This window comes from Mesoplodon bidens (assembly GCF_964165515.1).
Source record: "Mesoplodon bidens genome assembly, chromosome: X".
NCBI lineage: Eukaryota > Metazoa > Chordata > Mammalia > Artiodactyla > Ziphiidae > Mesoplodon > Mesoplodon bidens.
Window position 1 is genome coordinate 85,558,430 of NC_138163.1, and position 288,358 is coordinate 85,846,787.

The following is a 288,358-nucleotide window of genomic DNA, read 5'->3' on the forward strand; positions in this document are numbered from 1 at the left end:
TTCTCCAGCATTTTTTCTGACTCCCTGTTTTGATGAATGAATGAGGCCCCACATCCATACAGCACCAATTTGGCTGGCTTCCCATAGCCTCCACTACCCCTTATGGGGTATGAAGCTGCTGGTGATCCTCTCTGGGATGTCCTGTCAGTCATCCAGGAACATCATGCCAGTAAATGTCACTCAGGAAGACCATGGCAGGTATAGGTGGCATAGTAAACAGTATATACTGTCATGACAGAGACCCTTGAATACATTCTAAGGATTATACCATGTCCAGGTTTTTGATAGATTGTTCTAATGTGAGGAGCCTAAAACTGGAAATCAGGAGATTCAGGGCTTCCGGTTCAGACTTAGGGCCATTAATTATTCAGGAGCAGCCTTTGGGCCAATCACTTCACTGTGCTGAACCTCAATTTCCCTATCTGCAAAATGGGCTTGATCCCTGTTCTGCCTGATTTCAGGATGTTATGAGGTTCAGATGAGATCATGTGTCTGGGAACTGAAATGGTGGCAACGATTTCTATAGCTCCCTTTAACCTTGGAATAGAGGCTCAACTCTTTAGTGTGACACAAGGGCACTCACTGGCTTTTGCTTGTGCTTCTTTCTTTACTCTTTTCTCTCACACCCATACCCTTTTTCAAACTTTTCACTCCGGCTAAACTAAGCAACTTGTCTTTTCCCTTACAAGGTTGCTGTCTCTTACCTGAGAAAGAATGCCTCTTTCTCTACCTTCAACCCCATCTTCACTGAACTTGGGTCACAGTCTAGACTTCTCTAAGAAGCCTTCCTTGACCTTCCCACTAGACCAGGCTATGCATCCTTCTTCTGCACCCCAGCAGAACCTTGCACTTCCCTCACCATAGCACCCATTACATTATAACTGTCTGTGTCTGTCTGTTTTTCCTACTAGACTAGAAGCTCCATAAGGACAGACACCATGTCTGTCTTATTCCTATGTGGGGTACATAGTGGTTACACAAATAAATAATTGTTGAATAAATGAAAGAACAAGTGAATGAGGGGATAATTGGATACTGTGCCCCCGTGAAGAGTCCCTGCAGTCTTTTGAGGTGGTGGGATTCTCCCACAAGGTTAGTCCAATCCTGAAATTATCTACTCTTGGCACTGTGTATAAGCATCAAAAGGACTTGTTTTCTTTGGAGACAAGTGTCACTGCCTAGGTGGTAAGTGATGTGTCTCTCACAGCACCTTCTTACTCGGTTGGCCTATTTTCTGGTCTTAGATTTGAATTGCTTCAATGGGGATTCAGGGGACAGTTTGCATAAAGTCTGGCTTAAGTCAGCTTTTTTGGTACAGTCTTGCTGATTGGCAGTCAAAGTTTTGCAGATAGTCTTCTCTTCACTTGAAGTACTTTGGGAAAAAAGTTGAGGGAAGAGGGGAAAGTTGTGGCCTGAAAAAAATGGTGGCAGAAGAATCTGAGAATTTGAATCGTCTGCATCTGCCTATTAACTCAGAAAACTAGGTTTTCATACTTCAGTGTGTCTTTTAAATGTTTCTCATTGCTTCTACAGTCCCTATTCCAGCTCCCCCAATAATTCTCTTCTCTCACTCTCCCCTGCAATGGCATGAAAGAAACCTCTGTGAGTGGGTGGTAGGTGAAGTAGGTACTGTGGTTGGAGTAGAGATCCTTGGGCTGTATACATGGGAACCACAGATGAGAAGTGCCGGCTCTCTCACCAAGGCTCTGGACCAGTATGCAAGGGGATGTAAGAGGTTTTCAGGTACTCTGCCACCCTGGCATGCTCCCTGCAAGCATATGAATGGACTGTGAGCTGGGTGTGCTAGAGCTAGTCCCTTGACACAGGTCCTAATTCACAATAACATTCAACAAGTTTTATGCCCCGACTTCCTTATGTAAAGAATGCAAAATTTGGGCTAGATGCTAAGATCCCTTCAAGCTCTAAAAGGCAGCAATTAGAAATCAGGGGTTAGGCCGATCTTGTCTGAGGAATAGATGTGGGAGGGTCTGAGGAATAGATGTGATAGGTTGAAGTCCCAGACTGGCCTGGCCTAAGGCATTTAATAGACTGTAAACTCACTGAAAGCATTGACTGTGGCTTAACTCCTACTTATCTCTGCTATTTATGAGATCATCTAAATGGTAAATTATTTTACTTTTGAACAGTATCCCCATCCATCAAGGGGTTGACAGCATTTATTACACAGGACTCAATTTTTGTTTTGACCCTCTGCCCCAGGTATTTGGTAAATTTTTATTGAGTACAAACATGGGGATTCTAGTTACAAAACTATGTGTTCTAGGGATAATAAAAGGCCCTTTCCTTTTCCTTTTATGTTACAATTTTTAAAAGTGTTGCTGTAGTTTGCAATAACCACAGTGTACACATTGGAAGCGGCTCTACATCTCATCTAGTTCTATTTCACATCTTCAGACACACTCACTTTATAGATGAGAAAACTAAGGTCCAGAAAAAGGGAGAGAGTTGTCCAGTATCATACAGTGAATCAGCAGGTCTGAATCCTAGCTATATACTATATGATCATGATTAAGTCACATATAAGACTCCTGCCTCCAGGCTCTTTTTAATCCACTAGGTGTCCTTTTCCCCCTAACCTCTGTGCTTTTCTACTCCTTGGAAAATCTATGGTGGATGATAACTACCGTGTCACTTTAGGCATGAGCTGAGTGGTCAATGAAACCAAATAGGGTGGCTGTTAGGTCACTCTCTGTAGGTCCAAGAGAAGAGAAGCTAAGCAATGGTGGTCAGAGAGGCTCTTTTGGAGGCAGGCTCTGACTTCCACACACAACCCACAAACATTCATATGCTCTCTCTCCTTACTTAGACACACATAAACAAACACACATCCTAAGAATCTCTTTGTCTCCTCTCCATCAAGCATTGCTCCCAGGAAAAGTTTGAGAAATCCATCTACTCTGAGGTGGTCAATGATAAACATGGCTCAATGTGGGATCACTCTCAGGGGTTCTGGCATTTTAGCAGGGATCAAAGCCAGAGCAATAAGCCCACCAGTTGGGTCATATGCATTCTTACTGAATCCCCAATCTGGCCCAGTAAAGAGGCACTGTGACAACCCCTATTACAGGTGAGGACACTGAGACATAGAGAGCTTTCCCATTATTCCTTAACATGTCTGTCACACTTCGTTGATGGCCTGTATCTCAAGCCCAGAATTCAATTTGGGATCTCATTAAGTATTCACACTGAGAGGAAACAGGAGTGGGCTTTGCTTGAACTTTTGCAAACCCTAAAGAAGGCTGGCTCGGATTTTACCTTGATGGTCAAAGACGATATAGGTCCTCAAAACCAGTGAGGGTGTGAACATGCCCATTCTTTACCGGAAGCTTGGCAAGAACAGGGCAGTGAAGCCCCCACCCATTTTATGCTCCCACGAGGATGAGAATGAGGGTGAACAGCTGGGTTTTGTATATCTTTCTCCTTGTTGACAAACTCAGGCTTTTTGATGAGAAGTTGTAATGGGTGGCCAGTGTCCATCTGTGCTTTCTAGCCCAGACCTTTTGATATTTTGGTGGTCCCAGGTCAAACTATGCTAAGGCCAACACAGGACAAATTTATAAGCCCTGTACAAAGATTTTTTTTAAATATATGAAAATCAAAGTAGCATTAAAAAGCCACTGGGCATGATACCAATTCGAATTCAATAAAGACAGCCAATAAAAAGAGCTAATTAAAAGCACTCTGATGACATTCATCTGAAAGTTTAGATTGTTTTATGTTTTAACAAATTAACTGGTGATAAGAGGACGTTAGCAGCTTTTCTTGGGTCTCTTTGTTAACAATAACTTGAGCCTGCAGCCACAACAGGGGCTGTGGCCAAGTTTTAGCTGGCAGACCAGCAAGGAAGTATTTTACACAATGGATGACATTTCTGAAAGCAGAGACAGAGACAAACCCAGAGTCACACATGTATTCCAACAAACAAGTTTCTGCCATTTTTAATTGTATTTAGAGCAACAAAAGATTCCAAGATTACAAAAAGTGAATACAACACTAGTGCTTCGGGCTGGTCCTGCTGCCCAGTGGAGGCCAAGTGCCGCTGTGAGAACTGAAGCCCCATCGAACGAAGTTTCAAGCAAAATTAATGTTTCTTTAAAAAATAACTTTTATATGATGCTTTTTTCTTTTTAATTTTTTTCCCTCAACATAAAAATTAATTCTTACATCTGGTTACATAGTCTGCTCCCTCCTGCTGCCACATTAATCTCAAGGACAGCACAAGAATATCATGTCTGAGGCACTCCCTAATCAATGTTCCAGTCTAGGGGAAAGCAGAAAAGTGTCACTGAGTGGTGTGGGGGGGGACTCTCTTTTTAGTTTGGGTTATCCCAATGGTGGCTACTCTCAGCACCTGAGTGGCTTATGGGATAGGACAACCCCACATGCACTTCACTGCAGGACAGTTAGCACCAAGGGCTAAGGTTGGGAGAGACTGCAGTCCTGGTCTATCTAAATGTTCAGGGAAGAGAATTCCAAAATGTGAAACATCAGCCCAAGAGGGCACCACCAGAGAAGCAGCAGCATTCCAGAATTTCCTTTCCTTTGGGACATATGTGTGGGCTCCAGTCTTTGGTGGCCAATGGAATCTGTAGCTATGTGAGAGCCTTTTTAAGTATTCATGTGCAAACTGTTTTAGGCCACAAGGGCCACTCAGATGATAGCTTCTCATTTAATTCCATAAAAAGCTGAGACAAGTGGGATAAGGAAAGGAATCAGCACTCCCGCTCTACTGAATTGGGGTTGGAAACCAATCCATGCATATTATCTATTTTCTGGCCAAATCTAATGGGGAGAAATCAAAGATGAGTCAAAGACTGCTTTTCCCTTTAAGACTGCCTGCTAAATTACAATATTTACCACTTATTTTTGGAGTGAGAACATTCCGAATGGTTTGTTACCTCAGCTGAAGTGTCTTTAGAGGAGTGACTAATTGTGGATTTTTCTGCCTTCACCTAGAAATGGTTAAGGGTTGGGAGGCTCTGGGCAACAGACCCCAGTGTCAGTCTCTTAAATGAAGAAAAAACACCCCTACCTGTGAGCAGAGATGGACCTGTACCTACAGATAAACTACTTCTAGTACACTGATAAATTTTTTAACAAAGAAAAACACATTTTCATTGTCAAAATCTTTACAGAACGTATCCAAAACCAGAATAGACACCCAGTAGCAAGAGCACCTCAGTTGCAGGTGAGTGAATTGTTTGAAATGGAGCACTTGCTCCAGGTTCCCAAGTGCAGGAAACTGCCCTTTTCTCACAGGGATGGCGAAGAACAAAAAAGTACCCTTCCTTCTTCCAACTGCACAGGTCCCATTAGAGGGTCACTGGCTAATTGCTTGGGTGGGCCTTTGGCCCCAAGTCTGGGCCTTCCCTATGGTAAATCCCAGTCGGTTCCAATGAGACTTCACCACCCTTTACACATTCATCTGTCTTGGGCTAGTAAAGTGCAACACATCATGTACCTTACGCTTTTCCCCCCCTCTGCTCCTTTGCAAGACCTGTGGGTCAGGCCTCAATAGGAGCAGAGATCTCTTGGTTATCTGATCAACCCAGGTGTCTTTTCCATTCTGAGAGAGCTTCCAAAATGTAGCTGTGGCCTCTCTCACAAGTACATGGTATAAATTATGACCTGGAACCAAATATAAAGGTGCAGAGAAAGGTAAAGCTATCAGAACACATTATATCTATATATATAATTCAATTTTGAAACATGGATACAAATACTCATTTACAATATATTTCAACCTTCTGCCTTAAACCACAGAGAACTTTTCTGTGCCATTCAAAGTGGGCAGAAATGAGGATTTCTGCCTGCTGTCCTTCTAGTGCAAAATCTAGTCCTTTAAATGCTCCTCTTATCAGCAAGGGCTTCACATCTTCAGATAAGCTAACATTGGCACTAGCAAACACAATGGCCAAGACAGCTCCACTTGTAACCATGCAATGATGGAGCTTTAAGAATTTGCTCAGCAACTACAACGAAAAGGAAAGCTAGTTCTGCTTATAAAAAGTCACTTACTGAAGGACCCATAATCCCTTTCTTTTCAAAATTATCTTCCACTCTTCTAAACGTGTATATTGTGGGGGAAACCCCACAAAACTCTTATAAGTCAGTCACCAGCAAAGTCCTTTAGTCTGTCTTTGGATAGGTTACCAAAGAGGCACTAATGCTTGCTCCCTCCCTGCCCTTAAAACTTTTGGTATTTTAGCAGATACTATGTAATCTTTGGTTACGTAATGTGATGCTCTCATCTCTTTGTTTTTAAAAACTGCTTTCACAGATTTTCAAAGAGATTAGTGGTGAGAACAGACCTGCCTATAAAAGGCAGCAAGGGTAGAAAGATCCTTTTATAAGAAATTGCACATGCTAAATGGCTTATTTTGACTTTAAGTTTGGGATTGGATCTTGTGTTTTAGCATTCCTGGTTCCCATGACCCCCTACATGTGGTTGAGCATGAAGGCCACCCCCTTGGCCCAGTGCCCTCTCACCTGGGCAACTGGTATAAGATAATTAGTAGTCAACCTTTTGTCTTCCCAGGGCCATGTAGGGACCATGCAGGGATACTTACTGGGCTGTCTGAAGAGAGTCTCATGAAATGCAACCTTAGCACAAGACTGGGAAGGGGCAGAGGGAGTGGCTTGGGCTTTTGAGCCATGTCTGTGCTGTGCCTAATGAAACAAACACTTAGAAGCTACTTGATGCTTAAAGTTAGGTCACTTGTGTAGTGTCAGTGTCGTGTGAATGGTGGGCCTATTTCTCTTAAAGTACAAACAGAATACTTCTTGCTATATATGCATATATGTATTTAGAAGTAGAGTATGAACAGAGAGAGACTCTAGCATCAGCACACTATTTCTCAACCTGGACAGTCACCTCAGCAACTACCCAAAGGACAGAGTAAAGCTTCCCCCCCCTCCTTTTATAGTGCCAGTGAACATATATAAAAATATATGTATTACTGATTTTCTTTAAGATATATGACAGAATCCTTCAAAAAAAACCCTTTCTCATTAAAAAAAATAATGAACTCTCCAAGAACAAAGATACTGTCTGTGGCATAGAAAAGCTATGGAACAAAGAACCCAACCCCCGTTTCAACTCAGAGGCCAGGCCTGGGCAAGCTGCCCAATGAACAAGAGCTGAAACTGCCACACGACTCTTTTCTTTGACCACAGAGTTTGTGACACTGGCAGCTGTCTGCTGCCAAACACAGATGGGGCCTTCTCCCTGGTGCTTCTCCTTTTTCTCTTCCTCACTCTCCATCCCCGTTGAGCGCTGCAAACCTTTTTGGAGATAGTCCCCGTCGCTTGCCTGGTGAGTGATACTCATCTTTACGCTCACCGGGTGAGTGGGTGTGAGTTGCCGATCCTTCAAGGGTGAGCACAGTGTACCAACTACATCAACTCTGTTTGCAGAGCAGAGTGCATGCAAAATGAGACTTCTGTCAATTGCACTGGCAGGAACAACAATGGTCAAAAGAAAAAAATAATCCCCCTTTCATCTGTGGGAGACAAAGACAAGCTAAAATCTCCTTTGCTCACTGAAACCCCAGTGCAAAAACAGTAGGCCTAAATTCTTGTTTAGGCCATTTTGTCCTAGTCTTGCCATTCGGAAATTTGGAGTAATCCCGTTGTTGCTGTTTTTAATTACACTGCCGTTTCACTGAATTTTGGCTTTCACAAATGAAAAACATATTCATAAAGACAAGAGTCACAATTGGGAAATCCATAAAGATGAAAAACTTGATAGCCAGAGGAATGGAAAGGAGAACATCTAATATTTACAAGGAGAGGTATTAGAATGATATAATTGAATCCATGCACCACAAAAGATGAGAATCATTTCAAAACAGATGTAAAGGAACTATTAAAAAGTGACCTAGGGGCTTCCCTGGTGGCGCAGTGGTTGAGAGTCTGCCTGCCGATGCAGGAGACATGGGTTCGTGCCCCGGTCTGGGAGGATCCCACATGCCGCGGAGCGGCTGGGCCGGTGAGCCATGGCCGCTGAGCCTGCGCGTCCGGAGCCGCAACGGGAGAGGCCACAACAGTGAGAGGCCCGTGTACCGCAGAGAAAAAAAAAAAAAAGTGACCTAGTTTAAATGAAAAAGTAGTGGATTTTTTCTCCTTAAAATAGTTAAAAGTGATCCTGTGACCCTACATAGGCCAAATGGTGTCATAACAAAGAAAAACAGAATTTTTTTATCCTACCCCAGAAACAGAACCTGTCTGCTTTAGTTCTGTCCAGCAGTCTTGGATTGGTATAACACCCATCTTAGGTTCCCCTCTCCCTTGTTATTTAAAGAAGCTGTTTTGCAAGTTCATTTGGCTATTAATATCAACAGAAATCAGGGGAGGAAACCCGTGTAGGTCATATCATGTCACTCAGAAACTATCTTTTCAACGACAAGTAGAGTGAACCAACTGAAATGGGCAGCTTTGTGACTGGCCATTTCTTGTTCAGCAGATGAGTTTAAGAGCTAAGTGAGGAGGCAGTGGCCAAGATGAGAAAGTAGGTGGACATTCCCCTGTACTCGCGACTGGGGGACAGACTCAACAGAACAGAGGTGTTCCAAAGGACTATATGAAACCAGTATCCCAGGAACACACCAAGTTCATGGGTGGCAGCCCATTGGAGCCACACCAACCAGATCTTTCCAACAGAGGCCATGGTTCTGTAGTCTCAATCTTTCAGCTTCTACTGGCTGAAAGGCAGGAGCAAAGGTGGGGAGTCTGAGTGAGTATGGCCAATGTCAGAGCCCAGAATCAGCAGCAGAGGAGGATGATGAGTAAACTCACCAGATGGTGCCCATCTGGCTTTAGACTTTGCTTCTGAAGACTTTTACTTTAGTAGTCAGTCTTCTCTTGGTTTCTTCTCTCTTCTTCCCATGACTTCTGCAGGTGGATATGGTGGGTGGCAAGGAGAGCATTTACAGAGTTTCTGGTTCTAGTGTCTTCATTCTTCCCACCTTAGTAATTGAGTTTTCTCTTCAACCCTGATCTGGGTAGCCCCTTTAGCTGCTCTGAAGGTGTAAGTGGGCATTTCTCCACTTTGTGGGAAGGTGTCATCTCCGGGGGACAAGAGCAAGACGCTCAGCTTATCCAATCCCATTGATGCCTTCTTTCCAGTTTGTCTAAGGGCTCCAGAGATCTGATAGTTGATGACAGACATTTGCTAAGAAGTCTTTGAGCCTACTGGCATCTAGAGAGAGACATCAAGACTGCTGGCTTGCTAGCCTTCTTAGTGGTGGGAGTTCTTAGCAGAGAGTCTGTGAACATGCCCAAGGAAGTGGACAAGCTTCACCACTGTGGCTGCAATGCAGCCTGGTGACGTTCAGGCCCACAAAACACTGAAGGGAGGGTGGATGATGCTTGCAGCTGTATGGAATCAGGCAGAAAACATTCAGGTCTTTTAAAGGTAGGGGCAAAGAGGGATCAAATCTTCAGTGTCCTAAACAGGAAAACAGTCAAACCACCACTTCCTTTTCCTCTGACTCCAGGCCCAAGCTCTTCCCTGGGCCACAAATGGGAAAGCGGACCTGGATCGGAATGGTGACTTAGAAAACATCAGATCTCCCTCTCCCTCTTGCTGGTCTGATTCTTCAGTGGAAGTGGCCAAGTTTTGGCTAAAGAGAACATTCAGTTCAAAGCTCTTAGAAAAGCTATTGAAAGTCAATTTGAGGATGGAGGCAGAGGATGAGAGAGAAAGGGACTGGTGGGGAGAGGCCATACAGACAAGTTTTCAAACAAGAAGTACACTTTTCAGTACCATGAACTGCGCTGCAGTTGAGCAGTCTAGCCCTCAGGAGCCAAGGCTCTGGGCAGGTACTGGTGATCCATCTGTCCTCTCTGTCCTCTCTTAAATCTGCCTCCCATGCATGTCAGCTCTGGTGTCACCCTGCCCTCTAATGGCAATAGCCATTGGCAGAAAATAAAGTCTCCCAGGGAGAGATGGTTTGGGGAGAAAAAGCAGTGACTCCCCATGGGCTTGCAATTTTCACTTTATTCTAGTTACTGTTGGTCTCTTCAGGGATTTCTGTCTGTTTTTATATTTTTTAAGAGGCAAAACCCTAGAATTTTTTTTTGTTTTTGTTTGTTTGTCTTTTGTTTTCCCAGATACTCTTAACTCTCTAAACTTCACGTGGCATTAGGTGAGTAAACGTTTGCATGGCTGGCATACAGCACAGTGCTATAAACAAGCACAACTTGACACTGTGCCACAGGATCATCACAGATTTAAAGAAATACCACAGCATTCAAAACACAGATAAGGGCCACAGCAGGGAGCAGAGTTTGAAAGTGCCATGGTGGGTCAGATAGGAAGGCAAAGAAAAGAAAGGAGGAAAAGAGAAAAAAGAAAGCCCAGCAAATAGAACTCAAGAACATCTTCATGAAAGATTGTACATCAATAGAGGAAATTCCCCAAGGCACTGCAGAGAAGTAGTGCAGAGTTAAAACAGGCAGAAGATTTCTGAAAAAGGGAGTGGGGTGGGGTGAGAAAATGGGGGCTTCCAAAGCTTCACTGCGTGTGAAAATATATGGGCTTGACTTTCCCGGAAAGGATCTTGGGCACTTGCACAGAGATGATCTCTGCCATCATTTCTGGAAAGTCCACGCTCACCATGTGGGACTTGATTAGCAGGTCAAAAGTGAATTGATGCAGCTCTCGTGCAATCTGCAGGGGGACAATAAGAGAGGGAGAAAACAGGGTTGACAAGGAGTTGGCTTCTTGTCAGGGTCTATCCCCGCATTCTTTGATTTCCTCCTCTTTCCTTCCATGTCCTTGGGCCTCCCTCTGTGTGTGTGTGTGCGTGTGTGCGTGTGCACGTGCATGCATGCACGTGTGCGTACATACACACATGCACTAAACTGCCTCCAAGGAGTCATTGGAGGCTCCCAAGAGACCTCTTACACCATTGCAATCTCCCTGACTCAAGACTGGGTGTTCCTTTTCCCCAGCACACACACACACACACGCACACACACACACACACACTCGCTCTCTCATACACACGCACAAACGCATATGACTCGAGGAAAAGGGGGAAAACATCCAGGTCTGTTTTGTCTGCCTAGAGAACTTATCTACTCTAAGCCCCTTCTCTGAGTCCCAACTGCTCTGTTCTCAACTCCTCCACCTCTTTCACAATATCCAGCTGGGACACTGTGACCTGTGTTCCTTTCTTCTTCATTGAATTTTCTTCCTGGACCACACTCAAAGCCAGAGGGGAATGGAAGCACCTCCCAACAGGTGGTGCCAGACCTTAGAAGAGCATATTATCACTTGGCTCTATCAGGCTGCTCTCCCTGACAAAGCACCCTCCATCATTTGCTTACAGGCTGCACAGAGTCCAGGAGCTTGGTGAGCTGGTAGAAGCGCCTTGAGCAGGATGTGGGATTTTTTCTCTTGCATGCAATGATACGATCAAGTTCCTTGATGTAGTTCATTCGAAGTTCATCAAAGAATTTTTGATTTTTCAGCCCATCCACTGGAACTGATGTGGAATGAAGACAGAATGGGGAGGGGAAGCATGCCCACGAAGGAGCATTAGATAAAGCACCAAGTTTTCTGACCACAAACTTGACCCCCACCCCCACAGGGAGAGAACCATATACTTGGTTTCCTGTCACTTGAGGCCTATATGCCTGGGGCCTTCAGAAAGTCTGCCAGGAAGGTCTTAGGGAAAAGGCTAGCTGGACCCAGTGTGTAGGGTATCAAGTAAATAAAATTTACTGAGCTTTTCCATTCTCTAGACTTCTCATCTACACATTTCTTAGGACCTATGGTTTTATGCTGTTCACAGTCTGGCTCTGAATTAGAAAATTAAAACATGTGGTCTTGAATATCAAATTTTGTCTCCTTTCTCCCTCATAGAGTCTAAGCACTCTGCTTAGAAGAGACATTAAAGAAATATTCCTTGGCTGCCAAATAAGCCCTGTCTGAGTTGCTTACACAGAGATTCTCTTTTTGGCAGAAGAGGAAATTCCTTCCAGGAGGCAATCCCTTCTGCCCTACAAGACATATAAGGTGGTCCTTGCCTGTTTCTATGGTAGAAGCTATGGAAAAATTCAGAGACCTGCTAAAACCAGACAAAAAGGCCTTGTACCAGAGAGAGATTGGGGGTAGGTGGGGATCTAATGGAGGTTGAATTCTAGCAAAGAAATTGGTCTCTAGCCATGAAATTCATCCTTGTTAGGAAAAAGGATGCTAAGGGAGAGTGGAGGAGGGAGGGTGAAAGAAGAAGGGAAATGTTCAGGAGCGGGCTTCTTCCCAATAATCCTTTAATGAAAAAAGCAGCTTCCTTCTGATCCCTTATGCCCCTAGGGGCATTCCCTGCCCTTCCAGGCACTTACTAATGCTAAAGAGCAGCAGTGCCTTCATGCACAGAAATTCCTGGGGGGTGATTTGGAGCCATCCAAACTCTTGAGAGAGGTGCTTCATTCGGACACACTGGCTGTACATCCGGGACTTGTGCATGCGGTACCTGGGAAGGAAACACAGAGGAAAAAAGAGGAGTAAGGAAAGGCTTACAATAAACCCAGAGAGAATATCTGTGGTTGCCCTCCCCTTTTCAAGTTCTCCAAGAAGAGCTTGCTGTTTCTCTTGCTGGTGCTTCAGTGACAGGAACAAAGTTGTTCTTTTTTTTTTTTCCAAAATCGTGATATCCTGATAACTACTCATCTTCCCTGGCCAGGATATGGGTTAGCACATGGAATTTCCAGGTCCCCGTGCCCCTCCTCTTTCCTGATACAGGGACAGGAAAGCCTAACCAAATGAATACAGTGGGCCTGGCACATGGTCTCCCTGACTACAGTCCTAATATCTCAGCTGCAGCCAGAGCCAGAACCTGCCTCACAGACATTCAAACTTGGAGGATTTCTAGGAGACGGGCCTTAGAAATCAACTCTTAAAATAAGGACATCAGGATTCCCAAGTGACCATACTTCCCATATTAGAAATTTAATCATTTCTTTAAAAACTCCCAGAAAAGGAGATTCCCCATTGTCCCTTTAAATGAGTTCCAATGCTTATCAAATCAGCCAGAAAATATTTCTGAATGTCAAATCTAAATGTCCCCTGCTGAAGCGGAGCCTACTCCCTCATACACTGGCTGTTCCTTACCACAGTTTGGGAGTTATAAACACGTGTGAGCTGCTTTTATTATAGTGACTTGTGAACACATCATCACATTATCACCTATAAATTATATAGGGAAGTGGCCAAGGCTTGGACAGATTCTCGAGGGGAGCAACCTCTCTGTTCCATGACTGGCCATGACAAGCTCGTAAGAGAAGATACAGCATCCTCCTGCTAGCAAACCTTCCTGGTTTTCAACACTTCAGAAATTGTGTGTGTGTGTGTGTGTGTGTGTGTGTGTGAGAGAGAGAGAGAGAGAGAGAGAGAGAGAGAGAGAGAGAAAGAGAGAGAGAGAGGGAGAGAGAGAGAGAGAGAAAGAGGAGAGGGAGAGAGAGAAATTGATTTTATATCTTGTGGAGAAAGGAAAGGGAATTTGACATTCAGTTAAGTGGTGAGTAAAAAGACCTCCCAGATTGGGTCTGAAGCCTGTGGTTTGACATTTTGGTCCCCAAACCACTAGCCTCGTTCACAGGCTAGGCAGGCCTGGTACTGGCTGGGTGGAAGCTCAGCACCCTATCTCAGAGAGATCTTGGATGGCCTAGAGAAAGAGGGAAAGGAAGGGCAGATAGTGTAGAAATATTCAATGCAGGCTGGAACCAAACTGGTAAAAGGAAGCATTTAGATAGTATCACAAGTCAACTGACCAAAACAATGCTGCTCCAAGCTCTTTCGCCCTAAGGAATTTTTTTTTTTTTTTTTTTTTTTTTTTGCGGTACGCGGGCCTTTCACCGCTGCGGCCTTTCCCGCCGTGGAGCACAGGCTCCGGATGCACAGGCCCAGCGGCCATGGTCCATGGGCCCAGCCGCTCCGTGGCACGCGGGATCCTCCCGGGGAACGAACCCGCATACCCTGAATGGGCAGGCGGACCCCCAACCACTGCACCCCAGGGAAGCCCGCCCTAAGGAATTTTTAAATAAGATTTACTAAGCCTTAGGGCATGGCCTTGCTCTGGTCTGTCTGTGCTTCCAAGCCTCTGTTGATGACAACACTGCAGTATTTTTACCATTGAAATTGTATTCCTGACATGAAGGATTGCTGTAATACTGCTGCAGACCCCAGGAACAGAGAAGGTGGAGAAAGGAGGAGAGAAAGGCAAGGGAAGGAATTCAAAGGGGAAAGGAATAAGACCTGAGGAGAAAAGCAAATTGAATAGGGAACAGCTAGAGGAAAGAAAGGGATAGAGTGCAGAAGGTAGAAAGCAAGGGGCAGGAATGGAATTCGGGAGGTGAGCAGAAGTAATCGGGATTAAAAGAGAGTGGAGAAGTGGGGAGACGAACATTGGAAAAAAATGATGAAGCACAGTGCCTGGCACATAGTAATTGCTCAAAAAATGATATGTTGGAAAGTGCCATTATGATTCTATTCACTATTCTACAGATGAGGAGTATAAGCCTCAGAGAAGTTCAGTAATTTACCCAAGGTCACACAGCTAGGGTGCAGGTCCATTACCCTCACAAACTGTGTTCTCCACAAAGAGGGGAGGAGAAAAGAAGAAAGCAGGGTTGATGACAGGGTTTGGTGTCAGAGAGATCAGCAAATGGGTTGGCCCAGAATCCCTGTCTTTTTCTTTAGGCCTCCGTTTCCCCATTGGTACCTTGAGGAGGCTAGCAGCAACTGGTGACTTTCAACTGGAGAGGTACTGCTCCCTTAGTGGGTGCTAGAAATGTGTGGGGGCAGTTTGGGCTGTCACAGTAACCAGGATCCTATTTGGTATTTAGTGGGCAGGTACCAGGGCAGTTAAACACATTCCAATATGCAGGAATGTGCTAAACGATGAAAAACTATTCCTCGGAAAATGTCAACAGCATCCCTGCTGAGAAACGTTGGTTTAGATGATTCTAGGGACTTTAAGAGCTCTAACATGGCGGGTTCCTATAAGAGGAAGGGGGTCTGCTGTTTCAGGAGCCCTGGGGCTTGACATAGGACCCTGACTCTGTGGGGAATCCTGTGGTACCTTTTGATGAGGTACATGGAAGTGGACCAGATAGCTGAGGTAGGGTGCCACATATTTGCACAGAGGTGGAAAAGGAAATGAAGATTTAGAAAATAGCCAATTATCACCTTGCAAAGGTTCATAGGTCTTCAGGCTCGGGATGGGGAGGGTAGTGCAGGTGCCCAGTAGTTGATTTAATCACTGGAGGGCAGCAAGAGGGTGGGTTGAGAGATGAACAGGAAGAGGGCTTTTTAAGGCCTGCTCCAGAAGATGGCATCATGGGTAACTCTTTGGAGATCTGGAAACCACAAAGCAGGTTGTGCCAAAAGCTCAATGGTTATTCTTAGCTTCTGGCTACGAGGACTGGCTGAGTTGGAAGAGGGCAGCTGGGGACGCTTATTTTCCCCCATATAGCACTGCTGTACTGGAAGGAACCACTGGCCTGTAGATTTTATTTTAAGGCTCTTCTGGGTTAGAGGGCTAGAGGGGAGGGAAGGTCAATTCCTTCCTGACCAAAGGAATTCTCTGTGGTGAGACTAGCTCAAAGTTCTTGGGAAGATTGTTCTGGCCAGCTCCATTCACAGTGCCACAAGGGACCTCAAATAGCAGACACGGAACAGATTATCACTGTTAGGAAAAGAGAGTATCGGAAAGGTACTTCTTTTTTATTTCTTGCCCATTATGGAACAGACATTTCACATCCATTAGCTCCTATTTTAGTTGTCATAACAAAACCATTTAAGAAAGATTTATTTTATTAACAGATTAGGAAACTGCGGATCAAGGAAGGTAAGGGTCTTACCCAAAGACAATGGTGTAGGAAATAACAGAATAGAGGTTTCAGTTGAGAAAAGTACAATTTTAAAACCTGAGCTCTTGGCCAAATTCGTGAAGGCTAAATAGAGCTGGTGGCGGGGCAAGCATTTATTAAAACTGTTTTTAAGAGAAGGGAAGTGGCTGGGCCAAGGTCACATGGCCAAAAAATGGTGGAACTGCACTTTCTCATCACTTACCATCAGGGGGCAGTATAAGAGCTAAGAGTTACACAGCCGTACTTCGAATGCTGTTGCCAACATGCTCTAGCTGTTTGACGTTGTTGGGTAAGTCACTTTATTTTGATGAACCTAATTTTCTCCATCCATTATTTTTTTTTAAAGGGGAAATCAAGTTCTCATGAGTGCTCAATGAGAAAGGATTAGGAAAATATCTAGTATGGTCCTGGCACAAGGGAGTTTCTCAACAAGTGGTGACTGGCAGTAGCTTTTGATGGTAGCATAAGGGACCAAAGGAACTTCAACCCTCACAACTAGAGTCTCTCTGTTCTCTCCCTATGTTTCTCAGAGTGAAGAAAAAGGACCCTGACATGAGGGTCTGAGATAAAGTAAAAGCAGGTCAGAAGCACTGCCAAATTACCAGTATTGAGTCTTTTTTTTTATTAGTTTCTGCTTTATAACAAAGTGAATCAGTCATACATATACATCTGTTCCCACATCCCTTCCCTCATGCATCTCCCTCCCTCCCACTCTCCCCATCCCACCCCTCCAGGCGGTCACAAAGCACCGAGCTGATCTCCCTGTGCTCTGCGGCTGCTTCCCACTATCTATCTACCTTACGTTTGGTAGTGTATATATGTCCATGCCTCTCTTTCGTTTTGTCACAGCTTACCCTTCCCCCTCCCCATATCCTCAAGTCCATTCTCAAGTAGGTCTGTGTCTTTATTCCCGTTTTACCCCTAGGTTCTTCATGACATTTTTTTTAATTCCATATATATGTGTTAGCATATGGTATTTGTCTTTCTCTTTCTGACTTACTTCACTCTGTATGACAGACTCTAGGTCTATCCACCTCATTACAGATAGCTCAGTTGCGTTTCTTTTTATGGCTGAGTAATATTCCATTGTATATATGTGCCACATCTTCTTTATCCATTCATCCGATGATGGACACTTAGGTTGTTTCCAGCTCCGGGCTATTGTGAATAGAGCTGCAATGAATATTTTGGTACATGTCTCTTTTTGAATTATGGTTTTCTCAGGGTATATGCCTAGTAGTGGGATTGCTGGGTCGTATGGTAGTTCTATTTTTAGTTTTTTAAGGAACCTCCATACTGTTCTCCATAGTGGCTGTACCAATTCACATTCCCACCAGCAGTAGTATTGAGTCTTGATTGGAAAAAGTGACAGCCTTCCCCTGTTCTCTCCTACCAATTGGCCTTTCAGCCAGGCAAAGCAACCTCAGATTGAGCAGGCTGGCTGGGCTTCTACTGCCTCACCTAAAGGTCAAATGAACCAACTCACACCATTACTTACATTACCATCATCACCACCAACGAGGTCTGTGTCTATGTGAGTTCTGGACACATAAGCACTTACTCATTGAAAACCAGGTCAGGGGCAAAGTAGAGCATCCTGGAGTTGACATTGGTGAAGGACCGCCAGCCCATGGCAAACACCATAAGCCCCATCCAAGAGTACTGAATGACTGCCATCTGGTCGTCCACATGCAAGTTGCGGAAGCCTGGAAATAGGGCAGAGGCAGTGGTCAGACTGAGCACTGATGGGCTGAGTGAAGTCTGGGACTCGGCTGGGCTGAGAATTTCTGACACTTGGGCTGCCCCTGTGGAGCCCCAGGGGCCATCAATGCTGCGGAGCAGGAGGAGAACAAACTATATGGTGGGGATAACATTCCTTGCACTCCCTACTTCATTGAGCTGCTCAAAAGAAACAGAGACAAAAAGTGCACTGTCCATTGGAAGAGAATAATAATCTAACAAACACTTAATGACTGCTTACTTTGAATTAACTCTTCTCTAAGCATGTTACTTATATTAATTCATTTAATCCTCACAAGAATCCAATAAAGTATATACTATTATTGTTCCCATTCTGTGAATCAATAAAAGTGAGTCACAGAAGGGTTGAAGAACTTGTCCAAGATCATAAGGCTAGTAATTGGCAGATCAAGTTCCAAAGCCAGTCTGATTCCAAAGCCTTGATCTTCAGAAAGGCTCACTGCCTTTCCAAAGATGCAGTGTAATAATCATTTCTCTCACATGAACAGCACTTTTCACTTTACAAAGCTCTTTTCTAGCTATAATCTTGTTTGTACCCTCTAACAACCCTGGGAAAGGGATACTATTACATATCAGCATGTGGTGGAATGCCTTTGACAGCCATGCCTTCTGCACACCACCTTCAGGTTCCATCTCTTTGCTCTGACCCTTTTCCTGCCTCTCACTTCCTCTCTCTTGTTTTCTATTCAATAAATACCTGGTCCTGCTAGTTTCCTACTCTACTGCCATTCCTGCATACTGCCATTATTATACACAAACAGGCCCTTTATGACCTGCCTTCTTAGACTAATTTCTTACCATTTGCCTTCTCATAATTTAGGTTCTAGCTATTCTGAAAAACCCCCAGTTTGCTGAACACACACACACACACACACACACACACACACACACATATACATCATGCCTCTAAATCTCTGCTATCTCTGCACAGGCAGCTGCCTGTCCCTAGAATGTATTCTTTCCTCCCCGGGCTTTCCATCTGATAAACACCTACTCATCTTTCAAGTCTTCACTGAAAGGCTACCTCCTCTGTGATGCCTCTTCCAACTCATCCAAACAGAAGACCTAGTGATTCTTCTTTTACCATCTTGCTGAATCTTAAGTAGTTCCGTCCAATTATAGCACTCATTACACTGTACTGGAATTTATCTATGCACATATCTGTCTCCTCCGTAAGACTTAGAACTTCTGGAAGACAGGGACCATTCCCTTCTTATTCATCTTTTCCTCTCTAGTATATAACACAGTTCAGATATTTGAGTAGGCGTTTGAGAAATATTAATTAGACTTAGGACCCTCATTATATTCATTTTATAAAATGAGAATTATAGATGAACTCCAAATTACCTCCCTTAAGCTCAGAGAACAGAGGCTCCCAGATGCTGCCTCCACATAGGTAGAACAGATATGTCTATGTTCTCCTGGAGGTTTCCAAATAGTTGGATACTTAAAGCATCACCTCAGAGCTCATCCCCTACCAGTGCCTCATTTATCTTCTCCCTAACAGATCCAGAATTATCTGAAATTTTGTCTTAATTACGTTACTAGGAATGCTTACATGAATTTGGATAATGCTTCTAACTTTCCTGATGATGACCTCATTTAACCCTCACAATTACCCTAGAGTGTGGGCAATGTGACACTTATTTTTCCAACAAGGAATCTGAGGGCCAGAGAAGTTAACTGACTTCCCCAAGCTCATACAGACTGTATGTGGCCGAAATGGGACTAGAACCCAGGTGTTCTAATTCTCTTCTTCAGTGCGTTTCCTATACTACTGCTGAACAACACAGCTCAAGAACTACCAATGTCATGAGTTTTTTCTTAGCCATAGGCTCAGGTCTGAAGTCTACACTATCTAGACACATTGTTCTGTTTGGTTGGTTCTTGCCACACACACACCCTATTTACCCTTTTTTTCCTTTAAGTCCCAAGACTACCAGACATCAGGATGCTAGAGTTCCTCACATCACCACCCTTGACTGCCATCTTATCTCCCAGGCGTGTGCCTCACATCTTCACAGGAGCTAGTCTGCTAACAGACTAGCTGGAGCCTCAGACCCCAGAGTATTTCCCGCCTGAAGCCCTTCTGTAGCAGAGAATACCTGGGACTGATTCTTTCGAGTAGGAGACAAAAAAACAGGGTCAAGCATGGAACATCAAAGAATCTCTTTGGGAGGGGGCCTGGGAGCTTGAACCCTGAACCCCTGGGGTGGGAGGCAATGCGAATCAAGGAAAGCCTTGGTTGGTGAATGTGTGAATATGAGGGTGCATGGGACGATGAGGATTAAACTGTACAAATACCAAGGAAGCCGTCAATACTGATTATTTTTCCCTCCCTGAGATGCCAGAGAACTAACAAAGACGAGAAAAAGGGAAAGCTTAGTTTGGCTGTAATACTAATTAACGGTCCTTAGTGACAGCTGCTTAGAACTCAAGCCTAATTACTGTATATGCATCAACAACAGCTGCTTCAAAAGCTGGGCATTAGAGAACAGAGTTAGGTATTGTAATCAGATTAGACCTATAGGAAAATTAGCCCGCTAATGCCCATCCTTTGAAGCAGCCTGCTCAGATAGTACGGCTATCAAGGGATGACTTGAGGAAGCAGTAGTTCCAGCCTACAGGTTTCCTTCAACATACATTCATTCACTCAACACCTATTTGGCACTGCATTAGGCTGTTTTGGAGAAACAGAGAGAGGTAATGGTTTCAGGTTATGAAACACACCAAACAGGTTAGGGAGCAGAGGCTAACCTGAGATTCTGTTTTCTCACTAGAATCCAATCAACATCATTTCTTAGCAATCTTCAGTAGAAACCTACAGTCTCATGTCTAGTCTGGAAGAACATACCCAAAGAAAGGTCAATTAGGAAATCTTTGCTGCTTTATTGCACCTGACAGCCAAGGTCTTCAAAGAAGACAATTCATCTATGGGACCCATGAATGAGCTTCTAGGAAAAACTAGTGGCAGCTTAAAATGATTTTAGTGGTTTAGCACTCAAGCTTGATAATAATGACCCACCATTTACAGAGCATCTTCTATGTTTCAGCTATTATACTAGATGCTCTTTATACCTAATTTCTGTGTTGATAACAATCTGCAAGGTAGCACTTGTTCTACCATCTCTACAAATGAGGAAACAAGTACTGCAGACATGTGATTTGCTCAAAGTCACACAACTAGTGTATAGCTAGGATTCCAAGCCCGATACACCTGATTATAAATATACTGTGTACATACAGTCTACTCACCCTCCCTCAATAGTTATCATTTACTAATGTACCAGGTGCTATAGTAGGCAATTTACATATACCATCACTATCACAGAAAACTTCACAACAAAATTGATCTGAGTAGGTTCTTAGCACAGTGCCTCTCAAAGGACAGGAACTCAATGTGTTCAATGAGCAAATAACTTGAATTAGTATAGGTGATTATTGATAATATGAATAACAGTTCTAATGAATGTGGTACTTGGCTTTCTTTTGAAACTATTCTTTAAATTACTCAGGGTCAGAGATTATTTCCTTAGACAAGCTAGATGGTGAACTGATATGAACTTGCAGACTTGTTAATATAAGGAAAAGGCTTCCCACCCTGGAGGTTAGGCTGAGGAAATCCAGTGCCTCCCAGTTGCACAAATTGTGCCATAATGCTTTGCACCAGCTTATTGTTAAGACCGTCAAACTAGAACTCAGATGGTGTGAGCCCAAGCTCTGGCTGCATTTGTTAAGTGCCCAAATGGAACAAGTTAATTAACCTCTCTGAACCTTATAATTTGAAATGGGAGTGAAAGTCCTTATGATTCATAGGACTGGTATGAGGATTAAGTGGAGTCATATATAAGAAAAGGTTCTATCCTATAAAATGAGACATTAAGCTGTCTGGAAACTGTTTGGAAAGATTAAACTGAATCTCTGTTAGACACATGACATCAGGACACCCAGCTGAGTAAGTGATAAGAATTAAAGCAACTTTTTCTTTTCTTCCTTTTTTTTTTTTTTTTGTATTTTTTCTTCCCTGTGTGAACTCTCTGTTTTCAGCACAGTGTATATGCAGTCAGAGTCCTTGGGCGTTCTTCCCAGGGATCTAATTGGCTAGTCAACCACAGCTTTCCAAGCTAGGAAGGTGTTAGGGACAATCTGGTAACTGTAACTGGGCCTTGTGAGTTGGAAAGACAAAAAGGGGACTTGACAGTCAACGTGCAATGTCTTCCAAGGCAGCAAGTCCACATTATGACCCAACTGGCCTTGGATAAAGTTTTGGTCCCTCACTGTAAAGCCCAAGGCTAGAGAACTACAGGGGTGCTACATAGACTATGGGTAGAGTTGGATGAGGAGGGGATTTGGAGTTAGGAGGGGACGTGGGCTCAAGTTCTGGCCCTGATACCTTCTGAATGTGCAACTGTAGGCAAGCACATCACCTCTCAGAGCTTCAGTGTATTTATCTATAAAACAGGGAAAAGAATCCTACTTTACAGGATTCTTATGAGGATCAAATCAGGTAATACATATGAAACTGCTCTGTTCACCATAAATTCCCATCTGATTGACAGTTATTATTAAGTGGCAGGTTAATCTTTGACTCCACAAGGAGAGGTTTGGTTGTTGATGTTTCAAAAGAATCTTTCAATCATGGAAGTTTAAGATTAAGAGAACCCTTAAAGAGTTTATGCTTCTCTTGTTTCCCAACTGTGTTCCCTAGAGCACTAAGATTCTGCAAGAGGGATCTGAGGCTTCTCTAGTGTTAATGAGGGAGAGGCACTGGCTTTAAATCAACCAGCTCCACTTGGATCTGTGTACCATGTTTTTGAGAAATAAAGAGTTTGGCTGCTAAAGGAACGTTTGTGAATTGTTGGATAGAGGATCTCTGGGGCTTCTTTAAGCTCCAATATTTTAATAATCAGACCTTTCCAAACAACAGATGGCCAAGAGAGGAAGGGAGTTCCCCATCACTGGAGGTATCCATGCAGCAGTTAGAAAAACACTTCATATTTCTTTCACTATCACCTAATGTTTCTTTCCACTATGATGATGCTAAGGTAGTTTATTTTATTTATTTATTTATTTATTTTCTTTTTTGGTCACATGGCATGGCTTGTGGGATCTTAGTTCCCTGAGTAGGGATCGAACCCATGCCCCAAGCAGTGAAAGCATGGAGTCCTAACCACTGGACTGCCAGGGAATTCCTTAAGGTAGTTTAAAGAGCACAAAGAGTTCCTTGAAGTAAAACTGGAAAACCATCAATTTAGTCCAAACCACTTTTCACACATTGTACAGATGGAAAAACTGAGACCCAGAAAGGGAAGGGATCACATAATGAGTTACCAGCAGAGCTAAGACTAGAGCCTAACTGTTCTGACTCCTAACCCCATGTTCCTTCTATCATACCATATTATAAGAGTTCCCATGGTATAGGTTCCAAGTAATATTAAAGACAGAATATCAGTTAGGCTCAAGATTGTCTTTGGGGTGAACCTGTGTGTGTACATATAGAAGAGCATCTTAAGGCATATAAGGGTATGTCTATGTGATCCATGATTATGGGAACATTTGCTGACTAAATCTGTGGGTTGAACATAGAAACACGGTTGCTGTGTGCTGATGTGAGGCATGTGGGATACTCGATAATGTTGCTATTCTCCTTGATTTCTGAGTTTCCTTATTTTTAGTGTAGGGATTTCTACCAATCTCTTCCCTCACAAGGTTATGGTGAGGATTGCATGAGTTAATGGATGGGAAGCAAACAGACATGGTGCTTGGCCCAAAGGAGCCTTCACTAAATATGATCTCCCACATCCCATGCCCCCACTTTCCTTACCAGGCAAGGCCTTGGCCCACTTGACCACGTGTACAAGTTGTCTTTCACCCAGTTCATTGAGGCTAGAGAGTAAGGCTGCAAAGGAGTCAGGCTGGTTGTTGTCATGTCCAGCACACACCACACCTGGCTCAATGGCTTCCAGGACATTCAGAAAGATGGGCTGACACTCATAGCCTTCAATATGTGACACTGTCAGCTTCTGGGCTGGCTCCTCAGTGGGGCTGGTGGCGCTGGACGCCTCCCCTTCCTCCTGTAGTTTCAGATTCCCAATTTTCTTCAACTTCCGGGCTATTGGGAAAGAAGGGAAACTTGGATTTATTATCAGTGGCCAAAAACACAAGAGCACAGCTACCCTGTTAGAAAAGCTGTCTGAGCTAAGAAAACAAGGATGTTCATTCTCCCTAGTCACAGACTCTAAACTCCTTAAGGACAAGTGCTCAGTTTAAACACTGGTTAAATAAATGATTCATCATTCTAAATTCCTCCTAACTCAAACTTTCATATCTTGCTTTCTCTGTGATCCTCTTGCCAGACAGACCTAGTATATCCTTCGATTGGGCTATGCCTAAATGCAGTCTCCAGTATTCATACCTTGGACCTTAAATTAAATCATTTACTAATATATTCATGATTCACTCATTCGTTCATTCAACAGACATCCATTGTTAGGCCTTTGCTTTTGGGTGGTGCAAAGAACATAGGCCCTAACCCAGTTCAGTAGAAGAGAAATAAATGTCCACTAACAATTCTAACAATTAGAAAATGTCAAACTTGTGAATGTTACAACAGGAGTATTAACAAAAGAGGAAGAACAACAATCTCTCTGCATAGGTGGGGTCAGGAAATGTTTATGGTGATATATGACCTGGACCTCGAAGAATAGTGAGGATTTCACCAGGCAGAGAGGAATGGAAAGGGCATAAACAAAAGCACTGAGTGTTTAGGGGAAAAAGAGACCAGTGTGGCTGGAGTGTATATTGTATATGTGGGGAGACTGGTTATTTATGAGGTTGAAAACAAAAGTGGGGTTTGACTTTAAAGGAGCATGTATATCATATTAAGAAATTTGGGCTTTATAACACAGATGATAGGCAAATACAGAATGTTTTAAATCAAGGGAAGGTTGTACTTGTGTCTATGTCTAGCATGTCTAGCAGATTGCTAGGGAAGGAGACTAGAAAGGCAGATCTGTTGGAGAAGGACTAGACTTATCATCTTACTTCGGGGTCAATGAATGGGAATTTTCTGGTGTTGCAGCATTTCTCACTTCAACTATAACAGCCCCAGGTATTGTCAGACATTTACACTTCATAGTTGAACATACACTGTAACACATATATTGATTTTCATCTTTAGTAAAGGGGAGAGAGAGAAGCTGAAGTCTGAAATCCCCAACTGTACCAAAGAAATAACAGAATGTCCCTACCTTTATAATCTGCCTGTAAAACGGGAACCATCCATTAAAAAGGATGATAGAAATAACATTATTTTTAAAAAACAAGAATAATCTAAAACTCAAACCTTAAGAACCATCCTCCCCCTGTACTCTCATACACACAATTTACAGGTCCTTGAGCTTCCTGATGTTTACTTTGTGCTATTTTCCTTAGCATTTATATTGGCAGAAATATAAATAATTGAAAAGGTCATAACTCTGAGATCTAGCATAGGCACCGGGACAGACCATAAACCACTTTATCTCTAATCCCTTTAAAATAATAATAATAATAAAATTTAAACGGTATAAAACAAAGAGAGAAGCTGATTGCTCAATTTTAATGCATAAATACAACAAGACCTGTTGCTGATCTCTTTCTGGCTCCTGCAAATAAGAAGACACTTATCTGGAACTGACTTTCAGCTCTAATTAGGAAAATAAGTCTTGCAATGCAAACTCCAGTCATAGTACAACTCAGTAAATCAATGAAAGAATGAATCACATGTTTGGATCAACAACCAGGGTAGAGGAGGAGAAAATAGAGGGTTTGGTGGTGCAAGAAAAGCCCAGAGAAGAACTCAGGGTAAAATAACAAGGAAGCCTGGAAAATCAACACAGAGTTCAAGATGACCTTGTCCAACAATCACTTCTGCAAGGTTTGGGCACAGTCAGTAATAAGGAGATATGCACACCCACTGTCAACTCCCACCTCCCATCAAGGGCACAAGCTGGAGGTATGGGCAGGACTAAGCTCATCTTGTCCCAGAGCTACTGGCATGGCCCCTAAAATTTTTTGTCATCTGGGGAACCCATTACTGACATGGGCTCATGTAGGCAGCTCCACAGACTGGCAGTGACTTCTGGATCTGCTCCCCTGGTACAGGTTCTAGAGGTAGACATTCTCTTCCCCACCACTGGTACTTTCTGACCTTGGGCTCAGAAGTTGCCAGGCCATGTAGTCCCCCTTTCAGCCTGGGAGAAGACAGAGATATAATTAGCCTTATGCCTGAGGGAACTAAGAGATATAAGGTTAATTATTTTTTCTGAGCCTTCTATATACTTCACTTCATAAACATATCACTTAATTCCACAATGGTCTTAGGAGGTGAGGAATATTTCCTATCTCTGTTTTGCAAGTGAGTAAACTGAGGTAACACAGCTATCAAGAAACAGAACCTAAAAATCTTAACTTAGTCTGACTATAAAGCCAATGCTCTTTCTACTATATCATACTGCATCCCCAAGGAGTCTGAAGCCCTAAACCCTACTTCTAGCCCAATAGAGTTGAGGAGTAGGGCTAGGGTTATATCCTCCCTGCCTTACACCCTCACCCGTGACTCTAAACTTCAGTAACTAGCATCAAATCCAGAAAGGAAAAGGCAGAAGCTATGAGACTCCTCTAGTCATTTGCCCAAAGTAGAAATAGGTTTGGGGAACTATAGTGGCTTAGAGATTCATAGCATGACAAAATAGGAAGGGTCATTAGAACTCATCACATCCGGGGGTTCACAGAATTAATATACCTTCATTGTCTACACAAGTAATACAGTGTGTGTGTGTGTGTATGTGTGTGTGTGTTTATAGGAGAATGGTGGGAACTCTGGTGAACTGAACTGAATGCTTTACCGCCTTCTTGCCCCCGCAATGCATGTGCAAATAACACACACACACACATATACATACTCCTAGAAGGCGTTCATATAATATTTTAATTTCTTCCTAAAACTCTTCTGTATCCCAAAGTTGAATTCAGGCCTTAGCCATTATTCCAGGACTTCTGTTGTTAATCCAACATTTCAAGTCAAGGATGGAGAGCCTGAGGCCAGAGTGAGTGTGGTCTCCTACTGTCAGAGCAGAGACTAGAACCAGGCTCTTATTCCTAACACAGAGTTCCCTGTACCACACCAGCTCTCTTTTTGAGTAAGTTAGTCATTTCTACTCTATCTCAGTACCTGCCTCTCTGAACTCCTTCTAGATTTGCACTGTCCAACACAAGAGCCACTAGATGCATGTAGCTACTTAAATTAAAATTAATTAAAATTAAATAAAATTAAAAATATAATTCTTTAGTCTCACTAGCCACAGTTCAAGTGCACAAAAGGCACATGTGGCTTATGGCTGCTACAATGGACAGTACAGTTACAGAGCATATCCTTCATCTCACAAAGTTCTGTGGAATACTGTTGTGAATCTAGACTGTTCTCTGGGGCAGCTGTCCCATTTGTCATGCCCTACTCATGCTATTGATTAAAAAACAAATCCAAATGAATTGTATATAGAAGAATCCATGGGTTTTTCAAAAAGGTGGAATGACACAGAGAGGAATTGGTGCTGGTGCAATCAGCGTGGTATGCTCTGTCACCTTGACTCTCCCACCAATGACTCAGATCTCAGTGGGCTGATGACTCGTGGACCTAATCAAACTCATTACAAGAAAGATCAATATGTGCAGAGACTGTGAAGAGAATCTATCAACCTAAAATAATTCTCCTTCTCTGCATAGTGCTAATGAAAACTTGGCTGGTATTTTCATATCCTCCTCCTCTAGACCTATATGGCATCTGCTTGAGAAAGAGAATCCACATTCCCACTTGCCTCCAGGACCTGGGTAACCTGCTGTCCCTGCAGCCACGGTGGCCCAAGCTGCACCAGGTGTTCTGGCCTCTCTGCCTGAAGAGGGTGACTGTACTGAACATAATTGAAATCAGATTCCATTCATTCTGCCGGGGGATCCTCTGTTCTCTCTGTGCAGCAGAGGCCAGCATGTTGCTAGACAACTTGGAATGCTGGACAATGAGGCTTGCTAGTCTCAGCTGTTACTCAATGCCCAAGGCCTTGTTTTCATCCATGAAGGCCACCCCCACACCCCTCCTGTCTCCTGCACCTGAGCCCCAGAGTCATATCTAACTCTTTCATGTGAGGTACAGGCTTGTCAGGCCCCTGTGTTACCACAGAGACCCATTGGTTTGCCATGATGAAGCCAGGATAAAGGGAACAGTAAAGGTTGATAGTTCTAATGGTGTGTGAGTTGCTTTGCATCTCATCACTGTCTTTCAATCGTAGGTCAAAGCAGTGACAAGAAAGGGACATTGGCAAGGCACATCCTTGTCTGTACCTGATATTTAGGGGAATAGAACCCTTGAAAACATGCCTGGATCCTGCTGTCTGGACCCTATAGGGAACTGACTTTTCAGCATAGTGGCATTAGACTCCTACGAGGGCTGTCTCTACAGCAACAGAGAAAGATTTTTCCAATCAGGTTCAATGGTACATCCCTCAGGAGAAGTAGATGTGATTAATCTGTAGCTTCTATAGCCACTATGACCATTAGGCACTATTCCAGCCTCATTCACTGCTACCTCAAGACAGAGGTTTTCTCATCCTTGGGCAGGGGAGAGGCAAGGTGTGGTAAAGTTTACAAAGTCTTAGAAAATTCAAGTTCCTCTCCCCAAGGTCAAGGATGTTTCTCTTCCTTGAATCTCACCATGGAATTTGAAGGATAAAAGAATCATTTCCTGTGGTAGGTATACTTGATGGCTACCAATATTCCCAACCCCTGGTGTACACATACCTTCTTCCAGTTATTTAGTCAAGCACCAATATAGGTGTTGTTATAAAAGGATTAGGTAGATGTAATTAAGGTCACAAATCAGTTGAATTTTGAGGGTCATTATCCTTGATGGTCCTGACCTAATCAGATAAGACTTAAAAGGGACTGGACTCTTTCTGGAAAGGTATGCACGGAATCAGGGTGATTCAATATAAGGAAGATTCTCTGTTGCAGGCTTTGAAAGTGGAGGTGTACACATGGCAAGGAATGAGGGCAGCCTCTGGGAGTTAAGAGCAGGCTCTGACAGACAGCCAGAAAGGAAACAGAAACCTTAATCGTACAACTGCAAGGAACTGAATCCTGCCATAATCACATGAGCTTGAAAGAGGACTCTGAGCTCCAGATTAGAACAAAGCCCCTGACCAATAGTTTTATTTCATCCTTGTGAGACACTGAGCTGAGAATCCAGTCATGCTGTGTCAGACTTCTTTTATTTATTTCTTTATTTATTTTTAAAATTTATTTATTTATTTTTTACATCTTTATTGGAGTATAATTGCTTTAAAATGGTGTGTTAGTTTCTGTTTATAACAAAGTGAATCAGTTATACATATACATATGTTACCATATCTCTTCCGTCTTGCGTCTCCCTCCCTCCCACCCTCCCTATCCCACCCCTCTAGGTGGTCACAAAGCACCGAGCTGATCTCCCTGTGCTATGCGGCTGCTTCCCACTAGCTATCTATTTTACGTTTGGTAGTGTATATATGTCCATGCCTCTCTTTCGCTTTGTCACAGCTTACCCTTCCCCCTCCCCATATCCTCAAGTCCATTCTCTAGTAGGTCTGTGTCTTTATTCCTGTCTTACCCCTAGGTTCTTCATGACATTTTTATTTCTTAAATTCCATATATATGTGTTAGCATACGGTATTTGTCTTTCTCTTTCTGACTTACTTCACTCTGTATGACAGACTCTAGGTCTATCCACCTCATTACAAATAGCTCAATTTCATTTCTTTTTATGGCTGAGTAATATTCCATTGTATATATGTGCCACATCTTCTTTATCCATTCATCCGATGATGGACACATAGGTTGTTTCCATCTCTGGGCTACTGTAAATAGAGCTGCAATGAACATTTTGGTACATGAGTCTTTTTGAATTATGGTTTTCTCAGTGTATATGCCCAGTAGTGGGATTGCTGGGTCATATGGTAGTTCTATTTGTAGTTTTTTCAGGAACCTCTATACTGTTCTCCATAGCGGCTGTACCAATTCACATTCCCACCAGAAGTGCAAGAGTGTTCCCTTTTCTCCACACCCTCTCCAGCATTTATTGTTTCTGGATTTTTTGATGATGGCCATTCTGACTGGTGTGAGATGATATCTCATTGGAGTTTTGATTTGCATTTCTCTAATGATTAATGATGTTGAGCATTCTTTCATGTGTTTGTTGGCAGTCTGTATATCTTCTTTGGAGAAATGTCTATTTAGGTCTTTTGCCCATTTTTGGATCGGGTTGTTTGTTTTTTTGTTATTGAGCTGCATGAGCTGCTTATAAATTTTGGAGATTAATCCTTTGTCAGTTGCTTCATTTGCAAATATCTTCTCCCATTCTGAGGGTTGTCTTTTGGTCTTGTTTATGGCTTCCTTTGCTGTGCAAAAGCTTTGAAGTTTCATTAGGTTCCATGTGTTTATTTTTCTCTTTATTTCCCTTTCTCTAGGACATGGGTCAAAAAGGATCTTGGTGTGATTTATGTCATAGAGTGTCCTGCCTATGTTTTCCTCTAAGAGTTTGATAGTTTGTGGCCTTACATTTAGGTCTTTAATCCATTTTGAGCTTATTTTTGTGTATCGACTTAGGGAGTGATCTAATCTCATACTTTTACATGTACCTGTCCAGTTTTCCCGGCACCACTTATTGAAGAGACTATCCTTTCTCCACTGTACATTCCTGCCTCCTTTATCAAAGATAAGGTGACCATATGTGCGTGGGTTTATCTCTGGGCTTTCTATCCTGTTCCATTGATCTATCTTTCTGTCTTTGTGCCAGTACCATACTGTATTGATTACTGTAGCTTTGACTTACAGAACTGTGAGCTGATAAATGGGTACTAAATATGAGGTAATTTGTTATGCGGCAGTGGAAAACTAATATACTTTCCTTACAAAATTGGGGTATAGACAAGTCTTTGGAATCAGAAAATCTTGGATTCAAACCCCAGCTCCATCAATTACTAGCTTAATAACTTTGAGCCCATTGCCTAGCTTCTCTGAGATTCAGTTTCCGCCTTTGTAAAATGGGGGAGCCGCTTCCTGCTTCCTAGGTCACTTATGAGAACTAAATGAGAGAGAATGCCTGGCACGTAGTGAGCCCTCCAAAATGATTTTCTTCACTCTCCATACATTCCTAAAGAGTAGAGACTGACTGGATTACAGGAGACCAAACTCAGACATGGGGAAGAAGGGACAGCAGGGTTAGCAGAGAAGCAGATATGGCAGAGGAGGGAAGGGAAGAGTGACACATTAGGAGATGAAAAAAAGTAACTGAGTTTCTTCAGCATATAACTGCCTATAAAACTGAATTCAGGTCTTAAGTGTAATTCTAAATGCTAACTAAACACAAAGGTACATTTGGTGCAGAGCTTCAAATTATTTGTGAAACCAGACTAGGCTGTACTTATGTGAATGTCTGAAATTATGTGTGTGTGTGTGCAGGTGCTTATATATTATAATGCTTAAATGTATGGGTCATGAACTCGAATATCTTCACTAGTCAGGCAGATATGCAAATGATCTAAAACAGCCTAGTGAACATAAATAGGGTGGGCTGGGGACAGGGAAAGTGATTGATGCCCTGCCTAGGGGCAATCTAAGACTGTTTGTACTGGACAAACAATTCTGCAAGTCAATTTTGGCCTGTGGAAAACCAATTTGTGGCCTCTGGCTTAAATCATGCCAACCATCTTTCCATCCACTAGGATTAGAGTCAGGGGATTTCATTGTACAACTTTAGGTTTAGATATTCAGAGGAACACTGGATTAAGATCCAGGGGAGCTCACTGTATGATCTCCAGAACATCCTTTTCCTTCTTTTGCTCTTAGTTTCTTGATATATATACAAAGGTTAGTAGTTAACAGCAAAAAGTCTGGAGTCAGACTGTCTCAATGTTAAGCCTGGCTGTATTGCTCACTAGCTGTGTGACTCTGGGCAAGACTTAGCCTCTCTGTACCTCAAGTTCCTCATCTATAAATTGGGGATAACATTAGCACCTAACTAATAAGGTTGTTAAAGAGGAATATAGACACTGTGGTGGTGTCTCAGAGTAGAGGGAAGATTCTCCACCACCAGAAGAACCCTCCAAGACTGTAGCATGGTGAAAATTTTCACTGTACTTAAGGAGGCAGAATGCAATGATGACATCAAAGTTCTAAAATGTTATTCACAAGAAAGGGCTTTTTATTATTGATGGTGGTATTCACATTCTTATGGGATGTCTGACCTTGAACATATCCCTTGATTTCTCCTACACCTCAGTTTTCTCATCTGACCTGACTACTGCATAGGACTATTATTTGGAGAAAGTGAGATGATCTCAATGAAAGTACCCTGAATTCTGTAAAAGTGGATATCAATGGGCAGGCTATGACATTTTCCAAGAATGAATCTCTAGCTAGAAAACATTCTGAAAAACTGCTTAGGGTGGCAACCTATAAGAAATATTGTCTTCCATCTTGGTCAACTGGTCTCAAGTCAAAGTTTGAGGGCCAAACTGACAGGTTAAAGAATCTTAAGATAATTATAGGATCTACCTCACAGAGTTGTTGTAACTTTACCTAAGAGACTACATGTAAGGTGCTTAGCACACAGTAAATTCTGTACATCAATATATGATGCCTCTTACTCTTTCTTGGTAGTTGCTAAACCCCACATTGCTCCACGTCATTCCCTTTATCTCAAGCAGCTGGATTTCTCTCTGAAAAAGGTAACTGATGAAACAGGGAGATCAGCTCAGTGCTCTGTGACCACCTAGAGGGGTAGGATAGGGATGGTGGGAGGGAGGGGATATGGGGATATATGTATACATAGAGCTGATTCACTTTGTTATACAGCAGAAACTAACACAACATTGTAAAGCAACTATACTCCAACAAAGATGTTATAAAAGAAAAAAAAGAAACGTATAGCGTTTCCACAGGGATTTAAATCAATTAGGAGAGAGAATCTAATTAGAAGTTTCCCCAGACATCAGTCTAGTACAGTAGTGGAGCCCCAAGGATTTTAAAGGGCCCTGAGAAGAGGTAATGTAGGCCTGAGAATGTGGCTCCAATAAACCCTCCTTCTTTCAAAGCAGTGCTCTATTCCGTATCTTCATTTGGGACTCTGCATCAGATTTTGTTTGAAGAAAAGATTCCATTGCCAAGAAAATGTTTGAAAGCCCCAGATCTTGGCTATTTCTTCCTTTCCCATTGAAACAAATCCCTATTATAAAGATGAACAGACTGAAGGCCAAAGCTAAGTCTTGCCCAAGGTCACACAGCTAGATAGTAGCAAAGCAGGAACTAGAACCAGGTATCCTGACTTTTAGGGTAGTACTCTTTCAATTTTATCAGGTAGGGTAGCATGTTAGTGGGGAGAAGGGTCAGCTGGAAATGAGTGGGGAAGAATTAGGACAAGGATAAGAGACAGGGAACAGAGCCAGTTCTTGGCAGTCATGGAGTGAGAGATTAGTAGGGGTGCATCCAAGTGTAAGTGTACACGAATAAGTGTAGGCCAAATTCTCTCAGGCAAGAAGGTTTCTTGGTCTTTCCTCCCACGCCCGCATTCTCCTCCCAGTCCCAATTCTGAGTCATAGGAATTGCCAGGGAATAGAATATTGAATTTTATCTTTCAAGGTTTATGTTGGACTGTTTAGTCTAATGGTTTTTAGTTCATGGAGGAGTAAACGTAATTAATAATAGAATGATATGCAATTCTGCATATGCTTGCCAAAGCACAGGACCTGGCAGAAACTATTTCCAAGTCTCCTCTCTCTGACTACTGAGCCACAAGAAAGAGGTTCACTGTCCAGATGCCATCCTGGGTGAGGGGCACAAGGTCATTACCAAAAACCTGCTCATGTGAAATTGCAGAGCCTGGAAATGGTTTCGCATATGAGGCTTTTCTACTGGAAAAAGTAACTATGTGAATTTAGAGCATACATGCTTTTACAATTACATTTAAACTGACATTAAAAACAAATGTGAAACAGTCCAAGCCGAACAGGTCAGCATGACCTGGAAAGCAAACGAGAGGAAAAAAAAAAAAAAAAAGAGAGAGAAAAACGAAAAAGAAAAAAAGGCCCAATGTTAACAGCATTAGTCCTGTCAGTCTGTTGTAAATAAGAAAATACCACTGGTGTATTAACGGCTTTATTAAAGGAAAATTCACTAGCAGAAATATGCAACATTCAAACAAATAGAAAGCAGTTAAAAAATAAACCCCATTAGCCTTTCAATCCACATTAGGGAACCTCCTGTTGGCCTGGAGATTAAAATTCTGCCCCAAGGAGGGGGAGACTCCCTTCCCTCCTTGAAGTCCTTCCTTGGCTTTTCTCCAGAATGTTGCTGAGTCAGGGGAAGGAGAAAGAAGTGTCTGTGTGTGTGTGTGTGTGTGTGTGTGTGTGTGTGTGTGTGTGTAGATAGAGAGAGGAGAAGGAAGAGGGTGGAAAATGCAGGTCCCAGGCAAAGCTGGAAGAGTGCTTCTGACCCTCATACCTGTCTGCCCCTGGCCTCAAAGACTGCACACCCACCAGAAGGAAACTAGTTTCGATATGGAGGCTCTGAGGAAGAGTCAGAGCATAGCAAGATATTACAAACTCTAAGGAACTCTCCTCTTACATCAATGAAAATGTTGAGGCTGGCTTGGGAGAAAAACAAGGCTTCATACTTGCTAGAGAAGCAAGTGTATGGTGTGAGTGAACAGTGTGGGGCACTAAAGCTAGAAGAGGTAAAGTCTTATCTACTTTCCTCCATCATCTTAACTTTAATAGAAAACAAGAGAGTAGGCACCGGTTCTTGGATTTTGCCTTCCTCCTGCTTTATGAAAAGTTCAAGTGTGTGTGTGTTCCTAAAAGCAGAGTCACATTAACTTTGGGAATAGGGAGAAAATAAATGTCTGACTGTAGTCTCCTGGTCTGTTTGAAGAGAGAGGCTGGCTGGCTTCTTGGGGGTGTTTCTCCAGGAAAATCAGAAATCTGGTCTTTGTTTACTGAACTTCTGTGGATCAGCTACTACCTTCAGCTCAATGATGGAGCCTGAGGTTAAGATCTAGTTCCTTGGCAGTGGTCCAGCAAAATGGAGGTAAGAGGAAGCTCATGAATTGCCTAATAACCAAGTGAAAATGCCACAGGAGCCTCAGATAGGCACAGTGGCTTCTTGTTCAAGGTAGCACTTTGAGTCCTATTAGCAAAGCTTCTTCCCAGCAGCAGCACACTGTGGAAAGCAAGTAACTGAGCCAGAGCTTCACTGCATCCACTTGAGTCAGTGCCTGATGCTATCATATACAATCAAAAACAATCAAAGGGCACTCTGTTAATGCCAAGTCATATTACAGAAAACAACAATCATGATGCTCATGACTACATGAATTGGTAACTCTATTATTTAGTCCTCACAATGTCCCTGTGAGGTAGGGAAACACCATCAGTCCCACTGGGAGGAGTCATGCACTAAGAGAGTAGCCCCCAGTCCCAACATTAGAGTATCTGTTGAAGAGCAAAGGCTTAAGCCCCTAAGCTTCAGATTCCAGGTGTTTCCAGCTATCCACTAGAGCCCTCTAGAACCCTCAGTCTGAATGAGGCAGGTCAGCCTTTCTTCAGTGTCTGGTCATTTTCAGATGCTTGCAGTATCCAACCTGGATATTTTCCTAATATGAAACAGTGACACTGGTGAACATAGCAACTTAACAATGGGCTAGCACCTAGCAGGCCCAATAATCAGATACTTGAGTCAGATCCTCTGACATAGGAGGCAGCATGCAAAGTTGGGGAGAATGAGTGACTGCCATTTTGGACTGGGGGTTTCCTTGTCTCATTTCCTACCTACTTGTAAGACAGAAGTGAGACTGGGAAATGGAAAATTCTTTACTTGGAGTTTTGCGGGTTTTTTCCCCTTTCTTTTCTACTTTATTGACGAATAAACTAAAGAGCTTATATATGTGTTTGTTATGTGCCTCTTGCTACGTAGTGGGCAAGAATTAAGTGGGGGTGGTGGTTGGGCAGAGAGGATGTGGAGGAAGGGAAGGGACGTGAAATTTAAAGGTCTCATTATAGCCACTCAGAGGCCAATAAAGACTCCTTATTCAGTTTTCTGAATTTCTCGTAGCTGCCAAACAATCCCATAATATTACAAACCTTATTACTCAGCTTGGAGATGGGAATGCTTTGAAATTAATGTCTGTGTGCCTAACAGCTCACTAATCAAAGCTTCCATGCCTCATTTTCCACCCTGGTGAGAGTCCTCAGTCTCTTCCAGTTTCATTGTGGCCAGCATGATACACCACACTGTGCAGGCCCAGGCTGGTGACCTTCTGTCTTGGTCAAGATCCAGATTTTCTTTTTAGTTTCAAATGTCAGTCCAAGTTTTCTGCAGGTGATTTCTTCAGGATTGGTGCTTACATTGTTTTAAGTGCTGACTGCTAGAAGTCTGAAATGTCCCTCAACAATCAATTTTCACTTCAGCTACATAACCACTGGTCCAATGGGGTATTAAACAGGAGAAAGAAATACATTTCTATGCCTGGGTTAAGAGATCTAAAGAGTGTAGCAAGAATTAAATGGACTGAAGAGAATGGAACTTGATTCCAAAAGAGGTGATCTAGAGTAGTGATGCCATTTGCAATTTACTTCCTAGATATCTGTTGCCATGGAAATATTATCAATAATAGATAATTTGAAGGCTCTACTGGTTTCTGGGTGGTTGTGTATTTCCCCCTTAGTTCTACTTCATACAAACATGATCCCAAAGGATGTACAAAAGTCTCTAAAAAAGCATCTTTCTCAGGTAAATTGTCTATGTATAAGTTCAGGACAATAGGAAAATATTCTAAACACTTTTGTTAATCTTAAGGAATACATTCTCCAATTTGTAACTATAAGTGGCACTTTTCTTAAATCAAAAGTAAAATGTTTTCAAACAAACCGTTATGTTATCAGTTCATATGAAATTTTTTTCTGAATTTTTATATTTGGAAAATACTTGCCTTTGTATATATGACCTATTGTGGGCTGTGTACTCTTAACTTTCTGCATACTACCTTCAAAAAACATTGCCTGTGACATCATTTTACTCTCTCAAAAGCACCTGAGGGAATCTGGAGCACTCACAGCGAAAGTAAACAGCAATAAAATCTTTCTGCTACTATTACACTTTAAAAACTCAAGGATTTTAAGTGGAGATTTTATAAGTTAGATACTTATTCAAGAACCAGATATGTGGTATCATCAAGTTTGATGATCAGAGAAAATTATTTACCTCTACCATAGTTCTCTAAAAAGAAACATTCAGAGACAGACTACAGCATATATGTGCTGTACCAGATAATTTGGTTTGGAGGAAATAAGAGATACGGTCTCTCATCTCTCCATATACAAGTTCACTTGAGAACTACAATTAGAGAGAAGTATACCTTTTTCTCTCCAATGTCACCAAATATGTATGTAACCCATTGGAGGATGGCAATATTGACTCTGGAGGACAGATTGCAAGGGTTAATTCAGGGGAAGTTCAGACAACAGAGAACCAAGGAACCAGTACCATAATCCACACACCTATAGCAGAGAGAACGGGCTCCATTAGTGACTGGGAGCACACAGACCAATTTTCATCCAAAAAGGGAGGTACAGTGAAATTTATTGTGTGCCTACTATGTACCAGATTCTTTAAAAATTTGCCACCATTCTGTAAGGAAAATTTTATTATTCTCATAGTGTAGTTGGAAAACTGAGTTGGGGAAACTGAGGCTCAGAGCGATCTAATGATTTATCCAAGGTCATCAAGGCAGTAAGTGCCAGAGCCAGGACTAGAAACAAGGCTTGTATGTATCCTAGCCCACCAAGCTATTTTCACTATACACAGGACCTCTTAAAACACAAAACCAAAAGAAAAAAAAAAAGCAAAACAAAACCAGAAACTGTAAGTGCTGAGCAACATGTTGTACAGGTTGGTGTCAAAATTTATAGGGCAATTCTGCTCCTCTGTGCATGCCTCAGTTGCTGATGTGTAGGAGCACTCAAGTATCTAAGAAATTTGTGTGGGGAGTAGCACTTCTTAGAATTTAGACTTACTGCTTATATCTCCAACCTAGAGACTTTTTGGGCTCTAATCTACAGAGTCCAAGTAGAAGGGAGGAAATTCCATTAACTGAGTTCCACATTGTTGATTCTTTATGGTACTCTGCTGCTTGCTGAACAGGGTTTAGAGGGGATTCAATCATTGGGTGGGCAGTTGGACACAAATTCTTCAAATCTGTAATTTCTAGGCCTCCTACATGAGCAACGAGGGTATGTGGTAGCACCATGATGAGGTTCTGGGTGGATGTTGGAATGCTAGTCAGAGAGTACACAAAAGGACTGTTATACTTTAGGGTAGAATGTCTAGATAGCCAAAATATTTACTGATCACTTTGCATGATGCTAGAAGTCATTATATTTCTCAGAAATTATGTATCTAGCATGCTCCTTGGGTCAGGAATATGTACCTGTGGCCATTAGATAACTTGGGCCTGAATTATATCCTATCCTTTGTGTATGACAATACTTTAGTGGTTTTAGTAGTCTCTGGTGCATACACTTGAAATGTGGTGAAGATGGTCTGCTCTTGGTCATGAAGTAATTCTTAATTGATTCTCCTGGTGAGCAATATACATGTAGGTATACACATCTATAAAATGGATGACTTGGGCTAGGGGTATAGTCTGCTTATAGGATAGAGTATTTTTCTATAACCAAGTTTTCCAAAGTACATTCCAGAAAACAGTGGTTTTATAGGATATTAACAGGTGCTATGTGAAAACAGCTTTCTGTGCTTGAGTTAAATTTGGGAGTCCTGAATTACCAAGCTCCTCAGGTTACTTTATTGCAATACTTGACAAGGTCTGTGATATGCTAACATGCACTGTAAATCTTCCTGATCAAGACCATAAAATGCAAGTTTTCCTAACTTATTTAACCATAAAAAATAATTTTTCATGTATCATGTCACAGAACTATTTTTCTCAGAACCTATACTGAGAAGCACTGGCCTAGATCAAGGCAGCAGACTTGTATAAGGGTAGGACTTATGCACATGGTCAGCACTTACAGGTATCAATCCAAGCAGAGGCAAGTAACCCCAGGAACCATGGCTATAATCCTAGGTGTTTAACAAAACTGATGCTAGAAATTTATTTCTCTCTCTCTACCTAGCATACTATCTCTTTTTTATAAAATTTAAGCCCTCATCTATACAACATTCATGCCGTTGCTAATTCTCTTAAAAAACAAACATTCAAATAAACAAAATGGTATGTGAACATGTCTATACCGTGTCATAGCTCTTCAACTGCATGAAGTTCAAATCTTTTAGCATAATAACCAAGTACATTTTCAGTGTGGTTTCATCTTGCCTTCCCCCTTCCTCCAGATCTGGCCATATTAAACTACTTGTGCTATTCCTCAAAACCTCAATGAATTTTTAAAATGTCTTTCTGCCTTTATTCAAACTGTGCCCTTTGCCTTGAATGTCCTTTCCCTCTACCTCACTAAACTTCTTCCCAGCTTCTTCATTTCCTATTTAGCCTTTAAAGTTAAGGTGTATTAGTTATCAAGGTCTGTCTCCCCTTGTTTAAATTTCTGAAGGCAGGGATTGTATCTCATTCATCTATGTTCCCCCAAAATGCCTACCACAGAAACTGGCACATAGTTGGCACTCAATTAATATGTGTTAAAGGGATAAATAGATGAGTGAATGGATGGAAAAATGAAAGGGCTAGCTAGTTGGCTGCTTGGAAAGATGAATGGATAGTTTGATGGATGAATAAATGTTGTGAAACTTGTCCGCTGAAGAACCAAGCCATGAAATGGTAGTTCAGCATTGGAATTACTCTCTTGCATCCAGGGCATGTGATCCAGAAGTAACAATGGTGGGCTGCTCGTGAGCATGGGGAATGATGAAAGAGCTGACGTCAAGGCTCTCTTCAACACTGGAAATGACAAGGACGTTCATAGTGTCCATGACAACATCAGACCAGGCCATCCTCTCAACTAGAGAATCATGGAGGTTGTTAAAGCCTGCAGATCTGTTAACAGTTTTGAGTCTCACATGTGGAATTCAGCCTCCTAGTAAGAACGAGACTTCTCAAATATGCTAGAGTAACCTCTGAAGAAAATGCTGCACCCCTCAGATTCTCACATGCTCTGGGGCTCCATGTTTCTTCTCCTCTTCTGGGGTTTGGCCATTACCTGAAATTCCTAAAAGGCCTACCATCTTCCATGGTTCAGGAGAGGAGGGAGTAGGCAGGGGCCAAAGCCATTTATTAAAGGTTGAGAACTGAAAAGTTGCATAACACAGAAAGAAATAATGTTTAGAGAGGAATAGGAGAGAAAATGAGAAGGAAGGAAGGGTCAGGGAAGAATATGGCGGGTAAAGGTAATTCTTTCTTTCTTATTCCATCTTGGAAACTGGGAGTATATCCTTGAGAAGTGCAGAGAAAAGTAAGAAATGGCTGTGTATTTATTCTAATTATGAGCTGTGAAAAAGCAGCAGTTAATTCATCAGGGAGAATGTGCTTCTTTGGGCATTTATATTTTTTAAAATTTTCTTAAACAAAAAGTAGGCAAGGAGGTTAGATTACTGAAGCAGTTAGCAGCATGTGGTTTTTCAAAAGCAGCCAGAAATGAACCATGTTCAAAGAAAGGCCAATCCTTGTTGTAGATGGGCAGTTGAAAGCCTGGAGGTAGGCTTTAAGGAAGCCACTCCGAGAATCCAACCACCTCCAGGATCCTTTCAGAAACACCAAGAGCTGCTAAGATAACAAGAATCAACAGGTAGATAGGCTTAGAAGCAAAAAGGAAAAGGGTATGTGTTTTAAGTATCTCTGAGCTGAGGAGATTCCATCACCAAACACAGAGGGAACACTAAAGAGAAAGCCAAATTAGAGACCTTGAGGCATCAAGACCAAGCAGCCATCAGCTGCAGAGTGCCAGGTTCTCTAAGATATAAAGACAGTCCTTCTGCCCTCTACTCTATCAATAACCTATCCATACAGTCTAGACACATGCTATATCTTATTTAGGTGTGACTTGAGGTAGCTAAAATTATTATGCAAGTCAATGCACTCAAGTCTAGACTAATCTATACCTCTGGAACAGTGAATAGACAATCCAAAAAAGGGCTGATACATCTACAATCCTTTCTCTGTGACTTTAGACATAGAATCACAAAATGGTAAGGCCTAAAAGGTCCTTGGTGAAGCCCACTACCTCATTTTTATGATGAGAAATATGAGCCTCAGATGGGAGAAGGGACTTGACCAAAGCTACATTCTTAGTTGCCGTTTTGGAAGATATTATACAATTTTGAATTGAGTGGTGGGAAAAATAAAACAAAATTATCCAAAATCTCCTTCAAGGTGATCAAAATGTTGATGCTAAACCCACATCTTGTGAAAAAGGATGTCTATTACTAATGTATTCAGAAGGATCACTGTATTGATACTTGCTTTCTTTTTTCCATTGTTTGAGTAAAGGTATAGTATACACTGAATTTGCAAGTTAACAGTAAACTGGGAAGTGTCTGCAGCAGGGAAGCAAGGAATGTGAAGATAAGTTTAGCAAAATGGAAAGGTTTGTTTCTTAGACAATGGTGTCTAAGAGGGTAAACATTTGGGTTTTTACTGACGTGGTACTTGAACATAATATATGATTCCCTTAATTACTAGAATCGTCTTCCAAGTAGGATCTTGATGGTACTTTTGTTTTGAGATAATTTCTGGTGATGTTCTGCCTGTTGGAGCTATTATATATTATAGGGTATGCTAAGTAACTCAGGGTTAAAGCCAACTGGGAAGTGCTGTGTACAGCCTTACCAGCTAAATTACCAGTGACCTTACTATTATAATAAGTCCTCACATTTGTCTAGCACTTTGTCATTTACCAAGCATGTTCACATTCATCATGTCATCTGACCCCATCATAGCTCTGTAAGAATGGTATGTCTAAATTACAGATGAAGAAATTGAAGCTTAGAAGGGGCACAGTGAATAATGGAGCTGGGCCTTTAACCTAGGTCTGCCTGACTGCAAAAGCAAGATCATTTACAGGACATCAAGAATCCTTGTATTTTTTGGACATTTCTTGAAGTTTGCCTGCCTGAAGCTCTATTGCCTAGCATGGTACCTTGTACATAGCAGACACTCAGTAAATGTAAAAAGGGAACTGAAACCAAAGCCAGCCGCAGCACTTCTCAGCTTCTTCTCATTGTATTGACCAAGCCCATTCAAATTTGAACACTTTAATAAAGCAATCTGAAAACTTACTTTACCACTCTCTTCAAGAAATTAATTTACAGATTTATGTCAGACTGCTATATGGAATAGTGAAATTGTTATACACAAACTTCTTTTCAAAAGAGATTCACTGTAACCATGTCACAGTCTGCTTTATAACAGAGGATGTTAGCTGATACATGAAACTAATTTTACGATTTGGGCCCAAATGTTATGAGGACTTTTGTTACCATTAAACTTTACCTGTGTCAAAGCGGGCTTGCAATTCATATCAGCAGATGGAAAACTAAGGGGTTGTCTACCTGGGAGCCCCCATATCTTATACATAATTCACAGAGGGCTAAATAATTGAGAGTCGAAAATATCAGAACCCTCACCATGGGGTGACCCCCCACCATGAATGTTGTGACAACATTCATATGGAGAACACTTCATATTGTCAACCCTTTTGTCAACTTTCCTGGCTATTTTTCTGCACTCTCCCTCCACACCAAGTCCTGTTTCTTCCTCCCCACTGTAGACCACAATTATAGGATTTTTCTGTAGTAAGCCAAGCAAAGAAGAACAAAGTTGACTTTTCTGATATTATTTGAATCTTATTTGATGTGGTTGCCTGGAAAACCACTCGCAGAGCATCTGCCTGCAATGTCTAGGAGTACTAGACACTACTTGAGAGGCTGTCTCAAGCTGAATCTGCGTCAATTCATTTTTAGTACTTTGGTCTGTTTAAAGACTATCACTAGCCTGTGAGGAGGAGAGGACACAGTTACCCACATGAAGACCCACACATGGTTAGAAAACAACCATGTTGGTTTCTGTAAATATGCACATAGGCAGACAAGGTATTAAGCACCTTGCAGAAAGCCAATGATAAACAAGTACTCTAAATCAGCCTTGAGAAGGGGAGGGGAGAGGGCAGAATTATAGGCACTTGGGTTTTCCAGGCTGATAATAAGTAATCAGGTATGAGGCTACAGTTTCAGGTGTTCAGAAACAGGTTTGCCTTTCTTCAAATTTCCAAATCAAAGTAGACTAATAAGCTAGCTTTTCTCATGAAAGGTGCATGTTTTTGGAAGCAGCAGACAGTAGAGAGGACCCTGGCACTGAGTAGATATAAACATGAAGAAATGAGGAATTTGAAGGGGGAAAATGTAAGTGTCAGCCAAACCTTTCTGTAATGGTGACAACAATCATGGTAGACACAGAATAAAGGACAGAGAGCATTATGATGGGGTATTACCCTTGAAAGAGCTGTATCTTCGTTCTGTCAAGTTACTCTGCTACTAAAAAAAATGCTTTTGGAAATGGTCAATAGATTTGCAAACAAAAGGAAATGATTAAAAAGCCTGCTCATCCCTGGGAGATGTGGGATAGGAAATTGGCTCTGCTTGGCAGCCTAGTCATAGGCTCCAAAGAAAAGCAGCTTCTCATTCCAGGTGGCCAGCTCCACAACACAGGCAGCAGCTAACTGAGGGATATTCCTGGGTTTTCAGGGCCAGCCTGTGCCTGGGTCATCCTGCACCTGTGACTGTTCTGGATTCCTTAGTTCTCTCATCCTAGCCACCACTTAACAACATAAGGTCAGTACCATTATGTCCCCTGGAGAACCCTTCATAGTCAAGTCCACACTCACTCACCCTCTGATGGGCCCTGATCCCTGCTTCACACCTCCTGCTCCTATGCTGAGCCCCAGAGTGCGGTGTGGTATGGTTAAAGATAAAGAAAAGCACCAGCTGGCTGATGGCCACATTGGATATGAAGGGGTCAGCCTGTATCTAGAGCATGGCTGGCCTCCATGGAAGCATCAAAGAGGAAAATCTGGTTTAAAGAGAGAATAAGAGAATGAGGAAGGGAAAGGAAGAAGGAGAAAGAGGAAGAAAAATATTGTACCTCCCAGAGTCATCCCTGCTTCATAGCATTTCCGGAGGCGACAAGATGGACAATTTTTCCTTCGGAATTTATCGATGGTGCAATCATTTCTGCTGGCACACAGGTACTTCTGTTTTCCTGGGAGAACAAATATAAGAGTAGACAGTCCTGTTAATATGCTGCCAGAGTCTCTTTGGAAAGTATTTCTAGGCAGAAAAGGTGTGAAGATATACCCTGCCCAATGAGAGAAGTGGATAGAGAATGGTCTCATATGATTTGATCACAAAGACTCTAACTATTAAACAAGGATGGCTTAATTCAATGCTATATTGTTTGGTTTTCATAGGTGTTTTTCAAAGGGATGAACAATTCAGGTCCTGCTGATACCTCCTTTACTAGGATTACATACTGACTTTTTAAATAAGATGCTCTTTACTAAAAGTCAATAATGTCCATGAGAAAATATGGTGGGAATTGTTACTCCTTTAGCATGGCATAGCAGAGACTTGGGCTCAGGCAATGTTCCCTCCTCCTGCCTTCTGTAATCATCATAGGATCATACTTGAGCTAATAACATGCTTATTTTTCATAATACAATTAAGGCTTCTATAAAAGAGAACTCCATGTGATTTTTAATTGTTTTTAAAATATTAGTGATCATACCTTCAATCCTGTAGGTTATAAAAATCAAACAGATAAAGCCCACTCTTTGCAAAGTAAACACAGAAAATGAAAGGAAGTCCTTTGAAGCTAGCAGAAGAAAAACAATCAGTGTCATGCACATGTGAAGTTGTGAGAGATACACAGAAATATACACACACAAACACACCACACACATTCTCAGACTCAGAAATCCTTAGGATTATAGCTGTTCAAAGAAAAACACGCAGGTCCGCTCAGAAACACATATTTCACTCAATACTTTGTCTCCTTGCTCCTTGCACAGGCCTGGCACACAGTAGGCCTTCAATAAACTGACTGAATGAATACTCAAGTGGAACAGAGAGATCCAGAGGCACATAGGGTCACCAGCAGAAATAGACAGCGGTACATACCCTGCTGCTCTGAAACATGCAGAACTTACACTTATGGCCCTGCCCCCAGACTGAGCCTGTGCATTCCTTCATCGCACCCCTTTTTTTCTCCAAGTCCTTGGTATTTTTTTCTCTCATTTACTTCTGTGCTTTACTTTATGGGATAGACCGAGATTTTAAGGAGGCTTCTTTTGGCAGAATAAGAATGTTTGTAGTAGAGAAAAGGAATAAAAATTGAAGAACAATTGCTATTTGATATCGGGGAAAAGCCCACAAATTAGCTGTAGCTCAGCTGTCCTCTCTCTTCACTCAGTCTAAAATTTACATTACAGTCACATCTATTGTAGTAGGTTATTTTTTGTAGGAGATTCACTGTAACCAGGTTAGCAAAATTTTATTTTCCTTCCTCTACCCCTTTCTTTTTCCTTCCCTCCCCCCCTCTTTCTCTTCCCTTTGTCAAAGGACTCTGAAATTCTGGGCTTGAAGGAACTATTAAAAATCACCCCAGGACAACACTTTCATTCCAAGGATGAGTTCTGGGGAGGTGACTTGCCTGAAGAACACTGAATTGGAGGCACTTTAAGGAAGAAAAACTACCATTTAATAGGCACTTACTATGAACAAGGCCTGTGTGAGGGGGTTTACATATGCTATTTAAATAAATCGCCTTGGCAATCCTTTGAGGTAGGTACTGTCATCACTTTCACTCAGCAATGAAAAAACTAAGGCCTCTAGGCCAATACCCTTTCGACCATACTGCAGGATTTTATTTGTAGAAATAGAACACATAATTTGCTGACAGCTTCTTTCTGCTGCAAACTGAGGACTGTAATATGTTCACAGAACGGATGGTGCTTTGATGATTGCCATATAGCCTTTGGGTGTCAACTCCTAGAAGGCAGGCCCTGTACCCAATTCCAGTGGGTTCATTTCCAGTGCTGTGGTATTCTAGACCTGGGACACCCCCACAGTTTCAGTGTTGCTGCAATCCTCAAGACTACAGGCAGACCTCAGACATATTGCGGGTGTGGTTCCAGACTACTGCAATAAAGTGAATACGCCAGTAAAGGGAGTCACATGAATTTTTGGTTTCCCAGTGCATATAAAGGTTACATTTACACTCTACTATATAATACCTATTTATTTATGTATTTTAAATAACATATAATAACATAAAGTAATAATAAATAAAAACCTAATATAAAACATAATAATGTAAAATAAAACTCCATCCCATTTGATTAGCTTACAAAAGTTAATAAGAATCTTGTACAAATTAAGTATAACAGGGATTACTATATACCCCATTATACAGCTGAAGAAAATGATGCTCATTAAAATGACATTGACCTGCATGGCACCACACAGTTTATTTGTTCCATATCATAGTCCATAAGGCTATGAATTTTACATATTGGAATGAATTTTAAACACTGGTCACACCACCCCTACTTCTCCATAAAAAGCTTGAATCCCCTCTATAGCATCCCTGCCCCACCTTTTCTTGAATTGCAGCCCACTTCATTTCTGGACTCTGTTATGAGGCTCTTACTTCCAGGAAACTCAGTGTCTGTCTCTTTGTAGCTTTGACCCATTGGTAATAATATATAATAATGATGTATTATTAAAAATAGATAACCTTTGATCTGTAAAGGACTTTAAAAGCCTTCTAATAAAATGTCCCAAAGTAGTGCTTGACTCCTCAGTTATGAAAATGGCCTCAAGGTATTGAAATGACACGCCCCAAATCACAGGAAATTGGTAGAGCCAGCACAAGATCTAGTAAATGCATCCAGTGGAGACATGTTGTGGGTGGGTGTAGTCTTAAGACTGAGCACTCTGAGGATGTTAAGTATTTTTGTTTATTGTCTAGCAAGTGTATGGCCTTCTCAGTTGACAAAAGAACTGTGTAAATGGGATCTGGGCCTGCTCCAAGATGGTCCTAGAAGGTCCTCTGTTCCCATGCTGTAGCCAAGGTGACTGACTAATTAACATAGAGAACACAAACTACAACCCATCTTCTTCTCCTCCTCAGATTCTACAAACATTACACCTGGCTCTTTGACACTGTTGACCTCCAACAGCAAAATTTTATCAACAACCTATAATCAGTCTCACAAAAAAATGTCATTGTGAAAACTCTGGCAAAATATAAAAACCCCTCTCACATGCTGAAGGAAGTAAGTCCAAACTCTAGAACTACAAACAGATCACACATTTAAATACTTGATAACTCTCTTATTAGAACAGCTCAAACCCTTTATTCCTGTGAATGGTCACATAATGAGCTGATATGAGGTCCTCATATGGTCCTCAACAGCCATGCCAGCTGGCTCTGAAATTCTTGACTGCCTGATAGGGTTCTGCATTTTTCTTCATGGGTCCTATTCTTCCATCATAAACCTTAAGTCTGATTCAAAGCTCCAGCAGAAACAAAGGTCACAGAACAGGCTTCAGATATTTTCTCCAGAGACTCCCCATTTCTGTTGTTTTCTGTCAGCCCCATTGGTGCTGCCATGCAGTATGAGCTGAGGTCAATGTCTGATTAGGTTTCTTTCAATTTGTTCATTGTGAAAAATCCTATATGGAGCTGAGGAGGTAAAGTAGGGGAGTTATCCACCATCTGTGGCACCACATCATGCAAATGAGAAGAGGGTCAAGTCATCGTCTTTATTATGAACCTATAAAGAAGAGTGAAGAAGTAGGACTTCTCATGCTTCATAAATAGAGTGTTAGTTCAGGGCCTATATAAACAAACCTAAAAACAAAACAAAACAAAACTCCTTTATTGAGGTATGTAAAAGAAGACCGGAATTAAATGGAAAGATGTACAGTGTTCCTGGAAGGGAAGATGCAAGACTGCAAGGATGCCAGTCTTTTCCCCAGTTAAGTCTCTAAATTTAAATCAACCCAAACAAAATTTTGGCAACATTATCGCAAAGTTTATCTAAAGGAATAAAATGTGTGATATTGCCAAGATATTTTTGAAAAAGAAGAGTAATGAGACTTTTCCTACTAGACATTTAAAGTATTATAATGCCATAATAATTACAACAGTTTGGTATTGACTCAGCATAGACCTATCAGTGCAAGAGACCAGAAAAGCCAAAAACAGACTCTGCACATGTAATATGTCATTCTAAATCAGTAAAGAAAGGATGATTTATTCATTAAATGGTGTCAGAACAACTCATTATTCATTTGGAAAAGATAATAAAGTTAAATTACTAGTTGAAACCAAAATAAATTCCAGATGGATTAAATATGTCAATGAAAAAGCAAAAACAAATTATTGAAATATTGTTAGATATTGAAATATTGTAGGTGAACATTTTTTAATTTTTGAAGGTCCAAAAGGGATTTTTAAAACATGACAATAAAGAATACATAAGCAAAAATTCTGACAGACTCGACTAGAAAAAATTTAAACTTTCTTATGTGAAACAAACATAATAATACAATTTAAAGACAATCATGAACTAAAAAATACATATCAGTATCAAGTAGGTAAAAGCAGTGGTCAATTTCCTTGACATATAACGATGAACAATACAACAGAAAGATGGGCAACAGACATGAACAGGCAATTAAAAGAAGAACCACAAAAGATCAGTAAGCACATGAAAGTTGTGCAATTTCAATTTTATTAATAATTATAGAAATACTATTTAAATAAGATATCATTTTCACAAGAAAGACTGGTAAAAATTTAATACTAATTACTGGTGAAAAGGTATTGTTAGTGGGTGTGTAAACTTTTTAGAGAGCAATTTTGCCATATACCTAAAAAAGTTAAATTTACATAAACTTCAACCAGTAATTCGACTTTTGGAATGTTTTATAAGAAGATAATAAGTTAAGCACAAAAAAAGTAGTTCAATGCAGCATTATTTAAACAGGGAATGCAGTCAGCCCTTCATAGTCATGTGTTTCACATCCGTGAATTCAACCAACCATGGATTGAAATTTTAACTGTATTCATTCTATTATGCCAGTTTATTTTTATTATTTATTTATTTGTTATTCATAGTTTTTTTCCCTTTTTCATGGCACTATAGTGACATACAGAATTATATTAGTTTCAGTTGTACAGCATAGTGATTTGACGTTCATATACTTTAGGATTTTATCAGCATGATAAGCCTAGTAACCATCTGTCATCATACAAAGTTATTACAATATTATTGATTATATTCCCTATGCTGTACATCACAGCCCTGTGACTTATTTTATAATTGGAAGCTTTTATCTCTTAATCCCCTTCATCTAGTCCTCCCAACCCCTCACCCTCCTCCCCTCTGGTGACTACCAGTTTGCTCTCTGAATTTATGAGTCTGTTTTGTTTTTTCATTTGTTTTTTTAAAATCCACATATAAGTGAAATCATATGGTATTTATCTTTCTCTGTCTCACTTATTTCACTTAGTATAATACCCACTGTATATATATATACCACACCTTCTTTATCCATTCTTCTATTGATGGATGCTTAGGTTGCTTCCATATCTTGGCTATTGTAAATGATGCTGCAATGAACATAGGGATACGTATAATCTTTTTGAATTAGTGTTTTCATTTTCTTCAGATAAATGCCCAGAAGTGGAACTGCTGGATCATATGGTAGTTCTATTTTTAATTTTTTGAGGACCATCCATACTGTTTTCCATAATGGCTGCACCAATTTACAATCCCACCAATAGTGCATGAGGGTTCCCTTTTCTCCACATCCTCGCCAACACTTGTTTTTTGTTTTTATTTTAATAGATCTTTATTGAAGTATAATTGCTTCACAATACTGTGCTAGTTTCTGTTGCACAACAAAGTGGTTCAGGCATATGCATACATATATCCCCATATCCCCTCCCTCTTGATCCTCCCTCCCACCCTCCCTATCCTGCCCCTCTAGGTGGTCACAAAGCACAGAACTGATCTCCCTGTGCTATGCTGCTGCTTCCCACTAGCTAACTATTTTACATTTGGTAGTGTATATATGTTGATGCTACTCTCACTTCGCGCCAGCTTCCCCCTCCCCTCGGTGTCCTCAAGTCCATTCCCTATGTCTATGTCTTTATTCCTGTGCTGCCATTAGGTTCATTAGTACCGTTTTTTTACCTTCCATATACATGTGTTAGCATACGGTATTTGTTTTTCTCTTTCTGACTTACTTCACTCTGTATGACAGACTCTAGGTCCATCCACCTCACTACAAATAACTCAATTTCGTTTCTTTTTATGGCTGAGTAATATTCCATTGTTGTCTTTTTGATGAGAGTCATTCTAACAGGTGTGAGGTGATATCTCACTGTGGTTTTGATTTGCATTTCTCCGATAATTAGTGATCTGCATTTCTCTGATAATTAGTGACGTTGAGCATCTTTTCATGTGCTTGTTGGCCATCTGTATGTGTTCTTCGGAAAAATGTCTTTTCAGGTCCTCTGCTCATTTTTTGAGTTGTTCATTTTTTTTGTTTTTGTTTTTTGTGTTTTTTTTTTTCTGTGATGTTGGGTTGTGTGAGTTCTTTATATATTTTGGACATCAACCCCTTATCTGACATATTATTTGCAAATATCTTCTCCCATTCAGTAGGTTGCCTTTTTGTTTTGTCGATGGTTTCCTTCACTATGCATAAGTATTTTAGTTTGATGTAGTCCCATTTGTTTATTTTTGCTTTTGTTGCTTTTGCCTTAGGAGACAGATCCAAAAAAGGATTGCTAGGACTGATATCAAAGAGTGTACTGCCTTTGTTTTCTTCTAAGAGTTTTACAGTTTCAGGTGGACTACGCCATTTTATATAAGGGACTTGAGCGTCCACATATTTTGGCATCCACCAGCGCTTCTGGAACCAATCCCCAGCAGATACCAAGGGACGACTGCATTGGAAAAATTTAAATGTGCAACATTAAGAGAATGATTAAATAAATTATTCTATATTCATGCAAAGGAACACTGTGCAGTCAGTGTCTTATTTTTTAACTTGGAAGGATATTCACAATATACTATTTTATTCAAAAAACAATAATGGTGTTATCAAACAACGTATTTTATTGAATCCCACTTTTAAAACTTAAGGCTTTAGAGAACATCCATTCAAGTTATTTTATTCTTTTGTGGTGAACCTTTTTTACAAATGAAACATTACATAGAGTCCCCATATAATGTAACAGATGAAAATTAAACTTAATGTGCCTGAAGCAGGCATAGGAAACTTAGAACTTCTGCTAGACCTCTCCTTTTCTCCCCTTCTCTGCAGCTTTATCACTGTGGTACACCTTAGAGAAACTCTATAGGACTCCCTAGGGCTTTGTGGAAAAGTTTAGAGACCTACATGACTTAGTCCAACCCTCAGTATCTCCTATTTCAGAGACTAAGAAACTTAGACTCAGAGAATGGAAAAAACTTGCTTAAGGTCTTACCATGAGTCGATGTCAAAGTAGCAACAAGAATCCATGTCTCCCTATCCCCAGTCTAGCAGTTCAGTGCTATTCTCACATAAGATAATAGATGTAAAAATAACATAAAGCATAAATCATTATACAGATCTTATCTATTATTATTATTTAAATAATATACTCCTTGAATATCAGAAGAGGCAAGGACCTCTGCAGAGATCATCTAGTCCAACACTCTTATTTTACAGGTGAAGAAATCGAGATCCAGAAAGCAGAGTGGACTTAACCAAGGTTAAACAATGTGTCAATGACAGTGATGGAACTAAAACTCAGGTTTCCTGCCCACAATGTTCTTTGTACATTTGCTTTATTACTTCAAAATCATTTTCATATTCATTATCTTGCTGAGCCTTTCTTCAAAGTAGGGTGGGTACAGAATGTTATCCTCAATTTATGAGGAAACATGAGATACAGAGTGCCTATTGAGGCCAAAGAATATAGCCCAGTTTCAATCCAGGCTACCATATGCTTTCTACTGAACCACTATAAAACCAAGCAAATATTTTATTGAATACTTGCCTCTCTCCTGACTTATTTGCCCTGTATTTTCTATATATACCCATTGCCTCTTCCTAGTGTCAAGGAAGAGTAATCCTTGACTTTCCTAGAGAAAGCAATGGAGAGAGGAGGTAACCCACTGTGCTTTGGGTACTATTCCAGGTGCCTTTAAAGATGCTGACTCACTTAATTCTTGTCAAAATTCTTCCAGGTAGCTACTATTCTTAATTTAGGGTTGAGGAAAATAAGGCTCAGAGATGCTGAATGACTCACCTACAGTTACCAGCTAATAAGTGGCAGAAGCAGAATCAGAAGCCAGGTCTGTATGACCTGTGATATAGATGCTTGTCTTTGTCAATGTGATATCTTTTCTCATATGGACCCTGACACTATATTTCAAAGAAAGAGGTAGCACAGAATAGTAAAAGATCATAGAGCAGGAAGGAGGAAGACCTGAGGACCAGCCCTGTGGTCTTACTGAATCACTATGTGACCCATATTTCCACTTATCTTTTTCTTTTTTCTTTCTTTCTTTCTTTTTTTTTGGAGGGGGGCTGTGTTGGGTCATAGCTATGGCATGTGGGATCTTTTGTCACAGTGCAGGCTCTTTGTTGTGGTGCACGGGCTTTTCTCTACTTGTGGCATGTGGGTTTTCTCTCTCTAGTTGTGGTGCATGGGCTCTGTAGTTGTGGTGTGTGGGCTCTGTACTTTGCGGCAGGTGAGCTCTCTCATTGAGGCATGTGAGCTCAGTAGTTGTGGCACGTGGGCTTAGTTGTCTTGTGGCATGTGGGATCTTAGTTCCCTGTCCAGGGATCAAACCCATGTCCCCTGCATTGGAAGGCGGATTCTTTACCACTGGGCCACCAGGGAAGTTCCTCTACTTCTCTCTTCATCTTTTTCTCCTGATCTATAGCTAGAAGGGAATATGTTAGGCATTAAGAAAATAGTAGCAGACTAAGGAAGGTAGGTTCAGAAGTCTTCTATTCACGTTAGTATTTGTGATGGAAGTCTCAGAGTCCCTGAGTGTGACTCTAGGAGGGCTGAAGCCAGTCTGCATATCTATCTTGTTTCTCCAATCTCAAATCTCTTGACTTTATGGGCTTTCTCTGAAAAACAAAGATATTACCCTACAGAAAGAAGTAGCTAAGTACCTCTTCCTTGAGTGACCTACATAGACTGGAAGGAGACCAAGGCCTGTTTAGGGGCATGTATCCTGTGGACATTACTTTCTCTGGGGCTGAGGCAGCCTAGAACATCTGGCCTAATCACCCAAGGTCTCTCTTCTATGAAAAGCAATCCCAAGCCTTATTGATTCCTAGTACTTTTTTTTTTCTCCTAGAATACTGCTCTTTGGCCTGTGGAACAGGCTAGACAACTCTAAACAACACAGTCTGTGCCCTGCCAAAGGGCAAGTCGTTTGTGAGAAGAACTTATAAGGTAGCTGAGTCCTTGTGATTCTAGGGCTGCAACCATTCCCCCACCTGTCCCACCCACCCAGAAACACAGATGGCCGTTAACCCAGTACCATGATGGGCCCTCAGCCAGGCCCCTCAGCTAATGCTCAACAGGAATGCTTCTTGGGAGTGGTTATAAACCCATGATCATTTTTGATTCTTTTGATGTTATAGTTAGCTCTACTTAGGGGGACAGGAATCAAGCCCACACTCCTCTTCTTGGCTTTCTGTACTTTCCACAATCTGGCCCAAGCTCCACAAAATAGAAATGAAAAGAGTACTAGAGTGGCAGTCAGAACAGCAGGTGTCAAATCCCAGCTCCAAATGGCCTCAGGCAAGGCCTTGAACCTTGAACCTTGATTACTCATCTAAAAAATGAGGATATAAATAATGGCATTACCTCCATCCTAGAGTTATACAAAACAAGTAATATAGAATACACGTGCAAGTGACTTGTAAAAGGGAAAATATCAGGTACATTAGATCAGTTATGTATAATTTTACTGAGTCTATCTTGTCTTCTATTCCCCTCCAAGAGCAACCTTCTTATGACTATGCTACTCTCTTCATTGGCCCCTGCCCTGGCCACAAACATTCCATCCTCTGCCTCCTGCCCCAAGTACACACACACATACACTTCTCTGTTAAAGAAAACCCTGCAGTGTTCAGTTCCAGACCACGTTCCCTAGCTACTGCAATGCATATAGACCTCCTGCTTCAAGAGGACAGCAAGTAGTAGGTGAGGCTGACAAGTTTGATGGTGGCTAGGTCACGAATAGCCTTGAATGCAATGCTATGGAGTTTAAACCTTAACACAATGAAATATTTGAATACATCATTGAATTCAACCATAGAAGATGTTTAATAACTATCCTCTGATGGTTAAAGGACAATCTTTGAGTGTATACCTACTATGTTCCAAGCACTATTCTAGGCAACCAGGGAAACAACAGTGAATAATACAATCAAAAGCCTTGCCCTCAAGTTGGGTGATCTTGGTGGAAACAGACTAGTAATAAGTGAGTGATAAATAATAATTTAGATATTTTCAGATGGTGATACATATAATGAAAGAAATAACACAGAGTGCTGTGATAGGAGAGTTAATTTAGGTAGAGTGGGGAAAGATTATCTGAGGATGAGGTTTTGAGCTGAAACTTGAATAATAGCACCAGACATGCAAAGAGCCAGGGGGAAAAATTCTCAAGAGAAGTAATAGCAAATACAAAGCCTTAAAGTCATGAATGAATTTGGTGTGTTGTTGGAACAGCAAGGTGGCCAGTGTGACTGGCATATGATAAGGGAGGGGAGGTGGTAGGAAGAGTTGATTCGATGGCAGAACCAAAATGCTTATGCCTGGTTTCACTCCCAGTAGTTTTTATTCAATTGACTGGGGGTAAGTGTGGGCACTATGATTTTTTTTAACACTCCCCTATTGTTTCTAATGTGCAGCTAGGGGAGAGAACTGCTGATGTTGGACCTTGCCGGTGAGTTGACTGCTTATGTAGTTCTGCAACTGACATCAGGTTAATAACAGGATGAATGTTTGACATTGAAATAGCACCTGACAATTCACAAAACTCTTTGGTTTTTTGTTTCTCGAGAGACTAGTGAGGTTCAGTTCACTCAGATGAACATTGTCGGGAGCACCAAACAGATAATATATGTTCTTCAGATGGGATTTGGAAAGACCATCTTGGAGAAGTACAGGCTCCAACCTCACCAAGGAAAACACTATGAAGAATAGGCAGCTCACTTCTGCCAAGGTCATCTGACATTTGGTCAGACCCAAATTGTATGTTTTCCAGCTGTCTACCCTTATGTTCTGTGCAGCGTTGTGCTGGAGTTGGTTTGTAGTGATTCATAAATACCAATTCTGAGCATCTTCACAATTTCGCATTCAGTGCTGTCATACAGGTAGCTTGAAATTGGTCCTGATAAGAGTATCTACATCATGGAAATTAGTGAACAGTACAAATATCAAGGCTTCCTGCTGACCCCTGCCCCCTCGCAGGCAGAAACCATTTATTGGCACGACACCAGTCCTGCCCTTGTGGTAGCTTTACTTCCTTCTAGTTGAGTCTGACCCTGTTGTTCTTTTCTCCACACACTTTCACCTGAGCACACCTCTGGGGTTTGGTAATATGATTAGAAGCACAGTTTATGTAGCCTCAATTGCATTTTAGAAACATATTGCCATCTTCACATACTTTACCCAATAGATGTGTTCCTGAACAGTAGTGTATAAGTCACATTTCTTTAAACTGAATTCTCATTTGAGTGTACAGTGGGGATTGATCATTTAAAGAAACACTGTATTGAACAGTTCTGTAAGGTCAAGACAATCATTCTTTTGTAAAATTAACAGTAACTATTTCATTTATAAATTTTGTCAAATACAAATTTTGCATAGTCTTACAACCTTTGTGGAGGACAATTTGGCAAAAGCTTTCAAAATTGAAATGTACATATGCTTTGACCCAGCACATGTTTGCACATGTGTGGCATGACACATATACGAGAACATTCTCTGCAACATTGTTTATAATAGCAGAAGACTGGAAACAACATAAATGCTCATCAATAGATGGAGTCATACAATTCAGCCATTTAAAAATGAAGCAGTTCTGTATAAACTGAGTGGAACAATCTCTAAGATATGTAGTAAAGTGGGAAAAAATTTGCAAAACAGCACAGAACACAGGTTGTCTGGGGAAAATTGATGTATTTTCTATATGTGTCTATAAATGAATATACTATGTATACAAGGGCACACAAGAAACTAATAAATATTGGTTGCCTTTGAAGAAGAGTACTGCATGCCAGAAGGATGGGGGGATGGAATTATTTTTCACACTTTAACCTTTTGTCATTTTAAAATTTTGTACCTTGTGCATGTATTGTCTGCTTTAAACATAGATTTAAAATAGTCACAGCTCTGTTAGGCTTCCCTGTTTCCTTGAGACAAATCATTTACCCTTTCTAGGCTTTAGTATCCCTATCTATACAACAAGGGGGTTAAACTCCATACTTCAGAGAGGAAACCAAAACGGGTTGTCCCCAAGCACATCCTAGTCCCCAATTTATTGAGTCACCATTCACAACAGGTGTGTTTCCTGTTCACCATACTGTGCAATTAGGGAAGCTGCTTTTCTAATATGGCCAGAGAAGGTACTTCTGTTATTGACAAAAAATGTTAGTTAACAAATACCTACTGAAAACCCAATGGTCCAGGGCTTCCCTGCTGGCGCAGTGGTTGAGAGTCCGCCTACTGATGCAAGGGACACAGGTTCGTGCCCCGGTTCAGGAGGATTCCACATGCCGTGGAGCGGCTGGGCCCGTGAGCCATGGCCGCTGAGCCTGTGCGTCCGGAGCCTGTGCTCCGCAGTGGGAGAGGCCACAACGGTGAGAGGCCCGCGTACCGTACAAAAAACCCCACAAAAACAAAAAACAAAACAAAACAAACAAACAAACAAAAAAACCAATGGTCCAGCCCTGTGCTGAAGTCTGTAGAGGAGAAAGAGAAATTATAGTTCTTGCCCTTTAGGAGTTTGCATCTAGTGGGAGATGAAATAGCAATAATAAAAAAGGGGATGAGAGAGTTATGGAATGAGGCAAGGAGGTGTAGGTCATGACTTGACTACAATGGCTCACTGTGAGGACATTTCTTTCTGTTGAGAAAATGATGGGGGAGCATGAGGAGGAGAATTCAGTAATCTCTCAATAAATTAATATTCATCCAAGAGATTAAGAGACTATAACATAGACTGTGAAATTTCTATTACCTGTTCTTAGCTATTTGTTAATTGGCAAAGAAGTATGGTGTGGTGGCAGGAGCAAGAACTTAGGAGTCAGAGGGACTGGGTTATGAGTCCCAGCAATGTCACTTACTAGTTATGGTAAATAGCATAAACTTGGGCAAACAGCATAAACCTATTTGAATCTGTTTCCTCCTTTGTAAAATGGGTATCATATCATCCACTTTTGCAGAGCCATGGACATTTAAAATAACTTCTATAAAGCATCTGACAAATTTTAGCTACTTGGTAAACAAGAGCTGTTTGAATGGTGTGCATTCTCCTGGAATCATGTGGAATGCGAAAAGAACTGACCAAGGCTGAAGTTACTGCTGAAATCTTTATTGTGCAGCATTCAAGGACTGTACTTAATGTTATTTATTTATCAAGTACTCCACAATAAAAAGCTTCTATAAAATTTCTCAGATTTTTCTTCCTATATATTTCTAAAAACAAAGGTCATCTAAGATCAAATTTGAAAACTGAAATTTAATCTGCAGCTCAAACATACCCTCATTATGCTCCCTTTCTGAGTGCTATTCTGATTTGATTCACTAAAAATTCAAAAACTACTTATCAAGATGATTATAGTGTATACCTTATCAAAACACATGCTTCTTGACAAGATTAATGACGCAGGTGGGGGGGGGAGAAGGAGGGGCAGAGGAGGAGGAGGAAAAAAGGAAGAAGGGATGAAGAAGAAGGAGAAGAGGGAGAGGAGTAGAAGGGGAAGGGAGGAGGCAGGACTAGGAGAAGAAAAAGGAAGATATGAGAAGAAAAGAAAAAGAAAAGGTTTATAGAATGAAACACTCAGTCCTGGGCCTCACTAAGGACCTACCGAGCTCTGTGACAGCTTCAAGAAAAGTTGAAGAAAGCATTACCACCCTCCACCAAGTGCTGCCTCACTGGGCTCAACATTACCTGTGGTGTCACTGCCATCCCTACTGAGGGTAGAAACATTCCTGGTTGCAGGAGGGAAGATGTGAGCTTGTATCCCAATTATTTCATAGCCACCTTCTCCAAGTCTCTCTTCTTCAAGGATTATTTTGAGTTACTTCCCCTTAGGGAGTCACATTGTGATGGACCCTGAGCACTAAGAAGCCAAAATTCCTTTCTGACTCTAGGAAAGCCCCATAAAGGCACCAACAGATTGATATGGGACACTCATAGAGGAATCAATTGAAACTATAGAGAAAGGAGCCAGGGTAATAGAGTAGGGAAAAAATAGGGCATTGTATTTCCACAAAAATCCCTGCTTACTAGCTGGAACTTTGGAGCAAGTAACTTGACTTCTCTAGACCTCAATTTAGTGCACTGTAAAATAGAGATAATAACTTATAAGTCTGCTGGGACATGTAAATGAAATAATGTGGGCAAAACAACGAACACAATGTCTGGCACTCATAGGCATTCACTAAGTATTGAAAGAGAAAGAAAAAGAGAGGAGTAAATGAGTAAATTTTTAAAAAATAGAACCTAGGAGAATATGTACAACTAATTGGGCAAAAGAGAGTAATAGTTGTTATATAACATCATCAGAAGACAAAATAATGGTATGCTAATAAGCTGTATAATAAAAGAAATGCAAACAGCTTGCAAATGTTAAGTTAAACTCCTAAAATGAAATAATTAAGAGTATTTGCATTTCACAGCAGTAATCTTGATGGAAACACAGAATTTTACTATGTAAACAAAGCACAGGTAGAGCATTCCAGGCAGAGGAAATGATGTATTTGAAAAGGCATGGAGGTTGGAAAGAGCCAAGATTGATAGATAAAACAAACTGTGAAATTAATGTCTTGTGGCTCATCAAAAACTAAGGTATTCAATTAGACTTGACCAAACACATTGACTCCATACACTTTTTCTTTTCCTTTCTACTAAAAACAAAGTTTTTTTTCTTTTTACAACTTCCTTAAGACAGCCAAATGGGTTTGACTGTTCCTTCCCCCAACCTCTACTTTGGCCTGCATTTTGGTGATTACTACCTGAAAGACCAGTTGCTAGAACTGAGCAACAGTCATGGCCAGAAAAATGACATGTGGAGGCTAGTGGGGTATTAGAAGGAATACTGACTGCTTACTTAAAGCACTCCTGGGCTTTACTTTCCAGCCATCAGAGCATAAGAAGGCGGTGAGACTACATCCATCAAGAAAGGTCCACCCATGCCATCCATTTGCCATAAAGATAACGTCTTTTCCTGTCATATATTGGGTTGGCCAAAATGTGCCTTCAGTTTTTAAGTAAAAATAAAAGACACATTTTTCATTTTTACCAAGAACTTTATTGAACAGCATATTCACCTTTTTGTTCCACTACCTTCTGCCATTTTTCAGGTAACTTCATAATTCCATCTTCCCAAACCTTTTTATATTTTTGAGCAAAGAACTGTTCAGGTACCTTTTATAGTCTTCCAGGGAATTGAATTTTTTTCCATTAAGAGAATTTTGTAAAACCGAAATAAATGGAAATCTGAAGGTGCAATGTCTGGTGAATACAGAGGATGGATCAGAACTTCCCAGGCAAGCTGTAACAGTTTTTGCCTGGTCATCAAAGAAACATGTGGTCTTGCTTTATCCTGATGGAAGATTATACATTTTCTGTTGACTAATTCTGGATGCTTTTCGTCGAGTGCCACTTTCAGTTGGTCTAATTGGGAGTAGTACTTGTTGGTATTAATAATTTGGTTTTCCAAAAGGAACTCAAATAGAGGACTCCCTTCTAATCCCACCATATACACAACATCACCTTCTTTGGATGAAGACCAGACTTTGGTGTGGTTGGTGGTGGTTCATTTCACTTGGCCCACAGTCTCTTCTGTTCCACATTGTTGTACAGTGTCCACTTTTCACCGCCCGTCATTATTTGTTTTAAAAATGGCATGTTTTCATTACATTTCAGTAGAGAATCACATGTGGAAATACGGTCAAGAAGTTTTTTTTTTTTTTTGCTTAACTTATGTGGAAACCAAATATCAAAGTGATGAACATAACCAAGCTGGTGCAAATGATTTTCAACACTTGATTTGGATATTTTGAGTATGTTGGCCATCTCCCACATGGTATAATATTGATTTTTCTTAATTAATGTCTTGATTCAGTTGCTATCAACTTCAAATGGTCTACCCGACGATGGAGCATCGTCCAGCAAGAAATCCCCAGCACGAAACTTCACAAACTACTTTTGACACATTCGATCAGTCACAGTACCTTCTCCATACACTGCACAAATCTTGTTTTTTTTCATTTCAGTCGCATTTTTACCTTTCTTGAAATAATAAAGCATAATGTGCTGAAAATATTGTTTTTTTCTTCCATCTTCAATATTAAAATGGCTGCACAAAAGTTCACCAATTTTGATAAGTCTTTTTTAAAATGCACACTGATATGACAGCTGTCACATACAATCTAACAAAATTGTTTCAAATGAAGTTAAAGACAACTAAGTGCTACTAGAGCCATCTTATGGGAAAATCTGAACAAACCTTTTGGTCAACCCAATACTTCAGTTCCCCAACAAAACTCTCACTGAAAATGTTGAAATCAACTGAATTACAAACAAAAATAATGGTCTCTAAGGCTTCCCTGGTGAAGCAGTGATTGAGAGTCCACCTGCCGATGCAGGGGACATGGGTTCATGCCCTGGTCCGGGAGGATCCCACATGCCACGGAGTGGCTAGGCCTGTGAGCCATGGCCGCTGAGCCTGCGCATCCGGAGCCTGTGCTCCGCAATGGGATAGGCCACAACAGTGAGGGGTCCGTGTACTGAAAAAAAAAAAAAAAAAAGAAAAGAAAAGAAAAGAAAAATAATGGTCACTGACAAAATGAGAAGTCTCTTATTAATCTTAAAATTCCTCTATAATGCAGGACCCAAGAAAAATGAATACATTATTCCTTTCCATATGTGATTTGGAATGTCAGAAGAACACAAAGGTACATGTTGCTATCCTTTCCTTAATGAAAAACAAACCAAAACCAAACAACAATTACAAAACAAACAAAAAAACCCCACCCTGGCCAACTTGAGGAACATGAGCTGACAAACGACTCAAACTTTCTGTTATTTTTTCACTGTCCCAGGGTTCCCTAAGTATCTGAGCGTCTTTGCATTTTGGAGTACATTTTCAGCACCAAGGGCACCAGAGTTATTCATGGGAAACACGGGAGTCATCTTTGGCTCCAAAACATGTAAAATGTTGATAATTCTTAATAATCTAGGGCAAGGAGACTTACAAAATTCCAGTGTTGAAAGATGCTCACACTAAAACATCAGGAATCTAAAATTATTTTCAACTAATGACAGGTAGAGCTGATGTTATTCAGGTTTAGCTGTTCTCACATTGAGTGTAACCCTTTTCTGTTCCCTAAACACTCACCAGTAGGGATCAGTTCATATGTATTCAGCATCTTCCTAAATCATAAACATTTGTATCATCTCTACCTTGCATTTGTTGGTAGCTTTACAACTTACAGATAGTATTCCCATGCATTATCTTGTTTAAACCTTACAGCAATATATGAGCTATTCAGGGAAGTTATTATTATCATTTTACAAATGATGAAACTGAAGCTGAGAATGGTTAACAGAATTGCCCAAGTTCATATAGTTAAGTAAGAGATTAAATCTTTGCCACACAGGGTATTCTCTTATTCCTATTATTTTTCCATAGTTTTTCAAAATCCAACAAAAATGCTAAATTATAGTCACTCTGCTGTGTTCCAGAAGGCATGAAAACCATTGTACCCATTCCATGAAGAGATATATAAAAATGTTAAAACCTAGACTTCTTGGAGATCAGTTATATGGGAAAGTTCATTTAGGTGGAACATTTCATTTACCTGACAATACTGGAAAAATAAAGGGTTAGAAATGGAGCATAATATTCATTGTGCTACTCAGTGAAAAATGAATATACAACTAATAAATACCAGAATATATACTAAACACATGCCCATGTAACAGATAAAATATTAAGGTAAATCTAGGCAGAATTAATTAATTGAATATCTATTAAATTCAATATTAATTAATTGAATGTCTATTAAATATTTACTCTATGCCAAGCAGTGTTCTAGATGCTAGGGATATATCAATGAACAAACAATCACAAGTTCCTATCTTGACTAACATCCATTTTAATGTGTGTGGGGAAGTGAAAGAGGGAAGGAAGCAGAAAATAAACAATACACATAATAAATTAGGAAATTAAATTGTATGTTAGAAAGCAACAAGTACTATGTACAAAAAGCATGGTAAGGGGAATGGGGAGTGCTGAGTGACAATGATTTTAACTTGAGTGGTGAAGGCAGGTTTCATTGAGGTGACACTTGTCCAAAACTTGAAGGAAGTGAGAAAGTGTGCCACACAGTTATCTCAGGGAAGATCATTAATGGCCGAGGGAGCAGTTGATGTAGGTCCCTAATGTGGGAGAATACTTATCATGTTTGAGAACTGGCAAAGAAGGCAGTGCAGCTACAGCACGGAAAATGTGGTAAACGGGGTCTGAGAGGCAACAGCAGAAAAGATCATTTGTGATCTTATAGGTCATTAACTTACAGGTCAAATACTCTTAAAATAAGTGAGATGGGGATACACTGGAGGATTCTGAGTAGAGGGGAAACATGGTCTGGCTTATATGTTTATATCACATGCAAAAAAAAATCTTTCCTCTTGCTTGTCAAATGAAAAACAACATTGGGATACGTGACCTCAGGAACAGCAGAAGGATCCTGAAAATCCAATTAACTTTCAGGGTCTTTTTTTCCCTGGACACTGTAGATATTCACTTTTTTAAAGGTTGAGGAGTGCTCGATCAAAACACTTTAGACTGGAGTAATGTCAGAGTAAATGATGAAGTGAGGAACTCCTAAAATTCTCTCCTCCATTAAATAAATTAGAAAACTGGTCAAACGATGGTCAGAATAAACACTTTCAGAACTCTAGAAATTAACCAAATACTTGTAGCAATCTGAGGAGGATTTATTCAAAGCTTTATGACATTTAAACTTGCCCTATTGCCCATCATCCCCTCCCAGCTCCATAGTAACCAAGAAAACCAACAGTCTGCAATGATGGTGAAAACTAGCAGCCTAGTAATCACTGGAGGAGGCAGAATGGGGCTGAGACTCCTTTAAAGCCCCCCTTTCAGAGAACTGTCACTATTTGACCACCTGGGGGTTCCCTGAAAGACTCCATTTTCAGGGCTATGTTTATTTAACCTGACTCAGAGCTTGCCCAGTGTGAATAGCTTTTTCCCTGGGGGAGTTTGTAGAAAATAACAGAGACAAATGTTGAACATCAAGGCTGGCTGAGTTGGTGGTAACAATTGTGGCAAACAATGAGCTAACCAAAAAGCTTAAAAAAGAGGTGGAGAAATGAGATGTCCAATGGAGGCTTTGAAAAGCTCCAACATATTCCCAGGCACCTAGAATTAGTTTTTTTTTTTTAAGTCACTAAACAAGGAAACAACTAAAAGAAGAACAAACAGCAGCAATAGCAAACCATGAGGTTTGACAGGTGTAAATCCTGCCTAAGTAATTAAGTGTAATTGGATTAAACACTACTATTAAAAGACTGAGATTTGAGGAATGACTTGGAAAAAAAAACATGAGATACAACTATATGCTGTCTACAAGAGACACCTTAGATTCATAGACAAACTCTTTGAAAGTAAAAGAATGGAAAAAGATATTCCACACAAAGAGCAGCCAAAGGAGAGCTGGAGTGGGTATACTATTATCAGACGAAATAGGCATCAAGACAAAAACTGTGACTAGAGACAAAGATGGACGGACATGTTATAATGGTAAAAAGTTGAATCCATTAGGAAGACATACAATTATAAATATATGCATCTAATAACAGAGCCCCAAAAACATAAAGTAAAAACTGGTAGAACTGAATGGAAAATAGGTGATTAAACAATAATAGAAATTTAAAGACCCTACTTTCAATAAAGGATAAAACAAGTAAGCAGAAGATAAGAAAAGGGAAATCATGAACAACACTATAAAAATTAGATTTAACATACATCTATAGAATGCTCCACCCCCAAAACACCATAATGTACATTCTTAAGTGCACATGGAACCTACCTAAGGCCATGAAACAAGTCTCAGTAAGTCTAAATGGACTGAAATCATACAAAGGATGTTCTCTTATCAAAATAGAATGAAATTAGCAATCAGAAACTTTGAGAAATTCACAAATATGTGAAAGTTAAACAATGCAGCCTAAATAATCAATTGTTCAAAGAAGAAATCACAAGGGAAATAAGAAAATACCTTCAGATAAATTGAAATGAAAAGACAACATGCCAAAATTTTTGGAATTCAATAAAAGCAGTGCTTAGAAGGAAATTTATAGTTCTAACTGCTTACATTTACATTATTTACAGCTATTGAGAAAGATCTCAAATAAGTAACATAACCTTCTATCTTAAGACACTAGAAAATAGAGAGTAAACTAAAAAAGAAGAAAGCAGAAGGAAAATAATTTAAAAAATAGGACATAAATAAATGAAATAGACAATAGAAAATAAAAGAGAAAATGAGCAAAACCAAATCTTGGTTCTTTGGAAAGATCAACAAACTGACAACCTTTTAACAAATTGACCACGAGAAAAATAAAAAATAAAAAACAGGACTTTTAAATTATGAAAATCAGGAATGAAAGAAGAGATAATACTACTGAAATAAAGATTATTTATTGTATCATCTTTACTGAATGACATCTTACAGAAATAAAAATGATTATTTAGGAATACTACAAACAATTATATACCAACTAATTGAGTAACACAGATGAAATGAAAATTACTAGAAAGATACAAACTACCCTAACTGTCTCAAAAATAAATATAAATTCAGAATAGACCTATAACAAATAAAGATACTGAATTAGTAATAAGACTAATTATAGTAATAAAAAGAATAATTTCCCACAAAGCAAAGCCCAGGGACTCGTGGCTTTATTACTTAATGCTATCAAATGATTCAAGAACTAATACCAATTCTTCACAAATACTTCAGAAAAAGAAAAAGATGAGGGACACTTTCCAATTGATTTTATGAAGGTATTATTACCCTGGTAACAAAACAAGACAAAGATAGTACAAGAAGAAAACTACAGATCCATTTTCTTATGAATATCGAGGTAATATCTGAACAAAGTACTAGCAAACCAAAAAGCAATATATAAAAAGGATTATTCCCATAACCAAGTGAAATTCACCCCAGAAGGTAAGGTTGGTCCAACAAACAAAAATCAATCAATTTAATATAACATTTTAACAGAATTAAAGACAAAAACCACATGTGATCTGAATAGACACAGAAAAAGCATTTGATAAAAATACTTCAACAAACCAGGACTAGAAGGAAACTTTCTCAACCTGATAATGGGTATCTATGAAAAACCTACAGTTAAAACCATATTTAATGGTGAGAGACTGAAAGCTTTCTGCCTAAGATTGGGAACAAGACGAGGATGTCTGCTCTCACCACTTCTATTCAACATTGTACTGGATGTTCTAGCCAGGGCAATTAGACAAGAAAAAGAAATAAAAGGCATACAGATTGGAAAAGAAGATGGAAAACTATCTCTATTCACAGATTGCATTATCTTATATGAAGAAAACTCTAAAAAATATGCAAAATAGCTATTAGAGTTAATAAATGAATTCAGCAAGGATGCAGTATAATAGATCAATATACACATATTAATTGCATTTCTAGACTAGCAATGAGTAATCAAAAATAAAATTAAGAAAACAACTCCATTTACAAAAGTGTCAAAAAGAATAAAGTATTTAGGAATAAATTTAACAAAAGGACTGCGAATCTTGTACATTGAAGACAACAAAACATAACTGAAAGAAATTAAAGAACAACTAAATAAATGGAAAGACATCTTGTGTTCATGAATTTGAAGACTTAATATTGTTAACATGACAAAACTCCCCACATTGATCTACAGACTCAGTGTAATCTTTATCAAAAACTCAACTGTCACTTTTTCTGAAATTGATGATGTTTTTCAAAAATTTATATGAAAATGCAAGTGTCCTAGAATAGCCAAAATCATCTTGAAAATGAAGGATAAATTTGGAGGACTCACAGTTCCCAATTTCAAACCTTATTACGAAGCTACAGTCATCAAGATGGTGTGCTGGCTTCATAAGAAAATATATATAGTTCAGGGGAATAGAAGTGAGAGTTCAGATATAAGCTCATATATTTATGATTAATAGTTTTTCAACAAGGATACTAAGACGATTCTATTAAGGAAGAATACTCTTTTCAACAAATAATGCTGGGACAGCAAGATATCTACATGCAAAAGGATGAAGCTGGACTCTCACCTCACATCATATAAAATAAAAATCAACAGCAAATGGATCACAGACCCAAATGTAACTGTTAAAACTACAAAATTCTCTGAAGAAAGCATAGGTGTAAATGTTTGTGACCTTGGATTAGGCATGAAGTATTAGATACAACACCAAAACACAGCAATAAGAGGAAAAATAGATAAACTGGACTTCATCAAAATTAAAGATTTTGTTCTTTAATAGACACCATCAAAAATGAAAAGGCAACTTTACAGAGTGGGAGAAAATGTTTGCAAATCACATATCTGATAAGAGACTTGTATTTAGAACTCATAAAGAACACTTACAAGTCCATAGTAAAAAAGAAATAATCCAGTCAAAACATGGGAAAATATGTGAATAGTTATTTGTCTATAGAAGATACACAAATGCCCAACAACCACGTGAAAAGATGCATAACATCATTAGCCATTAGCTAAACGCTAATCAAAACCACAACAAAATACCACTTCATACCCACTAGGATGGGTATAAGAGTACTACTACTACTACTACAAATGTAACATAATAACATGTTGGCAAGGATGTAGAGAAATTCAAACCCTCATACACTGCTGACAGAAATGTAAAATGGTGGAGTCTCTATAAAAAACAAACAAACAAACAAATAAAAATACCTTGGTCCCTCAAAAAGTTGAACGTAGAGTTACCATATAACCTAGCAATTATTATTCAGTCAGAAAAAATAAAATACTAATACATATTAAAACATGGTTTAACCTTGAAAACATTATGCTAAGTGAAAGGATCCAGATACATATGTCACATATTGTATTGTTCCATTTAGATAAAATGTCCGTTATTGACAAATCCACAGAGACAGAAAGTAAATTAGTAGTTGCCAGGGTCTGAGAGGAGGGGAAGTTGGGAGTAAATATCTTTTTGAGATGATGAAAATGTTCCGGAATTAGACAGTGGTGATGTTTGCATGATTTCTTGAACATATTTAAAACCATGAAATTGCACACTTAAAAAGGGTGAATATTGTGGCATGTGAATTATATCTTTAAAAAAATCCTAGCATGCCTTTTGGTGCCAATAATAGGAGTCAGAAAAGAAAATCAAGACTGCCTTGTAAGTTGTAGCCCAAATGATCTAATTTAAAAGCATGCAGAAGTCTTTAAAGACACTCCAAATGATTCATGAAGGCAGATCTACTTTTATAAGGTCCTAAAATCAATTTCATACATTTGTAAGCTGTGGTAACATTAGCAAATCCCTTCCTATACATCATCTCACAACATACCCATGAAGTAGAACGAGCAAATACCATTAACAGCTTTGCAGATGCAGAAGCACAAGTCCAGAGAGCTTCAGTGACTTGCCTAGGGTCACATGCTAGCTTTCTTTTTCCTAGTAGTGGTTTACTCTGTCATTATGCACGCATAAAGTATACTCTTCTCTAAAATAAAATGAACACTATAACTATTCCCAACTTCTCATCTCATTCATGTCATTATCACCCATGTTCTTGCTTCCAGTGACAGCAAGATTCCATTACCTGCAGTGCTATGGGGTGAAATTTCAAAATAGTCCTTTGAAACTGCAACCCCAGTATTTCAAAATGGAGGCTTGAGAGTGGTTAGATACACACTCAGTCCTCCTGCCCCTGTCTCAGCTTTTCAATCATTCCCTTGTGTCATTACCGTGTAAAGATATCCAGCAGTGTATGAAATGTGACAGATCATTATAAAATGAAAGAATAGCTGTCTTTATTAGATTGTGAAGGAGACAAGGATAAAACTTACTCCTTTTTGTCATTCCTGTGTCTGGCACATAAAAAATATCAATTTACATTAGTTGAATGCATAAGTGAATGAATGATTGGTCTTTTAATATTTTGTTGGCCAAGACATCTCTCTGTAATGTGCTTCTTAAGAAAGCAGTCCAGGTCCTAGAAGATCATTAGGGTTTGAAGCTTTCCTAAAAAGAGTAGTTATCTTTCTAGAGTGAAAAGAATCAACAAAGAGATCACTGTAGTTTTATAAATGTTAAGTCTCAATCCTTCCTTCCATAACTGTTATTTGAAATCCTGGTTCCTCTTCAGTCTTAGTGAGTTTGGTGAGGCTGCTCTATGGAATGCTGGCCTGGAGCCTCTTGGATGATGAATAGGAGGGGTCAAGGGAAGCCAGAGGACAAAGCTCAGTTTGTTGCCACTTCACTGTCAGCCCACCACAGTCACTACTGACCCTGGTAGCTTGGGCATCAAGAGAAAACAAGGAAAAGGACCTTGGAAGCAATTTCTCAAGATTCCTGTGTTAGCCAGGCAGCAATGCCCATGAGCTCAAAGCAAGCATATTAAAGGCTGAGAGACGGCTCTGCTGGGGAAGACAAAGTTTTGAGGGTGATGAAATTGAAAAAGCCCATGTATTTATAAATTACAACAAATAAATTCATTCCAATAATATCACCGCCCCACCCCAATTTGTATACAGCAGCTTAGGAACCTGCCCTGCTGCCAAATGCCAGATCAAAGTCATGTCTGATGGGGATTAAAACACTAAGCAATGAAACAAGGGCTTGCTCTTGTTTGAAGCAAGTTTTGCTTTTGCCACAAACACTGCAACTTACCTGCACAGGCTTTTAGTAACCGTGCAGGTAAGACCCAAAGCTGAGCTGTAATAGGAAGGCACTCCTCATGCCTCTCTTGTCCATTTTCTGGCTACTGCTCACTTGCAGGAAGACAATAATTATCTCTATAAATAAAATTATCTGCCTAGCCCTATATCTTGCAAAAGTAGTTGAACATATTGTCAATCAATTTGGAGGTTATCTTTGCGATAGACTGTTTGTGGAGGAATAAAATTCATTTTTGAGGATCTCTGAAAGGTATTTCAAAGAGGTAATCATTCTGGTGTGACTGCAGATTGGAGAAGATGTACCTCATGTTAATAAGCTGTGTATATAGAAAACATGCAAATGAAGGAGTAATTTGCATATTAAACTGTTTCTCCTATAGACAACTCTTTGCAAAGGGTTTCCAGGGTGGTCAGAGGCAAGTATTTATATAACATAGGCATGATTGTCTTGAATGATGGTAAGGAGATCCTCTAGAAATTACTACTCATAGGATACTTTGCAATTTACACAGTGTATTCACAAGCATCGTTTCCTTTAGCTTTTTCAACCACTATATTACTCCATTTTATAGGTGAAGAAACTGAGGCTTAGAGAGGACAAGTGAATTTCCTAAAGGCTAAATCTACCACATCCTAGCTGCTTTAAACATGCCTGAAGCTAATCAGAAGATGGCTTATCTGCAGGTTCTATTCTCTGTACATATTCCCTGGTAATAGTCAGCAAACTTTGGAGTTATATTTCCCAGAACAGTGAGGGTCTCCTTGAAACAATACACCAATCACATTCTGCTCCAAAGAGGGGTCAGGTTACTCAAAGTTGTTCCTAGCAACATGGGTGACAAATGCTCACAGCATCATAAAAGGGTTTGTTATTAACGAGTGACCTTCCTCTTACTGGATATGTGTGTAAATTTTTGTCATTTCCCTAGGACCCCATAGGAGCATAGTGGATGGGTTAACGAACAAGGAAGAAGGGTTACCAAGTGAAGACTGGGCCACGTTGACATGACTAAAAAAGAGCCATGGGAAGGCATCTAATTCTTGTTGTTTAAGAATTCCTTGGTATCCCAGATTAAACAATAAAGAACTTAGTGTTCTTTATTGTTTAATCTGGGATACCAAGGAATAGAATCCTACTTTTATTTTCTATACTGGATTTCCCATATGTTCTCCCTTAGTATTTACTAATGTGCATTTTGGTGAATGAGAGGTCATCCCTATTGTGTTCTGGGAACCCAAGGAATGTGCTCTATATTTACACTCAAGGTGAAGAGTGGAAGAACACTAGGAACCAAAGTAAGAGAAATTGAGTCCCAAGGGGGACAAGAAATTCTGGGGGACAGAACTGGAAAATGCTGTCTGACTTCTTACAGAACACCTCTATCCTTAACCCTGCAGGGTTCTATTTTCTATTCTAACTCAGGAGACCTGTTTTTTTTCCCCACATAGAGTATGCAGTTCTGCAGTAGATCTTGCAGTCTCCACCTGAACAAGAAAACCTGAGTATCTGAAAGCTACAACCCCCAAACCATGTCAGTGAATTCAACCAATAGGTAAAAACTTCCTTCCAATTCCTCAAATGTGCCTACCATCCCTGAAGATCTGCCCATCACAGAGGGCAGTGGTAGCTGGCCTCTATCCTGCATCGGTAATCTTAATCCTGTGAGGTAACTGGTGTGCACTTACTTGTGTGTGCTGAGTCTGCCATGCTGCCCTGAGTTCCTCTGCCACTGATAGGTTTCTGATATCCAAATGCCTCATGGTTTTCTGATGTCCACAGAAGCTGGCCTGGACTTGGGCATCCCCTTAGGCCTTGACTCCTACAATTCTATCTAAAATCACCTATTGGTTGCCCAGAACTCAGTCATCTCTCCCTAGTATAAACTGATATCACAAACCCAATACAAACCCACAATTCCAAGTCCTGTTAAGTAGGTGAAACCTGTTCATCTCTCTCCACAACTCCTCCTCTGCTTCCCTCTTCCCCTTCTGTCCTTTCATCCTACCAAATGCTCAATGCCTTAATTTGACCCCTGGCTCCTGAGAGCTTGCCACTTTGATGCTCTATCTATAAAGTTTCCTATTCTAGATAAGCACCTTATGCTCAGAACTTGTCCTGAATCCCTTATCCCTTTCAAAATTTATGAGGCTGGTGTTCCTATCCTCCAGAATCCTGCCAAGAAACATACTGACAACCTATGTCCCAACAGCATTTCTTGATAATGGCTGAATGTATCCCAGGAAGCAGTCTTCCAAAACTGTCCTACATATGGCGAGTTTCAGATCCTGTGACAGATCATGTGTGGCAAGATACTTTCAAACAGAGGCACTTTTCATAAATTCTTAAATCATAACACTTTATTTTGGCTGTCTATTCAGTCATCTGTCTCCCTCCAATTCCTCGAATGCATCTACCATTCCTAAAGATCTGCACATCACATGCTCTCATCCCTAACCTCTGCTTTTGATCCAGTATTTCCACTGGTGGAAATGGGTCCTAAGGAAATTTTTAAAAGAAAAAGAGTAAAAGTAATGTACATGAATGCAACCTAAGTACGTGTAAATAATCTAAACATACAACAACAGAGGCCTGAGGGGAAATAATAAGACTATAAATTACGTATGGCTGAGGGCAAGACCTAAAAGAAATGAAGACACATTTTAGTCATTGTTATATTAAGGTAGTAGGCTTTATTAAAAGCTAAGAGTCGAACGTGTTAATCTCCAGATAGGTTATGTAATTTCACATGCTTAAGATTGAAGGGTAAGGCCCACTAGGCACCAATACAATCCAGAAGAGAATTCCAATGAATTTAAAATAAAATCATGGTTTCAGCAAAGTGAATCTTCCACTAAGGAGCTCAGTCTAGTAGAGGAAAAAATATGTGTAAGTACATCACCTAAAGATAAAGCAGGGAGTGGTAAGAACCACAAGAGAGGCACCCATGAAGTGCTGTGGGAGTACAGGAGAGGGTAGAATGCCTTTTTGTTTTGTTTTGTTTTGTTTTAATTTTAACATCTTTATTGGAGTATAATTGCTTTACAATGGTGTGTTAGTTTCTGCTTTATAACAAAGTGAATCAGTTATACATATACATATGTTCCCATATCTCTTCCCTCTTGCGTCTCCCTCCCTCCCAGCCTCCCTATCCCACCCCTCTAGGTGGTCACAAAGCACCGAGCTGATCTCCCTGTGCTATGTGGCTGCTTCCCACTAGCTATCTATTTTACGTTTGGTAGTGTATATATGTCCATGCCACTCTCTCACTTTGTCACAGTTTACCATTCTTTCTCCCCATATCCTCATGGGGTAGAAGCTTCATGGAGGAGCAGGCACTTGAGTGAGGCCTTGAAGGAAGGTGGGACTTAAAAAGCATTTGAGGTAGAGGGATGTAGCCTGAGTAAAGGTGAAGAAAGGGAAAGTGTGGGCATGCAATGGGATAAAGAGATAGTTTAACAGTATAGTTTGATAGTATTTCATCATCCTTCCATGGGAAATAATACTGATCATCCATTTTAGGAATAGAATGAAAAATGGAAAATAACTGACCAAGCCTGAATAAAATTAGATAACACTTTTTTTATTTTGGGGGATTTGATTTAAATCAATCAGTTTCTCTATTATTAGTAATATTGCTTCTTTGGGGCTTTGATTTAAACCAATCATTTGCTGCACAATCTCTGTCCCATTTTGCACTTATCTCTCTTAGGCCACTTCTCACAGCAGTATACATTTTTTGTTTCCACATTGATATCCTTCAATAAACTTTGAGAGCTTTGCAAGAAGGACTGTGTATCGTTCATCACTGAGTTCACAGCATCAAGCAGAAGGCCTCGAATATATTAGCCTCACTGTGCACTTATTGGTTTGCTCCCTCTGGACTGAGAGTATGTTTTACTCATCTCTCTCTCCCTAGCACTTAGCACAGGCCTGGCATATAAGATGCTGAATGTTTGTTGAACTGAGATGAAGTAGTTCCCTTCCTGTTCCCTTAGTCCTTGAGCATCAGTTTCCCCATTTGTAAAATAAGGGTAGTAAGAGTATCTACTATCTCATAACATTGTTGTGAAGATGAAGTAAGCACTTAGTGTAGTGTCCAACACAGAAAATGTTCAGTAAATATTAGCTGCTATAACTATCCTCATCATTATTTTCTGTTGTTGTTGATAAGGCTTCCAGACCTGCTCATGGGAACAGGTCCCTCAAATTGTGCCAGCCTTGGTCAGGGTTGTCCTTGGGTATGGGAAGCTATGCCTGTAGATTTTTCTCTCCCTTGTCTCATCACACTGCTTCTGCTGCACTTAAATACCCTGTGTAGTGTAAAACTGTAGCTGACCTTGGAGGGCACGTCCACCAGACTAGAAGCTCCCTGAGGACAGGGCCATCTCATACTCATCTCTGGGCCCACATTGGGCCTCATACAATACATGCGTGTTAAAAAAATGAATGAGGGAAAGGTACTCACCTCCAGCTCTTCTTCCCTGACACCAGACTATATGAATACAAATGCCTATAATCCAGAGTTCCCTCTAACCAAGGGACAGGTCCCAGGGAGCCCTGTGTTGTCTACCTTAGTGCTACCCCTCATAGCTCTAGCTAATTCCTTTTAGGTCTTTGGTAACTGGGAATAAATACATCTGCAAAGCTGCAAAACTATTACAGTCTGAATTATGTCTGAAATACGTCACATGTCTAAAAATAATTACTATCAAACTATCCATGTAAATAGCAACAGGTGAGCTATTTAATTCATACTTGCATTTCTACAGTGAAATCATGGGACCCCTGGAAACATGCTGAAATTTGACATGGAGCTGATTTCTCATTCACACATTAAGAGGCATTGTCGAGAGTGTTTGGTTCACATTTTTTGAAAGTCTGGTACTATGTAAGAAAACTTCTAGTTGCCTTATCTCACGTAATCCTTAGAATTTCTCTCATGGTCATCATTATCCCAATTTTAAAAGGCTCACGGAGGACATGTTTTCCCAAGATCACAGAGTCAACAAATGTTGGACTCAAATCAAGTCTTTTACCCCTATATCAATAGGGCTTCTGAGTAGAGAACATTTCAATATTTTTGTAGGGCTCACTACATAGGTGAGAAATCGTTCCACACCTCCAAACCCCTTTCTATTGTTTTCTGCATCTATCTCTGCTCCCATGGAAGCATGATCTGAACCTAAACTTGCTAGCTAGCCTTCATGAAATTGCAAAAGAGACAAGAAAATCTCTTTCCGAGTGACATGGGTTACAGAGGAGTTTCTGGGGAGCCATGGAAGCTATAGAGGTGGGGTGGCAGAAGAGGTGCGGTAGGACAGTGGGAAGTAGGAGGTCCTTAATCATAAGCAACACATATGAAGGATCCTGTCTCTATTCTGAAGCTGAGCAGAGCTAAGGGACCTCAAGGACTGGATACCCACTTACTGATGGGCCCAGGGGGCCTTAGGCAAGGTGCTAACCTCCTTTCCCTACTTAGGATTTTGGACAAAATCTGAAGGTGATTCAGTTAGGATTTAGAGATAAGTAGTATGTTACATGCTGGTTTGGGTTGGCTGTTTTTTTTAAATTTCCTTTATTTTATTAAGTTAATTAATTAATTATTTTTATTTTTTTAACATCTTTATTGGAGTATAATTGCTTTACAATGGTGTGTTAGTTTCTGCTTTATAACATAGTGAATCAGCTATACATATACATATGTCTCCATATCCCCTCCCTCTTGCGTCTCCCTCCCACCCTCCCTATCCCACCCCTCTAGGTGGTCACAAAACACCGAGCTGATCTCCCTGTGCTATGCAGCTGCTTCCCACTAGCTATCTATTTTACATTTGGTAGTATATATAAGTCCATGCCACTCTCTCACTTTGTCCCAGCTTACCCTTCCCCTTCCCCCCCGCTGTGTCCTCAAGTCCATTCTCTACGTCTGCGTCTTTATTCCTGTCCTTCCCTAGGTTCTTCAGAACCTTTTTTTTTTTAGATTCCATGTATATGTGTTAGCATACAGTATTTGTTTTTCTTCTTCAGACTTGCTTCACTCTGTATGACAGACTCTAGGTCCATACACCTCACTATAAATAACTCAATTTCATTTCTTTTTATGGGTGAGTAATATTCCATTGTATATAAGTGCCAATTCTTCTTTATCCATTCATCTGTTGATGGACACTTAGGTTGCTTCCATGTCCTGGCTATTGTAAATAGAGCTGCAATGAACATTGTGGTACATGACTCTTTTTGAATTATGGTTTTCTCAGTGTACATGCCCAGTAGTGGGATTGCTGTGTCGCATGGTAGTTCTATTTTTTAGTTTTTTAAGGAACCTGGTTGGCTGGTTTTTAAAAGGATCAAAATTGAAGAGCGGGCATGGATGTGGGGATATAAAGCCAATATATGGGAGGCAGAATGAATGATGGTACATCACCAGTTTCATTTTATACACAGTGAAGTCACAGGCCATACCAAGGCATTATCCGATTTTTGAAATAAATGCCTGTCCCTCACAAATAATAAACAAAACAATAACACTACAACCAGACTACATTCCTCCAAGGGGTCCAAAGCACTAAGAATGTAGGAGACAGCGCTCTAGATAAAATACAGTCCAGCTTGGTTTTAAAAAATATCCATCCGGCTTCAAGAAAAGAAGCCTTAAAATTTTATTTACACAGGTGCTGGTTCAGGTTTCTATTGAATTTGGCCCCAACATACTTTTAAGACACGCCTCTGGCTGGATGAGGGAAACCAATCGCTGAAGAATGTGGAAGATAATTTATGACCTCTCTTAGCTTTTCTCCTGGCCTGTGGCTATGGATCTGAATTTACCAGGGAGGTCAGACAAATCTTGTTGAAGACAAAGATACACAGAGAGCTCTGACACTTTTGAGTTCAAAGCCCCAAACTCAAGAGAGGCGATGAACACATACTTGCTGGGCTTTCTGGGGAACGTTACTCATAGTGCCCTGAGAGGCCAAGAGGAAAGAGGAAGAGATTGACCTTTGCTATGTTCTTATACAAATGCTACTGGCCCTTCGGATCACCAATTAAGTAACACTGAAGATAAGTGGTTGTTTGAGAACCTTACACCAACCCCAACTCAAAGCCTTCTTTATCAGAGAACTACCATAAATACTATCTGCCATCTCTCCTTTCTGTTACCCAGGGGACACCATAAGTCTATGTGTGCCAATGACCAAGGCTTCACTCCAGTAGAAGGAACCAAAACTTATTGGGCACTGGAGCCTTGTTACATATTTAGTTCTTACAATAACCTTGTGACCTATTACTATCTTCACAGAGGCACAAAGAAGTTAAGTGACTTGCTCAAGGCTGCATATCTATTAAGTCTTGGAGTTAAGGATTGAGTTCAGGTCTATTTTCCAAGGCCGATGCATATAAAGTGAACCACTGGCCAATAGAAACATCTGGAATATCTATAAAATTTTAGAGATTTATTGTTAAAGATTTAGGTTTTTATAGATTTATTGCAAAAATATTCAAGATCATTTAGTTCAACACTTTTATTATTTAGATGGAGATTTGAAGTGAAAAGAACAAATGAGACATGCCTAAGGCCACATAGTAAGTTAATGGCAGAACCAGAGCCCCATTTGGTGCTCTTGCACTGCATCTTATTCCACTACCTAGATAGCAGTGTGCTTCCAAAGAGCCCAGAGAGTAGAGTAGGACAGTGATGTACAGCTCAGCATCGGGGTGGGGGGTGCAGGTATAAAAGGCTAACTGAAAGCTGGTCAAGGGGCCTGCTGCATCTGATGAGGTTCCCCTCAACCACTTCTGGACTCCAAAATGTTCCTAAAACAAGCATTCAACTTTCATGCAGCCCTGTCTTTGGCCAGTCCGTTCCTGAAGTCCTGTCTTCCTGAAGTTGACTTCCTACCTTTTGTACTTGGCAAACTATTACGCATCCCTTCAGACCTAAATCAACCCTTAACTCCTCTGTGAAGCTTTCTTAAACATTCCAGGTAAAATAACTCATTCTTTTATTCTGTCTGCTCAGTGGATTCTGTACTTACTTCTAGTACAGCACTTATCTTACTCTATTATGTTGGAAACTCTGTGTCTTATTCACTCCACAGCCACTAACAAGTTATATGACTTTGGGCAAGTCACTTTAACTCTTCTGTGCCTCAGTTCCCTCATTTGTAAATAGGGCTAATGATAATACCTACATCATAGGGTTATTGTGAGGATGGAATGAGAAAATGTCTACAAAGCAACTAATACATACTGAGTGTTCAATGACTAGTTTTTGTTGTTATCTCGTATCCCAGTGCCTGGTATAAGTCTAGTGTACACAATAAGTAAGCATTGACTGTTTGTTGAATAAATGGATGTTATCTGGGGAAAGTGCCAGTCATCAAATAGCAATTTTAGATATCCCTGCAGTCAAGATAAAGGTATCCCTGCAGTCAAGATAAAGGTTTATTATGTTGCCTTACATAAATCTTGGAGGTTCCAAGGCAACAATCTCTGAAGCTCTGCTGATCAGCTGTGAGGCTGGAGAACCCCTCAGACAAGAAACAAGAAGTGGCTGGGAGACCCTCATTTCTTCCCTTTATATGTTCTATGAACCTGGAAAAGTCACTTCCTCTCTCTGGGCCTCAGTTTCCTCACCTATAAAATGGCTTGGTCAAATTTTTAGATTTCTGAGTTATCTTCTTTCAAATTTTAACAGGTTAGCATTTAAAGATCCTGTGATTCCAAATACTGCAAATCTTTTAAGTCTTTTCATTAAATAACTCATGGCTGAGTCAACTGCCCAGAAAGTGAAAGAACTTGTGAACATGGGACTATAGAAATGTGGTTATCTAACTTATGGACCTGTAAGATGCCCACAGTCTCCAGGTCCCATATCCAAGTACCACAGTGAAATCATGGTCCGTCTACACTATGAGGTGAACCAGGAGAGGAAGGACAATTAAAAATTTAAAACCCTGATAAAAGAGAAGATTTTGCCTCAATTTTTAGCTCTGTCATGAAAGACAATATTTTCTTGTTTATGACATCAAAGAGGAGGGGAATGGAGTTCTCTTGCTCCTGGCCCCATGGAAAACATTCTGTGGCACACTTCTCTGAGAAGGCTCAAAGCAAAGAGTCCAGGAACCATGATTCTACCATTTGTATACATACACCCTGTCTCTGAGTTCTTCCCTTAGCTTGGTAGTGAGGAGTAAAATTCTCATGTGCATAGGTGTTAAATCATGCTTCCTGTTCTGTGGTTGTGTGATGAGAGTGAATTAAGAGCTACCAAGCCTGGTTTCATCAGAATCAGAACTTTCCCTCTGAAGAGTAAGAGTTGGCAGAAGGACTATTACTCACATGTCCCTGGCCCTACCTAATGAAGAGTTTTAAGTATTTGGAGCTGTTTTAAGTATTTGGAGCTTTTTTAGGAAGAAAGCTCCCTGTGATATTGGTGCTACTCATTGGCTCCTTGGTTTCTCCCCACAGTACTTAGGTCTTTCATGAATTCTTTCATTTCTGACTCTATTGTTCCTCTTCACTGTTGTCTTTCTTGTTTGCCTAGGCATTGCACTTTCTTTCTGCTTTAGGTTAGTATGTTTATATATTTGAGGGGTAGCTGTGCTGTAAGAGAGTGACTGCTAGCATTGGACCCAGAAGGCCTGGGTTTAAATCCAGATAGTCCACTTACTACCTGTTGATTAACTGACAAAACCTCAGTCTGCTTACATGGAAAATAAGGAGGATGACCTCTTCCTCTGTTCTAGTTGGTTGGGAAGTTCAATGGAAATTGGATATGATAGCTCTTCATCCACTGAAGAAATTTAAAGGTGTCCAGGGTTATGATCACTAAGTTCCTTCAGGCAGGCTCTGTATCTTGAGTATGTGAGCCTAGTATCTCATGTGTAGTAAGCACCCAGCAAATGTATACTGACTGAATGCATGAGTAGATTAACACCAGGCCTGTTCTTATGAAGTACTCAGTAAAATATAGGCACCAGTCTAGCCAGAAGCTGTGGTGATTTCAGTGGGATGTATCAGGAGTCACAACATGGGCTGGAAGCAAATGGACTGAGAAGTCTAATCTCTTTGCTCCCTTTATAAAGAATCATTTACCTCCAAATCCCAGTTTCCTTTTTTGGATAGGAGGAAGTTTCCTTTTCTGTGCTCTCTTCTGGCAGGTAAAAAGATTACCTGTCTCCTTGGAATGCTGAGGGCAGTTACCTAGCCATGAAGGGAAGGAGCGTGAACACCTGAAAAATAGGTTCCAGAAGTATGCACACATGACTATTATAACTGAAGAGATTGTTTTTTGAAATAACAACTTCTCCCAGAATTCAGTTATTATGAGGGACAGTGTGTTTCTTGCCATGGGACTAGACTAGAGATCAGAGAAGTAAGAAATAACTCCTACCTCTGAAGAAAAAGTGGGTCTAACACCCTTGCAAGAGCAACCAACTGCTAAAATCTACCACCCAGAGTTTCACAATTATCAAGAGATTCTGTGAGGGATTAAAAAAGCTTCTGGCTGCAGTATATGGATGGGCTTTAAAAATATAACACACTGGGGAATAATAAGGCAAGGTGGAGTGAGACAATGGACTAAGAAGATCTTGCAATTGACACAGAAATTTCATGTTAATCATTGTTTCATAAAACGTACATGCTATAAATAAGCAGCCACAGGGCACTATAGACCAGCAATGGCGAATTCTTGACATGGCTCCCAAATTAGACTCTAATAAGAGACTTAGGTGGGCATCAACTGGAATGAGTTACAGAGCTAAATTACTTATTCTGCAAGCCTGTGGTCTAGTCTTGTGATGAGGAGGACCAGAATTAAGCCAGCAAATGTGTAAAGACAAAGAATCATGGGGAAATATATGGTAGATTCATAACTCAACTGGCCACCTGGGCCTTACTTTCTATGAGACAGAGAGTTTTTCCATAACGCTTAGTACCAGATAGTCCCCAAAGCCCTTCCTCTTTACCATCTGGGGTGTATGTGGCACCCATAAAAACTCATTCATGTATATTTTCCAGTTACCCACATGGTTACAGTACAAATGTCTAAAAAGAAAATGTGTAGAATATTTTCAACTTCTCCTCTGGGTATTGCAAGGGTGAGTGACCTACAAGGTCATCAGAAAAAAAGTATCCTCTTGTAGCATTCCTAGATTTGTTTATTTTTCTCCTGTTTAGTAAAAAAAGCTCAGGACCTAGATGCCACCAGACCAGGCATTCTAGGCAAACAAGGGGAACAAACTTTGACTGGGCAACTCAGAAGAATATTTAAAATTAGATAATCTAGAAAGTTGCTAAGACACCAGGAGACCAGAAAGAGCAAAATTTACCATGCAGATTTGTAAGCACAGGAGCAAGAGTCAACAAACTACAATTCACAAGCCAAATCCAATGTGCTGCTTGTCTTTCTGTGGCTCAAGGACTTAGAATTATTTTTACATTTTAAATGGTTGGAAAAAATTTAAAAAATAGTATTTAAAAGCATGTGAAAATTAAATGAAATATAAATTTCAGTGCCCATAAAGTTTTACTGTAGTACAGCCATACCCATTAGTTTTGTCTAGGTTTGCTTTCATGCTACAAATGCAGAGTTGAATAGCACAGTCAGAGACCATATAGGCCACAAAGTCTAAAATATTTACTATCTGGTCCTTTATAGAAAAAACTTTGCTGACTCCTAATCTAAAGTCTGGCTATGATATTTAAGAAAACCAGAGACAGATAAAAGATAATAGGAGGGCTTCCCTGGTGGCACAGTGGTTGAGAGTCCACCTGCCAATGCAGGGGACACGGGTTCGTGCCCTGGTCCGGGAGGATCCCACAGGCCGTGGAGGGGCTGGGCCCGTGAGCCATGGCCACTGAGCCTGCGTATCTGGAGCCTGTGCTCTGCAGCGGGAGAGGCCGCAGCGGTGAGAGGCCCGCGTACGGCAAAGAAAGAAAGAAAGAAAGAAAAAAAAAGATAATAGGAGCTTTGTGAAAAAATCTCTAGGACTCGTGCAATCAGGATCAGTCAATTTCTTGGCCAAAGATACCTGATTAAGGCTCTGTTGAAGTTGCAAGTAGATCCTCCTAGCAGAGTTAACTTGCCCCTGGGAAATGTTCCTCCGAAGGTCAGGGAGTGAAGGGGACACTGATATGTACCAAAAACTCTCTGCAAGACTCCAAACAAAAAGTAATATTCAATTCCACATGAGTTGAGGTGGGAAAGAGTAGATTTAAAGGACAGAAAGAGTTCAGTGAGGGTTCACTTACATTTCTTCCCTCACAAAAACCTGGGGCAAGAGAAAGAATCAAAGCCATACTTATATAAAATTTGCCAAGGATACTAAATTGGGACATATTGTAAACATCAGTGAGGATGGTGTAATTCTTTGAGTTCAGAATGTAAACTACAGTTTCAATTTTATGATGTGTACCAAACAGTGCTTCATGTGTACAAAACAAATGGATGTACAATCTCCAATGTTTTACTAGAAAATGTCTGAAAAATAGTAAATTCTTGAGCACATAATGCACATGATGAATTAATTAACCCTCTTTGAAACATGATGCGGTAGAGATGAGGATTCATATCCTGATTTTCCAGATGAGAAAATGGAAAAGAAAGGAAGTTATCCAGCCATGGTCATAATGCCGGGAGAAGAGGGAATCTCAGAGTCCTGACTTTTAACCCAGCCCGTCCACAGTGCTCTCTCTCAGCTGGCTCTATCCCCATCTGAAGACTGATTTTTTTTTAAGAGAATGGAAGCTAGGATTCACCATCTTCTAGGTAGGCAACACCAAACATGCATACAGGTATAAATGCATGTGTGTTTGCTGAAATAACAGTGATGGTGTTTGGAACTTGTAGAATTGTCACAAAAAGTCTAAGCTGAAAAGGCATTTTAAAAGTATCTAGTTTAACTCCCTTATTTTACAGACAGGGAAAACTGAGGTCCAAAGGGGGAAAATTTCTTATCCAATGTCACACAACTAAATCCCCTCTGAGCCCCTACCCTGATCATGGATATCACCTTCCTTTGACTTCCTGGTCTTTTTGATAACATCTAACATGCCTTCCCCTTTCACCTCCCCACTCATCCCACCCACCCACCACTAACTGATTCTCTACATGCCTGTTTCAAATCCACAGACCATCCACTCAAATGTGCTTACACACACACACACACACACACATACACAAACACATTCTTTCGCTAAGTTTCCATCAAGCAGATTTTAGTGGTTTTTACCCCCTTGACCTATTACCATTATTTTTTAATCTCAAAATATTCAGATCCTTCCCTGACTATCCTCACCATCACCCCGAACTCCCAGCATTACTGACAACGAGAAAATGTGGGGCTCTCTTCTCTTCTTCCTCCTCAACAGGAAAACCTGGCTAGATTACAATTGTCTGTGTGCTGAGCCTTGCACCAATGACAGCATTAAAGCTTCATGGTTTATGAGCTACCAAAGCTAGAAATGGATTTCTGTCTGACGTGCCAGGCTTTTAAGTCTTGTACCTGTGCCCAGTCCAGAGATTTCTGAAACCATGAATAAAGTGGTAATCAACACTCTGAATACTCCATCTGAACTTACTGACAATGACAGACAAATGAGGAAGAAAAGATTTGTGCTCCCACTCCCTCCAAGACAGGTGGAATTCCAAGTTTCAACAAGGCAGATTCACAATCACCTTCAGAAAGGCCATTTGAGCAATAAAGACACATTGTAAAAAAAAAAAATCAATAAATGTTCTCTGCAGGTAATAAGACAGCCCCTTGCCTTCAAATAGATATAATAATGGCAGTAAACTGCAGCCACCAAGCTTTACAGATGGGAGGTGAAAGAAAACACCAATAAGGGTTTTTTTTGCTTTGTTTCATGTTTTTTCTTAAACCACATTCTCCTGTCCCTCAAAGGGCTCAGGACTGAACCTGGGGTTCACATTCCAAAGGAACCAATGGGCTCCATAGTTTTGTAACGAATCCACTGGAAATTTTAATATTTCAAGCAGTTGAGAGCATTTGGCTCCATGAGTTCATAGAGTCTCATTTTCTCAAATAAAATATCACCAAGTTTCCCTAACAAGTGATTCTAGGGACTGAAGAATTTTGAGACCTTGATGGATTTCCAAGTGCTCAGTAATGAGTGGTTACCCCTCCCCCCAGCTTCCTTGTTCTCAAATAGTACAAGATCCACATAATAGCAGAGCTGCTCCCAGGCAGCCCTGCCAGCTGCCCTTCTGCCTGCCTCCCTCCTTCAGCCCTAACTTCCTCAGAAAGCTCCCATGTGGAATAGTTATGACAGAAAAATCTTCCCTTTCACAATATGGTTGATCATTCCCACTGTTTTCCAAAAGCAACAATATCATGACCCAGATTTGTAAAACCCAAAGGCAGCATCAAATACGATCTAATCTATCTGACTATTGAATTTGCTTTTTGCTTGCTTTCTTGAACTCTTTTCCCATCTAATATGGCTGCTATTACTGTGGTGCCTGGGCTTGCTGACACATTAGCTCTAGATGGGTGCTGTGGTTCATTCTCTGCTCTATAGATAGGGCCTACCTGATGACAAGATATGGGGAAGAGACAGGTTCTCACTGGAGAAGTTGGGGTGATCTGAAGTCTTTGGAGCTACTCCTCATTTCATTTTCTGACAGCCATTCTTTTGCGAGTACGCTTAAGAAAGGAAGACACTGCTCTCTGTCTCTTTCCAAACTGCCTACGCCTAGGCACTGGCGCCCTGGACTTCATACTGTCCAGTGTAAGCAGTAGCAATGTGCCACTCAAAGCTATGGGTGGGACATGCAGCATATTTTCATTAATACTAAATGCTAGCTGTCTCCTTGTTGCCTGGGGGATTGGAAGAAAACAAAATAGCTTTCCATTTTATAGGTATTCCTGCCATCTGGTTAAAATGGTGAAAAGGCTATCAATAGGGAGACCAGTTAAAGGGCCCACACTTTCTACCTTTTCTCTAGATGCCAAGAACTCTATGGTGCTTCTGCTGTCCTCTGGTGGGTGTCATCATATTCCTGCTGAAAGGTGTGGCCTATATACCTGCCACTTTCAAGACTGCCCTCAGGGATTGTAGCCTTTATATAAGGAAAAGCTGTCTGCTTTGATTCTGACTTGGAACTCAAAACTTTTAGGCCAGTGAGAAGGAAGAAAAAGGTCTTGGCAGGAAGTACTTCCTTTGTGGAAAATGGAGGCAGGAGTAAATAGTGGTGTTTAGCAAATGGGTCTGCTCCAAGAGCAGAGCATCTCTGTCTAGAAACTGTTCATCAACGTCCCTTTGAGAAGAAAGCTCTTAGTACAGGATGCGGAATGAAGTGGATGGGTAGGAGGCTTAAGCCCAGGGAGATTGGGAAGGAAGGATGCACTAGTATATATAGGAGGTCTGGAAGTGTGAGTTCCTGCTGTAAGATGCAGCCTGAGCTCCTCTGGGGGCTAAGCAGACATTAATTGTTTTAAGCTAAATAATACTAAGGAGCCAGGGTTTGAGCCCACTTAGCCAAATATAAGATTCAACTTAGCTTACGGTTCTGGACCAATGGACAGGGCCTGAGGGCAAGTCTCTGGAGAGAATAAAAATGTTTCATCACTTTGGGTCCTTATCTACCTAGGAGCTATTAATGCAAAGAGGCCCCAAGGATGCAGCAGCAGGAGGGAGCAGGTGCATAGACTGATGGTCTGCTGAACAGTGAGAACACTTCCTTTCTGGGGCCGAGACCAGAAAGCCTTCACGAAGGAACAGTTTCGTATTCACCGCAGAGAACAGGCTGGGTATTCGGTTGGGGTTTCTCCACTTCTAACCTCTCTAATAAGGACAATTTTTTCCCTCACTAGGCAGGAGAATGGAACACAAGCAAGGAGGAAATTAAATCTTTTCAAATCATTAATTTTTCTTTCATTCCTAGGACCCACCAAGCTCCAAGCACCAGCTGGGACCACCTTCATTGCCTACCTTGCCTATACTACCAAGGCTGCCAAAGCCAGGGGACCAGCAAGTATGGAAACTGACTTTTTTTTAAGGCTCTTAGGTTCTTTGAACCAGCCCTGCCCGTTACCTTGTCTCAGAGATAATAAAATCCTGGGTCCTGATAGACTGGTGTCTCTTTTTAGAATATAAAGGAGAAAGGGAAACAGAAGTTAGTGTCCAAGACCCTTTACCTTCAGCGGCTCTTTTAAAGAAGACTTTGCAGCTTCCACAAGTGAGAGCTCCATAGTGACAGCCAGAAGCTTCATCCCCACAAATCAGGCAGGTCTTCTGTGGTGGAAAGTAATAGTCGATGGGCGGAACATGGTCCTTGGTAGTCTCCAAACTGAAAAGACCCGAGAGGAAAAATGCAACACATGTCAGTACTTGACAGAAACAGGAGGGTAGAAGTCTGAAGTCTTCAGCAGTAAAGTGCACGTGTAAATTATTATTTATTGCTTAACTGAGTCAGGGTGGAGCTGAATTTTCCTTGGACTTCTCCTAGGGATTATGTTTGTAGGGTTTCCTGTCATGTGGACAGAGCCCTTTTGGATTCTGCGAAAGGATGTGAGAAGTTCTCTGGAATCAGCCAATCTCATAGGCTATGTCTACATGAGGGAAGGATGAAGGCAGAAACTTGAGGTTAAGGTCTTTAACTTAAGTTGTTGGTCAGGAAACAATTTCAGAGTAACTAAATGGTATGAACTCAGCCCTAAGACTTTACCTTATCCAAAGGGAGACCTATGGCAAAACCAGACTAAGCATCAAAGCACTTTGATGTGCTTTGCTCTAGTTCTCTGAGCCTCACTCTCATCTGTAAGTAGGAATAATTATCACCCATCTTACCGAGCTGTGTGAGTGGAGGTATGAATTAAACAAAAGTATAAAAAGCTCTTGAAATGAATACAGAAGTGAGGGATCATGATTAGTATTATCATACCATTCTTCTTTGGTCTTTTTTTCCATTCCCTCACTTTCTTTAGGAGTCTATCTAGATCACATGTAAATCCCCCACCCACATTCTATAACATAAATTAGCAGAATCCCTCTGCCAGATTTTATTGTGAAATGATGCACAATGATGCTGGGAATCTTTCAGGCAACCATCTCAACACTTAGCCATTAGAATACTCAGGTTCCTTGGGCTAGGATGGAGCTTCACAGGTCACCTAGTTTAACCGCCTGTCTCCAAGAGGATCTGTGTCTGTGTCCTTCCAAGTGGACTGAAGGAGAGGGCCAGAAAGCCAATCCTAAAACCTTAATGGAAAGGTAGCTCTTAGTCTCCCATGGTAATTAATTCAAGTTTAAACAAATGGAACATGGTTTGTACTACCCAAAGGTCAACTTTTTTTCTCTTCTATGCCCTAAGTCTAATCATTAAACAAAACGTAAGTGACTTCTTGGGTAAATCTGCCACAGATAGGTTACAACTGCATATTTTCTCATCCAAAGGAATGCAGCCAGCGTTTTTATAAATACTTCTTTCTCACTAAGCAAAGAAGGAAGGAAAATAAGCCTGTTCACTGTGTTGGGTGATTTCAACTCCTCAAAACAATTTTGTGAGACATTTTTTTCTCATTATTATATCAGATGAAGAAAGTCAGATTCAGAGAAGAAAAGCTCAAAACTATTTGACCCAAGCCCAGGACTCTCTAACTCCAAATTTAACACAATTTCCATTACCCTATTGTCTTCTCAGTACTCACCTTCATTTTTTACCCATGGCTCTTTGGTTATCATACTCAGCACAGTCATCAGAATCCCAAAAGAGCATGAAAGGTTATCCTCCTCTCAATGCTCAGTGAGCAGCCCTGGCAGGGCAAGACCAAGAAGGCTTTCACGCAGGCTACACTTGACAAGCACTTTATCTCTAAGACACAAATCTTAGCTTTTATTCATATCCCAAGTACAACAGAAAGCACTCAGAAAGTTCTGCTCATATGCAAACCCAGCAGCCGATTATGGCAGCCTATCTCTTCTCCCCATAATCCTTCCCTTTCCTACCTTAACTGGAAAGCCAGCAGGAGTCTGTCCACCAAACCAAGACTAGGAGGGCCACAAGTTCCACAGGAAAAGAGCTCATTTTCCATAAACAAATGGGTCAAAAGCTAAGAATGTCATTCCTTTGGCTAAAAATGTCATTTCCTTGGGTAAAAATTGTGCCCCCATCCTTATTCATGAAACAAGGAGAAGACGCAGAGGGTTTTTGCTGTTGTTTATTTGTTTGTTTTTAAGTGTCTTAATCTTCTTCTTACATTTTATGACCTCTGTGACTAATACAGTTAAAATCTAAAGGACATGTATTAAGGCACTTTATGTACCAAGCTATTTCAAATATACCATCTCATTTAATCTTTATAACAACCCTGCCAGGTAGTTCTGTATCATCCCTATATTGTAGGAGAGGAAGCTGATGCTCAGGAAAATTAAGTAAACTTGTTCAAGATCACTCCTCTAGTAAGTGGAAATGCCAGGTTACCATCCGAGGTAAGTCTGACTACAAAGTGTGGATTTGTAACCAACGGCTAGCCATGTTATGAGACTGAAGGTCTAGATTAGATAGGTTGATTCAACTCAACTCCTAGCACCTGGCCCTATGGACCAGGTACAGGGCTAAGTGCTTGGGATATAGTGATGATCAAGATATTATCCTTGCCTCTAAGCAACATGCTATTTAGTAGAGAAGAAAGACAGGAAGCAAAGAACTGTAAAATAACATAGTAGATGATATAATAAAGTAGAGTGCATGTTGCTACAAATGAGAAAGTACCTCAAAGACTGAAATGCATTTTGAAAGGTATAAAGGTATATATGTGTATATATGAATGAAATGATGATGGTAATGACAGTAATTATTATTATATGATTGAAGAGTAAATATTAGATAAACAAAATGAGAACCTGCATAAAGTAAATAAGTGGTCTTTTTGGAAAGAGCCTTTAAAAATAGAAATTTTCATCCATAATAAAATTTAAAATACAACACAAATTATTTAAAATAATCTAATTAATCAAATGTATAATCAATACTTAAAGACTGTAGAAAGTCATCATTTTATTTATTAGATATGAATTTAATAAAATACACCTCACACAAAAATAGCTATAAAGTAGGTGGAAGAGTAGGAGAAACAATGAAGGCAATTTTAGAATTTGAATTTTTCCTAATTACAACCCACTTTGGCTAGAGGCCTGAGATATTTCCTGACCTTACCAGGCCAGTCTCTGCCTACCTCCTCCCTCCTCTCTCTGGCAAAATGATTTGGACAGGATTCCCACTGACCCTGGCCTAGTGTGAACAAAGGGCACATTGCAGTGACTCATGGACTGATTGATCTTCTAGCACTGGAAATGAGGATTGAAACTTCAGTCCCTCTCCCAGGTTTGTATTCTAGAGAAACTTGTGCACATTTGTACAAGGAAGCATATACAGAAATGGAAATACCAGCTTTGTTTATAGAAGCAGAAATGATAAACATCCACTGAGAGGAGGAAGGATAAATAAATTATATCATACTCATTCAATAAAGTACAATTCAGCAATGACAAGGAAGAGAATATATCTACAAATAGGCGAATCTCACAAGCTAACGTTGCATAAAAGACAATTCATAATAGCATACATACAATATGGTTCCATTACATGGAGTTTGGAAAGAAGCAAAAGTAAACAATATGTAATTTGGGAATATATATATGAAAAGACATAAAAATGCCAGGGAGTGATAAACCCCGAATATAGAACAGTGGTTGTCCCTGAGGGGAGGCTGTGGGGTAATGATATAAGGAAGGAAGATACAAACTGATTTATGCATTAATTAAAAATATTTATTAAGCACCTGCTACATACCTGGCACCATTCTAGGTCCTGGGGTTAGTTAAACTAGTAAACAAAAAATAGTGTTAATGTTCTCATTCCTTAATCAGGGTTCATGAGTGTTTGTTTTATTATTATGCTGTATAAGTAACTTGCATGTTACATGTTTATTGTATGGTTATAACAGAACACAATAAAAAAATTAAAAGAAAAACCTCAGGAGTTTCTAACATCTCCCTACATAAAATTCTAACTGCAAGCACAGCAGAGGTTTGCTTTGAGAATAAGTAAGTGCAGAATTTGCATGCAACATTGTGTTTTTTACCACCTCCCCTGTGTTATGTGCTCACTTATTATCCCAATGCTGGGCATTCAGTTTTATGAAGTCTGAAGCAAAAGCCCTGCCACATAGCATGGAAGTTTTCCAAACAAGAACATAACTTGCTATTCTCCAATGGTTTCACAATTAATTAAATAAAAGTGGTTTACTAGAAGCTATAGGCTTACAAATGCCGGCTCAATAATGAGGAAGTTGGGTTCAGAAACCCTAGGCACCCAGCTGTAATCTCACTCTCTCTCTCTCTCTCCCCTGATCTCTCTCTGTCTCCCTCTCTTTCTTTCTCTGTTTCTCTGTCTCTCATACTTGAGGATACTTTAGATAACTTAAGGGGTCTGGCTAATTTAAGCAAGTCCCTCAGTGATTGTGGAACCAGGATGAATTGTAAAAGTCACAGATCAGTTTTCCCTGTTTAGGAGAGAATGTAAACTCAGCAGGGCTTTTGAGCCAGCCAGACCTGGGTTAATATCTTGCCTCCACCACTGAACCTTGGGCCCAGTAATTAGGCTCTCTGAGATCAACTTGCCTAGTCTGGAGAGTGGGGATATTTTCTACCCTTGAGGGCTTTTGTGAGAACTACATTGAATAACAAATGTTAAGCCCTTGACTCTATGCCTGCAACATGGTAGCTGCATTATAAGTCTAGGATGCCATTACCTTTTGTCTTACCATAAAAAAGGAAAATGCCTTATAGTCTTAAAATAGAAAAGACCATCCTTCTTGGCTATATAGTATTCTTAGGGAAAGGTAAATATAGGTGGAGAGAGAAGGAAAAAAGGCTAGATGTGTAAAAGTATAACATTTTTATACATACCTCTGTACTTTTCAAACAAAAAAGGATTTAGGAAACCACCAAACATCTTTACAGAACATCATATTTTTCCTGATGTTGAGTAATTTAAAAAAATATATTTTTATTAATCACATTGTGGAATATAATGAAGACTTTACATAAATTTTTAAGATAAAAATCAAAGAGTTCAAAGTTATTTTCTCCTCATAGATCACTTGTGCCTACTTCTTTGGGGGTATAAAGAGTATTTCAGTAAAAAAATTGACAAAGTAATGACATAAGACTTGTATCTACTTTTCCCCTGACAGCCTGAGATTCTAAATTTGATAACTGTCTGTCCAAGAAGAGAATCATGTTTTTTTTAAAAAAGTATTACCCGAGCTTATGTCATATCTCTCCAATTCTCTTTAATAACGCCTTTTGTTGAAGTGGGAAGGTATACAGGTACAACATCTGGTTTTCATGGTCATCTCTGCCACTTTCTAACAGAATGACCTTGAACAAGTCATTTTGCTTAAATTTCTTCACATGCAAAATGCATAAACAAATATAGAACTCACAAGAATGCTATGAAGATTCAGTGAGATTCTGGAGGTAAAGCAGCTCACACCATTGCTGAGAAGTAAGTTGGGATTTTGAGAGAGATGGCCTTGAATCCATGGAAAGTATTACAATCTTAACAATACTAAATCTTCTCACAGCAGGACCCAACTCCACACACCAGCTAGTCAGCACCAGCACCAGACTCTTGGGGTCACAGAGGCAGCTGCATGAGGGTCCAGCCATCCCCATCCACAGACCAGCACCAGCCCTGGGACACAACAGGATCTGAAGCCAGCTATACCAGGGCCAAGCCCCGCCCACCAGGGGGCTGGCATCAGCCCCAGGAACCCTTGGGCCACACAGCCAGCTGAGTCAGGACCCAGCCCCACCCACCATCAAGCCGCTGCACAAGGGATGGCCTGGCAGCCAACCAGGCTGGGAACCAACCCCACCTACCAGCATTCCCACAGTAGTCAGCCCTGCCACAAAAGAAGGGCACATGCATGCACAAGGGGGCACCTTCAGAGCATATATCTCTGGTGAACAGAGGGCAGTGTGCTGCTGGGCCTCATAGAACATCCACTATATAATGTCACTTCTCCAAGACTGTGAAATGTAACTGATCTGCCTAATAAGTAGAAATAAAAGCAGAAAATTAGGCAAAATGAGGAGACATAGGACTATATTCCAAACAAAGGAACAGGACAAAACCTCAGAAAATGAACTAAATGAAATGGAGATATGCAATACATCCAATAAAGAGTTCAAGTTAATGATCATAAGGATGCTCAATGAACTTGGGAGAAGAATGGATGAACAGAATTTTAACAAGGAGATAGAAAGTATAAGAACCAAACAGAGCTGAAGAATACAATAATTGAAATAAATAATACACTAGAAGGAATCAACCGTAGATAAGGTGATACAGAGGAATGGATCAGCAAGCTGGAATACAGAGTAGTGAAAATCACCCAGGCTGAAGAGAAAAAATAATAATTTAAATGAGAACAATTTAAGAGACATATGGGACAACATCAAGTGTACTACAATTCATATTATAGGGATCCCAGAAGGAGAAGACAGAGGGAAAGGGGCAGATAACTTATTTGAAGAAATAATACCTGAAAACTTCCCTAACTAGGGAAAAGAAACAGACATCAAGGTCCAGAAAGCACAAAGAGTCCCAAACAAGATGAACCTCAAAAGGTCCACACCAAGGCAGACAAATAAAATGGCAATAGTTAAAGAGAATCTTAAAAGCAACAAGAGAAATAAACAATTAGAAAGACTAACAAGACTATCAGCTCACTTTTCAGCAGGAAATTTGCAGGTCAGAAGGGAATGGCAAGATATATTAAAAGTGATGAAAGGGAAAAACATACAACAAAGAATATTCTCCCCAACAAGGTTATCATTCAGATTTAAAGGAGAGATAAAAAGTTTCACTAACAAAAAGAAGTGAAAAGAGTTTACTACCACTAAATCCACACTGCAAGAAAAGACCATTACTAGAAATATGAAAAGTATGTGATAAAAGATTTCATTGGTAAAGGCAAAGATACAGTGAAGGTAATAGATTAGCCACATATAAAACTGGTACCAAGATTAAAAGACAAAAGTAATAAAATCATCTATATCTATCCACAATAGGTAGTTAAAGAATACACAAAACAAAAAGATGTAAAATATGATATCAAAAACATCAAATGTTTGGGGGGTGATAAAAATGTAGGGTTGTTAGAATGCATTCAAACTTAAGAGATGATCAACATCAAATCGTTATCATTATATATATATATATATATATATATATATATATATATATATATATATATAACATAAGGAACACATGCAAAAAAGAGAAATTCGAACATAACACTAAAGAAAGTCATCAAATCAAAAAGGAAGACAGAGGAAGAAGAAAAAAAGTGCAAAAAACACCAAAAAACAATTAACAAAAGGGCAATGAGTAAATAATTACTTTAAATGTAAATGGACTACATGCTCCAGTCAAAAGACATAGAGAGAATGAATGCATCAAAAAAAAATAAGACCCATATATATGCTGCCTACAGTAGACTCACTTCAGATTGAAAGACACACACAGACTGGAAGTGAAGGGACAGAAAAAGGTATTCCATGCAAATGAAATGAAAAGAAAGCTAAAGTACCAATACTTATATCAAACAAAATAGATATTTAAAAAATATAACAAGAGATGACTAAGAACATTAAATAATGATAAAGGGATTAATTGAACAATAAAATATAACAATAGTAAATATATATGCACCCAACAAAAGAGCACCTAAATACATAAAGCAAATATTAACAAACATAAAGGGAAAAACTGATAGTAACACAATAATAGTAGAGGGATTTGACACCCCATGTATATCAATGAAAATATCATCCAGACAGAAAATCAGTAAGGAAACACAGGCCTGAAAGTACACATTAGATCAGATGGACTTAATAGATCTATATAGAACATTTCATCCAAAAGCAGTAGAATATACTTTCTTTTTAAGGGCACATGGAACATTCTCCAGGATAGATCACATGCTAGGCCAAAAAACAAGCTCAATAAATTACGAATACTGAAATCATATCAAGAATCTTTTCTGACCACAACAGAATGAGGCTAGAAATCAACAAGAAAAAAAAATACTGGAAAAAACACAAACACATGGAGGCTAAAAATATGCTACTAAACAAACAAAGGGTCACTGAAGAAATCAAAGAGGAAATAAAAAATACCTGAAGAAAAATGAAAACACAATGATCCAAGATCAACAGGATGCAGCAAAAGCATTTTGTAGAGGAAATTTTATAGTGATAAAGATAGAAGCCTATCTCACAAAAACAAGAAAAATATCAAATAAACAACCAAAACTTATACCTAAAAGTCCTAGAAAAGGAAGAACAAACAAAACCCAAAATTAATAGAAGGAAAGAAATAATAAAGGACAGAACAGAAATAAATAAAATAGAGATAAAAAGACAAAAGAAGATATCAATGAAAGAAAGAAATGGCTTTTTGAAAAGATAAATAAATTTGATAAACCTTTAGCCAGACTTATCAAAAAAGAAGTAGAGGGCTTCCCTGGTGGCACAGTGGTTGGGAGTCCGCCTGCCGATGCAGGGGACACGGGTTCGTGCCCCGGTCCGGGAAGATCCCACGTGCCGTGGAGCGGCTGGGCCCGTGAGCCATGGCTGCTGAGCCTGTGTGTCTGGAGCCTGTGCTCCACAGCGGGAGAGGCCACAACAGTGAGAGGCCCATGTAACTCAAAAAAAAAAAAAAGAAAGAAAAGAAGTAGAGAGGACTCACATTAATAAAATCAGAAGTGAAAGAAAAGTTACAACTGACACAACAAAAATACAAAGTATAATAAAAGATTACTATGTATACTTATACAAAAATAAAATGGACAAACTAGAAAAAAAGGATAGGTTCCTAGAAACATATAATTTCCCAAGACTGAATAATGAAGAAATAGAAAATATGAAGAGACCAATTAACAATAATAAAGTTGAGTCAGTAATACAAAAATCCTAACAAAGAAAATTCCGGGACCAGATGGCTTCACAGGTGAATTCTTCAAAACAGTTGAAGAAGATTTAACATCTATCCTTCTGAAACTATTCAAAAAAATAAAATGAGGAAGGAATGCTTCCAAACTCATCCTATGAGGCCAGCATCACCTGGATACCAAAACCAGACAAAGATATCACAAAAGAAGAAAATTACCTGCCAGTATCACTGATGAACATAAATGGAAGAATACTCAATAAAATATTAGCAAACAAAAGTCAACAATACATCAAAAGTATCATACACAATAATTAAGTGAGGGAATTCCCTCCCTGGTTGTCCAGTGGTTAGGACTCCATGCTCTCACTGCCGAGGGCTCGGGTTTGATCCCTGGTCAGGGAACCAAAATCCCACAAGCTGTGTGGCATGGCCAAAAAAAAAAAAAAAAAGATCAGGTGAGATTTATCCCAAGATACAGGATGGTTTGGTATCTGCAAATCAATCATTGTGATACACCACTTCAGAAACTGAAGGAAAAAAAATCATATGCTACTCTCAACAGATGTAGAGAGAGCATTTGACCAAATTCAACAATGATTTATGATTAAAAAAAGTGGATCTAGAGGGAACATACCTCAACATAATAAAGGCCATATATGACAAACCTACAGCCAACATAATACTCAATGGTGAAAAGCTAAAATATTTGCCTCTAAGATTAGGGACAAAACAAGGATGCCCACTCTTTCCTCTTTTATTCAACATAGTACTGGAATCCTGGCCACTGCAATCAGGTAAGAAAAATGGGTAAAAAGTACTCCAAGTTGGAAAAGCAAGAAATAAAGCAGTCAGTGTTTGCAGATAACATGACACTATATATAAAATGTCCTAAAGATGACACACGCACACACACTAAACACTTAGAACTAACACTAAATTCGGTAAAGTGGCAGGATAGAAAATTAAAATACAGAAATATGTTGTATTTCCATAAACTAATAACAAACTATCTGAAAGAGAAATAATAAAAAACAATCCAATCTACAATTACATTAAAAATAATAAAATATCTAGGAATAATTTTAACCAAGCCTGAAAGACTTGTATACTGAAAACTAAAAGATACTGATGAAATAAGTTGAAGTCAACACAAAAAAATGGAAAGATATACCGTGCTCAGGAATTGGAAGAATTAATATTGTTAATGAGCATACTCCCAAGGCAATATACAATTTCAAAACAATCCCTATCAATATACCAATGGCATTTTACACAGAACTAGAAAATATAATTCTAAACTTTCTATGGAAACACAAAAGACCCTAAATAGCCAAAACAGTCTTGGGAAAGAAGAACAAAGCTGTAGATATCATGCTCTGTAATTTCATACTATACTCCAAAGCTACAGTAATCAAAACAGTATGGTATTGGATCAGTGAAACAGAATAGAGAGCCCACAAATAAACCCACACTTCTATGGTCAATTGATGGAGGCAAAGGAGGCAAGAATACACAATGGGGAAAAGATAGCCTCTTCAATAAACAGTGTTGGGGAAACTGGATAGCTATAGGCAAAAAAATCAAATTGGACTACATTCTCACACCATATACAAAAGTAAACTCAAAATGGATTAAAGACTTAAATGTAAGATGTGAAATAACAAAATCCTGCATGAAAACAGGCAGTATGCTCTTTGACATCAGTCTTAGCATTATATTTTTTATATAGCTCTTCAAGTAAGAGAAACAAAAGCGAAAATAAACAAATGAGAACAAATGGTATCAAACTACAGAGCTTTTGCACATCGACTGAAACTATCAAAAAAATGAAAAGGTAGCTTATTGAGTGAAAGAAAATATTTGCAAATGATATGTCTGACAAGGCGTTAATATCCAAAATATACAAAGAACTCACACAACTCAACATAAAAAAAAACACAACCCAATTAAAAATGGGCAGAAGACCTCAGTAGACAATTTTCCAGAGAAGACAAACAGATTGCCAACTGTCACAGGAAAAGATGCTCAGCATCACTAATCATCAGGGAAATGCAAATCAAAATCACAATGAGACACCACCTCACACCTGTCAGAATGGCTACCACCAAAAATACAACAAAAAACAACTGTTGACAAGGATGTGGAGGAAAGAGACTCCTTGTGCACTGTTGGTGGGAATGTATTTTGGTGCATCCGCTAGGCAAAACAATGCGGAGGTTCATCAAAAAATTAAAAATAGAACTGCCATCCAATCCAGCAATTCACTTCTGTATATTTACCCAAAGAAAACAAAAATACCAATTCAAAAAGATATATGTACCCTGTGTTCATTGCAGCATTATTTACTATAGTCAAGATATGGAAGTAATCTAAGTACCCATCCATAGATGAATGGATAAAGAATATATGGTATACAACCACACACACCACAGTGGAATATTACTCAGCCATTAAAAAATGAAATCTTGCTATTCCTGACAGCATGAATGGATCTAGAGGGCATTATGCTATGTGAAATAAGTCAGATAGAGAAAGACAAATTCTGCTTGTTTTCACTTATATGTGGAATATAAAAGACAAGAAAGGGACTTCCTTGGTGGCCCAGTGGGTATGACTCCATGCTCCCAAGGCAGGGTCCTGGGTTCAATCCCTGGTCAGTGAAGTAGATCCCACATGCATGCTGCAACTAAGAGTCCACATGCCACAACTAAGAAGTCTGCATGCTGCAACTAAGAAGCCAGCATGCCACAACTAAAAATCCTATGTGCTGCAACTAAGACTCAGTGCAGTCAAAATAAATAAATAAATATTTAAAAATAAATAAACAAAACTTAGAAAAAGTGTAGTCCTTGGCTATAAAACTAAATAAATAAATAACAAGAAAAACAAACAAGAAAAACAAAACAAAAAATTACTTATAAAGAGAAGAAACATGTGGTTCCCAGATGAATGGGTGTTGGGGGATGAGGGGAAAGGTGAAGGGGTTGAGAGGATCCAAACCTCCAGTAATATGATAAATAAGTCACAACAATGTAATATGCAGTATAAATAATTTAACAATTTTGTATGGGACAGATGGTTACTAGACATCATGGTGATCATTTCACAATATATACAAATGTCAAATCATTATGTAATACACTTGAAACTATATTAACTATATTTTAATAAAAATAAAATAAAGCATTAAATCTTTAGATCAATGAACATAGAATATTATTAAATTGATTTTCACCTTAAATTTATTTCCATAGTGTTTTATAATTTTTTTCGTAATTGAAGTATAGTTGATTTACAATATTATATTACTTTCAGCTGCACAGCATAGTGATTCAGCATTTTTGAAAATTATTCTCTGTTATAGGTTATTACAAGGTAATGGCTATAATTTGCTGTGCTTTACAAATCCTTGTTGCTTATCTACTAAACACAGTAGTTTGTATTAGTTAATCACATGCTACTCATTTGTCCCTCCCCTCTTTGGTTACCACACTTTTGTTTTCTATACCTGTGAGTCTGTTTCTGTTTTGCATATACATTCATTTATATTATGTTTTAGATTCCATGTATAAGTGATATCATACAGTATTTGTCTTCCTTTGTCAGACTTATTTCACTAAGCATAATGTATTCTAGGTCCATTCATGTTGCTGCAAATGGCAGAATTTCATTCTTTTTTATTGCTGAATAATATTCCATTGTGTGTGTGTATGTGTGTGTGTATGTGTGTGTGTGTGTATCACATCTTCTTAACCCAACCATCTATTGATGGGCACTTGGGTTGCTTCCATGTTTTGGCTATTGTAAATAGTGATGCTATGAACAGTGGGATGCATGCTCCTTTTCAAATAACTTTTTTTCATTTTTTCTGGATATATACCCAGGAGTGGAATTTCTGAATCATGTGGTAGTTCTATTTTTAGTTTTTTGAGGAAATTCCACATTGTTTTCCATAGGAGCAGCACCAATTTACATTCCCACCAACAGTGTACAGGATTCTTTTTTCTCCCCATCCTCTCCAACATTTGTTATTTGTAGGCTTTTAGATGAATGGTCATTCTGACAGGTCTGAGGTGATATCTCGTTGTTTTGATATGCATTCCTTTAATAATTAACAATTTTGAGCATCTTTTCATGTGTCTGTTAGCCACTTGTATTTCTTCTTTGGAAGAATGTGTATTCAGGTCTTTTGCACATTTTTTATTGGGCTGTTTGTTTGATATTGAGTTGTATGAGCTGTTTATTTACTTTGGATATTAAGCCCTTGCTGGTCACAACATTTGTAAATATTTTCTCCCAGTCCGTAGATTGTCTTTTTGTTTTGTTGACAGTTTCCCTTGCTGGGCAAAAGCTTTTAAATTTAATTAGGTCCCATTTGTTTATTTTTGCTTTTGTTTCCTTTGCCTGAGGAAACCAATCCAAAAAAACATTGCTGTGATTTATGTCAAAGAGTGTTCTGCTTATGTTCACTTCTAGGACATTTATGATTTTCATTTTTACATTTAGGTCTTTAGATTTTGATTTTATTGTTGCATATAATGTGAAGGAATGTTAGAATCTCATTATTTTACATGTGGCTGTCAGGTTTTCCCAGCACCACTTGTTGAAGAGATAATCTTTCCTCCATTTTATATTCTTGCCTTCTTTGTCATAGATTAATTGACCATAGATGTTTGGGTCTATTTCTGGGTTCTCTATTCTGTTCCATTTATCTACATGTCTGTTTTTGTGCTGGTACCATGCTGTTCTAATTACTGTAGCTTTGTAATAGTCTGAAGTCTGAGAGGGTAATACCTCCAGCCTTGCTCTTTTTTCTCAAGGTTGCTTTGGCAATTTGGGGACTTTGTCATTCCATATGAATTTTAGAATGATTTATTCCAGTTCTGTGAAAAATTTCATGGATACTTTGATAGAATTGCATTAAATCTGTAGATTGCTTAGGATAGTATGGACATTTTAACAATATTAATTCTTCCAATCGAAGAGCACAAGATTTTTTTTTCATTTCTTTGTATAATCTTCAATTTCCTTCATCAATGTTTTATAGTTTTCACAGTATAGTTCCTTCACCTCCTTGGTTATGTTTATTCCTAGGTATATTTTTCTTTTGACACAATTTTAAATGAGATTTTTAAAAATTCTGTTATTTCATTATTAGCATATAGAAATTGAACAGATTTCTGTATATTAATCTTGTATACTGGAAGCTTACTGAATTAATTTCTTGGTTCCAACAGTTTTGAGCTGGAGACTTTACAGTTTCATATATAAAGTATCATGTCATCTGCAAATGGTGACAACTTTACCCTTCCAATTTAGATAACTTTTCTTTCTTTCTTTTTTTTTTTTTTTTTGTTCTGATTGCTATGGCTAGGACTTCCAATATGATGTTAAATAGAAGGGGCAAGACTGGGCATCCTTGTCTTGTTCCTGAGTAAGCAGGAAGGCTTTCAGCTTTTCACCACTGAATATAATGTTGGTTGTGGGATTGTTGTAAATGGCATTTATTATGTTGAGATATTTTCCCTCTATACACACTTTGATTAGAGTTTTCATCATGAATGGATGTTGAATTTTTTCAAATGCTTTTCCTGCATCTATTGAGATGATCACGTGATTTTTATTCCTCCTTTTGTTTTGCTAATATTAATGATTGATTTGTGAATGCTGAACTATCCTTGCATTCCTGGGATAAATCCAATTTGATCATGGCATATGATTCTTTTTATATATTGTTGGATTCAGTTTGCTAATATTTTGTTGAGGATTTTTGCATCTATATTCATCAAAGAGTTGACCAATAATATTCTTTTTTGCAGTCTCTGTGTCTGGTTTTGGTATCAGTGTAAAGGTGTCCTCCTAGAGTGAATTTGGGTGTCTTTCATCCTCTTCAATCTTTTGGAATAGTGTGAGAAGAACTGGCATTAATTCTTCCTTATATGTTTGTACAAATTCACCTATGAAGACCTTCAGTCCTGATTTTGTATGCTGGGAGTTTTTTTGCTTTTATTAACAAATTTAATTTCACTTCTAGTCATTGGTCTGTTCAAGCTATTGTTTCCTCTTGATTCATTCTTGGCAGGTTGTATCTTTCTAGCAATTTGTCATCCTGAATAAAGATGTTTTTCTTTCTTCCTTTGCAATCTGGATGATTTTTACTTTGTTTCTTGTCTAATTTCCTTGGCTAGAACCTGCAATACAATGGTGAATAGAAATGGTGACAGCAGACATCCTTGTCTCGTTTTTGATCTTACAGGGAAAGCTTTCATTCTTTCACTCTTAAGTATGATGTTAGCTCTGGGTTTTTCATAGATATCCATTATCAGTTTGAGTAAGTTCTCTCCTTTTCCTGGTTTGTTGACTGTTTTAATCATGAAAGAGTGTTAGAGATTTTGCCAGTGCTTTTCTGCATATATTGAGATGATCATGATGCCTTTATTCTCTTAAATATGGTGCATTATATTTATTAGCCAATTTTCCAAACTTACCTTCCTGAGATAAATCCTAATTTTACATTCTTGATATAAATCCTACTTGGTCATTATAATCCTTTTTATTGTTGCTGGTTTGCTATCATTTTGTTGAGGATTTTTTTTTAAATCTATATTCAGAACTGATATTGGTCTCTAGTTTCCGTTTTTTGTTTGTTTGTGTGTGTGTATGTGTGTTATCTTTGGTTTTGGAGAACCACAACATTTTGGGGGAAGTGCTTTCACTTCTATTTTTTGGAAGTTTGTGAAAGACTGGTATTAATTCTTCTTAAAACATTTGATAGAATTCACCAGTGAAAACATCTGGATCTGAGTTTCTCTTTATGGGAAGTTTCTTTATTAGTAATTCACTCTATTTACTTGTTATAGAACTATTCAGATTTTCTATTTCCTCCTGAGTCAGTTTGGATAGTTTGTGTCTTCCTGGGTATTTTCCATTTCATCTAGGTTATGTAATTTTTTGGCATACAGTTGTTCATAGCATTCCCCTTAAATCCTTTTTATTTTTTAAGGTAGGTAGTGATGTCCCCACTTTCATTGCCAATTTTGTAATGTGAGTTCTCTTTTTTTCTCATAGTTAACCTAACAGTTTGTCAATTTTGTTGATCTTTCAAAGAATCAACTTTTTTTTTTTTTTTTTTTTTTTTTTTTTTTTGCTGTACGCGGGCCTCTCACTGTTGTGGCCTTCCCGTTGCGGAGCACAGGCTCCGGACATGCAGGCTCAGCGGCCATGGCTCACGGGCCCAGCCGCTCCGCGGCATGTGGGACCCTCCCGGACCGGGGCACGAACCGGCGTCCCCTGCATCGGCAGGCGGACTCTCAACCAGTGCGCCACCAGGGAAGCCCTCAACTTTTTATTTCATTGTTTCTATTGATTTTTTCTATCCTATATTTCATTTATTTCCACTTTAATGTTCATTAATCTTTCTTCCTACTTTCTTTGTTTTTATTTTGCTCTTCTTTTTCTAGTTTCCTAAAGTGGAAGGTTAAGCTATTAAGATTTTTATTCCTTGTTAATGTAGGTGTCTTAGTCTGTTCTAGCTGCTATAACAAAATACCTCAGATTGGGTGGTTTATAAATAAAAGAGATTTATTCCTCACAGTTCGGGAGGTGGGAAATGTGAGATCAGGAGGCCAGCATTGTCAGATGTATGCCCTCCTCCAGTTTGCAACTTCTTGTTGTATTCTTACATGGCAGAATGGCAAGCAAGCTCTCTGGGGCCTCTTTTATAAGAGCACTAATTCCACTCATGAGGGTGCCACGCTCATATTCTCAGTACCTCCCAAAGGCTCCAACTCCTAATACCATCATATTGGGCATTAGGATTTCAACATATGAATTTAGGTGGGGATACAAATATTCAGACCATAGAAATAGGCATTTATCACTATAAATTTCCCTTTAAGTACTGCTTTAGCGTATCTGTATCCCCTAGGCTTTGTTATGTTACAATTTTGTTTTTATTCATCTCAAGTATTTTCTTATTTCTCATGTGATTTTTTTGTTTGACCCACTGTTTATTAAGGAGTGTGTTTAATTCTACACATTTGCGAATTTCACAAATTTCCTTCTGTTATTGATTTCTAGTTACTTCCATTGTGATCAGAGAACATACAACAGTTTTACTTGAATAAATTTTCCTCAGATTTGTTGCAAGCCTTTATTTCCTTTCTAGAGATCTGGAAAAGTTCACTTTCACAATTTTTGCTAGTGTGTTTGTTGATTTTAAGAAAGGGTAGATTTATGGCAGTATTCACTTTTCCATTCTAGAAGCCTTGTTTTCCAAGTCAGGTTATATTTTTTTTATGATACAAGAATCAGCCCTCCCCCAGTATACACACACTAATCTCCATCATACATCATGAAGGGGAGAAGAGGTTGCTCATACTCTTCATTCATCCATTCAAAAATTCATACTATTCATACATTATGAAGAGACAGCTCTGCTACATGGTGGTTATGTAAAGATGAGGAAGACATAGCCCCTATCCTCTAAGAGCTTTCATGGGTTCATTTTGGGCTATGACAAGTGCCTGAATGGTTAATGCAAGGTATAGAAAGGGAAATACTGTAAAAGGGGTCAAGATGGTGATTACTGTAGAAACAGAATATTGTGTGTGTTGTCTGAGGGGTTTAGGGAGGAAAGCCCACCATGTACTAAATCTTATTACTAACCAAACTAGGTGTTTTACATACTTGTCAAACATTTAGAATAGATCAGATGCCCATGTCTCTAACGCATACTCAAGTCTAAAACCTGACATTAAGAGATTGCTTTGCACAATACACAATGATGAATAGAAAAATACATGTCACTATGCATCAGGCAGTAATAGGCCTACTGCTGATTTCCATTTTCCTGCAGTTTTTATCACTGACAAACATGCTAAAAGAGCAAAACTTTTATCAGTATGGCCCACCAAAATGACAGCTGTCCTTTTCCCCTGAAATCACTCTCAGAAATGGGTCTGAACAGTGAATCCTTACTACAGTCATGTCCTTGTATCTCCCAAGCTACACCTGTTGTATTCTGTGAGCCAAAATCTTTCCAATGGCTTCTGAGCCATCAGAACCAATTGGTCACATAAGAACTAGCCAGATTCCTTTCTGCAGTGTCATCAAATCTGAGGACTGAGAGCCGTTTCCACATTCTTTGTTTCCAGAATCCATTGTCAAGAAAGCAGGAAATGAGAAAACAACTTGATTTTAATTTACTTTTAAATATTATTGGACCAATATTTTCCTCATATCCTCCATTGGAGATCTGATACTAAAAAGACTATTTACTGAGAACATACTATCTGTTAAGCACTGTTGACAGCGCATAATCCTTACAACTACTACTGCAGGTTATGTAGAATATCTCTATTTTACAATGAAGAGCCAGAGGCATTGAACAATTTCTTCAAGATCACACAGCTAGTAAAGTAGGAGAGTCAGGACTTGAATGCATATCTGGCTAACTCCAAAACCTATGCTTTGTCCACCATGCTATCTATATAATGACCAACATTAAACAGTCACTCAGCTATACTCCAGAACCCTTTGAAAAGATGGTAATAGCATTAAACAGTATAGCAGCCCCCAAAATTGATTTCATCCATTATGAAACTATCCTGTTGCTAGAAAGAAATCAGCAAATATTTACTGAGTGCCCTACTAGGTAGTAGGCACTGTGAGAGGCACTTAGAATACATTAAAGACCCAAAGATACAAATATTGCTGTCTCCTATCCTAAGTCTGAGAAGATTTACTGTCATACAGAGCAAAGGTTACAGCACCCATTTTACAAATGAGGCAAATGAAGCTCAGAGTAAATGATGTTTTCTAGTAAGTTGCACTGTCACAAGAAAAAAAAAAGAAAGGCTTTGGGGGTAGAGAGACTTGGGTTTGAATCCCACTATTACTGATCACTAGCCATGTGATGTTGGCCACAAGATGAACCTAACCTCCCTACCACCAGTTTCATTATCTACAAAGTGGGGAAAATAATATACCAGCCTCAAAGGAGTTTTGTGACAAATGCATCAGATAATATACAGAAAAAGACCTGGCACACTTAAAATAAATTATCATTTATCCCCAATTTCCTCACGCCATCCCAAATTCTCCTTGGGACTAGAGTCCAAGGCATCTGACTCCCAGTCCAGTGAGCTCTGAAATACACCATACTGCTTCCTCCTCTGTCAGACACTACTGGTTAAGGCAGAAAAGCAGCAGCCACTGCTATCCTTTTTGCAAAATTTGTGAAAGCACTGAAAAAAACAACTTTAAAGTCATTTTGTGACTTTGTCTGAGTCAGGGAAAACACAATGTAGCTTAAGAAATGTGAAAATATTCAGCAAAGTGTCTGAGGGCTTCAGAAACCCAAAGAAGGAAGATATAACCATGAGAGCAGACACAACATGGGTAGGAATGAAATGCTGATGAGATTCCAAGCTCAGTCCACAACCAGGAAATCCAAGGTTAGACATTTCATGTTGGCCTAAAGAACCTACAGGATCTAGTAAAACAGCCTCATTGAGACACTCACCAGCAAAAGGGCTTACCCTGCTCTCTTAAACACACAAACAGCAAGGCCTGCCCCAAGGCAAAACAAGGCCAGGTATTAACTTGACACTTGGGAAAGTGTTTTGATCCCCAGCATAAAATACTGATTTTGATTGTTGGGAGAGGGGGTCATTGGCAGAGAATAAAAATCCCCTACCCCATATCATTCCAGTATACATCCCAACATATGGCATAATAATAACAGCTAACATTTACTGGGTACTTATATGTCCCAGCTACCATACTGCACTCTATATACCTTAACCTCATTTAATCTTTACAACAAATGTAAGATTATCCCCATTTTATAGAAAAGAACACTGAAGTTAAGCAACCTTAAGCATTCTGCCCAAGATCCATAGACAGTAAATGATGGCTGCAAGATTTGAACTTAGGTTTCTCTAACTCCAAGATCAATTATTAGACCATAGTTTCTCACAGGGGATGGTAGTCCCCAATGATTCAACCCAGAAAACTATAAGTCATCTTGGACTTATTGTAGTACATTTCCTCAATGTATCCCATGTACCATCACTATCCAGTCAATCAGTGACTACTATCTGTTAATTTTACTACCTAAATTGTACCCCCCACACACAAATACACACATACACACACACAACCTTCAAAATAACTGCAACTCTCTTATTCACATCTTTCTGCCTCCTGTCTGATCCTCTTCAATCCACAAATTACACTGGATCACAGAGGAATCCTATCTAAAATATTTGTTTCCGTAACTTCCCCCCTTAAGAACTCTCAGAACACCCCATGGTTTACAGCAGTGGCCTAATTCACTGATGGATCATAATTCCCTGAAGAGCTACTTAGCAATACAGTTGACCCTCCATATCTGCGGGTTCTGCATCCACAGATTTGACCAAGCACAGCTCAAAAATATTCATTAAACAAATTCCAGAAAGTTCCAAAAAGCAAAACTTGAATTTGCTGCATGCTGGAAATTATTTACAAAGAATTTACACTGTATGTACAACAATTTACATAGCATTTACATTGCATTAGGTATTATAAGTAATCTAGAGGAGATTTAAAGTATACTGGAGGATGTGCATAGGTTATATGCAAACACTACACCACTTTATATAGGGACTTGAGCATCTGTGGATTTTGGTATCCACAAGAGTCTTGGAACCATTTCCCTGTGAATGGCGAGGGGCAACTGTACAGAGATCTGATCCCACCTCTACTTAGCCCAGAGTCTTCTGAATCTGAAGCTACAGGTAAGACCTGAGGATCTGTAATTTTATTAAATGTTTAAGCAATCTCCTTGGGCAGGCACTGGAAACCACTTATCCTACAGAATACAAATTCAAAGCACTAGCTTGGTATTCAAGGCTTATTTCTAGCTCTTCCTTTCACCCCTTCCACAACCTTTTCCAAATGACCTTCCAGCAGTACTACCCTATTTCAGTTCTCCAGTCTAACCCAGCTGTTTAACACCCCTTTGTCTTTGCTTACATTGCCATTCCCTTCAACTGGAATGACCTCATCCTACCCCATCCATCTCCCTGGGTGCATCTCAGGTCTCAGCTCAAGAGGCCATCATCTACTCCATGAAGCCCTTCATGACTCTGCATCCCTTACATAGAATATGATCATGTCCCCAACTTGTACAGTTTTCTTTCAGAGCACCTATAATGTTTTATACCACAAATTATCCACTTATGTATGTTGTTCCCATCCATCATATGGCCTTCATTGATAAATTTCCAGTGTCTAGTCCAAACACTGCCAGAGAACTTTCTAATCAACTCTCCTCCCTCTTTCTTTGCTCCTCCACTTATTCTTAAGCCTAATAACTTGAAAACCGTCAACGTTGCCTTTCAAATAGCATGTTAATTTGAAGGCAAAGATGGACCCTGGACAACTTTTGAGTTCTAATTAAGACACTGTTAACCTATATCAGATGAATGAAAAGCTCTTTAAAAAAATACCAAAGATTTCATAATATCATTTTTTTTCCGAGAAAAAAAAAACAATTATCAGTTTTTTATTCTCAATGGAAAAACAACAAAATCACAAGTTGGAGCCATGGAGGTAAATTATGGATGAAATTGAAAACATTCTCTTGTCCCAATCTCCCCTTTCCGAATGCCGCTTTACCATGGGAGTTATTTTACTGGGGCAAACATAAGATCAAATACTGTATCTTTGATCAATTTGGAGTCTCTTACTTCTGTAAAAAGGGGAATAAAAAATTGCCCTTGAATAAAAAGTTGATAAACAAAAAAATAGAAAAATCCTTTAACAAAACTGTAAAGCTCTAAAGACATACTTACAAATTTATATTTTACCAATAAAAGATGGTAAGGGGTTTAAAAAAGAAAAAAAAGATGGCTAGGAACTGGTGCCAAACCAAAGTAAAGGATTAAGTTTTTGGTGCTTTTTCTAAACTCCTGTCCTAAAAGTAGTGTTTTTCAATATTTTTCAAAAGGAAGATTACTGTGAATTCACTCTATCATCCCAATTCATCTCTCCCTCTCCTTGTTTCTCTCCACTCCCCATAAACAAAAGGGAAGCAGAATTCTGCCCAGCACCACTTGGTGGCCTTAGGAGGTGGCAAGGGCTCCTTGCTACACTCAGTTTTAACAAATATAAACAAGGAACAAGATCGTTCTGCAGTTGTGTTTTAAGTCGCAGGTGTGCAACCTGACTTCATGAATTAAACGTCTTATGATAAATAACAGAGTTAAGTCACAATTTTAAAAATAATATTTACTTAAAAGCAAAAAGGGAAAAAGAAAAGCTTCAAAACCAGAGTGTGATGCACTGTTAAGTATGTCTAATGCGCATTCAAAATATTGGAAAGCAGGCAATTTTACTGAAGGGCAATGTCACTAGGACACGTGGACTATAATTATAAAAGAAAGTTTTGAAACATAAAGGTGCTCGTGGAAAAGAGTAAAGAGAGGAGACAAAGGCAAGGGCACAGAACAATGAGCAGGTGCTTTGAGAGTAAGGCTCTGAGAAATGACTTGGACACTGGCCCCAGGGCTGAGGCAGATGTCTGGCCAACAGTCTGGGGTCTGAGGGAGAAGAATATGATTGGCAGGGTTTGAGAAGAGGGCACCGCTGCAGCCTCCAAACAAGTCTCTAGTTCTCACTCCTAAGTGGATGTGCTTTCTAGACTTCAACAAGGTTTCCTGAGGAGGACTTGCTCTCCGCCGTGTAGTAACGATACAGAAAACCTAAGAGAATAGCACTAGTGATGGGGAAGATCCAATATGACCAGTAGCTTTTGCACATATTGTTTTTCAGGGGGTCTTTACTACCACTTCCAGGTTTAAGGTCATTCAGATGCACATCACCAATATAGTACTGCTTGAGCATTTCTCTGGCATCAGAGGAGTGGCCTACATCTTCAAAACTTTCAGTCGCATCTCCACCAGCTTGTTCTGGCAGAACCTCTTCTCTGCCAGGATGCTCTTATCCACCACTATCCCGGTTTCCGCTGCCAACTTCCTGCAGGTAGACCTCGCGCTCAGCCCTCCCACAATATCAATTTGATCACAATACTGCTCACATCCTGGCCACAAGTTCTTCCTTATATCTAATCCAAATCCCTCAGATTATTTTTTTCCTTTGTCCTCAATAGAAATAGAGAATAGTTGTTACATACTCTTAGCTTGCTTTATTCTCTTTCTAGATTACAGGTAAACACAAGTTGAACAAAATGTAATCTAGGATAAAACCTGAGGAAGCAAATGTGTCATTCTTGGCATCTTTTTGAACTAGGTAAAAGTGAAGTGGTAAAGAGTTGATGGAACTGTCATTGTTAGATAAACGTAGATAAATATTTCAACTTGATGAACAAGCTCTTTCCATTCTGCAGAGTGATCATGGGGTCTCTGATGCACTACCTTCCTAGTTCCCCTTTGTCATTATGATGAAAAGACAGGAGTCAGCTAGACAGAGCCTGCTTTCCCTTATCACTGGCCACTATCTACTTTGCTTCAATGTTTCTGCTCTGGAATCTGCCTCAGTATAATAAGACAGGAGTTAGGAGCCTGAGATTCCATTATAAATTCTGATACTAACTTGCTGCATGACCTTGGACCAGTTACCCTTTTTCCTAATTCTCAGTTTTCTCATCTTATAAAACCTATATTTGCAGAGCATTTTAAGGTCATAAGGCAGGCATATGAATTTATCTCATGGTATCTGCATTGCCACTCTGTGAGGAAAACTGATGAGTTAAGGGAAGTTTGGGGAGGTTAAGTAACTTGTCTAAAGTGGAACAGCTAGAAACTAGCAGGGTTGTAATTTGAACTCTGGTTTTAATTCCTAATCCAACACTCTTTCTAATATACCAAATTGTCTTCAGAGATCTATAAAACAAGGGGGTTGGATTAGAAATTTTAACAACTATTATATGTATAGCATTTAATAAATTTAAAAATACCTTCATATTCATTATCATCCATTTTGTCAATAAAAATGTATTCAGTACCTACCATAAACCAGTACCTAACAGGCATAATCTGAGTAGGGATATAGTGATGATCAAGTCAGACAAAGTCACTGACTACCTTTAGAAGGCTTCCATTTTAGGAGAGGTCCATGAAACAAGTATATAAAGAATCAAAAAATAATTTCAGATATTGATAAGTACAGCAGGGTGGGTGGATACAGAGTGACTGAGAAGTATTTTATTTAATCTCCCAATACCCCTGCTATGTAGAGATTTTCATTAACCCCATTCTCTAGATGAGCAAAAGGAGGCAGAGAAGCTAACTGTCTTAGCCAGTGAACAGGAGAGCTGGGCCCAGGCACAATAACTTCTGACTATATGTTCCATGTTCATTCCTTTCTGTTGCCTCACTCCTGCACTAGTTTTCTGAGTTTCCATGATTCAGTCTCCAAATGACTAACTCTTGAGTACTTGGTTTAATAATGTTCTTTCTCTGAAGGAGGATGAGACTTGGGCTAAATGTTTTGTGATCATAAGATTGGGAACACCAGACACTTAGCCTTCAAAACAGGACCAGGGTATGTGATGGTTCATTTTGTTATCTCTATCAGTTCCTTGAGAGTAGCAGAAACTCTGTTTTGTTCACTGTTCTATCCCTGGTGCGTAGCACATGAATTGGCTCTTATATTGTTTGTCAAATATTAATTGAATCTGTGGCTCAATGAATGAATGTACAAACCAATGAAAAAACAAATTAACACAGCTTGCAGAAAGCTGGGTTGGTGTGTTCCTGGCAAAGGAGCTAAACTACCCTCAACTTCCTCCTGGAAGCAAGCTTCAGCTGCTTTCTCCCAGGAACAAACAGGCATGGCAAAGAGATAGGTAGGAACTGGCATCTGAGAGGAAGGAGAAGGGAACATCATACTACAAGAAACATAACCAGGTCAGTTGAAAATTAGCTGCACCCTCTAAGAAGTTGTTAGGAGAGCCCCATGATATAATTTTCTTCCTCTCTCAGCCCTGGAAAACGGAACTTTGTTTGCTGTACTTACATGATGAGGAAATAGTAGCTCTGAAATGTGGTGGTTCTTGCTTTCTGCACATTTTGGATGCTGAAAAGGACAATATTCCACCCAGGGAGGACTAGAGTGGCCTGGGTACCTTTCATGGGGCTAAGTAATACTGGGCTGCATGGGACCCTGTGGTTCATTTTCATTAAATGTCCTAGTCACAATTTGCCTAGATGCTTGTGCTATACACACATAAAAACAGAGTGGTCTCTGAGCATCTGCAACTGACTTAGATGGAGAGTGGAAAAAAATACCTATGGAAAAGGAAGGTAATATTTACCTAGCACTCACCACACGCCAGCATTGTGATACCTATAGTCACTACAACTATAGTGACAATATCTACCCCCCTGGTTGTTGTATGGATTAAGTAAGCTAGTCCATGTCAGGTGTTCTGCACGGTGCCTGGCATATAATATACATTGAGTAACAAAATGAGCCTCCTCCACTGCCATCATCGTCGCCGTCATCTATGTGCAGTGTGTGTTTTCAGTGCTTTCGTATCAATTATCATAATGCATCTTCTCCATGGCACTGCATAGTAGAGGTAATAGATGATGAAACTGAAGCGCACTGAGACATAGTAACTTGCCTAAGGTCCTGAAACTAGGAAGAAAAACAGCAAGAACTAGCAGCTAGATTCATTTGACTATTCCTTCATTGTATCACACAAGTCCAAAATAAAGCCTGGCATCAACTAGTCACTGATGTTCAAAATTCCTGATTGACTTACACTAATTCCATCTGCACACCAGTGTAATTATATCTTGAGACTCCATTTTTATTCCTTGATAAGCTAGGAGAGGTGGCTAAAACTGAAAAAAATAAAGTCAAAGATATTGCTTGGGATTTGGAAGGGAAAAAAAGCATACTTTTATAAAAGTGTAAATCAAAATGGACATTTTTAATATAAGATATGCTAAAATTCATTTATGCTAATGGAAAAAGCACATTTTCTGCAATGAGCCCCTCTACCATGGAACTGATATCTTATAGATTTGCATATAGATAACTAAACTGCCATATTCTTTTAATTTTAATTTATTTTTTATTGAAGTATAGTTCAATTACAGTGTTGTGTTAATTACTGCTATACAGCAAGGTGACAGTTATACATTCATTTTCATTTTCTTTTCAATTATGTTTTTTTTAATATCTCTATTGGAGTATAATTGCTTTACAATGGTTAGTTTCTGCTTTATAACAAAGTGAATCAGCTATACATATACATATATCCCCATATCTCCTTCCTCTTGCGTCTCCCTCCCACCCTCCCGATCCCACCCCTCTAGGTGGTCACAAAGCACCAAGCTGATCTCCTTGTGCTATGTATGCAGCTGCTTCCCACTAGCTATCTATTTTTACATTTGGTAGTGTATATATGTCCATGCCACTCTCTCACTTTGTCCCAGCTTACCCTTCCCCCTCCTCGTGTCCTCAAGTCCATTCTCTGAGTCTTTATTCCATTATGGTTTATCACAGTATATCGAATATAGTTCCCTGTGCTATACAGTAGGACCTTTTTGTTTATCTATTCTATATATTCCAAAAATTGCCATATCCTATATTTACTACAACTCATTGTCTTTATCAAAGTCTTCCTACCCATTCAAAAGGTGGCAACTGAATCCTATGAGCCAGTGAAACAGAAAGGAGCAGGCAGCCGACCTTGTCTTTTGAGGCTCTCAGAAGCAAATAGTTATTAAAATGTAACTTGAAAAAATTCAAAAGTGAGAACAATACAGAGTGATGCAAAAACATGGTGGGGGAGGAACAGAGTCATTTTAACAGCTTTATTGATAAAATTTACAAATCATGAAGTTTACCCATTTAAAGTATATGGTTCAATGGTTTTTAGCATATTTACAGAGTTGTGCAACTATCACCACTATCTAATTCCACAATGCTTTCATCACCCCAAAACAAAACATATACCCATTAGCAGTCACTCCCTATCTTCTCCTCCTCAAAGCCCCTGTGAATCTTAACTACTTTCTGGCTGAATGGATTGGCATATTCTGGACATTTCATATAAATAAAATCACACAATATGTGGCCATTCATGACTGGCTCCCTTTACTTAACATTAATATTTTCAAGGTTCATCCATGCTGTAGCAGATATCAGTACTTTGTTTCCTTTTATGGATGAGTAATATTACATTATATGGATATACCACATTAGACTTATCTATTCGTCAGCTGATGGACATTTGGGTTGTCTCTACCTTTTGTCTAATATTAATAAAGCTACTCTGAACATGTACAAGTTTTTGTGTGGACATATATTTTCAATTCTCTTGATACATATGTAGGAGTGAAATTGCTATGTACCTGTACTTATATATCTAAGAGCGAATTTGCATGTTTAGCTTTTTGAGAAACTTCCAGAATGTTTTCCAAACCAGCTGCAACATTTTACATTCCCATCAGCAGTATATGAGGGTTCCAATTTCCCAAATTTCTTGCCAACACTTGTTATTTTACATGATTTTATGATTGTGATTATTACTGCCATCCTAGTGGGTATCAAGTGATATTTCACTATGGTCTTGATTTTCATTTCCCTAATGTCTAGTGATATAGAGCATTTTTTCATTTGTACATCTTCTCTGGAGAAATACCTATTCAAAGCCTTAGCCCATTTTAAATTGGGTTGTCTTTTTATTATTAGTTTGTAAGAGCTCTTTATATATTCTACATATAGGTCCCTTATTAGATACATGACTTTCACACATGCTTTCCTATTCTATAGGTTGTATTTTCATTTTATTTATTGTAAAATTTGCAGCACAAAAGGCTTTTCTTACACTGTATTATATAGTCTACTCTGGAAAATGTTTCATATTCACTTGAGAAGGTTTTGCGTTCTGCTATTGTTTAGTGGAGTGCTTGATAAATGTCTGTTAGGTCCAGCTGCTTTATAGAGTTATTCAAGTCTTCTATTCTTTGCTGATCTTCTGTCTAATTGTTCTATATAATGGATAGAACTTTCCAATTATTATGTTGAACTATTTCTCTCTGCTTCATTTATTTTAGGGCACTGTTGTTAGGTGCATATGTTTATAATTTTTATATCTTCTTGATGGATTGATCCTTTATTATTACAAAATGTCTTTTATCTCTAGTAATTGTTTTGACTTAAAGTCTATTTTGTCTGACATTACTAGGAGCCACCCCAGTTCTCTTTTTTTTGTTTGTTTGTTTGTTTGTTTTTGTGGTACGCGGGCCTCTCACTGTTGTGGTCTCTCCCGTTGTGGAGCACAGGCTCCGGATGTGCAGGCTCAGCGGCCATGGCTCACAGGCCTAGCCGCTCCGCGGCATGTGGGATCCTCCCGGACTGGGGCATGAACCTGTGTTCCCTCCATTGGCAGGCAGACTCTCAACCACTGCGCCACCAGGGAAGCCCCCAGTTCTCTTTTGATCATTATTTGTATGGAATATCTTTTCCCATCTTTTCACTTTTCACCTACTTGTGTGCTAGAATCTAAAGTGAGTCCCCTGTAGGCAGCATATACTTGTATCTTGTTTTATTTATCCATGCTGACAATCTCTACTTTTTGATTTGATTGTTTAATTCATTCCCATTTAATATTATTACTGGCATAGTTAGAGTTACCTTTTCCATTTTGCGTTTTGTTTTCTATATTTCTCATTACTGTTTGTTCCTCTGCTCCTCTTACTACTGCCTCTTTTTCTAAAGTAGATATTTTCTAGTGAACAATTTTAACTATGTTAACTTTTGTAAACTATATTTTTGAATTATTTTCTCATTGGTTGCTCTGGGGCTTCTAACATACATTTTAAATGATCAAAATCTATCTCAGATTTATACTAAATTCCAGGAGGTCATAGAAATTTTACTCCTCTACAGATCCATTCTCTCCCCTTATATAATAACTGTTTAGCCTAATTTGTCTATATATGTAATCAACCAAACAATACATGTTTACAATTATTGCTTTATATAATCCTATGTCTATTAAAGAAGCTAAGAAAGGGGAGAACAATTTATAGAGGTTTTTATGTTAATCTTCATATTTACCATTTATTATTATTTTTTTCATTTCTTTCTGTGGATTCATTAACTGATACCATTTCTTTAATTTAGCTTGGTTCCCACTCTGCTCCTTTGCATTTTATTGTCAAATATATTACATTTCTATATGTCATAGACCCGAGTACAATCTTACTGATATTGTTCATACTACTGATCTTTATTGAGTTAAGAGAAAAAATTTAAAAATATATATAATTATAATTTTTATCATTACCTACATAATTCCCTTTACTATAGCTTTTTGTTTTTTCTTGAGGATTCAAATTATTGTCTGATGTCACTTCCTTTCAATATTTCTCTTTTTTTTAGGTTTTTATTGGAGTATAATTGTTTTACAATGTTGTGTTAGTTTCTGCTGTACAGCTTTGAATATTTCTTGCAAGCTATGTCAGCTGGAAACAAATTCTCCCAGATTTTGTTTATTTGGGAATATCTTTATTTCTTCTTCACTTTAAAAAAAGTTTTGCTGGATACAGGACTATTAGTAGGCAGATTTTTCTTTCAGCACTTTGTGCCATAACCCTGTCTTCTGCCCTCTCTTATTTTCAATCAGAAGTCAGTTGTTAATCTTATTTTGTTTTCATTGTCATTTTCCTTTTGCTGATTTCAAGATTTTCTCTTTACATTTGTCCTCAACATGTTGACTGCGATACATCTGGGTGTCAATCTCTTTGCATTTTTCCTTCTTGGAGTTGACTTTCTTTGATGTACAGACTGTTTTTCATCAAATTTGGGAAGGTGTTACCCATTATTTCTTCAAATATTCTTTCTGCTCTTTTTCTTCTTTCCTTCTGATACTACCATTACATGTATATTGGTGTACTATTTAGGTGTCCCACATTTCTCTGAGGCTCTCTGTTCATTTTTCTTCATTATTTTTCTTTTTCTGTTCTTTAAAATGCATAATTTTATTAATATATATTCAAATTTGCTGATTCTTTCTTCCACCAGCTCAAATCTACTGTTAAGTCTCTCTAGTGAATTTTTCATTTCAATTACATATTTCAGCTCCAGATTTTCCATTTGGTTCTTCTTCATAATTTCTATCATTTTACTGATATTCTGTATTTGTTGAGAAATTGTTCTCATATTTTCCTTTAGTATTTTATAAATGATTTCCTTTGGTTCATTGAATACATTTAAAGTAGCTTTAAATATATTACTCTGTCTGGTAAGTCCAATACCTGGGTTTCCTTGTGGGCAGTGCTTGTTGACTGCTTTTTTTTTTTTTTTCCTGTGTATGGGCCATACTTTCCTCTTTCTTTGCACATCTCAATTTTTTTGCTGAAAACTGGATTATTTCAGATACTAGATTGTAACAACTCTGGATGCTGACCTGCCCCTTTCTAAAGCTTGTTGCTCTTATTTTCTGCTTGGTCATTTGTTTGTTTAGTGACTTGGAAGAACTAATTCTATGAAGTCTATTTCCCCCACATTGTGAAGCTTCTAATGTCTGTTCGGATACATTTCCTTATTATCTTTTACACTGGCCTTCCATAGGTTAACCCTGGATGTACATAAACCCCTTTTTGGTTAAAGGCTGCTCTTTAAGCCCCTTAGCCAGTTAGATTTGTGCCCTTTACCATTGAACATGCACGTGGTTTGGAGACTACATTCACAGTTCAGGGAGTTTAGGATTTTGCCCCACATCCAGCCAGGGACAAGTATCTCAGAAGTTTTCTTCTCTGTTCACTCTTCAGAAGGTACAGCTTTGGACACTGTTTTACATTCCACTAAAGACAAGTATTTTATTATTAAGCCTGGCTTCCTAGGAGTTGCCCCAGGGTCAGAGTAGCATATGTAGCAGGCAATGTTTGCTCAGAGGTTGTACTTAAGCATCTTCAGCCTTAAGCCTTCTGCATTTTACTAATGCATTTTGCAGATCTGTGTGTGGCTTGAGGAATGTTTCAAAGTGTACCCCACCTCTTGCTCTCATTTCTGCTTAGTGGGTACAGCCTACCACATGTACACAGCGCTCTACAAACCTAGAAATGAGTATGATTCCACAGGGCCTCTTCTTGGCTGTCCTTTTTCCTTCTCTCTGGTAACCTTCTGGCTGGTGTGATGTTTTAATTGTTGCAACTACTGATGGAAATATCAATCCCCTTCTCTTTTTTTTTTTGCCACACCACATGGCTTAAGGGATCTCAGTTTTCTGACCAGAGATTGAACCCGGGCCATGGCAGTGAAAGCCCAAATTCTAACCACTAGGCAACCAGGGAACTCCTTCAATCCGTTTCTAATTGCTTATCTCCAGATCTCCATTATTTTTGACAATGCTCTTAGGCACGAATTTGTCCAAGCTTTGTTCCAAATAAAGTCAGTTCCCTCGGGCAGACCTGTGGAGCTCTCCATACTAATGGCCTGCCTTCTCCACTTTGCAGAAACTCTGTCACTGCAGTAGAGTTGGGGAACAGAGACAGTGACCTGCTTCTCCCAAAGTGACTTCTCTGCTATAGGTGTGGACCTTGGGGAGTTAAAGTAGTCCCTAGTCCTCTTGGCTTGCCTTTCCCAACCTTCACCCTTTGTATGAACCGGGTTGTCCTGACTTACCACCACTGGGGTAGAGTCCTCATGAGTGGAAACTAGATGATGGAAGGGATCTCTAGTCATCTCAGCTGTGTCTGCCTAGAATGGTGCTTCTGCAATACAGGGCTAAAGGGTCTAAGAGATGCTGATGAACTGCCCCTTTGGGTTAACTATAGCTCTAGAATAGGAGTTGGGGGAGAGGGATCCCTCATCTTCTTGGCTGTACCTATCTGGAGAACAGTTTCCATCACATGGAGCTAGGGTGAGGATAAGAGTAGGTCATGGCTCAAATACCATAGACTCCTGCTGTTCTTACTGAGATTTAATTATTTCCTTGAATAAATGTTTCTCCCTTTGCTTTATGCCTTTAGGGAAATTTCCAGAGATTTTAAATGGTTGTTTTTATTAATTGTTACCAGTTAAATGGCTGCTTCGCTGGGTAAAGGATGCACCATGATGCTTGAATTGCCACTCCAGAAGTCCTGACTATATGAAAACTTAGTCTTGGGGTGAAAAGATTGGAAAAGCCTTCACAAGAAGTAGTAGAAATAATGTTTACTTAAATTGGTTTTGTCAGGCAGGCAGGTGGGGAACAAAAACGTTGCCACAAACAGGGAAACAACATGTATAAACAGAAGTGAAAATAAGGCTGGAAGACTACGCATAGGTGCTAGAGGTCAAATGGCTACAGTAAGTTTGGCTATGGAGCTTGGACCTTATCTTACAGGAAATGAGGAGCCATGAGAGGGCTTTAGAATAGGGAATGCTCTGCGTAGATCTGCATTCAAGATAGGTCACAATGGCTAAGGTCCCAAATAATTTAAAAGGAATTAGATTTCATTCCAGGCTTTGTCAAAGCAGGGAAAGGAAGGTGAGAATGCAGTTAGCAGCCAAGCCAACAGTTCAGTTCTCATCTCTATCAGACACAATGCATTTCTGTTCAAATAAATCCACATTTCACACTTGATAACTGAGAAAGTAAAAAACAAAACAAAACCAGATATGCTCTTTTGGTTAGAATTTTTGCACATTTGTTCAACTAAATACCTAAAGCACATACATGATTTATTTTTAACTGAAAATATGCTGATGTTTCTCTAAGTAAAAATTAATTGAAAAATAAAATGAATCTTTGTTTTAAAATGTGTACTTTCTTAAAAATGAACTCTATCTCTAAGTTGTTTAAATATGTGTTTTTTTTAAGTAAGAAAACTCTTTTTATGAAACAATCTGGTTAAACTAAATTGATCACTGGAATAGGCATTAGGAGCCCAGCATTCCAGTCTACATTTTAACCATTAGCTTGCTATGAAATCTTTAAAGTCCATTCCCTTCACTGGGCTAAATTTCTTTTCCTCTGCAAAGAAAAATGTAAAAGATATGAGGAGAGGAAAGTTGAATTATGCAACCTCTAAGATCCCTTCTAGTTTTTACATCCATAATTAAGCCTTTTTGGCAAAAATACTTCCAGTATGTGATTTAAATCAAACCCACCTAGAAAGATTTTCTAAGCATGACCTCCAAACTTAAAAGCCATAAAGGAAAAGAATGATTAATTTAATTATATAATTTAAGACTGCTGGACAGAAAAACATATAAACAAAGTTGAAAGATAAATTGGGAAACATATCTGTAACACATAGGACAAGGAACCAAATTCCTTTATATACAAAGAGCTCTATAAATCAATAAGAAACAGATGAAAAGCCAAACGACAACAACGAATGGGCAAAAGCCAAGAACAGGCAGTTCACAGGGAAAGAAATATAAATGGCCAATAAACATGTGAAAAGATGCTCATGCTCACTCATAATTAAAGAGAGGAAACTTAAAATAATGATAAGCTGCTTTTTTTCCACCTATCAGGTTTAAAAGATTAAAAAGTTTAATAATAGCCAATGTTTGCAGGGTTTTTTTTTTTTTTTTTGGCAAGGAAAGGGGTAATATCTACCAGCATTTAAAATGCATACACTCTTTTATCCAATTATTTAATAACTAAGAATTTATATTTGCAAAAGTATGCTAATAAAGGTATACAATCATATTAACTAACGATTGTTAATATTTTCCATGTGCCTGGCACGTAATGTATAAATACTTAAGTTCTTAATGTGTATTGTTAACTCATTAAATCCTCCTAACCATCTTATGGGATAGAGATTATTATTATGTTAATTTTTTCACAAGAAGACACTGAGGCAGAGACAAACTAAGTAACTTGTCCAAGATCATACAGTAAGGAGGTAGCAGCACCAACATTCAAATCAAAATAGCCTGCTCCAGAACCATTCCCCTTAAGCACTGTATATACTGCCTCTTGAGGATGTTAATTACAGTACTAATTTTAATTTAAAAAGTTAGGAAAAAAATATCCATCAGTAGTGGGAAATGGCAAAATAAATTACAACACATCCATACAAGTGAATATTGTGAAGCCTTTATGAAAATTAATAGAGCTATATATACTGATATGGAAAAGTGTGTAAGATCTATTAAGTGAAGAAATCAATTTGCAGAACAGTAATTGTAGTGTGATAGCATTTTTGAAAACTAATATGCATGTATTTAACTATATAAACAAGTTTTTATATGCACAGAAAATCTCTGGAATCATATACAAGAAATTGGTCACCATGCTTACCTCTGAGGAGTGAAACCGGGAGGGGGATGGAGAATAGTAGGTAAGGTCATGAGTAGGACTTTTATCCTTCCATATACCCTTTCATAAGGTTTGATCATTCTTCCATGAGAATGTATTACTTTTATTATTTAAAACAACTAATAAAAAAATCATGCCAACTTTAGGCACTCTACCGAAAGTTTCTATTTGCTGATTTTCCTCCTGTCAGGAGAGAGACCTTTGAGAAACTAACCAGTGTGATGTTCTCTACTACTTAGCTGCAATTCCACTGACTTCCCCTTTGGGTCTCCCAGACATCAGGTCCAGGACTTCAAATGATTCTGGACGTTTTCAGGACTGGCCCTTATGAATTAACACAGTGTGTTCTTTTGGGTGGTTGCACCTCAGAGTTTCAGATGTGCCTTAAGTAGAGGGAGCAACCATCTAAGCCTAAAATTATTTAAGAGCCTGAAGCTGCTAAGTCTCATTACAGATTAGGGAGTTGGGGGAAACTTACAAAATTATAAATCTTGCCTTCCTTTCTGATCTGTAGAAATCTGCATGTCTCTTGTATTTCCCAAGAGTTAAACACTCTTTATTGAAAAACGATTTAATTCTCACTGTCTCTTTTTATGACCCTTAAATTAACATTTAAAAGTGATATAAAAACAATCTTTAAAAACCTTCAAATACTTCAGTGCTTATTTAAATTTTTCTAGCATTTTGGAGGATACATTAAGATTATATTGTGTAAAAAACAAATTTTTAAAGATTATATTGGTGGAAAATTCGATATATGTTATAAAGACTTCATTCAACTGATAAGGAAAGTACTAAGAAATCAAAATATAAATGAGGAAAGATGTAAATATACAATTCCATGCAAGAAAAAGTTAAACTACGTAGGAAACCATGTTATCACCAATAATAAAAGAGAATGTAAATTCAATCAAACATAAGTTATCATTTAATGAAAAACAGGGTAGAATAAAAACTTAAAATTGATAATGTCCATTGTTGTGGACATTGCAGTGAAACTAGTACAATGATATGCTACTCAAAGCACTTTTAAGCTGATATAAACCTTCTTGAAAAGACTATGGCAATACACTACAGGTTCTAAAAAAATCGTGTTCATACTCTTTGACCCAATAACTCAGTTTTTGAAATTGATCCTAAGAAATAATTAAACCAAAGCAAATAGCTACATACACAGATATATTCACTATCAAGTTATCCATAATATATAAAAATGAGAAATAATTAGATGCCCAATAATAGAAAAATGGTTTACTACATTATGGCACGTTTACTCTATGGCTTTGCTTCCCTATAGAACTTTCTCTGTTGATGGAAATGTTCTATATCTCCACAGTCTAAAACTGTAGCTGCTAGACACATGTGGCTACTGAGCCCTTGACTTGTGGCTAATGAGATTGGGGAACTGAAATTTTAATTTACTTTAAGTTTAATTAGCTTAAACATAAATAAAAATAGCCACATGTATTGGACAGTGCAGCTCTATGGTATGTCAAGAAGCAATTAAAATAAAAAAATACTATGTATAAATGTCCATAAAAAGACAAAATATAAAAGAAATAACCCATGACAAAAAAACATGTTTTATATACACCAGATAAAGAAACACAGGTTACATGGATAAATATAGAAAATTAAAACGGTTAAATGTTTGTATAAACATGAAAATGAATTTTGACAGGGTGATTAGGTAACTAGTGATACATTTTACTTGTCTTTAATTTTCTTTCATTATTTTTCCATGTTAAATCTTTTTAAAAGATTAAATTACAGGTTGGAATTTCAACTCTGATGGTACAAAATTCTTGAATATGCATTAGATTCACTAATACTGACTCATGAATTCAGCCAATAGAGCATCTGTTTAAACAATCTAATCTTCTTTGCCAAGAGTAGAGACAAGGAATCAGGCTCTTCCCAATGTCTTGTCCTCAAAAATAGCAGTTTGAAAATATGACATGATCCGTGAAAAGCCAGAGCATCTTAAGCTCCACTGAAATTAAAATAAGAGAATGGAGAGAGAATTACTACACGGCTTCTGTTGACTGCTGATGAAATGAACAATGGCATAGAAGAGTTTGAAGTTCTCTTTACCTTAGAATTTCAAAGGTGAGGGTGGAAGCTGCTCTGATATTTTCACCTCTATCCACCATCTCATAGACACCAAAGGCAGAATTTCCATGTGGCTGTTAACTCCACTGGAAACAACAAACCATGGTGAGGTCTTCTTGGTAAGGTATTTCCACTGATCACAAGCAATAGATTTCCAGATCATGCCTGGTTTCATGGTGTTTTCTGCCCAGTGAAAACCTGTGGCCCTGCTAGGCATAAAACTTGAAGATTGGTATCTGGTCAATTGAACGGAAGGAAACTTGGGGGTTTCTGTTGGATCTGAGGGCCTGTGCCCAAATTCAGCATGCACATGGATATAAAGTAACTGAATGTGGGCACGATGTTGGTGACAGCTCATGTAAAATGGGTGTTCTGTTAGTCCCAGAACCAAACTTTGACAGGAAAGAAGCCAATGCATAGAATCTTTTGGTCCCATTCAATTCTGTTACGTGTGGGAATCCATCCTGTGAAAATTAAGTGGAGATTCATCTGCACAGTTCTGAATGAGTACATGAGTCACAGTGAAGACAGAATATATGGATGTAGAATTAACTGTTCTCTTTTATTATTATTATTATTTAACATCTTTATTGGAGTATAATTGCTTTACAATGGAGTGTCAGTTTCTGCTTTATAACAAAGTGAATCAGCTATACATATACATATATCCCCCTATCTCCTCCCTCTTGCGTCTCCCTCCCACCCTCCATATCCCAGCCCTCTAGGTGGTCACAATCTTTTATTATTTTTACTAATTCTTAATATTGAATCACACTTAAAAGTTAACAAAATGCTTTCAAATCTATTATTCCATTTGATGGTCATAACAACTCTGTGAGATAGGCACAGTACTAAGTACATTAAATCACAGCTGCCTCAAGAACCAATATTTGTATAGCACACTCTTTCACGTGTATTATCTCAATTGTTCCCCGTAACTCTAGGAAGTAGCTAGCAAGTTTCAAACTCCCATTTTATAGTTAAGGAAACTTTAAAGAAGAAGAGTAAGATTCCTATGGATTCACAGCTAGCTATGCAGTAGTGTCAGGGCCTGAACTCTAATGTTCTAATAAATCCAAGCTCTAAGTCCTTTCAAAAACACCATGTGGTTTATTTGTATTCATATATGTTAATTATATGCCGAGACTGTTGATTCAAATTTAATGTATTTGAAATCTCTAGGACCATCCAATAAACATACTGCACACCCTTTTCTGCCCATATACAGCCCAGTTTAGGCAGTGGTCTCCTGAATGATCTCACTACCTCTAGTTTCACCACTGCATAGTGCTCTCAAAGCCCTCATTCTAAAATGCAAATTCTCAGGGTCACCCTTCTAGTTAAAATCCTTCTAAGGAGAGGCTAACTAAAAACTACCAAGCCTCAATGGGGAAAACTAATGTTAGAGAAGGCAATACTCACTTCATGCACAATGCCTGGTACATAAGAAGTGCTCAATACTATTTTTTGTATTAATTAACAAATTATTTTTAAATCCTTCTAAGACTGTGTCCACAGGACAAAGTTCAAAACCTTCACAATGACATCCAAGGCCTCTTGTAACCTAACACAGAATATTAACAACTACCTGTACTCTGCTTAAGCAACACTGGACTATTTGTCATTCCCTCGAACTCAGTGTACTAGCATGTTTCTTTGCTAGTCCCTCTGTCTGGAGTGCCTTTCTTCCCTCAACTTGACCTCCTCTGAGAACATTCCATTATCACTCTTTTCCCTCAGAATTAATCACCTTTTCAGTACTTTACATTCACATACACTGTGACATTAAAAAAAATAGCAATTTGTTTATATTTGTTCCCTGCTAGACTGAAAACACCTAGAGGACAGAAATTTGTCTCATCTCAGTTAAGAGAATGCCTAGTACAGGTGCCTGGTAGATAGGAAGCATTATGGATTAATCCACCTCAATGAAGGGGTACAAATGATCTGTCAGTTATGTTACCTGAAGAAACAGAAAATCACATGTCCGGTTGGAGCAAATATACAAACCGATAAACTTCAGATTTGGTGTTCTTGTACCGTTCCTGAATGGTCTCAAAACAGACAGATTGAAGGAAATCATATGGCTTCCCTGAGTTACTCTTCTGCTGTTTGGTAGCCATGAAGATAAGAAGGGGAAAAACTGCTTTTCTCAGGCAAATAAAGAGGCCAGATGACCATTCCATAGCCTGCAGAGTGGCTGTAAAACAAAACAGCAAACCACTCCACAAATGCTTTCTTATAAAGAAGGCTCCAGGGTGGAATGAACACACATGTACAATGAACTGGCCCTCTGGAGAGTCTTTCTGACCACAATGAAAGAGAAACCATCCAAGCAAAAAGGGTGAGTCATCCTACAACCAGGTACCCATCTCCTCTCAAAATTAACAGGCAATTCCAACAGTGCCCTCTGTAATACAGGCCACTTGAAGAATCTTTTGGGAATGCCTGAGGCTGAGACCTTGGTGCTTCCCAGTGCATTGAGATTCCTACCTAACTCAATCCGAAAGAAAGAGCTGCTCTCCTAATTATTTTTGGATTTCATTTAACCAGCTTCAACCCATAAAATTCCCTTTCCCACACTGGTCACTGAGGGACTAAAGTGAAAGAGACTGTTCTAAGGAGGCCAAGACAATCAACCTTGCAAAGAATGTTCAAAAAGCATGCTACAGTTACCATCACCAGGTCAAGCCTCCTCCTCTGGAGGCAGACAATGGTGACTTGCAGTGACAATTATTTTACTACCAGTATAAAAATTTCACAGAAGAGAAATGTAAACAAGAACTTTTTTAGTTTCCTTTAAGGTTAGGACGAAATTTCTTTAGGTAGTGGGTGAATATGCTAACATTAATGTTAACTAGATGTATTCTTGTGAGAGTCACACACAAGTTATTGAGAATCAAGAAAAAAAATTTAACAACAGTAGGGAACTCTACTCTCATCCTTTAGGTAAATGATTTAAACTTTAACTATCAAACAGGGTAGATGCAGGGAGATATATATCAGAATCTCTGGGAGAAGGTGTCATTCAGAGAAACATATTCAGTATCATAATTACTTTGATTATTCTGGCACAATGACTAATTTATTTGGAGATTTCAAACAACAAATACAAATAAACAAAAGAAAGAATTTTTATGTTTACTGAAAACAGACCCAAGCTTGTTACAAATGTTGATTCCTGAGCCTCAATAAGACTGAAGGTGAGCCCTGGAATCTGCATTTGCAACGTGCACAACAGGGGCTCCATATAGGCAGTCCTGAGATCATATGTTACAAATCCTTCCATAGACTATTTGGGAAGCCTCCCAAGGCCTTATGCTATAAGTGCTACATATTTTCCAATGAATCAGGCTGTGCATGCCAGGGGTCAAGCAGAGAGTTAGCAAATCCTTAGAACAGACTCAGAACAAATAAATGTGGATTCCAAAAGTAACCTTCAGGCATTGTGAAATGCAGTCATCCTAAATGAGTGTTTATTATGTGGTGATGCCCGGTGAACTGATCCAAATTTCTACAGACTCTCCTTGGAGCAGGCGAGTGCAGGTAGCTCACAGATTTCACTGCAGTGGCCTTGCCTAATCTGCCCCCCACTTTCATTCCCAGAAGCAGTGCATGTACACACACATAAACACACTTATATTCCACCCCAACTCCTAGCCTTCAATCAAAGAGCAGCTGGAGGTTGGATGGGAGTGCTGCTCCTGTCACATTGCATATAAAAGGGTTCTTTTCCTTGACTATTGCTGTTCTCCACACTCTCAGGAGTCAACTACAGTGGTTAAGCAAGAGCTCCACAGCCAGGTTGTCTGGGTACTAAACCCGACTGATAACTTCCTACCTGTGTGCCTTCTACCTATCTCAGCACCTTACAAATTTCTTGAGCTTTGCCTCCTTGCCATGCTATGTCCATTTTACCTCAGTGACTCCTCTAAAACATCATCCCTCTTCTCATTTCCTAAAACCACTCTCCTAAGTCATGATTTTATCATCTCTTACTTTATTTCTTTCCTAAATTGTCTCACTGTCTCCAGTCTCTGCCTCATCACCTTCCAAACCTCACCAGCAACCCTTATACCCATAGCTGATATAATTTTCTTTCTAAATCACAAATCTAATCAGTTCACTTTTTTGTTCAAAAAACACATGATAATGTCCAAACTCCTTAACACAGAAATCAAGATCTTCTATGATCTGGCCCCAATCTATTCTTCCAAACTCATTTCCTATTATACTTATGCATCTTACACTTCAATTATACTGAACTACTTGTTACTCCCTAATGTAACCTTCTAAGTTATCAATGTCTTTGCTTATGTTCCTCCCTCTAGCTGAAATGCTTTTCCTTTTCTGTCTCCTGCTATTCAAATCCTCACTATTCTTTTTTTTATTTTTTATTTTTTTATTTTTTGCTTTATAACAAATTAAATCAGTTATACATATACATATGTTCCCATTTCCCCTCCCTTTTGCGTCTCCCTCCCACCCTCCCTATCCCACCCCTCTAGGTGGTCACAAAGCACCGAGCTGATCTCCCTGTGCTCTGCGGCTGCTTCCCACTAGCTATCTACCTTACGTTTGGTAGTGTATGTATGTCCATGCTGCTCTTTCACTTTGTCACAGCTTACCCTTCCCCCTCCCCATATCCTCAAGTCCATGCTCTAGTAGGTCTGTGGCTTTAAACCTGTCTTACCCCTATGATCTTCATGACATTTTTTTTCTTAAATTCCATATATATGTGTCAGCATACAGTATTTGTCTTTCTCTTTCCGACTTACTTCACTCTGTATGACAGACTCTAGGTCCATTCAGCTCATTACAAATAGCTCAATTTCATTTCTTTTTATGGCTGAGTAATATTCCATTATATATATGTGCCACATCTTCTTTACCCATTCATCCGATGATGGACACTTAGGTTGTTTCCATCTCTGGGCTATTGTAAATAGGGCTGCTATGAACATTTTGGTACACGACTCTTTTTGAAATACGGTTTCGTCAGGGTATATGCCCAGTAGTGGGATTGCTGGGTCATATGGTAGTTCTATTTGTAGTTTTTTAAGGAACCTCCATACCGTTCTCCATAGTGGCTGTACCAATTCACATTCCCACCAGCAGTGCAAGAGTGTTCCTTTTTTTCCACACCCTCTCCAGCATTTACTGTTTCTAGATTTTTTGATGATGGCCATTCTGACTGGTGTGAGATGATATCTCATTGTAGTTTTGATTTGCATTTCTCTAATGAGTAAAGATGTTGAGCATCCTTTCATGTGTTTGTTGGCAGTCTGTATATCTTCTGTGGAGAAATGTCTATTTAGGTCTTCTGCCCATTTTTGGATTGGGTTATTTGTTTTTTTGTTATTGAGCTGCCTGAGCTGCTTATAAATTTTGGAGATAAATCCTTTGTCAGTTGCTTCATTTGCAAATATTTTCTCCCATTCTGAGGGTTGTCTTTGGGTCTTGTTTATGGTTTCCTTTGCTGTGCAAAAGACTTTAAGTTTCATTAGGTCCCATGTGTTTATTTTTGTCTTTATTTCCATTTCTCAAGGAGGTGGGTCAAAAAGGATCTTGCTGTGATTTATGTCATAGAGTGTTCTGCCTATGTTTTCCTCTAAGAGTTTGATAGTGTCTGGCCTTACATTTAGGTCTTTAATCCATTTTGAGCTTATTTTTGTGTATGGTGTTAGGGAGTGATCTAATCTCATACTTTTACACGTCCCTATCCAGTTTTCCCAGCACCACTTACTGAAAAGACTGTCCTTTCTCCACTGTACATTCCTGCCTCCTTTATCAAAGATAAGTTGACCATATGTGCGTTGGCTTATCTCTGTGCTTTCTATCCTGTTCCATGGATCTATCTTTCTGTTTTTGTGCCAGTACCATACTGTCTTGATTACTGTAGCTTTGTAGTATAGTCTGAAGTCAGGGAGCCTGATTCCTCCAGCTCCATTTTTCGTTCTCAAGATTGCTTTGGCTATTCGGGGTCTTTTGTGTTTCCATACAAATTGTGAATTTTTTTGCTCTAGTTCTGTGAAAAATGCCAGTGGTAGTTTGATAGGGATTGCATTGAATCCGTAGATTGCTTTGGGTAGTAGAGTCATTTTCACAATGTTGATTCTTCCAATCCAAGAACATGGTAAATCTCTCCATCTATTTGTATCATCTTTAATTTCTTTCATCAGTGTCTTATAACTTTCTGCATAAAGGTCTTTTGTCACCTTAGGTAGGTTTATTCCTAGATATTTTATTCTTTTTTTTGCAATGGTAAATGGGAGTGTTTCCTTGATTTCACCTTCAGATTTTTCATCATTAGTATATAGGAATGCCAGAGATTTCTGTGCATTAATTTTGTATCCTGCAACTTTACCAAATTCATTGATTAGCTCTAGTAGTTTTCTGGTAGCATCTTTAGGATTCTCTATGTATAGTATCATGTCATCTGCAAACAGTGACAGCTTTACTTCTTCTTTTCCGATTTGGATTCCTTTTATTTCCTTTTCTTCTCTGATTGCTGTGGCTAAAACTTCCAGAACTATGTTGAATAAGAGTGGTGAGAGTGGGCAACCTTGTCTTGTTCCTGATCTTAGTGGAAATGCTTTCAGTTTTTCACCATTGAGGACGATGCTGGCTGTGGGTTTGTCATATATGGCCTTTATTATGTTGAGGAAAGTTCCCTCTATGCCTACTTTCTGCAGGGTTTTTATCATAAATGGGTGTTGAATTTTGTCGAAAGCTTTCTCTGCATCTATTGAGATGATCATATGGTTTTTCTCCTTCAATTTGTTAATATGGTGTATCACGTTGATTGATTTGCATATACTGAAGAATCCTTGCATTCCTGGAATAAACCCCACTTGATCATGGTGTATGATCCTTTTAATGTGCTGTTGGATTCTGTTTGCTAGTATTTTGTTGAGGATTTTTGCATCTATGTTCATCAGTGATATTGGCCTGTAGTTTTCTTTCTTTGTGACATCCTTGCCTGGTTTTGGTATCAAGGTGATGGTGGCCCCGTAGAAGGAGTTTGGGACTGTTCCCCCCTCTGCTATATTTTGGAAGAGTTTGAGAAGGATAGGTGTTAGCTCTTCTCTAAATGTTTGATAGAATTCGCCTGTGAAGCCATCTGGTCCTGGGCTTTTGTTTGTTGGAAGATTTTTTATCACAGTTTCAATTTCAGTGCTTGTGATTGGTCTGTTCATATTTTCTATTTCTTCCTGATTCAGTCTTGGCAGGTTCTGCATTTCTAAGAATTTGTCCATTTCTTTCAGGTTGTCCATTTTATTGGCATAGAGTTGCTTGTAGTAATCTCTCATGATCTTTTGTATTTCTGCAGTGTCAGTTGTTACTTCTTCTTTTTCATTTCTAATTCTAATGATTTGAGTCTTTTCCCTTTTCTTCTTGATGAGTCTGGCTAATGGTTTATCAATTTTGTTTATCTTCTCAAAGAACCCGCTTTTAGTTTTATTGATCTTTGCTATCGTTTCCTTCATTTCTTTTTCATTTATTTCTGATCTGATTTTTATGATTTCTTTCCTTCTGCTAACTTTGGGATGTTTTTGTTCTTCTTTCTCTAATTGATTTAGGTGCAAGGTTAGGTTGTTTATTCGAGATGCTTCCTGTTTCTTAAGGTGGGATTGTATTGCTATAAACTTCCCTCTTAGAACTGCTTTTGCTGCATCCCATAGGTTTTGGGTCGTCGTGTCTCCATTGTCATTTGTTTCTAGGTATTTTTTAATTTCCTCTTTGATTTCTTCAGTTATCACTTCGTTATTAAGTAGTGTATTGTTCTGCCTCCATGTGTTTGTATTTTTTACAGATCTTTTCCTGTAATTGATAACTAGTCTCATAGCATTGTGGTCAGAAAAGATACTTGATACAATTTCAATTTTCTTAAATTTACCAAGGCTTGATTTCTGACCCAAGATATGATCTATCCTGGAGAATGTTCCATGAGCCCTTGAGAAAAATGTGTATTCTGTTGTTTTTGGATGGAATGTCCTATAAATATCAATTAAGTCCATCTTGTTTAATGTATCATTTAAAGCTTGTGTTTCCTTATTTATTTTCATTTTAGATGATCTGTCCATTGGTGAAAGTGGGGTGTTAAAGTCCCCTACTATGATTGTGTTACTGTCGATTTCTCCTTTTATGGCTGTTAGTATTTGCCTTATGTATTGAGGTGCTCCTATGTTGGGTGCATAAATATTTACAATTGTTATACCTTCTTCTTGGATCGATCCCTTGATCATTATGTAGTGTCCTTCTTTGTCTCTTCTAGTTGTCTTTATTTTAAAGTCTATTTTGTCTGATATGAGAATTGCTACTCCAGCTTTCTTCTGGTTTCCATTTGCATGGAATATCTTTTTCCATCCCCTTACTTTCAGTCTGTATGTGTCTCTAGGTCTGAAGTTGGTCTCTTGTAGACAGCATATATATGGGTCTTGTTTTTGTATCCATTCAGCCAATCTGTGTCTTTTGGTGGGAGCATTTAGTCCATTTACATTTAAGGTAATTATCGATATGTATGTTCCTATTCCCATTTTCTTAATTGTTTTGGGTTCGTTATTGTAGGTCTTTTCCTTCTGCTGTGTTTCTTGCCTAGAGAAGTTCCTTTAGCATTTGTTGTAAAGCTGGTTTGGTGGTGCTGAACTCTCTCAGCTTTTGCTTGTCTGTAAACGTTTTAATTTCTCCATCAAATCTGAATGAGATCCTTGCTGGGTAGAGTAATCTTGGTTGCAGGTTTTTCTCCTTCATCACTTTAATTATGTCCTGCCACTCCCTTCTGGCTTGCAGAGTTTCTGCTGAGAGATCAGCTGTTATCCTGATGGGGATTTTCTTGTGTGTTATTTGTTGTTTTTGCCTTGCTGCTTTTAATATGATTTCTTTGTGTTTAATTTTTGACAGTTTGATTAATATGTGTCTTGGCGTATTTCTCCTTGGATTTATTCTGTATGGGACTCTCTGTGCCTCCTGGACTTGATTAACTATTTCCTTTCCCATATTAGGGAAGTTTTCAACTGTAATCTCTTCAAATATTTTCTCAGTCCCTTTCTTTTTCTCTTCTTCTTCTGGAACCCCTATAATTCGAATGTTGGTGTGTTTAATGTTGTCCCAGAGGTCTCTCAGACTGTCCTCTGTTCTTTTCATTCTTTTTTCTTTATTTTGCTCTGCAGCAGTTATTTCCACTATTTTATCTTCCACCTCACTTATCCGTTCTTCTGCCTTAGTTATTCTGCTATTGATCCCATCTAGAGTATTTTTCATTTCATTTATTGTGTTTTTAATCAATGCTTGATTCATCTTTAGTTCTTCTAGGTCCTTGTTAACTGTTTCTTGTATTTTGTCTATTCTATTTCCAAGATTTTGGATCTGGGAAATAGAATCTTGGATCATCTTTACCATCATTATTCTGAATTCTTTTTCAGGTAGACTGCCTATTACCTCTTCATTTGTTAGGTCTGGTGGGTGTTTATCTTGCTCCTTCTCCTGCTGTGTGTTTTTCTGTCTTCTCATTTTGCTTATGTTACTGTGTTTGGGGTCTCCTTTTTGCAGGCTGCAGGTTCGTAGTTCCCGTTGTTTTTGGTGTCTGTCCCCAGTGGCTAAGGTTGGCTTAGTGGGTTGTGTAGGCTTCCTGGTGGAGGGGACTAGTGCCTGTGTTCTGGTGGGTGAGGCTGGATCTTGTCTTTCTGGTGGGCAGGTCCACGTCTGGTGGTGTGTTTTGGGGTGTCTGCGGACATTTTATGATTTTAGGCCACCTCTCTGCTAATGGGTGGCATTGTGTTCCCGTCTTGCTAGTTGTTTGGCATAGGGTGTCCAGCACTGTAGCTTGCTGGTCATTGAGTGAAGCTGGGTGCTGGTGTTGAGATGGAGATCTCTGGAAGATCTTCGCCGTTTGATATTATGTGGAGCTGGGAGGTCTCTTGTGGACCAGTGTCCTGAAGTTGGCTCTCCCACCTCAGAGGCACAGCACTGACTCCTGGCTCCTCAATTTGGGATGATTTGTTGTCTATTCATGTATTCCACAGATGCAGGGTACATCAATTTGAGTGTGGAGATTTAATCCTCTGCTTCTGAGGCTGCTGGGAGAGGTTTCCCTTTCTCTTCTTTGTTCTCACACCTCCTGGGTCTCAGCTTTGGATTTGGCCCCGCCTCTGCATGTAGGTCGCCGGACGGCGTCTGTTCTTCGCTCAGACAGGACACGGTTAAAGGAGCAGCCTCTTCGGGGACTCTGGCTCACTCATGCCGGGCGGGAGGGAGGGGCACGGAGTGCGGGGTGAGCCTGCTGTGACAGAGGTTGGCGTGATGTTGCACCTGCCCGAGGTGCGCCGTGCGTTCTCCCAGGGAAGCCGCCCCTGGATCCCGGGACCCCGGCAGTGGTGGGCTGCACAGGCTCCCGGAAGGGCGGTGTAGACAGTGACCTGCGCTCGCACACAGGCTTCTTGGCGGTGGCAGCAGCAGCCCCAGCGTCCCACGCCCGTCACTGGGCTCCACACTTTCAGTCGTGACTTGCGCCCGTCTGTGGAGCCCCTTTAAGCAGCGCTCTTAATCCCCTCTCCTTGCGCACCAGGAAACCAAGAGGGAAGAAAAAGTCTCTTGCCTCTTCGGCAGCTCCAGAGTTTTCCTGGACTCCCTCCCGGCTAGCTGTGGCACATTAGCCCCCTTCAGGCTGAGTTCTCGCCACCAGCCCCAGTCCTCTCCCTGCGCTCTGACCGAAGCCCGAGCCTCAGCTTCCAGCGCCGCCCGCCCCGGCGGGCGAGCAGACAAGACTCTTGGGCTGGTGAGTGCCGCTCGGCACGGGTCCTCTGTGCGGGAATCTCTCTGCTTTGCCCTACCCAGGTATGTGGGGAGTTTCTTGCCTTTTGGGAGGTCTGGGGTCTTCTGCCAGCATTCAGTAGGTGTTCTGTAGTAGTTGTTTCACGTGTAGCTGTATTTCTGGTGTATCCGTGGGGAGGAAGGCGATCTCCACGTCTTACTCTTCCGCCATCTTACCCGAAGTCTTAAAATCCTCACTATTCTTCAAGGCCAAGTTAGTTCACAGGAAACCCTCTTTGAACTCTCACCAAATTTATCTGTTCATCTCAAGGCATCAAGCACTTCCTATCTTGGTGTATATTAGTGTGACTCCATATTTTCTCTCTTCTACTACCTTATGTGTTACTTGAAGGCAAAGACGATTTCTGATTCCTTTCCCTTTTATATCATCTACAGAGCTTACTACAGTGCAAGGTACAGCCTGAGTTCTCAATCAGTATGTGATATGAATGAACAGTTTTACAGGCTCAATATTTTCTCTGCTACAGTAGAGCTGCATGTATATGGCCTGGTTATCCTAAGATTACATCATGGGAAATTCTACCTAGGGTCAAATTATATGCCTTTACTTCTGTGTGTGTGTGAAAAGGATTTTTACAGGCCTGGGAAAATAAAAATTGTTATTAATAATACCACCCAAATTAATAATATGTCTCCTATCACTGTGGAAGTCACATTTCACAACTACAATTTCAAAGCAGTATAGGTTACTTCCATTATGACAAGCAAAAGGAAACATAGGCACGTGAGATTTGATAAATGGCTTACCTTAGACACATGGTACAAGTTTTAGTTTTTTTTTATTGCTGCATAACAAATTATCACAAACTGAGAAGCAGAAAATAACACCCATTTATTATCTCAAAGTTCTGTATGTCAGAAGTCTTGGTGGGTTCAGCTGGGTTCTCTGCTCAGGGTCTCACAAGGCCAAAATCAAGGTGTTAACCAGACTGATCTCTTATATGGAGGTTCTGGGAGAAGAATCCACTTCCAGTTTCACTGGTTGTTGATAGAATTCATTTCTCTGTAGTTCTAGATTTAAGGTCCCCATTTTCTTGCTGGTTGTCAGCTGGGGATCATTCCTAAAGGCCACTCTACTCTCCATGTGGCTCCCTCCATCTTCAAGTCAGTATTAGCACATCAAATCTCTTTCAAGTTTCGTATCACTTTCTATTCTGTTACCAGGTGAAGAAAAGTCTCTCCTTTTAAAGGGTTTGTGTGGTTAGACCCCTCTTGAAATCAATCATGCAATATAATATAACCTAATCATGGGAATGATATCATATTCACATGGTCTACTTAACTTATTGCCATATTTTTCAGGACAAATTGCTATGGTCAAGCTATAATGCAAAAGGGGATTTGACACTGGTATGAATATCAGCACAGGAAGTTCACTAAAATGGAAGACAAGAGATGTAATTAGGTCCTCCTCTGACTTGCTGTGTGACTTTGAGCAAGTCTCTGCCATTCTGTGGGCCTCAGTTCACCCATCTGTAAAGTGAGGGAGTTGGATTAAGTTATCTACAAGCTCCCATTCATTTGAATCAGTCTATGTTTCTACTTCTCATTCTTCTCTCTACATTATTCTTGTGAATTAAAGGTGAACCTTTCAAGAAACTACACTTGCTGGTAAGAGCTGAAAAAATGCAACCAATGAAGGAGTCAATCGTGTAAACATTTGAATCTGAAAAAGATACTTTTTTAAACAGTTTTTTGCAGGTCTCTAAAGAATAAAATAATAATCTAAATTATTATTAATCTAAAAGCACCTACTATACAGTAAGACTCAAAAATTCTCCTCTCTGAATAATTAAATAATGACAGTGTGGAGTGCCTTCTCTGTATTTAGTATTTCCTACTGCAGGGGGATTTCAAGTGTCACACAGGTGGGACTGAGTAGATGGCATTTAAGATTTCTTTCAACCCTGATAACCTAAGATTTAAATTCTATATCTTAAATCCTAAATTATAAATTATAAGATATAAATAAATTGTTTCCTAAGATACAGGATACATAGCTTTTACTACCAATAAACTTACAACTATACTGGAGAGACAGGGAATTATTTGGGAAGTAAAGGGGCCCAAAATGTATTTTTATTTCCTAAGTTATGAGTAAATAACAAGAAAAAGGTACAGACTGTGAGCTGCTGCATAACCCCTTATTATCCCATGTATTTTCATGATTATCTGGCTGAAATATCCATTTAATTTACTTTAAAAGCACACAAAATTTATACTTCAAACTTTAACTAAAAATACATAATACATCATTTTACAAAGAAAATGTGCCATTAGAAAATTTATCTTGAACTAAGCAGAATTTGTTGAAGAATCTTCTTTTCCAAGTGACCATTGTTGAACTAATAGACAAATATGTTCCCCAATATACAATTTAATTGGAGATCAGTTTCCTCTTAATTAGTTTTGTTTTGTTTAAAATTTGTATTGACCTGCTCTACTTTTAGTACCAGAATTTTAAAATAATTTTCTAAAAAATTACAAAAGCAGTTCATAATCATTGTTTTAAAAATCAAACAATACAGGGTGTATAACATAAACACTGAGACCCAGGTCTCTTCCATCTTACTGCTCAGGAGGATCCACTTTAAATAACTTGAGATATATTCTACCACAGCTTTTCCTATACACATAAACATATGAATATATGTTCATTCAAATGCAGTGATTTTATTTTACAAAAGTCAGATGATACTTAACATATTGATTTGAAATATGCTTTTTCCACTCAACAATATAGTGTGTCAGTATATGCATATCTGCCTGATTTAATGGCTGCATAATATTCCATATGAGCATACCATAATTTATTTAACAATTTCTCTAGACATTGACATGAAAAAATCATAAGCTTGGGACAAATAAAGTAAATAAAATCAATTCATCATTCAGACTTGACATTTAGCTTCAAACTTATTTTGAAATAATTAATCAGTACTGTGAAATCTCTAAAATGAAAATTGACATGTAGTTCTAAGTAGTAAAAATTGCCTTTACAATTATGTTCCTTTGTCAAATAGTAAACTTCATGGACTATTAATTGTGTTGTAAATAAGTATTTATTGAGCACCTGTTTGGTGCTAGGCACAGGAGAAGAGAGACATGTATAGGTTCAGAGATGAATAAAAATCTGTCTCCCTCCTCAAGGCTCTTACACTGTAGTAACTGGAAGACAAATATAGGCTCTAACATTCAAACACAATATTTGTGATTTAGAAATTGTCCAAAATGAGCTTCCTGAATTAAGTGAACTGAATTCAGTTTCCTAGCCAGCCATTTAAATCAAACCCGATCTCAGAGTCTAATTTCAGTGGTGAACTCACTATGACATGAATCTATCCACTGAGCATCTTGTATTTTCCATGTAGCAAAATAAGCAAATTATCCCCCACTGTCCTGTACTCTATGGATGAGTAGGTATTCAGTGTACATTGCTGAAATATGATAGCTACATAGCAACTTTACCTATATAACATAGAGCTGAGCCTACATCCATCAAAGCCACAAAAAGGTGAAAAGCAGAGTATATAGGAGCAAGTAATGTCACACATATTAGTCACCTCCTTAATGATTTATAGCCCTCTTTTCTAATAAATACCCATTTCTGGTGTACTTGAGGACCTTCCTCTGAATAATTTCCTTCACCTCCTACTCCCACTTCCTCCCTCATATTTCTATTTGAACTAGTGACATTTCATGAGCTCTATAGTCACATGTCGCTAGTGGCTACATAATGGACAGCATGGATCCAGACTGAGTTCTCTGAGACCAAGGATTCTACTCTGTTCTTTACACAGTTAGGCACTCAGGAAATTGCTCGTGGATAATTTACCATCATGCTTGTCTTAAGATCACAAGAGGATTTTCTTTGCCTCAAACTTTGCCTTGGGTACAAAAAAGTGGAAAGAGATGAGGTGAAGAAGAGAATGTCTAAGAACATTGGCTAAGAGGGTTGTGGTTCCAGTTGGAGCCAAATAATTCTGTATTATTAAAAAAATATATTTGAACTAATGTTCTAAGTTACTGGTACCCTTGTTATAGGTAAACTCAGCAAAGAGCCAAAGATTACTTTTCTAATTAGAATAGAAACGAATTACTACAAAGTGTTGCAAAAAAGAAAAGCAATAAGAGATGGTTATTTAAGCAGTAGATTTTCAGCACTTTTTGGGCTACTGACCCAATGGCCCACTCATCTCAATTATTCCCTCACCTTTATGTGTGGCAGTGCTGGGCACTTTCTCATTCATTATCTCCTTTAGTTCTCAGAAGAACTCTGAGGGATAATTATAATTGTTATCCCCATCTCATGGTTAATAACCTAAGGCTCACAGGGGGAAGTGACTTGCCCAAGGCCATAAACACTGTGGTTAAGCTGGTAGTGAAGTCAGCTAGGACTTTGAAATCTTATCCAAGTGTTCTGTGCCTGCAACAGGTTGCCTTTCACCTAAAGTGTATTTGGTCTGCTAAGATGATTTTTATCCAAAAGAATCCATGTCCAATTACAAAGTGGTAGTTGGATAATTCTATTTTCCCTCTTCTAGCCAGCCCTGATGGAACACACCTATTCCAAAAGCAAGGGATATCCACAATTTCTATACCATTACTAGCAAAAAGCTCTGTGTAGGAAGGGCAGGGCACCTGCTCACCTTGGAAATAGTTACCAGGGCAGAGAGCAGATAGTCATAGGCCACTATAAGCCAACTGTTCTGTGTTCCGCCTCAAATAGCTTTCTGGAAAGCCTGTATGTCAGCTTTTGTGAAGGGGCCAAAGGTGTGGCTAGAAGAGAGCAAATCAGAGCAGTGCCTAGTCTGTGGTAAAAGAGTTCAGGAGGTTAACTTCTGGTGATGTGAGGAGCCCAGTGTTTTACCTGTGCTCTTACTAAAGTATCTAATGAAATATTTAACTTAGCTATGCTCCCAAAGGGTGAAAAGGAGGGCAAATGGATATACCAAGCAGGGTCATGGAACCTTAAGGAATGTTCAAGAGCAGGGATGGGCAAACTATGGCCTACATGCCAAATTCAAGCTACTACCTTACTTTGTAAAGTTGTACTGGAACACAGCCATACTCATTCATTTGTGTACTGTTTATAGTTGCTTTTGTGATACAACAGCAAATTTGAGTGTTTTGACAGAGACCACATGGCCCACAAAGCCTAAAATATTTACTATCAGGGCCCCTGCAGAAAAAGTTTGCTGATCCCTGCTCAAGAGAGATATCAGAAGCTTTTCCTACATTTTGATGAAATAGCTTTCTTAAAAATGAGTTATAATTAACATAGACTAGAATATTAGTTTCAGGTGTACAAATATCAAATTGATGAAATGACATTGTGAAGAAGTTTCCACACTGAGCAAACTACTTCTTAGCTGTGTAATTTGGGGCAAGTCACTTACCTCTCTGTTTCTTTCCCTGTAAAATGGGTGTGATGTGGCTTAAGGCACAGCATAAAACCTAGCTATTGTTTTAGTGCATAACAATGGTTGGCATATGGTACCAAGAGAGACAGGGAGAACCAGAACAGCTGCTCTTAAAGGAATCATTACTTTTCAGTACAAATTAGGGACCACTTTAGTTTTTGAACTGCCTGAGAAAACATCCCCACATGTGGCTTATTAAGTGATATTTCTGCAGGAATGACACAACCAGTTTCTCTGGAGAAATGGCATGTAATATGAGGTGCTCACTAATCTACATATGCCTAAAATGAGTGTGTGAAGATTGTGTGCCATGATAATCTAATTATCCATCTGACTAGCTTCTTACAGGGTTGTGTGGGAGAACTGAATACACACAGCCTGGACACAGGCAGAACCCTCAAAGCAATATGCTTAAAGTGTGTTGTTTGTTTAATTGCATATGGAGGACAAGGTAGATTTGTAAACCATTTTAAAAATCAGATATTCAAAATAATCAAATATAGGACTTTATATTTCAACTGCTTTGGGTAAAATAGATTTTAAAATGCTTTAAAGATATCTAGATAGATAGATATCTTTATATGTATTAGTTTGATTTAAAAATAAAAATTAATTGAAAAACAAAGTAAATAAGTACATCATCTAGAAGGCTACCCAAACAAAGAAAAAATTGGAGTCACCAAGGAATCCTTCTTTCTGATAACAAAGAGACCACCATGAGGTTTCATAGGTTTCTAAGCTTTGGATGCTGAAAAATTCTTTAAAGATCATGTAACTCAATCTATCATTTTGCAATGAGGAGACTGAGGCCTAGAGAAGTGTTAAATGATTCGATGGTTAGTAGGAGAGTTGAGACTAGACTCCAAGTTTCCTGGATTCCATTATACCAGGTTTCTCAGTCCCCACACTATTGTCATATGGCACCAGATAGTTCTTTTCTGTGGGGGCCTGTTTTGTGCATTATAAGATATTTAGCAGCATCTTTGATCTCTACACTAGATGCCAGGAGCACTCCAGTTGTAACTAAAATGTCTCCAGTCATTGTGAAATGTCCTGGGAACAGAGGGGGCAAAATTGCCTTCAATGAGAACCACTAAACTACATGATGCAAATAGTAATATTTTTTCTCCAGCTCTAATGAGATATAATTGACATATAACATTGTGTATGTTTAAAGTGTACAATAAGATGATTTGATACATGTATATATTGTGAAATGATAACTACAGTAGGGTTAGTTAACACCTCCATCTCCTCACATATTTTTTTTCTTTTAGTGAGATCATTTAAGATCTACTGTCTTAGCAATTTACAAGTAAATAATACAGTTTTGTTAACTATAGTCACCATGCTGTACATTAGATCCCTAGAACTTATTCATCTTATCACTGGAAGAAGTTTATACACTCTGACCAACATCTCCCAATTTTTCCCACCCTTCAGCCCCTGGCAACCAGCATACTACTCTCTGTTTTTTACAAGTTACGCTTTAGATTCCACATATAAATGAGATCATACAGTATTTGTCTTTCTCTGTCTGACTTATTTCCCTTATGCTGGTAGTAACTTAATAGTATTTTATTCCCTTTCTTTACATCTTGATGAAAAATAAGAGACATTAAAAAAAAAAGAGTACCCAGGAGCAAAACAGGAAAAAGAGTGGAGCTTCCCCAAATCCACAGGATTAGTAAAGCACAAGAAAATATAAGATTTTATATACAGTAATTAGGATAAACAGACAAAGTCTTTCACTGTTTGAATTTAAGTGAATAGGTGGAAAAGTTGCATCTCTGAAATCCATCACCAAATCAGAAATTTCATGACCTAATGAAGTCAAAAGTCCTTCTCATAAATTTTAAAATTCCATGGGCAACTTACAATAAAATAATAAACAAGGATAAAAAGGATAATTTAGATTTAAAAAAAAATCTTCATCTGAGTTAGACTGAAGTATAAAGACAGAATTATGAAACTAGGATTATACCTTCCATTGTACAGAATTTATAAATAATATGGTCCATAACCTTTATAAAAAGTTTAAAAAAAAACTGGCTGTGGCAGGCCATGATTCTTTTCCTCAAACTCATGCTAAATTTTTTGATAATCAGTATGAGGGTTTTCTAAATCTTTAATTACCAGAGTTAGCTGTGACACAGTATCCATCAACAATCCTTCCACAGTAATTTCTGAAGTGTTCAAGCTAAGACCTTTCAAGTAATCTGTTTGCTCAGAATGTTTTAAGAAAGACAGGTTTAAGCACTGGCGTGGCTCATTTTAATTTAACAGATATTCTAGTCTAAATCAAAGCCACAACTTGTGCAGATTTGAAATGGTAACTGTCTTCCTTTGGAATTTATCACATGCTACATTGGGAAATTATTTAGGAATTTAAAAGATAGGGGAGTTTTTCATTTCCTAATTATCAGTAGATAGGAAGAGGAAGATGCATACTGAATGGTCCCATAAGCCGATATTTTACGTTTTTCACTACCAATTTATGTAGTGATTTTTGTTGTTGTTGTTGAGGTTTAAAAAACTAACACAACTGTAAGGTTTTTGTCTGGTTTGGTTTGGTAATGCTAAACCACAGATGCTTGCCTAGTTAAAACATTTATGTTTGTTGTTCAACATAAAATATTTTCTCCATTTCATTAAATAAAATTATTACAAAGACCAGCTTGTTGGGGGGAGCTATTGTTTACTATATAAATTATGGCAAAAACAGCTCCAATTATCCATAATTTGCCCATTACATTGGAAAATGTTCTCTTCCCAAAGCTTAACAAGATCTAAAATAACCAAATAATTCCTCAGTTCTCTCTGATTAATGGCTTTTGATGCCTGGAGTTAAGTAAATAGAATCAGTTACCTTTCTGAAAATTAATATGAAAAAAATTAACTACTTCCTTAAATATATTATGTACCTTCTAAAATTAAACTCACTATTAGTTGCAAAAATATGTTCAATGTTATAAAGACATTAGTTGACTTTTTGAGGAAAAATCCACGTGTATTTGCTTTATGAAATGGTTTAGCATTCTGTTGCCTAACAAAATAGTTTGGATCTTTAAAAAGAAATCAGACTACTAAGAAATCACTTAATGAAAACTTATTACTGGGACCAATTACAGAAGACCCAAAGCCACCAGTCTAAGAAGTTCAGAAATTCAGGTAAGGAAAATAATCCAGAGAAGAAACTAAAGATAAAGGTATTTCCAAAAAGATGATTTCAACTTCAATGAAAAAGTAAAAGTTTCAAAAAATATCAAATGTGAAAGAAGCTAAGGACATTTAAGATGCTGTGCCTTTTAAAAACTAAAGTTGCAATTAAAACAATTGTCTTAATGTGATGAAACATTAGAACTTTGATTCCTAAATCAGCTGGGAATGGCCTGAAGTAGAGTTAGAATAGCATTATCAAAGTAAATGAGTTATATTGTAGACTTTTGGGGTAGTTAGCCTTTATTTTTCTCTAGTACTATTTATTTTAATAGAAATACTAGAGTGGCATTCTTTTGGGCTTTCTTAGTTTTCCACTTATTCACACTGCTAAGCTATCAAAACAAGAGGCACCAAAATCAGTTACTAGTAATGACTCAATGAAACACAGTTTGTAGAGGTAACTATTCCCTTTAGTATATGCTCAAAGCTCTGCAGTGATAAGAATATCACAAAATCTTTATAAGTAGTTGATAATGGCTTAATTTAAACAGATTCATCTTCAGTCTTATCCATCATACCTAGTACATTAAAAAAAAGTTTTCCTTAGGAATATTAAGACAAGAAATCAATAAGAAACATGATGTTATAGACAATAAATTAATTTTACAATCTCTCAAGAATGCCAAATGTATAAATGGAAGCACATTTCCTCTATAGGTTGCAGAATTATGTGTTTTTAATACAATTCCTAGAAAGGTAAATGTATATATATCCAACCATATTTGAAATGTACTCAGGGAGCTTCCTATTTAAAATGAATCATATTCAAAATCTTTTAAGGAAATGAAAATGAGGATAATCGTTCCCTAATTAATCCTTTGTGTAAATCTTAGTTTTCCTTTATTGTGTTTGCTTAATATGAGAAGTATCTGTAGTTTGCACTCTTACTTATTGTTTAGCCAGTGTCTCTGCCAGCTCCAACCTGCAATGGAGGCTGCAGTTGGTGGACACAGATCCACACATCTCCACATAAAATTAAAGTGGCTGATTTTAATGAACACCCAAACTACAAGTTCTTTATTAATAAACCTATAGTCAGTCAAATAGAGCAATAGGGCTTCCAGAGGGCTCTACATTAGTAAAGAATCACTGTTGAATCTATCACCTTAGTTTCATATTTAGATATAATATTGCCTTTTAAATTCAGCATGTATCTCCTAGCTTGATTACATCTCTTCCCAAATCCTCTAATCTACCTCTGAAAAGAGAATCATCCCTTACATGAAGAAAATACTTTCACTGAGGGTTATTCTAGAGAGCTCTTCTTTGGTTATATGGAGGATTATACCTTCTGCTTATTTAAGAGAAGACATTATTTTACAAGTAGTGTCAACAGTTGGAACAAAGGAGAGGCGATGACAACTCAAAGGGAAGTTGGGGAGCTGGCACTCTTGCGAAGATGCCCTTCTAGCCTGGGGTTTTCATCTCACAGCTCTTTCCGAAGCAAGCCCCTCTGAGGACTTTATGTTTGGTTAATCAATTCTAAGAGATGATTTTCCTTAACTACCTTCATGTAATATACATGTATCCTCAGGAGTTTCCCTCCTCAGAGAGCACTGTTAAGCCTTACTGGGGATGTGGAGGGGTTACAGTGCTCACCAAGGGGTACAACCTATCCAGCAAGCCCACCTTAAGGATTCAACTTTCATCTGCCATAGAAGGGAACCAAGTCTGCTTCATTTAGAGTAAAAAATAGGACTACTTTATCAAAAAATATATTCAGGAGAACGCAAAATCTCCAGTGGGGCTTCCCTGGTGGCGCAGTGGTTGAGAGTCCGCCTGCCGATGCAGGGGACACGGGTTCGTGCCCTGGTCCGGGTAGATCCCACATGCCATGTAGTGGCTGGGCCCGTGAGCCATGGCCACTGAGCCTGCGCGTCCAGAGCCTGTGCTCCGCAACGGGAGAGGCCACAACAGTGAGAGGCCCGCATACCCCCCCCAAAAAAAAATCTCCAGTGTATGTCTCACAATCTAGCCTGTGATGATCCTATTATCTGAAAACTAATTTTTCTATGTGTTTTCTTTTATTTCATATTCTTCTTTTCTCAGCTTTACAGAGACATATATTTTGACCCTATTCTCTCTAATTTCTTCCACCCAGCCAGCCAACAAAATTTTCTACCAACCCATCCCACACTCACTGGTGTCAACTATGACAAGCTGACAGGTCACTTTTCCAGGCCCAGAGCTGTGGTCCCAATTTTTGTTTTTAATCACATACTTGCTTCTTGCCCACAGCTTTGACTCCCCTCCCCAGGATAGTTTCTTTCAGGCCCATGGCCCATACAGATACACATGGCTGGCTTAAAGTTTAACCTGATACCTGGAAGAAACTCCAACGTAAAATGCAGAAGCAGGAGAATTCTGGGATAAGTGCGAAGTTGCAGAAACAGCAAATCAAAGGTCACAGTGACCATTACAAGGCTTATTGTTACCCCAAGCAAGAATAGGATTCAGAACCCGGCCAATTTCCTCTCATTTGCATTTTACTATTTATTTGCACAATGGTCAGACACCAGAACTTAATGGAGGAGCACTGTTTCCAATTACATTTTAAGAGACATTATCATGATTGATGAGTTCCAGATTTCTACTCTGTCTTAAAAGATGATTTTTCAACTTGGGTTAATATGGAAGGGTGGGAAAAAGCATAGTTTACAAACTCTAAAACTAGGAGAGAGTCTTAGAAGTCACCTAGTCCATCCCTCTGTCCCCAATCACATCTAAATCATCCATGCTGTTCAGGAGGCAAGAAAATTGGAATGTTGGGAGAATAGAGTATGAAGTGAAAATAAGAATAGCTTTTTATATCATAATATCAGTTTGCCATTTACAAAGTGTTTCCTCATTCTTTATCTGACTTAATTCTCTCCTTACTGAAGTAGTTATTTACCATCAACTCCTATGAGGTAATAATTATTGTCATAATTTCCATTTCACAGATGACAAAAACTCAAACTCAAAGAAGTTAAATCACATGCCTGAGATCGTTAAATAGTGCAGCAAGGCCTTGAACCATGATCTTCAGATGAGAATATCTGAGCAATTGTTATTAAAGCAAAGAATTATTGTTTGTAAGTGATATGTGTGGCAATTCAAGGCTTTCACTCTGAGTTCTTAGTTCTTTCTGCTTAACCTTGAAAGGAAAGAAGCCTTTACCTCCCCCACTACAACCTAGTCCTTGAGTTTCCATATTGCTTTATAGCCTAAACCAAACACCTGGCCAGGAGGAGCAACTATGAGACTCTTGTTGATCATCAAACACCTGGGAAGAGGAAGGAAAGAAAACAAGAAAAGAATAAGAGTTTTGATAGTGTGAAAGCTGTGGCTTTAAAAAAAAAACTCAAAAATCAACTTGAGGGGGAGAAAAGGTTCCTTCAAGACTCAAGTTTCTCTTTTAAAAACATGAAACTTTAAATGAGGGTGCCAACCCCAATGTGTTCTAACTTCCTCTATAGGAATAGCAAATAGTCACCCAGCCAGGGCCAGAGGCAACTGGGCATGCTCCACAGTCTAGCTCCTCCTCCAGAAGCTTGGCTCCACCTCTCATCTATGTAAGCAAGGGAGGAAAAAGAGGAGAAACTGGCTGCCTGTATCCCACCCACCTGCACACCAAAAACACAGCTGGCATGTCTAATTTTAGGCCTCTCTGCCTTGAGAGCAGTCCTATAATTCTCTTATTAGCAAGGCACAAGCAGTGATATCTGATAGGCAGATGGGAAGGGCTCAACCAATTCAAGTTTAGTCAGCTCTCAAAAAGCTATCAATGACAAACTTTCCCCTCTGGGACTCAGAGGGACTACAACAGGAAAAGAAGACTCTATTGGTAGTCAGAACAAAAGCCAATGCAAGCCTAGTCTCAAACACAAACCAATTCGAAGGTCTAGGGGAGGGGAGTTGATTTCATTTTAACATACATACTCTTTGCAGGGACTTGAGTGAAAGTTTACTCTGTGGGATATGAAAATGAACAAGGTAACCTACAAATGGTGGGGGGTAGTGGAGGGGGGGAGTCAGGAGATAAGATACAAACAACGGAGTTCTTGAAAACTTATTAACTTGTAGTTAACAAACATTTTTTGAGGGTTGACTTTATGTGCCTAGGAAGTACTAAAGATAGGAGAGGTGAACAAGACGACATAGCCCTTGCCTTCATGAACCTTAGTGTAGTAAGAAAATTTGCACAAGTAGTTACAAGTGTGTTGAGTGCTACTAAAGGGAAAGAAGCTCAGGGCGCTATTGCCGTTTCACTTCCAAAACTTTCCTTGTTGTAAAAGCAACAGTGTGATGATGAGGAAAGAGAAAGGTGGACAGAATAGAGATCACCCTAAAATGATACACTATCGGGCTTCCCTGGTGGCGCAGTAGTTGGGAGTCCGCCTGCTGATGTGGGGGGTGCGGGTTCATGCCCCGGTCCGGGAGGATCCCACGTGCCGCGGAGCGGCTGGGCCCGTGAGGCATGGCCGCTGAGCCTGCACGTCCGGAGCCTGTGCTCCGCAGCAGGAGAGGCCACAGCAGTGAGAGGCCGGCGTACCGCAACAAAACAAAACAAAATGATACACTATCCACCACTTGGCTGACCTTTTCCTGAGAACATATTGGAAATGGGGAAGGGGGAAGAAAAAGAAAGATGGAAAAAGAACAGACGAGAGAAAAGGAAGTGAAGGACAAAAACCAATCATGAGGCCATGCCTATTTGGTCAGTGTCTTGAGGCATTACCCTGGCATCAGCTTCGCACTATCACATTCTGCTTTTTGATAGAGGCAAATTCGCCTGAGCTGGTTACTCAGGTGAAATTTGAAGAGCCAAGGGCACTTTCACAAAGGGTACATAGGGAAACTGCCAGCTAACATTCCCTCCCTCTCTGCTCTTCCAATAAAAACAGGCTTGATGATCCCAGGCTGGGCATGACTAATTGTTAAGTGTTGGGTGGTGGCCGTTGTACTGGGCTGTGTGGCTTTGGTGCTTGTCACATTGCCTTGCAAAGTGCTTTGGGATACTTTGAGAACAGAAGGCACCACCAATCACTCTGATTCTACCCTATATAAATAAAGCCCAATGAGTCTAAAGTGCCCCCCTTTAATCAAATGGTGTGGGGACAAGGGCAGCTTCGGAAATCTACTCCCTGGACAAGTCTGAGCCTGGTCTTCTCACCCTTGAGATGGATTTGGGTACAAGAGGCAGTGCAATGCATGATGCATATGTGGGCTCCAGGACATGGAGTGTACCTTCATATGGAGCATGCGAAGAGCAATTGGGAGTCCTGACCAGGAGAATGAGTAACGGCCTCCGATACTCTTCAGAACATCCTGTACCTACCCACTTTGGGAGCCCCTAGAACTGGGGGGAGGACATAGGGGACCCTGGAAGAAAGAAAAATAGATAATCAGTCCTTGCAAGAACTGTGAATTTCAGCATGAAGCAGTAGGCCAACCTCTAAATGCATGCCTGTGGGTAACTAATGGCTGGGAGGATAGGGCTGCGGTGTGGAGAAGGAGCGAAATAGTATTTACCAAGTGGCTTCTATGTACTGAGTACTGGATCTCATTTTCATTCCCACAACAGTCAGGCAAGATGGGATTTTTTTAATTCCACTCAAAGGATAAGAAAAGTGAACTTCACAGAAGTTAAATAATTTACATAGGGTCACACTGTGAGTGACTATAAACCAAATCTAACTAGTCTTAAAGTCCATTGTTTTTTCCATCATTCCAGGCAGCCTTCCCAGAAGCATTCTAGTAGAATTCCCTATACTGCTAAATGTGGTGATGATGCTCAAGAGTATCTAAATCAGAAATACTCTGGGACCCAAAAATATTTTCAGAATGTTTTGGAAAATGCCCATTCGTGTAGATTCAGTAATGAAATCAAATGTATACTAGAGCCATATTCTATCACCAATAAGCATGTTTTTCAAATAGGCAACCCACTTTGAAGGAAAGCATCCAAATTTTATGGCTGTTTGTCTACACTTGCCCTAGCTTGCCTTCCCCCTGGGAAGCATATGGGTAGCCAAATGAATGAAATGAAAATTACTGAATACTCATTCAGCATAAATCATGACTGCCTTCCAGCAGGGATGTACACATTTAGGCAAACATCACACATGGCACTCCATTCCACACCTGATTTTACTGTCCACTTGCTGATCCAGTGTGGTCCAGTAAAATGAGCAATGGACCAGAAGGTAGGACAATCTGGATTAAACTTCTGCCTCCTCCACTTCCTAGCTGCATCATCTTTAACAAGTAACTTCACCTAGCTGAGCCTCAGTTTCGCCATCTGAAAAACTAGAATGCCTATTTTATAGAGTTGTTCTAAGTGTTAAACAGGATAACAGGTATGGAAGGATCTTGTAAGTGACAGAGCTACAGAGAAGTGCAGGAGTGTTAATATTCTCACTAGGCAAGCCAAAGAAATCAACAAATGAACTGGAATTGACATTGGTGAATTCCTACCCTTTAACAAGGCATAAAATAGGGCAGTGTCATTTCTTATCTCAGCCTTAAAGAGAAGCAATACAGTAGGGATCAACTCTATAACAGCTGGGTCTAGTGTGGGCTTTACTATGTTTGAGGCCAATCTAACATTGTATTCAATATAAAAAAAAACTATGTAACTCCATAGTGCCTGAATAACAGATGGTCTCTGCATGCACATATTAACAATCTAACTTCATCCTCCAAAATTAGTTTTTCATTTGGCTCTTCTTTTTTGGAGGGTAAACTGGGCACCTTAAAGGGTAAAGGTCATCTGTTAACTAATTCACTCAACCTCCAACCATTTACAGAGTGCATCCTGTATATCAGGGGCATTCCCAGAGTGGAGAAGGCAATTTCTTCTCTTGTAGAAGTATAGCTGATGAGTGAATAGACTCAACACAAAAGGAGGTGTGATAACGGAAGTATGAACAAAGATGGTATAGATAAGTAAAGTGACACTGAACTGGGATTTTGCCAGGTGAAAAAAGGGAAAGAACTGGCTAGGTAGAAAGAACAGAACATGCAAACCCACAGAGAAGTAAAAGGAAGTAGAAGTTTTGTGTGACTGAAGCAGAGAATGTGTGTGTGTCTGGATGTCTGTGGGGAGGGAGGAGCAATGGGAAGGAAATGAAATGCTCTTATGTGGAGGTAGAAAAGGCTATCATCTCCAGCCATGATTTGAGTGGTACATGAAGATTCTCCTCTCTCAAACTATCTACATTCACACACTTGCTAATTCCTAAAATTCCAACTTTAGTAATTTAGTCTTTGGGATCTTGAGTTTTCTCTCTTCTTTAAGAGTCCCCTATTAAAATATAAGTACCCTGGGGAGAATCCACCAGGAGCCACAACAGGAATAGTGGATGGTCAGCTGAGGGCAAGGAGTACTTGCAAGAAGGGAACAAAGGGAAGAGTTTGGAGATTTGGTAGGAATGTGTGTAGATACCAAAGATGAACTTCACTAACATTCTCAGTTTTTCACAGAAGACAAGCTCTGATGCAGAATTATAGAGTGTCTGTTGTCATCAATACAGTGTAGGTGTTGATTCACATGTTTTGGTACAACAGAGCTGTACAACAGGCTGTACTGTGGGCTAATCACTGCCCATGGGCTACTGTGACCTATTCACATCTTTTCCCCATATCTAAATACTTGGGACCACTACTGCATGTGATTTCTAAAGTTGCTTATTGGTGGCAGGTGTAGGCTGTGGTCATGGAGCAAAAAAGGAGTGAGGTATCTCAGGCAGGACTCAAAGCCTTGAATGACCCTGGCCTCAATAACCAATGTACTGTTACCTCAGTGCTAAGAAAGCTCAGACTCAGACATTTCACTCCAGGGTTATGCCTTTATATGGACAATGAACTGACCAGGCCAGTCATTTGAGTCATACTAATGTTCGCTATGGATTACCAAGTGATTGGTAGAGTTGAGTTAATTGATAATGTTTATAAAAGAAGTGAAATGACTAGTTATATCACACCATGATCAATTTCACTGTTCCACCCCTCAGAAACTCAATTCTTATTGCTTATTGTTATTGCTAATAATGCTGATACTAAGTGATAAAGTATTTTGAGACCCGTGATATGGATAGACATATTTTGCTATCAACTCTTGTACTTTTTCACAGGGGAGATAACTTCTCAATGCTGAAGTGACCCCAGTGAGACTACTATGAGTTAATGTCCTCCAAAGTCATCTGAGAACTAGAAGATATTGCTGCTCACAGTCTAACACATAAGGCATAGGAAAAAGACCTACTCAACTCAAAAGGAAATACAAAAGACAGTCTTGCCAACAAAGAAGCCTGGGAGAGTTGAAAGACAACATGAGAAAATATAGGAATATGTCTCTTTGTTTCTTACATTTTCCCCAACCTCTCTACCTCCCGATTCCTGAGAAAAGGTTATCAATGGTTCCCAAGTTATTCAATGAAGGAGGACCACCTGACAATAGGAAAGCAGGGCAGTTAATTTTCTTGGATTCAAGCATTTTTTTGAGTGTTTGGCCCATAAATGATCTGATTTCAAAACAATCCTTACCTAAGTTCTTTTAAGTGGCAAAGCCAGTAGTCAAATGCAGATCTGTCTGAATCCAAGTCAGGTACTCTTTCAATAAGAGTCCACAGGAGTTCCCTCTGGGGCAAGATTCCAACCTATTTTTCTGAAATGTCATCTCCAGAACTCCTTACTCAAAATCTCCTGAGCCTATCTGATTCACTTTCCTCTATGCAAACCATGGCCATGACCTACGAAGAACCTGACCTTCTCTTATACCTCTTGCCTTGACATCTATCTCCAAACTTTAAAGTATAGCTCAAGTTCTCCCTCTTCCATGAACTGTCCCCTGTATCTATGAATGTGGAGAGTGATGGAGATAGGAGTTTGTGAGTGGGGAGGAGGTCTGGGTGAACAGTGGACATAGACACTATGTATTCTCTCCCAGAATCCCCAGTAACTAGCATCTGCTAGAGTTACTGAACACCCAGCAAATATTCATGGAGTGACTGGACAAGAGAATTGGCCCATTTTCCATTTATTTTGTATCTGTTAATTCATTTCTCCTCGATCCTGGACACAAACTAATCCTATGCCTTGCAGGTGCTATACAAATGGGCAGAAAACAGCAGTAATCTGTGGGCATGTACTAAACATTAAGAAAAAATTAACACCAGAAAACTCCACCAGGATTGCCTAGGGAACAGGCAATACCTCAACATGTATAGGTCAGATGTTCATTCCTAAATCCTACCTGCAAGATGTAGGATGCTGCTACTGAACAATATATTTTTCCCCACTCTTCCTTGGTATTGGGGAGTTATATACCACCAGCGTCTACACTCTTGACACACTTCTTGAACTTTAATTGTTTTCACTGTGGTTGTTCAATATATCTGGTGTGTACCATGATTAAGCCACAAATTATATAAAGACCTGAATTTGAATAGGTCTCTATCTAAAGGAGAACTGGAGTGGTTAGCAGAGTGACAACTGGCAAACAGTATTCAAAACCAACCTCTTGATTCACAGTGGAGACCTACCTCCCAGATGACTCCATTAATGTAAACACAGATTCATTCAACAACAGGCAAAAAGATCAAGCACCTGCATGGTCTTGTAGTCCCATGGCAATCTGATGGCGGTGCAAATACCAAAGAGCTGTTGTGGCTCTTTGTTGTAGAAAATGTTGTATCATTTTCATTCTATGACTCCTGACTTTTGCAGCAGAACTGGAGATCACTGCCTTGTAAAGGAATTCCACTTGAACAGTTTGGCTATTTTTACATAAATCAAACTAAAATGAAACATTTAGGTGGAATGTTTTTCTTCTGGAGATATCTGCAATAGAAAAAACTAATAAATGGCTCTACTGAAGAAAGAAGTAATTCTCTTACTCTTCAAAACCTCAAGCTGGGACTTCCCTGGTGGCACAGTGGTTAAGAATCTGCCTGCCAATGCAGGGGACACGGGTTCGAACCCTGGTCCAGGAAGATCCCACATGCAATGCAGCAACTAAGCTCGCATGCCACAACTACTGAAGCCCGCATGCCTAGAGCTTGGGCTCCACAACAAGAGAAGCTACTGCAATGAGAAGCCCGCACACCACACAAAGAGTAGCCCCGGCTCGCCACAACTAAAGAAAGCCCACACACAGCAACAAAGACCCAGCACAGCCAAAAATAAATAAATAAATTTATTTTTAGAAAAGACCTCAAGCTGGGGAAAGAGATTCAACAGTAGTATATGGCTCAGAATTAAATCACCTTTATAAGCAGAGACGTGTATAAAGGTTTCCGTACAAAGGAATTTCAAGTTGGTGCACACCATCTCTTTTTTCTTTACCCATACATTGGGCACTGCTATCTGTTTTGTCTAGAGATAAAGCTTCCACTTCTCTCACTGGGAAAAAAAAATCCAAGTTCTTGCAGCTCTCATATTTTTGCAACTTTTTCTTCCAAATTCCCTCCACATGGAAAGTCTTCACTTTCTACTCATCTTTACATATTAAATCTATACCTATTCTTCAAGACCAAGCTTAAATGCCACCTTAGGGAAATATTGCAGGGTGTGGGAGAGTGAACAACTTCAACCACAGGTTTTCAATTATAGCTGTGTGTCAAAATCACTGAGTAATTTTATTTTTCTTTTTTTGCGGTACGCGAGCCTCTCACTGTTGTGGTCTTTCCCATTGCAGAGCACAGGCTCCGGATGTGCAGGCTCAGCGGCCATGGCTCACGGGCCTAGACGCTCCGCAGCATGTGGGATCTTCCCGGACCGGGGCACGAACCCGTGTCCCCTGCATCGGCAGGGGGACTCTCAACCACTGTGCCACCAGGGAAGCCCCATCACTGAGTAAATTTTAAAAGTATAGATTCCTGGCCTTCATGACAGACCAAATGAATCAGAACTTCTGGGGAAAGGAACCAGTATAATTATTTTTGATTTCCTAGGAGATTTTGAGGTGGTCATGACTGGGAATCATCATCTTCAGTTTTGTGTAACTAGCCACAAAATAGATGTACAAGCCTAAAGTGTCCATTCCCTCAGGATGACCTGAGCATGAACAATAACAGAAACAGATGAGGTGAAAGGTCACTCTGTCTACTTAGAGTTGAGTCCACAAGCTTTCTTTTCCCCAAGCCAACACATAATCAAGCACTTTCTTCCTATGGAGAAAATATCAACTGCTCCTTCCTGATAACCAGGAAGAAGTCCTCATCCCAGGGCTCTGGAGATGCCAAATCTCCTGATCAATGTGATGCAGAGATAATGTTAAAGACAAAAGCTCTGACTGTCAGCCGAAACAGTCAGGAACAAAAATGAGAAAAATTGCTTCTTGGATTGGTAAGTATATTGTACCTTTACTCCAAAGAGCCCATTGTATTTGCACAGCCAAGAAACATCAAAGAATAAGAAAAGAGAGCTCATATGAGCGAATGTGGATACATTTATTACTACAGCTTTGCAAAATAGATGTTATATTAAAAAGTTGTAAGGAAAGTAAATTTTAACTGAATCTGGTCTTGACTTAAATTACAAAATTGTGAGGACAGTCTTTCAAACAAATGAGATCAAGCACAAGGGTTAAGATGAGTAGTCTAAACTCCAAGGCAAGCCAGGTACTGGTACTCTGAAACTCACTTCAGTGGCTGGAAACTGTACCTTTCTAGGAGGCTTGTAAAGTTGGACTATGTCTTTAACAAATCCCTTCTATCACTTCTACTGCACAGGGTAGGAAAAGGGGAAACTTAATGAAGGCTGCTTCTTTTCCTCACACAACCTAACCTGTCTGAGATCAGTTTCTTCATTTATAAACTGGGGATAATATTAACTATCTTGAAGATTGACTGACTTATTGATTATAAGGAGAGAAGAGGAGAGGAGGATTGACTTTGATTGACTGACTGACACTAATACTCAGTGAGTGCCTGCTATGTGCCAAACAACAACAACACTGTGAGCTACTATTTCCATTTTTACAGATGAGGAAACTGGAGGCAGAGATAAATAAAGTGACTTGTTGAAATTCATCCAGCCAGTAAGTTGATTTTACACTGTTAATAAGCGGTTCTTATCTCTGGAAATGCATTAGAGTAATTTATGGTCCTTTTAAAAAATAGACATTCCCAAGTAGACCTGGAATACATTGGGGTGGCCTTGACATTGTTTTAAAGTTCTATTAAAGATTCTCATGTGCAACCAAGGTAGAGAATTCTTGGCCTAGATTTATTCAACTAAGAGAATATCAACTCTTCCTTATGATTTATTCATTCAATGAATATTTACTAAGCATTTTCTATGTGCCGAATACTCTGATAGTGCTGGGAATGTATACAGCAGTGAAAAAAAGGATCATGGTCTCTGCCTTCACTGAGCTGACAGTCTAGTGGGGAAGGTAGGTAATAAGCAACTGAGTGAACAAACTAATTTATAATGAGAAATCGGAATATGTGCTTCAAAGGAAACAAACAGGATACTATGACAGGGATTACTGAGAAAGTTAGCTTGAAATAGAGTGGACAGGGAAGGCCCATCTGAAGAGGAGGCTTTTAAGGCAAGACCTAGAGTCCAAAAGACCATGGAAAGTCAGGCAAAGATAGTATCTTTAGATTTGGCAAAAAAGTACAATGAACATTCAGGTTATAGATTAGTAATTAGGGGCAAACCCTCCATCCTTTGGCCAGAATAATAGTAACACTTTAAAGTTGACTTTATAAGTTTCAAAATTATGGGGTAAAATTATTACAAAATTAGTATTCGTAGTTGTTCTTAAACCATAGTTGAGTGGTTTATAATAAAGAAATCTAAAACTCTGTATATTTTTGACAAAAGATACTACTACTTGTTAAAGTCATTATTGCGTACAATATAGTCACTATTATTAGGTTATACATCTCCCTAACCACAATAAAAGGCAAATGGAAGTAAAGGGTTTTGGTTAGCGTTTGGGAACAAATTTCTGTCAGGACTGTGAGGCACTAGATTTCCCCTGGAGATGCCTTTTTTTCCTTGGGGATCTTTAGGAAAAAGACAGACAGCTATCTGCTTAAGATGAATTAAGAACACCTGTGGAGTTAGGGAAGTAGGCTATATGACAAATATGTGTGAGAACTGTTGAGTGGTGGCTGAGGAAAGGCCCAAAAAGACAAAAAATGGCCTCCCTACCTTTACTGTCAGGTTTATGTGCCAACTTTAAGAAAAAGGAGCAAACTGACGACTTATGGCAACACTCACAGAAGGAACTAATCCAAATTTTCCAATCTTCTGTGTGCTGCCATTTTGTTTTGCAAGGGGATGAACTAACAGATGAAAATTACAAATGTTTGCATTGATGACATCTGAAGGAAAACAAACTTGTTTGTTGTTTTTAACCAAAAAGAAGGAGAGTGAGAGCAAGAGTCAGAACAACAGCACAAGCATGCAAGCAAGAGCCAGTGTGAGCTCTAACCAGATTAAATATGCTTTGTTTAATAGCTATGAAGAAACCTGAAGCTCATAAATTCTCCTTCATGTGCCCAGGACGACAGAGAATTGCAGAGGATTGAAGATTTATGAGCTTCGTGTTAGAAATCTGTAACAGTATCTTCTACATTATACAAGGTTTGTTGAAATAGCATTCCAAGGACTGCTTGCTAGACATTAAAGAAAGTAATGCAAGGCAATCATCAACCACATTTTCACCCATGCTTACAGTCTTCTCTTCATTTAAAGTGTCTATTTTGGGGCTTCCCTGGTGGCGCAGTGGTTGAGAGTCCGCCTGTCGACGGACTCGTGCCCCAGTCCGGGAAGACCCCACATGCCGCGGAGTGGCGGCTGGGCCCCTGAGCCATGGCCGCTGAGCCTGCGCGTCCGGAGCCTGTGCTCCGCAATGGGAGAGGCCACAGCAGCGAGAGGCCCGTGTACCACACACACACACACACACACACACACACACACACACACACACACACACAAAAGTGTCTATTTTGATCTCACAACACCCTTCTGAAGTAGTGCTTTTAGGTAATACAATGTAGCTTTGCAGATAGCTTCAGTAGGAAGTCTACCAGCCCTAAAAATGATGTCTGGGCACCTACTCTTCTGCAGTCCTTTCCAGTTTTCAGTGTCCTTCTAAGGGCAAATGTGTTCACCAGGACCACCTGGAGTATTAAGATATTCAATGACAATTCTATAGGTACACTAACAGACATGGAACCGTGAAAAATCTTGCCCGAGGAAGGCCGCTGAAAGGATCTTCAAGATAACAAGCTGGCAAAATAATGCATTCCCACTATGTATAACATAATGGGTAGAAAAAGAACTATGTTGGGAAATAATACTTGTAACTCTGGTTCATATCCTGTCACTGAACTGCTGGGTGAATTTAAACACATCTCTAAATGTTTCTGGGCCTCAGTTATTTCATCTGAAAAATGTAATTGGTACTGACTGCACACCTGCTTCAGAGGCTGTTTATGAGAAGACAGTGAAATAAGGAGCATTAAGTACTTCTAAAAACACAAAACAATTTATAAATGTAAGAGATTATTATTACAAGAAAGTCCTGCTGGCTAATAGTCTCCTCAAAAAGTCAGAAAACCAGGAGAAGAAACTGTCAGTAGCTACCGAGCACTTATGCCTAGATAAAGGAGAAAATAAATGCTCAAAGTCTTTTCATTTTTCCAGGCTATTCTGTTTTATGGACTCTCTGCTACCATCCCAGATTGAACTATACCACCAATGTACAGTTTCCCATTAATAAACCCACTTGTCCCTATCCTCAAATACAAAAATAGTTGCTAGCTTATTGGGCACATATGTGCCAGATACTTTACATACATTATCTTATTTAGTCCTCACAGTAATTTGAGAAGGTAGGTTTTCATCTATATCTCATCAATAAAGAAATGGAGGTTCAGAGAAGCAAAGTAACTTGGGTAAGGACACAGCTAAGAAATAGAAAAAACAATATTTGAAACTCAGGTCTGTGGGATTACAAAACTATTTCTTCTTACATGGAGTTCTATGACTTTCCACTTTACATTATTTTATTTTTAAATCACCAATATAAATTGCTAAAACAAAGGGGGGATATTCTTCATGTCCCCTGTTTCATACACAAGTACATAGAAACCACACATAAAGCAAATACACGTTTGTGTATGTCTTATTGGTACTTCAAAGTATCCCAGAGCTTAAAATGAGAGATTTCTTCAGCCAACTGACCTGTCACACAAACCAACATAAATATGCTGATTTGAATAAAACCTAAACACTTTTCTATCACAATTTCTCATGCCCTTCCTTCTCTGTTCAAGTCTGCACAAGGCAAAACAAAAAGAAAAGGTCCCAGACCCAACCAAGCTAAAATTAAAAAAAATAAAACAACAACAAAAAATACAGACCTTTAAATGTAGATTCTCCTTGTCCCAGATAAGGGTGGGGGTGGAGGGATTAACTGCCAAATTTCTGATACATTTCTGATAAATTTCTGTTCCTGGGCTGCATTCTCAGCAGGAAAGCCAAGGTCACTCAGATTTTACTGGCATTCATACCCAGGAAAGCAGCTAATGCAGCTAAAATATGTAACACCAATAAAACTACACAAATGACCACTAGAAAATATCATATAACTGTAAAATAGTATCCTTAAAAAGACAAACATACCAAAATATATTTTAAAAATCTTACAACTCAATAATAAAAAGACAAGTAACCCAATTAAGGATCTGAATAGACATTTCTTCAAAGAAAATATATAAACAGCCAGTAAGGACATGAAAAGATGCTCAACATCATTAACTATCAAGGGAAATGCAAATCAAAAGCACAATGAGATACCATTTCACACCCACTAAGATAGCTATTAACAACAACAACAAAAAACTAAAATGGACAATAACAAGTGTTGTCTAGTATGTGGAGAAACTGAAATTCTCATAAACTGCTGGTGAGAATGTAAAATGGTGCAGTTGCTTTGGAAAAGTCTAGCAGTTCCTCAAAAGGTTGGACACATAATTACCATATGACACAGCAATTCCATTCCTAGGTATATACCCAAGAGAAATGAAAACAGACGTCCACACAAATATACACAAATATTCACAACAGCATTATTTATAATAGCAAACAAGTGGGAACAGCCCAATGTCTGTCAACTGATGAAAGGATAAATAAATGTGGTGCATTCATACAATAGAATAGTATTCAGCCATAAAAAATGATACATTCTACAATGTGGATAAACCTTGAAAACATTATGCTAACTGAAAGAAGCCAGATGCAAATGGGCACATATTGCATGATTCAATTTATATGAAATGTCCAGAATAGACAAATCAATAGAGGACACCCAGGGCTGGAGAAGATAGGGAGAAATGGGAAGTTACCGCTAATGGGTACAGAGTTTTTTGGGGGGTGATGAAAATATTCTAAAATTGACTTGATAATGGTTGCACAACTGTGAATATACCAAAAAACTGACTTGTACACTTTAAATAGGTGAACTTTATGGTATGTACATTTTATATCTACAAAGCTATAAAAAGACAATATGCCTCATATGAAAATCCACCATCAAGTATTTTCAGAGAGGAAAAGTAGAAAAGAAAATAAAGGTTACACAGCCAGATGTTACAATGAAGAGAGAACTAGAGAAGGACGCTGAAATTTCCAACAGCAAACATTCCCCTTTAGTGCATTTGCCTGAGAAGAACCCTCTCTACTGGCTCTCAGCTCACCAGCTCCAAAAACCAGACTCTGTAAAATAAAATCCTCCACTGCTGGGGGCCACTTTGCTGAAAACATGACCTATGAGACTGAGACCAGGTTATCCCAGCTTGGGTAAGTATTGGGAGGAGGGTTCTTGCCAGCCTGTTTTTCTACCTTTATGCATTTTTCTTTCCAAAGAGAAGTTTTGCTAAGTAAGGGAAATAGTAAGTATTTAAAGCATAGCTCCTAAGGCACCAGCTCATTATTTAATTTATGAACACGATTCCCTGGCCTTATTGTCCATGTATATACTCAAGACGGCAGCTCATCAGCAGGCACAGCAGAAGATGAGTATAATGCCAAGGAAGTTAGGGCTGGGTTAAATTAACAGTGAGCTCTATTTGTCAACTACACAATGCAACTAAACAGAGGTACGGTTGTCACCTCTTTTCACAGCAACAATCAAAAAGAAAAAAAGAGGGCTTCCCTGGTGGTGCAGTGGTTGAGAGTCCTCCTGCTGATGCAGGGGACACGGGTTCATGCCCCGGTCTGGGAAGATCCCACATGCTGCGAAGCGGCTGGGCCCGTGAGCCATGGCCACTGAGCCTGTGCGTCCGGAGCCTGTGCTCTGCAACGGGAGACGCCACAACAGTGAGAGGCCCGTGTACCGCAAAAAAAAAAAAAAAAAAAAGGAAAAAGAAAATTTAGTGGAGTACCACTGAGGGACTGAACTAAAAGCCTGCTCTAACCAGAGATCCCAAAATACCCATATTCCAGTTCTCCGTGAAGACTATGGTCTGCAGACATATTGCTAACGTAGAAAGGCAATTATTTTTCTTTCTGAAGATAGAAACGTTTTTGGTATACATTCGAAGTCTCCTGGCCTCTGGTTTGGCAACCAGGTGACAGAAAATCTTTCCTGTGTAATATACATAAAAACCCACAAGTTTCTTGGACATTTGAAATAGGTTTCTTTTACTCTCTTTGTTCTTTCGTTCTGCTTTGACAAGGTGTTCTTCTCTTCCTTGCCTCTTCATGTGAAGCTTAAACAAATAAAGCTTTAGTTGAAAAATGAGTTGATATTTACCAAAATAACACACACACACACACACACACACCAGTTTCCTATGCAAGCAAAAGCAAATCACATAAACAGAATGGTTAGTACTGCAGTGCATCCCAAACAGACACCCAAGTGTTAAGGGGTAAAGGAGATAACATCTGAAGTCACTATCAAGCTAAGACGTTGGCAATTACATTTCTGATGTGCTAATGGAATTTCCATATGCTTTTCAGTTTGACTTACAAGGAGAGGAGAGATGATGGCTCTTCCATATTAAGCCCTTCTCAGTATCTCAGTATAGCACTGAAATTTCTAAAAAGTCCTTATTGCCTTCTTTTAGGTACCGGACCACAGGTATTCCATTTCTTCTTTTAAACAAAAACACTATCATTTGCAATGCTATTCCATTTTGATAACTCATGGAGTATTTGGCATAGCCACATATTGTATAAATTCAAACAGATCCTAAAGGCATAGTGCAAAAGTTCTGCCCTATGCCAGAGCTAAGCTACCCACAGTTATTTCTACATCTTCTCAACATTCTGCAACAGAAAAGAGAACTCTCTGACCTCTACAATTGTCAGGGGGAAAAAAACAAACACTTATCATGTTTAAGAAGTCAAGGATTTCTAAGGATTTTTGGAATACTTTCAAGGTTTCTTTTTAATGGATGGATGACCCAGTTTTTCCTTTTCTTGCTCCCTTTCCTTTTAAAACATAATCACAAATACTCTTACTAACCCCACCATGCCCCCTCCACTGTCCAGTAAATTACTTCTTGAGGCTTCAAAAATGTGTTAATTCTTGGACCAATTCTCATAACCTCAGCAAATCTTTTTCCTCTACATATATCCAATGAACTTGAAAGTAGGCCCATAAGGATTCCATAAGGACCCTGTGAGTGCAATTAGTAGATATCTCTGCTGTCCACACATTTTTTGGTTACAAAAAAGTCTTTCCCTTACCCTTTCCAATGTCACCAGTCAGACATCATCCCCAAAGAAAGAAAGAAAGAAAGAAAGAAAGAAAATTGGCTCTATTTTTTGGGTTTATCTTTAGGGTTTCCTTACTTTGCTTAATATTGTTTGGCACTACCAGAAAGTCAGAAACATCAGCTTGTAATCTTTACCTCATATTGAGAAGTAGAATATTCTGCTCTGAGTTTTGCTAGTAATCACAAGGCCTTAGGCTAACTCTTTCTATCCCAGCAGTTCCCACACCTGTATGAAGAAGGAAAACTTCATTGACATCTTTTCCTTTACTTGGATTAATTGTAGCACTTCTGTAAGAGAGTTTATCTTCTAAAGGTTGAGAAGTAATTGGGAGATATCTAGAAGTACTACATTTTACTCAAGCTTTTGTAACTCAACACTACTGCCAAGGTTCTGGGGATGTGAGCCTCTGCTGCAAAGACAGTGAAGGAAAGCTGAGAGGCAATAATTGAGCTATGATGACAGCCATTTCCCAGCTGGGTGACACAAAAGTCCTCAGCAGATTAGGGAGTGGGCCTAAGCTACAACTGAGAGCACAAAGCACACACACGTCTAAACTAGTCCAATGGGTCACTGAGGCACTTGAATATATTTCCATTTTGACAAAAGGTGTTTTCAGGAATACGGTCTTATGGGAAAGTATATAAATAGGTGCTGCCTCTGTTGTTTGACAAGATGGGTGGAGAAAGGGAATGAAAGCCAAATTCAACTCTGAGGAAAAGCTGGAATTCATTACCATCTAGAAGACATGTCAGGAAGGAACACACTTAGTCACTAGTGTTTTTTTCCAAACTACCTTCTACAGGTGGTGTTCAATAGGCCTTCCAGAGCTGAAGTGAAGTAAATCACCACTTAGAAGAATGTATGTCCTAATATGCTGGCAGGAGCTTTAGAGATTATCAACTCTTATCTTTCATACATTTCCATCATGTTTTACAGATGAGGAAAAGAGTACCCAGAGAATGGAAAGGAATTCTATCCACTTCAATATCTGTAAGACTCAGAGCAATGTTTCCTCAACTGCGAAATGTATACTGGTGGTGAGATGATGAGATGAGTTAAGGTGGCACCTCAGTAAACTTTTTTAGTACTTATGCATTCATTTTAATCAGCATGTTAAGAGCACAGGTTCTCACGAACTATTATATGATATTTGGAGATTATTATTATTTTTAGGTGTGGTGATAATTTTATGGTTATGTTAAAAAGAGAAAGTCCTTACCTGTTAGAGACACACGCTGAAGTATTTACAGGTGAAATAAATCTGAGATTGGCTTTAAAACACTGCAGCAAGAAAAAAAAGTGAGTGGGGAATAGACAAAACAAAAACTGAAAAATGTTGATAATTGGTGAATCTAGGGATGGGTATATGGGAGAACATTATATGTTGTTCTAATTTTGTGTATTTTTGAAATTTTCTATAATCTTTTTTTTAACTAGGGGAGGAAATCCTGGTTTCTCATGTACAATACTTAAGTGAAAGTTTCTTTTTAGAATAAATTTATTAAGTGAAAAAGGCAAGTCAGTAAAAAATGTTAAGTACAGAGTAGTAGAAGTGGTAGGCAGGGTCAAAACCTGTGAAGGTGAAGTTCACTGGGAATGAATGATGTTCAGGAACACTACCCTAGATCAACAGTCCCAAGAGAACTATGAAACAGGAAAGTATTACTGACAAGTACTATGGAAAAGTTCTCCTCAAGATGCTCCTAGATGACAATGACTTATTTTAACGGGACCTTCAGTCACTAATTGGAGCAATTATATTTTAAGTGCTACTTCTAATTTTCCTTTTTAAGACTTTCACAATAAACGAAAACACCAGGGATAAAACCACCTATTCTACAAATTCGAAATACAAATTTACTCTGGCAATAACTAGCTGCGTGACCCTGGGAAAGTCCCTTCACCACTCTGAGCCTCAATGTCTCTGAGCTTCAATGTCTCCTTATATACAATGAGAAAGTATTAAAAACATCTGTCAGGGCTTCCCCGGTGGCGCAGTCGTTGAGAGTCCGCCTGCCGATGCAGGGGACATGGGTTCGTTCCCCGGTCTGGGAGGATCCCACATGCCGTGGAGCGGCTGGGCCCATGAGCCATGGCCGCTGAGCCTGCACATCCGGAGCCTGTGCTACGCAACAGGAGAGGCCACAACAGTGAGAGGCCCGCGTACCGCAAAAAAAAAAACCCAACAAAAACATTTGTCAAAGGGTGGGGGCAGGAGCCTCAGTCCATACCCCCAGTGGGTCAGCTTGCAGTCCTGTGCTGTTAATCACAAAAGCAATGGAGATGGTATCACAAATGAAGGCTTGGGATCCGATGATCCTGAGAAAATGTCACAGATTTGAAGGGTTGGGAAGGACTTTAAAAAGTCAGTCAGTGCAGCCTTCTGTGCTACCCAGAAAACCAATCCATTTGTGCTAAACCTGCTGTCCTCAAACGGAGAAACATCATGGGGCTATTCAGAACAAATAGGACTGTTGGCCCAGACTTCAGAAGAGCATGATAAATAAACACTGATCCAGAAAAGAACTGGTTCCTCCATCTTACTCCACCTTTCTTACACAAAGCCAAATTATCTAAGGTTAATTGTTTCACAAGTACTTTCTGAAGGTGTCGACATGTCTCGTCTCTGTTTGCTTTTCCTTAACTTGGGCATTACTAATGGTCCTCTGAAAATATAGACACTTTACCTGAATGGCCTTCCAGTCTCTGCTTTGTAGAATGGTTAACCTCAGAGAGCAGAGACCATGGTTGGTGAACAGACTTCTACATAATCATAAAACAAATATTTATAGGAAGATGACTATGTGCTAGGTTCAAATCCTTACTTCATCACATTTTAGCAGTAGAACCCTAGCCCAGCTCTTTTATGTCTTTGAGTCTTAATTTCTTCTTCTATAAAATGGACATTAAGATTACTACCCACTTCACTGGGTCATTGTGAGGATTAAAATGTCAGACCACTTTACACATATATAACTTTGCAATAAATAAGGTAGGATGGTCCTGGAAAGCATTTAAGCACAGCAGAACAAATTTCAGAATGCTGATTTGAGTATATGAACTATTTTTGGCTACCCATGATACAGTGAACTAGCCAAATAAATGGCAGAGTTTCCTCCTTGAAAAGTATTTGATAGACTGATTTGATTGGTTTTGTTCCTCAAGGCTCAAGGCTTACCTTGCAGTCTAATGATCCACTTACAACGTGAAATCCAGCTTCTATCACACTAGTAAAATAGAAAAAAATAAATTTGGATTGATGTTTCATAGCAAATCACAAGAAGCTGTCTTTTTTCTTTTACATACTAGAATTTTTTAATCTAATATTCTATCAATAACTAGACCAACATCTAGGACCTCCATTCTTTTAGAGGATATGAAAAGTATCTTTATAATAATATTCTTGTGAATGATATTTTACTTGATATTCTGATTTGGATTTTTTTTTTACAAAAGATTTAAAAGAAAACAAGGAAGTCCCTACACACCTGAGGTCCTAACGCCTGTCCCTTTAATATTTGTTGTTAACAAAATTGGATACTTTATGCCATATGTATAAAACATTATTTTTACCATGGATGTATAATCTCAGAAAAGTCATGACTCCCCCTCAACCCAATACTCACCCTCCCTCCCTAGAAAAGGCAGAATTAAACCAAATCAGTATTTTCCCAAACAAAACAAAATGACCAGGGTTTGCCGCAAAAGACAATCTCAGAATATTACTTTAACTGAATAAATTTTGTTTTATGAAATATCTACCCATTGCCCTTACACTTTTTATTTTTCCCTAAGTAAGTGAAAAGTTTGTCATATGCAGTCATTTGGTACTTACTGAGATAGTCTTTATTATGACCATATGCAAATGAGGTAATCAAGGTTTGATGTTATCAACGTTGGCTAGAATGTGGAGTCTACATACAAACCTCAATCTTCAGACTGGAATCCAGGACCACAGACTCCTCTGTATTCAAATCAATGTAACAAAAGAAAAACTCAACTGTCTGAATTATAAAATATGATAGACTTTACCCCTTGGTTTTGTTATTTGCATTATCTTACATTCAGTATTTCAAACTAAGAGCGTATAAACAGATACAATTATTTAATCATCATATCCATTTATATAAATAGTATGTCTAGGTGTTTGATAATTTTTAATTGTCTTAAAATATGTTAATGATCTTTCCTATAATCTTATAGGAGGATTAGATTAAAATACTAATGGAATCTCCTTATTAATCACAAAGCAATTGACTTCTGGATAGATATTCCTTTAGCATAGTACCAAATTAATTTCCTACACCTAGGTATCTTAGATGTTCCCAATGAGCCTAGTCCTCTACTAGTGACCACTTCCTTGTCAAGGCTTACCATAATTGAGAAGCAACTGTACTCTTTAGAATTCTGTATATGCACTAGATAAATGAATAAAGGGTGACATCAGAAAAATCATGGCTGCCCCCATAAAGGACCACAGGTATCATGGGAAGAGTGCAAAACTGCCATAAAGGGTCCTTGCCCACATCAATGGATCAATTTGTATGACAGCTGCAGTGACATTTAACAATCTCTCTTTAATATCTTGCAAACAAACAAGTATAATAAGCAGATGAACCACATTTGGAAGTTTCCTTCTTGCAGTGGCAGAACAAACAACAAAAAGAGTATATTAAGCAAAGAAAGAGAAACCAAAAGAACTTAAATTTAAATACAGGAGGTCACCTTCTACCAGGAAAAAAAAACAGGAGGACTGGCCTCCTCCTCATCCCTGCCCCTCCCTCACTGCCTTCCTTGGATGAACACAGCAGCCCAGGACAAGGAAAGATGGGATCCTGCTAAGCTTCTCTCTATGGCCCTCATCGTTCCATTTCCTATGAATTCCATCTTGAGCCCCCAGCTGACTCCATACAGATGAAGAACATGTTCATCCCTCTGTCATTTTTCATTCTCCATTGTGTCTATACTCCTTGTGCTCTAAGTCCACCTCAGAGCCATCTGTAGTAACTCCTCAAAACAAAAAGCCAAACAAAACCAGAGAAGTAACATCTTCTAACCCAGTAATGAACATCACAAATAAGACTTCACAGTACATATAGATGCCTTCTCTACCATCAGTATGCTGAGTTTCTCTAAAAGCATGTAATATCTTATACAGCCAGTCCTTTCAAATTTAATTCACTGACACAGTGAAATTAGCATGAAAAGGTTTACAATTTAAATACCACTCATTTACCAACAATTATCCCCACACACGTGTCCTGTCAATAAAGACACAACATGTACAATACTTAAATTACTCTTTTGACATCATACATGAAGAATTATGCAGACCTAAGTATCAATGCACACCTAAGTACCGTGGTGGCTAGAAAGCCCCAAAATAAACAGTAAGTTCAACACATCTGAGATATCTCACAAAATAATCCAGTGGATTCCTCAAAAAGCAGATGCGCATCTTGTGAGATCAATGGGTACACATGCACAAAGATATAGCCAACAACACAGAAACAGATGCCAACACAGAGAGACAGCTACATGGAAATATCTGGTCACAGAAAAACAGAAAGATACATGGACCATTACATATACAGTCAGATACACACACAGAGACATACACAACAGATTACAAACATAGACAGTTCTTCCCAAAGCTGATTCACACAAGCTAAAATGAAAGCACATGCACAAAAAAGGTGAAGAGGCCAATTCCAACTGATGCATACAGAAACATAAAGAAGTCAAAAAGTACAAGGGCCCAGAAAAGCAAGACACAAGTATACAAGGTCAGAGAAACATGAACTAAGTACACAGATGCATCAAAACGTACACATAAAAAGACACATGAAGACAGGGACACTAAGGGCAAAGAAAAAGACACACAGAGAAGGAGACACACAGGGAAGGGCTAATACATAAACAGAAATGGTCATCTCAAAACTGGCTTGCATTGGCACTCGAAGACCCAGGCAGATGTAGAAATTCATACACTGACAGGAACAAAGAGCTATATACATAGACGCAGTGACACATGGGCTGGGAGTCAGAGATGTCCACAAAGATAGAAACATGTCCAAAACCAGAGGGAAAAAATACAGGAAAGCACAGAGACACAAGAACGGAAGAATGGAAGAAAAGACACAAGGGCACATTGACTCAGTAAGATGCATGATAACTCGGAGACACAGGTACAAAATAAGAGCCATGGTCCCACTAGGAGAGTACACAGAGTTAGACGCTGTCTCTAGGTCTCTGTGTCACAACTGTTCAGAAATGGATTCATATAAAGAGACACACAGAGTCTGGTACACAATTACGTATAAGCATTAAGCCAGAATACATGTGCCGAAACTCACACCTATCCTGTGCACAAAGGCTGAAAACTGGAGGACACTAAGCATGCTGCTTCCTGTCCCTAAGGGTCCTGCAGGCAGGCCAATGTGCATGAGAAAAGCAGCCTTGGTTTAAGTGATAGTGTTTTTTTTTCATGTTAATAATAATGAATTGCTCACCCCCCACCACAATCCCCCACCTACACTGTAGTCTTCCTCAAACCACTTAATACTAAAACAGCTTAATAAGCAAGCTGATCTATATGCCTAATAGATAATGGTGTGGCTGCACCCTAGAGGTCACAGTCCAAATCTTACAACACTCACCACTGAGCTCCAAGTTTTCAACCAAAATCTCCCACCTGTGAGGTCAGAGTATCATGAGAAAAAGTGACAAGGAATGTCAGGAGCACTCTGCATTCATTTCCCTCGTACACTTGTACAAAGTCCTGTACAAAGCAGGCCTCCAGCACCTTGGAGGCAGGCTTTTGCAAAGGCAGTAAGATGAAACAGATGACCTCTGAGGAATCCCTCTCTGCTCTTAACACCTACAGGAGAAGAGAGCAGCTTGGCAAATCAGAGCTGAAAAATTTTATTGGTATGCACAAAGTGGGAGAAGGGAGGGGGCAGAAAGGCAAACATGCCCTCTCCATGCTAATCATTTCTTTGCTAATTCAGAATTCACAAACATGATCTAATGCTGACAGTGGTATTACACATGATAATCACACTTCCTCCATCTTCTAGGTCCCTGAAAAAAACAAAGGGGAGGGGAGGGAAATATTCCCACTTTAGCTAGAGCTGGAATCTCAGATCCCATTGTCCTCAATGTATTATAGAAAGGGTAAAAATCAGGGAGATCACAGAATATCTGAGCTGAAAAAGGCCTTAAAACCATCTAGTACTGATGTGGGAGTAGAAGTCCTTGATTTCCAATCTGAATGTGCTATGATGAGTTTTGTGAATTTGGTCTAATCCCTCTTCCTGCCCAATCCATACAAAAGAGTACTGATTTCCAGAGTCCCCTCTAAATTCTGATAATCTCTGATTCTTTAGTATAAGCTTGACCCCTTTCAACTCTCTGTTTTGAATTGATGTCTAGAAGAGAAGCACAATTAATCCTTAGAAGTGGAAAGGTGAGTAATGTTTTTCACCAAGTCAACAAATGCCTGTTACATACAAATAAGGAAAAAAGCCCAGATAGACATGCCTACTTGAAACAAGCCTCAGATGCTAAGTCTGAATAAATAAGAGGGGCTTTGGAGAGTGACAGAGGGACTTGGTCTTCTTTACCTGCCGTCTGCTGACCCCTAAATGTGTAACCCTCCTTTTACACTTTCTCAGTGCTTAAGCAGTCCACTGCCCTCAGCCCATAGTTACTACATCTGTAATGTGGCTGGTACAGGGGCAAAGACCCACCCCTTAAGCCACACATGTTCAGGCTTTTAGGAAAAACAGGACAAGGTTTCATCAGTGAAGAATAGCATTATTGTGTGACCATAAAAAAGCAACACTTTAAATCTATAAGCCCTTTCTGAGTTTACAAAACACTTTTAGACTTATCCTTTCATCTATAAAATTAGAATTTATGTTCTAATTTACAGATGAGGAAATTCTGACTCACAGCTATTAACTTGTCCAAGGTTACACAGATAGTAACCAACAAAGTCTGGACACAAATCCTGGTATTTGAAGCATACGTTCACTGTTCTTTCATGTACCCCTGCCTTTTCCTTCACTCATCGTCCTCCTAGTAATCATTCAACTTCTCCTCCCACTTTGGTTCAGCGGGAGGAAAAGAAAAACCTGGCATCAACTCAGGGCTGAAAGGAACTCATGTCTAGCTCCCACCTCCATGTCTGCACAGAAAATAGGGAAGCAGGAGGGGGTGTGGCCTTGGCTGAAGGGCTATTGGAAGGGAAGGGAAGGAAGCTTTTCCCCATCATTCTCATTACTACTAGTTCTCAGAGAACATTGTGGGTAAGTTTACAAAGCTAAGGAAGTAAAATAGAGATGACAAGTTGCCAAGGAAATTCACATCCCAAACTAATTTTTCCTGAAGTAGCTAAGACTTTGATTTTCCATTTTACAGTTAACCAAGATACTTAAAAGCCAGGATTAAGCTCTGGGCCACAGTACTCATGAAGGTTGTAAAAGCTTTTCTGAAGATTTAAGAACATTCTAGAGAAGAATAATGTTGAAGGGAGGCAAGAAGCTTTGGCTAATGGAGAATAGATTTAATGGTCTCTATGAAAACTAAAGCTGAAGTTGTGGGGAATAGTGAAAACAGCAGTGAGGCCAGAGGACAAAAAGCTGAAAACCGAAATTCAAATCCCAAATCCACTAAGTTACTCATTGTATGACCTTGAACAAGTCATTAACCGTTTAGGATCAGATTAAAGATTAAACAAGAAACTACCTTGATATACACCTAGCACTGAGAGGGAGATGCTCAAAATGTGTAATATCTGATCATAATTAGTTTACCCACACTAGGAAAGACACTTAAGTGCCATGTCTTCAAAGCAAGTGAAATAGTGATGCTCTAGTTCTGCTGACTGGTTACTTGGGAAAAGTCTAAGATCAGCTCTTATACAACAATCCTTGTCACCCTGATCCTCTATATAATACATACGCACTGGGTTGGAACCCACTAGGACAACTTAACCCGCCCCCATATCTCCTACTTGGCAATCCCCTAGCTCCCATCTATCATCACACATTCAACCCACAGTGTGCGTGCTTGCACGTGCACACACGTGCACACACACACACACACACACACTGAAACCTTCACTTTTGTTCTTAGGAAGATAGGATTAGATTAAAAAGCAGTTAGTCATTAAAACTTCATATTCATATACCCAAAATAAAAGACATCCCCATTTTTAGGAGGGCCATACTCACTATGCAAGAGGGATATGACTTGAAATTTTGGTAATGTTATTTCATAAGCATCTGTTCTTATGTTTACTATTGAGATGTCAGTCCCCAGTCTCTGAGATCTTTGAGACCTGAGATGATGTCTTATTTCTCTTTTCATCCTCAGAATCCAGCACAGGGTCAGTTACAAAGTTGACACTCAGGAAATGTATTAATGAATAAAAGAATGAATTAGTGAATTAATGAATGAAATGTTTATCATTTTACCAGACTGATATTGCTGATAATTAAAATGATGATCCACAAAGGATGGAGCAAATCTTTAACTCAAAGTTGAAAATAATGTTCCCAAATCAAATGTGTACTCATTCATTCATTTATTCAAAAGCAAATCTGTATAGTGAGCTTGAAAAAAAATAAGGCTCACAACCAGAAATACATGGTCCAAGTCCTGGTTCTTCCACTTATTGTCTAAATTACCATGGAATGGCCCTCAATTACCTCCAGCCTCAGTTACTTCATCTGTGAAACAAGGATTTTGATCCATGTCGTGCCTACCTCCAAGTTGGTTTTGAGAAGGAAAGAAGACAATGTGCCTGAAAGTACCTGGTGCACTTTCAAGCACTTTATACTTCCCAGGAATTTGAATCATTTAGTCTCAAACATGTCCAATGGCTCCACTTCCATTTTCCAGTCCTCTACCATTTCACATATCAATTGGCTATAACAAAGCCAGCCACCATATCCTCTGAAAACCATCTAAAACTGAATGCAAAAGGGAAAGGATATACAAATATAGAATCATTATGTTGTACACCTGAAATTGACATATATTATACATAAATTATACCTCAATAAAAGAAGGTGGTGGGGAGGAAGGCAGAGGCCTAGGTCTCCTGCCAGTTTCAAGCAAATTTTGGCTTGTCTGATTTCTTCTAGGTCCTGAATATGGCTGTCTGAACAAGTTAGTGCTGCCACTGATAAAAAATCTTAATACCAACCTTTTAAAGTCATCCAAGAAGCATCCCTTTTGGATCCACTCTGCTCCTATGCCCAGCAAAGTGAAGGGCTGTGAGGAAGATTCTGATGGGAGGGAGATGGCATGATAGAAAGAGAGGGGAGGCTGTGTAAGTCATGGGATACAGACTGAATAAGTAGAAATGGCAAAAGTAGATGAAGGGAGACAGCAATGGACAAAGAAGAGGGCAGTTGCCTTGAAAGAGAAAGGGGCTTGGAGTCTGTGGAACAGGGTTCAAAGAGGCCAGGACCAAGGAGAAGCTCAGGGCTTTACAGGATGAAACCAGGTTTATAGGAGAAAAGCCCAATCTTTACCTACAATGAACCACTTGTTAACTGCCATTTTCTCCACTACTAAATTCAGAACTGCAGTGGTGGACAAAGTATAAAGAATTATACTACCTATAATAGATATATACTACTTTCAGCTACCTATAGCAGAAAGAAGCATTACAATTTCAGACAGCTGACCCACTTGTACAAGTGCTGCCTCCCTCTCATCTTTACTCTTTTATAAACTAAGAAGAAAACCAAAAGTGATAGAATAAGAAGTCTTAATAGATGTTTTCTAGAGTCATGGGGGCTAGAAGTGGGTCACCTTTCCTGTCCCCACTGGAGGAAGTCAGATAGATTTCACCTCTCAACTTACTCCCCCATAGATTAGGGTATAGTCCTTGCCTCCTGTGATATGCCAGCCTACTCTTCAGTGACTCAGCAGATCTTTAAATATACCCAGGCAAGGAGCTGCTCTGAGACACAGTAAAAAAAAATGTTTTAATCTGTTTGGGGTGTTGAGAGGCAGTCAGGAAGGTCCTCTGTTAACATGAGGTTCCCAAGCAAATTCAGCATTGCTGTGAAGCTCTCTCTCTATGCTAAGAGGCTTGTTTTTGTTCTGCTGTCTGCTGTTTGCCAGCTGTGTAGAGCACAAGAATGAGAAGGGGGATGGTTCCAGGCCATGGAAGGAGTCAAGGAAATTCCTGCCCAGTGATTCTGTGGGGGAAGGGGATCAATGTATGCAATGGAGTGACTTGTTTAAATGTAGGGGCCCCAAACTCACCAAGGGCCCAGACTTTGCACTGGGTCATTCTGTTCCCTGTGGAGGACCATGACCTCTAGCTGAGAGGAGTGGTCTTCTCACTCTCCCTGTCTTCTCAGACCAGCTCAGTCTTTCACTTTGAAACAAGCATCCACTAGTAAAAGATTTCAGCTGGGCTGAGGGAAGTAACTGAATAACTTGCATTACCAAAGCAAATCACACTCCCGTTATCTGCAATGACCTCACACTTACATTCCGGCCAAAGTGTTTTGGAGACAGAGCTTTGTGGAGGGGAGGAAGGGACAGCAGTGGCCTGAGGAAAGGCTCATGTACTTCAGAGTCTAGCCATGAGTTTTCCCAAGCTCTGCTGGTCTGGTCTAATAATAATAATAATGAGGAGGAGGAAGAGGAGGAGAACCATTTATCAAGCTTTTATTCTAGGCCAGGCACTGGTCAAGATGTTTTACATTCATTATCTCACTTATCCTCACAAGGACCCAATGAGAGAAGTATTAATATCTTCATTATATAAATGAGGAAACTGAAAATAAGATTAAGTGGCCCAGAACACACAGTTGGTAATTGTCAAACTCAGGATTTAAACTAAAATCTGTCAGGTGCCAAAGCCTATTCCTGAATGTCAACACATTATATTTTAGCCCTGACCCCAAATTTTTCTCCAAGAGCCCTCATCCTATCTGTTGTTTATTAAAAGTCCCTAACTCTGCGATGTATGTCTAAAATCATCCAGATGGGCATTTTGGAGTTATTGATAGGCTTTTAAATTGTTAGAAAGTGACTGTGGAAATCACCTACTATGAGTTTAAACCTCTTCCCTGTATACATGGTGTCCAACAAGTCCAGCTTCTTCTTGAATGCCTTCAATGAGGGTGAACTTACTACTTATGTGATACTCCCAATGGACATAAAAGATGCCAAGAATAAGAAGAAGGGAACTAGTATTTCATCATCTACTAAGTGGCATGCCCTTTATCTAGTTGTTTTATTTAGTTTTCACAGTAATGCTGTGAGGAGAGCATTATACAGATGAAGGAGTTGACGTTCAGAGAGGTTAAGTTAACTCACCCAAGGTCATAGAGTTGGTAAATGGTTGTGCCAGAACTGAAAGCCAAGCCAGATATGATTGCAGCATCCCTTGTACTTTTCTTTAGTCCCTCCTAGATGAGGAGGAAAAGCCCTTGGGATAAGGAAGGCTGTCAAGATTTGCCCAGGTCCCTGATCTGACAGAGATGGCAAATTCAAATGCCTAGAACAGTCAAGCAAGTAACTTAAATGAATACAGCAGGTTATTCGTGTCTGGGTAAACTGGAAAGTACATGCTCCATCTAGAGGAGCACTTGCTTCTCACCTCCAGCTGGTTACTGTCATGCAGGAATGTAGTCCCAATAACTCCAGATCTTCATTTCCCAAACTGGAAATCTGAATTTTTACGTGAAACGTTAGCAACTAATTTGATAAACACACACAAACACACACAGACACCCCAAAACTCATTTGGTCCTTGTTGGAAACTTCCAATATAGGGTGAATCCACTATGAGAAAATGTCTTCCTTTTACTGAACTGCAATCTATCCTCATTGGTTTTGCCCTTTGAGGTACTACAGAAAATATCTAACTCCTTTATTCTATGACAGCCCTTCAGATATATTGAGACAATATTTATGTCCATTGCTCCCTACCTCCCTTTCCATACCCAACTCAGCATCTCAGCTTCTCCATGCTTTACAAGGGGAGATGCCTCATGAAAAATTGGGTTGCACACCGCATTGTAAATATGGTCTGACCAGAATTCACTTCCTTTATTCTGAATCCCATATTTCTATTAATTGAACTTATAATCCATTATTTGTTTTTGGCACTTAATATGATTGGCTCAGATTCTGAGCCAATAATAAATGTTTGGATAAATAAATGTTTATGGAATACCTCCTGAATAAATAATAATAATAAATAAATGTTTATGGAATACCTACTATGAGCCAAACGCTAAGCTATGTGTTTTGTATAATTTACACAAATATATCCATGAAACAACATTTGCCCTAAAAGAGAGTACAATTTAAAAAGATATATAAGATAAGCATACAAATAATTATAATTTAATAACTAAGTATATATCAGTGGAGAAGGAAAAAAGGGCTGAATCTAAAAGATATTAAGCACTAACTCTTGACTTATACCTGACATCCATCATGCATCACGTCATCTGATCATCTCCTTGCAAAAGTCTTATAATCTAGAGATTTAGAGCACTAGTTTACAGATGAAGAAAACTGAAGCCTACCTTCTTTCAACCATATCATGTCACAGAGATAACTTTCTCAATGGATTAGGGGATGAGAAATTTCATCTCATATGAGACTATATTTGAGCTAAGTTTAGAAAAATAGATGGTATTAAAATTGGGATAGTCTTCAAGGCCAAAGGAATAATAGGAAAAACAACGAGTTCAAAGAAAAAAGGGGTGACAATGGTTTAAGGTGACAGATCCATGTGGCTGGAGTTAAAGATTTCTGTAGAGGAATTATAGGAATTGAGGCTGGAAAAGTAATACAGATAATGAAAAGCTTTGAACACCAGACTTAAAGAATTCGTATTTTAACCTATAAGCAAATGGAGAGGAGCTGCAATTTCAAACATGCATTACACAACTGCTCAGGAAGCCTTCTTCTGTGCTAAGCATTGAGAATACAGAGATAAATTAAACAGAGTTCTAACCCTCAAGGAGCTTATAGACTAATGGATGTTTAAAGGAAGATACTAACAATATTGTAACTGAGTTTTGGGAAAGTTAATCTGGTAGGATGAATACAATATGAATCAGAGAGCAGCACAGAGGTCTAGGGAGAGCAGGCATGAGGTCACTGCACTAATCCAGGCAAGAGGTGATGAGGACTGGAACTCAGGGAGAGGGAATGACAGAGAAGGCTTCGGTAAACAACAACACATTGTTTCACTACCTTAATTCCAAAAGCTTCCAGTGAAGCTTTTCCCAGACACTGTGGGGTCATCTCTGATAATGGCACATTTTGAGTCAATCTAGCACCTCAACAAGGCTTAGCAGGTGTCCAAAGAAAATGACATACAAAAATATGAGTATGGTTAAGGTTTTTGGTTTATTATTAGGTAGCTGGTGACTGAAATACCTCAGTATAATTTGGTCCTTTTTATTTAAACGCCTGATCAAACAGATTTTTCAAATGAACAACTGGAAACTCCAACAGACTACACACTTGCTAACCTTTGTCTTTTTAAACAAAGGTGAAAGGGAAGGAGGGGTAGGTAAAGTAAACAGACTCAAAATATGTTTTGAAATCCTTTCTGCACCCAAACATCAAAGGAGTTTCCATCTTACTTCCAACTCTCAGTTTATGAGACCTCATCATCTAATCAGAGGTTGGACAATGCTTCAGAGAAGTGGACCAATATGACACTTTTGGAAAGATGCTTTCTCTTATGTACTGCCAATTTTCAAAAGAAGTTCCTAAGTAGTTGTCACTTATATGAGTGGGAAGATTGCACCTTCCTTAAAAAAAAATCTGGAGAGAAGCAGACTTTCATAGTGGCCTTCTTACATTTCCACAATAACAAAAAAGTCATCTGACAATTATATTCATGACTTCCTATGGAATCTTGCACAACCAATTTGGGTTAGAAGAACAGAGGTAGCATTTTCTCATACTGGGAAGTTCCCCTTCTTATTTAGGGCAAATCCCATATGCTGACATTTTTTCCTGAAGTTTTTGTTCCTTTTGACAATGGCTGGTAGGACATGGATCCTGATCATTCTCCCATTCTCTGTCCAATCTTGCTGATGCAGAAAGTTTATTTTAAAAAAGTGAGAGGCAGGGCAATACAGAAAGAGGAATAAAAGGAGACAAGTCAGTGTGAGAATGGAAACAGAGTGATAAAATGTAAAGAGGTTTGGCAGTCTGGAGTCTCGAGTTCAGACTCTGGTTCTACTAATTACTCACCATGTGCCCTTGGATAAGTACATTTCCTTCTAAGAGTCCTTAAAAGAAGCTGGTGTTTTGTTTTTTTGTTTTGTTTTGTTCTGTTTGCGGTACGCGGGCCTCTCACTGTTGTGGCCTCTTCCATTGCGGAGCACAGGCTCCGGACGTGAAGGCTCAGCGGCCATGGCCCACGGGCCCAGCTGCTCTGCAGCACGTGGGATCCTCCCAGACCGGGGCACGAACCCGGGTCCCCTGCATCGGCAGGCGGACTCTCAACCACTGCACCACCAGGGAAGTCCAAAACTGGTGTATATTAAGGACAAGAGTTGCTCAATATTGGAAGCTCAGGCACAATGTTTTTGCATTAAAAAATTCTATAATATGAATAGCACTCCTTTCCCTAAATGTAGTGGAAAATAATATAAGTTGAGGAGCAGAGCTACCTAGATTCTAATATAGTCTCTTTCACTTACTGGTTCTATAACCTTGGGCACGTTACTTAATTGTTCTGTTACTATTCACTCACCTGTAACATAGAAATGATAATCCTACTTACCTCAGGGAGTTATTTTGAGAACTAAATGAATTAACACATGTCAAACACATAAAAGAGTTCCTGAATTCAAGAAATCAGCTATTTTATTTTTCTTACTTTGATTTCTCTCCTATTTAAGCAGGCATTGCATTGCCCAGGTTTGTAATGGGTTTTGAGATTTTCAACCACCTTGGAATCTCCAGGCCTTTTTCAACAATTTCTGTAGTTCTGCTTTCCAATCCCTATTGTAAATGATCAACTTCTTACCACCACCCCCTTTATGTCCCTCCACCTCCACTTTAATCTCCAGGAACTCAGGTATTCTGTGAGGATCAGTGGACTATATAGGGTCAGTGCTTAATGAGGTCACCCTAGTCACCAGTCTTTTGGGATAGTAGAGGTGAATGGCTAGCTAATCTGAGAACCTGTTGGTACTAAACAGTGGTTAGAACCTCGCAGTTACAAGCCAGACTTCTATTACTTCCTAGCTGTGTGACCTTTGGGCAAGTCACTTAACCTCTCTGGGACTATTTACCAAGGTTTTTGTGAGAATTAAATTAGTTAACCCATGTAAGGCACCAAAATTTGGCACACAGTAAGTTCTATCATTATTACTGCTATTATAATTCTTTGTTCTGAGTGGGGAATCACTTTTCCAACATAGAATTTTCCAAAGGAGCAACAGACAGCTAACCCCCAGAATAGGCTCTGACTAAAAGAAACTAGCTTTCTGTGTGACTTTGTTCAAATTCCTTTCCATCTCTCTGCCTCAGGCACCTCATTCATAAAATGACCAAACTGGACAAGATGGTTTCCCATGTTCCATAGACTCTAATAGCCTACAATCTCAGGCCATTTATGTTCCAGATATTTGTAAGTTTCAGCTTAGATCAAAGCTCAGTGGCCTTTAAAAGTCTACTTACTGTGTTTTTCATGGATAAATTATTTTGGTGTGTAGTTCAGTAAAAACATAATAACAATATTTTGGTTCGATTGAAGGCAGCAGCCACTTTGCGTGGTGTTCTAGGTTTTTATTCATTATTTAGTTTAGTTACCTGGTTTAAGGTTTGGGCAAGAAGAAGAAACTCACACCACCCCCAAAATGAGGTCTCAGAATAATGCTAAGAAGCACCAAGCTGGAATCCAGGAGAACTAAGTTTGTGCTCTAGTTATGTTGCCAGCTTGTTGTTTCGCCCTAGACAAGACTCCACTCCTCTCTAGGCCTCTATAAAGCAAAAGGAGAGAAGTGAGAAGGCACCAACAATCTAGGTGGTCTCTAAGGTTTTAATCTCCTTGAAAAGCAGAAAGCTAAGGGCACTGCATGAAAACTAAGAAGAAGCCAACAGGATGTTCACCAAATAACTGAAACTTTATACATCAAAAATCAAACTCTTGATTCCTACCCACCCCTACACACATACTGGCTTTACCTACAATATTCATCATTTCAGTAAATGGTAATCACATTTTTCAAATTGCTCACATCAAAAATTTGGCAATCAGCCTTTACTTCTCTCTTTTTCTCACAATGAGTATCTAGTCTGTCAGTAAATGCTGTAGGATCTACCATGAAGACACATCAAGAACCCAGCTACTTCTCATCTCCTCTACCAACAACCCCTGGTCTAAACCACCATCATCTCTTACCTGGATCACTGCAGTAGCCTCATCTCCTTGCTTTCCCCTTGCTCTTACAGTGTTTTCTCCACACAGACAATCAGTAAACAAACAAATGTATAAAATATCAAAGAGTGGTGGATGTTCTGAAGAAGAGAATCTGTTAAAATATCAGTCAGATCATGTTACTCCTCTATTCAAAATCTTCCAATGACTCCCCATATCGGAGTAAAAACCAAAGTCCTAAGGAAGACCTGAGATGTCCCTTATTAACTCTGATCTCATCTCTTATCACTCTCCATTTACTTAAACTGCCATACAGGCCTCTCTGCTATTGTCCGTCATAAAAAGTATGCTCCTGCCTCAGGTCTTTTCTACTTGTGGTTGTCTGTATCTGGAATATTCTAACTCCAGATATCCCTATGGCTCACTTCCTAATTCCTTCAGGTCTCTGCTCAAATATCACCTTCTCAGTAAGGGCTTCTCTGACCAACAGATATAAAATAGTCCTTCCCACTATCAATCACTATTCCTCACACTCTGCTAAATTATTCTTCATGACATTTATCACCATCAGATATATTCTACATGTCTCCTTTCAATAAACTGTAAACTCCATGAAGGGAGGAATTTTTGTCTGCCTTGTTCATTGCTGTGTCACAGGTGCTTAGTATAGAATTTGATGTATAAAAGGCTCAGTAAGTATTTGTCGAATAAATGCAGTCTATAAAGTAGGATGGCAAGACTGTTGGCAATTTGAATGTCCACACAAGCCAATCCATCAGTCCAGTAAGTGGGTAAAAGACCCAGAAGCCTTAAGAGCTTCATGAATTTCTATTGATACTTGTTAAGGTTATTTTGCCTCTCTGACTCTCCTATTCCCTATCTATGAGGTGAGCAACCTGTGTGATAAAAAAGGAACACTTGATTTGAGGAACAAAGAGTGGGCCTGAAATCCCAGCTCCACCACCTTGAAGCTGTTTGACTTTAGACACGTCACCTAACTTCTCTGAACATAATATATACAATGGGAATGACAGTATTATAATAGTATGGAGAGTATTAAAACACAGTAAACCTGGCTACTTGTATATGGTAGAAATGTGGATGAAATGCAGTAATGGAAACAACTCTGTAAACTGTAAAGTGTTACTGGAATATGTCCAATGTCACTGTTCCCTGCGCTACATTCAGAAAAAGGTGTCAAGGAGTCAAATAGTCCTACTAAAAATGTTTTGCACTTTGGAAAAGAACATCCCAGATAAAATAGTAAGTACCACTGTAGCTTATTTATTGTCTGGTACTAGGTGGTTCTGGCTCAAGTTATTCTGTGACATGTTGAATCCACCAAAGGAGGCCAACTATTTCCAGGGAAACCTTGTCACAGGACACTTGCAGTCCCCCTAGCAGCCAGATAGTAAGACTACTCTTCCTCAAGCAAGGAACACACTCAATTTGCACAAAACAGAACCCATAATTAAGGGGTTGGCCATTTTAAAGCTACATCACCTAATTCAGCAAAGGCCTTATAAAGAAAAGTTTCCATGTTCCCCTTACTCCCAGAATTGTCTGACTTGTGCTCCTTGCTTCTCTCCCTTAACCAACACCCTGAAACCCCACTTATACAGAACCTCAAAGCAAGCCACCATGATCAATGGAAAACTTGAGAGCAGAATAATAATTCTTGATCTGACTACCACACTGGGCATCTTTATTGGCTCTCACGCCAAACTTAGACCCATTAATCACACTCAGTTTTAATTAATTCCTCATACATTGCAGACTTGTATAGTCAAAGACATCAAAACATGTTCCCAGCAAGTGCAACAATATAGCCAAAAATGAGAAAGTAACTAGTAACTGACTTGACTGGGGTGGCACTGTTGAAAAAGGAGAAATAGATTCCAACCCCTTACTTGAGTTCACTCTTCATTGTCTCTCCAGAAATACTACCTTCTGGTATCTGAAATATTCATCAAGACCTATAATCTATTGCTTGAGTTAAATCATGTCCCAACCTCATCCATAAGGATAAAAAGCAGCCACAGATAATATTGTTGACCACTTCCACCTATGTTGATCCATTTCTTTTTTGGATATCTGCATTTAAAAAATGCATACCATACAATCCAGCATCTCATCATACTGGCATCATGGTGTTGCCGTTCTGTTTTGTTTTTATTTTTGTTTCAATAGCTATAAGCTCCTTGAGGGCAGTGATCTCAAAATTCTCCCTGAATTGTGTTCCCTTTACCCTGATCTCTCTCTAGTACACAGATGGGCATATATCAGGTGTTTAATGAAATGTGGTTGATTGATGAATACTTTTTAAAATCACTTTATTAGGGTCATCTCTAAAGACAACTATGTCACAAGAGGACCTTTTGTTCAGTGGCCTGCCGTTCACTTACCATTTTCAGGACACAATAGCTATAGCTGATTAGATATGACCCTTAGCCTAGAGTGTTAATAAGACCAAAGTTCAATCCCTTTATAGGTAAATTTTACCTCTTCTTTACGGTTATAGAGTACACCCCTGAAAAAGAAGCCCAAATTATATGAGAGTAAATGGACCACTTCTTCATCTACAAATACACACCAGAAGGAGTGGTGGCATTTACCTTATCTAAAGGACAACATATAAAAACATAAAATTGTGACTCCCGCTGCTTACACAAACCTAAACATAAGCCAAATACAGCTAACTAGTGATTTCTTTGGCTTAGTTTGCATCTGTTACCTCTTCATGTTAGTTTAGTGCATAGAAATTATTATTCCTCATCCCCTTGCTAGTAGTTCCCAAATCCAAATACTAAAAAGAGGACTATTAACTGTATAAACCTTATTAATATGTTTCTTCTCTACTGCTCTCTGAAGACCTGAAAATTTTAGAGACACTCTTCTATTCATCCAGGAAGGGGCTGGCATTACCAGTTCTAATTCACAGTTGAGGAAAATTGAGAAGAGTGTCCTTATGCAGCCTTCATACAGGATGAAACAAAGTATGCTTTAACTTTTAACACAGCAGCAGAAACCTTTTGCCTCTTAAGTCCCACAGGGGTTCAAAATTCAGGTACTTTCAGCGAGGTTGCAGGATACAAAGTCAATATACAAAAATCAGTTATATTTCTATATACTGGCAATGAACAATTTTAAAGGATATTAAGAAAATTCCATTCATAGTAGCATCAAAAATTAAAACATTGAGGAACTAATTAAACAAAAGAAGTGCAAAAATTTATACTCTTAAAACTACAAAACGTTGAAAAAAGTGAAAATGACATAAATAAATGGAAAGACATTCCATGGCCTTGGATCAGAACACTTAATGTGGAGATGACAACACTCCCCAAATTGATCTACAGATTCAATGCAGCCTCTATCAGAATCCCAAATGGCTTCTCTGTAGAAACTGACAAGCTGATCCTAAGATGCATACAGAAATTCAAAGGACCCGCAGCAGTCAAAAACAATCTTGAAAAAGAATAACAAAATTGGAGGGCTCACACTTCCTCATTTCAAAACTTATTAAAAACCTACAGTAATTAAGACACCGTGGTATTGGTATAGGATCAATGTATTGTAATTTAGCCCAGAGTCCAGAAAAAAGCATTTACAGTCAACTAATTTTACACAAAGGGTGCCAAGACAGTTAAATAGGGAAAGAATCAACATATGGTGCTGTGGTGACTAGATATTTACATAAAAAATAATTCAAAATTGATCAAAAACCTACATTTAACAGCTAAAACTATAAAGCTCTTAGAACGAAAGCTAAGTGTAAATCTTTGTGACCTTGGATTAAGCAAAACCTTCTTAGATATGATACAAAGATCACAAGCTACATACAAAAAGTACATTGGACTTCAAAATTTTTAAAGCATGTTCTTCAATGAATACCATCAAGAAAGTGAAAAGACAACTCAGAGTATGTGATAAAATATTCACAAATTGTAATTTCTTATAGGATTTGTATCTAGAATATATATTTTTTAAACTCTTACAACTCAATAAGACAAATAATCTAATTACAAATGAGCAAAGACCCTGTTTGCAAAGAAGATATACAAACAGTCAATAAGCACATAAAAAGATGCTTAATATTATTAGTCATTTGAGAAATGCAAATCAAAACCACTTTGAGATACCACTTCACACCCACTGTGATGTCTATAATTAAAAAGACAATAACAAGTATTGGCAGGATGTGGAGAAACTGGACCCTCATACATTGCTGGTGAGATTGTAAAATGGTGTAGCCACTTTTAAAAACAGTTTGGGAGTGCCTCAAAAGGTTGAACACAGAGTTACTATATGATCCAGAAACTCCACTCCTAGGTATGTACCCAAAATAATTTAAAAACATGTTCATAAAAAAATATTGTACATAAATGTTCATAGCAGTATTATTCATAATAACCAAAAGGTTGAAACAACTCTAATGTCCATCAACTGATGAATGGATAGATAAAGTGAGGTACATCCATAAAATGGAAAGTATTGAGATGTGCTTCAACATGGATGAACATTGAAAATGTTATTCTACATGAAAGAAGCTAGTCACAAAAGGTGACATATTGCATGGCTCCATTTATATTAAATGTTAGAATAAGCAAATCCATAGAGACTGAAAGTAGACTGATGGTTGATAGTTGCTCAGGGTTGGGGTGGGGTTTGACTGCTAAGTGGTTAAAATGTTCTAAAATTGATTGCGGTGATGGTTGCCCAACTCTGAATATAATAAAAACCATTAAATTGTATGTATACTTTAAATGGGTGAATTATATATTGTGAATTATGTCTCAATAAAGCTGTTGATTAAAAAAAAATAAAATTTAGGTACTGCATGATCTAAATTGGCAGCATTCTCAAGTAACCAGTACTTTAGAGCTATACGCTTATCTAGATGAGCCACTCTCAACACTGCTCTGCCCTGTAGGTTGGCAACAGGAATTGGTGTAAGAGAGAAGGGATGGCAGCATTCATGAGTGTGCAAGGAACTGTGCATAAATCACAGCAGCAGTCACTTAAAGTAGCCCTTACTGAGCAAAAATCTAAAACATCATCTGTCAGGTGGGAAAGATCAAGAAAAAAAGTTAGGAAGTGCCACTCTGGAGAGGTTTCCCTATGGTAAACAAACGTTATAGAAAATGCAACAACTTCTACTCCCTCAACTAGCAAAGGGAGGTTCACTAAGCACCCTCCTGGCTTACTCAAACTTACATGAGTGCTAGTGAATAAACTGGAAGATGCTGGGTCTTTTCTTTGAAAAGAGTCCTATATAAATATGAGATTTCATATTTCACATTCTCTTCAATATGGCAAATGCCAACCAATACTGATAACTGTATGGAGCTTTACAAGCAATGAAGGAAAAAAAGTCAACTTTGTGCCTAGGATGAGGATAACTTACTCTGAGTTCAACATCTCAGAACTTGATGTAATGCTGGCAGGCAAATTCTGAGGCTGAATAATTTCTTCAATACCTTTCTTTTTTTTTAAATGATTAATTCACATATAGCATCACCATATTAGCCCAGCCAGATAATTCTAGCAAGCACCGTCACATATAGATCAGGCATTTGTGAAAGCACTGCAGAAGTTTGATCCATACAGAGCTGTCTCAGAGGCGAGAGGGTCCAGTTATTCTCAGGTTTTGAGAAAACGTTGCCAAAATAGCCAGTAGACAGAGAGAGACAGAGAACAAGAGACAGAGACAGCAGCCAGCAAAATACTTCATTAAATCACCAAGTCCTCAAGCCATCTAGTTCAGCTCCCTCAGCAACTGTTGAATCAGTCTCTAACCTTAAGGTAAAAAAAGCCCAGCTATTCATTTTGCAATTTCTTCAAGTTATCTAGTCTTAAAAGAAAGGTGCTGAGGTTGATCTGATCTGTTACTCTCCAGATTAAAAAAAAATTCTTTAGGAGCATGCCACAGGTGTAATGAGAAAAAATATCCTGAAAAGTAGAAAAAAAAGTCTATATTCCAATATCAAAAGCATGAAGGGAGTAGAAAGAAAGAAAATCAGGTACAGGCAGCACTTAAGGAAGCTGCGGACAAAGAGAAAATGGTGGAGAAAGGGGGGGGGAGAGGTTTCCTTTTCCCTCTCCAACCAACCTCACAAAACTTGATTTTTATTTGCTTTCTATTTTTTAGAATCATGATTTCAGGTTTGGTTATAAAATAAGCCCCTTGTTTACCACAACCAGCTGGCATTCTGCTTTCTGCTTAGCACAGTTCTGAATGAAACTGGTGGTCTTGATATCACCGTACATAACAATAATAATAAAATTGTCCATGTCCCTAACTCCAACTCACATAATCCCACCAAGAGCGGCCACAGTACAAGTAAGAGTCGGGAGACGAAAGAATTGTTTGGTTTAAATACATATATGTATACCAGATGAGAAAATTACTACAGGGAGGTAAAACATTTAAAAAAGAAAATGAAATGTGCCAGCAAATTCAATATATTAATATCAAAGTTTACAGCCTAAAAAGAATGGAAGTCTGATGAGGCAAAATTAGCACTGACAAGAAAGCTCCCTTAAGTGGCCCTGCAACAGGAAAGCTGCAAGCTTCTTCAAAAATGTCTCTCACTGATGTTAACCTTTGGCCAAGATGAGAGAAATACTCTGTGGACAACCAAGAGAAGAATTCCATCACTACATCTTGCACATATTTTCAAATGGGGTACCACCCAGTGTGGCTATCTGGTCCTCGGGTTCTGATTACTGGTACCCAGACAGAACTCACCAGTTATTTGCCGACCGTGAAGAAAGGATGCTTCTTTCCAACATATTGATTGACCCTGAAGGCCTATGGACAGAGAGCGTCATTCTGAAAGCAAAACTCAGATTTACAAAAAAGACAAACTGCTCCTTGCAAGATAGTCATAAAAAGTCACTTGATAACTGTGGAGAGGAGAGGAGATGGAAAGGGGAATTAATAAAATGACTTCTTTTGAAACAACTAATGGAGAAAGGCAGGATTTGCCAATTTCAAAGCACTACTAAAATACTACCTATTATGAAGACCAGAACAAATTATCAAGAGAAAAATTAAAATGTTCTTTTTGCATCTGGATAATTTATTTAAACCCCAACTCTAATTCCTGAACAGGCTCCCCTTGGTCTCATCTCCCAAGAATAAATATTTGTCATATTATTACGCTGTTTGCTGGCATATAAAGGGCCCTACTTCTGTCAAGTGAGACAGTGGCCAATTAACAAAGTTGTAGTCTTATTTGATCTTGGTGGAAGACAGCTCCATAAAATATTATCAGGGTCTCACACAAGCCCTATCACTTTTTATTATTCCTTCCACTCATACCACATGCTAAAATAAGTAAAAAAAAAAAAATTAAAGGACCACCTTAGGCCTCTCTCCTCTCAGCAGAAATATTGTAGATGTATAAGAACACAGAGCTATTCCAGAAGTTATTAAGTTTAAAAAAAGACCCTACAATTAAATAACGTGTATGAACACACACACACACACACAATTGGAAAAGGGAGTAATCCAACAGATTACTGAAAGTCTCTAGAATGTTGAGATTTTTACCTCAAAGCTGGCATATAATGCATGCAATACAGAGAGGGTGGAAGCTCTAGCTTTGGCTTAAAATAATTCCTTCTCTTTCACCAAACTGTGCCCCTACAAAGTGAGGGAAAGAAAGAGAAAGTAAGAAAATACCAACTTTTAGATTGGGATTGGTTGAATTCTGATGAAATTGATAAATTTTCAAAAACCTGATTCAAGGATTTTCTTTGTCCTAGAAATGAAAAATCTTTGTCAACACACAAGACAGGAATGCCAGTTTTCCCTTTCACTAGATTCCTATAACCAGTGCAGCAATCACAAACCAGGAAAGATTAAATAAACTTGTACTTTCTTCGGGTACTGCTAATGTCTCACTAGTTGAGGTCATTAATTTATGCAGGTTTTAGAAATAGAGAAGTTTTTCCATGAAGACCTGGGATAAAATCACCTAGCTTACTGCACACCTGATGGGAAGAACTAATTAAAAGCTCTCTAGCCACTTTCTGAAAATTTCAGGTTATGTCTTTGAACACACACACACATCTCTTAACAAATTTGTGGAATCATTCATCTCCTCCCTGTTAACTGAGTTACTTGGGTGTTGGGGGAGGCATACAGAAGTGTGACAGGATGGTTCCAGTGACTGGGCAGGTCATGAAGCACCTTATACATTCCCCCCCAACCCCGCCAAAAAAAAAATAGTTCACAGTAGAAGAGAGCTCCGCTGACTAGCAACCGCCCTAGGGAAAAAAAAATACTCTAGCAAGTAAATCTGTTCTTATAAAATGAAGACCTTTTGTCCCACAGTATAACCACATTGCAAAAATTAAAAACAAACAAACAAACTTCAAATTAACTAGAGAAGACTGACAATATAAATGAAGCCTTTGAAAATCCTGTAAGCCAAACCTTAAGAACCTAAAAAATATAAAGCCTGGTTAGAAGCTGTTTCTTCAGTAGCCCAGAAAATAATATTTTATGAAATCCTATCCTCTTCTTTCTTTTCTAACACTGTGCTATCAACATTCCAAGAACAGAAGCCTCAGTGAAAGGAAGCAAATTCTTGGATTTAAGTCTCCAAACAAAGATGCTAAGTCTAAAAAATTTTGAAAAGTCACAGGTAAAGAAAATAGCTACAGAAACACGGAACAAGACATCAGCGTCCATGAGGACATCAGCACCCAGCAGATCTGAGGAGTTAGTTCCCCAGTCAATATTCCCTCCCTCATGGAGATAAACTAATATCTTAGTTTTCTGGGAAAAAAATCTTTAATGTGGTCTCCAAAGTGCTCAATTGTGGTAAGTAAGAATTTTTAACACGCAAGATGAAATTGACTACCACTTTTCTCATGTCCTGATGAAAACTCTTGGGCAAGATTAAGGCTCATAGTTCCCTAACAGTTCTTACTTAATTTGTTAGAGGTAACATATCATGTTTTAAAATGCAAGCATGTCCTTAAAATGAAGGAATATATTGAAAAGCCCCATTCCTTTTGTAAACCCTACTCTCACAAAAGCAGATTTCTATGCACACTGGAATAGCAGGAAATCCTTTAAACTTTTTTCCCAACACTTTTGTAAGTCAGACTCAAGCCTGGTTAAATTGTTCATTAAAAGAACATTCTCCTCTTTATAGAGCTAATGCAAACTCAAAGTAGGAACTGTGGATCTGCTGTAATCCATAGAGCAAATAAACACTTTACAAGAGAAAACCAACACTACCATCTAGTTCCAACATTGTCAACCTGTGAGGGCAAATCCTGCCCATTGTTTATGGGGAAAGGGGTCATTTGGCTTTCTCCTACCTTTGCCTGCTCTAATCTTGCCTGGCTGGAGTCTCTCTCCCGACCTCCAACCCTGGGGCAAGTCCTCTTTGTTGCCAGCAAAGGGACTTCACCCCTTCTTCACACAGTGGCCCTCAGAACCCAGAGAACACCTTCTTCCAGTAATCCCATACTCCATTTCATCTCTTTGGAGGAAGCGGGTTGAGAAAAGCTTGGGTCAGTTATTTTGCCTCTAACCTGCCAAGACCAGCCACAGGCCGGGGGGCAATCCCTAACAGACCTCAAGAGGAGAAATTGCCCATATTTCTTGTCCAGGTTCTCTGATTTGGGGGCGGGGAGAAGGAGAAGTAGTGGAGGGCTTAAGGGCTTTATTTCGGAAGATGGCCCTTGCAATTGGATTTAAATTTGGAGTCAGCGGGACATGGAGTACCAAGTGGCAGGGAAGATTTTTGGAGGCTGGTGGGGGGCGGGGGGTGTCAAGGAATCTGGAAGGGCTTGCAGCAGAACCCAGGGCTCACAGCGGTGGGGACTGGAACACACAGTGGGGGTTCAGAGCGCAAAGGTAGAATCTTTAGTAGGCCAGGAGTCCAGGGAAAGGCTCCAGATTTAGGGCGGCCCTTTCTGTGGAAGCTTGTTCAGCTCGTCCAAGAACAGAGCATTCGTGCGGGGAGGAGACAGCTGACTCTAGGCTTAAAGACATTTTTAGGAGGAGAAACTTACCGCATGTCCCCATAAGTTCCAGAATAGCTCTCCATCCAGGGGCCCATTTCGCTTTTGACACAACTTGGACTTGGATAGGGCACTCTGCTCACCACGCCGCCGGGATACCACACATCGGGTGGGGGGAAGTCACCTTCTTGGCCCGCCAGCCCCTGAGGTGGCCGAGTGTAGCCGTATGGGGCTACAGCCCCTGCCTCGCCCGCGCTGCCGCCCCCGCCTCCGCCACAGGGCCCATAGAGCTGACCTTCTTCGGCTGTGAAGAGAGTGTGCCAGGAAGAGGAGGCGGCAGCTGAGGGTGAGCCTGAGCCCGGTCCTGCTGCACCCACGCCGTGCAGGCTCGCCAGATCCCCATAGCGGAATTGTGCCGCCGCGGCCGCCCAGGCGCTGCCATAGTCCAGGGGGCTCTCCAGCTTGATGCGGGCATGAGGATGGGGAGGCGGCGGACGGGGCGGCGGCCCGGCCAGGGCTAGTGGAAAGTTGTAGTAGTCGCGACTCTGATAAGCTGCTACCTCGTCCAGTGCTCCAGACTTGTACAGAGACAGGGCGGATGGCAGCTCAAGTGTTCCGGAGCCCCCTGCTTCGCCGCTGCCAGAGCAGCCCAGGCTTTCACTGTCCAGTCCTTTGGTGTAACCTGCCTTGAAAGGGGAATACTCAGCAGTCTCTTCGGTGCCCTTGCTCGGGCCATCATCCAGCAGAGAACCTTTGCATTCAGCCAACGGGGCACAAGGAGTGGGGCGCACAGCTGGTGGACCTCCCAGGAGCGGGGCATACATGCAATCCCCCCGAAGCTGTTCCCCAGGACTCAGATGCTCCAATGCCTCCACACCCAAGCCCATGGAAACAGACACTGCCTTACACAACTCTTTGGCGCTGTCCGAGATGGTCGAACTGCCCCCTAGGTAACTGTCCTTGGAGGAGATGGGAGCCCCAGTGGCCTCCCTCGCTCTCCCGCTGCTGCTGCTGCTGCCTTCAGATACCGCCTCCTGCTGCTGCTGTTGCTGCTGCTGCTGAAGAAGTTGCATGGTGCCGGCCTCGCTCAGGATGTCTTTAAGATCGGTGGAGCAGCTGCTTAAGCCGGGGAAAGTAGGGCCCAGCACGGACAACGTGGATGGGGCAGCTGAGTCATCCTCTTCCGGAGGTGCTGGCGGCGGCTGCTGCAGCCTCTTGCCGGCTGCCGAGGCAGCTCCCAGCTCTGGGACGCAGCCGCTCTCCGGGGGGCCCTCAGGAGCTGACTGCTGTTGTGAAGACTGCTGTCCCTCGTCCAGGGCCAGGTAGCCTGTGGGGCCTCTGCTCTGGACTTGGGGAGAGCCATCCTCACTCTGCTGCTGCTGGGGACTGGTCTCCTGCTGCTGCTGCAAACGGGCGCCGGGAGGTGCTGCACTCGCGGCCTCAGAGTGCCGGGGACCCGGGTTCTGGATCACTTCGCGTACACTCTGGAACAGGTTCTGGAAAGCTCCTCGGTAGGTCTTGGACGGCGGCCGGGGGTAGACCCTCCCCAGACCTAATTGCACCTCCATCCTTAAGCTTGGACGAATCTTCCACCCAATTCTTTTATCCTGCTCCCCTTCTCTTGCTGAGAAGAGTTCAACAGGCTGCTATGCGTAGTTGCTGCAGCTAGTTGCCCACCTGCAGGAAGCTCCTGGGGAGGAAACTTGCGGGAGTAACAACTCCAAAGAATTCTAACAGCCTCAAAGTCTCGTGCAGAGGAAACACGCGCTGGACACGATCTTCCCTGGTAGGCTCACAATCTGCTCCTGAATACTTGGAGGGTAGATTCAAAAGATGCTCGAATCTTGAAGCGGGGTGGGGAGGAAAACCCTCTGCCTTCTGAATTTGGTGTCCACTGAAGCAGGTGCAAATAAGAACCAGGTTATTTTCTTTTTGTTTTGTTTTGTTATGGGTTTTGCTATTGGGTTTTGTTTGTCTGGGTTTTGTTTGTTGTTGTTTTCTTTTTTTGGGGGGGGCTACTGAAGTCCTGACTGTCTTTTCATCCTTTGATCTCTGGCCCCACAAACTGGTGGGAGGGGGAAGCGGCGTGCAGGGGGAGGTGGAGAGGGAGTAAGAGGAATCTGGGGGTCTGCCCTGCTTACCGCCTAAAAAGCCAGATTCTGGCTGCAGTGCTGAAGCGGCTCCCCGGTCTCCTGGCACCCCAGAGCCGTCTTTGCAACGTGCAGCTAGCTCTCCCGCTCGCAGCCAAAGGGAGTTACCTCTCTGCAAACTCGGGCTGGCTGCGCTGGGCTGACTGCAGCGGGGTTGAGGGGGCTTGAGAGGAGCAGGCGGAGGCAGCAGCAGGACAGGCGACCCTGGAAGGGGGGCGGGGTGGAGGGGAGGAGGACAAAGGCAGCCGTCAGTCCTACCCGGCACTTTCTTCGCTTCCTCCGAGTCTCCAGCAGCTTTTAAAAACTTCACTGAAGAGGAAAAGGCAGCTCCGGAGAGGCGGCTTCGAAGCCGCCGCGGCGCAAGAGGCGTTGACTGTCGCCAGAGCCGGCTGGGGTTGACGCGGTGCGTCCCTTCGGCTCCTGAACCACACCGAAGCAGCTAGCTCGGTCGCTTTCCCTTCGTCGCCTCCTCTGCCTCCAGGCTTGCTCCGGACCCTCTGGCTCTCGCTGCACGCTGGCTCCCCGGGATCTCGGAGGGGGCAGTGGGAGGTGGAGAGCAAATGCAACAGTTTGCGAGTCGGGTCCCGCCCCCGCCGGGCCGGCCTCCTTGCCTTCCCACCTCCTTTCTCCCTCCCCTCCCCTCTGATTTTCTCTCCTCCCCTCACCGTCCACTAAAGCCGGGTGGCTTTGGAGAAACAAGTGCTGGCGCAGCGTGGGTGAGGGCAGGAGAGGTTTGTTCTAGCCCAGGAGCACCCCAGCTCCCCGACTACCTCCTGCTTTCCTGGAGCAGGTTTTAAGCGTCGGGACTGAAGCTTTAACCCGGAGCTTTATTTTGACGACAGGGCTACCGAACTCTCAGAGGACCGTACTGGCCAGATTTGGTTCTGAAGTCCAATTTCAAAACAGACCCTGTGCACGTGTGGGAGGGGGGAGGGAGTGGGAAAGGGCAATGGAAGTATAGAGGAAATAGATCTCCTTCAGTGAGGGACTATGTTCAGGGAAGGCAGACCGAAAAGCGCAGACGGGAGGGTCTCCTACAAACTGAGGAGCAAGCAATGGCCAACCAGCCTATACTTGTTGAAACCTTTCAGATTTCTCCATAGGGGTAGATTGGGTCTCGTGGCCCTGTATCAGCGGCTCTAGGAACCCTCTGCCTGGGAACCAAAGGTAATCTCTATCCTCTTCTCTTTCCTTTTTCCTGTCTGGAATTGCCTCTTACCACACACTTCTCACCTATCCCGATGTACAAAGGAAAATCACCCAGAAAAGCAGGCGAACACGTAAACTCCAGAAACACTTGTCATGTACATAGAGACCTTGATTTTGTCCAGGGTTTTGCAGACATTTGCTTATATACAGGCACTTGCTTTTCCAAGTTGCCTTTGCATAGTTGAAGCTTGCAAACTGCAGTATTCAAGGAATGGAACCTATATAGGACTGCTTTTCTTCCTCTTAGTAGACAACCAGGAGTGGAAGGTCATGTGGGCTATTGCAACTGTTCTTTTGTGGAGGAGGTCTCATCTTCCCTGTGTAAAGATGGAGAGACAGTTGGGAATGGAAGAGTAGAGAAAATGAAAGGGGAGATCTATAGGGAAGGAGGTGTCCCTTGGTATCAGCAGGGTCCCTGGGCCTCCCTAGCTTTTAAATTCCTTAGACTTCTGGATCTGGGCAGGGTCTGTCTGTCCCAGAGGACAAGTGGAGTTTTTCCACGTGGGTGTGTTCTGCTTTTTGCAGGTTTCTACAGAATCTTATCTTGTTTACAGCCAAGCATAATGGAAATTTACTTACCATGACCAAAGGAAGTAACTTAATACTAAAGGTAGGGAAGAGTGGGTATGATCTGCTCTATTTTCCGGATGAAGACATTGAAGCAAGGACATAATTTGTTCTATGTTCCACTTTAGTAGAACCTAAACTAGTCTTCCATCTCATTGCTATTTTAGCTAGACTCATCAATGTCAAGAGAACTTAGAAAAGGGCTATAAATGAAATTTCCAGAAGCCTGAGGAGCTTTTCACCTGGGGAGGTGAAAAATTATCTTCTGGGATTTTAATGATTTCACCCCTGCCTGAACATATCCCAGATATACACCCTTTGTTGGTAAAGAATCTCACAAAATACTCCTTATGGTAAAGAAGCAGTCTTATTCGTAGAGACCCCAAATTGTAACAGGGCTAATTCTCAATTCCTTATTGTCATGGAAAACAAGAATATGTAATTGAAATGCACAGATACTTTGAAAACCTTATTTAAATAGTCATCAAAACCTTTAGTTCCACCAAAACTTTTAACAAGGGTTCCTCAAAGGGAATTAAGTAAGTTGGGCTGGCAGGAAAGTGAAATGGAAATAACATAGGTCTCAAAGCCAGAAGTTTGTCTACAGATTAACAATGAATCTCTTCCTCTACATAAGCTTCGGTTTCTTGCTCTGTGAAATGGGGAAGGGAGGGAATAGAAGCTGGACCCGACAGTCTTTCAAACACTGACAATTTAGAGTGCTGTGACTGACGTGAGTTTTCTTCTTATCTACACTCCGTAGAGGGTGGGTATGAAGGTGGATATGGAGGGTGGGTATCTACACACCATAGAGGGTGGGTATGGAGGGATATCACTATTTTTCACTAGTGATAGTGAAAAATCCAATGGACAGAGGTGAGGAGGGTAGTTATAAGCAAAGAAGCCTGAAAAAATATAAGGTGAGAAATAATTCCTCAGAGTTGCCCGTTGAAGAAATGGCATCCCACCACTGTAAATGGGCTTCCTCCTTCCACTCTTACTTTCCTGGAGTCAGTTCTGCATTGAGCAATTAGAGGGACTTTTTAAAATTAAAAAAAAATTAGAACAATTTAATGTCACAACAAAACTGAGGGTAAGGCACAGATATTTCCCATATAACCCCTGTCTCCATACTTGCATAGCCTCCCCCATTATCAACATTCCCACCAGAGAGGTACATTTGTAACAACTGATGAGCCTGCAGTGATACATCATAATCACCCAAAGCCCATAGTTTACATTAGGGTTCACTCTTGGTGTTGTATATCTATGGGCTTGAACAAATGTATAATGACATGTATCTAACATTATGATATCATACAGAGATTTTTCTCTGCTCTAAAAGTCCTCTGTGCTCCAACTATTCATCTCCCCCATCCCCAGACAACCACTGATGTTTTTACCGACTCCATAGTTTTACCTTTTCCAAAATGTCATATAGTTGGAATTATACAATATGTATTGTATTAATCATACAATATGTAGACTTTCAGATTGGCTTCTTTCACTTAGTAATACACATTTAAGTTTCCTTCGTGTCTTTTCATGACTTGATAGCTCATTTCTTTTTAGTACTGAATAATAATCCATTGTCTGGATGTACCACAGTTTATCTGTTCATCTACTGAAGGACATCTTAGTTGCCTCCAAGTTTTGGCAATTATGAATAAAGCTGCTATAAACGTCATGTGCAGGGTTTTGTGTGGATATAAGTTTTCAACTTTTTTAGGTAAATACCAGGGAGCATGATTGCTGAATAGTATAATAAGAGTGTGTTTGGTTTTGTAAGAAACCATCAAACTGTCTTCCAAGGTGGCTGTACCATTTTGCATTCCCACCAACAAAGAATGAGAATTCCTGTTGCTCCACATCTTCACTAGCATTTGGTGTTGTCAGTGTTCCAATGTTGGCCATTCTGGTAGTGGTATCTCACTTCTGTTTAAATTTGCATTTCTTTCATGACATATGATGTGGAACATCTTTTCATATATTTATTTGCCATCTGAATATCTTCTTTGGTGAGGTGTCTGTCAAGATCTTGGCCCATATTTAGTCCAGTTGTTTGTTTTCTTATTGTTGAGTTTTGAGAGTTATTTCTATATTTTGGATAACAGTCCTTTATTGATGCATCTTTTACAAATATTTTCTCCCAGTCTGTGGCTTGTCTTCTCATTCTCTTGACATTGTCCTTCAAGAGCAAAACTTTTAATTTTAATGAAGTCCAGTTTATCAATTCTTTCTTTCATGGATTGTGCCTTTGGTGTTGTATCTAAAAAGGCATCACCACACCCATGGTCATCTAGGCTTTCTCCTATGCTATTTTCTAGGGGTTTTATAATTTTACATTTTACATTTAGGTGTGATCCATTTTGAGTTAATTTTTATGAAGAGTGTAAGGTCTGTGTCTAGATTCATTTTTTTACATGTGGATTGCCAGTTTTTCCAGCATCATTTATTGACAAGACTACCTTTGCTCCATTTTATTGCCTTTGCTCCCTTGTCAATGATCAGTTGACTACATTTATGTGGGTCTATTCCTGGGCTTTCTATTCCAGAGGGATTTTCTAAAACAACCATATTAAGGTATTATTGACATACAATAATGTGCACATATTTAAAGGTGTATAAATTGATAACTTTGCCATATGCATACACTCATGAAACCATCACCCAGTCAAGATAGTGAAAATATTCATCGCCCCCAAAATTTATTTTGTGTACCTTTTTACTTCCTCTCTCCACCCTTCCCCACACTCCCCTCTGGCAATCAAAAGTTTGGATTTTTGTCACTATAGATTAGTTTTCATTTTCCAAAATTTTATATCAATAAAATTATCATCTTTTTTTTGTCTGGCATCTTTCACTCAGAATAATACCCTTGATATCCATCCAAGCTCTTACGTGTATCAGTAATTTGTTCTTCCTTATTGCTAAGTATTATCCCATTGTATGGATGTACCAAAATTTGTTTATCCATTAGCTTGTTGATGGAATTTGTGTTCTTCACAATTTTTGGCTATAACGAATAAAGCTTTTATGAACATACATACATACATCTTTGTATGGACATATGCTTTCATTCCTCTTGATTGTATATTTAGCAGTGGAATGGGTGGGTCACAGAGTAGGTATATATTTGCCTTAATAAAAAAACTGCCAAGCTGTTTTACAAAGTAGTTTTGCCATTTTATATTCCCACCAGCATTTCCTCCACATCCCCACCAACACTTGGTATGGTCAGTCTTTTTAAATTTAGCATTCTAATTTGATGTGCAAGCATTTCTCATTTAATTTGCATTTCTCCAATGAATAATTATGTAGAGCATTTTTCATGAGTTTATTTGCCATTTGTATATTTTCTTTGGTAAAGATTCTGCTCAACATTTTTGCCTATTTTTTTTAATTGGGCTGCTTGTATTTTATGGAGTTTTTAGAGTTATTTATATATTCTAGATACAAGCTCATTATCAGAAATATGACTCAGTAGTATTTTCTCTCAATTTGTAGTTTGTCTTCATTGTCTTATAGTTCTATTTTAAATTAATTATTTTATTTTATATTTTGGCTGCATTGGGTCTTTGTTGCTGCATGTGGGCCTTCGCCAGTTGTGGCCAGCGGGGGCTACTCCTCCTTGCAGTGCGTGGGCTTCTCATTGCAGTGGCCTCTCTTGTTGCAGAGCATGGGCTCTAGGCACGTGAGCCTCAGTGGTTGCAGCCCCTGGGCTCAGTAATTGTGGCTCGTGGGCTCTAGAGCGCAGGCTCAGTAGCTGTGGAGCACACACCCAGTTGCTCTGTGGCATGTGGGATCTTCCTGGACTAGGGCTCAAACCCGTGTCCCCTGCATTGGCAGGCAGATTCTTAACCACTGCACTACCAGGGAGGTCCTTATAGTTCTTTTTAAGAAGAGAAGATTTTAATTCTGTGAAGTTCAGTTTATCAATTTATTTATTTATGGATTAAGCTTTTGGTTTCAGATTTAAGACATCTTTTTTTTTTTTTTTTTTTGTGGTACGCGGGCCTCTCACTGCTGTGGCCTCTCCCGTTGTGGAGCACAGACTCTGGATGCACAGGCTCAGCGGCCATGGCTCACGGGCCTAGCCGCTCCGCGGCATGTGGGATCTTCCCGGACCGGGGCACGAACCCGTGTCCCCTGCATCGGCAGGCGGACTCTCAACCACTGCGCCATCAGGGAAGCCCCCTAAGACATCTTTTTCTAACCCAACATCACAAACTATGTTTTTAAAAGCCTGTGTTTTTTTTTTCTAGAAGTTGTATAGTTTTCAGTTTTATACTTAGAATGATCCATTTTGAATTGATTTTTGTATATGGATATCCAGTTCCATTTGTTCAAAAGACTATTCTTTCTCCTCTTAATTGCCCTTAGACTTTTGTTAATAGTCAACTGTCAATATATGATTGTGAAGAGTTTTTTTTTAAGTTGAATCTTATCATATCATTCACTCACTTACATTCTATCTCTGGCTTCCCATTGCTCTTAGTATAAAAGTCCAAATCTTTAATGAGACACTATATGATCTGGTGTCTCGCCACCTCTCTGATTTTATCTCATACCACTTTTTCTCCTGCTTTCTGAGCTCTGCTCACACGGACCTTTGTTTAGAGCTCCTCAAATGCCCAATAATCCTTCGTGCCTTTCCATATGCTGTTCCTTGTACCTGAAATGCTGGCTATCCTTCTCCCTGCTCATGTAGTTAATGCCTATGCATAGAGCACTTCCATAAAGACTTCCTTGACCTCCTAGGCTAGCTCAAGTTCCCCACTCATCCGCCTTTTAACATGTTTTAACAGTACCCAGTATTTCTCCATTGGAGGTCTTCTCACAAATACAATTATAATAATTGTGCATTTAGTTGTTTAATATCTATTTTCCTCATTAGACTGTTTCCTCATTAGACTTTCCTCATTCCTGATAGCAGGGACCATGTTGGTTTTGTTTATCATCGAATCCTTAGGACTCAGCCTGGTGTGGCACATGGTCAGTACTTAATAAATATCTGTTGAATAAATGGATGAATTCTATTTTCACAGAATTAAAACTCTATTTCCAAACTGAGAGCTTGGCTTTGGGGGTTTGCAGAAACCCTTGCGGTTTCAGCATGCTTAGGCATGCAGTAAACCTTCTCCACCTAAAGTAGAGAATCTCTCCAATTCATGTATTGAATGGGTATCTATTAAGCGCTTACTTCTTGCCAGGCTCTGTGCTAGGCACTTGGAATTCACTGATGAATAGGATACTGTGGACTGTGTCTTTGAGAGCTTATTCACAGTCTAAGAAAGAGAGTGAAAAATCATTTAAATACCTGTATTTGAGTTGGGCTGGAAATGAAGAGTGGGGCTTATGAATAAACCCTTAGAGTTTTTCATTCTGCTGATTTGTAGATGTTTGCTATTTCCTCCACTTAGAGGGTTATAAAAGACTACTTTCTCATCTCATATTTTCTTCTTTCCCCCTAAATATTGGAGCCTCCATCTTATCTTATCCTTCTCCACAGCTACAGCCCTAATTTCTCCCCGACCACCTTCTTCCAGGCTATCTTCAACAGAATCAGAATCAGAGGGTCCTTTATAAAACGATAACTTTGATAGCATTGTTTCTCTTCTCTATAAACTTCAATTGCCTATACTAGGGGTTTCAAACCTGAACGCTTCCTTAAACAAAAGTGAGTGAAGAGAACATGGTATTAAAGAGAGAAAAGGTTGTGGTGGTAGAGGCTGTGGCCAACTAGAGAACAGATGCCCCATCTAAAGTGGGCAGCCTCCCCTCAACTCCAACTGGTTGGTGCCAGGCAGGAATGAAGTCTCAGTATTCCTGATGTTCCATTATTTTTAGGAACAGAATTCCAGACTTTAATGTGAAATCTCATGAATTTTTTAAAAGGTTGGCAACTAATTCAATTGGTTTAAAAACATCATACAGGTCAACCATTCTCAGGCCAAAAAAAACATGTCTGTGGACAAAAATTAGTCGTGGGCTGCCAATCTGCAACCTCTGGCCTGCAGGTGCAAGTCCAAGTTTCATAGCCCAGACTTCAAAGTTTATCACAGTTATGTCCTAATATCTCTCTGCAGCCCCTTCTCCCATCTCATTCTCCTGCCAATCACCCACCTCCTCAACCATATCAGACTTCCTGGGCTCCCTCTTAAAATATCCTACACTCTATGGCCAGCCTACCTTTGGGTCAGTCTATTGTCTTTTACAGAAATGTTATTCCTTCACTTCCCTCATGACCAAATTCAACTTAACTTTCAAAACACAGCTCAAATCTTGAGTTTTCTGGGAAGTATTTTTGGATTTATTAATCATAATTTATATAGCTCTTTATTCTTATCACTTTTAAAACACTTATCACAACCTGCTATTTATATAAATATATCTGATATAAAAAGTTCCTCCTCCACCAGGAGGTATCCCACACCTTGTGCATTCCCATTCATTAATTTTTCATTTTTTCAACAAATGTGTGGAACTCCTACTGTGTGTCAGGCACTCTACCAGGCACTATGACTAACCGCTCTAGATGTTCCGTTTAACCAAAATATAGGTATAAAATTTTAAATGCAAGCAGATTACAAAAGTATTATGAAAAAGAGAGAGGTTTGTCCACACTTCTGCTATTTGACTGCTAGTAATGATAATTCAGTAAGAATCCACTGACATTACAGGACATTGATAATCACTTTTGTATAACAAACCAGATGAGTAGGGGTTACCTGTATTTTGTAGAGGGGGAAACTGAGGCTCAGAAATATTAAGTAATTTGCCCAAGGTCAGATAGCTGATAGCAGACAGGGCTAGCACAACTATGAATTTAGATGTTCTATCACAAAGCAACTGACTTATTACCAGTATGCCCCAGCTGCCTCTCTAATGCTCTGGTGAGGTGCCCTATCCATCCATAATATGCATGCCAAACATTAGATGAGCAGGGGCAGTACTGAATCTATGGTAGAGCAAGGCATTTCATAATAGGATTTATAGTGACATTTGATGAAGAATTAAAATACTTTCCCCTACAATTTATGTGCTATGTGACCTCTGGTAATCTCCCAGTTTGGGCCACCCTTTACTTTTTTATAAAATGGAGATAATAATTTTCTTCTTCACAGTTTGTTGTGAAAACCAAAAAAAGAAGAAAAGAAGAAGAACTCAAAGAGAATATGCAATAAGGATTATTATAATAATCTGTCCATTAAGTGCTTACAACAGTTCTCCAAGAGAAGCATTATTGTTATTATTCCCATTTTAAAGATGACAATATTGAGGCAGAGCTAGAATTTGAAGCTTGCTCTCTTTGACACAAAATAGAATGTCATCTTTCCTCTCATGCATTAGGCAACAGTTAATTACTGGTATCATCTGTATACTGCTATTTACTTTTCAAAATGCCTAAGGATATTTGACCTCAAGTTCAGGTGCCAGGAATAACATTTGGGATTCAAAGTTTAAACTCCACATTTAAAAGGTTTCAAAACATGTGAAGCAGAGGTCGACAGTTGGAAATCATTTCAGCAAGAAATTTCTTTCTTCCTACCCACATCTCACCCTTCCCCAGCAAAAAGACCCTATCTCATTCTACTCTAGAAATATCCTTGGTAGCATTTGTTGTGAAAAACCCATTTGAATATGGAAATATGCAGAGAATCGTGGCTCATATTTGTTTCTGCTTTACCAGGTAAGGAGGAGGGAATCAATAGCTGCCAAAAGGAAAAAAATGACAATCAATCAGAGAACATATATCACCTATGGGCCTTTAAAAATAGAAAGGCCTGTAGGTGATATGTGAATACTCTGGGAAAACCAGAGTAAGGCTAAAAGATGCACTTGAGATCATTTCTATCTTTTATAGTAAGAGAGCCTCCATATAGCATTTAAAGCTAGGAGAGATGCTACTTCCTTGGTGCTCCAGTGGTTAAGACTCCGTGCTCCCAATGCAGGGGGCCAGGGGGTCGATCCCTGGTCAGGGAACTAGATCCCTCATGCTGCAACTAAGAGTTCTCATACCACAACTAAAAGATCCCACATGCTGCATGCTGCAATGAAGATCCCACATGCCACAACTAAGACCCAGTGCAGCCAAATAAATATATAAATGTTAAAATAATAATAATAATAATAAAGCTAGGAGAGGTGAACAACTGAACAACAGCTATGGTGTCCATGTTATTTCTCTAGATTAACAAAAAGGGGGGTGTCTTCACCCTATCGCATGGTGTCTCTGCAGCTTTGGGCCCTGACAGCAGTGAGTTTTGCATAGGAAAATATGATTCACAAAAATATTTGCATATAATACCTCAGTTTTCATAGCAACTTTTGGAGTTAAGTAGAGCATGCACAATTAACTCTGTTATACAGAAAAGGAGCCTGCCCTCTGAATCTGAAGTGACCTGTCCAAGGTCATTCAGCTATTCAGATGAAGAGAAATATGGGGCCAGCATTCTCCTTTGTCAGAGTTCTTTCTTCCACTCCAGAATTTTAAGTGATTAGTTCCCCTCAACAAGTGATCCCCTGTTCCCAGAGACACACATTATTTGAAGCTAACTGAAAACTTTGTTTAGGGTTGGACTAGCTCTATCTTGAAGTTGGAACAAATTCTCTGGAGTCTACAATCCTGGCAGCTGCTTTCAGGCCTGACTGACAGTGAAGACACAATGGGGTAGAGCTGAGGATGGGTTATAGATAGAGTTCTATAATCCCTTCCTCAATACACATCCCTCTCAGAGAAGTATGATTTATCTCACAAGTCCCTAAGAAAATGCCCCAACCACTTAAGTTTTACCCTGACCAGGGAAGCTAACTCCTTAGACTATCATGAATCAATCTGTGAACATCAAAATTTTCTTTAATTTCTGGCTGAGTTGAAATGTAAATCAATGAAAAATGAAAGGAAGGGGCATCTTTCTCTTATACCTTGGAAAGTAGAGAGGTATTAGTAGGAATTCTTATACTTTACCGAATGAATCACAAATAGTGCTCTGATATTTGTCAGTTGAAAATCTGTTACTTTATTTAGATAGATGATTCAGGTTTGTGTATACTGGAATTGTGAGTTATTATGATCAAAGCCATAGAGAAAAGCAAACTGTATTTTCCAACAGACCAAAACTGGTTACATTTTTGTAGAATTGCAAACAATACCAATTCTGGTTGTTTTCATTCTTGAACCAACTTAAACCTGGGACTAAAGCAAATTCAAAACTGAAGATCAAATACTAGCTTATCAGCAATAACTCCTTTGTCTCCTAGACAACATTATCATTCCTTAGTCAACTTCTTCCCAATGCTGGCCAAAATGCAATTGAACGTACTACAGCAGTGCCTGGAAAACTTGTCTGTAAAGCTGTTAAAAGCATCACCTGTTACAGATAGCAAACTAGGACAGGAATATGGATACAAAAGTAATATAGTATTGCAAGAGCATTTGGATTGTGTAACCAGATTGAAACGAAAGGGCCTCATCTAGTAATAACCAGGTTGTAGTTCCCTTATCACCAGAGTCTATGCAATGGACTATAATAACAGTTAATATTTATTACACACTTATTGTGTGCTAACCATCCTTTTAAAAGAGCCCCACATGAACTAACTCATTTAGTACTAAAAGCACATACTCTGTGTTCAGCCATTCGTCTAACAGCTTTATGTGAATTAAATCATTTAATCCTCACAGCAATCCTGTGAGAAAACTATTATTATTACTCTTATTTTACAGATGAGGAAATAAAAGCTTGGAGAAATACAGCAACTTATCTGAGGTCAAACAGCTAGCAAGTGATAGAGTCAGGTTTAGAACCCCTGACACCTGGCACTATTACTTATGCTATCCTGACTACTAAATGATATTTGCATATCATCTGCCTGGTCCTTTTCTTATTGACAAAATCCCAGAAAGTCACAACAAGTAACTGACCTTTTCTCAGCACCTACTATGTACTAGGCATACCATCAAGAAATTTGCAATAGAAAAACAACCAAGCCCATTATTTTCAACATTAGTAGAATGAACTTTCATTTTGTTAAAAAATCAAAACAATTAGGACATATTCAGCATTTTAGAATTTTCAAAGCCTTTTTCCCCACCTAATCCTAACAACGCTGTGAGTTCAGCTAGGGACGTATTTCTCTTCACATTTCACAAATGGGAGAACTGAAGCTCAGAGAGTCTAAGTTACTTGCTTAGGACCACACAGTTTGAAAGTTATACAGATGAGATTCAAACATCTTCTGACCGTACAAATTGTGCTCTTTTAACTACTATATGCCATAGTGCTTTAAATGAATGTGTCAAACACCTTGGACTCAGAATGACTATACTCACATGCTATAACAGCTTCAGGCACATAGATTCTGTCACTCAAGTGGTTAGAGGAAGCCTTTTGGCTTTTTACCCTGCCATTTTTATGGCATTCTCACTGGTATAAAGCCAAGGCAGCCCAACTTGGGCTGAGACAATGAAATTCATGAATAATCCAAAATCATAATGCTTTTATATGTGTTATAGCTCTGATATTGACCCTAGATAAGTCTTTGCCTTGCTTTGAGCCCCAATTTCTCTAGGTCTCTTAACCATGCAAATAGCACCTGGCCTACAAGTTAATTAAAAAGTCATATGTGGGGGATGGAAAAAGGTATTCCATGCAAATGGAAATCAAAAGAAAGCTGAAGTAACAATGCTCATATCAGACAAAATAGACTTTAAAATAAAGACTGTTATAAGAGACAAAAAAGGACACTGCATAATGATCAAGGGATCAATCAAAGAAGAAGATATAACAATTATAAATATATATGCACCCTACATAGGAGCACCTAAATATATAAGATGAATACGAACAGTCATAAAGGGAGAAATCAACAGTAACACAATAATAATGGGGGATATTAATGCCCCAATTTCATCAATGGACAGATCATCCAGACAGAATATCAACAAGGAAAGCAAAGACCTTAAAAGACACAATAGAGCAGATGGACTTAATTGATATTTATAGAGCACTCCATCCAAAAGCAGCAGAATACATATTCTTCTCATGTGCACATGGAACATTCTCCAGTATTGACCACATGCTTGGCCACAAAGCAAGCCTTGGTAAATTTAAGAAAATTGAAATAATATCAAACAATGTTTCCGACCACAACACTATAACACTAGAAATAAACTACAAAAAAAAAAAACCTTTACAAACCACAAACACGTGGAGGCTAAACAACCTCCACATGCTACTAAACAACCAAAGGATCACTGAAGAAATCAAAGAGGAAATTTAAAAAACCCTAGAGACAAATGAAAATAAAAGCACAATGATCCAAAGCCTATGGGATACAGCAAAAGCAGTTCTAGGAGGGAAGTTTATAGCAATACAGTCTTACCTCAGGAAACAAGAAAAACCTCAAATAAACAACATAACCTTACACCTAAAGCAACTAGAGAAGGAATAACAAGCAAAACCTAAAGTTAGTAGAAGGAAAGAAATCATAAAGATCAGAGCAGAAATAAATTAAATAGAGACAAAACAATAGCAAGGATCAATGAAACCAAAAGCTGGTTCTTTGAAAAAATAAACAAAATTGATAAACCTTTAGCCACACTCGTCAAACAAAAAAAAAAAAAAGAGAGAGAGAGAGAGAACTCAAATCAATAAAATTAGAAATGAAAAATAAGTTACAACTGATACCACAGAAATCCAAAAGCTCATAAGAGACTACTACAGGAAACTGTATGCCAATAAAATGGACAACCTGGAAGTAATGGACAAATTCTTAAAAAGGTACAATCTCCCAGGCACAACAAGGAAGAAATAGAGAATATGAATAGACCAATCACAAGTACTGAAATTGAAACTGTGATTGAAAAACTCCCAACAAACAAAAGACCAGGACCAGAAGGCTTCACAGGCGAATTCTTTGTTTTTGGCTCTTATTTACTTTTATTTATTTATTTATTTATTTATTTATTTATTTATTTATTTATTTACAACAGGTTTTTCTTAGTTATCTATTTTATACATATTAGTGTATATATGTCAATCACAATCTCCCAATTCATCCCACCACCACCACCACCCCGCTTTTCCCTTTTGGTGTCCATACTTTTGTTCTCTACATCTGTGTTTCTATTTCTGCCTTGCAAATGTTTCTTCTGTACCATTTTTCTAGATTTCACATATATACGTTAATATACAATATTTGTTTTTCTCTTTATGAATTACTTCACTCTGTATGACAGTCTCTAGGTCCATCCATGTCTCTACAAATGACATAAATTCATTCCTTTTTATTGCCGAGTAATATTCCACTGTATATATGTACCACATCTTGTATATCCATTCGTCTGTTCATGGTGATTTAGGCTGTTTCCATGACCTGGCTATTGTAAATAGTGCTGCAATGAAAACTGGGGGGCATGTGTCTTTTTGAATTATGGTTTTCTCTGGGTATATGTGTAGTAGTGGGATTGCAGGGTCATATGGGAATTCTTTTTTTAATTTTTTATGGAACCTCCATATTGTTCTCCATAGTGGCTGTATCTATTTACATTCCCACCAACAGTGCAAGAGGGTTCCCTTTTCTCCACACCCTCTCCAGCATTTGTTGTTTGTAGATTTTCTGATGATGCCCATTCTAACTGGTGTCAGGTGATACCTCACTGTAGTTTTGATTTGCATTCTCTAATAATTAATGATGTTGAGCAGCTTTTCATGTACTTCTTGGCCATCTGTAGGTCTTCTTTGGAGAAATGTCTACTTAGGTCTTCTGCCCATCTTTTAATTGGGTTGTTTTTTTACTATTGAGCTGCATGAGGTGTTTATGTATTTTGGAGATTAATCCTTTGTCCGTTGATGCATTTGCAAATATTTTCTGCCATTCTGAGGGTTGTCTTCCATCTGATTTATGGTTTCCTTTGCTGTGCAAAAGCTTTTATGTTTCATTAGGTCCCATGTGTTTATTTTTGTTTTTATTTTCATTACTCTAGGAGTTTGGTCAAGAAGCATCTTGCTGTGATTTATGTCAAAGAGTGTTCTTCATATGATTTCCTCTAAGAGTTTTATAGTGTCCAGTCTTACATGTAGGGCTTTAACCCATTTTGAGTTTATTTTTGTATATGGTGTTAGAAAGTGGTCTACTTTCATTCTTTTCCATAGAGCTGTCCAGTTTTCCCAGCACCACTTACTGAAGAGACTGTCTTTTCTCCATTGTATATCCTTGCCTCCTTTGTCATAGATTAGGTGACCATAGATAGGTGCATGAGCTTATCTCTAGGCTTCCTATCCTCTTGCATTGATCCATATTTCTGCTTTTGTGACAGTACCATATTGTCTTATTTACTGTAGCTTTGTAGTATAATCTGCAGTCAGGGAGCCTGATTCCTCCAGCTCCATTTTCCCCCACCCCCAAGATTACTTTGGCTATTAGGGGTCTTTTGTGTCTCATACAAATTTTAAGATTTTTTGGTCTAGTTCTGTAAAAAATGCCATTGGTAATTTGATAGAGATTGCATCGAATCTGTAGATTGGTTTGGGTAGTATAGTCATTTTCAAAATATTGATTCTTCCAATCCAAGAACATGGTATATCTCTCCATCTCTTTGTGTTATCTTTTATTTCTTTCATCAGTGTCTTATGGTTTTCTGAGTACAGGTCTTTTACCTCCTTAGGTAGGTTTATCTCTAGGTATTTTATTCTTTTTGTTGCAATGATGAATGTGATTGTTTCCTATTTTTTCTTTCTGATCTTTCATTGTTAGTGTATAGGAATGCAAGAGATTTCTGTGCATTAATTTTGTATCCTGCATCTTTACCAAATTCATTGATTAGTTCTAGTAGTTTCCTGGTGGCATCTTTAGGATTATCTTTGTATAGTATCATATCATCTGCAAGCAGTGACAGTTTTGCTTCTTCTTTTTCAATTTGTATTCGTTTTATTTCTTTTTCTTCTCTGATTGCCATGGCAAGGACTTCCAAAACTATGTTGAATAATAGTGGTGAGAGTGGACATCTTTATCTTGTTCCTGATTATAGAGGAAATGCTTTCGGTTTTTCACCACTGAGAATAATGTTTGCTGTGGGTTTGTCATATATGGCCTTTATTATGTTGAGGTAGGTTCCCTCTATGCCCACTTTCTGGAGAGGTTTTATCATAAATCGTTGTTGAATTTTGTCAAAAAATTTTTCTGTATCTATTGAGATGATCATATGGTTTTTATTCTTCAATTTGTTAATATGATGTATTACATTGATTGATTTGCGGATACTGAAGAATCCTTGAAGCTCTGGGATCAATCCCACTTGATCATGGTGTATGATCCTTTTAATGTGTTGTTGGATTCTGTTTGATAGTATTATATTGAGGGTTTTTGCATCTATATTCATCAGTGATATTGGTCTGCAATTTTCTTTTTTTGTAGTATCTTTTTCTGATTTTGGTATCAGGGTGATGGTGGCCTCATAGAATGAGTTTGCGAGTACTCCTTACTCTGCAATTTTTTGGAAGAGTTTGAGAAGGATGGGTGTTAGCTCTTCTCTAAATGTTTGGTACAATTCACCTGTGAAGCCATATGGTCCTAGACTTTTGTTTGTTGAAAGATTTTTAATCACAGTTTCAATTTCATTACTTGTGATTTATCTGTTCATATTTTCTATTTCTTCCTGGTTCAGCCTTGGAAGGTTATACCTTTTTAAGAATTTTTCCATTTCACCCAGTTTGTCAATTTTATTAGCATAGAGTTTCTTGTAGTAGTCTCTAATGATGCTTTGTATTTCTGTGGTGTCCGTTGTAACTTCTCCTGTTTCATTTCTAATTTTCCTGAATTGAGTCCTCTGCCTCTTTTTCTTGATGAGTCTGGATAAAGGTTTATCAATTTTGTTTATCTTCTCCAAGAACCAGCTTTTAGTTTTATTGATCTTTGCTACTGTTTCTATTTCATTTATTTCTGCTCTGATCTTATGGTTTATTTCCTTCTACAAACTTGGGTTTTGTTTGTTCTTCTTTCTCTAATTCGTTTAGGTGTAAGATTCGATTGTTTATGTGAGATTTTTCTTGTTTCTTGAGGTAGGATTGTATTGCTATAAACTTCCCTCTTAGAACTGCTTTTGCTGCATGCCATAGGTTTTGGATTATCGTAGAGTCATTGTCGTTTGTCTCTAGGTATTTTTTGATTTCCACTTTGATTTCATCAGTGATATCTTTGTTATTTAGTAACGTATTGTTTAGCCTCCATGAGTTTGTATTTTTTATGTTTTTTCCCTGTAATTTATTTCTAATCTCATAGCATTTTGGTCAGAAAAGATGCTTGACATGATTCCAATTTTCTTGAATTTACTGAGGCTTGATTTGTGACCCCAGATGTGATCTATCCTGGAGAATGTTCCTTGTGCACTTGAGAAGAAATTGTAATCTGCTGTTTTCAGATGGAATGTCTGATAAATATCAATTAAATCTATGTGATCTACTGTGTCATTTAAAGCTTGTGTTTCCTTATTAATTTTCGGTCTGGATGATCTGTCCATTGGTGTAAGTGGGGTGTTAAAATCCCCTACTGTGATTGTGTTACTGCCAATTTCCCCTTTAATGGCTGTTAGAATTTGCCTTATGTATTGAGGCACTCCTATGTTGGGTGCATAAATATTTACTCTTGTTATATCTTATTCTTGGGTCAATCCCTTGATCATTATGTAGTGTCCTTCCTTGTCTCTTGTAACATTCTTTATTTTAAAGCCTATTTTATATGATATGAGTATAGTTACTCCAGGTTTCTTTTGATTTCCATTTGCATGGAATATCTTTTTCCATCCCCTCACTTGCAGTCTGTATGTGTCCCTAGGTCTGAAGTGGGTCTCTTGTATACAGCATATATATGGGTCCTGTTTTGGTATCCACTCATTGAACCTGTGACTTTTGGTTGGAGTATTTAATCCATTCACATTTAAGGTAGTTATCTATATGTATGTCCCTATTACCATTTTCTTAATTGTGTTGGGTTTGTTTTTGTAGGTCCTTTTCTTCTCTTGTGTTTCCCACTTAGAGAAGTTCCTTGAGTATTTGTTGTAGAGCTGGTTTGGTGGTGCTGAATTCTCTTAGCTTTTGATTGTCTGTAAAGCTTTTGATTTCTCTGTCGAATCTGAATGAAATCCTTTTCAGGTAGAGTAATCTTGGTGGTAGGTTCTTCCCTTTCATCACTTTAAATATATCGTGCCACCTTCTTCTGGCTTGTAGATTTTCTTCTGAGAAATCAGCTGTTAATCTTATGGGAGTCCCCTTGTATGTTATTTGTCATTTGTCCCTTGTTGCTTTTAGTAATTTGTCTTTTTCTTTAATTTTTGTCAATTTTATTACTATGTGTCTTGGTGTGTTTCTCCTTGGGATTCCTGCCTGGGACTCTCTGTGCTTCCTGGACTTGGGTGGCTATTTCCTTTCCCATCTTAGGGAAGTTTTTGACTATAATCTCTTCAAATATTTTCTTGGGTCCTTTTTCTCTCTTCTCCTTCTGAGCTTCCTATAATGCAAATGCTGGTGCATTTAATGTTGTCCCAGAGGTCTCTTAGGCTATCTTCATTCCTTTTCATTTATTTTCTTTATTCTGTTCTGCAGCAGTGAATTCCACCCTTCTGTCTTCCAGGTCACTTATCAGTTTTCTGCTTCTGTTATTCTGCTATTGATTCTTTCTAGTGTATTTTTCGTTTCAGTAATTGTATTTTTCATCTCTGTTTGTTTGTTCTGTAATTCTTCTAGGTGTTTGTTCTCTAGTTCTTCTAGGTCTTTGTTAAACATTTCTTGCATCTTCTCAATCTTCGTCTCCATTCTTTTTCCGAGGTCCTAGAACATCTTCACTAACATTTTTCTGAATTCTTCTTCTGGAAGGTTGCCATTCTCCACTTCATTTAGCTGTTTTTCTGGGGTTTTATCTTGTTCCTTCATCTGGTACATAGTCCTTTACCTTTTCATTTTGTCTATCTTTCTGTGAATGTGGTTTTCATTCCACAGGCTGCAGGATTATAGTTCTTCTTTCTTCTGTTGTCTGCCCTCTGGTGCATGAGGCTATCTAAGAGGCTTGTGCAAGCTTCCTGATAGGAGGGACTGGTGGTGGGTAGAGCTGGGTGATTCTCTGGTGGGTAGAGCTCAGTAAAACTGTAATCCACTTGTCTGCTGATGGGTGGGGCTGAGTTCCCTCCTTGCTGGTTGTTTGGCCTGAGGTAACTCAGCACTGTCGCCTACAGGCTCTTTTGTGGGACTGATGGTGGACTCCAGGCAGGCTCATGCCAAGGAGTATTTTCCAGAACTTCTGCTGCCAGTGCCCTTGTCCCCTTGGTGAGCCACAGCCGCCTCCCCTCAACGCCTCTGCAGGAGACCTTCCAACACTAGCAGGTAGGTCTGATTCAGCCTCCTATGGGGTCACTGTTCCTTCCCCCTGGATCCTGATGTGCACACTACTTTGTGTGTGCCCTCAAAGAGTGGAGTCTCTCTTTCCCCCAGTCCTGTCAAAGCCCTGCAATCAAATCCCACTAGTCTTCAAAGTCTGATTCTCTGGGAATTCCTCCTCCTGTTGCCAGACCCCCAGGTTGGGAAGCCTGATGTGAGGCTCAGAAACTTCACTCCAGTGGGTGGATTTCTGTGGTATAATTGTTCTCCAGTTTGTGAGTCACCTACCCAGCCATTATGGGTTTGACTTTATCGTGATTGTGCCCCTCCTACCATCTCATTGCGGCTTCTCCTTTGTATTTGGATGTGGGGTATCTTTTTTGGTGAGTTCCAGTGTCTTCCTGTCGATGATTGTTCAGCAGTTATTTGTGATTCAGGTGCTCTTGCAAGAGGGAGTGAGCGCACGTCCTTCTACTCTACCCTCTTGAACCAAAATCCACAGGCAAATTCTGTCAAACATTTAGAGAAGGGTTAACACCTGTTCTTCTAAAAAATTTCCAAAAAGTTACAGAAGAAAGAAAACTCCCAAATTCATTCTATGAGGCCACCATCACCCTGATGCCAAAACCAGACAAAGACACCACAAAAAAAGAAAATTACAGGCCAATATTATCGATGAACATAGACACAAAATCCTCAACAATATACTAGTAGTCTGAATCCAACAATACATTAAAATGATCGTGGGATCAAGTGGGAATTATCCCAGGGATGGAAGGATTTTTCAATATCCACAAATCAATCAATGTGATGCACCATATTAACAAATTGAAGAATAAAAACCATAAAAAATCATATGTGATTAAGTCATAATAAAAATAAAAACAAAAAAAGAATACTTGTACAGTGGTAGGATTGTATGAATATAAAAGCTCACTAATGACTAGCTTTTGCTTTTGTTAAGTAGGAGGCTTTACTAGTTTAGACGTATGTTTGCAAGTAATAGGAACCCAGTTAAGCTCACTAAGGAAAGAGAGAAATTGAATAATTTAGCATAAATAACTGTTTATAATTAAGCCTATAGGGATGTCTTACAGATCAGAATTCTGCTGGGCCTCAGAAACAATTAGAACAAGGGATTCAGTGCTGTCAGGTCTCTTTTCCTTTTATTTTCTCTCTATACAGACCAATTTCTCCATTCTATGTGCACACTGGAGAAAATGGCTACTGATAACATCTGTACAATTAAAGTTAGGAGCCAAACTGGCCTTGAATCTCCAGGTCCAAAAACCAAGATAAAGACTGATTGTTAAAACTTGGGTTATATGCCCATCCTTTGGCCAGTTAATTGTTACCAGCAAGAGGGAGCATAGTAGAGCTCCCTTTCCCTGTAAGAGCATTGTAGTGTAAGAGCATAGTAGCATAAGTGCATAGTAGCTCTCAGTGTAAGAGCATAGTAAGTGTAAGAGCATAGTAGCTCTCAGTAATATATGAATGGGGATATTCCTTCTGGAAAAAGTGGCAGTTTCCTTCAAAGGGGTTTTCTGGGAAGACAATCAAATGAGTAGATTTTTTTACAGAAGCAAAGAATATATATTTTTGCCAAATAATGCAGCTTGAGTACCTTACTAGTGAGATTTAGAGATGGGTTTCTCTGCATGTGCCAACAGATCTCCCTCAATCCTAACAATGGTTCCTAAAAGATCTGTGCTTTGAGGATTTCCAGGGCTATTGGCCATCAATTCTCCATTATTTTCTTTTCTAGAAGAATAGATGAATGACTAGTGTTCCAGTGAGCATACTTTGAGAAATCTTTTAGCGCTTACATTTTCTGGTTCCATTATTGTTAAGTCTCCTGTCCACCTGGTTCAGAGGAACCTAAGATTTATTGATACTCCCCAGAATTCTACCAATCAGTGTTCTATTTCTTTATCTTAAGGCTTAGCACCCAATTCAATGTCCCTTTCCTTGGGAGTGGTCATCCATGAGGTATTTTCAGTCACTGACACATTGATATGAATGCATTGACCATATCATTTCCCTAGAGCATATTCACTTACAGGAAGGAGAAGGGGAAAATTTGGGAAGCCAATGGGAATATGGACTTCCTGACAGGGAAGGAAGGAATTTGAGCATAAGAAGAATGGCTAGAGGCCCAAGACAAAGGCTTTCTCCTTCACTATTATAGACAGCCAGACCTCCCTGGCTGTACAAATTGCCTGGGTACCTCCAGCAGCTGGCCCTTAATATTGATGACATTCTCATATTCACTCCATCTGGTCAGGCTCTTGATCAGGATTCTATGATAATATGTGGTATGGTACCCATAAGTAGCAACTCATGCTATTCTGGCCAGACTGCTGGTCAGGATTCTGTGATAATGTGTTCTCTGATACCTACAGCTACCAACTTATGCTTTTAGCCCCTCTTTCTATCAAATAGGAACACAACTACTAATAATTTCATTAGTACAATAATTTACAGTTCACAAGAATGTTTCCATATGCATTATATAATCTGATTTTCACAACTTCCTAATAAAGTACGTTGGGCAATGACTATCATTCCTTTGAGCAAACTGAGGCTAATGGAATTAAATATTACAGGTACACAGCTACTATATGTGAACAAGCCTTGGCCTGTACGCTCTATAAAAATAAAGGTCTTGTTTTCTTTGTTCACTGTTCTTTCTCCAGCCCCTAGCACTGAGCCTGACACTTAAGATGAACTCAATTGCAATATGTTGAATGAATTTCACTTCACTTGGGTCTATATCTTCTCTGACTCTCAAAAGTATGCTATATAATGCCAGAGAACCAAAGAAGAATTGATATTTGAGGAACATTCCAGACTTTATAGATACATATTTTATTTAATTCTTATGAGAATTCTGCAAAGTAGGGATTATTTTTTCTCTCTGAGCCTCAGAGAGGTATACGTTCTCATGGCTAGGAAGTGACAGAGCCAGGATTTAAACCTACAAGTCTTAGCTCCACAGCCTTCAAGACTGCCTCTACAGAACTGTAATATTAGTTCTCATCATCTCTCAGAGTCAGAGTGAGATGAAGATGAGTCCACAGAAATAGCTGAAAAGACCAAAGTGCTAGGCAAAGTGAAAGATGATAATTAGTGTTGCTGGCTCATTTTTCTAAACTTTATTTTTCCTTAATAAAGAGACATGTACCACAATGTTCATTACAGCACTATTTACAATAGACAGCACATGGAACCAAGCTAAATGTCCGTTGACAGATGAATGGATAAAGGAGATGTGGTAATATATACAATGGAATATTACTCAGCCATAAAAATAAATGAAATTGAGTTATCTGTAGTGAGGTGGATGGACCTAGAGTCTGTCATACAGAGTGAAGTAAGTCAGAAAGAGAAAAACAAATACTGTATGCTAACGCATATATATGGAATCTAAAAAAGCAAATGGTACTGATGAACCTAGCTGCAGGGCAGGAATAAAGATGCAGACATAGAGAATGGATGTGAGGACATGGGGTGGGAGGGGGAAGCTGGGGCAGAGTGAGAGTAGCATCGACATATATACGCTACCGAATGTAAAACAGTTAGCTAGTGGGAAGCAGCAGCATAGCACAGGGAGATCAGGTTGGTGCTTTGTGGTGACCTAGAGCAGTGGGATAGGGAGGATGGGAGGGAGGCTCAAGAGGGAGGGGATATGGGGATATATGTATGCATATGGCTGACTCACTTTGGTGTACAACAGAAACTAACACAGTATTTTGAAGCAATTATACTCCAATAAAGATGTTAAAAAATTCACTTTCCCCATAACTCACTTCCTCCAAGAAGTTCACTTTAAGTGTGAAGGACTAACAGTGTCTGAAGTCACCCACCTGCTGATTCAGGTCCTCCTGAACTTCTAATAAGTTCAAAACAATGTGAGAAGAAAGAAAGTTTCCAATTTGTACATTTTCTTTACTTGCCTTTCCTGGAAAGGGCTATGCCTTTTATTGCTTTGTAGAAATGGCCACAACTCAATGATGAAAGTCAGTGATGATTAAATCAAACCACTTACTGTGCAGTCAGTCGAATAGCAATAACAAAAATAACAATAATACTTTAAATCATTTCCATGTGCATTGTAATTTAGTTTGTAAAGTTCTGTCACTTTCAGTAACTCATTTCACAACTTTGGCCTCCCACTTTAATACTTCTTTATCACCCTCTTTCAATCCTCGAAACCAGCTAGGTTTTCACTTATCACATATTGCTCAAAAGTTTGTTTCTTACTGTTGGTACAAACCAGCAATGCCCGACCTGGTTTTGCAACACCTTGGGAAGCTTTTGCTCAAATTATTTCCTCTCCTTGAAATTCTCTCATACTCTCACCTTTCTCTATCAAAGTCTTACTTATCTTTCAAGGCTCAGCTCAAAGCTCACATTTCCTTTGAAGTCTTCCAGGTCCACTAACTCACAATGCTCTTGTCCTTTTCATAAGGCCTGGGAAACTTCTGCCATTCAGCTGGAACTTAACAGAGCATAACCAATGTTATTAATCTTTATGTATACATCCTTCCTACCCAGCAAATAATTGGTGCCCAACAAATGTTTCTTGATCAAATTACTAATGCTCACAATAATATACAATGAATTCTCCCAAATGTATAAAAATAAAATTTACTTTATTTCAATTAAGATATATTGAATGCTTACTCTAAGGGAGGTCTAACATGTAATAGAGAAAGCCTTGGATGTAGAATGATAAACATGAATTAGAGCTCTAAGCTTTCATTTTTCAGCTGTGTGAATTTATCTAAGTCTCTTTATCAAAATTTTCAGTTTCCTCATCTATAAAAAGAGGCTAGAAATAACTTCCCTGCATAGTGCCTGGCAGGGAGCAGATTCTCAAAAAATATTTTGTTAAATAGGGAATCAATATGTATTTCACAGGGTGAGTGTGACTGTCAAATGGGATCATGTATTCAAGAGTGCCTTGCCAACTACCTTTGTAAAGAAAATAATCAGTGATCACAATTACATAAATGAAGAAGGCTTGGTATGGGGTCCTGCCAACCAAGTTGCTGACAAACTCCTTCAGGGAGATGAAACCAATACACAAAATATAGCAACTAGGTAAACACTAGATGGTTCAGAGTAGTATAAAATGACTTTATGGAGTTGTGGGACATGAGCAGAGTGGGGTGGAGAACAGGCTTCAAGATAAAGAAAGGTTTGAAGGAATGCTGAAGTTGGTATGGATGTGGTACCAAATGTGAAGAGGGCACTCTGGTTAAAGAAAAAGAGATGTAGAGGAGGGCTGAGAGAAAAAGTTGGCTGGATATGACAGGGATAGGTTATGGAGGGTCTTGGGTCTTTAGTGATTTGGGCAGAGTGATGTGGAATTGATATGGGAAAGGACAGGAAGCCATTACATATTTTTGATCTGTGGGGTGATATGATGCAGGTGGTCTTTAGAAAGATATGGTAGGCAAAGTTGGAAGATACAGGAAAAATGGAGTCAATGAGACCATTTAATCAGATCTTAATTTGGTCCAGGGCCAAGGTCTTTGTTTTTCTACCACAAAATACTATATTCTAATCATTGTTTTCTTGGTCTCATGAAAAATGGTCTTAGCTGTCAAAAGTTTGAGGTTTCAGGCTTGATCTTGAAACAGGCAACCTAAGATCCAGATAAAGGTCTTAACACCTACCAATTTCTACCAACTCCCATCAGTGTCTTTCTGTTCCTTTATTTACCACTAATTAGGTGCTATTAGCCTCACCATTAGCTGCCAGAATCCTGAGGCCATCACACCCCACTAATTGTCACCTATAAGGGATATTAAAGTTAGTGCCTGTGTTTCTGAAAACCTATGGTGTCCTCATCTGCAAAACGGAACATTATAATATAGTGGAAAGAATACCTATTTTGTAATCAAGGAGACCTGGGCTAAAGTTCAAACTTCTGCTTTCTAGTCGTACAAACTTGGGTAAGTTATCTAACCACTTTGAGATTCATTTGTAAAGGTGAGAAAGATAATACCATTCTTCAATAAATAGTAACTATGCACCTAATATGTACCTGGCTCTGTTCTAGGCACTAGAGATACAATGGGGAGTATGTTAGTTATGGTAAAATAGCTGATATGACAAACCAACCCCCCAAATTTCTGTGTCTTAACATAAGCTTATTTCTTGCTCACATGACAGCCCAATACAGATATTCCTGCTCAACAGACAACATTTCTCCACACAGTGTTTTAGGGATCCAAAAGCCATGCCTAAGCAGGTTTTCTCAACTTTGACTACCCATTAGAATATCCTAGGGAGCTTAAAAATTACTAATGCCTGGGTGTCCACATGCAGAGATTTAATTGGCTTGACATGCACTAGAGGTATCAGAAATTTTTAAAGTTTCTGGGTGATTCTAACATCACAGTCAAGTTTGAAAACCACTGCTCTAGGGCCTCAGAAGCCTCTGTATCTAGGCAGGAGAAGTACAAACAGAAGATAAAGAAGGCACACCTGCTTTTTAAATACTGTGGCCCAGAAATGACATACTTCTGTTTGTATTGCATTAGTAAGAACTGGTCGTACGCACCTTTTCCTTCCCCAAGATGTTAGGAGGGCTGATAAATATAGTCTCTGTCTAGGCAGCCACTTCTCAACAACAACTTTATATTATAGGGCTGTCATAATTAAATGCTCATGCCCACTCATGTAAATTTGTGATTATGATAAGAAACAAAGAAAGGTACCAGTGCCATGAGTGTGTAACAGAGAGACTTGACATAGACAATGAAGTCAAGGAAGGTTACCTTGATAAAGAAATCATTGAGTTGAGACCTGAAGCATTCGTAGAACTAGGCAAAGACAGGTGGGAAGAACTATCCAAAGAGAAGCACATGTGCAAAAGCCCTGAGGCTCAATAGAACATAGTTATTATAAGAATCAAGATTATTTATGCAAAAAATGATTATAACAGTAAAGCACTATGAAAATGTTATCATTTTAAATTGTCCTTATTATTTATCTTCACACTGTGTCCTGGAACCCTGACACTCACTTCTCTGGGCCCCGCCAAACCAACATTGTTCAACTTTGGGAGGACAAATAGGCCAGGGTTATAGAAGTTTGGAAGTAGTGATAAAGGAGTCAGAAAAGCACCTGGGCTCTGTTTTCACATTAAATGAAAAAATATGCAAATTAACTACTGACACATCCTATTAGCCATCATTTTGTAGATGTTGTTAAGCTTTTCCCCTTTACTGCCAGGCAGTTAGGAAAGGTCCTGTTAATATGTTTAATTCCTTTTTTTCTCCTTACCTGGCTTGTGCTACTGTGGCTTTGGTTTCACAACCAAATCCAGGAGAACACTATCTTTTTTAGATTGGAGAATATCAGACAGCAGATCTCTTGATGTAAAAAAGCTGCAAATGAATGAGTATGTACCCTATGGAATTTAACTTACAAGGCTCACTTTGTGGAATCTTTTGTATGGGCTTTCATGGGCTACTGCAACTAGACAAAGTCAACTCAACACAACTCTAAATGCTACTGTACCCCATTCTTTAGATATGAGAGGAAGGAAGGGAGAGAAAGCTGTTTCCATTATGAGATGTTCTAAAGTATCTCCTAGATACCTTTCCCCGTATTCCTCTATCATAGGACTTAACATTTTCTTTTTCTTCTCAACCCAAGTGCTTTATATATCCCATTACCATAGCCTCTGCAGGCCTCTAGGATATAGGAATGTGGATAATATGAATAATATTATCTTAGAGAATTAGATCTGGATTGGGAGAGAGATTGGTAACCTTTTAGGAGATCAGTTGGACTAATACATAGCATGGGACTACTGCAGTACAGAGATAGGAAAAGATGACTACAGTAAGTCAAAATCAGGACATGAAGTGAAATCTCAAGTCCTGTCTCACACCCTACACCTTGGTGATTGGTGCTTTTTCTGCTACACTCCACAATTAACCTCCTACAGTGCCAGAATGATTAGAATGGTCTGTTTCTGACCTTCTGTTTTAACCTGTTGATCTTTAGATTCTTTCGACCAACATTTATTGAGTGCTGACTATGTAAAGTGCTGAGAAAGTAGAAATAAATAAGGCATCTTCTTTGTTTTCAAGCAGCTCATGCCAAGTGGGGAATAATCAGGGAAACAGTGATGTTACAACATTTTGTGATAAAAGCTATAAAGCATGAGCAGGGTCCTATGGGAAGACAGAGGAGGAATAGAGTAAACAGAGGCCAGAGAAGACTTCTCAGAGAAAATGATAATTGCCCTTATTTTCAAAGAATTATTATGAATTCACCAGAGAAGGGAAGCATACAGGGACAAATTAGCAATAAGGAATAGCATGAGCTTTAAATGAGTAAGAAGAGTAAATTTTATGTGGCTACAAAAGAGTGAGTTGAGAATAGAAATTTAGGTTAAAGAAGCCTGAGGAAAACCAAGCAAATGAATTCTGGCTTTTTTCTGTAGGTTCCTGGGAAAACATTGCACATTTTCAGGTAAAGTTGTGACATAGACATGTTTATTCATTCATACATTCACTGCACTCCAAGTGATATTTTAATTGACAGATCTTCCCTGCTTAAAACTCCTTACTGACTCCCCATTGCCTTTAGATAAGCTAAGCTCCTTAAAGTGATATCCAAGACTCCCACTACTTCCCCATCCATCTCCCTCTCTATTCTCATTTCTTACCACTCCAAACCTTGTACTTTAAATTTTAATTTTCTTGACTTTTAATAGTTCCCTGAGCATAAAGTGCTGTTAGACACTCTTTTGCCATTGTTATTGTCGTTCATTTTTTGATGTTTATTTCTCACTTTTTTCTCACTAACTCCTTTGAACCATACCTGTAGAACTCTCCTACAGGAAGAAATCTTCCCTGTTGTCTCTAGCCTGGGTTAGGTGCTTCTCCTCAGTGCCTTCAAGACATCAGGTTCTCAGCTCTTGCCTGTCATTAATCACATTATATTGAAATCATCTGTTTACTCCTCTGGCTTTGTAAACAGGCTATGAACTCCTGAAGGGCAAGGACTAGGCCTCAGTCCACATCGTACACTTAGTTCTTGGTACTGGCCTGGCACAGAGCAATTGGCTCCATAAGTACACGTTGAACTGGACTGAGAGTTAGCCAGTTAGAAGCCTTTAGTAGCCTATCTAGGTTCCCATGACTCTGAAATCAATTCAGCTTTCTAATGCCCCAGAGCCAAGGGCCAAAGGCAATACAGGACATTAAGCCATGCCCGAGAAGCTTCTGAAATCAGATTATTTTAAGAACATCAACTGGTTTTGGTTAAGGTAAGGCTAGCAGCTGATTTTCAACAGTATGTAGGTAGCCAGACATAGCTAAAAAGCCAGGAGCTGAAGAAGCAAAGCGTCCTCACCTTTGCCCCATGACACAAGTATTGAGGTGGCCTGGTTTAACCTGGTCTACAGTTCACCCAGGAGACAGGTCAGGAAGGTGACACAAGCCATAGGGTTGAGTGGAGATATTTCCAGTCCAAGGCTTGGGCTGAGCCTGGAGCCCCAAGCAGAGCCCAATCTGGCTTACACTGCTTCAGCTCCCTGCTGTGAGGGTACTATTACAAAGAGGGACATTCTGAGTAGTCCACAGTTATACCTTACATGGAATTAAAAGCATAGACTTCTTTCTCCTTCCTTTCAGGGGAGAGGGTGAAGTCCCCTCAGAAGCCCTGGGGGAAATAAGCTCAGAATCAACTTCTTTATTTCCCCACAACTCCCACTTCCAGCTAGGGCCTTCACAGCACCAGAGTAACAGGATAGAAAATGCTAACAAAATCAGTTAAATCAGTCATCTAGCCATAGAAACCAGAGGTATGTGTAAAACTACTGTGATTATTATTTTTGACCTGTGTCTGTTTTTTTCAGGTTTCAGTCAAACCAGTTTCTGTGTGTGGACAAAGATTAAATGCCAGCCCACAGACAAGGTATTGCTGAGCATACTTCGCTTAATAATATGAAGTACTTCCGCCCTAAGAACCATCTTCAAAGTATGGTGTGTGTGTGGGGAAGGGAGGGAGGAGGTACTAAAGGCCAGAGAGACAAAACGGCCAACACTTCTCTTCTAAAGCAACTCAGGAATTCAGTATTGAAGCTGGGAAAAACCCCATCAGATGTTATGGTCTCTTTATTTGGCTTTTGCTATTTCACCCAAAGGAAAGTACAGCCACTCAGCTACAACAAATCTGTCAAAGATCACAATGTGCGGTAGTGGCAGTTCTGAGAGGAGGCCCAGACCCCAAAACTCTCTGTTCTATTCCAACTCCAGGGCTTCCTCTACTCACCAAGTATTTCATCTTCAAAGTATTTTTTATAAATATTAACCAGTGAAGGCTCTGACCCAACTGTGTGGGATGAGAAGAGCAGTCATGCACTGGTCCAGTGAATAAATGTGAAGTGGCAAGAAGCCAACATGGGCTGTTAATTATGCTCAAAAGAGATTCTGGTCTTTGCCAGGGAAAGTCAACGAGGGTTACAGAAATAGTATCATTTTAAAAGATTGATAAGAGGTCATTTAATCAATTCCTCTGTGTCTAGTAAGTCACCATCTCAATTAGTAAAGTCTTCAAATGGCTCTTTAGCATCATTAGGAGGCTTTTATTTTGTCTGCCTGCAGCATTCCACTATGTAATCATCACATAGGGGACAATAGTTTAATAACCATTATACCTATCAGGTTTTCTGTCAAGGGTCAGCTTGAATTCAAGAATCATGTTCTGGTCTCTGTAAACAGGGAGCAAGGATGGCTTCATGAGTGTGCGAACTGTGCAGTCACAAAGAGCCCCGTATTTACAAGGACCTAGGATTGGCTTAATGATCTGTAGTCCCCATCATGAAAATTTAATAATTTTAGAAAAGGGTCCCACATTTTTATATGGTACTGGACTTCTGCCAGTCCTGGCAGCTTCACATCCTCCCTTTTGCATGTCTGCATTTCTGAAAACATACCCTGCCAGTTCTGAGCCCATCTAGCATGGGAAATATAGGAACTGGTATTATGAAACTTTAAAAGACATGTCTAAGAACACTGCAAATCTCTCCCAAATTGCATGCTGCCTAGAGAACAGGTGTTGGTAATTTCAATTTAGATACAATTTAGGGAAGTTATGGCCAGAAATGAGGATCTGTAAAAAAATCTAGCCCAGTGCCTCATATTTAACCTCTAGCCATTCCTATTTTGAATCTACTCAGGGTACATGTTGAAACAAGAAGTACCTAAGTGTCAAGCTTCTAGGCTCTGCCAGGCCTGTGAAAAGCACACATGACTCTTTACACTTTGTAGTTTCATTTGTGGGAATGGTTCTAGAAACTGGTGTTGGCAGAGCTTTGGAGTGGTACAGGAGGCAGAACCCAATCCAACTCACTCTTTTCACAGCTGTCCTGGCTTCTGACAGCTGCAAAAATTAGTTTTTGTCAAGTATGCAGCTCAGACTCTAAACAGGCCTCAGGCAAAACAGGACCCGGGAAAGCCAATTGCATAGCTTTTAGTTCCTGACCACCAGGCTTCTCAATGGTTGATAGTTCTTCATCAGAGAATGTTCATTCTAAACTTGACAATTGAACTAGTGCTGCTTGGCTTATTTCCTAGGGCAACAAAGCAGCAGCATGGAGTCTTGGGGTGAGACACAATTAATTCCTGTGGAAGTTTGAAGGTATTTTTCTCTTGAAGTATAGTATATAGGCTTTAGTCCACTTATAGGGAAAGGGGAAGAGAGTCAGCCAGCACTTTCACAACTTTCAGTTTTTATCAGTCTTAATTTATGGTTTTTCTATTTACAAATGTGTCCTAGATAACCTTGAGAGTCTTTTCAGGCCATGCAACCCTGATACTGGCTGTAGAAAATAATCCAGAGAAAACACAAACTGGCTTGAAAAATCCCTGAGTCCACACCCAGGCTTTTCTGTTTGGGTTCCAAGCCATATTTCCAACATTTTAAGAGATCCAGTGTGTGTTCAGGGTTCTGGGATAATCTTGACAAAGGTTACGCTGAAGAGAAAAACCTTATTTCTGTTCATCTTCCAGATAGAGCAATAAGGAAAAATAGAAGACTAGGCTTGTGTCTGGTCTCTGCCCCATAGTAACAATGTGGCTTTTCACCTCTCAAAACCTCAACTTTATTATCGATCAGATGGGAGTGATGACCCTTGTTCTGCCTATGACATCACTTTTTATAAAGATCAAATACTATCATTAATTTTTTCAATAAATATTTATACCTAGTTGTACAAGATACTATCTTAAAAATACAGGGGCTAGGGGCTTCCCTGGTGGCGCAGTGGTTGAGAGTCCGCCTGCCAATGCAGGGGACACGGGTTCGTGCCTCAGTCTGGGAAGATCCCGCATGCCGCGGAGCGGCTGGGCCCGTGAGCCATGGCCGCTGAGCTTGCACGTCCGGAGCCTGTGCTCCACAACAGGAGAGGCCACAACAGTGAGAGGCCCACGTACTGCAAAAAAAAAAAAAAAAATACAGGGGCTAAAGTTACAGAATTATACAAGAAAGAGATATGAGGCTTCACAGGAGGTAGGACTTATTTTCTGCTGCAGGGATCTTGAAAGGTTTCTTGAGCAGGAGCGTGCAAGCTGACTCTATGACATTGAAAAATGGTCGAGTTTATCCAGGGGGAGATGGGGCAAGTGGGAACTGTGGAAAGAGCAGGCTCTTCTGGAAAGCACAGATTGTGTGTGTGTGTGTGTGTGTGTGTGTGTGAGAGAGAGAGAGAGAGAGAGAGAGAGAGAGAGAGAGAGAGAGAGAGACAGAAATAGAGACATTGGGCAATTCAGATTGAAAAGAGCACAAAGTGAAAGGTCAGACCTACTCGAGGTCCCAAAGCCAATATGTCAGAAACTCTGCAAGTACCCAGTTTTTTCTCTCTTACTGTCTGGATCCCTGGCTTTAGGGAAAACATGAAGCAGAAGTAATCTTGTACCATCTCATAATTCCTATTTTCATCAGGCCTTCCTTTTGCTTGTTTTGCTCAAGCATGTCAGGAGAAGCTGCCTGAGAATCACCTGTTCCTGGCTACTATACCCACAAGGAGGCAAGAAGCCAGGTTGAGTAGTACAATCCATAGTTTCTTAACATCAAGTGAAAAATGGGCATTCCCTTGTGAATCTGATGGGTCTCAGAGTACCACTAGCTTCTTCTCAGCAGGCTTGGACCAGAGTACCACTAGCTTCTTCTCAGCAGGCTTGGACCAAATGTCACCTTTTGTCATTCTCTGCAGACGAGAGCAGTATGCAAGTAGTCCCAACTCTGCCTCTAATTCATCATGAGATCTTAGGCAGAATACTTTGCCTTTCTCTGTCTTTGTTGCTCATCTGGAAACCAAGTGTGTTACAAAAGTAAGAGAATGGTTAAGCAAGAAATTCCATTAACGTCTAAATGCAAATGATACGTCAGTATATAAGAATGTGTGTATAAAACAGAGTTGAGGCAACAGCAGTGAAAATATGTAGTTCACTTCAGCCTGTCACTGTTAGGTCTTGCGCAAGTCCTTCCCCTCTCTGAGCCTCACTGTCCCCATTGTAACATTAGAGTGGGGGTGGGGTTGGGTTGAACTAGAGAATCTCTAAGTACCTCTAAGCACTGACATCCTAATGTTAAATGAAGAAAGCAGATCATAAAATTCACATGTACGTGAATAATTCTGTAAATGTGTGTGTGAACACCGCTGAGAATCAGAGAACTCAGACTGATTTAATTAACTGTGTTAAAGTCTTTGAGGCTTTTTTCCTACTAAGAGTACAATAATATTAAAAATAAAATTGAATATCTAAGGACACCTTTTGAAAGTTTTGCCCAGTTCAATATTCTAGGATTTAATCTTCAAATACATTTCTTTAATAAAAAATGAGTTGTCAGTATATATATACATTTCCTGATAAGTTTTCAATGCTTTCTCTACCTTGAACCCCTGTTACTATTAGATTTATATTAACACTTTCAATGAAATAGTCCAGGAGTTGGCAAACTTTTTCTGTAAAGGGCTCAATAATGAATATTTTAGGCTTTGTGGCCTATTCAGTCTCTGTTTCAACTATTCAACACTGCCAATGCAGCACAGAAACAGACATAGACAAGATATAAAAAATGAGTGTGATGGTGTTCCATGAAGCTTTATGTACAAAACAGGCAGTGCCTGTAGGTTGCAAACCCCTGAAATAGTTGATGATAAAATCTAAAGATATAGAATAGTTCAATAGTTATAAATACCATCAATGTCTTTGAGTTTTAAAAACATTTAAAAGAGAAAATATTCGAAATGTATAGTTTTATAGACAGTTCCACATTGTAATTAGGTTCTCTTCTGACAAAATTTCCTGAGAGCTACGGGGTGTAATTTATGGTAAAGTTTGCACACCCATACCTAGTCTTGCCTTGTGTGTCATGATCCTTCTGTTATTTCAGGCTCTGGCATATGTGAATTACACAAAATGCCAAGTAGAAGTAGAAGAAAAACATCATTTTCAAAAAGTGCTTGGTATTTCCTGGTGCCCACTCAGGCCAAATAGCCACACTAAACTATATTTCCTGATGAAAGGCTCACTTGTGTCAGTCCAGGAAGTGATTTGTGAATTTATCTCAAAATTAGTCGAAATTAGATTATTGATGTATTTGAGCATATATGTATCACTAAAGTTCTGTGCCACTTTGGATGTGGGAGAAAGGGTTGATATGTGGTTTGGGTGGTATGGTTTGGATTATAAAATATTTTCTTTTCTGGTACATTTCAGGGGTTTACAGAGACGTTAGGACAGGCTATTAGCAGTCAGGATTATCCTGAATCCCAGTACTCTAGTGACACCGAGTCTTTATATGTTGCTTTATATGTGTTAATCTTTTCTCCTCTGATAGTCTGTAAGACCTTTGAAGGCAAAGACGGTGTCTAATGTTTCTTTTATCCTTAATGTAGTGATTAGCACTGTGTGAAGCACATATTGGGTGCTCAATATTTATTTTGGAGTCTACTGAACACGCAAATTATTCCAGTGCCTGGTACATATTTAGGGAAGTTTAGAGAGACAGTAGTTCCATGCACTAAAGCCAGACAGCCTGTGTTTTAATCCTAACTCTATCAGTTTTTAGCTGTGTGACCTTACATGAGTTACATAACCTCTCTTATGCCTAAGTTTTTTTTTTAAATCTTTAAAAGAGGATAATAATAGTACCTGTGTCATAGGGTTGTTATATGAAATAAATGAGTTAATAGGTTCAAAGTCCATAGAATGGTATGTGGAACATAGTAGGCGCCATCTGTATTAACTATTATTATTAATATTTGTTGAATAAATAAACAGTGGATAAATGAAGTCTCTAGTACTTATGGAGCTAACATCAACCTATTATATGTTAAAGGGTGTGGGCTAGCAGTGACTTGAATAACATTTAATCAATGGGAAAGCTCCTTTAGCCCTAGGATTCCTCAAGACTGATTTACATTTCCAAAACTTAAGTTGTGGCCTGTAGAGAAACAGCAGTTCCAATGAGGGGAAGGTGAAAGGGCTTATATGTGTGTGTAAGTGTGTGTGTGTGTGTGTGTGTGTGTGTATGTGTGTGTGATTCTTGGAGCAAAGGCCTAGAGCAGTTTAACTGTTGAAAAAGTGCTCTGTGAATACCTGTGGCCAGAGACCAAAAGGTAATCTTCCCATATGCTCAAAACAAGAGACTTCCTAGTTGCTTAATAGATATGTTGTTCACTCATGAAAGGTAGTGATTCTTGAAAGAGCTGTAATTATTATTTTTTTCATTTGAAGGGTGAAGGATAGGTGCACGTGTTCTCTATCTCCTTCATAATGGATTTCTAAATGACAATTTATATATCTGCCAGGGTGATAGTGTGGTTTAGTGGAAAGTCCATGGGCTCTGGAATTGGGTTTGAATTCCAGAGCTGTCACTTAATGCCACTTACCAGAGAACCCTTGTGCTTTTTTTTTTTTTTTTGCGGTACGTGGGCCTCTCACTGTTGTGGCCTCTCGTGTTATGGAGCACAGGCTCTGGACGCTCAGGCTCAGAGGCCATGGCTCACGGGCCCAGCCGCTCCACGGCATGTGGGATCTTCCCGGACCGGGGCATGAACCCGCGTCCCCTGCATCGGCAGGCGGACCCTCAACCACTGCGCCACCAGGGAAGCCCCCCTTGTGCTTTTTGATCCTCAGTTTTATCATCAGTAAAATGACCATAATAAGACGCATTTCACAGGTGTGCTGCGACAATTGAATGTGATGTGACAATCAAATACTATGATGTGTCTGCGTTACACAGGGTAGTGGCTAATAACTTTAGAGTCAGACAGCCAGACATGGGGAAAAGTGATCTACAAGTATTATCTCATTTAGTCCTCACAGCACCTCTATGGGGGAGTGCTATTATTATTGCTATTATACAGAAAAGGAAAGGATATGAAAACCTTAACTTGTAAAAGTAACACATGAGGGAATGGTCATTTGTTTCCAAAAATAAGTTTATCTTTATGAAGAACTGTAGCCATAGCCACCCTCCCAATCATGCAACTTCCTTCTTAGGGGGGGTGGCCCAGAACTAAGCATGTAATGTTGGTATGGGCAGATTATCACATAAGATGTAGCTGTCAGCTCTCTCTTTCTGGAAACTGTATCTGTTGAAATGGCCTAACATCACATTACATTTGCTGGCAATAGCACAATGTTGATTAACAAGGCGTTCACCTTATACAGTTATTCTAATTAAATTTCATCTTATTAGATTTAAACTTATTTTTGGATTCTCACTTGGTTATATAATATCTGTCTGTCTGTTATCGATTTATCTGTCTGTCATATATCATCTACTTAGATGCCTACATTCTTTTCTTTTTCCTATTCCTTAATATTAATCAAGTACCTACTCTATACCAGGCATTCTTGATATGGATATTAGAGATCCAAAAATGAACTAAATATCTGCTGCTTTCAAAGGCTTCCCATGTTCTTGGGTAAGACTAATTATACATAATAAATTTGAGAGCACAGAGGTAGGAATCACTAAACATGTCCAGTGTGAGTTGTGAGATCAGAGAAAGCTTCACAAAGCGGATGATGTTTGAGGGCAGATTTTTTTTTTTTTTTTTTTGCTGTACGCAGGCCTCTCTGTGCTGTGGCCTCTCCCGTTGTGGAGCACAGGCTCCGGACGTGCAGGCTCGGCAGCCATGGCTCACGGGCCCAGCCGCTCCATGGCATGTGGGATCTTCCCGGACCGGGGCACGAACCCACATCCCCTGCATTGGCAGGCGGACTCTCAACCACTGCGCCACCAGGGAAGCCCATTGAGGGCTGATTTGATTATGATGATAATAGGCACTATTTATTCCCTCAATATTCATTCAATAAATATTGACCAATTTATCTAATGACCAATTATTGAATGCTAATTATGTTTCTGGCATCCACATTGAGAGATACAGTGGTAAATCACACAGACCTTGAGCTTATAGTCTAGTATAATTACATAATTATAAGCTATTAAGTAATTTAGTAAAAGTGAGGGACAACATAATATAGTGATATAAAAGCATGGATTCTGGGACCAGACAAGCTGGCTTCAAATCCCCAGCTCTACAACTTACCAGATGTATGGCCTTGTGTAAATAACTTCTCTGTACTTCAGTTTCCTCATCTGAAAAGTGGGAATAAAAGTAGGACCCACTTCATAAGATTGTTATGAGAATTGCATTGGACAATAATCTAAAGTGCTTAGTTCCTGGAGAACAGCAAGTGATATATAAGTATTTGTCCATCAAGTGCAGAAAAGAAGAAATAGTGGGAGCCTTGGAAACACATAGCATATAACAAAGAGAAGGGGCAATCTAGTTTGGGGATTCAAGAAAGGTTTCCTGATGATGTGACAATTAAACTAAGACGTGCATCAAGGAAGACTTCTCAGAAGGGATGTTAAAGTTGACACATCTGAAAGAACAGTAGGAGTTTGTGATGCCAGGTCCTTGAGAGCTGGTTTAAAGAGACTGGTCTTTGTCATAAAGAAAATGGGAGGCCATTGACATGTTTTAAGTGGGTTAGTGAAACTTTGCATATTGGGAAAATCACTTTTTTATTAATTTTTATTGGAGTATAGTTGCTTTACAATGCTGTGTTAGTTTCTGCTGTACAGCAAAGTGAATCAGTTAAACATATACATATATCCACTCTTTTTTAGATTTCTTTCCCATTTAGGTCATCACTGAGCATTGAGTAGAGTTCCCTGTGCTACTGATGTTTGAAATAAAAAGAGAGTAGGAGAAAACTAGAAATAAAGATACCATTTAAGAGGCAGTGGCAATATACAGGTGAAAGATGATGGTGACTGGGACTAAGGATATATCAATTGGAATGAAGAGGCCTGGAGAGATCTGAGAAATATTCAAGAGGTAGAAATGGCATAAAGAGCTTAAGAACTAAGTAATTTAGTGTGTGTGTGTGTGTGTGTGTTTATCAGTGATAGAGGGAGTGATGAGATAGATAGAGGAATTAAGGATGATATCCAAGTATTTGGTTTTGAGTAACTAGGTAAACGATGAGGCCATTCACTGAGGAAAGAGAACTGTGATGGAGAAGCAAATTCATAAGGAAAAGAGATGAGGAGTTCTGTTGCTGTGTTATTAATATGTGCTAGATACCATGTTATACACTTTACATGCATTATCAATATCCAGCAGCCCTGTGAGATGAGGTTTATCACTTTACACTAATTACTTTTTTTCAGATTATGAAATCAAGGCTTAGAGAGGTTAAATAACTTGCTCAAGATGGCATAGCTAAATAAATGGCAAAATTGAGATGTGAAATATGTTCTCTCTGACCCATTAAGCCCATGTTCATTCCATATTTCTCCATAGTCTCAGAGGATAACTTGGATCACCCTTTTCAACTCCAATCAACACCAAACACCTGACGTCTTCCTTGCTTTATTTCTCAACATCTGCCTCAATGACTAAAACAAAGTCCTTAAGTGTAAGTAGGATGTCCAAGATTACTAAGTAAGCTCTGATTTTGCAACCTAGAGAGGGTGGGAAACTAGAGAAACCAAAGTAATAACTTCTCTAAAGAGATAATTCAATACAAATAGCTTTCCTTCCAACTAACATTGCCCCATCACTGCTACCCAAGTCAGTTTTCTTGCTGGCGCTCTTGCTCCTCTGCTTTTGTCCTTCCATATAACTGGTGACATAGTCATTTTCCTTATGAATAATGATATTTTCCTAATACTGAACTGGCACAGTGTGGCAGAGGGATTTTGTGCTGTGTCCAGTTGTAGAAGGAAGTCTGGTGGGTATATTTTGGTTGCCAAAATTTTGGAATTTCTGGGACATTTTGACCATTTTGGTGGTGTCTGGGGACACAATATATGAAATCAGGACCATTCTAAAAAAAGTCTGGGTCATTTGCTTCCTCTTCCCATATCCATAACTGCAAATTATACCAGTATATCTTCTCAATTTTCATTTAGACCATTGATAAATCAGTGAATGGGCCAAGGCCAAGGCATTTTAATCAGGTTTATGTCAGCCTGTTATTTAGTTACTCATCCCCTTTCAGAGTTGGCCCTGAATCAGTTGTGAACCCTATCAGTAATCCCCTATGGCCTCTATCTAAAAAAGATTAGAATGAGAGAGCTTACTGAAGTCTCACGCTCTATTCTCTTGCATGGATACCTTGTTAACAACACAAACAAAAACAAAGTTGATTTGTCATCACTTGTTTTCAGTGAATGCATGTTGGTTTCAAGTATATACTTTTTATAAGTCATCAAGGATCATTCCTTAAACAAGTCATTGTTTGAATCTCACCTGATTTCAAGAAGTTCATTTGTGGTTTATCAAAAGCACCCTCTTCCCCTTTCTGGTAATGCTTACCCTGTTAAACTACCTTCAGCTTTCAAGCTTCACTGCAATCCTCCAGTGCTGTTTAATACCCAGTGGTTTAACCTTTCTCACAATACTTGGTATGTGATTTTTTCTGATTTAGGAGCCTTGAACTCATTTAAAGTAATTACATCCTCTTTTACAGTGTCCTCATATCACTTGTATTTCGAGTACTTCTAACCAATGTTCATTTCACTGTGAATGAGGACTATTCTCCTTGTCAATCTATTTAACACTGGTAGTAGGAATTAATTTCTCAGATTAGCAAGTTGTCTCCCAGAAGAGAGCAGTACCCTGAGTTGTGAGATAGTGTAACAAGTCTGTAAAAGCTCTGAGAATTATCTGTAATGATCTATCAGCAGGGCAGCTGCTGCTCCATGCAGCAAAATTTTGTGAATTAGCAAAAGCCATTCTCACACTCTCCTCGACCGCTCATAACCCTAACAGTTCCAGCTCTGCAAGTGAGTAGTTGGAGAGGGAACTATGCCTTTCTGCAAATTAGCAAAAGCTGCCTTCCTTTGGGGAGTTGCAGCTTGAAACCAAGGCACATAGGACAAGAGGAATAGGGGCTGGTTTTCAGCCCTCACTCATGCCCTCCATCAGGCCCCCTTGTGTAGTGAATAACCTGCAAACTGCACATGGTGGGTTCTGTCTATGAGGATAGGAAGAAACACCAGTAGAAAAGACAAGGCCACTGTCAAAACTTCCCTACATCAATGTTGCTAAAGGTTGGCTTGGGGCATGGAATTCAGTTTCCATCTTAATTTCTTGACATTATGTCTGTGCTTCCAGAGAAGTTTCTCTATGAAGGATTTGTCTCATAGGGATTTACAGAAATATTAATTCCATGTGAAATAGATCAACTGATATTGATTTCAAAATTATGATTCAGAAAAGGCCCTTCAGACATAGAAAATGGGACCAGACTGTCCTGTCTGATCAAGATATCTCCTATAATTTCTCTGGCAAATGACTGGAATAGAAGAAATGGTCCCTTCTAGTGGACCCAGTGGTTCAAACCATGGGCTCTTGAGTCAAAATACCTGGATTCATAACTTGTCTCTGCCACTTCCTAACTGTGTAAACTTGAGCAAGTCATTTGATCTCTGTGTTTCAGTATGCTCATGAGTCAAATGAGAATCATATAACACCTACTTCATAGATTTGTTGTGATAATGAAATGAAATGGTAAAAGTAAAGTGTTGAGTACAATGCCTGGCACATGGTAAACATGTAATAACTATTACTTATTAATAATAAACAGCAGGTTTCATAGAAGAACAGAATGTCAGACCTGGAACAGCAGAATAATTTAGTCTACTCTCTTATACATGGATTGAAAGGAATTCCAGAGAATATGAATGTTCAAACCAGAAAACCCCCAGTTGTATAGGAAACTGAGTCTTACTGATGAAAAGAAACTTGTCTTATGTAACTCAGAGGGTTAGTGGCCTCTCCTAACCCAGTGTATCTGTCAATACATAATTCTTAACTGGGATTGAAGATTAGGAGGGAAGATGAAGGTGATTATTTAAAAACTATTAAAAAAAATGGGCCTGTTCTTTCTCTCCAGTTCTGCTAATGGACCTCCCTTCATACCTTGAAGGAAGACATGACAACTAATAACTTAGTGGTTTCACTGACCCAGAGATGAATAGCAAAGAAAGCATGGAGTATGATGTTCAGAGTCTTGAATTCTAGTACTGATTTTACCACTGAACTAGCTGTGTGACATTGGGACAAGTTGCTTGCCCACTTGGAGTCTCAGTTTCCTCACATGCAAAATGTAGATAACAATAGTTGTCCTCCTTTCTTGACAAAGTTCTTGGGAAACTGAATGCAATAATGTATGCATAGGCCAAGTGCTGTCCAAATGCTGATTGATATTTATATTGAATTTATCATGTTAAAGCTGGTCATTTATGAAGCGACCCAGGATGTGTTATTTTTTAATTTTTTTAGTGGCTATTTCTTTTAATTTTTTAATTTTTCTTAATTTTTTAAACATCTTTTTGGAGTAAAATTGCTTTACCATGGTGTGTTAGCTTCTGCTATATAACAAAGTGAATCAGTTATACATATACATATGTTCCCATATCTCTTCCCTCTTGCATCTCCCTCCCTCCCACCCACCCTATCCCACCCCTCTAGGTGGTCACAAAGCACCTAGCTAATCTCCCTGTGCTATGTGGCTGCTTCCCACAATCCATCTATTTTATGTTTGGTAGTATATATATGTCCATGCCACTCTCTCAGTTTGTCACAGCTTACCCTTCCCCCTCCCCATATCCTCAAGTCCGTGTGCTAGTAGGTCTGTGTCTTTATTCCTGTCTTACCCCAAGGTTCTTCATGACATTTTTTCCCCTTAGATTCCATATATATGTGTTAGCATACGGTATTTGTCTTTCTCTTTCTGACTTACTTCACTCTGTATGACAGACTCTAGGGCCATCCACCTCACTAAAAATATCTCAATTTCATTTCTTTTTATGGTGAGTAATATTCCATTGTATATATGTGCCACATCTTCTTTATCCATTCATCCAATGATGGACAGTTAGGTTGTTTCCATCTCTTGGCTATTGCAAAGAGAGTTGCAATGAACATTTTGGTACACGACTCTTTTTGAATTACGGTTTCGTCAGGGTATATGCCCAGTAGTGGGATTGCTGGGTCATATGGTAGTCCTATTTGTAGTTATTTAAGGAACCCCCATATTGTTCTCCAAAGTGGTTGTACCAATTCACATTCCCACCAGCAGTGCAAGAGTGTTCCCTTTTCTCCACACCCTCTCCAGCATTTCTTGTTTCTAGATTTTTTTTTTTTTTTTTTTTTTGCTGTACGCGGGCCTCTCACTGCTGTGGCCTCTCCCATTGCGGAGCACAGGCTCCGGACGCGCAGGCCCAGCGGCCATGGCTCACGGGCCCAGCCGCTCCGCGGCACGTGGGATCCTCCCAGACTGGGGCACGAACCCGTGTCCCCTGCATCGGCAGGCGGACTCTCAACCACTGCGCCACCAGGGAAGCCCTAGATTTTTTGATGATGGCCATTCTGACTAGTGTGAGATGATATCTCATTGTAGTTTTGATTTGCATTTCTCTAATGATTAATGATGTTGAACATTCTTTCATATGTTTGTTGGAAATCTGTATATCTTCTTTGGAGAAATGTCTATTTAGGTCTTTGGCCCATTTTTGGATAGGGTTGTTTGTTTTTCTGTTATTGAGCTGCATGTGCTGCTTGTAAATTTTGGAGATTAATCCTTTGTCAGTTGTTTCATTTGCAAATATGTTCCCCCATTCTGAGGTTTGTCTTTTGGTCTTGTTTATGGTTTCCTTTGCTCTGCAAAAGCTTTTAAGTTTCATTAGGTCCCATTTGTTTATTTTTGTTTTTATTTCCCTTTCTCTAGGAGGTGGGTCAAAAAGGATCTTGAATCTGAAAGAAATTATTGGGACACACTCACTTATCATTGCAACAAAAAGAATAAAATACCCAAGAATAAACCTACCAAAGGAGACAAAAGACCTGTATGCAGAAGAGTATAAGACACTGATGAAAGAAATTAAAAATGTTTCAAATAGATGGAGAGGTTGGATTGGAGGAATCAACACTGTGAATATAAGTGTACTACCAAAAGCAATCTGCAGATTCAATGCAATCCCTCAAACTACCAATGACATTTTTCACAGAATTAGAACAAAAAATTTCACAATTTTTATGGAAACACAAAAGACCCCAATAGTCAAAGCAATCTTGAGAAAGCAAAATGGAGCTGGAGGAATCAGGCTCCTGACTTCAGACAATATTACAAAACTACAGTAATCAAGACAGTATGGTACTGGCAGAAAAATAGAAATATAGATCAATGGAACAGGATAGAAAGCCCAGAGGTAAACCCACACAACTATTGTCAACTAATCTATGACAAAGGAGGAAAGAGTATACAATGGGGAAAAAGTCTCTTCAATAAGTGGTGCTGGGAAAACTGGAGAGCTACATGTAAAAGAATGAAACTAGAACACTCCCTAACACCATGCACAAAAATATACTCAAAATGGATTAAAGACCTAAATGTTAGACCAGACACTATAAAACTCTTAGAGGAAAGCATAAGCAAAACACTCTTTGCCATAAATCACAGCAACATCTTTTTTGACCCTCCTCCTAAAGTAATGAAAATAAAACCAAAAATAAACAAATTAGACCTAATTAAAAGCTTTTGCACAACAAGGGAAACCATAAGAAAGATGAAAAGACAAGAACCCTTAGAATGGGAGAAAATATTTGCAAATGAAGCAAGTGACAAAGGATTAATCTCCAAATTTCCAAGCGCCTCATGCAACTCAATATGGAAAAAACAAACAACCCAATCCAAAAATGGGCAGAAGTCCTAAATAGACATTTCTCCAAAGGAGATATACAAATTGCCAACAAACACATGAAGGAATGCTCAACATCACTACTCATTAGAATAATGCAAATCAAAAGTACAATGAGGTATCACCTCACACCAGTCAGAATGGCCCTCATCGAATAAAGACACAGACCTAATTGAGAATGGACATGAGGATATGGGGAGGGGGAAGGGTAAGCTGTGACAAAGCGAAAGAGAGGCATGGACATATATACACTACCAAACGTAAGGTAGATAGATAGTGGGAAGCAGCCGCAGAGCACAGGGAGATCAGCTCGGTGCTTTGTGACCGCCTGGAGGGGTGGGATGGGGAGGGTGGGAGGGAGGGAGATGCATGAGGGAAGGGATGTGGGAACAGATGTATATGTATGACTGATTCACTTTGTTATAAAGCAGAAACTAATAAAAAAAGATTTAGGGAATGAAAATCAAAAAAATATAAATACACAAGTATATACACTAAAATAAAATATTTCTGTGTTTTAAAAAAAAAAAGAATGGCCCTCATCAAAAAATCTACAAAAAATAAGAGCTTGAGAGTTTGTGGAGAAAAGGGAACCCTCTTGCACTGTTGGTGGGAATGGAAATTGATATAGCCACTATGGAGAACATTGTGGAGATTCCTTAAAAATCTAAAAATAGAACTACCATACAACACAGCAATCCCACTACTGGGCATATACCCTGAGAAAACCATAATTCAAAAAGAGTCACATACCACAATGTTCACTGCAGCATTATTTACAATAGCCAGGACATGGAAGCAACCTACGTGTCCATCGACAGATGAATGGATAAAGAAGAAGATGTGGCACATTTATACTGTGTAATAGTACTCAGCCATAAAAAGAAACGAAATTTTGATTTTTGTAGTGAGGTGGATGGACCTAGAGTCTGTCATACAGAGTGAAGTAAATCAGAAAAAAAAATACCGTATGCTAACACATATCTATGGAATATGAAAAGAAAACAAAAAAGTTTCTGAAGAACTGAGGGGCATGACAGGTATGAAGTAAAGACGTAGATGTGGAGAATGGACTTGAGGACATGGGGAAGGGGACGTTCAAGCTGGGACGAAGGGAGAGAGTGGCATGGACTTATATATACTACCAAATGTAAAATAGATAGCTAGTGAGGAGCAGCTGCATATACAGAGAGATCAGCTCAGTGCTTTGTGACCCCCTAGAGGGGTGGGATAGGGAGGGTTGGAGGGAGATGCAAGAGAGAGGAGATATGGGGATATATGTATACGTATAGCTGATTCACTTTGTTATACAGCAGAAAGTAACACACCACTGTAAAGCAATCATACTCCAATAAAGAAGTTAAAAACTATCTGTGAATTAAAAGCAATTTATCTCTACAGAAACATTTGCACAAGTGCAAACATATATAGCATTCCTTATATTTGTGAAGAATTGGAATTCCTATAAATATTAATGAGAGGTTACTTAAATATATATTTCTCCTCAATGAAATATTCTGCAGCCACTGAAATGGAATAAGACTGATATATGTGTGCTGACAAGGAAAGATGTCTGCAATGTATTATTAAGTGCAAAAAGAAAATTGTAAAACATTAAGTATATATGTTCATACATATATAAAATAAACAATAATATGGGTATAGGTGTATATATTAAATTTAAAATATTATGTAATAAATAGATTATATACAATTATCTATAGTAATTGTCCAAAAATTATATTATACATACAATATATTATATATTTAATCGAGAGCAGGGCTCATCAAACGACAGCCCATGGGCCAAATTCAGCACCACCACCTGTTTTTGTAAGTAAAGTTCTATGACCATTTGTTTATGAATTGTCTCTGGTAGCTTTCATGATATGGCCCTCAAAGCCTAAAATATTTACTATTTGACTCCACATAAGAAGTTTCTTGATTCCTGATCTAGAAAAAGGTTTACTGTACCTTTAACAGTTATGACCTCAGGGTGGTGAAACTATGAGAGACATTTACTTTTTAAGATATGTTTCTTCAAGCGAAGACTGTGCCCTTTATCTGATTTCTTCAAATGGTTACATCTTACATAATTATAATATTGATATCAAAATCAAGAATTTAACATTGGTAGAATGTGTGTATATAGTTCTGTGTCATTTTGTTACATGTGTAGATTTGTATAACCATCACTGCAATCAAGATAGAGAACTATTCCATTACCACGAATATCTCCTTTGTATTGCTTTTTATATTTACTCAGCCTTTTCCTCACCTCACTGTCTCTAACCACTGGCAATCACTAATTTCTTCCCCATCTCCATAAGTTTCTTATTTCAAGAATGTTTTATAAATGGATAATAAAGTATGTAACCACTGGAAACTGTCTTCCACTCAGCATAATGCCTTTGAGACTCATTTAAGTTGTTGCATCAACAACACGTTGTTTTTATTGCTGATTGCTATTCCACTGTATGGATGTTCTACAGTTGTTTGTTTACTCACCTATTGAAGGACAATATATATACTTAACTGTTCCTGTCTATTCAGAATTAATATTTTACTTTTTTTAAATTTTATTGAAATATAGTTGATTTACAATGTGTTAGTTTTAGGTATAAAACAAACTGATGCAGTTAGTTTCAGGTATACAACAAAGTGATTCAGTTATATATATCTATCTATATATTCTTTTTTTAAGATTCTTTTTCCACTATACGTTATTACAAGATATTTAGTATAGTTCCCTGTGCTATAAGGTAGGTCCTTGTTGGTTATCTATTTTATATGTAAAAATGTCTATATATTAATCCCAAATTCCTAATTTATCCCTTTCCCCCTTGGTAACCATAAGTTTGTTTTCTATGTCTGTGAGTCTATTTCTGTTTTGTAAATAAGTTCACTTGTATCATTTTTTAAGAGTCCACATATAAGCAGTATCGTGTGATATTTATCCTTATCTGTATGACTTACTTCACTTACTATGATAATGTCTAGGTCCATCCATGTTGCTGCAAATGGAATTATTTAATTCTTTTTAGGGCTGAGTAATAATCCATTGTGTATATATACCACATCTGCTTAATCCATTCATCTGTCAGTAGACACTTAGGCTGCTTCCATGTTTTGGTTATTGTAAATAGTGCTGCTATGAACACTGGGGTGCATATATATTTTCAAATTATAGTTTTCTCCAGATATACACTGAGGAGTGGGATCACTAAATTATATGGTAACTCTATTTTTAGTTTTTTAAGGAGCCTCCATACTCTTCTCCATAGTGACTACACAAATTTACATTTCCACCAGCAGTGCAGAAGGATTCCCTTTTCTCCATACCCTCTCCAGCATTTATTACTTGTAGAATTTTTATGATTGCCATTCTGACCACTGTGAGGTGATACCTCACTGTGGTTTTGATTTGCATTTCTCTAATAATTAGTGATGTTGAGCATCTTTTCATGTGCCTTTTGGCCATCTGTATGTCTTCTTTGGAAAGATTTTTCAATATCCTCAAATAAATCAATGTGATACAACACATTAACAAATTGAAGAATAAAGACCATATGATCATCTAAATAGATGCAGAAAAAACTTTTGATAAAATTCAACATCCATTTATGATAAAAAACTCTCCAGACAGTAAGTGGGCATAGAGGCAACATATCTCAACATAATTAAGGCTGTATATGACAAACACAAAGGTAAAATCACACTCAATGTTGAAAAGCTCAAAGCATTTCCTCTAAGATCAGGAACACGACAAGGATGCCCACTCTCTCCACTTTTATTCAACGTAGTTTTGGAAGTCTTAGCCACAGAAATCAGACAAGAAAAAGTAAATTCAAGGAATCCAAATTGAAAAAGAAATAATAAATCCATCACTGTTTGCAGATGACATGATGCTATACATAGAAAATCCTGAAGATGCTACCAGAAAACTACTAGAGCTCATCAATAAATTTGGTAAATTGCATGCTACAAAATTAATACACAGGAATCTTTTGCATTTCTATACACTAACAATGAAATAGCATAAACAGATATTAAGTAAACAATCCCATTTACCTTCACATCAAAAATAATAAAATACTTAGGAATAAACCTACCTAAGGAGGCAAAAGACCTGTACTCCTAAAACTATAAGACCCTGATTAAAGAAACTGAAGAGGTCACAAACAGATGGAAAGATATACTGTGTTCTTGGACTGGAAAAATCATTATTATTAAAATGACCATACTACCCATGACAATCTATAGATTCAGTGCAATCCCTATCAAATCATCAATGGCATTTTTCACAGAAGTAAAACCAAAAAAATTAAAATTTGTATGGAAACACAAAGGCCCTCTATAGACTAATCAATCTTGAGAAAGAAGAATGGAGCTGGAGGAATCCTGCTGCCTGACTTCAGACTAGACTACAAAACTCCAGTAATCAAACCAGTATGGCACTGGCACAAAAACAGACATATACATCAATAGAACAGGATAGAAAGCACAGAAATAAACCCATGCATTTATGCTCAATTAATCTATGACAAAGAGGCAAGAATGTACAATGGAGAAAAGACAGTTTCTTAAACAAGTGGTGCTGGGAAAGTTGGACAGCTACATGTAAAAGAATGAAATTAGAACATTCTCTGTCACAATATACAAAAATAAACCCAAGCTGGATCAAAGACCTAAATGTAAAGCCAGATACTATAAAACTCCTAGAGGAAAACATAGGTAGAATACTCTTTGACATAAATCATGGCAATATTTTTTGGATCTGTTTCCTAGAGTAATGGAGATAAAAACAAATCTAAACAAATTGGACCTAATTAAACTTAAAAGCTTTTGCACAGCAAAGGAAACCATAAACAAAAAGAAAAGACAACCTATGGAATGGGAGAAAATATTTGCAAATTATGTGACTGACTGTGGGTTAATTTACAAAATATGCAAACAGCTCATACAGCTTAATATCAAAAAACAAACAACCCAATCAAAAAATGGGCAGAAGATCTAAATATTTTACCACTTTGAGTGCAACATAAAAACTTTAGCAGCATATAGGTCCCTTTACCCTTCTTTTTTTGTTGTTTTAGTTATCATATATATTACATCTATATACATTGAAAACTCCACCAGGTAGTATTCCAGTGTGTGTGTGTGTGTGTGTGTGTGTGTGTCTGTGTCTGTGTGTGTTTATCACATAATCTTTATCTGTTCATCCATTGTTAAATGCTTTTAACATTTAAGTTGTTTCCATATCTTAGCTATTGTTAATAATGATAAAATTATTTCACTTATATGTGGACTATAAAAAATAAAACAAGCACAACAAAACAAAACTCATAGATACAGAGAAAAGATTGGTGGTTATCAGAGGGAAAGGGCACCAGGGGTGGGTGAAATGGGTGAAGGTTGCTAATTGTATGGTACATGTGATAAAGTGTCTTGTGCTGATCACTTGTAGTGATTACAAAGATTGATTTATTAAGTTGTATGCCTGAAACTGTTATATACCAATTTTACCTCAACTAAAAAAAGAGAAAAATAGTGTACTATTTTTAAACAGATATTTATCTTTTTGTTGCTCTTGTTTCATTCCTAGTGTTCCAAGTTACTACCTGGACTCATTGCCTTTCTGTATAAAGAACTTCCTTTATCATTTTTTTAGAGCAGATCTGCTGAATTCCTTTATTTTTTATTCATCTGAAAATGTCTTTATTTCATCTTCATTCCTAAAAGTTATTTTTACTGTGTATAGAATTCAGATTGACAGTTGTTTCACATCTTTAGAGATGTCTTCTTGACTCCATGATTTCTGACGAGAAATGTGCAGTCATTTGAATCTTTATTTCCTCATATAAAATGCATTGATTTTCTCTGATTTCAAGATTTTTTTCATTATGTTTGATTTTTAGCAGTTTGATTATGATGTGTCTAGATGTTAATTTGAGTTTATCCATTGGAAATTTGGACAAGTTTCTTGAATCTGTAAGTTTATGTCTTTCGCCAGTTTGGGGAAGTTTCTGGCCATTATTGCTTCGAGCAATTTTTTCTGCATAACTCTCTTTCTTTTTAACCTTCTGGGACTCTGATGATATGAATATTATACCTTTTGGTATTGTTCCACAATATCTGAACCTCTGCTCACTTTTCTTTTCTCTCTTTTCTTCAGAGTGGATAATTAATATTGCCTTGTCTTCAGATTCACTAGCTCTTTCCTCTGTTATTTCCAATCTGGTAATTAATGCTTACAATGAAAGTTTTATTTTAGTTATTGTATTCTTCACATCTAAAATTTCCATTTTAGGTTTTCGAGAGAAGATGGTAGAAGAGTAAGACACGGAGATCACCTTCCTCCCCACAGATACATCAGAAATACATCTACACGTGGAACTGCTCTTATAGAACACCCACTGATTGCTGGCAGAAGACCTCAGATCTCACAAAAGGCAAGAAACTCCCCACGTACTTGGGTAGGTCAAAAGAAAAGAGAAAAAACAGAGATAAAAGAATAGGGATGGGATCTGCACCAGTGGGAGGGAGCTGTGAAGGAGGAAAGGTTTCCATACACTAGAAACCCTTTCGTGGTCAAAGACCGTGGGTGGCTGAGGGGGGAAGCTTCGGAGCCATGGAGGAGAGCACAGCAACAGGGGTGCAGAGGGCAAAGCAGAGAGATTCCCACACAGAGGATTGGTGATGACTAGCACTCACCAGCCCAAGAGGTTTGTCTGCTCACCCACTGGGATGGGAAGGGACTGGGAACTGAGGCTCAGACTTTGGTCGGATGCTGGGATAGTGCTGGGGTTGGCAGTGTGAACACAGCCTGAAGGGGTTAGTGCACCACGGCTAGCCGGGAGGGAGTCCGGGAGAAGCATGGAGCTGCCGAAGAGGCAAGGTACTTTTTCTTCCCTCTTTGTTTCCAGGTGCGTGAGGAGAGGGGATTAAGCGCCCAGCTTAAAGGAGCTCCAGAGACAGGCGCAAGCTGCAGCTATCAGAGTGGACCCCAGAGATGGGCATGAGATGCTAAGACTGCTGCTGCAGCCACCAAGAAGCCTGTGTGCAAGCAGAGGTCACTATCCACACCTCCCCTACTGGGAGCCTGTGCAGCCTGCCACTTCCAGTGTCCTGTGATCCAGGAACAACTTCCCAGGGAGAGCACATGGCACGCCTCAGGCTGGTGCAACGTCACGCCAGCCTCTGCTGTCACAGTCTCACTCTGCATCTGGACCCCTCCTTCCCCCCAGCTTGAGTGAGCCACAGCCACCAAATCAGCTGCTCCTTTAACCCCGTAATGTGTAAGCGAAGAACAGACGCCCACAGGCGACCAACACACAGAGGCGGGGCCAAATCCAAAGCTGAACACTGGGAGCTGTGCAAACAAAGAGAGAGGGAAATTTCTCGCAGCACCCTCAGAAGCTGCAGATTAAAGCTCCACAATCAACTCGATGTACCCTGCATCTGTGGAATACCTGAATAGAAAATGAATCATCCCAAACTGAGGAGGTGGACTTTGAGAGCAAGATATATTACTGTTTCCCCTTTTCCTCTTTTTGTGAGTGTGTATGTGTATGCTTCTGTGTGAGATTTTGTCTGCATAATTTTGCTTTCACCATTTGTCCTAGGGTTCTGACTGTCCTTTTTTTTTTTACTTAAAAATTTTTTCTTAATAATTATTTTTTAATTTTTATTTTAATAACTTTATTTTATTTTATCCTACTTTATTTCATCCTATTTCTTTCTTTCTTTCTCATTTTCTTTCTTTCTTTCTTTCTTTCTTTCTTTCTTTCTTTCTTTCTTTCTTTCTTTCTTTCTTTCTTTCTCTTTTTTCTCCCTTTTATTCTGAGCTGTGTGGATGAAAGGCTCTTGGTGCTCCAGCCAGGAGGCAGTGCTATGCCTCTGAAGTGGGAGAGCCAACTTCAGGACACTGGTCCACAAGAGACCTCCCAGCTCCATGTAATATCAAACAGCAAAAATCTCCCAGAGATCTCCATCTCAATGTCAAGACTCAGCTTCACTCAGACCAGCAAGCTACTTTCCTGTACACCCTATGCCAAACCACAAGCAAGACGGGAACACAGCCACATCCATTAGCAGAGAGGCTGCCTACAATCATAATAAGGCTACAGACACCCCAAAACACACCACCAGAAGGGGACATGCACACCAGAAAGACAAGATCCAGCCTCACCCACAAGAACACAGGCACTAGTCCCCTCCATGAGGAAACATACACAACCCACTGAACCAAACTTAGCCACTAGGAAGAGACACCAAAAACGATGGGAACTACGAACATGAAGCCTGCAAAAAGAAGACACCAAACACAGTAAGATAAGTGAAATTAAAAGACAAAAAAGCACAGCAGATGAAGGAGCAAAGTAAAAACCCACAAGACCTAAAAAATGAAGAGGAAATAGGCAGTCTACCTGAAAAAGAATTCAAAATGATGATAGTAAAGATGACCCCAAATCTTGGAAATAGACTAGAGAAAATGCAAGGAACATTTAACAAGGACTTAGAAGAACTAAAGAGGACACTAGCAATGATGAACAACACAATAAATGAATTAAAAATACTCTAGAAGAGATCAATAGCAGAATAACTGAGGCAGAAGAATGGATAAGTGACGTGGAAGATAAAATAGTAGAAATAACTACTGCAGAGCAGAATAAAGAAAAAATAATGTAAAGAACTGAGGACAGTCTGAGAGACTTCTGGGACAACATTAAATGCACCAACATTCATATTATAGCGGTCTCAGGAGAAGAAGAGAAAAAGAAAGGGACTGAGACAATATTTGAAGAGATTGTAGTTGAAAACTTCTCTAAGATGGGAAAGGAAATAATTAATGAAGTCCAGGAAACACAGAGAGTCCCATACAGGATAAATCCAAGGAGAAACACGCCAAGATAAATATTAATCAAACTATCAAAAATTAAATACAAAGAAAACATATTAAAAGCAGCAAGGGAAAAAGAAGAAATAACGTACAAGGGAATCCCCATAAGGTTAACAGCTGATCTTTCAGCAGAAACTCTGCAAGCCAGAAGGGAGTGGCAGGATATATTTAAAGTGATGAAGGAGAAAAACCTACAACCAAGATTACTGTACCCAACAAGGATCTCATTCAGATTTGATGGAGAAATTAAAACCTTTACAGTCAAGCAAAACCTGAGAGATTTCAGCACGACCAAACCAGATTTACAACAACTGCCAAAGGAACTTCTTAGGTAAGAAACATAAGAAAAGGAAAAGACCTACAATAACGAACCCAAAACAATTAAGAAAATGGGAATAGGAACATACATATCAATAATTACCTTATATGTAAATGGATTAAATGCTCCCACCAAAAGACACAGACTAGCTGAATGGATACAAAAACAATACCCATATATATGATGTCTAGAAGAGACCCACTTCAGACCTAGGGACAGATAAAGACTGAAAGTGAGGGGATGGAAAAAGATATTCCATGAAAATGGAAATCAGAACAAAGCTGGTGTAGCAATTCTCATATCAGACAAAATAGACTTTAAAATAAAGACTATTACAAGAGCCAAAGAAGGACACTACATAATGATCAAGGGATCAATCCAAGAAGATATAACAATAGTAAATATTTATGCACCCAACATAGGAGCACCTCAATACATAAGGCAAATACTAAGAGAGATAAAAGTGGAAACCAACAGTAACACATTCATACTAGGGGACATTAACACCCCACTTTCACCAATGGACAGATCATCCAAAATCAAAATAAATAAGAAACACACGCTTTAATGATACATTAAACAAAATGGGCTTAATGGATATTTATAGGACATTCCATCCAAAAACAACATAATACACATTTTTCGCAAGTTCTCATGGAACATTCTCCAGGATAGATCATATCTTGGGTCACAAATCTAACCTTGGTAAATTTAAGAAAATTGAAATCATATCAAGCATCTTTTCTGACCACAATGCTATGAGACTAGACATCAATTACAGGAAAAGATCTGTGAAAAATACAAACACATGGAGGCTAAACAGTACACTAATTAATAAAGAAGTGATCACTGAAGAAATCAAAGAGGAAATCAAAAAATACCTCGAAACAAATGACAATGGAGACCCGACGACCAAAAGCCTATGGGATGCAGCAAAAGCAGTTCTAAGAGGGAAGTTTATAGCAATACAATACCACCTTAAGAAACAGGAAATATTTCAAATAAACAACCTAACGTTACACCTAAAGCAATTAGAGAAAGAAGAACAAAAACCACCCAAATTTTGCAGAAGGAAAGAAATCATAAAGATCAGATCAGAAATAAATGATAAAGAAATGAAGGAAATGATAGCAAAGATCAATAAAACTGAAAGCTGGTTCTTTGAGAAGATAAAAAAATTTGATAAACCATTAGCCAGACTCATCAAGAAAAAAAGGGAGAAGACTCAAAACAATAGAATTGGCAATGGAAAAGGAGAAGTTACAACTGACACTGCAGATATACAAAGTATCATGAGAGATTACTGCAAGCAACTCTATGAAAATAAAACGGACAACCTGGAAGAAATGGGCAAAGGCTTAGAAATGCAGAGCCTGCCAAGACTGAATCAGGTAGAAATAGAAAATATGAACAGACCAATCACAAGCACTGAAATTGAAACTGTGATTAAAAATCTTCCAACAGGGCTTCCCTGGTGGCACGGTGGATGAGAGTCCGCCTGCCGATGGAGAGGACACGGGTTCGTGCCCCGGTCCAGGAGGATCCCAGATGCTGCGGAGCAGCTGGGCCCGTCAGCCATGGTCACTGAGCCTGCGTGTCCGGAGCCTGTGCCCCACAATGGGAGCGGCCACAACAGTGAGAGGCCCGCATACGACACACAAAAAAAGTCTTCCAACAAACAAAAGCCCAGGACCAGATGGCTTCGCAGGCGAATTCTATCAAATATTTAGAGAAGAGCTAACACCTATCCTTCTCAAACTTTTCCAAAGTATAGCAGAGGGAGGAACACTCTCAAACTAATTCTACGAGACCACCATCACCCTGATACCAAATGCAGAAAAAGATGTCACAAAGAAAGAAAACTACAGGCCAATATCATTCACGAACATAGATGCAAAAATCCTCAACAAAATACTAGCAAACAGAATCCAACAGCACATTAAAAGGATCACACACCATGATAAAGTGGGGTTTATTCCAGGAATGCAAGGATTCTTCAATATACACAAATCAATCAATGTGATACACCGTATTAACAAATTGAAGGAGAAAAACCATATGATCATCTCAATAGATGCAGAGAAGGCTTTTGACAAAATTCAACACCCATTTATGATAGAAACCCTGCAGAAAGTAGGCATAGAGGGAACTTTCCTCAACATCATATAGGCCATATATGACAAACCCACAGCTAACATCATCTGCAATGGTGAACAAATTGAAACCATTTCCACTAAGATCAGGAACAAGACAAGGGTGCCCACTCTCACCACTCTTATTCAGCATAGTTTTGGAAGTTCTAGCCACAGCAATCAGAGGAAAAAAAAAGAACTAAGAGGAATCCAAGTTGGAAAAGAAGTATAGCTGCCATTGTTTGCAGATGACATGATTCTATATATAGAGAATCCTAAAGAGGCTACAAGAAAACTACTAGAGCTAATCAATGAATTTGGTAAAGTAGCAGGATACAAAATTAATGCATAGGAATATCTGGCATTCTTATATACTAATGATGAAAAATCTGAAAGTGAAATTAAGAAAACACTCCCATTTACCATTGCAACAAAAAGAATAAACTATCTAGGAATAAACCTACCTAAGGAGACAAAAGACCTGTATGCAGAAAATTATAAGACACTGATGAAAGAAATTAAAGATGATACAAACAGATGGAGAGGAATACCATGTTCTTGGATTGGAAGACTCAACATTGGGAAAATGACTCTACTACCCAAAGCAATCTACATATTCAATGCAATCCCTATCAAACTACCACTGGCATTTTTTTACAGAACTAGAAAAAAAATCTCACAGTTTGTGGGGAAACACAAAAGACCCCGTATAGCCAAAGCAACCTTGAGAACGAAAAATGGAGCTCGAGGAATCATGTTCCCTGACTTCAGACTATACTACAAAGCTACAGTAATCAAGACAGTATGTTACTGGCACAAAAACAGAAATATAGATCAATGGAACAGGATAAAAAACCCAGAGAGAAACCCACACACATATGGTCACCTTATCTTTGATAAAGGAGGCAAGAATACAGAGTGGAGAAAAGACAGCCCCTTCATTAAGTGGTGCTGGGAAAACTGGACAGGTTCATGTAAAAGTATGAATTTAGAACACTCCATTACACCATACACAAAAATAAGCTCAAAATGGATTAAAGACCTAAATGTAAGGCCAGAAACTATCAAACTCTTAGAGAAAAAAATAGGCAGAACACTCTATGACATAAATCACAGAAAGATCCTTTTTGACCCACGTCCTAGAGAAATGGAAATAAAAACAAAAATAAACAAATGGGCCCTAAGGAAACTTAAAACCTTTTGCACAGCAAAGGAAACCAGAAAACAGGACCAAAAGACAACCCTCAGAATGGGAGAACATATTTGCAAATGAAACAACTGACAAAGGATTAATCTCCAAAATTTACAAGCAGCACATGCAGCCCAGTAACAAAAGAACAAAGAAACCTATCCAAAAATGGGAAGAAGACCTAAATAGACATTACTCCAAAGGAGATATACAGATTGCAAAACAAACACATGAAGGAATGCTCAACATAATTAATCATTAGAGAAATGCAAATAAAAACTACAATGAGATATCATCTCAGACCGGTCAGAATGGCTATCATCAAAAAATCTACACAGTAAATGCTGGAGAGGATGTGGAGAAAAGGGAACACTCTTGCACTGTTGGTGGGAATGTTTATTGATACAGCCAATATGGAGAACATTATGGAGGTTCCTTAAAAAACTACAAATAGAACTACCATATGACCCAGCAATCCCACTACTGGGCATATACCCTAAGAAAACCATATTTCAAAAAGAGTCATGTACCAAAATATTCATTGCAGCTCTGTTTACAATAGCCAGCACATGGAAGCAACCTAAGTGTCCATCAACAGTTGAATGGATATAGAAGATGTGGCACATATATACAATGGAATATTACTCAGCCATAAAAAGAAACGAAATTGAGTTATTTGTAGTGAGGTGAATGGACCTGGTGTCTGTCATACCGAGTGAAGTAATTCAGAAGGAGAAAAACAAATACCGTATGCTAACACATATATATGGAATCTAAGAAAAAAATGTCATGAAGAGTCTAGGGGTAAGACGGGAATAAAGACACAGACCTACTACAGCATAGACTTGAGGATATGGGGAGGGGGAAGGGTAAGCTGTGACAAAGTGAGAGAGTGGCATGGACATATATACACTACCAAACATAGAGTGGATAGCTAGTGGGAAGCAGCCACATGGCACAGGGAGATCAGCTAGGTGGTTTGTGACCGCCGAGAGTGTTGGGATAGGGAGAGTGTGAAGGAGGGAGACACAAGAGGGAAGATATATAGGAACATATGTAACTGATTCAGTTTGTTGTTAAGCAGAAACTAACGTACCATTGTAAAGCAATTATACTCCAATAAAGATGTTAAAAAATAAATAAATAAATAAAATTTCCATTTTATTCTTTATTATGGTTTATATTTCTCTACTAAGATGTTCTATCTTTCCATTTATTTTCAGAGTATTCTTCTCTAATTCTTGTTTATAAGAGCCAATTTAAAGTGTTTTTTCTTACAATAGCCAGGACATGGAAACAATCTAAATGTCCATTTATAGATGAATGGATAAAGAAGATGTGATACATATATGCAATGGAATATTACTCAGCTCTAAAATGGAACGAAATTGGGTCATTTGTACAGATGAGGATGGACCTAGAGTCTGTCATACAGAGTGAAGTAAGCCAGAAAGAGAAAAACAAATATCGTATATTAACGTACATATGTGGAATCTAGAAAAATGGTACAGATGAACCTATTTGTAGGGCAGAAATAGAGACATAGAGAATAGAATGTGGACACAGTAGGGGAAGGGGAGGGTGAGACAAATTGGGAGATTAGGCTTGACATAAATACACTACCTTGTGTAAAATAGATAGCTAGTGGAAACTTGCTGTATAGCACAGGGAGCTTGGCTCTGTGCTCTGTGATGACCTAGATGTGGGGGAAGGGGGGAGGGAGGTCCAAGAGGGAGAGCACATAGGTATACATACAGCCGATTCACTTCATTGTACAGCAGAAGCTAACAAAACATTGTAAAGCAATTTTACTCCAATAAAAAAGTTAGAATTCAAAAAAGTGTTTTTTCTGATAATTGTAACATCTAGGTCATCCCATGATTAGCATATTTTTAATGTCTTTTCTCTTGAAAGTTGTTGAGGTTTTCCTAGTTCTTTGTGTGTTGAGTAATTTTTTTTGTAATCTGGACATTTAAAATGGTCTAATTCTTTCAAAAATGTTATTAATTTTAGTTTGCTTTAGTAAGCTTCAATTCTGAAGTTTAAATCCACCTTCTGTGGACTGCAGTTTGAATGTCACTTTAATTTTCGAAGCTTTTGAAAAGCTATTTCGATCTGTCCCATGTATTCACCACCTAATCTCATGTATGCACTGGTCCAGAGACTAATCTGGAACCCAGGCAGTAGTCTACTCTGTAGTTCAGTTCTCAGTGCTTTCATGTGCTTTTTTAGGGTCAGATATTCACATCTACAGCTTGGGTGTAAGCTGACAAATTCATAAATAACTTTATGGCCTCATTTTCCTAAGCTCTTTCTTCTTTGTGATCACCCCAGTACCCTCCAGATCCCAGAGGTCCCCTCTGGTCCTCCAGCCAAAAAGCCAGTGCTTTTTAGTCTCCCCACTATGCCACACACTTCTTGTGAGTGGGTCTGCCTCCAAACTAAGCCATGGGAAGATAAAGAGAAAAGGCAATAGAATTTCCTCCCACATTCTTTGGACGACAATTCTTTTGCTCAAAGAAAAGGAGTCCTCTGCCTGACCACCATAGCTGCTACCACCACCATGACTTTGCACCTTAGAGGTTGGAGCTTGCCTAGAGGCTGCAATCAGAGAGAAAGAAAAATTAAAAATAACATTGGATTTCTTCCACTCTCTCTGTCTCTGTAGGTATTATCATTTCTGGCCCTTGGATCAAAAAAGGAGGGTTTTACTTGGAGTTCTTTTTGACTATACCATTGTGCAGTTCTGGATTTCATTATGTTTTTGAGTCCAGGGTAGGGGATACAAGAGGATACAATACAGGACATTCACTGGTGGATTAATTGTACTTCAAATTTTGTCTTCCTTTCACAATTCGCCTGCTATTTTTTACTTTGCAATTCTCAGATAGCTCCTCCATGTCTTCTTTACAGGAATTTTAGTTTCATTCAGTGGGAAAGATAGATTGGGGTGTGTTTCTCCACCTTAACCAGAAAAAGGACTTCAATTTTTGGTTGCCTATTTTCTACTACTGTAAGAAATCAAAAGTAAACTAAATATCCAACTTAACTACTATTTGACATACCAACTTCAAGGAATAATATGCAACAATTTCAATTTTAATTAGGAAAACCAAAACACTATGGGCGAATGTTTCTGACATCACATTAGGCTTTTTTTTTAAGTGAAACAAAGATATATATATACACACACTAAGATTACAACCCTGTTAAATAGGTATAGACAGAAAAGATAAAGTTTGCTTAGGGGATCATAGGATTATTGTTTTGTTTATACGTTTTCCTTTTATAAATATCTTTTTATGTTGTTAGAATTATAAAATTATCATTGCTATGTAATAAACTATATCATGATATATCATGGCCTATAATTATTTTACAAGTTTATTTTTAAGATCTTTAGGAGAATAAAATGTATTCTGGTGTTATCACCATATGGAACTTTAAAAGTTATATTCGGGCTTCCCTGGTGACGCAGTGGTTGAGAGTCCGCCTGCCGATGCAGAGGACATGGGTTCATGCCCCGGTCCAGGAGGATCTGACATGCTGTGGAGCGGCTGGACCCGTGAGCCATGGCCACTGGGCCTGCACATCCAGAGCCTGTGCTTTGCAGTGGGAGAGGCCACAGCAGTGAGAGGCCTGTGTACCGCAAAAAAAAAAAAAAATATATATATATATATATATATATATATATATATATATACACATATATATATATTCTTTTATTCATAATTTTCTAAATCTCAAATCTGCTTCTTTTTATTTTACACATGGTCTAGTTCCTGCATATGGGCTCAACATATGTGACAAAATTCATTTCGTAAATTTTGAGGCAAACCCTGTGTTATTTTGGCAACCTACCTCTTTTCTTCTTTATTGTTCCCTGTCAGTCTGAATGGGGAATTTTGTGAGTTTGGCCAAGGGCTCTTCAGGTTCAAGACTGCTATGTAATCTAGATAGCTCAGTTTGTGATAATCGAAGTTTTCTCTTACTTGGTTGTTACTGTGTGCTCTGAGTGTCAGGGAGGACAACTGAGTCTCCTAGGTAGAAAAGAGAACCAGGATCCAAGGTACCCATTGTCTCTAGACAGATACTTCTCAACTGTGGTACTTGTCTTAAACAAAACCATCACTCTCTCAAGGTCATATCTTCCTGAGACCTTGGCAATTTATTTCCACACACATATACTGTTGACTTTGTAAATCTTAAGTTGTGGGTTCCAATTGTTTTTCACCACGCTAAGTATATTTGTTTTCTCCCCTCCCCTAAAAATATACCATTTGAAGAGTATTACTTTGGCAATTAAGATGACAAAGACAAAAGGTACCAATAGCCATGCTAGAGATATGTTTTAGTCCCTTTACACAAAAACGTTTCCAAGTTCATTTTTTCTCTTCCAAAGAGATGGTTTTGTTAGTTTTATTTTCTTTATCTTCATTTGTTTTAATAGGTATCAGTTACTTAGTTTTATTTCCCACTTGTCCAAGATGCTAGCCTCATTCTGGTTTCATGAAGTAGAGATATTTTGAAATTCAGCCTATGTCAAATGGCTCTCTTATTGTCTCTCAAACATGGGGGCACCCAGAACTTGCTGTAATCTGCCTTATATTATATTTATCATGTTTCTGCTCCATTTTATTGGAAGCTTCTTAAGGATAAGTACTGTAACTTACTGCCCTCTGAAATCCCAGGCACATCATACACACTTCCATGGGGAAGACTCATTTATGGGTTTGAGTTAATTTTTTTTAATTGACTTTACTTTAAAAATTAACGTTGTGTATTTTTGGAGCAGTTTTAGATTCACAGCAAGATTGAGCAGAAGGTACAGAGACTTCCCATGTACTCCCTGCCTCCACTAGACTTATTTTAAAACTATTTTAGGGCCTCCCTGGTGGCGCAGTGGTTGAGAGTCCGCCTGCCGATGCAGGGGATACGGGTTCGTGCCCCGGTCTGGGAGGATCCCATATGCCGCGGAGCGGCTGGGCCCGTGGGCCATGGCCGCTGGGCCTGCGCGTCCGGAGCCTGTGCTCCGCAACGGGAGAGGCCACAACAGTGAGAGGCCCGCATACCGCAAAAAGAAAAGAAAAAAAAAAAAAACAAACTATTTTAGATTTACTGAAAAATTGAGAAGATAGTGCAGAGTTCCTATATTGCCAGCACCCAGGATCCCCTATTATTAACATCTTACATTAGTATGGTACATTTGTTACAATTAATAAACCAATATGGTACATTATTATTAATTAAAGTCCATGGTTTATTCAGATTTTCTTAGATTTTATGTAATGTCCTTCTCTGTTCCAGGATCTCCTTTAGGATATCACATTACATATGTCTTGTCTCCTTAAGTTGGCTGTGACAGATTCTCAGACTTTCTTTGTTTTTGATGACCTTAGTAATTTTAAGGAGTATCAGTTGGATATTTTATAGAATGTCCCTCAATTTGGATTTGAAAAACCATGATGTTTTCATGGTCAAAACTGGGTTTTGTAAAGAAGACACAGAGGCGAAGTGCACTTCATAACACATCATATCAATGGTACATACTATCAACTGATGTTAACTGCAATCACCTGGCTGAGGTAGTGTTTGTCAGGTTTCTCCATGTTACTCCCTCCCCCCACACTTCCATGTTCTCCTCTTTGGAAGGAAGTCAGAATGTGCAACCCATGATTAAGGAGAGGGGAGTTATATTCTAACTGCTTTGAGGGAGGAATTTTAATCATTGAATAAATTAAACACCAATTAGTCTTTATTGATGTAAATAAATAATTGAATAATTAAGTAAATGGGATGGAAGGAATACTTCCTCCTTAAACTTCCAATTATTACATATGGAAAGGAAGAGAGACATAGAACATCACCATTCAGAAAGTACAACAGTAATAGGTATTGCAGAATAGATCCACTAATGGATGCTAAAATTAGTGGGCAAATATTTGAAGAGAAACAGGACTTGCATATTATCAAAGTATTTACCCCAAGATATTTGTCTACTATACAGTATATCAAAGGGAAACACAGTAACTTTATAGTGGAAAAACCCTAAAGACACTAAAGAAATCAACTTAACCTAGTGGTCACAGTAAATATCAACAGCAATAAGACATATTGACATCATGAACCTCTTGATATGAGGCACTGAGAAGGAATTTTGGTGGGAATGTAAATGGAATTATTACTTATTTTTTTTGAATCTTTGGAATTTTCTACATAGGCAATGATGTCATCTGAAAAGACAGTTTTTTACTTCCTCACAAATCTGTAACCTTTTATTTCCTTTTCTCATATTACTGCAATAGCTAAGACAGGCAGTACAATGTTGAATAGGAGTGATGAGAGGAGACATCCTTTCCTTGGTTCTGATCTTAGAGGGAAAGCATTCAGTGTCTTACATTTAAGTATGATATTAGCTGTAGGTTTTCTTTAGATATTCTTTATCAAGTTGAGGAAGTGTCCAGTTTCCTGAGAATTTTTTAAGTGAATATTAGATTCTCTCAAATGCTTTTTCTGCATTAATTTAAATGATCATAGAATTTTTCATATCCAGCCTATTGAATACCTTGAATGGTCTTTAAATGTTGAACCAGCCTTGTGTACTTGTGATAAATCCTACTTGGTTGTGGTGTATGATTTTTTATACATCGTTTAATTCCATTTTGATAATTTCTGAGGATTTTTGCATCTATATTCTTGAGAGATATTGATCTGTAGCTTTCCTTTCTTGCAATGTATTTATATGGATTTGATATTAGAGTAATGTCAGTTTCATAGAATGAGTAGGGAACTGTTTTCTCTGTTTTATTTTCTGGAAGAGATTGTAGAGAATAAGTATCATTTCTTCCTTAAATATTTGTTAGAATTCACCAATGAAACCTCTGGGCCTTGTGCTTTCTTTTTAGGGAGAAAAATAAATTTAATGTTTAATTATTTAAAATTATTTACTTTAAATTATTAATTGTTCATCCAATTTCTTTAATAGATAAAACCCTATTCAGATTACTTCTTTAATAGATATAGTACTATTTAAGATACAGATCTATCCAGAGGTTTGGTTATTTGTGTCTTTCAACGAATTGGTCCATTTCATTCAAGTTATCAAATTTGTGGGCATAGAATTTCTCATAATATTTCATTATTATCCCTTTAATATTCATGGGCTCAGCAGTGATATCCCCTTTTCCATTTCTCATGTTAGTAATTTTGTGTTTTCTCTCTTTTATTCGTTGGTTAGCCTGGCTAGACATCTACGGTTTTATTCATCTTTTCTCTATGTTTCTCTATGTTTTCCTACTTCTCCTTGTTTTACTGTTTTCAATTCCATTTCTTTTATTCCACTTGTTTGATGCTTAAATTGTTCTTCCATCTCTAGTTTCATAGTTGAAAGCTTAGATTATCAATTATCATTATCCTTTTTCTTTTCTAATATATGAACTTGATACTGTAAATTTTCCACTAAATGTTCTTTCTGCTGGTTTCCTATATAAATTGTATTTTCATTTTCATTTAGTTCAAAATATTTAAAAAAAATTATTTGGAGACTTTTTTTGGATCTATACATTATTTGGAGGTGTGTTTTTTTCATCGCCAAATATTTTGGGCATTTCCAGCTATCTTTCTTGTTAATTGCTTTCTAGTTTTATTCCTTTGTGCTTTGAGAACATACTATTTTTTAAACTTGTAAAGGTGTGTTTTATGGCTCAGAATGTTATCTATCATGATGAATGTTCCATGTGAGCTTGGGAAAAATGTGAATTCTGCTGTTGTTGGATGAAGGATTCTACATATGTCAATGAGATCCAGCTGATTAATGCAGCTATTGAGCTCAATTATATCCTTCCTAATTTTCTGCTTGCTTGATTTATCAATTACTGAAAAAGGAGAGTTGAAGACTTGAAATATAATAGTAGTTTTGCATATTTCTCCTTGCAGTTATATCAGGTTTTACTTTTTGTTTTTGTCTCAAGTATTTTGATGTTGTTTTGGGAGAATAATATGAAGGATTGTTATATTTCCTTGGGGAATTGACCCCTTTAGCATTATGTAATACTCCTCTCCAACCCTGATAAATTTCCTTGCTCTGAAGTCAGCTTTATCTGAAATTAATATAGCTAATCCAGCTTTCCTTTAGTTAGTATTAGCATGTGTATCTTTCTGCATTCCTTGTCATTTTTTGTTGTTGTTATGGCCGTATACTCACAACATAAAATTCACCATTTAACCATTTTAAAGTGTACAATTCAGTGGCATTTAGTACACTGACAATGCTGTGCGACCATCACAACTATCAAGTCGCAGAACATTTTCATCACCCCAAAAGGAAACTACTCATTAAGCAGTCACTCCACAATCCCCTCTCCTCATGGCCCTTGGATACAATTAATCCACTTTCTGTCTCTATGGATTTGTCTATTCTGAATATTTCATATAAATGGAATTATGTAATATGTGGCCTTTTTTATCTGGTTTCTTTCACTTAGCATAATGTTGTCAAGGTTCATCCATGATGGAGCATGTATCATTACTTCACTCCTTGCTGTTTTCAAGTAGTATCCCATTGCATGAATAAACCACATTTCGTTTGTTCGTTTATCTGTTGACAAACATTTGGATTGTTTCTACCTTAAGGTAATTGTGAATAATGCTGCTATTAACATTTGTGTACAAGTTTTTGCTTGAACACCTGTTTTAATTCTTATGGATATATACCTAAGAGTAGAAATGCTGAGACATAGGCCGAGTTTAACACTTTGAAGAACCACCAAACTGTTTTCTACAGCAGCTGCTCATTTTCTATTCACACCAGCAATGTGTGATGGTTCCAGTGTCTTCATGCCCTTGTCAACACTTGCCGTTTCCTATCTATCTATCTATCTATCTATCTATCTATCTATCTATCTAATATATATATATAATATATATAAATATAATATATATATATAAATATATTATATATATATTTTATTTATATATATATAATATATATATATAATCTATAAATATATTATATATATATTTTATATATATATATATTATATATATATATATTATATATATATATAATATATTGGCTGCATTGGGTCTTCATTGCTGCATGCTGGCTTTCTCTAGTTGCAACCAGCAGGGGCTACTCTATGTTGTGGTGCATGGGCTTCTCATTGTGGTGGCTTATCTTGTTGTAGAGCATGGGCTCTAGGTGTATGGACTCAATAGTTGTGGCACACTGGTCCTAGAGCACAGGCTCAGTATTTGTGGTGCATGGGCTTAGTTGCTCCACGGCATGTGGGATCTTCCTGAACCAGGGAACGAACCAGTGTCCCCTGCATTGGCAGGTGGATTCTTAACCACTGCACCACCAGGGAGGTCCCCTATATATATATATTTTTTTCTATTATTGCCATCCTGGTGTATGTGAAGTGGTATCTCATTGTGGTTTTGATTTCCATTTCCTTCATGACTAATAATATTGAATATTTTTTCATGTATTTATTGGTCACTTGTACCTTTTTATTTTATTGAGAAATGTCATTCAAGTCCTTTGCTTATTTTTAGATTGGGTTGCTTGTCTTTTTGTTGTTGAGTGGTAAGAGTTATTTATGCTGGATGCTATGCACTTATCAGATATATAGTTTAAAATATTTTCTTCAATTCTGTGAATTCTCTTCTCTATTTCTTGGTAATGTCATTTGCTGCACAAAGTTTTTAATTTTGAGGAAGCCCAATTTATTTTTTTTCCTTTGTTGTTTGTTCATTGGGTGTCATATCTAAGAAACCATCGCCAAATCCAAGGTCATGAGAGCATATCCTTGTATTTTCTTCTAAAGGTTTTATAGTTTCAGCCCTTTTGTCTAGAATTTTGATCCACTTTAAAATTGTTTTGTATATGATGTAACGTCAGGGTCCAACTTCATTCTTTGACATGTGGACATCAATTTGTTCTGACAGTATTAGATATTTGTGGTTTTAGCTCTTATATTTAGGTATTTGATCTACTTTGATTTAATTTTTATATGCCATAAGGTGAGGATCCAACATTATTCTCTTAAATCTGTATATCCATTTGCCCCAAAACAATTTGTTGAAGACACTACTTCTTCCCTATTGAATGATCTTCACACCATTGTCAAAAATTAATTGACCATCAATGTATGGGTTTATTTCTGGGCTCTCAATTCTATTCTATTGATCTATGTCTATCCTATGCTGGCATCACACTGTTTTTTTGTTTGTTTGTTTGTTTTTAACTGTGTCTTTAAAGTAAGGTTTGAAGTTAGGAAACATGAGTTCTCCCATTCTGTTCTTCTTTTTCAAGAATGTTTCAACTACCTGGATCCCTTGCAATTTCACATAAATGTTAGGATCAGCTTTTTAATTTCTGCAAAACACATTGTTAGGGTTTTGATAGGGATGGCATTGAATCTGCAGATTGCTTTAGGGGAGTATTGCCATCTTAAAAATATTAAGTCTTCCAATTTATTTATGTAGGCTTTCTTTAAATTATTTCAACAATGTATTACAGCTTTCAGTCTTGCACCTCATTTGTTAAACGTATTCCTAAGTATTTATTCTTTTTGATGATATTGTAAATATAATTGTTTTCTTAATTTTCTTTTTAGATTGTTCATTGTCAGTGTATAGAAATACAATTGATTTTTGCATGTTTATTTTATACCCTGAAACTTTGCTAAATCCATTTATTAACACTAATAGGTTTTTATGTGTGTACTCTTTTTTTTTTTTTTTTTTTTGCTGCCCCCTGGGCCCGACTCCTGGACACACCCTTACCCTCCCCCCATATAAAGAACCAGCTCTAGCCTCCTTTCCAAGCAGCCTGTTGGTATCCTCCATTCAGATGATGCTCTTCTGTCTCAAACCTCATATCCTCACCGGGGTGGAGCTCCACTCTGAACCTCAGCAGGTTTTACTAGGACCAAGGACACCTACCTAGCTCCTGTGGGTCCCTCCTCCAAAGCCCTCAGCTGTGGTCCCTGAGGGTGAAAGGAATAGCTGTTCCTGGCACCTCAGCTCTGAGCCACCTGGTTAAGGAGCGCGTGCTGCCCTGAGTGCACAGTGACCATCCTCCTTGGGTCCCAGCATCAGTCTGTCTGCTGAAGCCCATCCCTTGCCATGGCTGGAGGCACTGCTCCCACTTGCCACACTGCTGGTTAATTTCAGTGGCCCTGGACCACTGGAGCTCTTATTCCCTTCTGTCCACCCACCCTTGGGTTCCCTGCCTGAGTCCCAGCACAGCCTGTGTGATAAGAACACACAATGGATTTTGGAAGAGTCTGTGTGAAAGCTCAGGAGGTCTTAGGGCTGCCCTAAATCCCTGAGCTGTAAGATGTCTGCTTCTCCTATGTCTCCCACTGCATTTTACTCTGTGTGTGTACTCTTTAGGATTTCGTATATAGGACCATGTAATTTGTGAAGAGAGATAGTTTTTACTTCTTTATTCAAAATTTGGATGTCTCTTATTTCTTTTTCTTGCCTAAATACACTGGCTAGGACTTTCAGAACAATACTGAATAGCAGTGGCAAAAGCAGGATTCCTTGAATAGCTCCTGCTTTTAGCGGGGGAAGCTTTCAGTGTTTCACCATTGAATATGATGTTAACTATGTGCTTGTTATTAAAACATCATTTATCAAGAAAGAAGTTTCTTTGTATTCCTAGGTTTCTGAGTGTTTTTATGATGAAAGGGTGTTGGATTTTGCCAAATTCCTTTTCTGTGTCAGTTGAGATGATTATGTGTTTTTTTCCCTTCCCTTCAAAGTCAAGTATTACTTTGATTTTCATATTTTGAACCACCCTAACAATCCTGGGATAAATCCCACTCGGTCATGGTTTATGATCCTTTTAATATTCTGCTGGTTTCCATTTTTTAGTACTTTGTTGAGGACTACTGTATCTACAGTCATCCCTCGATATCCACAGGGGATTGATCTCAGGACCTGCTGTGGGTACCAAGATTCACGGAGGCTTAAGTCTCATAGTTGGCCCTCTGAATCCCTGGTACTGCATTCATGGATTCAACCATTCGCAGATCATGTAGTACTGTAGCATTTATTGAAAAAAATCTACACGTAGGTAGACCGGTGCAGTTCAAACCCACATTGTTCAAGGGTCAACTATATGTTCATAAAGGATATTCATCTGTAGTTTACTTTATTTGTGTTGTTTCCACCTGGTTTTGGTGTTAGGGTAATACTAATAGAATGAGTTACAAAGAATGGTGATTCTTTGAAAAGATCAGCAAAATTGAAGAGCATTTAGTTAGAATGACTAAGAAATAGAGGGAGAAAACATAATTAAAACTAGAAAGGTTGGGACATAACTATGGATCTTACACTTAATCTAGCTGAAGATTTGTCAATTTTGTGGATATTTTCTAAAGACTAACCTTTGTTTTTGGAGATTTTGCTCTACTGTTTTTCTATTTTCTTTTTCATTTATTCATTCTGATATTTGTTATTTTCTTTTTCCTGCCAGATTTGCATTTAGTTTGCTCTTCCTTTTCTGGTTACTTTAGTCATAAAGTTATGTTGTCATTTTGAGACCTTTCTTTATTTTTAAAATTGAGGTAAAATACACATAGCATATAAAGTTTATCATCTTAACCATTTTTAAGTGTATTGTTTAGAAGTTTTAAATAAATTTACATTATTGCGCAACCAATCTCAGGAACTTTTTCATCATTCAAAACTTAATTTCTATACCCACTGAACGTCAACACCCCATTTCTCCTTTCCCTTAGCTCCTGACAACCACAATTCTACTTTCTATTTTTATGAGTTTGACAACTCTCAGTACTTCATATAAATGAAATCATATAGTACCTGTATTTTTGTGACTGGGTTATTTCAGTTAGGATAATGTTTTCAATATACATCCTCATTGTAGCATGTGTTAGAATTCCTTTCCTTTTTAATTTATATTTTAAATGCAATATTCCACTGTACGCATATAGCACATTTTGTTTATCAATTCATCTGCCAATGGACTTTGAATTGCTTCCACCTTTTGGCAGTTGTAAATAAAGCTTCTTCAAACATGAGTGCACAAATATGTTTTTGAGACCCTACTTGCAGCATTTTTAGATACATAATGAGAAGTGGTGTTGCATGGGTTTTATGGTTATTATATTTTAAATTTCTATATTTTGACTCTTTGAGGAATTGTCACACTGCATTTCATAATAGTTGTACCATTTTACATTTCCACCAACGGTGCCCATTTTTTCCAATTTCTCCGTATCCTCACCAACATTTGTTATTTTCTGCTTTTTGCATTTTGTTTTTGATAGCAGCGATCCTAATGGGTTTGAGGTAATATCTCATTGTGATTTTGATTTGCATTTCCCTAATGATTAGTGATATTGAACTCTTTTCATATACCTGTTGACCAGTTGTATATTTTCTTTGGAGAAACATCTGGTCAAATCCTTTGACCATTTTTTTTTTTTGTTTATTTATTTATTTTTTAAATTAGTTTCTGCTTTATAACAAAGTGAATCAGTCATACATATACATCTGTTCCCACATCCCTTCCCTCATGCATCTCCCTCCCTCCCACCCTCCCCATCCCACCCCTCCAGGCGGTCACAAAGCACCGAGCTGATCTCCCTGTGCTCTGCGGCTGCTTCCCACTATCTATCTACCTTACGTTTGGTAGTGTATACACGTCCATGCCTCTCTTTCGCCTTGTCACAGCCCACCCTTCCCCCTCCCCATATCCTCAAGTCCATTCTCAAGTAGGTCTGCGTCTTCATTCCCGTTTTGCCCCTAGGTTCTTCATGACATTTTTTTTTTTAAATTCCGTATATATGTGTTAGCATACGGTATTTGTCTTTCTCTTTCTGACTAACTTCACTCTGTATGACAGACTCTAGGTCTATCCACCTCATTACAAATAGCTCAGTTTCGTTTCTTTTTATGGCTGAGTAATGTTCCATTGTATATATGTGCCACATCTTCTTTATCCATTCATCCGATGATGGACACTTAGGTTGTTTCCAGCTCCGGGCTATTGTGAATAGAGCTGCAATGAACATTTTGGTACATGTCTCTTTTTGAATTATGGTTTTCTCAGGGTATATGCCCAGTAGTGGGATTGCTGGGTCATATGGTAGTTCTATTTGTAGTTTTTTAAGGAACCTCCATACCGTTCTCCATAGTGGCTGTACCAATTCACATTCCCACCAGCAGTGCAAGAGTGTTCCCTTTTCTCCACACCCTCTCCAGCATTTATTGTTTCTAGATTTTTTTTTAATTAGTTTCTGCTTTATAACAAAGTGAATCAGTCATACATATACATCTGTTCCCACATCCCTTCCCTCATGCATCTCCCTCCCTCCCACCCTCCCCATCCCTTTGACCATTTTTAAATCTGGTTATTTGTTTTGTTGTTGTTGTTGTTGTTGTTGAGTTGTAGAGTTCTTTATATAAACTGGATATTAAACTCTTGTCAGATATATGATTTGAAAATAAGTTCTCCCATTCTTAAAACATTTCACTTTGTTGATTGTGTAATTTGATGCATGTTTTTTTTTTCAGGGGGGGAATGTAGTTCAATTTATTTATTTATTTATTTATTTATTTATTTATTTATTTTTGCCTCTACTCTTGGTGTCATATCCAAAAAATAATTTTTAAATCCAATGTCATGAAGATTTCTCCCTTATATTTTCTAAGAATTCTATAGTTTTAAATTATATGTTTAGATCTTTGAGCCATTTTGAGTTAATTTTTGTATATGGAATAAGGGAGGGGTCCAGTTTTATTCTTTTGCATGTGGAATCCAGTTTTCCCAACCCTATTTGTAGAAAAGAATTTTTCCCATCAAATTATTTTCGTACCCTTGTCAAAAATCATTTGACCATGTATGAGAGGGTTTACTATGGGGCTTTCTAATCTATTTCACTGGTGTATATGTATGTCTTTATGCAGTACTACACTGTTTTGATTACTGTAGATTTGTAACAAGTTTTGAAATCAGGAAACGTGAGATCTCCCAATTTGTTCTTCTTTTTCAAGATTGTTTTGGCTATTTGGTGTCCCTTGAGATTCCATATGAATTTTAGGATGGATTTTTCTATTTATACAAAAATTGCTATTGGTATTTTGATAGGAATTGGACTAAACATATAAATTTTTATTTCTTCCTCATTTCCTTTCTTTGGTTGGTTAATTCTATTGGTGGTTACCATGGGCCTCAGTATTAACATCCTGAATTTATAGAATTCTACTTTGAATTGATAACCAACTTAGTTTAACATCACAAAATTTTCCAGCTTCTACACAGCTCTGGCATCAACTATGTGGTTATTGTCAAAAATTACATCTTTATATAGTGTATGCTCCTTATCATAGATTTAGAGTTATTGTTTTATAAATTTCTCTTTTAAATTACATAGAGAAAAGGAGGAGTTTTAAACAAAATTGCATAGGAAAAAGGAAGAATTATAAACAAAATATACTGGCCTTTTATTTAACTATGTCGTTACCTTTACTGATGTTCTGTATTTCTTTATATTGTGTAAGGTTCTTTAATTTCATCCTGAAGAACTCCCTGAGCATTTCTGTAGGGAAAATCTACTAGCAAACATCTTCCTCAGCTTTTGTTCTATGGGAATGTCTTAATTTCTCCTTCATTTTTTAAGGGATAGTTTTTCCTGATGTAGAATTCTTGGTTGAGCTTTTCCTTTTAGTACTTTAAATATGTCATTCCACTGCCTTCATTTTTGTTATATACATTTTTTCACAGTCTTTTCCGTTACAGTTTATTACAGGATATTGAATATAGTTCACTGTGCTACACAGTAGGACCTTGTTGTTTATCCATCCTGTATATAATAGTTTGCATCTGCTAACCGCAAACTCCCAATACATCCCTCCCCTATCCCCCTCTCCCTTAGCAAACATCAGTCTTTTCTCTATGCCTGTGAGTCTGCTTCTGTTTTTAAAATAATTTACTTTTGTCATATTTTAGATTCCACATATAAGTGATATCATATGATATTTGTCTTTCTCTTTCTAACTTGTTTCAATTAATATGTTAATCTCTAGGTCCACCTGCATAGCTGCAAATGGCATTATTTCACTTTTTATGTCTGAGTAATATGCCATTATCTATCTATCTATCTATCTAATACACCTTCTTCATTCATCTGTCCATGGGTATTTAGGTTGCTTTCATGTCTTGGCTATTGTAAATAGTGCTGCTATGAACATAGGGGCGCATATGTCTTTTTGAAATAGAGTTTTGTCTGGATATATACTCAGGGGTGGAATTGCTAGATCATATGACAACTCTGTTTTTAGATTTTTAAGGAATCTTCATACTGTTTTCTATAGTGGCTGCACCAATTTACATTCCTGCCAACAGTGTAGGAGGGTTCAGTTTATTATTATTAGTAGTAGTAGTAGTAGTAGTAGTATATATAAATATATTTTTTGGCTGCATCAAATATTAGTTGCAGCAAGCAGGACCTTCGTTGTGGCAAGTGGGATTTTAGTTGCAGCATGCAGGATTCTCTCTAGTTGTGGTGTGTGGGTTTTTTGTTTTTGTTTTTGTTTTTGTTTTTCCTCTCTCCAGTTGTGGTGCATGGGCTTCAGGGCGTAAGGGCTCTGTAGTTGTGGCACATGGGCTTAGTTGCCCCGAGGCATGCAGGATCTTATTTCCACAACCAGGGATTGTACCTGTGTTTCCTGCACTAGAAGGCGGATTCTTTACCACTGGACCACCAGGGAAGGCCCCAGGAGGGTTCTGTTTTAGAGAGGGCTTTTTATATATACATATTTTTAACATCTTTATTGGAGTATAATTGCTTTACAATCTTGTGTTATTTTCTGCTGTAAAACAAAGTGAATCAGCTATATGCATATGGATATCCCCATATTCCCTCCCTCTTGCATCTTCCTCCCAACCTCCCTATCCCACCCCTCTAAGTGATCAAAAAGCACTGAGCTGATCCCCCTGTGCTATGTGGATGCTTCCCACTAGCTATCTATTTTATATCTGGTAGTGTATATTTGTCCATGAAACTCTCTCACTTCATCTCAGCTTACCCTTACCCTTCCCCATGTCCTCAAGTCCATTCTGTACATCTGTGTCTTTATTCCTGCATGACACTTTTTGAATTATGGTTTATTCAGTGTATATGCTCAGTAGTGGGATTGCTGGGTCATAAGGTAGTACTATTTTTAGTATTTTAAGGAACCTCCATACTGTTCTCCACAGTGGCTGTATCAATTTATATTCCCAACAACAGTGCAAGAGGGTTCCCTTTTCTCCACACTCTCTCCAGCTTTTATTGTTTGTAGATTTTTTGATGATGGCCATTCTGACTGGTGTGAGGTGATACCTCATTATATATTTTTTGTTTGTTTTTTTGTTTTTTTTCCTGGTATGCGGGCCTCTCACTGTTGTGGCCTCTCCTGTTGAGGAGCACAGGCTCCGGATGCACAGGCTCAGAGGCCATGGCTCATGGGCCCAACCACTCTGTGGCATGTGGAATCTTCCCGGACCAGGGCACGAACTCATGTCCCCTGCATCAGCAGGCGGACTCTCAACCACTGTGCCACTAGGGAAGCCCCCTCATTATAGTTTTGATGTGCATTTCTCTACTGATTAGTGATATTGAGCATCTTTTCATGTGTTTGTTGGAAATCTGTATATCTTCTTTGGAGAAATGTCTATTTAGGTCCTCTGCCCATATTTTGATTGGGTTGTTTGTTTTTTGGATATTGAGCTGCATGAGCAGCTTGTATATTTGGAGATTAATCCTTCGTCAGTTGCTTCATTTGCAAATGTTTTCTCCTATTCTGAGGGTTGTCTGTTCACCTTTTTATGGTTTCCTTAGCTGGGCATAAGATTTTAAGTTTCATTAGGTCCCATTTGTTTATTTTAGTTTTTCTTTCCATTTCTCTAGAAGTAGAAAAATACAACATTCCGAGACTGAACCAGGAAGATACAGAAAATATACAAAGACCAATCACAAGCACTGAAATTGAGACTATGATTAAAAATCTTCCAACAAACAAAAGCCCAGGACCAGATGGATTCACAGGCAAAATTGATAAGACATTTAGAGAAGAGGTAAAATCTATCCTTCTCAAAAATCTTCTGAAATATAGCAGAGGGAGGAATTCTCCCAAACTCATTCTATGAAGCCACCATCACCCTGATACCAAAACCAGACAAAGATGCCACAAGAAAGAAAACTACAAGCCAATAACACTGATGAACATAGATGTAAAAATCTTAAACAAAATACTAGCAAACAGAGTCCAACAGCACATTAAAAGCATCGTGATCAAGTGGGGTTTATCCCAGGAATGCAAGGATTTTTCAATATATGCAAATCAATCAAAGTAATACACCATATTAACAAAGTGAAGGATAAAAACTATGTGATCAACTCAATAGATGCAGCAAAACTTTTGTCAACATTCAACACATTTATGATAAAAACTCTCCAGAATAAAAACACTCCACAATAAAAACTCTCCAGAACATAGGCATGCAGGAAATCTACCTCAACACAGTAAAGGCCATATATTGCAAACCCACAGCCAACAACATTCTCAATGGTGAAAAACTGAAACCATTTCCACTAAGATCAGGAACAAGACAAGGTTGCCCATTCTCATGACTATTATTCAACATAGTTTTTTTTAAAGTTTTAGCCACAGCAGTCAGAGAAGAAAAATAAATAAAGGGAATCCAAATCAGGAAAGAAGTAAGCCTGTCACTGTTTGCAGATGACATGATAATATACATAGAAAATCCTAGATGCCACCAGATAACTACTAGAGCTAATCAATGATTAGGTAAAGTAGCAAGATACAAAATTAATCCACAGAAATCTCTTGCATTCCTATACACTAATGATGAAAAATCTGAAAGAGAAATTAAAGAACCACTCCCATTTACCAATGCAACATAAAGAATAAAATACATAGGAATAAACTGACCTAAGAAGACAAAAGACCTGTATGTTGAAAACTATAAGACACTGATGAAAGAAATTAAAGGAGGATATGAACAGATGGAGAAATATACCATGTCCTTGGATTGGAAGAACCAACACTGTGGAAATGACTATACTACCCAAAGCAATCTACAGATTTAATGCAATCCCTCTCAAACTACCAATGGCATTTTTCATAGAACTAGAACAAAATATTGCACATTTTGCATGGAAATACAAAAGACACTGAATAGCCACAGCAATCTTGACAAAGAAAAAAGGAGCTGGAGGAATCAGTCTCCTGGACTTCAGACTATAGTACAAAGCTGCAGTAATCAAGACAGTATGGTACTTGCACAAAAATAGAAATATAGGTCAATGGAGCTGGAAAGAAAGCCTTGAGATAAACCCACACACCTATGGTCACCTTATCTTTGATAAAGGAGGCAAGAGTATACAATGGAGGAAAGACAGCTTCTTCTATAAGTGGTTCTGGGAAAACTGGACATCTACATGTAAAAGAATGAAATTAGAACACTTCCTAACACCACAAAAAAAACCCATAAACTCAAAATTGTTTAAGTACCTAAATGTAAGGTCAGGCACTATAAAACTCTTTGATGAAAATGTAGGCAGAACATTCTATGACATAAATCACAGCAGGATCCTTCTGATGGTTTAAAATTCGTCTCAGTATAGGTCATTTTTGTATTTTTCCTACATATAGTTTTTAGATGTATAGATTCATGCTTTTCATCATATTTGAGAAATTTACAATGATTGTTCCTTTTTTTTTCTGTCTTTCTTTCTTTCCTTCTGGTATTCCCATTATATGTATGTTGGTATCCTTGATAGTGTCTCTAATATTCCTTACACTGTTTATTTTTCTTCATCCTCTTGTCTTTCTCATCCTCAGAGTAGATAATTTCAATAGACTTCACTTTAGATACAATGGTTCTTTCTTCTATCTTCACAATATATTTTGAAACCCTCCAGTCAATTTATTATTTTAGCTATTGTACTTTTCACCTCCAGAATTTTTATTCCTTTTAATAATTTCTATATTTTTATTGATATTCTCTATTTGTTCAGAAAATGTTCTTATTTCTGTAATCCAGTTTCCATCATTTCTTTTAGGTGTTGGAACATATTTAACATGGTAGTTTTAAAGTATTTGTCTAGTAAGTCTAATGTCTAGGCTTTTTAAAGGAAGGCTTCTATCAAGGCTTCTTCTTTTCCTACAAATGGGCTATGCTTTTCCACTTTTTATTCCTTATTTTTTGTTGAAAACTTGAAATTTAAAATATTAAAGTGGAAACTCTGGAAATTAGATCATCCTCCCTCCACAGGGTTCACTGTTGCTTGTTTGGGGCTGTAGTCCGTTTGTTTAGTGACTTTTCCAAGTTATTTTTGTAAAGGTGCATTATTTGTGCATGGAGATGGAAGTTTCCATTCCATTATTCTACAATCTAGCTGGTGTTCTCTCAAAGATTTTCTTAAATGACTGGAAACAAAAAGAAGAAAAAAAGGTAAATAATACTCCCCTGTTCTTTTCAGCATGGCTCTGACCTGGAACACTCCTTAAACACTTAGCCTGGCCACCTTCAACTCTGCTTTGCCTTCAACTCTTGAATGTGTGGAGTGCATAGCAAGTTCTGGAGTCATCTGTTCTTTTCTGAATATGTGTGTGGCCCTGGGCATGCATGTTGCACTGAAATTTCCTTGATATATATGAGGAATTTCCACAGCCCTTATTATTCCATGTATCTTCCTCCCCAGCTTCCTCCATCCCAGGATTTTTGCTTTGTCTGCTGTTTACTTCATCCTCTGATCCTTGAACCAGTAGGATACTGGTAATATATTTCTTTAACTTCTTTTAAGAGAAGTCACTCAAACCCTGAAAGAATTCTGTGGAGAGTCAAATAATATCAAGCCTTTTTTCTGGTCTCTCAGGGAACTGCCAGTTAGGTAAAAGTGTATTTATACAGCTTACTTTTTTTCTTAACAGAGTCCATTTTACCACTCTGGCACAAACAAACCTCACCAGGAATGGAAGATGCCACCAAACTGGGGAATGGGGGATTTAGGTGGCTGAGAAAAAGTGCTAGTGTGCTCTCTTCTCATATTACAGTGGATTCTTCCTTCAATAAGTGTTGCTTTAAGATTTGTATTAAATTCTAAATAATTCCAAAAATTCTGCTAGTTTTAACCAGATTAATGGTTGCTTCTATGGAGTAACTGATTTTTGGAGCCCCCTGCTCCACCATTTTCAGTTATGCCACCCATCACTTCACTATTAACCTCTCTGTGGCTTTGTATTTAAACACAGCACCATTAATTAAAGAGATTGTATTTTCTTCATTGAGTATTCTTTGCTCCTTTGTCAAACAGTAATTGGCAGCATATTCTTGTGTTTATTTCTGGGCTCTCAATTCAGTTCTGTTGGTCTATGTGTCTGTTTTTTGTTTGTTTGTTTGTTTGTACCAGTATACTGTTTTAATTACTATAGCTTGATAGTATAGTTTGAAACCAGTAAGTGTGATTTCTTATGTTTTGTTCTTGTTCTTTTTAAGGGTTTATTTGTATATTCAGGATTTTTTGGTTCCATATAAATTTTAGGAGTGTTTTTTTCCCCTATATCTGTTGAAAATACCCTTGGAATCTTAATAGGTATTGCAATGAATCTATAGATGTTTTTGTTAGTATTGCTATTTTAATAAAATTAATTCTTGCAATCCATGAACACAGGACACCTTTACATTTATTTGTGTCTTCCTTGAATTCTTTCATCAGTGCCTTGTAGTTTTTAAAGTAGAGAGCTTTTACCTCCTTGGAAAAATTTATTCTTAAATATTTTAATCCTTTTGATGCTATTGTAAATGGGATCAATTTCTTTAATATTTTTTCAGAAAATTCATCATTAATGTATAGAAATGCTACTAAGTTTTGTGTTATAATTGGAAGTTTATATCTTTAGACCACCTTCACTCATTTCACCAAACTCCTACCCCCACCTCTGGCAATGATCAATCTGTTCTCTGTATCTATGAGTATGATTTTTTTAAGATTCCATGTGTAAATGAGATCATACAGTATTTGTTTTTTCTGTCTGACTTATTTCACTTACTATTATGCCCTCAGGATCCATCCAAGTTGTCACAAATTTCAAGATCTCCTTTTTATGACAGAATCATGTTCCATTTTATATATAAAACATTTTTTTTATCCGTTCATCCAACAATGGACACTTAGGCTGCTTTCATCTCTTGGCTATTGCAAATAATGCTGAAATGAACATAGGAGTTCAGATGTCTTTTCTAATTAGTGTTTTTGTTTCCTTCGAATAAATACTCAGAAGTGAAATTGCTGGATCATAAGGTAGTTCTATGGTTAAGTTTTTGAGGATCCTCCATACTGTTTTACATTGTGGCTGTACCGACTTACATTGCCACTGACAGTGCACAGTGGTTTCTTTTTCTCCACATCTTCACCACCAAAGTGATATATTACTGTGGTTCTCATTTGCATTTCCATCATGAGTAGTGATGTTGAGCACCTTTTCCATTACCAGTTGGCCATCTATATGTCTTCTTTGGAAAAATATCTATTCAATTCCTCTGCCCATTTTTAAACCCTATTTCTTTTTTTTGTTGTTGTTGTTACTGAGTTGTATAAGTTCTTTATATATTTTGGATATCAACCTCTTATCAGATATGTAATTTACAAATATTTTCTCCCATTTTTAAGATTGCTTTCATTTTGTTAATGGTTTCCTTTGCTGAGCAGAAGCCTTTTAATTTGATGGAGTACTTTCTCTGGTTTCCATTGAGCATTTTATGAATTTCATGTTCTTTCTTCTTATCATATCAATTATACTCCTTAAAAAATTGGTGATTTACCTAGAGTTTGTAATGTACATTTCCAAGTAATCTATACCCACTTTCAGAGAACATTATAACACTTCATTTGTAGTGCAGTTATCTTATAACATAGTACTCTCTGCCCTTCTTTATAACATTGCTGTCATTCATTTAACTTATTCATATGCTATAATCAATCAATACAGTATTAAGATTATGATTTGAACAAACTATTAACTATTACATCAATTAAAGAGGAATAAGATATATTATTTTACATGTATTTATTCCTTTTCTGATTCTCTTCCTCATTTATGAAAATCTTATTTTCTGACCTTTTTAATTTTTGTTCTTACCAATGAGTTTCTTTTGCCATTTCCTTGGAGTAGATAAGCTGTGTGAATTCCCTTAGTTTTTGTTTGTTGAGAATGACCTTATTTGTCTTGCACTTTTGAAATATAATTTTGCTGGATATAGAATTCTAGATTGGTGTGGTCTTTGTTGTTTTGCTTTGTTTTATTTTTATCACTATAAATATTTCACTCCACTCTCTTCCTGCGTGCCTGGTTTTGACAAATTCAACATAGTGCTTAGTCTTCTATAGGTAAATTTTCTCCTCACCTCTCTAGTTTCTTTTAAGTTTTTCTTTGTCTTCTGTTTTCTCAATTTAATATGGCATGCCCAGATTTATATTTTTTGACATGTTTCCTGCTTGATGTTCTCTGAGGTTTAGTGTCAGTCATTAGTTTTGAATAAATCTGCCATTACTACTTCAAACATTTCACATACTTCATCCTTTTTTTTTTTTCTTCTCTTTTCGGTATTCCATATATATATATATATATATATATATATATATATATATATAATACCTTTGAAATTATCCCACAGTTCTTGAATATTTAGTTTTTTAAAATTATTTTTTACTTTGCATTTCAGTTTGGGAAATTTCTATTGACATGTCTTCAAGGTTCCTGATTCTTTCCTAAGCTGTTTCCAACCTACTCATGAGCTCATCAAAGGAATTTTTCTTTTATGCTAGTTTTAAAAATTCTAGCATTTTAAAAATATTTTCTTGAGATTTCCATATCTCTGCTTATATTACTCATCTGTAATTGCATGTTAACTATGTTTTTCATTAGAGTCACAAGCATAGTAATCATAGTTATTTTAAGTTTCCTATCTGCTCATTCTAAACTCTGCATTATACCTAGGTCTGGATCAGATGAGTCTTTTGTCTTTTCAAACTGGTTTCTTGCCATTTAGCATGACTTGTAACTTTGTTGTTAGAAGCCCAATGTGATATCATAGTAACTCAAGTTCCTAGGTAACAGAAACTGAGATAAATAGGACTTTAGTGTGAGATTTTATACATATATGAATGGGTGGGCTGTATTTAATTTTGCTGTAGCTGTAGGGACCAGAGATTTCAACTTCCTCTAGTGTCCTTATTTTGGCCCCCCTTACTGTCTTTGGGTTTCCATATGAATTTCTTTCTTCTTTTTTTTTTTTTAGCAGGAAACTGAGTTTTTTAATACAATTAGTTTTATCTCTCTATCTATCTATCTATCTATCTATCTGTCTGTCTGTCTATCTATCTATCTATCTATCTATCTATCTATCTATCTATCTTATTTTTGGATGTGTTGGGTCTTCATTGCTGCATGTGGGCTTTTTTTACTTGCGGTGAGTGGGGGCTACTCTTCGTTGCAGTGCACATGCTTCTCATTACGGTGGCTTCTCTTGTTGCGGAGCCCAGGCTGTAGGTGCGTGGGCTTCAGTAGTTGTGGTGCATGGGCTCAGTAGTTGTGGCACACAGGCTTAGTTGCTCTATGGCATGTGGGATCTTCCCAGACGAGGGATCAAACCAATGTCCCCTGCACTGGAAGGTGGATTCTAAACCACTGCACCACCAGGAGAGTCCCTCCATATGAGTTTCTTCTTAAATAGAGTCAGTGACTTACAGTTCCTTCAGCTGTAATCCACTGTTATTATACAGAACCACTGTTGGCCTGGTGGTAAAGTATGGAGTAAGAGAATTGAGTATTCTCTTTGTGATCCTATGTCACTTTACAAGGTATTTTTTTTTCCATTTTTAGATGAGACAGGAAGTTATAGGGGTCTGGATTTGGGTACATATCTTTCCTTCAGGTAGAATAAGGCTCTGATAAAGAATGTTCCCCTGTACAGTAGGCCTTTTTATGGAGGATACTCTGCATGCATTTAAAAATGCCTAATTTTCCCTTTTTTCTTCCAGAAACAGAAGATTTTTCTTGCTTCTTTACTTTGACAGCATGGTGGGTTTATTGGAGGTATAATCTATGTTAAATGTGGAGAACCAGGACTTCAGCCCTCATGAGTTTTTTTGTTCTCCTGGTAGTCCACACTCAGTCACTAGCAATTTGTCAAAATTAACATTCAACTGTTCCTACCAATTTATGGCTCCAGTGGCTTCTGCTCTATGCAAATTGATATCAACTCTAATTTTCTGTATCTCCACATTTTAGGGGTGGTAATTTCCCTGTGACCTCAATTCTCTGGTAAGTCTAAGAAAAGTCATTTATATTCAGTTTGTTCAGTTTTTCTCTTCTAGTAAGATTGGAGTGATACTTCTAAGCCCTTTATATGTTAAAGCTGAAATCAGGAGTCCAGATTAACTTTTAAAAATATTTTGTTTTGAAATAAATTTTAATTTACAGGAGAATTTCAAAGATAGTACGGTGTTCACATATACACTTCACCTAGCTTCTACTAATGTTAACCTCTTATATTTACTGTGGTATGATAATCAAAACTAAAGAATGCACATTGGTCGAATACTACTAACTTAACTAGAAACTTCGTTCAATTTCTCCAGTTTTTCTACTAAAGTTCTTTTTCTATTTCAGTATCTAATTCAGGATCCTATATATTTATTCATGAAGTAGCCTTAGCCTCCTCCACCGTCACTTCAAAGAACTAGGTGGCCTAGGGTGTCCCCTTGCAACTGGTGTCCAGGTGTCTGGGAAACTCACCTTCTAGCTTCTTCTTAAGCTGATGATACTTGTATTTGTAGCCTTAAGAGTCACAGTAAATCACCCTGAAACTGAGAACTATGACTTAGGATCTAAACATTTGCTAAGAAGGGATAGAAATCAGATAAGTTTGTGTTCACTGGGAGTCTGTATGTTTAGTTTATTTGTTTTTTTAAATGGTGAATTTTATGTTGTTTGAATTGTTTTTACATCTTTATTGGAGTATAATTGCTTTACAATATTGTGTTAGTTTCTGCTGTACAACAAAGTGAATCAGCTATATGTATACATATATCCCATATCCCTTCCCTCTTGAATATTCCTCCCACCCTCCCTATCTCAAACTTCTAGGTCATCACAGAGCATCAAGTTGATCTCCTTGTGCTATGCAGCAGCTTCCCACTAGCTATCTATTTTAGTCTGGTAGTGTATATATGTCAACCTTACTCTCTCACATTGTCCCAGCTTCCCTTTCCCCCACATCCTGTCCTCAAGTCTCTTCTCTACGTCTGCATCTTTATTACTGCCCTGCCAATAGGTTCATCAGTACCATTTTTGTTTTTTAGATTCCATATATATGTGTTTAGCATACGGTATTTGTTTTTCTCTTTCTGACTTACTTCACTCTGTATGACAGACTCTAGGTATGTTTAGTTTTATAAGAAAGTGCTAAACTGTTTTCCAGAATGGCTGTAACATTTTACATTCCCATCTGTAACGTATGAATCATACTGTTTACCTTCATCCCTGCCAACATTAATGTCACAACTATTTATTTTAGCTATTCAGATAACCATATAGTGATATTTCATTGTAGTTTTGATTTGAATTTCCTTTATAGCTAATGATATTGAATACATTTTCATGTTCTTATTTGTTATCTTTATATCTCCTTCAGTAAAACAGTTGTTCTTTTCTCTTTTTTATATTTTCTAATTGTAATGTTTGGGACTTTTTTAAAGTTGAATTTTGAGAGTTCATTATATATTCAACATAACCATCCTGTTTTAAGTATATGGTTTGCAAATTTTTCTTTCTCTTTGTAGTATGTATTTTTATCCTTTGTACATAAGATTTCACAGAGCAAAAGTATTTTTTGATATGGTTCTATTGCTTTCTGTGACATGTCTATGTTGTTGAAATTGAAGTTGAGCTTCTTTGAAATAGCATATAGTTAGACCATTTTTTAAAAAATCTACTCTATCAATCTCTGTCTTTACTTGGTGTATTTAGGTGACATACATTTAAGGTAATCATCACTACTTAGGCTTAATTCTGTCAGTTTACTCTTTGTTTTCTGTTTTCTTTTCCTCCTTTCTCACTCTCATGGGGGTTAATTCAACATTTCTTTAAGATTTAATATAAATTTGTTTATAATAATTTTGAGTGCTTTGCATTGTATAGTTTTCTTGCTAGTTGTTCTAGATATTAAAATATATATGACTTATCAGTCTGCTTGTGCTGAGGTGTTACCACTTTGAGTGAAATGTGAAACATTACTTCAATTTAGGTCCCTATACTCTATCCATTTTAATGTTTTATTTAATTTTTTATTGAAGTATTGTTGATTTACAACATTATATTCATCTCAGGTGTACAGCATTGTGGTTCAGTATTTTTGCAGATTATACTCCATAATAAGTTATTACAAGAAAATGACTATAATTCCCTGTGCTATAAAATATATCCTTTTGTTTTTCTATTTTATACACAGTACTTTGTATCTTTAATCCTGTACCTCGAATTCGGCTCCCTCCTCCTTTTGGTGATGACAAGATTTATTTCTGAGCTCTCTACTCTGTTCCATTGATCCATGTGTATGTTTTTGTGACAGTACCATGCTGTTTTGATTACTCTTGCTTGGTAGTATAGGCTAAAGTCTGGGAGTGATATACCTCGAGCTTTGTTCCTTCCTCTCAAGGTTGTTTTGGCAATTTGGGGTCATTTGTGGTTCCATGTGTATTTTAGGATTATTTGTTCTAGTTCTGCAGAAAATGTCAAGGGAATTTTGATAGGGGTTGCATTAACTTTGTAGATTGTTTTGGGTAGTATGGCCATTGTAAGAATATTAATTCTTTCAGGCCAAGAGAACAGGATATCTTTCTATTTCTTTGTATCATCTTTAATTTCCTTCATCAGTGTTTTACAGATTTCAGAATATAGATATTTCACCTCCTTGGTTAACTCTGTTCCTAGGTATTTTATTCATTCTGATGCAATTTTAAGTGGAATTTTAGAAAACTTTTTCTTTCTGATATTTCCTTATTAGTGTATAGAAACAGAAGAGATTTCTTTATATTAATCTTGTATACTGGAACATTTCTGAATTCATTTCTTAGTTCTAATAGTTTTGGAGTGGAGACTTTAGGATTTTCTATATAAATTGACATGTCATCTCCAAATAGTGGCAGTTTTAACTCTTACCTTCCTATGTTTATAACTTTTATTTCTTTTTCTTGTCTGACTGATGTGGCTAGGACTCCTAATACCATGTTAATAGAAAAAGCAAGAGTGGGAATGCTTTTCCTGTTCCTGAGTTTAGCAGGAAGGCTTTCAGGTTTTCACTGAAGAGTATGATGTTGACTGTGAGTTTGTTGTAAGTGGCTGTTATTACTTTGAGATATTTTTCCTCTATATACACTTTCATAGATGTATGCTGAATTTTGTCAAATGCTTTTTCTGTATCTATTGAGATAATATTGTTTTTATCCTTCTGTTTTTTAAACATCTTTACGAGAGTATAATTGATTTAAAATGTGTTAGTTTCTGCTTTATGACAAAGTGAATCAGCTATGCACATACATATATCCCCATATCTCCTCCCTCTTGCATCTCTGTCAAACCATCCCTATCTAACCCCTCAAGTTGCTCACAAAGCACTTAGCTGAACTCCTTGTGCTATGTTGCTGCTTCCTACTAGCTATCTATTTTAAAATTGGTAACATATAGAAGTCCATGCTACTCTCTCACTTCAGCTCAGCTTCCCCTTCCCCCTCCCCATGTCCTCAAGTCTATTCTCTATGTCTGCATCTTTATTCCTGTCCTGCCCCTAGATTCTTCATAGCCACATTTTTTTTAGATTCCATATGTGTGTGTTAACATATGGTGTTTCTTTTTTTCTAACTACTTCACTCTGTATGACAGACTCTAGGTTCATCCACCTGACTACAAATAACTCAATTTCGTTTCTTTTTTATGGCTGAATAATATTGCAGTGTATACATGTGCCACATCTTCTTTATCCATTCATCTGTTGATGGACACTTAGGTTGCTTCCATGTCCTGGCTGTTGTAAAGAGAGCTGCAATGAACATTGTGGTACATGACATTTTTAAATTATAGTTTTCTCCAGGTATATGCCCAGTAGTGGGATTGCTGGGTCATACAGTAGTTCTATTTCTCGTTTTTTAAGAAATCTCCATAATGTTATTCATAGTGGCTGTATCAATTTACATTCTCACCAACAGTGCAAGAGGGTCCCCTTTTCTCCACACCCTCTCCAAAATTTATTGCTTGTAGATTTTTTGATGATGGCCATTCTAACTAGTGTGAGGTGATACCTCATTGTAGTTTTGATGTGCATTTCTCTAATGATTAGTGATGTTGAACATTCTTTCATGTGTTTGTTGGCAATCAGTATATCTTCTTTAGAAAAATGTCTGTTTAGATCTTTTGCCATTTTTGGATTGGGTTGTTTGTTTTTTGATATTGAGCTGCATGAAATGCTTGTAAATTTTGGAAATTAATCCTTTGTCAGTTGATTAATTGGCAAATATTTTCTCCCATTCTGACGGTTGCCTTTTCGTCTTGTTTATGGTTTCCTTTGCTCTGCAAAAGTTTTTAAGTTTCATTAGGTCCCATTTGTTTATTTTTGTTTTTATTTCCATTTCTCTAGGAGGTGGGTCAAAAAGGATTTTGCTGTGATTTATGTCATAGAGTGTTCTACCTATGTCTTCCTCTAAGAGTTTTATACTCTCTGGCCGTACATTTAGGTCTTTAATTCGTTTTGACTTTATTTTTGTGTTTGGCGTTAAGAAGTGTTCTAATTTCATTATTTTACATGTTGCTTTCCAGTTTTCCCAGCACCACTTATTGAAGAGGCTCTCTTTTCTCCATTGTATACTCTTTACTCCTTTAACAAAAATAAGGTGACCATAGGTGCATTGGTTTATCTCTGGGCTTTCTATCCTGTTCCACTGGTTTATATTTCTGTTTCTGTGCCAGTACCGTACCATCTTGATTATTGTAGCTTTGTAGTATAGTATGAAGTCAGGGAGTCTGATTCCTCCAGCTCCCTTTTTCTTTCTCAAGATTGCTTTTGCTATTCAGGGTCTTTTGTGTTTCCATACAAATTGTGAAATTTTTTGTCCTAGTTCTGTGAAAAATGTCATTGGTAATTTGATAGAAATTGCATTTAATCTATAGACTGCTTTGGGTACTATAGTCATTTTCACAATGTAGATTCTTCCAATCCAAGAACATGGTATATCTCTGCATCTGTTTGTATCATCTTAGATTATTTTCCTCAGCGTCTTATAGTTTTCTGCATACAGGTCATTTATCTCCCTAGGTAGGTTTATTCTTTGGTATTTTATTCTTTACATTGCAATGGTAAATGGGAGCATTTCCTTAATTTCTCTTTCATATTTTTCATCATTAGTACATAGGAATGCAAGAGATTTCTGTTCATTAATTTTGTATCTTGCTACTTTACCTAATCATTGATTAGCTCTAGTAGTTTTCTGCTAGTGTCTTTAGTATTCTCTCTATATAGTATCATGTCAACTGCAAACAGTGACAGCTTTACTTCTTCTATTCCAATTTGGATTGTTTTATTTGTTCTTCTTCTCTGATTGCTGTGGCTACAACTTCCAAAACCATGTTGAATAATAGTGGTGAGATTGTGCAAGCTTGTCATGTTCCTGATCTTGGTGGAAATTGTTTAAGTTTTTCACCATTGACAATGAGATTGGATGTGGCTTTATCATATATGGCCTTTATTATGTTGAGGTAAGTTCCCTCTATGTCTACTTTCTGGAGGGTATTTTTTTTATCATAAATCAGTGCTGAATTTTGTCAAAAGCTTTTTCTGCGTCTATTCAGATGAACATATGATTTTTCTCCTTCAATTTGTTAGTATGGTGTATCACATTGATTGATTTGCATATATTGAGGAATCCTTGCATTCCTGGGATAAGTGCTATTGGTCATGGTGTATGATCCTTTTAATGTACTGTTGGACTCTGTTTTCTAGTATTTTTTTGAGGATTTTGCATATATGTTCATCAGTGATATTGGCCCGTAGTTCACTTTCTTTGTGACATTGTGTCTGGTTTTGGTATCAGAGCAATGGTGGTCCAGTAGAATGAGTTTGGGAGTGCTCCTCCCTCTGCTATATTTTGGAAGAGTTTGAGAAGGACAGGTGTTAGCTCTTCTCTAAATGTTTGATAGAATTTACCTGTGAAGCAATCTGGTCCAGGGATTTTATTTGTTGGAAGATATTTAATCCCCATTTTAAAATCAGTGGTTGTGATTGCTCTGTTTAAATTTTCTATTTCTTCCTGGTTCAGTCTCAGAAGGTTGTGCTTCCTTTTTTTAAACATCTTTATTAGCGTATAATTGCTTTCCAATGGTGTGTTAGTTTCTGCTTTATAAAAAAGTGAATTAGTTATACATACACATATGTCCCCATATCTCTTCCCTCTTGCATCTGCCTCCTTCCTACCTTCCCTATCCCACCCCTCTAGGTGGTCACAAAGCACCGAGCTGATCTCCCTGTGCTATGCAGCTGCTTCCCACTAGCTATCTATTTTACATTTTGTAGTGTATATATGTCCATGCCACTCTCTCACATTGTCCCAGTTTACCCTTCCCCCTCCCCGTATCTTCAAGTCCATTCTCTAGTAGGTCTGCATCTTTATTCCCATCAGAAGGTTATGCTTTTCTAAGCATTTGTCCATTTCTTCCTGGTTGTCCATTTTATTGGCATATAGTTGCTTGTAGTAAACTCTCATATTCTTTTTTATTTCTTCAGTGTCAGTGGTTACTTCCCCTTTTTCATTTCTAATTCTATTGATTTGAGTCTCCTCCCATTTCTCTTGATGAGTCTGGTTAATGGTTCTTCAATTTTGTTTATATTTTCAACGAACCAGTTTTTAGTTTTATTGATGTTTGATATTGTTTCCTTCATTTCTTTTTCCTTTATTTCTGATGTGTTGTTTATGATGTCTGTCCTACTGCTAACTTTTTTTCTGTTGTTGTTGTTCTTCTTGCTCTAATTGCTTTAGGTGTAAGGTTTGGTTGTTTATTTGAGATGTTTCTTGTTTCTTGAGGGAGGATTGCATTGTTATAAAGTTTCCTCTTAGGACTGCTTTTGCTGCATCCCATAAATTTTGTGTCATCGTGTTTTCATTGTTATTTGTTTCTAGATGTTTTTTGATTTCCTCTTTGATTTCTTCAGTGATCACTTCGTTATTATGTAGTGTATTGTTTAGCCTCCATGCGTTTGTATTCTTTACAGATTTTTTCCTGTAATTGATATCTAGTCTGATAGCATTGAGGTTGGAAAAGATACTTGATACACTTTCAAATTTCTTAAATTTACAAAGGCTTGATTTTTGACCCAGGATATGATCTATCTTGGAGAATGTTCCATGAGCACTTGGGAAGAAAGTGTATTCTCTCTCTTTTTTTTTTTTTGGATGGAATGTCCTATAAATATCAATTAAGTTCATCTTGCTTAATGTATAGTTTCAAGCCTGTGTTTCCTTATTTATTTTCATTTTGGATGATCTATCCGTTGGTGAAAGTGGGTTGTCAAAGTCTCCTACTATGATTGTATTACTCTCAATTTCCCCTTTTATGGCTGTTAGCATTTGCCTTATGTATTGAAGTGCTCCTATGTTGGGTGAATGAATTCTTAGAATTGTTATATCTTCTTCTTGGATTGATTGCTGGATCATTATGAAGTGTCCTTCTTTGTCTCTTATAATAGTCTTTATTTTAAAGTCTATTTTCTCTGATATGAGAATTGCTACTCCAGCTTTCTTTTGATTTCAATTTGCATGGAATATCTTTTTCCATCCCCTCACTTTTAGTCTGTATTTGTCCCTAGGTCTGAAGTGGGTCTCTTGTAGACATCATATATACGGGTCTTGTTTTTGTATCTATTTAGCCAGTCTATGTCTTTTGGTCGGAGCATTTAATCCATTTACATTTAAGATAGTTATTGATATGTATGTTCCTATTACCATTTTCTGAATTGTTTTAGGTTTGTTATTGTAGGTCTTTTCCTTCTCCTGTGTTTCCTGCCTAGAGAACTTCCTTTATCAGTTTTTGTAAAGCTGGTTTGTTGGTTCTGAATTCTCTTAGCTTTTACTATTATGTAAAGGTTTTAATTTCTCTGTTGAATCTGAATTAGATCCTTGCTGGGTAGAGTAATCTTGGTTGTAGGTTTTTCCCTTTCATCACATTAAATATGTCCTGCCACTCCCTTGTGGCGTGCAGAGTTTCTGCTGAAAGGTCATCTGTTAACCTTATGGGGATTCCCTTGGATGTTATTTGTTGTTTTTCCCTTTCTGTTTTTAATATTTTTTCTTTGTGTTTAATTTTTGATAGTTTTATTAATATGTGTCTTGGTGTTTTTTCCCTTGGATTTATCCTGTATAGGACTCTCTGTGTTTCCTGGACCTGATTAACTCTTTCCTTTCCCATATTAGGGAAGTTTTCAGCTATAATCTCTTCAAATATTTTCTCGGTCTGTTTCTTTTTCTCTTGTTCATCTGTGACCCCTATAATTCGAATGTGGATGCGTTTAGTGTTGTCTGAGAGGTCTCTGAGACTGTCCTCAATTCTTTTCATTCTTTTTTTTTTTTTTTTTTTGTGGTACGCGGGCTTCTCACTGTTGTGGCCTCTCCCGTTGCGCAGCACAGGCTCCGGATCCACAGGCTCTGTGGCCATGGCTCACGGGCCCAGCCGCTCCGCAGCATGTGGGATCCTCCCGGACCGGGACATGAACTCGTGTCCCCTGCATCAGCAGGCAGACTCTCAACCACTGCGCCACGAGGGAAGCCTGATTCTTTTCATTCTTTCTTCTTTATTCTGCCTTACATATTTTTTTCCACTACTTTATCTTCCAGGTCTCATATCCGTTCTTCTGCCTCAGTTATTCTGCTATTGATTCCTTTGAGATAATTTTTAATTTCATTTTTTGTGTTGTTCATCACTGTTTGCTTGCTCTTTAGTTCTTCTAGGTCCTTGTTAAACGTTTCTTGTATTTTCTCCATTCTGTTTCCAAGATTTTGGATCATTTTTATCTCTTTACTTGGACTCCTTATTCAGGTACATGGCCTATTTCCTCTTCATTTGTTTGGCTTGATGGTATTTTACCTTGCTCTTTCATCTGCTATGTGTTTCTCTGTCTTCTCATTTTGCTTAACTTCCTGTGTTTGGGGTCTCCTTTTTACAGGCTGCAGTTTAGTAGTTCCCGTTGTTTTTGGTGTCTGCCCTCAGTGGGTAAGCTTCATTCAGTGGGTTGTGTAGGCTTTCTGGTGGAGGGGACTAGTGCCTGTGTTCTGGTGAATGAGGCTGGATCTTGTCTTTCTGGTGGGCAGGACAACATCCGGTTGTGTGCTATGGGGTGTCCGTGATCTTATTATGATTTAAGGCAGCCTCTCTTCTAATGGACAGGTTTGTCCCTGTCTTGCTAGTTGTTTGGCATAGGGTGTCCAGCACTGTAGGTTGCTAGTCATTGCGTGGAGCTGGGTCTTAGCACTGAGATGGAGATCTCTGGGAGAGCTTTCACTGTTTGCTATTACATGGAGTCTGGATATCTCTGGTGGACCAGTGTTCTGAACTTGGCTCTCCCACCTCAGAGGCACAGGCCTGACACCTCCCTGGAGAACCTAGACCCTATCAGCCACACAACTTTTGGAAAGTCTGAGATATTCTGCCAGCGTTCTCTAGGTGTTCTGTAGGAGTTGTTCCACATGTAGATGTATTTCTGATGTATTTGTAGGGATGAAGTTGATATCCACATCTTACTCTTCCACCATCTTGAAGGTCTCCCTATCCTTCTTTTAAAGTAGATTTAGTATTGCTGAATTCTTTTAATTTGTGCTTGTCTCTCCTTCTATTCTAAATGGTAATCTTGTTTGGTAGATTATACTAAGTTGCAAGTTGTTCCCTTTCTGCACTTTATTAAATATATAATGCCATTCCCTTCTGGCCTGCAAAGTTTCTGTAGAGAAATAAGCTGATAGACTTATGGGGATTCCTTTGTATATGACTCTGTTTTTCTCTTGCTGATTTTAGAATTCTCCATCTTTGAATTTTGCCATTTTTTAGCTATGATGTCTTGATGTGGGTCTGTTTGGGTTCATCTTATCTTGGACCCTCTGTACTTCTTGTACCTGGATATCTGTTTCCTTCTTTAGGTTTGGGAAATTTTCAGCCATAATTTCATTAAATACATTTTTGATCCCCTATTCTCTCTCTTCTCCTTTTGGAACCCCTATACTGTGAATGTTCGCATACTTAATTTTATCCCAGAGATCTCATAGATTGCTTTCATTTTTTAAAAAATTGCTGTTCTTTATGCTGTTCTTATTGGGTTATTTCCATTATTCTATATTCCATATTTCTTATGCATTCTTCTGTATCACTTAATTTGCTATTCATTCCTCCTAGTATATTTTGTTTAAGATATTGAAGTGTCTGTTTCTGGTTGGGTCTTTTTTATACTTTCTATTTCCTTGTTAAAATGACTAGTGTTTAGATAAATTCTTTTCCCTAATTAATTTTTCATTTTTATTATCATTGTTTTGAGTATTTTATCTGGTATATTGTTTACTTCTGTTGCATTTTGTGTGTGTGTGTGTTTGGGGATTTCGCTTGCTCTTTCAATCAAGAGTCGTTACTCTTCCTTTCCATTTTACTTAACTTAGGTGAAAGTTACTTCTTTTGGTTTTGAAGGGGTGTTCTTATGTTGGAGTGTCCCTATGCCAACTGCGTCTACCCAATGCCTTTTGAGGGAGGGCTGGATTTGATGCAGACAACAGTCACATGCTTCCTCCGTGTTTAATGGCAGCTATCACCTTGTTACAACTTGGGGTTGGAGATGGAGGAGCTAGATACTGAACAGGGTGTGAGGCAGGACTTCCTATTTGCTCAGTGGTAGTCACCACTCTGTCAAGGTTGTGGTCTGATGTTAAGTTCTGGAGCAGAAGCCCTGAGGGTTGACCTTGAGCTGGCTCTCTTCTCTTTAAGTGTGTGTTTTTCCTTCTCCCTTCACTGGGACATTTGTCCCAAAGGAAGGGAGTGCTAAAGCAAGTGAGTCTCATGTGCATACAGAGTCTGATGCTCTGCCTGTGTAGGCATATGCAGCTCGACTGAGATGGAGCCTGTGGTCGATTCTTTCTCCTGGTCATAGCTGCCCCAGACCTAGTACTGTGATGTAGCATGGGGTGAGTTGTGCCAGAGCATTTGCTTGGTGTGAGCTGGGGCACAGAGAAAGGTGGTCACAGGAAACCTGGCAGATGCACTGCTGTCAGAAGTCTGGGCTGCCAAAGAAATCTTGAGAAAGAAAAGTGGGAGGAATCAGGCTCCCTGACTTCAGACTATACTACAAAACTACAGTAATCAAGACAGTATGGTACTGACACAAAAACAGAAATATAGATCAATGGAACAGGATAGAAAGCCCAGAGATAAATCCACACACCTATTGTCACCTAATCTATGACAACAGAGGCAAAAATATACAATGGGGAAAAGGCAGTCTCTTCAATAAGTGGTGCTGGGAAATTTGGGCAGCTACATGTAAAAGAATGAACTTAGAACACTCCCTAACACCATACACAAAAATATACTCAAAATAGATTAAAGACCTAAAAGTAAAACCAGACACTATAAAACTCTTAGAGGAAAACATAAGCAGAACACTATTTGACATAAATCACAGCAACAGTATTTTTGACCCACCTCCTAGAGTAATGAAAATAAAAACAAATGGGACTTAATTAAACTTAAAAGCTTTTGCACAGCAAAGGAAACCATAAACAAGACAAAAAGACAACCCTCAGAATGGGAGAAAATATTTGCTAACGAAGCAACTGACAAAAGATTAATCTCCAAAATATACAAGCAGCTCATAGAGCTCAATATCAAAAAAACAAGCAACCCAGTCCAAAAATGGGCAGAAGACCTAAATAGACATTTCTTCAAAGAAGACATACAGATGGCCAACAAACACATGGAAAGATTCTCAACATCACTAATTATTAGAGAAATGCAAATCAAAACTACAACAAGGTATCATCTCACACTGGTCAGAATGGCCATTGTTAAAAAATCTACAGTCAATAAGTGCTGGAGAGGGTGTTGAGAAAAGAAAACCCTCATACACTGTTGGTGGGAATGTAAATTTATACAGCCACTATGGAGAAGGATATGGAGGCTCCTTAAAAAACTAAAAATTGAACTACCATATGACTCAGCATTCCCACTATTAGGCATAAAACCAGAAAAAAACTATAGCTCAAAAAAACACATGCACCCCAATGTTCATGGCAGCAGTATTTACAATATCTAGAACATGGAAGCGACCTTAATGTCCATCAACAGAGGAATGGATAAAGAAGCTATGGTACATATATACAATGGAATATTACTCAGCCATAAAAAGGAACAAAATTGGGTCATTTGTAGAGACATGTATAGACCTAGAGAATGTCATACAGAGTGAAGTAAGTCGGAAAGAGAAAAGCAAATATCATATAATGCACATATGTGGAATCTAGAAAAATGGTATAGAAGATCTCATATGCAAAGCAGAAACAGAGACACAGACTTAGAAAACAAATGTATGGGTACCAAGGGGGAAAGGAGTGAAGGGGGCGGACCTGGGAGACTGGGATTGCCACATATATATTATTGATACTATGTATAAAATAGACAACTGCTGGGAACATACTGTTTAGCACAGGGATCTCTACCTAATGCACTGTGGTTACCTAAATGGGAGTAAAGTCCAAATGGGAGGGGATATCTGTATGTATTTGCCTGATTCATTTTGTTGTGCAGTGGAGGCTAACACAACATTGTAAAGCAAACATACTCCAATAAAAATGAAAAAAAAAAAGAAGTCTGGGCTGCTTCTGGGGCACTGATTGAGTAAGCACCAACAATGGCCATTGCCACCTCACCTGAGCTCTGCATTTGAAGCAGATCACCTCTGCATCCCAAGGTCAGTTCCTTTCCCAGATCCTGGGTGCCGTAGGTCCAGTGCTGTACTGTTTGGTGGAGTGAGTGTGGATGAAGTGTTTGCTTGGCTCAGTCTGGGATCACAGTGAGGCAATTGCAGGAAACCTGGTACCTTGTAGGACATACCTCTTTCTGCCCTGCCCTGGGAGAAAGCCAGCACTCTTTTTCTCCTCACAAGTGGAGTCCAGGCTTCTTCAGCCTTTCTATCCCAATGGTTCTCCAACTGGCCAAAGGGGCTTGTCTCCTGCACTGTGGCACCCAGGCTGTGGCTTAGCCTGCTTAATCCCCATGGCAGGTGTCTGTCTTTGTGATCCCACTTTTCCTCTCAGTCTCCTCCCAGGAGTGCAGGTCCCAATCCAGTTGATCTTCTTCCTGCCCAATCCAATTATATCTGTATCTTTCCTACAGCCTTGATTGTACAGAAGTCCTTCTGCTAGTTTACAGTAAAACTTGTTCCACATGTGTATATATATATATATATACACACATGTGGAGCAATATACAATTCCACATGTGTGTGTATATATATATATATATATATATATATATATATATATATCCATGTTATTTTTATTGAAGTATAATTAACATATAATGTTATATTAGTTTTAAGTGTACAACATAGTGATTCAATAATTTTATGCATTGTGAAATGACCAATGACATAATACCCATCACCATACAAATTGTTACAATGTTATTGATTATATTCCCTATGTGTACATTACATCCCCGTCATTTTATTTCTCAAAAATTGATAGTCACAAGAGCAGTAGCATGTAATGGCCCAAGAACCAGTGGAGACTAGATCTTTGCTACTCAAAATGTGGTCCACAGACCAGCAGCATTGGCATCACCCACAAACCAGTGATTAATTAAGACTTGGCCCCACCCCAGATTTCCAGAATCAGCAGTTTAACAAGATTTGCAGGTGATTCTTTTTTTTTTTTTTTTTTTTCGGTATGCTGGCCTCTCACTCTTGTGGCCTCTCCCGTTGCAGAGCACAGGCTCTGGACGTGCAGGCTCAGCGGCCATGGCTCACGGGCTCAGCCACTCCATGGCATGTGGGATTTTCCCGGACCGGGGCATGATCCCGTGTGCCCTGCATCGGCAGGCAGACTCTCAATCACTGCGCCACCAGGGAAGCCCCCTGAAGGTGATTCTTATGTGTATTAAGTCTGATGTGCATTAGTCTAAAATTTTTCTGAATCTCTAAAATGGACACAACATAAGTCATAGAATTAATTGGGCAGATTTATTAGTATATAAAAAGCACTTTTTATATTAAAAAACACTACATAAATATGAGTTTATAAAAATAATAATTTTTCTCATTTATACTAACTCAGCCATTCATAATAGCATTTTGTCCTGCATTTGCATATAAATAACACAGCTGGAGTTCTTGTGTTTGTGGGTGGAGGTGAGCTCCATGTCCTCTTACCCTGACATCTTGATTGGACCCATTTTAAATATTGTTTTAAGTATAAAATGGCATTATAATATTTGTTTCAGTTATAAGAAATGATTTAGGAAACTCATGAGGGGAAGGATGGTCTATTGTGTTTTCCTATTTTTGCTCTTTCCATTGTTCTTTCTTCGATCTTTTTCCTCCAAGATTCCTTCTTTTATAAGTTCCTTTTTTGTTTAAAGAATTTCTTTTAGTCTTTCTTTAGGGCTAGATATGCTAGAGTCATATTCTTTTAGTTTTCCTTCATTTGATGATTTTTTTTTCGTCTTCATTTCTGAAGGATAGATTTCCTTGATAGAGAATTCACAGTTGTCAATTCTTTTATTTTAGTACTTGAAAAATTTTGTGTTATTTCCTTCTGACTTCCCTGGTTTCCGAGAAAGCTACTGATATTCAAATTGATTTTCCTCTCTAGGTATTTTGTCTTTTGTCTTTGGTTGCTGTGAATACTTTTAATTTGCCTTTACTTTTCAGAAGTTTACTTATGATATTTCTAGGCCTGGATTTATTTGAGTTTGTCCTATTTTGACTGCTCAGTTTCTTGAATCTTTAGTCCTATGCATTTCACTAATTGGGAAAATTTTCAGCAATTGTTTCTCCAAATACTCTTTGAGGCTCACTGTTTCTCCTCTCCTTCTTAGACTCTGATGATATGAATGTGGGATCTTTTGTTATTGTCCCACAGGTCCTTAGGACTCTGTTCATTTTTTTATTAGTCTATTATTTTCTCTGTAGTTCAGATTGCATAAATTATATTGTTCTGTCCTCAAGTTCATTGATTCTATCCCTTCTTATACCAACTACACTATTGAGCCCATCAAATCATGTTTTAAAAAATTGCAGTTATTGTATATTTTAGCTCTATAATTTCCAACTGGTCATATTTTAACTTCTATTTCTATGTTGGTATTTTCTATTTTTGAACTTGTTTCATGAGAATTTGTAATTTCCTGTTTAAGCATTTTATGATGGCTGATTTAAAATCCTTGTCAAGTCAGTCCAACATCTGATTCTCTCAGATCAGCTGGTATCAGTTGACTGCCTTTTGCCATACAAGTTATACTTGTCCTGTTTTTTGTTATAATGCATGATTTTTTATTGTATCCTGGACAATTTGATTATTATACTAGAAGACTCTAGGTCTTATATAAATCTTCTATTTTAGCAAGTAGTCACCCTGTTGAGGTATAGCACACCAGTCCTGGCCTAGTTTTGTGGGGTGTGGTACAATGACATTCTAATTTTCTGAGTCTTTATGGTGGTATTTTGGTGTGCTTGGCTAATTTCATAATTGTGGGGCTCCCACTGATATCTGCTGATGCTGTTTGATGGGGTAGAAGGAGCTTCCACAAAACTTGTGCTTGTAAGTGTAGGAAAGGAGTCTCCTTCCTTTGGAAACAAAGCATTCTTTCCAGGCTGGAAAGGCCTTTTGGGAATCGTGTGCTTTTCCTGAGTTAAGGTCACTTTTTTTGGTGTGATCTCCCTTGAAGATGACCTGCCCCACACCCAGCACCAGTGTCTCTGAGAGGAATCAGGTATGGCAGGGAAAAAGAGTGTTTCCTTAGGTAATGTTGGTTTTGGTGCCATTATACCCTGTTGTCTTAGTTGTGGCAGGCAGGATCTTTTAGTTGCAGCATGGGAGCTCTTAGTTGTGGAATGTGGGATCTAGTTCCCTGAACAAGGATCAAACCCGTGCCCCATGCTAACTCTTTGTTGGATAAGTGGTTTTCAAGCATCTCCTTATAAGTCTGTTGCTTGTTTTCATCCTTTTTACAAGGCCTTTTATAGAGCAAGAGTTTGTAGTTTGGTTGAGGTTGAATTTTTCAAGTTTTCCTTTTATGAATCTTACTTTTGGTTAAAAGGCTAAGAACTTCTTGCCTAGCCCTAAATCCTGAAGATTTTCTCCTAGTTTTTCTTTAAAAGTTTTATATCTTTATTTTTTATTTAAGTCCATAACACACTTTGAGTTAATTTTTGTTCAAGGTGTTAGACTTAGGTTCAGCTTCTTTTCGTATACCTCAGTATGTTCAATTCGTCCAGCATCATATAAAAATTCATGTAATTGGTGAATTATTTTGGCATTTTTGTTAAACATCAAGTTTCTCATACTGGTGTAGGTTTATTTCTAGGTTTTGATCTATACCTCCAAAATTATTACACTGTAATGATTACTATAGCTGGGTAGTATATCTTAATATGTTGTAGAGTGAACCCAACCTTTATTCTTCTTTTCCAGCATTTTCTTATGCATTCTAGGTCTTTTGCCTTTCCACATAAATTTTAGAATAAACTTGTCTATGGTTACACAAAAAACCTGGCTGGAACTTTGATAAGAATTTTATTAAACCTAGATCTCTTTGGGGAGAGAATTGACATCTTTACTATGTTGAATCTTCCAATCCAGGAACATGGTATAGCTCACTATTTATTTAGACCTTGTTTGATTTCTTTAATCTGTACTTTGTAGTTTTCAGCATACACACCCTGTACATGTTTTGTTAAGTTTATACTTAAGCATTTTGCTTTCTTTGGAATGATCTTAAATGGTATGATGTTTTTAATTTGTTTCCACTTGTTCATTGTTAGTATATAGAAATGTGACTGACTTTTTGCATGCTGTTCTTATACCCTGCAACCTTACTGAACTCACTTATTAGTTTTAGGAGGGCTTTTTAAATTCTTTGGGATTTTCTACATAGAAAATCATATAATTCACAAGTAGGGACATTTTTACGTTTTCCTTTTCAGTCTCTATACCTTTTATTTAATGGTTTAGTTTTTATAAAAACACTTCCTTGTTTTTTCATTGCTGATTTTTCAATTGCAGTTGACTTTTGTATAGTGATCTTACGTTAGGAATCTTTAGTGAGGTCCCTTTTCTCTCTTTTCAATTTTGATAATCTGTCAAAGAGTTTCCTTGGTTTTTCTATGAGGACAGTTATATAGTCTTCAAATAATAACATTTTCATAATTTCAAGCTCCCATTAGTTTTTACTTTTTTTCCTTATCCTGTTATTCACGCAAGAACTTTCAGTACAAGAAGAAAGAAATGGTAATAGTAGTTACCCTTGTCTTAATTCCTAATTTTAAAAGAGACACTTTAATATTTCATGATTGATATGATGTTTGATGTAGATATTTTCCCCAATATCCTTTATCAGGTTGAGGAAATTCCCTATTGCTCCTTTTTTTGCCAAGTGTTTCTGATCAGAAGGAGATGCTGAATTTTACCAAGTATATTTTCTACTTAATGAAATAGAAATCATATGGCTTCCTCCCTCAAACTGTTAGTGTTGTAAATTACCTTGATTTTTCTAATGCTAAACACATCTGCATTTCTAATATACATCAACATGATTTACTTTTATTTTTAATTTTTTTAAATTGAAGTATAGTTGATTTAAAATATTTCAGGTATACAGCAAAATGAGTCAGTTATATGGATAGATATAGATAGATTGATATAGATGTATATTCTGTTTCAGATTCTTTTCCATTATAAGTTATTATAAGATATTGAATATTCCAAATTTATCCCTCCACTCCTTTCCACTTTGGTAACCATAAGTTTGTTTTCTCTGTCTATATATATATATTT

At 38.7% G+C, this 288,358-nt stretch overlaps 1 protein-coding gene across 1 annotated transcript; it reads right to left on the bottom strand.

Annotated features, from left to right (window-relative positions):
* Window positions 1-3,957: 3,957 nt before the first annotated feature.
* On the bottom strand, window positions 3,958-188,646 carry AR (androgen receptor). The gene is made up of 8 exons (XM_081222444.1): window positions 187,122-188,646; window positions 85,233-85,384; window positions 43,889-44,005; window positions 23,486-23,773; window positions 17,462-17,606; window positions 12,373-12,503; window positions 11,356-11,513; window positions 3,958-10,693 (listed from the first exon to the last, which is right to left on the bottom strand). Exons 1-8 carry the CDS (start codon window positions 188,636-188,638, stop codon window positions 10,538-10,540), a joined length of 2,664 nt encoding a protein of 887 aa, XP_081078570.1. The 5' UTR covers window positions 188,639-188,646; the 3' UTR covers window positions 3,958-10,537.
* Window positions 188,647-288,358: the final 99,712 nt, after the last annotated feature.

What these genes read in the sequence shown, in the direction of transcription:
- AR (XM_081222444.1), bottom strand. Translation starts at nt 188,638, where the DNA reads ATGGAGGTGCAATTAGGTCTGGGGAGGGTCTACCCCCGGCCGCCGTCC. An exon ending in CTTTAAAAGAGCCGCTGAAG is followed by an intron (nt 44,006 to 85,232) that starts GTAAAGGGTCTT and finishes TTGTTCTCCCAG; the next exon opens with GAAAACAGAAGTACCTGTGT. An exon ending in ACTGCTGCTCTTTAGCATTA is followed by an intron (nt 11,514 to 12,372) that starts GTAAGTGCCTGG and finishes ATTCCACATCAG; the next exon opens with TTCCAGTGGATGGGCTGAAA.